Below are 237,907 nucleotides of genomic sequence, written 5' to 3'. Positions count from 1 at the left end.
GCGGGGACGCGGTAATATGAATGTCGGTCTCCTGTGAACGAGGTTCCTACCATAGACGTGACTGTCCGGGCCGTACACTGTGTACGTTTTTGCGTCAGTTCCCTCCTTCACAGTTCCAAGTTTCCATTCCTTCCATATAGATCCTGGAAGTACAGTAATGGTTGCGACTGCCTATCAAATGTCCTTTTCGCGAATTGTCGGCGCGTTTCGCGTTTCCTGTTCACTTCTGGTTCGCGCCTCGTAGTATAAGTTTGCTGTATACTGGGAATTAACGTACGAGTTGTCCTCCCAAACACTACTGGAGTTTGACTAACGCCTGTAGCCTGTCGAGGTGTTTTTCTTTGTTCCAAAATGGCCTCATATGGATCGTTGCCCTCGGTTTTCAGTAACAGCGTTCTCATAACCTTAACTGCCGAGTCTGCTTTCCCATTGGTTTGCTGATGCATTAGGGACGACAATGAATTAGTTATTTAACAAAACATTTGGATCCACAGCTCGAGAAAGGAGGACTTCTATCTGACACGATCATTTTTTTAATTCCGTATCGTTCAGCATGCTTCTTCACAAACGATATTACGCGCTCTTTGTTTTAGTAAGCAAATCAGACTCGATAAAACTCGATAAAGTGAGAATAGTAATGTACATATACATATGAATAAATTAGTCTCTCCCGTGAACCTGACACAAATCAAGTCCGATCTAATCTCAGGGTGTGTCTCCTTCACTATGCTGGGTGAGAGGTCCGGCGAGTTGCGCGGTGTCATCTCCTGACAAAGAGGTATGGCGCATATTGGCCTGTTTCGACCTAACGGTGACCGTTTTCAAAATAGAAAAAATAATGTTAAAAACTGAGTTTTTGAATACAAACCTTAAATCTGTAACATATAGATATTCTTATTTGCGAAAAATGTGTTTGTTCATTACAATGGATAGTTCATTAAATGACCGTAAAGTTGCATCATCGGGCTGTTTACCACTTTGTAGAGGGGTTTTCCCGCATTCATATCATTTTTTGACATAGAGCGCATCAGAAGACCAACTTTAACAATGTCTAATTTTATTCTATGTACCAAAAGACAACTAAAATCCTAATCTTAAAAAGTGGTCGTCCGATGCGCTGGTGTCGAAAAATTGAAACAAGAGGCCCATGGGGCCTGTATCGCTCACCTGGTTGGATTTGACCAAATGTCAAAATAATGTTCATGTTCAATTCCTTTTGTTTGTCAACCTCCAACAATGCTATATATGGTTATAGTGTGGGGATCCCAACTGCTTTAAAGAAATAATGAAGTCCAGACTCTCTAAGTTTACAACATGCATTAATAACTTTATGACTAGTAGCGATTTAAAGGAATTATCTCTATTTCCCCTATTGGGCCCCGCCCTTTGGCCCCTTGGGGATCAGAGTCATCATTAATGCAAAATCTGTTTCCCTTTCCCGAAGGATGTTTCTGACCAAATTGGGTTCAATTCCATTCTTAACTTTATGACTAGTAGCGATTTATAGGCATTACCTCTATTTCCACTATTGGGCCCCGCCCCTTTGGCCCCGTGGGGGTCAGAGTCACCACTTGTGCAAAATCTGTTCCCCTTCCCCCAAGGATGTTTCGACTAAATTGGGTTTAAATCCATTCATAACTTTATGACTAGAAGCGATTTAAAGGAATCACATCTATTTCCTCTATTGGGCCCCACGCCTTTGGCCCCTTGGGGATCAGAGTCACCATTTATGCAAAATCTGTTCCCCTTCCCCCAAGGATGTTCTGACCAAATTGGGATCAAATCCATTCATAACTTTATGACTAGTAGCGATTTAAAGGCATTACCTCTATTTCCCCTATTGCGCCCCGCCCCAACGGCCCCTAGGGGGTCAGAGTCACCACTTGTGCAAATTCTGTTCCCCTTCCCCCAAGGATGTTTCCGACTAAATTTGGTTTAAATCCATTCATAACTTTATGACAAGTAGCAGTTTAAAGGCATTACCTCTATTTCCCCTATTGTGCCCAGCCCCTTTGGCCCCTTGGGGTCAGAGTCACCACTTATGCAAAATCTGTTCCCCTTCCCCCAAGGATCTTTCTGACCAAATTGGGATGAAATCCATTCGAACTTCATGGCTAGTAGCAATTTAAAGGCATTACCTCTATTCCCCCTATTGGGTCCCGTCACTTTGGCCCCTTGGGGGTCAGAGTCACCATTTATGCAAAATCTGTTCCCCTTCCACCAAGGATGTTTCTGACCAAATTGGGATCAAATCCATTCAAAACTTTATGACAAGTAGCGATTTAAATGCATTTCATCTATTTCCCCTATTGGGCCCCGCCCCATTTGGCCCCTTGGTGGTCAGAGTCACCACTTGTGCAGTATCTGTTCCCCTTCCCCCAAGGATGTTTCCGACTAAATTTGGTTTAAATCCATTCATAACTTTATGACAAGTAGCGATTTAAATGCATTTCATCTATTTCCCCTATTGGGCCCCGCCCCATTTGGCCCCTTCGGGGTCAGAGTCACCACTTGTGCAAATCTGTTCCCCTTACCCCAAGGATGTTCCTGACCAAATTGGGTTCAAATCCATTCATAACTTTATGACTAGTAGCGATTTAAAGTAATTGCCTCAATTTCCCCTATTGGGCCCTGTCCCTTAGGCCCCTTGGTGGTCAGAGTCACCATTTATGCAAAATCTGATCCCTTTCTGCCAAGGATGTTTCTGACCAAATTTGGTCAAAATCCAATAAAAGCTTTTTGACTAGTAGCGATTTGAAGCAAATAATGACGGACGACGGACGACTGACGGACGACGGACGGACGACGGACGCCGCACCATGACATAAGCTCACCGGACCTTCGGTCCAGGTGAGCTAAAAACCTAGTTGATAAAAACATTTAATTTAGCATTAACTAGACTGACTATAACTGACAACATAAACTTCACATTCTCATAAGTCCGCATAGCTCATATAGTAGAACCGCCGCCTAGCGACCCAAAAGCTTTGACTTCGAATCGCCAAGATGTACAGTATCTTTTTCATATTTTGTTATGTTTCTTAATACCATTTCATTTTTTCTAGATCGTATTTGAAAGATATTTGCAACATCAAATGCATATTTAATATAAAATATTTAGTATAAAGAAAAAAATGTTGAGATAGAAAATTTTCACTTGGATAAAAAAAAGTAAAATCATAACCGATTTACCCCGTATCATTCAAAGTAAAATGTAAATGAACTGCAGCATCGACAACAGGCATACATGGATGGATAGTGTAAAAATATTTAACATGTCAATTTTACTTGATATCATATATATATGGTATTTATTGACTACATACGATGTAATTCGTTCACAACGCACAGCGCGCCAGTGGACCATGACGATATATTCTGGTACTGTGGGAATCACTCGGGTCACGTGATAATTTACCTGTATTTCTATCCCAGACTGTCACTGCGCGTGGCCTAGGTCAGGATAAGCGAAAAACGACCATACCTCTTTCACAAGTATCTACGAGTTGCTTAATGTCGGCTGACATTCCCGACCAGAATACCGTTACCCGTGATCTCCTGGGCATACTATGATATCAAAGATGTGCGCAGTGTAGACACGATTTTATATCCAATCGGAGATAAATAACAATAGCTCTCATAATGATTCCGTCAAGGACTGACAAACTTTCGCCAAAATGATTCCGTCAAGGACTGACAAACTTTCGCCAAAATGATTCCGTCAAGGACTGACAAACTTTCGCGCAAATCAAAACATGGAGCCACACCAGGGGTAAATCACGCCGGATGGTAAATCAACCTTCAATGATGATAGTTACCATAAGTTTGTACGTCTGAGTCGTTTACTGTTGCCTCTCTAACCTCAGAAATCCTAGCATCTGAAATGTCACATTGAAAGTTAGAATTCGGACCCGTTCATCGCGATTCTACTCAAAGTCTCTGCGATCAAAACATTCACAACTTTCACAAACTCAAATTCCAAATGGTATCTATGGAATGTCATCATAATAAAATCGTGATTGGCCTTGACCTTGGCATCATCGACCTTAACACCATCCTTCGAATACAATTTCATCGCGGCCAGTTTCCTGCTTATCTTCATTCAATATGATGAGCCTTTCATCAGAGTGTTCCATGACTTTCAAGTATTATCGACAACACTGAAAACACCATCAAAATTACTTAGGGCCTTCATCCCTGGAAAATCTCACTGGACACTTTAAGACCAAATGTTGTTATCATGGTAGTTAGCTGGAAGGTTCGTCCAAGCACACATGTCAGTAAGCTTCCTTTATGTCAAGCTTACTGAACACCTTCGCATCCTTGAGCCTTGGCAAGATGTCATCGGGCACTGATAGTCGGTAATGCTGTGTTTAGAGGCTGAGGGTCATTACAGAGTCTGAACTTTCCATTATTGTGCACAACAGCCATATGACTGACCAACTGTGTTGGCTCCATAACAGAAACAAGCACACCATTTTTTCTATGCGAACAAGCTGTTCCTCCTCATTGGACTGAATTGCCAATGATATCTTCCTACAGGGTAATGGATGGTATGCTGCCATCAGTGCATGGAGTTGCCTCCCACTAGATCGCCAAGCTTGTGTGAGGGTATCGCGACTTGCGAGATGAACCGATCATCATTTATGGTCACAAATCCCAGGTCCTGTATTGTATGAAGACCGAATAGGTTAGCGTGTCATTTGGATCACCAACGAATGTAACAATTGATCCTTCTTTTTACGAGGGTTTGTAACTTTGAGTGTACATTCCCCAAGATGTTTCAAATGAGTCTTGTTCCATATTTCCATGTACATCGAACTTTAGACGGACACAACAAACACGATTTTATCTCTCAGAATCCTTTCTCTTTCTTGGAAGCTACATGGCGCTACCTTGGCTTTCAAACTACTAACAAAACTCTCGAATGGTTTCCGATAGGGCATGTTCCAAAATCTATTAGTCTCTAATACCTCATCGTCACTTGGGTTTACAATAAGGTTCTAAAGCCTCAAGTACTTTCTTGAGGTTATTGTTGTCTGTGTCTATCGACCATTCAAATTAATCAAAAATTTCCAGAACACGTGACCCGGCGCATTTTAAGATTATTACGACGTTCTGTACAGAATTTTGCCTCTCTCATGCGCCAGACGCCACAGAGTAAACCTGTACTGTGAGGGTGGATCGTCCAACTCTGACGTAACATGGGTTAGTGTAATGATCGGAAGTGTAACAATGTTTATGCAGCACTCATGGATAAATTTAACAGATTAGATGCATGGTTGTCCGTTTAGTCACCCCTCTGGCTAAATACTACAGCCGTCTTTACAGCTCCCAACATGTAGATTTGTTCATTTGTCGGGTCGGTGCAGGAACACGTGTTAGGCAGAAGTCAGGCAGACATAGTTTTATTATCAAAAGTGCATCATGGGACAGGTTGCTCAAAATCGGTACACACAAATTTCCAATCTGCTATGATACGGAACGCATTTATATCATATCATCAAAATCTGGGAATTATAGACAGCGGTATACAGCTAACTTTCACCCCGCGAATATGTTCCGGAAACGAAAATACCAAATATTAAAGTGCTATACAGTAGTTTATCAAGCTGACGATACATACAACACTAACGTGTTAGGTTTCTTTTATCTAAATTTAATTAGTTTCATACAGTAGCAGCATCTAATTACAACTCTCGCTGTGGAGGTTTGTAGCGAGGACGATTCGTCTACGAGTAAGACAGGTACGTTATATAGACACAGTGATTATATTTGTCAATATCTCTAAAACAAATCAATCTAAGATCAACAATTTGTATTATCGTTCTCTTCACCATGACATTTACCACCAAGCCAGATTTCAACAACTGGGCTCTGAGATTCTAAGCAATCGTGTTAACAAGTTAGCACTTCCGGTGAACGAAATATCAAACCTATAAGTCTCCGAGAGACCTTCAGCTAGAGACCTAAATGAGACTGACATTTACCGTAGAATTATATCAAACATTTTATGTTTCAGTAAGAATTTTTAGTGGAAGGGTATCATTTTCTTTCAAAGAAAATTTGTAAAATAATCAATATTTAATACCGTTTTAAAGAGAAATGTGACAAGACAGCCGTCGTCGGAAAAGTCATGAAATATATAGCGTCTGTGATCAGAACATAATCCAGTGTGTCTTTAAAGCTATCATACCAATGTAGAGTGCTGCCTCGTCGGCTAGGTGTAAAACGTGATTAAACAATAACATGTTTTTGTTTTTGTTTTTTGTTGTTGTTGTTGTTGTTGTTGTTTTCTACGAATGTAACGTCACTGACATTACCTTGGAGAACCATACTGATGGAAAACACATTTCAAAATAAAAAACTGTGTACCTTTATCTGTGTACTGGTGGTACCTACATCACGTGATCCTGGTGTACCTGTATTTGTGTACTGGTGGTACCTACATCACCACATCCTGGTGTACCTGTATTTGTGTACTGGTGGTACCTACATCACGTGATCCTGGTGTACCTGTATTTGTGTACTGGTGGTACCTACATCACGTGATCCTGGTGTACCTGTATTTGTGTACTGGTGGTACCTACATCACCACATCCTGGTGTACCTGTATTTGTGTACTGGTGGTACCTACATCACGTGATCCTGGTGTACCTGTATTTGTGTACTGGTGGTACCTACATCACCCGATCCTGGTGTACCTGTATTTGTGTACTGGTGGTACCTACATCACCACATCCTGGTGTACCTGTATTTGTGTACTGGTGGTACCTACATCACGTGATCCTGGTGTACCTGTATTTGTGTACTGGTGGTACCTACATCACCCGATCCTGGTGTAGCTGTATTTGTGTACTGGTGGTACCTACATCACCCGATCCTGGTGTACCTGTTTTTGTGTACTGGTGGTACCTACATCACGTGATCCTGGTGTAGCTGTATAAAACAGTTTAACTAAGTAACTCTAACGATTTAAGCTCTAAATCTCTGATTGCCCGAGGGGGTTGATCGTAAGAAAGAATTTGATTACAATCGAACATTTTTAAGCTTGCGCGAAAGAGGAGAGATATCTAATTGACTAGAAATTGATTACAGCGTTCCCAAACCTGGATGAAATCTGCTAGAAAGGCTGAACCAATTGATCGGTTATTACTGCTGATAAGTGTAATCACGTGACTGTCGTTTTGTAGAGTTTCCTCTCTCAAGGTTACTCCGTGTACGATTGATTACTAGGCCGTGGAATCTGTCCCGAGTTGTGGAATAATGTTGATACACTAAATAACATTTATTTTTCGGCATAGCCGTATAATATTCTTTTGGCCCCGGATATGACGCGACAGGTGGCGTTAGTGGTCAAGATGAAGTATGTGATTGGTCAATGTAGTGGCAAATGCAAAATGCAGATATGCAGTTAAAAACGAAAGAAAGTTAAGAATGCAAGCTGAATAAGTGGATGTATCTTTTCAAATGACACATTATAAAATTATATTCCTGATTCAAAATCAGACTTATTATTACCAAAATGATTCAAACTGATCTAATTTTGTAATCCGTGCTGAAACGCATTAGTTCGTTGATTGATTTACCAGCAGTTTTACATTACAACCACCAGCATTAAAACTATGCCGTTTATCTTTTTTAAAGATATTTCTTGTTTTGAATTAAACAAGGAATTTCAAATCCATTTACTGGGTTAGATATTCTTATATCAGTCAGGCCATAAAACTCTATAATATCCAAAGCGAGGCCTCGTCAGCTCGTCACGTACATTTTTAACATTCCTTCCAATTTTAATATTAGAATGTGGTCTAGGCAAAAGGCTACAACTGAACATGAGCTTGAATGGTCAGCTCAAACCCCGACCTCTCGGCAGGACAACATGAGGAGCAAAGATCCATCTTCCGCAGAGAGAACAGACGTTCGAGCCAGAGTCTTCGGATAGGACGCTTACCAAAAGGACGGTCGACCCATGTTAGCACTGTATGGACCAGTGCAGCTCTCGCCACCACTGCCCCCAATCAAAATCTGCCAAGTCAGCCCCGTGACAGATACCATCCCTGAGCTGCTGGGTACAAACCTGGATATGGGAGTGACTACAGCCCCGTGACAGATACCATCCCTGAGTTACTGTGTACAAACCTGGATATGGGAGAGACTACAGCCCCGTGACAGATACCATCCCTGAGTTACTGGGTACAAACCTGGATATGGGAGAGACTACAGCCCCGTGACAGATACCATCCCTGAGTTACTGGGTACAAACCTGGATATGGGAGAGACTACAGCCCCGTGACAGATACCATCCCTGAGTTACTGGGTACAAACCTGGATGTGGGAGAGACTACAGCCCCGTGACAGATACCATCCCTGAGTTACTGGGTACAAACCTGGATATGGGAGAGACTACAGCCCCGTGACAGATACCATCCCTGAGCTGCTGGGTACAAACCTGGATATGGGAGTGACTACAGCCCCGTGACAGATACCATCCCTGAGTTACTGGGTACAAACCTGGATATGGGAGAGACTACAGCCCCGTGACAGATACCATCCCTGAGTTACTGGGTACAAACCTGGATATGGGAGTGACTACAGCCCCGTGACAGATACCATCCCTGAGTTACTGGGTACAAACCTGGATATGGGAGAGACTACAGCCCCGTGACAGATACCATCCCTGAGCTTACTGGGTACAAACCTGGATATGGGAATGACTACAGCCCCGTGACAGATACCATCCCTGAGCTTACTGGGTACAAACCTGGATATGGGAGCGACTACAATCCCGTGACAGATACCATCCCTGAGTTACTGGGTACAAACCTGGATATGGGAGATGACTACAGCCCCGTGACAGATACCATCCCTGTGTTACTGTGTACAAACCTGGATATGGGAGAGACTACAGCCCCGTGACAGATACCATCCCTGAGTTACTGTGTACAAACCTGGATATGGGAGCGACTACAGCCCCGTGACAGATACCATCCCTGAGTTACTGTGTACAAACCTGGATATGGGAGAGACTACAGCCCCGTGACAGATACCATCCCTGAGTTACTGGGTACAAACCTGGATATGGGAGAGACTACAGCCCCGTGACAGATACCATCCCTGAGTTACTGGGTACAAACCTGGATAGGGGAGAGACTACAGCCCCGTGACAGATACCATCCCTGAGTTACTGGGTACAAACCTGGATATGGGAGAGACTACAGCCCCGTGACAGATACCATCCCTGAGCTGCTGGGTACAAACCTGGATATGGGAGTGACTACAGCCCCGTGACAGATACCATCCCTGAGTTACTGGGTACAAACCTGGATATGGGAGAGACTACAGCCCCGTGACAGATACCATCCCTGAGTTACTTGGTACAAACCTGGATATGGGAGAGACTACAGCCCCGTGACAGATACCATCCCTGAGTTACTGTGTACAAACCTGGATATGGGAGAGACCACAGCCCCGTGACAGATACCATCCCTGAGTTACTGGGTACAAACCTGGATATGGGAGTGACTACAGCCCCGTGACAGATACCATCCCTGAGTTACTGGGTACAAACCTGGATATGGGAGAGACTACAGCCCCGTGACAGATACCATCCCTGAGCTGCTGGGTACAAACCTGGATATGGGAATGACTACAGCCCCGTGACAGATACCATCCCTGAGTTACTGTGTACAAACCTGGATATGGGAGAGACTACAGCCCCGTGACAGATACCATCCCTGAGTTACTGGGTACAAACCTGGATATGGGAGCGACTACAGCCCCGTGACAGATACCATCCCTGAGTTACTGTGTACAAACCTGGATATGGGAGCGACTACAGCCCCGTGACAGATACCATCCTGAGTTACTGGGTACAAACCTGGATATGGGAGCGACTACAGCCCCGTGACAGATACCATCCCTGAGTTACTGGGTACAAACCTGGATATGGGAGCGACCACAGCCCCGTGACATATACCATCCCTGAGTTACTGTGTACAAACCTGGATATGGGAGCGACTACAGTCCCGTGACAGATACCATCCCTGAGTTACTGGGTACAAACCTGGATATGAGAGAGACTACAGCCCCGTGACAGATACCATCCCTGAGTTACTAGGTACAAACCTGGATATGGGAGAGACTACAGCCCCGTGACAGATACCATCCCTGAGTTACTGGTACAAACCTGGATATGGGAGAGACTACAGCCCAATGACAGATACCATCCCTGAGCTGCTGGGTACAAACCTGGATATGGGAGTGACTACAGCCCCGTGACAGATACCATCCCTGAGTTACTGGGTACAAACCTGGATATGGGAGAGACTACAGCCCCGTGACAGATACCATCCCTGAGTTACTTGGTACAAACCTGGATATGGGAGAGACTACAGCCCCGTGACAGATACCATCCCTGAGTTACTGTGTACAAACCTGGATATGGGAGAGACCACAGCCCCGTGACAGATACCATCCCTGAGTTACTGGGTACAAACCTGGATATGGGAGTGACTACAGCCCCGTGACAGATACCATCCCTGAGTTACTGGGTACAAACCTGGATATGGGAGAGACTACAGCCCCGTGACAGATACCATCCCTGAGTACTGCTGGTACAAACCTGGATATGGGAATGACTACAGCCCCGTGACAGATACCATCCCTGAGTTACTGTGTACAAACCTGGATATGGGAGAGACTACAGCCCCGTGACAGATACCATCCCTGAGTTACTGTGTACAAACCTGGATATGGGAGCGACTACAGCCCCGTGACAGATACCATCCCTGAGTTACTGGGTACAAACCTGGATATGGGAGCGACTACAGCCCCGTGACAGATACCATCCCTGAGTTACTGGGTACAAACCTGGATATGGGAGCGACTACAGCCCCGTGACAGATACCATCCCTGAGTTACTGTGTACAAACCTGGATATGGGAGCGACTACAGCCCCGTGACAGATACCATCCCTGAGTTACTGGGTACAAACCTGGATATGAGAGAGACTACAGCCCCGTGACAGATACCATCCCTGAGTTACTGGGTACAAACCTGGATATGGGAGAGACTACAGCCCAATGACAGATACCATCCCTGAGTTACTGGTACAAACCTGGATATGGGAGAGACTACAGCCCCGTGACAGATACCATCCCTGAGCTGCTGGGTACAAACCTGGATATGGGAGAGACTACAGCCCCGTGACAGATACCATCCCTGAGTTACTGTGTACAAACCTGGATATGGGAGAGACTACAGCCCCGTGACAGATACCATCCCTGAGTTACTGGGTACAAACCTGGATATGGGAGTGACTACAGCCCCGTGACAGATACCATCCCTGAGTTACTGGGTACAAACCTGGATATGGGAGAGACTACAGCCCCGTGACAGATACCATCCCTGAGCTGCTGGGTACAAACCTGGATATGGGAATGACTACAGCCCCGTGACAGATACCATCCCTGTGTTACTGTGTACAAACCTGGATATGGGAGAGACTACAGCCCCGTGACAGATACCATCCCTGAGTTACTGTGTACAAACCTGGATATGGGAGAGACTACAGTCCCGTGACAGATACCATCCCTGAGTTACTGGGTACAAACCTGGATATGGGAGTGACTACAGCCCCGTGACAGATACCATCCCTGAGTGACTGGGTACAAACCTGGATATGGGAGAGACTACAGCCCCGTGACAGATACCATCCCTGAGCTGCTGGGTACAAACCTGGATATGGGAATGACTACAGCCCCGTGACAGATACCATCCCTGAGCTGCTGGGTACAAACCTGGATATGGGAGCGACTACAATCCCGTGACAGATACCATCCCTGAGTTACTGGGTACAAACCTGGATATGGGAATGACTACAGCCCCGTGACAGATACCATCCCTGTGTTACTGTGTACAAACCTGGATATGGGAGAGACTACAGCCCCGTGACAGATACCATCCCTGAGTTACTGAGTACAAACCTGGATATGGGAGCGACTACAGCCCCGTGACAGATACCATCCCTGAGTTACTGTGTACAAACCTGGATATGGGAGAGACTACAGCCCCGTGACAGATACCATCCCTGAGTTACTGGGTACAAACCTGGATATGGGAGAGACTACAGCCCCGTGACAGATACCATCCCTGAGTTACTGGGTACAAACCTGGATATGGGAGAGACTACAGCCCCGTGACAGATACCATCCCTGAGTTACTGGGTACAAACCTGGATATGGGAGAGACTACAGCCCCGTGACAGATACCATCCCTGAGCTTACTGGGTACAAACCTGGATATGGGAGTGACTACAGCCCCGTGACAGATACCATCCCTGAGTTACTGGGTACAAACCTGGATATGGGAGAGACTACAGCCCCGTGACAGATACCATCCCTGAGTTACTTGGTACAAACCTGGATATGGGAGAGACTACAGCCCCGTGACAGATACCATCCCTGAGTTACTGTGTACAAACCTGGATATGGGAGAGACTACAGCCCCGTGACAGATACCATCCCTGAGTTACTGGGTACAAACCTGGATATGGGAGTGACTACAGCCCCGTGACAGATACCATCCCTGAGTTACTGGGTACAAACCTGGATATGGGAGAGACTACAGCCCCGTGACAGATACCATCCCTGAGCTGCTGGGTACAAACCTGGATATGGGAGAGACTACAGCCCCGTGACAGATACCATCCCTGAGTTACTGTGTACAAACCTGGATATGGGAGAGACTACAGCCCCGTGACAGATACCATCCCTGAGTTACTGGGTACAAACCTGGATATGGGAGCGACTACAGCCCCGTGACAGATACCATCCCTGAGTTACTGTGTACAAACCTGGATATGGGAGCGACTACAGCCCCGTGACAGATACCATCCCTGAGTTACTGGGTACAAACCTGGATATGGGAGCGACTACAGCCCCGTGACAGATACCATCCCTGAGTTACTGGGTACAAACCTGGATATGGGAGCGACCACAGCCCCGTGACATATACCATCCCTGAGTTACTGTGTACAAACCTGGATATGGGAGCGACTACAGTCCCGTGACAGATACCATCCCTGAGTTACTATGTACAAACCTAGATATGAGAGAGACTACAGCCCCGTGACAGATACCATCCCTGAGTTACTGGGTACAAACCTGGATATGGGAGAGACTACAGCCCAGTGACAGATACCATCCCTGAGTTACTGGGTACAAACCTGGATATGGGAGAGACTACAGCCCCGTGACAGATACCATCCCTGAGCTGCTGGGTACAAACCTGGATATGGGAGTGACTACAGCCCCGTGACAGATACCATCCCTGAGTTACTGGGTACAAACCTGGATATGGGAGAGACTACAGCCCCGTGACAGATACCATCCCTGAGTTACTTGGTACAAACCTGGATATGGGAGAGACTACAGCCCCGTGACAGATACCATCCCTGAGTTACTGTGTACAAACCTGGATATGGGAGAGACCTACAGCCCCGTGACAGATACCATCCCTGAGTTACTGGGTACAAACCTGGATATGGGAGTGACTACAGCCCCGTGACAGATACCATCCCTGAGTTACTGGGTACAAACCTGGATATGGGAGAGACTACAGCCCCGTGACAGATACCATCCCTGAGTTACTGGGTACAAACCTGGATATGGGAATGACTACAGCCCCGTGACAGATACCATCCCTGAGTTACTGTGTACAAACCTGGATATGGGAGAGACTACAGCCCCGTGACAGATACCATCCCTGAGTTACTGTGTACAAACCTGGATATGGGAGCGACTACAGCCCCGTGACAGATACCATCCCTGAGTTACTGGGTACAAACCTGGATATGGGAGCGACTACAGCCCCGTGACAGATACCATCCCTGAGTTACTGGGTACAAACCTGGATATGGGAGCGACTACAGCCCCGTGACAGATACCATCCCTGAGTTACTGTGTACAAACCTGGATATGGGAGCGACTACAGTCCCGTGACAGATACCATCCCTGAGTTACTGGGTACAAACCTGGATATGAGAGAGACTACAGCCCCGTGACAGATACCATCCCTGAGTTACTGGGTACAAACCTGGATATGGGAGAGACTACAGCCCAATGACAGATACCATCCCTGAGTTACTGTGTACAAACCTGGATATGGGAGAGACTACAGCCCCGTGACAGATACCATCCCTGAGTTACTGGGTACAAACCTGGATATGGGAGCGACCACAGCCCCGTGACATATACCATCCCTGAGTTACTGTGTACAAACCTGGATATGGGAGCGACTACAGTCCCGTGACAGATACCATCCCTGAGTTACTGGGTACAAACCTGGATATGAGAGAGACTACAGCCCCGTGACAGATACCATCCCTGAGTTACTGGGTACAAACCTGGATATGGGAGAGACTACAGCCCCATGACAGATACCATCCCTGAGTTACTGGTACAAACCTGGATATGGGAGAGACTACAGCCCCGTGACAGATACCATCCCTGAGCTTACTGGGTACAAACCTGGATATGGGAGAGACTACAGCCCCGTGACAGATACCATCCCTGAGTTACTGTGTACAAACCTGGATATGGGAGCGACTACAGCCCCGTGACAGATACCATCCCTGAGTTACTGGGTACAAACCTGGATATGGGAGAGACTACAGCCCCGTGACAGATACCATCCCTGAGTTACTGTGTACAAACCTGGATATGGGAGAGACTACAGCCCCGTGACAGATACCATCCCTGAGTTACTGGGTACAAACCTGGATATGGGAGAGACTACAGCCCCGTGACAGATACCATCCCTGAGTTACTGGGTACAAACCTGGATATGGGAGAGACTACAGCCCCGTGACAGATACCATCCCTGAGTTACTGGGTACAAACCTGGATATGGGAGAGACTACAGCCCCGTGACAGATACCATCCCTGAGTTACTGGGTACAAACCTGGATATGGGAGAGATTACAGCCCCGTGACAGATACCATCCCTGAGTTACTGGGTACAAACCTGGATATGGGAGAGACTACAGCCCCGTGACAGATACCATCCCTGAGTTACTGGGTACAAACCTGGATATGGGAATGACTACAGCCCCGTGACAGATACCATCCCTGAGTTACTGGGTACAAACCTGGATATGGGAGCGACCACAGCCCCGTGACATATACCATCCCTGAGTTACTGTGTACAAACCTGGATATGGGAGCGACTACAGTCCCGTGACAGATACCATCCCTGAGTTTATGGGTACAAACCTGGATATGAGAGAGACTACAGCCCCGTGACAGATACCATCCCTGAGTTACTGGGTACAAACCTGGATATGGGAGAGACTACAGCCCAATGACAGATACCATCCCTGAGTTACTGGTACAAACCTGGATATGGGAGAGACTACAGCCCCTTGACAGATACCATCCCTGAGCTGCTGGGTACAAACCTGGATATGGGAGAGACTACAGCCCCGTGACAGATACCATCCCTGAGTTACTGTGTACAAACCTGGATATGGGAGCGACTACAGCCCCGTGACAGATACCATCCCTGAGTTACTGGGTACAAACCTGGATATGGGAGAGACTACAGCCCCGTGACAGATACCATCCCTGAGTTACTGTGTACAAACCTGGATATGGGAGAGACTACAGCCCCGTGACAGATACCATCCCTGAGTTACTGGGTACAAACCTGGATATGGGAGAGACTACAGCCCCGTGACAGATACCATCCCTGAGTTACTGGGTACAAACCTGGATATGGGAGAGACTACAGCCCCGTGACAGATACCATCCCTGAGTTACTGGGTACAAACCTGGATATGGGAGAGACTACAGCCCCGTGACAGATACCATCCCTGAGTTACTGGGTACAAACCTGGATATGGGAGAGACTACAGCCCCGTGACAGATACCATCCCTGAGTTACTGGGTACAAACCTGGATATGGGAGAGACTACAGCCCCGTGACAGATACCATCCCTGAGTTACTGGGTACAAACCTGGATATGGGAGAGACTACAGCCCCGTGACAGATACCATCCCTGAGTTACTGGGTACAAACCTGGATATGGGAGAGACTACAGCCCCGTGACAGATACCATCCCTGAGTTACTTGGTACAAACCTGGATATGGGAGAGACTACAGCCCCGTGACAGATACCATCCCTGAGTTACTGGGTACAAACCTGGATATGGGAATGACTACAGCCCCGTGACAGATACCATCCCTGAGTTACTGTGTACAAACCTGGATATGGGAGAGACTACAGCCCCGTGACAGATACCATCCCTGAGTTACTGGGTACAAACCTGGATATGGGAGTGACTACAGCCCCGTGACAGATACCATCCCTGAGCTGCTGGGTACAAACCTGGATATGGGAGAGACTACAGCCCCGTGACAGATACCATCCCTGAGCTGCTGGGTACAAACCTGGATATGAGAGAGACTACAGCCCCGTGACAGATACCATCCCTGAGTTACTGTGTACAAACCTGGATATGGGAGCGACTACAGCCACGTGACTGATACCATCCCTGAGTTACTGTGTACAAACCTGGATATGGGAGTGACTACAGCCCCGTGACAGATACCATCCATGAGTTACTGGGTACAAACCTGGATATGGGAGAGACTACAGCCCCGTGACAGATACCATCCCTGAGTTACTGTGTACAAACCTGGATATGGGAGAGACTACAGTCCCGTGACAGATACCATCCCTGAGTTACTGGGTACAAACCTGGATATGGGAGAGACTACAGTCCCGTGACAGATACCATCCCTGAGTTACTGTGTACAAACCTGGATATGGGAGAGACTACAGCCCCATGACAGATACCATCCCTGAGTTACTGGGTACAAACTTGGATATGGGAGAGACTACAGCCCCGTGACAGATACCATCCCTGAGTTACTGGGTACAAACCTGGATATGGGAGAGACTACAGCCCCGTGACAGATACCATCCCTGAGTTACTTGGTACAAACCTGGATATGGGAGAGACTACAGCCCCGTGACAGATACCATCCCTGAGTTACTGTGTACAAACCTGGATATGGGAATGACTACAGCCCCGTGACAGATACCATCCCTGAGTTACTGTGTACAAACCTGGATATGGGAGAGACTACAGCCCCGTGACAGATACCATCCCTGAGTTACTGGGTACAAACCTGGATATGGGAGTGACTACAGCCCCGTGACAGATACCATCCCTGAGCTGCTGGGTACAAACCTGGATATGGGAATGACTACAGCCCCGTGACAGATACCATCCCTGAGCTGCTGTGTACAAACCTGGATATGGGAGTGACTACAGCCCCGTGACAGATACCATCCCTGAGTTACTGGGTACAAACCTGGATATGGGAGAGACTACAGCCCCGTGACAGATACCATCCCTGAGTTACTGTGTACAAACCTGGATATGGGAGTGACTACAGCCCCGTGACAGATACCATCCCTGAGTTACTGGGTACAAACCTGGATATGGGAGAGACTACAGCCCCGTGACAGATACCATCCCTGAGTTACTGTGTACAAACCTGGATATGGGAGAGACTACAGTCCCCGTGACAGATACCATCCCTGAGTTACTGGGTACAAACCTGGATATGGGAGAGACTACAGCCCCGTGACAGATACCATCCCTGAGTTACTGGGTACAAACCTGGATATGGGAGAGACTACAGCCCCGTGACAGATACCATCCCTGAGTTACTGTGTACAAACCTGGATATGGGAGTGACTACAGTCCCGTGACAGATACCATCCCTGAGTTACTGGGTACAAACCTGGATATGGGAGAGACTACAGCCCCGTGACAGATACCATCCCTGAGTTACTGTGTACAAACCTGGATATGGGAGAGACTACAGTCCCGTGACAGATACCATCCCTGAGTTACTGGGTACAAACCTGGATATGGGAGAGACTACAGCCCCGTGACAGATACCATCCCTGAGTTACTGTGTACAAACCTGGATATGGGAGAGACTACAGCCCCGTGACAGATACCATCCCTGAGTTACTGGGTACAAACCTGGATATGGGAGAGACTACAGCCCCGTGACAGATACCATCCCTGAGTTACTTGGTACAAACCTGGATATGGGAGAGACTACAGTCCCGTGACAGATACCATCCCTGAGTTACTGGGTACAAACCTGGATATGGGAGTGACTACAGCCCCGTGACAGATACCATCCCTGAGCTGCTGGGTACAAACCTGGATATGGGAATGACTACAGCCCCGTGACAGATACCATCCCTGAGTTACTGGGTACAAACCTGGATATGGGAGAGACTACAGTCCCGTGACAGATACCATCCCTGAGCTGCTGGGTACAAACCTGGATATGGGAATGACTACAGCCCCGTGACAGATACCATCCCTGAGTTACTGGGTACAAACCTGGATATGGGAGAGACTACAGCCCCGTGACAGATACCATCCCTGAGTTACTGGGTACAAACCTGGATATGGGAGTGACTACAGCCCCGTGACAGATACCATCCCTGAGTTACTGGGTACAAACCTGGATATGAGAGAGACTACAGCCCCGTGACAGATACCATCCCTGAGTTACTGGGTACAAACCTGGATATGGGAGAGACTACAGCCCCGTGACAGATACCATCCCTGAGTTACTGGGTACAAACCTGGATATGGGAGCGACTACAGCCCCGTGACAGATACCATCCCTGAGTTACTGTGTACAAACCTGGATATGGGAGCGACTACAGCCCCGTGACAGATACCATCCCTGAGTTACTGGGTACAAACCTGGATATGGGAGTGACTACAGCCCCGTGACAGATACCATCCCTGAGCTGCTGGGTACAAACCTGGATATGAGAGAGACTACAGCCCCGTGACAGATACCATCCCTGAGTTACTGGGTACAAACCTGGATATGGGAGAGACTACAGCCCCGTGACAGATACCATCCCTGAGTTACTGGGTACAAACCTGGATATGGGAGCGACTACAGCCCCGTGACAGATACCATCCCTGAGTTACTGTGTACAAACCTGGATATGGGAGCGACTACAACCCCGTGACAGATACCATCCCTGAGTTACTGGGTACAAACCTGGATATGGGAGAGACTACAGCCCCGTGACAGATACCATCCCTGAGCTGCTGTGTACAAACCCGCACCTGTTGTCTCGGAGAACATGCAGCATAAACGACACTCCCGAATGAACCACCTGTAGTCTCCTCCTATGTGGGGTGAGAAACATCACACCAGAACCACTCTCGAACTTTGTCAAGGAACCAATCATGACAGTACGGGCCACATCCGCATACTAAATACCGCACGACTCACTCTGGTGGACGACTGACCAACTATGAAGAACCGTCCGTCAGTACAACCCCGATCACCTTAATGAAAAGGCCACCACGCCAAAAGATCAACCAAGTCATCCCGAACGCCGCTGTTTCTGTCCCTCAATCCTGTCATATCCAGCACCTCCAACGATAAGAAGGGAATCGCCTCCAACGAGCCAGATAAACGCAAAGACATCAGGGAGCTGACCGACCATTGAGACCATTCCGCTCGCCTCCGCAATCCCTGACATAACAAAACGTATTATAGTGAACAACGTCATCACACAGATGACCCCCAATCAAATAGGGTACTGAGAGCGGCATACGAGTCCTAACCACACACATCGACACACCGAAGGACCTACCTCGGCACGGACCAAGGAGACGTTGATCCTCCTAGGTGAATCAGACTGGACGCTTTTAACACATCATGGAACCCAGATGGAAACCTAACCATACACCCTGAACTGTTCATAAACCCCTCATCGGTTAGTATAATGTACGTACCTTCCCCAGTAAACGATATCAAGTTCACACCAACCCCAGCACCAGCGTCTCGAGAGGGCAGCAATGGTTTGTACAACGATAAATGGTTGGGCGCAACAAGGTCCCCAAAGCCTCCGCATGGTTGATCCAACGATCCACCCTCCTTAGAACCCCCAGTAAGCCCATGCCGAGGCTGGATACCATCCTCTTCAAATCCACCAAAATTCCATTATTGCTGAATGCCAATTAAAACTTGACGGAATCATCACACCATACAAATGAAAGCCACGAAAACGACAATAAATTAAAATACAATGAAAATAATATACTGCCTTCAAAATATCACATCTACTCTTCAGCGGGGTAATATAAAAGTGCATACAGCAGAGTTCAGTTCCAACCCACTGTGGACCCTGAACAAACTGATTATTACAGACCTGTACGAGATAGTAAACATTGATTCCGGTAAAGGTGTACCTATATAAACAGATGAATCTTAAGATCCCAATTCTCAGAAATGTGGATGTGCTTTGGTTATTCCAGCCGTGGACATTAAGAAAAAAATTCGGCTTAGAAACAATATCTTTATGAATACGGCCGAACTCACAGCAATATCACAATGTTTGGCTAACACAGCGGCAGATAACTCTGTCATCCTTGTTGACTCACAGAGCGCGCTCACACTATATACAATTATATACGAAATTTTTAAAACATCTATGTTGGGAAATACCGAGACCCTCAGGGCCTGGCCTAGATACCGAGACATATGTCCTAACTCGCGTAAGTTTCTTTCTCTTTGATTTCAAAAAAATGAATAAACTTCTCCGTGAGGATTCGATCCCGCCTCATTTAGTGCACAGAAAGCTCTCCACATTCAGGACAGTTACACTTTTGTGGAACATCACTACGAATTTCTGAGTGATATTATGAACAACAACAAGAGATCCCAGAGGGATTTTGGCGCCCACCATTGAATGATCTTGATAGGTTCCATGTCAGATTGATCTTTTCTCTACTTTTCCCTTCCTCTAAGTCTTACTAATCTGTGTAAATTCAGAAACAGCCCTCTAGTACTTTTCAAACAAGGGGAACCTATATATAAAACTTAAGATTTAGAGATAATGGCTGTCTGTCGGCCATGTTGTTCTCGGATTGGTCCCAAAATGCAACACCAGGGACCAAGGGGAACCTATATATGAAATTTGAGAAAGATCCCTTCAGTACCTTCTGTAAAATAGCGATAACACACTTCAATTGTCAAAATACTAGATGGCTGCCTGTCGGCCATGTTGTTTTCTGACTGGTCTCAAAATCCAATATGCATAACTAGGCACAGAGGGCAACCTACAAATGAAATTTCAGAAAGATCCTTTCAGCAATTTCTGATAAATAGCGATAACAAACTTCAATTGTCAAAATCCAAGATGGCTGCCTGTCGGCCATGTTGTTTTCCTATTGGTCCCAAGATGCAATATGCAGAACTACAGACCAAGGGGAACTTACAAAAAAAAGTTGAGAAAGATCCCTTCAGTACTTTTTGAAAAATAGCGATAACAAACTTCAATTGTCAAAATCCAAGATGGCTGCCTGTCGGCCATGTTGTTTTCCGATTGGTCTCAAAATGCAATATGCATAACTAGACACCCAGGGGAACCTACATATGAAATTGGAGAAAGATCCCTTTAGCACTTTCTGAAAAATAGCGATAACAAACTTCAATTGTCAAAATCCAAGATGGCTGCCTGTCGGCCATGCTGTTTTCCGATAGGTGCATAACTGGGCACCGAGGGGAACCTACATATGAAATTTCAGAAAGATCCCTTCAGTACTTTCTGAGAAATAGCGATAACAAACTTCAATTGTCCAGTGTAAAATGGGAAAACTGTACTTTAAGGAATAAATTGACCAAAGTATCAAAACAATTCTCTCACTACAGTCGACATTTTATCACGTGCTCACGTTTTTTAAGTATACGTTCATTGGTCATATTTGATATATTGTCTATTTTGAATGGATTTTAGTTTAATTTCGGATAATTAAGTGGAGCCATTTGTTATGTCCAAAATGTAACAGAATATCTATCATCACTGTAGTATATCATTAGTTTGTGTGATCTAAATAATGGCGACAGGAAGTGACGTAATATCGGATATATAGATATTATATCAAGGTTAAATTAGGCAAAGTGTTACTAGTACATTCCATCAGCATCCATACCAATGTACAGAAACTAATCGGATGTGTTAGGTCTGTTTCATCACCGACATAACTAGGTCTAGATCCATGGTTTCTTTAAGGTCGACAGTACAGCCATCTTCAACATTTTCTCGATTTTTATACATGTACAATGTATCTGAATTTTTACGCTACTCAAACAATACACTATAATATAAGAAACGCTTTTAGACTCACTTGAGCAGATTTGCTGTTGAATGTGAATCAGTTTTACAACACGAACTAAATATGGTTTTACTAAAAAGTCTATACCTCCCAAAGGGCTGAGGCCAATAAAGGAAGTCATCTTGTTGTTTATGTTGAGTGTTTTTCAGCTGACTTTACTTTAAATCTTCCTTGGAACCAAAGTTTAATGTAACAGAACGCATGATTAATTACATTTAAATCACGGCCTCTGCCAGGGATCGAACCCGGGACCACTGGCTTACTAGTCTTGCACTCAACCGATCGAGCTAAATAGAAGATCTCTCTAGCCGAGCGGTATATTGCGGCTAGTATTTACCAGGGTTACATATATCTATACTCCCCCTCCAGGAAAGAACTCGTACCTCGAGTTTCCAGGGTTACATTAATGTTAATTAAAGCAAAGTATTGAAAGCAACACACAGTACTTACTCAGAGAGGCAGATCCTAAGATAGGAAAAGTACTTGTAATATACAGTAGTTATGAGAGTACTTTGCTATAATTACTGAAATAATCCAGGTGTGTGATGCAGGTCCCCATGGGTCTCTTCCTCTTTATGGTCTTATTCAGTTGCAGTATGTAAGATGTCAATTAAAAAACAGAAGCAAAATATTGATTTGATCATTTATTGAAAAAAATACAATCTAAGTACTATGTACATGGAACTATTGAATTGTTTACAATGGATACACATGTTTTATATATCTTACTTTGATACAGAAATAAAACCATCACTAACCTTCAGTTGGTGTCATGACCATGCTATTATGACAGTCAAACATGTACATTCCTGTTTAACTTAAATGGTTATAATACGAGGTGGAGTTGTCTGGACAAGATCTTTGTCATCAAAGAGCTTCTGATCAAAGGACATGCTCTTAAAATAAAACTACTTAAAACAACCTAAACATGGTTGAGAAGATTCCCGAGTACTGTGTAGTTAACAAGCTTAAGCTTGAGAGAGGAATTGTCTGCACAAGACGAGAGACATTCAAACAGTGATTAAAAAAATCATTCCTCCCTCCCTCAAACTTTATTGTAGGAGTATAAAAAATGATTTCTCCTTCCTCAAACTTTATTGTAGGAGTATAAAAAATGATTTCTCCTTCCTCAAACTTTATTGTAGGGGTATAAAAATTGATTTCTTCCTCCTCAAACTTTATTGTAGGGGGTATAAAAATTGATTTCTCATTCCTCAAACTTTATTGCAGTGAGTATAAAAATGTATTTTCCTTTCCTCCAACTTCATTGTTGGGGGTAAAGAGATGCACTTTGTTTCATTGTTTGGCCTTTAGAACTGATCCTCAACTTTGCTGATTGAGCACTGTTAGAAAACACCTTCAACATGAAAAAAAATGTTGACGAAAGAACATGACACTGCACAACAGCTTAAGCTACCAGGCCAGGTGAGCTAATGACTCTTACACCAGGTGAGCTAATGACTCATTAAAACAGGTGAGTAAATGACTCACCACACCATCACAGTCACTTGTCTGATAATTCCATAGTTTTAAACATTGAAGTAGACACAACAGGGTCACATAGCATAGTCTTTTGTCCACTGTCGAGCGTTGGAATCGTATTGTTGACGATTTGTTACGTAGAGCTGAGCAAGGTCTGGCATCAGTGGATGGTTAGGGTTTGGATCTGACAGAAGTGAACTCACAGACAGCAACACTACAAACAGATCAGTGTATTAGATAGAGATGTTGTCACACCAAAGGTATATTATCAGAAAGTACAAAAAACCACGAGCGACCACCCTCATGGATATTATGTAATAACGGCAACATTTTCATTAAAATCATCATTTTAATGATTCTTCACATCATACTATATGGTATTTATAAATATATTTCACCCCTGAGACAAAGGTCATAATCATTAACATGAAAGCACACCAGGCTTAGATTGCCTATACCATAACTTTTAACATGATTTTACTAATTACTAATCAGGTTAACCTTTGACCCTCACTAATGGCTGGTACGATTGACAGGAATTGATTATCTACATGTAACAGAGCGCAGGAATTATATAAATTTAAATCACTGCCTCCGCTAGGGATCGAACCCGGGACCTCTGGCTTTCTAGTCTTACGCTCAACCGATTGAGCTAAAGAGAAGATCTCTCTAGCCGAGCGGTATATTGCGACTAGTATTTACCAGGGTTACATACATAATATGGCATCATTGTTCTAAACCTCAGACCTGTCTCACATGTCAATATACTCTCATCCTCAACCTCCTCACCAGTTATAGTCATACTCTCAACCCCCTAACCAGTTATAGTTTTACTCTCAACCCCCGAACCAGTTATAGTTATACTCTCCACCCCCTTACCAGATATATTTATACTCTCAACCCCCTCCCAAGTTATAGTTATACTCTCAACCCCCTAACCAGTTATAGTTATACTCTCAACCCCCTTACCAGTTATAGTTATACTCTCAACCACCTTTCCAGTTATAGTTATACTCTCAACCCCCTCACCAGTTATAGTTTACTCTCAACCCCCTCACCAGTTATAGTTATACTCTCAACCCCTCCCAGTTATAGTATACTCTCAACCCCCTCCCAGTATAGTATACTCTCACCCCTTACGTTATATATACTCAACCTCTTACCAGTTTATTATACTCTCAACACCCCTTACCAGTTATAGTTTCTCAACCCTCCACAGTTAGTTAACTCCCCTCACCAGTTATAGTTATACTCTCAACCCTCTTACCAGTTATAGTTATACTCTCGACCCCCTTACCAGTTATAGTTATACTCTCAACCCCCTTACCAGTTATAGTTATACTCTCAACCCCCTTACCAGTTATATTTATACTCTCAACCCCCTTACCTGTTATAGTTATACTCTCAACCCCCTCACCAGTTATAGTTATACTCTCAACCCCCTTACCAGTTATATTTATACTCTCAACCCCCTTACCTGTTATAGTTATACTCTCAACCCCCTAACCAGTTATATTTATACTCTCAACCCTCTCACCAGTTATAGTTATACTCTCAACCCCCTTACCTGTTATAGCTATACTTTCAACCCCCTAACCAGTTATAGTTACACTCTCAACCTCCTCACCAGTTATAGTTATACTCTCAACCCCCTCACCAGTTACAGTTATACTCTCAACCCTCTCACCAGTTATAGTTATACTCTCAACCCCCTAACCAGTTATAGTTACACTCTCAACCCCCTTACCAGTTATAGTTATACTCTCAACCCCCTCACCAGTTATAGTTACACCCTCAACCCCCTCACCAGTTATAGTTATACTCTCAACCCCCTAACCAGTTATAGTTATACTCTCAACCTCCTCACCAGTTATAGTAATACTCTCAACCCTTCCACCAGTTATAGTTATACTCTCAACCCTTCCACCAGTTATAGTTACACCCTCAACCCCCTCACCAGTTATAGTTATACTCTCAACTCCCTCACCAGTTATAGTTATACTCTCAACCCTTCCACCAGTTATAGTTATACTCTCAACCCCCTTACCAGTTATAGTTATACTCTCAACCCCCTTACCTGTTATAGTTATACTCTCAACCCCCTCACCTGTTATAGTTATACTCTCAACCCCCTCACCAGTTAGTTACACCCTCAACCCCCTCACCAGTTATAGTTACACCCTCAACCCCCTCACCAGTTATAGTTATACTCTCAACCCTTCCACCAGTTATAGTTATACTCTCAACCCCCTAACCAGTTATAGTTATACTCTCAACACCCTCACCAGTTATAGTTACACTCTCAACCTCCTCACCAGTTATAGTTATACTCTCAACCCCCTAACCAGTTATAGTTATACTCTCAACCCCTCACCAGTTATAGTTACACTCTCAACCCCCTCACCAGTTATAGTTATACTCTCAACTCCCTCACCAGTTATAGTTATACTCTCAACCCTTCCACCAGTTATAGTTATACTCTCAACCCCCTCACCAGTTATAGTTACTCTCAACCTCCTCACCAGTTATAGTTATACTCTCAACTCCCTCACCAGTTATAGTTATACTCTCAACCCTTCCACCAGTTATAGTTATACTCTCAACCCCCTCACCAGTTATAGTTACTCTCAACCTCCTCACCAGTTATAGTTATACTCTCAACTCCCTCACCAGTTATAGTTATACTCTCAACCCTTCAACCAGTTATAGTTATACTCTCAACCCCCTTACCAGTTATAGTTATACTCTCAACTCCCTCACCAGTTATAGTTATACTCTCAACTCCCTCACCAGTTATAGTTATACTCTCAACCCTTCCACCAGTTATAGTTACTCCAACCCTACAGTATAGTATATCTCAACTCCCTCACCAGTTATAGTTATACTCAACCCTTCCACCAGTTATAGTTATACTCTCAACCCTTCCACCAGTTATACTTATACTCTCAACCCCCTCACCAGTTATAGTTATACTCTCAACCCCCTCACCAGTTATAGTTATACTCTCAACCTCCCTCACCAGTTATAGTTATACTCTCAACCCCCTCACCAGTTATAGTTATACTCTCAACCCCCTCACCAGTTATAGTTATACTCTCAACCCCCTTACCTGTTATAGTTATACTCTCAACCCCCTCACCAGTATAATACCTCAACTCCCTACCAGTACACCTCTCAACCCTCCAGTTATAGTTATACTCTCAACCCCTCACCAGTTATAGTTATACTCTCAACCCTCACCAGTTATAGTTATACTCTCAACCCCCTCACCAGTTATAGTTATACTCTCAACCCCTCACCAGTTATAGTTACACTCTCAACCTCCCTCACCAGTTATAGTTATACTCTCAACCCCCTAACCAGTTATAGTTATACTCTCAACCCCTCACCAGTTATAGTTACACTCTCAACCCCCTCACCAGTTATAGTTATACTCTCAACTCCCTCACCAGTTATAGTTATACTCTCAACCCTTCCACCAGTTATAGTTATACTCTCAACCCCCTCACCAGTTATAGTTACTCTCAACCTCCTCACCAGTTATAGTTATACTCTCAACTCCCTCACCAGTTATAGTTATACTCTCAACCCTTCCACCAGTTATAGTTATACTCTCAACCCCCTCACCAGTTATAGTTACTCTCAACCTCCTCACCAGTTATAGTTATACTCTCAACTCCCTCACCAGTTATAGTTATACTCTCAACCCTTCAACCAGTTATAGTTATACTCTCAACCCCCTTACCAGTTATAGTTATACTCTCAACTCCCTCACCAGTTATAGTTATACTCTCAACTCCCTCACCAGTTATAGTTATACTCTCAACCCTTCCACCAGTTATAGTTATACTCTCAACCCCCTTACCAGTTATAGTTATACTCTCAACCTCCTCCAGTTATAGTTAATCTAACCTCACAGTGTATATATATCTCACCCACCTTGATAGGAACTTCAACTACAAGTTATACTTTACTCTAACCCTCACAGTAAGTATACTCTAACCCTCACCGTTATAGTATATTCACCTCCTTTACCAGTATAGTAATTCAACCTTCCCAGTTATAGTTACTCTACTTACAGTATTACCTACCCTCTGTTATAGTAACTTACCCTACCAGTTTATGTTATACCTAACCCTTACCAGTTAAGTTATACTTCAACCCTCACCAGTTATGTATATCTCAACTTTACAGAGTTATATTACCTTGGTACTAACCCCACAGTTAGTTATATCTGACCCTTACTTTCTTGTATCTCAACCTACAGTTATAGTTTATTCCCTCACCAGTTTGTATACTTCAACCCTACCAGTTAAGTATACTCACCCTGTACCTGTATAAGATACCTAACCCTACAGTTATAAGTATCTATACTCTCAACCCCCTAACCAGTTATAGTTATACTCTCAACCCCCTCACCAGTTATAGTTATACTCTCAACCCCCTCACCAGTTATAGTTATACTCTCAACTCCCTCACCAGTTATAGCTATACTCTCAACCCCCTCACCAGTTATAGTTATACTCTCAACCCTTTCACCAGTTATAGTTACACCCTCAACCCCCTCACCAGTTATAGTTATACTCTCAACCCTTCCACCAGTTATAGTTATACTCTCAACCCTTCCACCAGTTATAGTTATACTCTCAACCCCCTAACCAGTTATAGTTATACTCTCAACCCCCTAACCAGTTATAGTTATACTCTCAACCCCATCACCAGTTATAGTTATACTCTCAACCCTTCCACCAGTTATAGTTATACTCTCAACCCCCTAACCAGTTATAGTTATACTCTCAACCCCGTAACCAGTTATAGTTATACTCTCAACCCCCTCACCAGTTATAGTTATACTCTCAACCCTTCCACCAGTTATAGTTATACTCTCAACCTTTCCACCAGTTATAGTTATACTCTCAACCCCCTCACCAGTTATAGTTATACTCTCAACCCTTCCACCAGTTATAGTTATACTCTCAACCCCCTAACCAGTTATAGTTATACTCTCAACCCCGTAACCAGTTATAGTTATACTCTCAACCCCCTCACCAGTTATAGTTATACTCTCAACCCTTCCACCAGTTATAGTTATTCTCTCAACCCTTCCACCAGTTATAGTTATAGTCTCAAGTTATATATATATATATATATATATTAATCATGCACTCTGATGTAATCTGGCCGCCATATTTCATATTATAATCCAAGACAACACATGATCAAAGTTTCCCTCTTCCTTAGGGTGATGTCCAGAGTTTAGCCAATCCTCTTTTCAGCTTATATTCCCAGTACAAACAGTGTAATGATGTCCACTATTGATGGCTGTGATGACAGAGTTACCTACCCTTGACTGTTGTGATGACAGAATTACCTTCCTTTGACTGCTGTGATGACAGAGTTACCTACCCTTTGTAGCTGTGATGACAGAGTTACCTACCCTTTGTAGCTGTGATGACAGTTACCTACCCTTGGTAGCTGTGATGACAGAGTTACCTACCCTTGGTAGCTGTGATGACAGGGTTACCTTCCCTTGACTGCTGTGATGACAAAGTTACCTACCCTTGGTAGCTGTGATGACAGAGTTACCTACCCTTTGCTGCCGTGATGACAGATGACCACTTATCCTGAAGAATGTCCACACATATGTTACCGTTCAGACTGATATTGATGTGGTAAATCTTTGTCTTGAATTGAATCTGTCAACAAACATTTACACTGTATCTATGTCAACAAACATTTACACTGTATCTCTGACAACAAACATTTACACTGTATCTCTAACAACAAACATTTACACTGTATCTGTCAACAAACATTTCCACTGTATCTGTCAACAAACATTTACACTGTATCTATGTCAACAAACATTTACACTGTATCTGTCAACAAACATTTACACTGTATCTGTCAACAAACATTTACACTGTATCTGTCAACAAACATTTACACTGTATCTCTGACAACAAACAGTTACACTGTATCTATGTCAACAAACATTTACACTGTATTTACCATTGTATGGCACTGCCACTATATAACCCTACCAATTCAGTTGCGAGTTCACCAGCCTATGAACTGCCAACAGGAAGTGATCTCTGCTACTCGTAAGCGCGGGAAATTTGAATTTGAAAATTTCAAAACAAAAATCGCATGACAAATAAAAAATCCCAGATGGTAAATATTAGAATTGAACGGCTTTCAGTTGGCATTCATAGTCGATATGAATGCCAACTGAAAGCCGTTCAATGCTTAAATATCTCTGTGAACAAACATTTACACTGTATCTATGTCAACAAACATTTACACTGTTTCTCTGACAACAAACATTTACACTGTATCTATGTCAACAAACATTTACACTGTTTCTCTGACAACAAACATTTACACTGTATCTCTGACAACAAACATTTACACTGTATCTCTGACAACAAACATTTACACTGTATCTCTGACAACAAACATTTACACTGTATCTATGTCAACAAACATTTACACTGTTTCTCTGACAACAAACATTTACACTGTATCTCTGACAACAAACATTTACACTGTATCTCTGACAACAAACATTTACACTGTATCTCTGTCAACAAACATTTACACTGTATCTATGTCAACAAACAGTTACACTATATCTATGTCAACAAACATTTACACTGTATCTATGTCAACAAACATTTACACTGTATCTATGTCAACAAACATTTACACTATATCTCTGTCAACAAACATTTACACTGTATCTCTGACAACAAACATTTACACTGTATCTCTGACAACAAACATTTACACTGTATCTATGTCAACAAACATTTACACTGTATCTATGTCAACAAACATTTACACTGTATCTATGTCAACAAACATTTACACTGTATCTATGTCAACAAACATTTACACTATATCTCTGTCAACAAACATTTACACTGTATCTCTGACAACAAACATTTACACTGTATCTCTGACAACAAACATTTACACTGTATCTCTGTCAACAAACATTTACACTGTATCTATGTCAACAAACATTTACACTGTATCTATGTCAACAAACATTTACACTGTATCTCTGACAACAAACATTTACACTGTATCTATGTCAACAAACATTTACACTGTATCTATGTCAACAAACATTTACACTGTATCTATGTCAACAAACATTTACACTGTATCAATTTCAACAAACATTTACACTGTATCTCTGACAACAAACATTTACACTGTATCTCTGACAACAAACATTTACACTGTATCTATGTCAACAAACATTTACACTGTATCTATGTCAACAAACATTTACACTGTATCTATGTCAACAAACATTTACACTGTATCAATTTCAACAAACATTTACACTGTATCTCTGACAACAAACATTTACACTGTATCTATGTCAACAAACATTTACACTGTATCTACGTCAACAAACATTTACACTGTATCAATTTCAACAAACATTTACACTGTATCTCTGACAACAAACATTTACACTGTATCTATGTCAACAAACATTTACACTGTATCTATGTCAACAAACATTTACACTGTTTCTCTGTCAACAAACATTTACACTGTTTCTCTGTTAACATACATTGACCTTTAAGACAATTTCAAACCTTTTGTCTGACATGTGTATATCACATAAACACCACAACTCACCTTTAGTGGCTTGAATGGGTAGTCAACTGGAAATTTAATGTCCAGTTTAAATTTACCCCCCGCATACACAGTATCTGCCTAAAGAGGAAAACAAAGAGAAGATATTAGAAAATGTCCCTCCCCTGACTCTGTCCCTTTGTAAAACTAGAACTGTTGCCAGGATGGCTGACTAATACCCCCGCAATCTGCACGACTCAATGGTGAATTAGAACTGTTAATTAGAGGCTAACTAAGATAACCCAGTAATATAGTGACCAGTTGCCATAGCAACAATAATTTGGAAAAAAAGGAAGTGGCATGCACATCTACCCATGGTCCTCTATATTTGAGTGAAGTTGCATTGAAATCGGCCCTTTGGTTTAGAAGGAGTTGTCCGGACAAACTTAAAGTTATGGTTCTTATCGAAAAACCTGTTTATAGTGACCAGTTGCCATAGCAACCATAATTTTGAGAAAAAGAAAGAAGCATGCACATCTACACATGTTCCTCTATATTTATGTGAAGTTTTAATGAAATCGGCCCTTTGGTTTAGGAGGAGTTGTCTGGACAAACTTAAAGTTATGGTTCTTATTGGAAAACCTGTTAATTTTGACCAGGTGCCATAGCAACAATAATTTTGAGAAAAAGAAAGAAGCATAAACATCTGCACATGGTCCTCTATATTTGTGTGAAGTTTCATTGAAATCGGCCCTTCGGTTTAGGAGAAGTTGTCCGGACAAACTTAAAGTTATGGTTCTTATCGGAAAACCTGTTTATAGTGACCAGTTGCCAAAGCAACCATAATTTTGAGAAAAGTGGCATGCACATCTACACATGATCATTAATATTTGTGTAAAGTTTCATTGGAATCGGCCCATTGGTTTAGGAGGAGTTGTCCGGACAAAATGTGTCTACAGACGGATGGACGGATGGACGGACGGACAGACAACCTGATTCCAGTATACCCCCCTAACTTCGTTGCGGGGGTATAATCATGTCCAGTCATATCCATCTCCAAGTTAATTCCACCCCTGAACCCATCCCTTTGTAAAATCGAAGTGATTTAGAAGTTGCAATTTTTGAAAATCTCTAACAATGTTCATGTTGTTGTTCATGTCATATGCGAGTCACGTGACCTTACTAAAGTGTGATTGACTTGAAAGGGCCATCGTAATACAGAGGGTGATATGTGTACTTTTATTTTCAAGATTTATTGAGCACATACAACACTGTAAACAGGGAAATAAAGACAAGGAAAAACTAGTGCTGTATTTAAGGTGTTTACATAATGGAGGGCAACATTAACAGTGGTACACGAGGGGAAATATTTCTGAAAAACTGTATTAACTATCAAGACTGAACACTACCATCCATGTTAGTATGAAACAAGTTCATACAGTGAAGTTATATCTGTTAGATCTGAAGACACATCAATAATTGAAGACACATCTATCATTATCATCTAAGACACATCAATCATTATCATCTAAGACACATCAATCATTATCAACAAGGACACATCAATCATTATCATCTAAGACACATCAATCATTATCATCTAAGACATCAATCATTATCATCTAAGACACATCTATCATTATCAACTAAGACACATCAATCATTATCACCCAAGACACATCAATCATTATCATCTAAGACACATCAGTCATTATCATCTAAGACACATCAATCATTATCACCCAAGACACATCAATCATTATCATCTAAGACATCAATCATTATCATCTAAGACACATCAATTATTATCAACTAAGACACATCTATCATTATCATCTAAGACATCAACCATTATCATCTAAGACATATCAGTCATTATCATCTAAGACACATCAATCATTATCATCTAAGACATCAATCATTATCATCTAAGACACATCAATCATTATCAACTAAGACACATCTATCATTATCATCTAAGACGCATCAATCATTATCATCTAAGACATCAATCATTATCATCTAAGACACACCAATCATTATCATCTAAGACAAATCAATCATTATCATCTAAGACACATCAATCATTATCATCTAAGACACATCTATCATTATCAACTAAGACACATCAATCATTATCACCCAAGACACATCAATCATTATCATCTAAGACACATTAGTCATTATCAACTAAGACACATCAATCATTATCATCTAAGACATCAATCATTATCATCTAAGACATCAATCATTATCAACTAAGACACATCAATCATTATCATCTAAGACATCAATCATTATCATCTAAGACATATCAATCATTATCATCTAAGACACACCAATCATTATCATCTAAGACACATCAATCATTATCATCTAAGACACATCAATCATTATCATCTAAGACACATCTATCATTATCAACTAAGACACATCAATCATTATCACCCAAGACACATCAATCATTATCATCTAAGACACATTAGTCATTATCAACTAAGACACATCAATCATTATCATCTAAGACATCAATCATTATCATCTAAGACATCAATCATTATCAACTAAGACACATCAATCATTATCATCTAAGACACATCAATCATTATCATCTAAGACACATCAATCATTATCAACAAGGACACATCAATCATTATCATCTAAGACACATCAATCATTATCATCTAAGACATCAATCATTATCATCTAAGACACATCTATCATTATCAACTAAGACACATCAATCATTATCACCCAAGACACATCAATCATTATCATCTAAGACACATCAGTCATTATCATCTAAGACACATCAATCATTATCACCCAAGACATCAATCATTATCATCTAAGACACATCAATTATTATCAACTAAGACACATCTATCATTATCATCTAAGACATCAACCATTATCATCTAAGACATATCAGTCATTATCATCTAAGACACATCAATCATTATCATCTAAGACATCAATCATTATCATCTAAGACACATCAATCATTATCATCTAAGACATCAATCATTATCATCTAAGACACACCAATCATTATCATCTAAGACACATCAATCATTATCATCTAAGACACATTAATCATTATCATCTAAGACACATCTATCATTATCAACTAAGACACATCAATCATTATCACCCAAGACACATCAATCATTATCATCTAAGACACATTAGTCATTATCAACTAAGACACATCTATCATTATCATCTAAGACATCAACCATTATCATCTAAGACATATCAGTCATTATCATCTAAGACACATCAATCATTATCATCTAAGACACATCAATCATTATCATCTAAGACATCAATCATTATCATCTAAGACACATCAATCATTATCAACTAAGACACATCTATCATTATCATCTAAGACGCATCAATCATTATCATCTAAGACATCAATCATTATCATCTAAGACACACCAATCATTATCATCTAAGACAAATCAATCATTATCATCTAAGACACATCAATCATTATCATCTAAGACACATCTATCATTATCAACTAAGACACATCAATCATTATCACCCAAGACACATCAATCATTATCATCTAAGACACATTAGTCATTATCAACTAAGACACATCAATCATTATCATCTAAGACATCAATCATTATCATCTAAGACATCAATCATTATCAACTAAGACACATCAATCATTATCATCTAAGACATCAATCATTATCATCTAAGACATATCAATCATTATCATCTAAGACACACCAATCATTATCATCTAAGACACATCAATCATTATCATCTAAGACACATCAATCATTATCATCTAAGACACATCTATCATTATCAACTAAGACACATCAATCATTATCACCCAAGATACATCAATCATTATCATCTAAGACACATCAGTCATTATCATCTAAGACACATCAATCATTATCACCCAAGACACATCAATCATTATCATCTAAGACATCAATCATTATCATCTAAGACACATCAATTATTATCAACTAAGACACATCTATCATTATCATCTAAGACATCAACCATTATCATCTAAGACATATCAGTCATTATCATCTAAGACACATCAATCATTATCATCTAAGACATCAATCATTATCATCTAAGACACATCAATCATTATCATCTAAGACATCAATCATTATCATCTAAGACACACCAATCATTATCATCTAAGACACATCAATCATTATCATCTAAGACACATCAATCATTATCATCTAAGACACATCTATCATTATCAACTAAGACACATCAATCATTATCACCCAAGACACATCAATCATTATCATCTAAGACACATTAGTCATTATCAACTAAGACACATCAATCATTATCATCTAAGACATCAATCATTATCATCTAAGACATCAATCATTATCAACTAAGACACATCAATCATTATCATCTAAGACATCAATCATTATCATCTAAGACATATCAATCATTATCATCTAAGACACATCAATAATTATCATCTAAGACATCAATCATTATCATCTAAGACACATCAATCATTATCATCTAAGACACATCAATAATTATCATCTAAGACATCAATCATTATCAACAAGGACACATCAATCATTATCAACTAAGACACATCAGTCATTATCATCTAAGACAGCAATCATTATCATCTAAGACACATCAATCATTATCATCTAAGACACATCAATAATTATCAACTAAGACAACAATCATTATCAACTAAGACACATCAATCATTATCAACAAGGACACATCAATCATTATCAACAAGGACACATCAATCATTATCATCTAAGACACATCAATAATTATCATCTAAGACAGCAATCATTATCATCTAAGACACATCAATAATTGTCAACTAAGACACATCAAGCATTATCATCGAAGACAAATAAATAATTGTCAACTAAGACACATCAATAATCGAAGACACATCAATCTTTATCATCTAAGTACCAAAACGTGGAAAATGATTAAAAAAAACACCAAGAACGTTTTGATTGTGTAAATTATTTCTGAACTGTATACTTACTGGGCCCAAGATAGTAGCCTCCCAGTGGTAAACTGAAAATACAAAACAAAGTACACAGTTAAATAGAAGGTAGCATACATGTACGGATGTTAGTATAGAACAGACCGGGGGGTTAACAGGGGGGTGTTAGTATAGAACAGACCAGGGGGTTAACAGGGGGGGTGTTAGTACAGAACAGACCAGGGGGTTAACAGGGGGGTGTTAGTATAGAACAGACCAAGGGGTTAACAGGGGGGTGTTAGTATAGAACAGACCGGGGATGGGGGGGGGGGGGGGGGGGGGTGTTAGTATAGAACAGACCAGGGGGTTAACAGGGGGGTGTTAGTATAGAACAGACCGGGGGTGGGGGGGTGTTAGTATAGAACAGACCAGGGGGTTAACAGGGGGGTGTTAGTATAGAACATATCAGGGGGTTAACAGGGGGGTGTTAGTATAGAACAGACCGGGGGGTGGGGGGGGTGTTAGTATAGAACAGACCAGGGGGTTAACAGGGGGGTGTTAGTATAGAACATATCAGGGGGTTAACAGGGGGGTGTTAGTATAGAACAGACCAAGGGGTTAACAGGGGGGTGTTAGTATAGAACAGACCGGGGGTGGGGGGGTGTTAGTATAGAACAGACCAGGGGGTTAACAGGGGGGTGTTAGTATAGAACATATCAGGGGGTTAACAGGGGGGTGTTAGTATAGAACATATCAGGGGGTTAACAGGGGGGTGTTAGTACAGAACAGACCAGGGGGTTAACAGGGGGTGTTAGTATAGAACATATCAGGGGGTTAACAGGGGGGTGTTAGTATAGAACAGACCAGGGGGTTAACAGGGGGGTGTTAGTATAGAACAGACCAAGGGGTTAACAGGGGGGTGTTAGTATAGAACATATCAGGGGGTTAACAGGGGGGTGTTAGTATAGAACAGACCAGGGGGTTAACAGGGGGGTGTTAGTATAGAACAGACCAGGGGGTTAACAGGGGGGTGTTAGTGTAGAACAGACCGGGGGTGGGGGGGTGTTAGTATAGAACAGACCGGGGATGGGGGGGTGTTAGTATAGAACATATCAGGGGGTTAACAGGGGGGTGTTAGTATAGAACAGACCAAGGGGTTAACAGGGGGGTGTTAGTATAGAACAGACCAAGGGGTTAACAGGGGGGTGTTAGTATAGAACAGACCAGGGGGTTAACAGGGGGGTGTTAGTATAGAACAGACCAAGGGGTTAACAGGTGGGTGTTAGTATAGAACATACCAAGGGGGTTAACAGGGGGGTGTTAGTATAGAACAGACCAGGGGGTTAACAGGGGGGTGTTAGTATAGAACATACCAAGGGGTTAACAGGGGGGGTGTTAGTATAGAACAGACCAGGGGGTTAACAGGGGGGTGTTAGTATAGAACAGACCGGGGGGTTAACAGGGGGGTGTTAGTATAGAACAGACCGGGGATGGGGGGGGGGGGGGGGGGGGGGGGGGGGGTGTTAGTATAGAACATATCAGGGGGTTAACAGGGGGGTGTTAGTATAGAACATACCAGGGGGTTAACAGGGGGTGTTTAGTATAGAACATATCAGGGGGTTAACAGGGGGGGTGTTAGTATAGAACAGACCAAGGGGTTAACAGGGGGGTGTTAGTATAGAACAGACCGGGGGTGGGGGGGGGGGGGGGGGGGTGTTAGTATAGAACAGACCAGGGGGTTAACAGGGGGGTGTTAGTATAGAACAGACCGGGGGTGGGGGGGGTGTTAGTATAGAACAGACCAGGGGGTTAACAGGGGGGTGTTAGTATAGAACATATCAGGGGGTTAACAGGGGGGTGTTAGTATAGAACATATCAGGGGGTTAACAGGGGGGGTGTTAGTACAGAACAGACCAGGGGGTTAACAGGGGGTGTTAGTATAGAACATATCAGGGGGTTAACAGGGGGGTGTTAGTATAGAACAGACCAGGGGGTTAACAGGGGGGTGTTAGTATAGAACAGACCAAGGGGTTAACAGGGGGGTGTTAGTATAGAACATATCAGGGGGTTAACAGGGGGGTGTTAGTATAGAACAGACCAGGGGGTTAACAGGGGGGTGTTAGTATAGAACAGACCAGGGGGTTAACAGGGGGGTGTTAGTGTAGAACAGACCGGGGGTGGGGGGGTGTTAGTATAGAACAGACCGGGGATGGGGGGGTGTTAGTATAGAACATATCAGGGGGTTAACAGGGGGGGTGTTAGTATAGAACAGACCAAGGGGTTAACAGGGGGGGTGTTAGTATAGAACAGACCAAGGGGTTAACAGGGGGGTGTTAGTATAGAACAGACCAGGGGGTTAACAGGGGGTGTTAGTATAGAACATATCAGGGGGTTAACAGGGGGGTGTTAGTATAGAACAGACCAGGGGGTTAACAGGGGGTGTTAGTATGGAACATATCAGGGGGTTAACAGGTGGGTGTTAGTATAGAACAGACCAGGGGGTTAACAGGGGGGTGTTAGTATAGAACAGACCAGGGGGTTAACAGGGGGTGTTAGTATAGAACAGACCAAGGGGTTAACAGGAGGGTGTTAGTATAGAACAGACCAAGGGGTTAACAGGGGGTGTTAGTATAGAACAGACCAGGGGGTTAACAGGGGGGTGTTAGTATAGAACAGACCAGGGGGTTAACAGGTGGGTGTTAGTATAGAACATACCAAGGGGTTAACAGGGGGGTGTTAGTATAGAACAAACCAGGGGGTTAACAGGGGGGTGTTAGTATAGAACAGACCAGGGGGTTAACAGGGGGGTGTTAGTATAGAACAGACCGGGGGGTTAACAGGGGGGTGTTAGTATAGAACAGACCGGGGATGGGGGGGGTGTTAGTATAGAACATATCAGGGGGTTAACAGGGGGGGTGTTAGTATAGAACATACCGGGGGGTTAACAGGGGGGTGTTAGTATAGAACAGACCGGGGATGGGGGGGGTGTTAGTATAGAACATATCAGGGGGTTAACAGGGGGGTGTTAGTATAGAACAAACCAGGGGGTTAACAGGGGGGTGTTAGTATAGAACAGACCAGGGGGTTAACAGGGGGGTGTTAGTATAGAACAGACCGGGGGGTTAACAGGGGGGTGTTAGTATAGAACAGACCGGGGATGGGGGGGGGGGGTGTTAGTATAGAACATATCAGGGGGTTAACAGGGGGGGTGTTAGTATAGAACATACCAGGGGGTTAACAGGGGGGTGTTAGTATAGAACATACCAAGGGGTTAACAGGGGGGTGTTAGTATAGAACAGACCGGGGATGGGGGGGTGTTAGTATAGAACATATCAGGGGGTTAACAGGGGGGGGTGTTAGTATAGAACATACCAGGGGGTTAACAGGGGGGTGTTAGTATAGAACAGACCGGGGGGTTAACAGGGGGGTGTTAGTATAGAACATATCAGGGGGTTAACAGGGGGGTGTTAGTATAGAACATATCAGGGGGTTAACAGGGGGGTGTTAGTATAGAACAGACCAGGGGGTTAACAGGGGGGTGTTAGTATAGAACATACCAAGGGGTTAACAGGGGGGTGTTAGTATAGAACATATCAGGGGGTTAACAGGGGGGTGTTAGTATAGAACAGACCAGGGGGTTAACAGGGGGGTGTTAGTATAGAACAGACCAGGGGGTTAACAGGGGGGGTGTTAGTACAGAACAGACCAGGGGGTTAACAGGGGGGTGTTAGTATAGAACATACCAGGGCAGGCGAGCTAAAACGATCGTGTATATAATGTTGTGTTTCCAATGTAACACAATTCAATGTAAATGAACTCCTCTATAAAGCCCACCTGCCAATTTAAGGTCACCTTTCTCTGCTACCTTGAGTGGCCCCAATAGACAGGCTGGAATGTATACAGGATCACATTCTTATTTTCAAATTCATATCTCGCTTGAATAAAAATACTTTAATTTCAAAGTTGTCTGATCATGAGAACGTTTACAGAATTTTATTCACAAAATATTTAATCTATTTCCATACTTACGGTCGTCGTCAACAGGTTCAGCTGTGATGCCTTCAGGAGGGTCAGTCTGCATGGACTTGAGTTCCTATTAAACATCAAGTAAACCACAATGACAACCTAACATGTGTACTGTGAATGTTATTATATACATCAATAAACCACAATGACAACCTACCATGTGTACTGTGTTATTATATACATCAAGTAAACCACAATGACAACCTAACATGTGTACTGTGAGTGTTATTATATACATCAAAGTCTGTTAATGTAAGAATTGAGAAACCAGCCTGGCCGTACATTGACTAGAAACCTCTCACTCCCTACACGTATGTGTGTAGTATGTACAATAATGTATTGTTTGTTTGTTTTTGTTTAACGTCCTATTAACAGCCAAGGTCATTTAAGGACGTGCCAGGTTTTGGAGGTGGAGGAAAGCCGGAGTACCTGGAGAAAAACCACAGGCCTATGGTCAGTACCAGGCAACTGACCCAAGTAGGTTTCGAATTCACAACCCAGAGGTGGAGTGCTAGCGATAAAGCGTCGGGACACCTTAACCACTCGGCCACAGCGATTACATACTTTTATACAAGAATGCTGTTTTAATTAATTACCTAATTGGTCCTTACACGTGTGAATGTCAACTTCCTGTTTATATTTACAGTTGAGTGTAGACTAAAGGTTTGGTTTGGTTTGTTTAGCGTCCTATTAACAGCCAGGGTCATTTAAGGACGTGCCAGGTTTTGGAGGTGGAGGAAAGCCGGAGTACCCGGAGAAAAACCACCGGCCTACGGTCAGTACCTGGCAACTGCCCCACGTAGGTTTTGAACTCGCAACCCAGTGGTGGAGGGCTAGTGATAAAGAGTTGGTACACCTTAACCACTCGGCCACCGCGGCCCCTTTGTAGACTAAAGGTTACACCTAAGTGCACTCCGAGACACCATGCCTATAGGTAATTTATACTGATATAGCTCAGCTTAACTTCCTGTTTATATTTAGGTAATTTATACTGATATAGCTCAGCTTAAATTCCTGTTTATATTTAGGTAATTTATACCGATATAGTTCAGTACAACTTCCTGTTTATATTTAGGTAATTTATACCGATATAGTTCAGAAAAACATCCTGTTTATATTTAGGTAATTTATACCGATATAGTTCAGTACAACTTCCTGTTTATATTTAGGTAATTTATACCGATATAGTTCAGAACTAGAGCTGTCACCGAGGGGGGTGACAAGTATACCCCTCGCTTTTCCATGATTGGTTTGGATACTTTGTGAAGCTGCCTATTTATGGTACTATAACCAAATCAAACATGTTCTATGTTTAGGTAAGAACTAAGTGAATGCATAGCCGAACAAAATTTGCTCGTTTTTAAAGAAAAAGGGGCATAACTCTATTAGAACAGGTAATTCGGCAAAATCTTTGTATAGAGCTAAGCCTCATAGGGTCCTCTAACTACATAACAAAAGTAAAATCCATTGAAAACAAAGCAAATGCATAGCCGGACAAGCTAGTAACCATTTTTTACATAAAGGGGCATAACTCTGTAAAAAGGTTTTTTTCGGAAGAATCCGTTACTGGAGACACAACTTCATGCCTTCCTTCAACTCTGTATAAAGTTTCGAGAAAATCCATCAAAAATTAAGTGAATGCATAGCCGGACAAAATTATGACACATTTTGTACAAAAAAGGGACATAACTCTGTTAAAAAGGGCTAAAGTGGCATAATTTGTTTAAAAGGACTACTTGGGGAAAATCACAACACCATATGGTCTTTTAACTATACACCAATTTTGTGAAAACTGAGGAAATGCATAACTGGACAAAATTATAACCATTATTCAAATAAAGGGGCATAACTATGTAAAAAGCATTTTTTCGGAAAAAGCATTTACTGGAGGCACAAGTGCATGCAGTCCTTCAACTGTGTAAAAAGTTTCAAGAAAATCCATTGAAAACAAAGCAAATGCATAGCCGGACAAGCTAGTAACCATTTTTTACATAAAGGGGCATAACTCTGTAAAAAGGATTTTTTCGGAAGAAGCCGTTACTGGAGACACAACTTCATGCCGTCCTTCAACTCTGTATAAAGTTTCAAGAAAATACATCAAAAACTAAGTGAATGCATAGCCGGACAAAATTATGATACATTTTGTATGAAAAAGGGGCATAACTCTGTTAAAAAGGGCTAAATCGCAAAATCACTGCAGGGGACACAAGTGCATATGGTCTTCTAACTACAAATGTATATACCAAATTTGAGTGAAATCCATAAAGAAATGAGCGAATGCATAGCCGGACAAATTTTGTGACAGACAGACGGACGGACGGACGGACGGACGGACAAGGTGATTCCAGTATACCCCCCCCCCCCCTAACTTCATTGCGGGGGGGGGGGGGGGGGGGGGGGGGGGGGGGGTTATAAAAACATCCTGTTTATATTTAGGTAATTTATACCGATATAGTTCAGAAAAACATCCTGTTTATATTTAGGTAATTTATACTGATATAGTTCAGAACAACTTCCTGTTTATGTTTAGGTAATTTATACTGATATAGTTTTCCTGTTTATATTTAGGTAATTCTCTCTGATGGAATTAATCATCAACCTCAGCCTCCTAGGTAGCAGTGTACAGTAAAAATGCCCAATTTTGAAAAATATGACACATGTCTTAGATATGTAAACATTGCCAGTTAACCCTACATATAAACTCTAATAAAGTATATATATTTGTAATCTGTACAACATTTGCAATTTTAATACAGCTCTGAAGGATAAGTTAACTGATATTTTCTGTGATTTTTAGAGCTGTGAATACCATGGTAACAGCTTAAAAAATGCTCAAAAATTGCAAAATATTATGATATTTGACCCAAAATACCACAATTCTATACACAATTTTTTTTCTGAAACCTATTTAAAATTAAATATCTCTATCCCAAAGACAGAATTAATCTTGTTTTGACATATGTTGTAAATTAAGTTTTTCCGCTATCTCACCTTTACTGTGGGCATCCATTTTTCGCTGTAGGCAAAACTAAATTTCCTGTGTAAACACACTTGCGGAAAATCCGGAAATTTAAAATCCGGAACCAATTTATTAATTTTTGTTTTAACAAATGTGAAGCCTGTATGTACTTCTTCATACTGAATATACCAATTATAGTGTACATTTATTTTTTCATTTTTTATGCATATCATAATACACGAGTTATTTGCTTAACAAAAAAATTGCCCATGGCCAGGCTGTCCTACTGTAGTGTGCTACCTTATACATCACCTTATTTAATTCTAATTCCACTAAAACCCCCATGAATGTCTAGAATATGTTCTGACGAACAAAATGACATATCGGATTACTGTGTATCTTGAATAGTCACCGAGTATTGCTAATGTTCCTGAGAGGTGTATTTTGACAACTTTTTCTCCCAATTCAGTAATAAGGGGAGGTAATTTTGGAAATGAAAACTCCCATAATTCTGTATATCTCTTGAATAAAGTTGTGTTTTAAGTTGAATATGGTACTTTGAGTCTCTGTGCATGTAATCAAGCAAAAAATACTATACAAATATCAAATTTAGCCTTGTTGTATGACGTCATAGCTACTATGACGTCATCAGTAACTATGACATCATCAGATGGTATCTATGACGTCATAAATACTCAATGGTGTCATAATAAATAACCAAAATCATATCCAAACCTCAGCTTAGCAACACATGCACTATTCTAACTGATAAATAATGACATGACATCCAAGATTTCAAAATGTCATGCCTATGACATCACAGTCATCTGTTTCCACCCCGGTTATTCAGATATGTACCAATGATCATATGAAACTGTCCGCTGATCTCATTTTATGCGGAAAATGCTATTTTTTTCTGCTTTACCTAAGTAAATGACAATAATTGACAATATTGTATCAACCGTACACGCAAGCCATTGAAATTACATGCTTATCATTGTATAAATAACCTGAAAATAATGGTTTCACCAAAAATTTCAAAAAATAACACTTACTGTAATAGGTTCCATGGATACGGGGTAATAAATCAGGTAAAACAAACCAGAATTTAGTCTATATGGACTGTGAGATACCCAATAAGTTATTTTGGGTTTGTTATAAAACATAAAATAATTTTTCAATCAACACTGATTCATTAACATTATGCTTAATCAACCCAACCTAAAATGTGCAGATAAGCGAGTTACCTCCCTTGATTCAACTCACATGACAAGCTAGATGTTTAACAAGTTTTAAATTGTTTTTGTGTATTTTTGAGCAAGAATGAATGAAAATGAAGCTTGATCAAGCATGATTAAGCACATTTTCAAGAAAATGACATTTTCCCACCCTTATAAGGTAGCAGTGTACAGTGAAAATGCCCAATTTTGACAAATATTGTAATGAAAATAGATAACACATACCGATCAGGCATCGTTGTGTATTGTTTACATGTGTTCATCCGGGTCCTGAACTATTCTCGTGCATTCTCCCGCACGCTTGATTATGTAATCCTACCCTTGCATGTAAAACACTTGAATGACTCAGATGGTCTATATCGGAGGGTATAAAAGCCGGCTCTGACAGAACACAAACACTCTGATTTCGGCATCCAAACTGTACAGACAGAAGCGGAGAGACCCTAAGAAAGGTAGCTAGTTATGGAAAGATAGATGTGACCACGGTCTTCTCCTTGATCCATCAACTAATCGTTTTAACACAGAGTGTTTGGCAGAGGCTGATAGGTTAGCGACTACAGAGTAGTTGGCGACTACAAGCAGGTAGTCGACGGTCAAGTCAGCGACTACAAGGTAGTCGGCGGGCATGTCAGCGACAATACTATAAGTAGTGTTGGTGGTCAGCAGCAAACACCAGGGGTTAGGTGGCCGATGATAATAAATAGGAACAATCAGAGCGTCATATCATGTTCGATTAAACACATTGCTAGTCACCGACTCCCCGTATAGTCAGCGGTCACACACAGACCGGCGACAAGTACATGTAACTAGCCGTTGTGAGTGGTACGAGCCGAGTCATAGTCGGGTACTAGTTTTAGATGTAAGCAAACAGTGTTAATATAGTATTAAGATTAGGTGTCAGCGGTCAGACAGACCACTGTATACACTTGTGTATATAACTTATATTTTATGTGTTGTATGATCTCGTTAAATGTTAAAAGCTACCAAATAGTAGTAGTATTTGTATATATTTGCATCTGTAGACTAGTCACTAACCAGGATCTATTAAAGGTAGTGACGAACCCATTTGTAAACGTCACAAATTTTGGTGGCAGCGGTGGGATCCTGGTTATTTGACAACTTGTTTGTGACATTTTAGTAGTCTACAGTTTATAAACTGTTGTTGATGTAATAATAATAATAAAAAAAAAAATTGTTTGTTACTTATATTCTCTCTGTGATTTAATATGGCAGAAGGCTATACCAGTGACCAGTCTGACAGGGAATCAGATAATGGTCTTGACTTTAACAACACAAGTCATATTCATTTTGATTTCTCAACCCCTATCACACAACCCAATATACCGATGCGGAAGCACGCAGTTGTCGACTCTGGGTTTGGAACCAAAGAAAAAGATACTCGTCTAAAACCGGAGAGGTTCTCTCCAGACTATAGTCTTGGATTAAGGGACGAAAGTATACAAAAGTTTGAACAAGAGATTAAAGAGCTCGGAGAACAAATGAAACAGATGCAGGCTAGCAGTCACAATCTATTGTCTCGCACTAAACCAATGACATCTGTACCATGTCCGCAGGGTGTGGATAATGATCACAGACTAGATGGTCACAAATATGACAATGTAACCACCAGAAAAAAAAGAATGAGTAGAGTTGCCAGCAGGAGGGATGCTGAAGAAACAGATGATGAAGTCAGGGACATGTCGACAAAATATAAAAGTAAAATGGTTACCGTGAAAGCGGCAACATATGACGGCACATCTCCATGGGTTGACTTCAAATCACATTTTGATGCTTGTTCTCGAATAAACCGATGGACTGATAATGAGAAAGGTCTCCACTTAGCAGTAGCATTGCGGGGCCAAGCTCAAGGGATACTGGGTGACCTTGACATTCCTAAGCAGCAGGATTATGAGTCGCTAGTCAAAGCCTTGGAGGAGAGGTTTGCTCCCCCAAACCAGACTGAGCTTTATAGGGTTCAGTTAATGGAGAGGCGTCAAAAAGCATCGGAAAGTTTACCAGAACTGGGACAAGCGATTAGACGGCTTGTGAACTTGGCATATCGCACAGTGCCAAATGATGTTAGGGAGACATTGGCTATGCAACAGTTCATTGAAGCACTTGCAGACTCCGAGATGCGCATAAGAATCAAACAGTCGAGGCCTAAGAATTTGACTGAGGCCATACAACTATCGGTTGAATTAGAGGCATACAACCGCTGTGAGAAGAAATCAAAGGAAGGCCAATCATATCTTAGAAATACTAATACTGAAACATCTGAGGGGTCAGAGATGTTAAAACTGCTCCAGGACATGCAGAAAAAGCTAGAGTCTCTAGAAAAGGACGTTGGAAAGATGAAGTCTAGAAGTAGGTCTAATGTGGTCAGGAACAAGAACTGCTTTAACTGTGGTGAGGAGGGACATTTTCGTAGAAATTGTCCCAAGCCTGACAAAAAGAATGACCCTAATAAAAGTCAGAAACAACCAGGGGCCCAGCAGGTGAACACCCATCGTCGACAGAGACAAAAGAAACCAAGAGCTGGCATTGGGTTGTCTACAGCCGTGCAGGAAGCAGGCATGTATATAACTGCCGAAGTTCATGGAACTAAAGTAAACCTATTGGTTGACACAGGGGCAACAGTCACCATCATATCAGAGCGAGTGTTTGATAAAATTACAGAATCGGCTAAACCTCGCCTGAGTAGAGTTCACCAAGATGTTTTAACAGCTAGTGGTGAGAAACTTGAGGTCAAGGGCAAAGGGAGTTTTGTCATCCGGCTTAATAAGACAAAAGACATTTATGTGGAAGCAATTATTGCTAAGATTAATACCGATGGTATTCTGGGTCTAGACATAATGCAGGAGAGAAATGGGTCTCTTGATTTCAAGAAAGGTGTTCTCACACTTGATGATGTAACGGTACCGACATTCTACGAGGGTGCTATGGGTTGCTACCGACTTTCACTTACAGAGAAGGTAACCATTCCTGCCAACAGTGAGGTCGTGGTCCAAGGGAAGGTATGTTTACCAGAGGGTGAAACAGTCAGCAAACTACTTCTAGTTGAGAAACCAGCGACTTTTCTTAAGACAGAGAGAGCATTAGTCGCTAGGGCACTTGTGCAGTATGATACTACGGTGCCTGTAAGATTAATGAATCTGGGCAACGAGAGTCAACAATTTTACCCAGGGACAACGATTGCTCAGGTCAGCACTATTGATGGTGTAATGGGAACCGTCGACGAACCGGCACCTAACAAAGTAGCAGGACTTAGGGCAGATATCCAAACATTGTTGAATGACTCCAAAAATAATCTTACAACAGATCAATACAACGCTGGGTATGAATTGCTGCTAAAACATCAGAACCTGTTTGCCGTTACCGACGACGATCTGGGTAGAACAGACTTGATTCAACATAAGATCAACACTGGGGGTGCCAAACCCATAAAACAGCCAGTAAGAAGAGTGCCAGGCAATCTTGGTCCCGAGATTGATAGACAAGTAAAGGATATGCTTGACAGAGGGATCATACAGAAATCCTCCAGTCCATGGAGTTCTGGGATCGTCCTCGTGAAAAAGAAGGACGGGAGCTTACGATTTTGCGTGGATTATCGACAGCTGAATGCTGTTAGCATTCCGGATGCGTATCCACTTCCACGTATTGACGAGGCTCTTGATCAAATGTCAGGTTGCTCGTGGTTCTCAACACTCGACCTAAACTCCGGTTATTGGCAGGTTGATTTGGCTCCTGAAGATCGCCAGAAGACTGCATTCGCGACAAGAACAGGTCTTTATGAGTTCACGGTCATGCCTTTTGGTCTAGCGTCAGCTCCTGCGACATTCGAGAGACTGATGGAAACGGTACTAGCAGGTTTACAGTGGCAGACCTGTTTAATTTACCTAGACGATATAATCGTGACCGGGAAGACATTTGAAGACATGATTGAGAATCTGCAACAAGTTTTCAAACGCTTACAAGAAGCTGGATTAAAGCTAAAGGCGAGAAAATGTTGTCTGTTTGCCAAAGAAGTCATTTACCTTGGCCACAAGATCTCGGAGGAAGGTATCTCCACCGACCCAGATAAGGTGAAGAAAGTTGCGGAGTGGCCAGTCCCAGTCAACATCAAACAACTGCGGTCATTCCTGGGGTTCTGTAGTTATTACAGAAAGTTTGTCAGGAACTTTTCTGTGATTGCGAAATGCCTACACAAGCTGACAGAAAAGGGACGGAAATTTGATTGGACACCTCAGTGTCAGGAAGCGTATGAGATTCTGAAAAGAGAATTGACAAGTGCAAAAACTCTGGCCCACCCTGATTTTAGTAAAGAGTTCATACTCGACACCGATGCGAGTCATGAAGCTATTGGGGCTGCACTATCACAGGAAATTGATGGCATAGAGAGACCCATAGCATTTGCAGGACGAACATTGACCAAGGCAGAGAGGAAGTATTGCGTAACGCGTAAAGAATTACTGGCTGTCGTCAATTTCACAAAATACTTCCGGCATTATCTGTATGGCAGAAAGTTTACTGTCAGAACAGACCACAGTTCGCTCAGATGGTTGCTGAATTTCAAAGACCCAGAGGGCCAGATGGCAAGATGGCTTCAGGTGTTAAGCTCATATGACATGCACATCATTCATCGACCAGGGAAGCAACATCAGAATGCCGATGGACTGAGCAGGATCCCTTGTCGTCAATGCAACTTTGACCCAGACTGGGAACTGAAGGCAGACAATCGAGCAACTGAATCTACAGCTCAGATAGTGAGGAGCATAGACCCTTGTAAATCTGATGAAAAAGAAAAACGTGAGAAAACCCTGAGCGAAAAACAAGAGGAAGATGATGACTTAGGTCTGGTTATTGACTGGGTCAAGAAAGGGGAAAGACCTGGGTATAAGTCCATAGGTGGCAGAAACAAAACAGTGAAATCCCTATGGTCACAGTTTGAAATACTGTCCATTCAAGATGATCTATTGGTGAGAAAAACACAAAAAGGAGTAGTTCATATCATAGTTCCTAGAAACGAACGTCGCACAATCCTTGGTCATGCCCATGATAACAAGACAGCTGCTCATCTGGGAACAAGAAAGACTCTTGCCAAGATCCGCCAACAGTATTACTGGCCTGGGATACAAGATGATATCAAACGATATGTCACTGGTTGCACGATGTGTGCTAAGAGCAAGAACATGACAAAAACCAAGAGAGCACCTATGCAGATAACTGAATCGGGATACCCAATGGAGCGCATAGCTATGGACATTCTGTGCGAATTGCCGGAGACCGATGATGGCAACAGGCACATCTTGGTTATCTCCGACTACTACACAAAGTGGACAGAAAGTTTTCCAATGCAAAACATGAACGCAGAGACCGTAGCACGCATACTGGTAGAAGAAGTCGTCTGTCGATTCGGAGTCCCCAGTATTATCCATTCAGATCAGGGCTCTCAGTTTGAGAGTGCATTGTTTCGGGAAATGTGTCGTATACTGCAAATTCAAAAGACCCGTACCACTCCCTACCACCCGCAGTCAGATGGTATGGTTGAGCGGTTCAATAAGACACTGGTTACCATGTTGAGGGCATTTGTGAATGAGCGACACACTGACTGGGACAGACACTTGCCATATGTCATGATGGCATATCGGTCAACCGAACATGAGACCACTTCCAATTCCCCAAACTTCATGATGCTTGGAAGAGAAACTTCTACTCCACTAGATCTACAATACTCAATGCCACGAAATCTGAAAGCATTACCACAGAATACATGGGCGTGGGAGCTACAGGAAAAGATGGAAGACGCACATCAGATAGTCAGAGAAAGTGTAAAGGGACGAATGCTTAGACAGAAGAAGCTTCATGATCAGAAACTCTCCTGGCAACCATTCAAAGCTGGTGATGATGTATTCGTTTTCTTTCCCAACGTCAAGACAGGACAAAGTTCAAAGCTAGCCTGTCGCTGGAAGGGTCCATTCCGAGTGATATCAAAGCTCACTGACGTCACATATCGCGTACGCTGTGGGCGAAAAGGGAAGCTACAAGTAATTCATGTAGACCGCATGAAGCCAAAAAAAGTTCAGATGCTCAGGAATGAGAATGCAGAGGATTTTGCAAAAGTTAAAGAGCAACAGACTCAGGTTGACGAGAGTTGTTTCGAGAGCAAGCAAGTTGATGACAGTAGAAGTGATTGGTGTGAGGAGAGTGCTACTTTCAAAGAGAGTGAAAACGAGTCTGGGAGAGACCTTAAGAATATTAGTTCTAAGAATATAGAAACTAACCCAAAACAGGGTCGCAGACATAGGAAAGCACCTGCCAAACACTCTGACTATATTTTGTACTAGTCTATGTCTTGAGATGTTTTATCATAAAATACCTGTATCACATGAAGAAGATGCCCACAACATTTGGACGGACCTCACTTAAACGAAGTGTCCGTACACTAGTGTTTCAACACTGCTGGATTAATAAAGAAAGTTTATTTGTTTTGTAAATAATTGTTTTCCCTTTGGTTCTTTGATTTCGTTCTAACATAATTAAGAAGCATGGAAGCTTCAACCTCGAAGGCGTGGGTAGTGTAATGAAAATAGATAACACATACCGATCAGGCATCGTTGTGTATTGTTTACATGTGTTCATCCGGGTCCTGAACTATTCTCGTGCATTCTCCCGCACGCTTGATTATGTAATCCTACCCTTGCATGTAAAACACTTGAATGACTCAGATGGTCTATATCGGAGGGTATAAAAGCCGGCTCTGACAGAACACAAACTCTCTGATTTCGGCATCCAAACTGTACAGACAGAAGCGGAGAGACCCTAAGAAAGGTAGCTAGTTATGGAAAGATAGATGTGACCACGGTCTTCTCCTTGATCCATCAACTAATCGTTTTAACACAGAGTGTTTGGCAGAGGCTGATAGGTTAGCGACTACAATTTAGTTGGCGACTACAAGCAGGTAGTCGACGGTCAAGTCAGCAACTACAAGGTAGTCGGCGGGCATGTCAGCGACCATACTATAAGTAGTGTTGGTGGTCAGCAGCAAACACCAGGGGTTAGGTGGCCGATGATAATAAATAGGAACAGTCAGAGCGTCATATCATGTTCGATTAAACACATTGCTAGTCACCGACTCCCCGTATAGTCAGCGGTCACACACAGACCGGCGACAAGTACATGTAACTAGCCGTTGTGAGTGGTACGAGCCGAGTCATAGTCGGGTACTAGTTTTAGATGTAAGCAAACAGTGTTAATATAGTATTAAGATTAGGTGTCAGCGGTCAGACAGACCACTGTATACACTTGTGTATATAACTTATATTTTATGTGTTGTATGATCTCGTTAAATGTTAAAAGCTACCAAATAGTAGTAGTATTTGTATATATTTGCATCTGTAGACTAGTCACTAACCAGGATCTATTAAAGGTAGTGACGAACCCATTTGTAAACGTCACAATATGACACATGTCTTAGATATGAAAACATTGCCAGTTAACCCTACATATAAATTCTAATAAAGTATACATATTTGTAATCTGGACAACATTTGCAATTTTAATACAGCTCTGAAGGATAAGTTAACTGATATTTTCTGTGATTTTTAGAGCTGTGAATACCATGGTAACAGCTTAAAAAATGCTCAAAAATTGCAAAATAATGATATTTGACCCAAAATAACACAATTCTCTACACAATTTTTTTTCTGAAATCTATTTAAAATTAAATATCTCTATCCCAAAGACAGAATTAATCTTGTTTTGACATATGTTGTAAATTAAGTTTTTCCGCTATCTCACCTTTACTGTGGGCATCCATTTTTTGCTGTAGGCAAAACTAAATTTCCTGTGTAAACACACTTGCGGAAAATTCGGAAATTTAAAATCCGGAACCAATTTATTAATTTTTGTTTTAACAAATGTGAAGCCTGTATGTACCTCTTCGTACTGAATATACCAATTATAGTGTACATTTATTTTTTCATTTTTTATGGATATCATAATACAGGAGTTATTTGCTTAACAAAAAAATTGCCCATGGCCAGGCTGTCCTACTGTAGTGTGCTACCCTAGCTAGTCCCTTGTTCTGCCGATAAAACTCTTGGTAATTACGTATACGTAAGATTCCAGTAAGTACAACGCTATAGGCCAAATCCAATATTAAAACAAGCCCATACAAACAATATTAGTTACATTGTAGTGTACATGTTCTTCAGGATATTACAAGGTACAAACTAGCCGAGCATTCTACGATGTTGAACCTTAGTCAGGTATCGTAATTACTAGACTGATTCTGTCAATTATGGCTTCATAATACACATGGACATGCCTACTTCTTCTTCGTAATTTTCAGGATTTACCTGAAATTTTCCCTATCGCATGGACCCCGCCCCTCTGGCCCAAGGGAGCCACACTATCTGTTTATTCAATATTGGATCTTCTATTCCAATAATATATGTTCCAGATCAAATTTCATCAAAATCCATTCAGTCGTTCAGGACTAGTAGTGATTTGCCTTTTTGGTACACCCCAAGAGGAGCCCTACTTTTCCTATATACAACAACGGATCTCTTTTGCCCAATAATGCTCCTGTGCAAATTTCATCAAATGTTAACTGACAACGGACAACAGACAACGGACAAAAGACAACAGACAACGGACAACAGACAACAAACAACAGACGCTGTACCATGATATAACCTCACTGGCCGTTTACGACATGTTAGCATAAAAGCGTAATTGCCTCCCATGCATCCTCACTTCATGTCAAACACTAACTAACTTGTCAATTCGTGGATACATCCTCACTTCATGTCAAACACTAACTAACTTGTCAATTCGTGGATACATCCTCACTTCATGTCAAACACTAACTAACTTGTCTATTCGTGGATACATCCTCACTTCATGTCAAACACTAACTAACTTGTCTATTCGTGGATACATCCTCACTTCATGTCAAACACTAACTAACTTGTCTATTCGTGGATACATTTGACTTTCACTTGGAATAGAATTGGAGATCTTTTAGCAGACATGGACACTGTATGCTTCATTTCAGAGTTACTATGTTTCTGATGAGGGAGATGGGGGGAGGGGCCACGGTAGCCAAGTGGTTAAGGTGTCCCGACACTTTATCACTAGCCCCCCACCTCTGGTTCTGAGGTCAAATCCTATGTGGGGCAGTTGCCTGTGGTCTTTTTTCAGGTACTCCGGCTTTCCTCCACCTCGAAAACCTGGCACGTCCTTACATGACCCTGACTGTTAATAGGACGTTACATAAAATAAACCAAACCAAATCTTTAGAAGTAGAATTAAGGCACCTGATGCAGAACTACAGTAGACTGGGAATACTTAAATTCTTGTGTGTTAAGGTTACTGGAACATTCACCCAAAGACCGAGTGTACATGATGACATTAATGTGATCAATGGAGCCCATGTTACTCTGACTATAGACACAGGTAAGGCTGCAGGGATTTGATACTTTACACTGGTACAAATCTTTATTAAATGTTTTGAAAACAAAATGTTTTTTTTTTCTATTTATAATTACAGAGCAACCTGATTTCTAGGTTCACAAGTAATATAATATAATGGGTATAACTATAATATATCCCAGACACACATCTATGATACAATAATACAATGTGAATCCTAAAACAGATATATAGGAGGGTGGAAAATTAAAGGATGGTCACCTGACGACCAGATATCAGATAAGGTCACCTAATGACCTGCTATCAGATAAGGTCAACTAACGACCAGATATCAGATAAGGTCACCTAATGACCAGATATCAGATAAGGTCACCTAATGACCTGATATCAGATAAGGTCACATAATAACCTGATATAATATAAGGTCACCTAATGACCAGATATCAGATAAGGTCACCTAATGACCAGATATCAGATAAGGTCACATAATTACCAGATATCAGATAAGGTCACCTAACGACCAGATATCAGATAAGGTCACCTAATGACCAGATATCAGATAAGGTCACCTAATGACCAGATATCAGATAAGGTCACCTAATGACCAGATATCAGATAAGGTTACCTAATGACCAGATATCAGATAAGGTTACCTAATTACCAGATATCAGATAAGGTCACCTAATGACCAGATATCAGATGAGGTCACCTAATTACCAGATATCAGATAAGGTCACCTAATGACCAGATATCAGATAAGGTCACCTAATGACCAGATATCAGATAAGGTCACCTAATGACCAGATATCAGATAAGGTTACCTAATTACCTGATATCGGATAAGGTCACCTAATGACCAGATATCGGATAAGGTCACCTAATGACCAGATATCAGATAAGGTTACCTAATTACCTGATATCAGATGAGGTCACCTAATGACCAGATATCAGATAAAGTCACCTAATGACCAGATATCAGATAAGGTCGCATAATGACCAAATATCAGATAAGGTCACATAATTACCAGATATCAGATAAGGTCACCTAATGACCAGATATCGGATAAGGTCACCTAATGACCAGATATCAGATAAGGTTACCTAATTACCTGATATCAGATGAGGTCACCTAATGACCAGATATCAGATAAAGTCACCTAATGACCAGATATCAGATAAGGTCGCATAATGACCAAATATCAGATAAGGTCACATAATTACCAGATATCAGATAAGGTCACCTAACGACCAGATATCAGATAAGGTCACCTAATGACCAGATATCAGATAAGGTCACCTAATGACCAGATATCGTATAAGGTTACCTAATTACCAGATATCAGATAAGGTCACCTAATGACCAGATATCAGATAAGGTCACCTAATGACCAGATATCAGATAAGGTCACCTAATGACCAGATATCAGATAAGGTTACCTAATGACCAGATATCAGATAAGGTTACCTAATTACCAGATATCAGATAAGGTCACCTAATGACCAGATATCAGATGAGGTCACCTAATTACCAGATATCAGATAAGGTCACCTAATGACCAGATATCAGATAAGGTCACCTAATGACCAGATATCAGATAAGGTCACCTAATGACCAGATATCAGATAAGGTTACCTAATTACCTGATATCGGATAAGGTCACCTAATGACCAGATATCGGATAAGGTCACCTAATGACCAGATATCAGATAAGGTTACCTAATTACCTGATATCAGATGAGGTCACCTAATGACCAGATATCAGATAAAGTCACCTAATGACCAGATATCAGATAAGGTCGCATAATGACCAAATATCAGATAAGGTCACCTAATGACCATATATCAGATAAGGTCATCTAGTGACCTGATATCAGATAAGGTCACCTAATGACCAGATATCAGATAATAAATATAATAAGTACAATAATGTTTTACAGTGTATACGGCTGTATAATAATAATATAGAGTGTCACCTGTATACTATAGAGTGTCACCTGTATATAATAGAATGTCAGTGTGTACAGCTGTACAGTTTTTTATGGGTAAGTGTAGATGTATACATATTGCAATTTACCCGATCAGGGATATACAACCTTTTTAAGTCTTCTTTCTGCCATTCTGACTCCAAACGTACGTGTAACTTCTTGTGGTTATTAATAATACTTACGAAAAGCCATGTTCGTATGGCAGTTTCGGTTTCCTGTTGACATTGTAATGTTGGACTCGAAATGATTTCCGACAGTCAGATTTGGAAAATAATTAGATTGCATTAAACTACATATACAAAGTATCGAGTATGATTGGTGTTTTGGGGATCTACATTTGTTCAAGCTAGTAATGTTTACATGTATCAGATGTTTCACGTTTTAACAATGAATTTTTAATTCATACACAAAAATATATCGACTAGTCGTGCCTGTGGTTCTACGGGAAATCCCACGCGCTATTTATAGCCTCATTTCTAACTGCTGGTTAACCATATTTCGTCCGCTTCCGACTTTCACCCGCTAGACATTTACATTGATTTTCAATTCATGAGATTTTGATATATTTTGTAGCGAGGACAATATATCCAATACTACTACATACTACCGAATTACTACTCCCATACTACCCAATATTATTTGAAATGTGAGAAGGGAGGTAACTCTAGCCGGTATATAATTCAAGGTTTCCTACACGTTTTCTGTCAGAGTTATTCCCCTTTTCACAGGTAGTCAAGCCAAGTATATCACTATTTTAAAGCTATCGGGTCAGGGTTACCGCTATGGATTGAAAGCTGTCCGGCTTTGTTTTCAGTCTATTGTCTGTGTGGCATTATTTACTCTCACGTTCCAATTTATCGACAACAACTGATTTTTGTCACGAGATAACAACTGACTTTTTGTCACGAGACAACAACTGACTTTTTGTCATGAGAAGTTGTGGTCAGCTTAAATTATTATTAGTTATATACTTTAGCAGCTTTTGTATAGAAGAAATGTCCTTAATAAAAATGTTTAAAATGTCCAGGTCCAATATTGAACCCTGTGAGGCGCCTGTGTTATTTCCTATTTTTACGCATTGCCTTCTATTTGAGATGTAGCTTTGATCAGTTTGACAGCACCTTCTATTTGACAGGTAGCTTTGATAAGTTTGACGGCACCTTCTATTTGAGAGGTAGCTTTGATCAGTTTGACAGCACCATCTCCAACTCAATATGCCCTCAATTTATCCAATAACAGTTTTGGCGCGACACAGCCGAATGACCTTGTCAGGTCCATTATAGGTATTTGTTGTTGTCCAGAGCCGTTCTCAAAAATCACCTTGGACATGGAATTTACTAATTAAAAGATTATAAAAGTGATTGGGCTAATTAATATACCTTTGGTCATATGTAGGAAGTTTGAGGATAAGTTGTCTAAACATATGTTTAATTTACTAATGAATTTTTCATCTCTGAACAAAGTTCAGGGTTTCTGGGGAGTTTTGCTAGTGATATATAGCTGATGTGATCTTGGGTGAAAACACGATGACCATAGTTTGTAATCAATGATGAACCCCTCCACATGTTTTGATACGAAAACATTAAAAACAGATATTTCAATAAAAAAAATATTTGAATTAGATTATAATCAGAAACTATAGGATTCAAAGAGCTTGTCTAACATATCTTTTTGTGAAACAGTTACAATGATATGTTGTTATATCTATGTTATAATATTTGTTCATGTAATGAAAATAGTATTGTATTGATAATTTTCATGATGGAAACGGCTATTTATATTCATGTAAAACCATACAAACTGTCTAATTTGAGCTTTTTCACGTTTTTTGTTTGTTTGTTTGTTTGTTTTTTTGTTTTTTTTTTACAAAAAAAATTAAGCTTGGCACGACAAAGATAAACACAAATGCAATTATATTATTGTAACTATTTCACACAAAAAAAACACACATTTTAAATAAGCTCTCTGAATTCAAGTTTTACATTACAAACAAAAAATGCGTGTACGTTTACCATACATACAGTAGGTAATTATATGCGTGTAGACTTATTCCAGGTGTATCTCGACTCAGACGACCCGGTTACCTGTGCACAAACCTTCGTCGGCAAGTCAAATTTTCTCTTTTTTTTTTTGCCAATTACTGATCAACACCAGTCATTTATTTATATCAACTAGTTGTAGAAATATAATGATTATATACTCTTCTAGGATTCCGTTATTATATTTGACGATATTGAATATTTATGTTGACTAAACCATTGCTCTATTGTTTGAAACGTACATTACCGACATGGTTCATTTATTTGATAAGAGATCGTACTGATCTGGGGCCGCGGTGGTTAAGATGTCCCGATTTGGTTCGAGCGTTGACAACATTAAGTGTATTAACTTTATTCGTATTATTTTGCTTGGCTACTATGAGAAATGGAAAAATGTTAATAGTTATATAGTAAACTTCACTCTAAGTGTAGCACGATTTTGTATTTTTAAAAGACGAAATCTCGTTATGTGTAAAGAAGGCAATGAAGATATCAAATTTTTCAAGTTCACTTTCAAGCGTTTCGTCAAGTATATTTTAACCTATTTCATTAATGAACATCAAAGGGCAATATTTATAAAGTATTTTACGTCTGACAATGATATAATCATATTAAGTGTCTGATATACAAATTATGTTTTGATATGTCTACATAAGAAATGTGAGTGTGATATTATGTCAATGTAAGAATGTAAGAGAGTGTATAAAATGAAAATATCAATACGTTTTATGCATTGTGAGGAACCACGGGGGACCCAACCCCCCGGGCCCTATTGACGGGGAAAATAAAATGATTTTTATATGGGGGAAAAAAAAGGTGTCCCGATACTTTTCACTAGCCCTCCATCTCTGGGTCGCGAGTTCGACACCCACATGGGGCAGTTGCAAGGTACTGACCGTAGGTCGGTGGGTTTTCTCCGGGTACTCCGGCTTTCCTCCACCTCGAAAACCTGGCACGTCCTTAAATGACTGTCTGTTAATAGGACGTTAAATAAAATAACCCAAACCAACGTATTGAACGTATTTCCCCAACACAACGCACGGACACATGTTAGTTTAGCGGTGCCTACCTCCACCTCCACCTCCACCTCGACGGACACAGGTTAGTTTAGCGGTGTATACCTCCACCTCGACGGACACAGGTTAGTTTAGCGGTGTATACCTCCACCTCGACGAACACAGGTTAGTTTAGCGGTGTATACCTCCACCTCGACGGACACAGGTTAGTTTAGCGATGCCTACCTCCACCTCGACGAACACAGGTTAGTTTAGCGGTGTATACCTCCACCTCGACGAACACAGGTTAGTTTAGCGATGCCTACCTCCACCTTGACGGACACAGGTTAGTTTAGCGGTGTATACCTCCACCTCCACCTCGACGGACACAGGTTAGTTTAGCGGTGCCTACCTCCACCTCGACGAACACAGGTTAGTTTAGCGGTGTATACCTCCACCTCGACGAACACAGGTTAGTTTAGCGGTGTCTACCTCCACCTCCACCTCGACGGACACAGGTTAGTTTAGCGGTGCCTACCTCCACCTTGACGGACACAGGTTAGTTTAGCGGTGTATACCTCCACCTCGACGGACACAGGTTAGTTTAGCGGTGTATACCTCCACCTCGACGGACACAGGTTAGTTTAGCGGTGCCTTCCTCCACCTCTGTCGACATCCATTTCTTCATGCCGTGGTCGTTGTGTGTATTATGTTAACAAAGAACCAAGCTTTAGTAACACAATAGGTTTTTGTTTGACGCCCAAAACTGGGCATTATCAATACATTTCAGCATCAGTCCATGTTGTCGACCGTCGACCATTGTTCCCAGAGTTGACATCCACGTGTAAGTGACGGAAGTAAAATGTCCTCGTGACACTAAGAGTTTGGGACATCGTTATGTATACTATCATCGAATCGAATGATTTCTTTAACCTTTTGTCCATTGGAGTAAAAACAAAGTACAATGTCTTTGTACTGAATTTGGCTTGTCCATGATAGAAATGCGTTTTAGATTCAGTTTGCTGTCGTTTCATTTCGCCATTTCGATGAGTATATAATATGCTATATATACGATATCTAGTTAGCCCCACAGGTGTGTAGCTATATACACACTATATACGATATCTAGTTAGCCCCACAGGTGAGTAGCAACAAACAGCATCGGTATCAACAAGAAATCGTCTATAGGTATGTCGCCTACACGTAAACCATTCATAGCAAGGTCAAGTTATATTGCAAGGTCGTTTATCAGATTTATAACACTCGGCCTTGACTGACGCCTTGTATGACGTCATAGGGATCTGATAGGCGACCTCTGAAAAGGACTTGCGAGGTTACCAAAGTCGATCAGACGTACCGATGTTCACACAGTTGAGATAATTATAAGTTGTCTGGCTTGTAGAGATGTAGTTCTTTCCATTTTCATACCATACACCGAATCATACTTTTTTTTTCTTTTTGACTTCCGGTTGGTTAAAATTATGTACAGGCATTTCATTAATCCAGAGATCTATATACTAACCCTGATTTATCGTATGTCACCTGGTAGTTTCAGGTGAGCACATAAACAGTTCCATGTATATTTGGAAAAAACGGGGGTCTCATCCCACAGGGGCTTGGCACGATTTTCCAAATGATAGTCTATATATATATATGTATATAGTATCGCCCCTGTGTCTCATCCTTGATACGTATAGTCTCTGAGACACAATTTAAAAAGATGTCTTCCTCCATTGGGAGGGGTGACCAAACTTCCTAGTCTAGTTGTCTACAGTGTACACGAGTTCTACAGGGGTTTCAGCTCGTTCCTGTAGGGACACATTTCTAACACGGTTATTGATCAATTAGTAAATATGAATGTTAATGAAAAGGTTTTGTAAAACAACAACACCATGTTTGACTTACAGAGTCAACATGAATCTTCTAAGATTAAAAGTCACCATAATTTGGCGTTGAAGCTTCAATCAACCCATCCTTTTTCTGTTCATCATCGGGGGATATAAATCGGGGCGCGCAGGATTGAATCACGTTCTATATTTAGATGTTTAATACATATTTTAATAATGAATTTTAGCTTGAATAAGTTTCATATCTATAAATAAAACTAGAGAAACTTTAAGGATGGACAGACTAAATCTTTCACTCAGCTGGCCATGGTGTAACTCAGTTGGTTGAACTGTAGATTCCTATCACCCCGTAGACCCGGCTTCGATTCTTATCGAGGCGCTCGGCAGGAATATGTTCTATTCCGAAGACCGGGTAGAATTGTTCTGTAGACATACTTTATAACGAGACACAGCACGGCACGCCCACGATAAGAAAATCAATGTATTATGACGTCATAGGATGATCTGTGAATGACGTCACAATAGAAATGGCATTGTGACGTCACAGTTCTGATGAGTCCGTAACAACAGTACAGTGACACGACTGTATTGTTGTCCACGATGGTTACTCACAGATTTTGACAAGTTGGCATGAACGAGCGCCACGATGCACTGTACAACCGAGCGCGTGGTGTTCTCAACCAGAACATCAAACGACTCTGGTTTAAAGTTAATCCTTATTTGGAGAAGAAGGACACGCTCGACGCACACCCAGAGTCGCCTACACGCTTTATCCAGCCTCTGCAGTCGACCATTCTGAGCGAAAGTTTACTTGACCACAAAACAAGGGAACACCGAGAACTTGAAATAGGTAAGTAGTTATATTAATAATGTACCGACCGATGTGATACCTAGTAATACTGTACCGACCACTATGTACCGACCACTATGATACTAGTTATACTGTACCGACCACTATGTTCCGACCACTATGATACTAGTTATACTGTACCGACCACTATGATACTAGTTATACTGTACCGACCACTACAATACTAGTTATACTGTACCGACCACTATGATACTAGTTATACTGTACCGACCACTATGATACTAGTTATACTGTACCGACCACTATAATACTAGTTATACTGCACCGACCACTATGTACCGACCACTATGATACTAGTTATACTGTACCGACCACTATAATACTAGTTATACTGTACCGACCACTATGTACCGACCACTATGATACTAGTTATACTGTACCGACCACTATGTACCGACCACTATGATACTAGTTATACTGTACCGACCACTATGATACTAGTTATACTGTACCGACCACTACAATACTAGTTATACTGTACCGACCGATATGATACTAGTTATACTGTACCGACCACTATGATACTAGTTATACTGTACCGACCACTATGTACCGACCACTATGATACTAGTTATACTGTACCGACCACTATAATACTTGTTATGCTGTACCGACCACTATGATACTAGTTATACTGTACCGACCACTATGATACTAGTTATACTGTACCGACCACTATAATACTAGTAATACTGTACCGACAACTATGATACTAGTTATACTGTACCGACCACTAAGATACTAGTAATACTGTACCGACCACTATAATACTAGTAATACTGTACCGACCACTTTGATACTAGTTATACTGTACCGACCACTATAATACTAGTTATACTGTACCGACCACTATGATACTAGTTATACTTTACCGACCACTATGATACTAGTTATACTGTACCGACCACTATGATACTAGTAATACTGTACCGACCACTATGATACAGTGTACTAGTTATACTGTACCGACCACTATGATACTAGTAATACTGTACCGACCACTATAATACTACTTATACTGTACCGACCACTATGTACCGACAACTATGTACCGACCACTATGATACTATAGTGAACTCACGTGTTGTCAAGCACAATATATGGTCACTGAATATAAATATATACTCACCAAGTGGTCTAAGTAGACTGGTGAGCAGATATGGTTCACAATAATATCTTAGTAAAGACGAGCACGTCTGGTTCGGGTGGCTGGTATAAAAAAAAACTCAGCGCCTTCCTGTCAGAACCACGGAGACACCCGGAGTTGCCCGAATGACTACGGAATCCCGACAAGGAAGACAACTCTGGCGGACTAGTCCCAGTTTCACTACACTCCTCCCCGTTTTCATGCTCCTCCATACCGACAGCAAAACACACACCTTCGCAGAAAAGTTCCTTGCTCCAAGGAAAGTCCCGGAAAATGTGGCCACATATATTTTGATAAATTATGAACAGTTCATAACATAAAAACAATAACAAGTGAAACTTTCAGCTCGCAAGGACTAGCGTCATGAAAGTTCACGGTCCCTATAACTTGTACAGCTCTCGGGCATTGGCGGTCGCACACTCCAGGATTTCGGGTGTCCGAGCGTCCAGATGTGCTGCTACTACAGCCGATGTCTCCCCAATGTACGCTGGTGTACTAACCCGTGCCTTCCCAGGGGGAAAGTAGGGAGAATCGGTCTCTAGCAGCAACCTGTTCCACGGGATGGCCTTGAGTCCTTCCAGCTGCGGGTTTTCGAAAACGCGGACAGCGGCAGTTACACCGAAATACGTGTTCGGAAACTTCCGCAGCCACCCCCTGACAATATCGCTCTTTCCCATGAAACAGTGAACATGAATCCTCTGCTCACTGGAGCATACATCCTCCACCATACCCAGAGCGGATCTGTACACTTCCGTGCCATGGCTATCTCCCTTGACTCCTCTTAAGTGTAGCACTAGGGGTTGATCAGGCCGAGCCATCCCCAGGAGTTTAGCGAAGACCTCCTCCTGACGCGACCATCTCGAGATGGGTATGGTCCGGTCTAGGCCACACTCTCCTAGAGCCACTACCTTGGGATGATCCAGCAGACGTTGGAGACAAATGTTCCGCTCAACGGTGAGTGTCTCATAGTGTTTGGGATGGACACCCACTGCTACCCTCCATGGTCCATGCAACTCAAAGTCCACAGGGGGGTATGTGTTGGGTTCGCTGAACACAACAATGCCTCCGACAACATTCACTGGAATGCTTGGGGTCTCCGCCACGGCATCCGAATAGCTATAAGCCAGCAAATCCTCGACGGTATGTCCACTGCTCTTTCCCCAGATCTGGCGTCTGGTCCTGTCACGGTGGAAATGACTGTCGATGACGTCAGGGCTGCTGGGCACGCTAAGGGTAGGCAACGCCGTCTCCTTGTCATCGGAATTGACTTCATCCACCACGTAGAACTCTTCCAAACCTGGAGGTAAATCTGCTTCGGCCGACGACTCTGGAGATGCCGGCTGCAGTGCTGTTGCGGCTGCTTCCTCGAATGGTGGTTCCACTGTAAGTCGGACAACTCTAAAGTTGTAAAACTCTGTTCGTTGCGCCGGCGTACAGACGTCCAACATAGCGATCAGACATCTCCAGAACAGTAACACAGCAAGAGAGTTCACAGGATGTAGAGAGAACTCTGTAGGCTCTTGGACTCCCAACAAACTACAAGCTTGCCGGAAGACCTCGAGGTGACAAGGGTCCAGGACGCTCCCTTTCGGAATCATCCTCGACTCATTGACTTGGTCCACAGCTGCATGGAGAGTGGTTTTCCTGCCATATGCTAGGCGAACCAATGATTTCAAAGCCTCTATCTGGTTGGGGACGTTAGAACTGACATCGGAAAACACCATCGGTAAGTGCTTGGTTACGGCATGGCGTTTCGCTCGCCTGTCCTTAGACGTACATCCAGACAGAGGGCAGTAGAGTGGTGCGGTCTTGGGCTGTTGGGCTGGGGGCTGATGTCTGGCGACCTTGCACAGTGGCGAATCCGTTGACCCGGTGACAGAGTCCTTTTTCCCGACATTCTTTTGACGTTCCTCTGAGGGGGTCCAGAAACACCCACACCACTTCCATGGTGCGGATCACTTCCATGGTGCGGACGACAAAGCTGGGCTCCCGTCCTAGGTATCACTGGTGCAGGCATCAGGCACAAAGTCCCAGAATGAGGTGGAGGACCTGACGATGAAACTTCAAAATCCACCACTTCACCCCTCGACATCGGCACTGATGGCAATGACGACACAGGTTCTGACAAGTCCATGCTCTCCTGATTAGATGGTGTAGGGGCATCAGACGTGAGGTCCAACTTGTCCGAATCCATGTCCGCACCCGCCTCATCCAGCTTACCTGATTTGGCGTCTCCCCGGAAGACAGACAGAGACGAGTCTGTCTGCAGGCGTACGTCCTTGCACATCTCGGGCGCTGGTGCTGGAGCTGTGGCCACAGGTTTCCTCTTGGGTCGAGACAGCTTGCTCCCGTCCAGAGATGGCAAGTTTCCGTCGATCCATTCATCCCAGAGATCACACCGACAGTTGGTTCTGGTCTCCCTAATCCACCACCTGTTCGACCTACGGGCGGCCAGCTTGTACTGCAGAAGGACTGCTTCCTGAAGCTCTGGGACGGCTAAAGACACTATGGACATGTAAAATGCCATAGGCTCCAGCAACGTCCCTTCATGGCTCACTCTCCGGACACACTGAGTGACATATTCCTCAGGTCGTCGGAGAGCTGCTAGGGTTGCTTTGCTGGATCCTCCCTGCTTCTGTTGGGCCTTCCATTGTCGCTTAGGTGTCCTAGGGCTGTCAGACATGCTTCTGTAAAAAGATAAGATCTAGTTACACCCTGGTAGACATTCTGGACAGAGATACACATCAATTAGCTCGGCGTGCTCCTTGGTTACATTTACGCAAGAACCATGATACCATTCCCTACATTCCTCACATTGTATCATCAGTCCCCCGTTATCAGGGCCACGACATAGACAGAACGCACTGTCCTCAGCTGTTGCTACAGCCGGTTGACCCTGTTTACTCTTAGCGCGGAGTTCGCGTTGTCTGAGTAACCAGGCGGGTAAATCTCTGTCTCGACAAGGCTTGAGACGCTCATGGTTTATCGTCACAAGTTTCTTTCGGAGCATGATTTCGTACACATACACCGTGAGTTTACGGACTACCAGGGCTGGTCCTTTCCAGGTTGGGGAGAGTTTGCTACACTTACCCTTGACTGTGGCTGTATCTAGCACGTACACAGCATCACCCACGGAATATGAACTTGTGAATGTTTTAAGGTCATAGTCCCGCTTGTTGATAGCCTGACTGGTAACCAACTTACTACGAGCGGTTTCGTGAGCGGACTGTATTTCCGTAACCAGATGGGATACATATTCCTCATAATTCTCATGATCCTCGGGATGAGGGCCTGGAAACATGAGGTCGACTGGTGTATTTACCTCTCTCCCCAGCATTAACAGGTTTGGTGTGAACCCAGTGCTACGGTTGACGGCAGATCTTATAGCCCCGGCGAGTTGTGGCAAGAACTCGTCCCATTGACCAGTAGACCGACTCGTGAAACATCGCACTGCGTCCATGACCGTTCGGTTAAACCTTTCCACTTGTCCGTTGGAAGAGGGTCTAAAAGGTGTTGTCCGAGCTTTGTGTATATGGAGCCTATCACAGAGCTGTTTGAATAGGTGACTTTCAAAATTGGTCCCTCGATCCGTGAATATTTGGAAAGGAAAGCCAAATCTTGAGAAAAAGTGATTAACTGCTGCCTTAGCCGTTTCCTCTGCGGTCTGGTTAGGCAGTGGTATACACTCTACCCATTTTGTGAATTGGTCCACTATCATCAAGATGTATGTATTGCTGTTTCTTGAAATAGGAAACGGACCCATAAAGTCCAAGTGAACCCTCTCCATAGGGGCACTAGCATGATAAGATGTAAGCTTACCTCTAGCTTTCCTATTTGGTTTTTTTGTTCCTGTTACAAGTTGAGCATGTAGCAACGTAGTTTTTGATGTCCCTCAACATGTTGAACCCAATAAAACTTGTCCTTACAACGTCCAATAGTTCTCTCCTGTCCTTGATGTCCAGTGGAAAGTAAGTCATGGGATAGGACCAGTATGTCCTTTCTCAAGTTCTTGGGCACCACTAACAGTTTTTTGCCCAGACAGTTGTTGTCCCGCTTCCACAACACACCTTCTTTATCCAAGGAGAATAACTCTTTGTTTAGCCATTAGTGTTTTGATTCCTTGCTGCTCAACATAAGGATATTCTCAGCAGGAGCTTCTCGTGACTCAAGCCAAGGAAATACAAGGCTTAAATTCGGATCTTCCCGTTGAGCTTTCCTAACTTCCTGCCATGAGTAGCCTTTAACCCAGTCTGGCTTGTCCCCATCCCTGACGACGGCTCTGACTGTTGGTGTTAGATGAGCTAGAGATACAGCTTCGTCTACTGAGTTGATAAAACTGCTCCATTCCTCGTGTCGTTTAGCACAGTAAGTGCACCCATCACACGGAAAATCTTCCAGCAACACACTGTGTCGGAACTCCTGGCAATCAGCTTCCTCCTGCAGCCGTGACAAAGCGTCAGCATTCACATGTTTACTCCCAGGACGATGATGAATCTCCATCCAATACTGGCTTAACTCCTCCAGCCAACGAGCGAGTTGACCGTTAGGGTTTTTGAAATTCATCAACCATTGGAGACTGCTGTGATCAGTTCTCACTTCGAAATGACGTCCCAGCAGGTAATGACGAAAATGCCTTGTGAATCTCACAACTGCAAGAAGTTCTTTCCTCGTCGTACAGTATTTACGTTGTTCTGGCGTCAATGCAAAGCTACAGTAGGAGATACATCTCTCCTCTCCATTCTGTACCTGTAATAACTCTGCGCCAATAGTGTAATCTGACGCGTCCGTGTCCAGAATAAACTTGTCTTCCGTTGTAGGGATTGTCAACACAGGAGCACTACACAAAGCTTTCTTGAGTTCCTCAAAGGCATCCTGTTGCTCCGCTTCCCAATGGAACTTGTTTTTCCCTGTCAGTGCGTACAACGGTACAGAAAATTCAGCAAAGTTCTTTATGAAACTCCTGTGATAGTTAGCAAACCCACAGAATCGTTCCACATCTTTGGTACACTTAGGGGTTGGCCACGTCCTCATAGTCTCAACTGACCCTTCACTCACTTTCATTCCTTCGCGTCCGACTACTCTGCCAAGGTACTCAACTTCTGTTTTGAAGAGATCACATTTCTTCGCTTTTAATTTGATCCCGTACTGACGGAACCTTTCGAACACTTGGGCTAAGTTGTCCATATGCTCCTCAAATTCCTACCAAGTACTAGGACATCATCCAGAAAAGCGAGTACAATGTTCCAGTGTAGACCTCTCAGTACCAGGTTCATCACTCTGCAGAACGTGCTTGGGGCGTTGGTTAGACCAAAGGGCATTCTCTTGAACTGGTAAAGACCATACTTAGTAGTAAAGGCCGTTTTACACTTGTCCTCGTCCTTGACCTTAATCTACCAATAGCCCCAGGTGGCGTCCAGCTTTGAGAACCACATGTTGCCGGATAATGTATCTATGCACTCCTCCACTAAGGGTAAAGGAAACACATCCTTCTTTGTGACCTTATTGAGGGCGCGATAATCTATACACCATCTCACGCTTCCATCACGTTTTCGTACCAGCACTGGAGACGATGCCCATTCCGACATGGACGGTTCGATCACATCAGCCTTAAGCATTTTCTCCAAGTGTTTCTCCTCCTCCCCCACAAAACAACTAGGGGTCCTTCGGAATCTCTGCTTAATAGGGCTCGCATCACCTGTGTCGATGGCATGCTCTATTGCTCTGAAATTACCTATGTCAAACTCATGTGACGAAAACACATCGGCATAACTTATCAACAACTGTTTTAAGCTAGCACGTTGGTACTCGTCACGTCCCAAGCATGACCGCTGGTAAAGATCCTGTAGGTGTTCTGGGATCTCCGAGTTGTCATTCATTGAGGTTTGTAGGGTACGAAAGGTGGCTTCTGGTTTATTTCCGTCCTCGGGGAGTATCTCATCTACTTCATACGCCGTACCAACTCGTTGATTCTTAAAAAGTGTAACTTTTCTGTCAGACAAGTTGATAAAAGACATTGTTGGAACCTGCTTACCCTCGATACAAACACGACATGCAAACATGGTTCTAACCTCCGGCTGTACAAGGTATGGCTTGTCCTCAAGGGGGTTGGTCTGGGACACACTGTAACTGGAGTACTGATCTCGCAGGTACAGAAACCCGTCGGGCAGTTCTGATCCTAACAGTGGAGACAGCATGCACAGAGGCCTCAGTCTTTGGCTCAAAGGGTACCACTTTATCCTGAATATGAAAGGAGTTCTCCTTCATATTCACTGTAGCCTTATGTTTAGTCATGAAGTCTAGTCCAATCAGCATATCATCCTCAATAGGTGCGACATACAGATTTTCCTTAAACTCCAAGCTATCAATTACTACACTTGTTGTATCAAGTAAATACCCTATCATCTTCATTTCTCTACCAGCACCGCGCAAGGTAAACTCCGCTTTTATCCCGGGTTTTGTTTCTAACGCCCGACACACCCTATCAGAGATCAAAGTAACCTCTGACGCGGTATCAATAATCGCGTTGATCTGCTTACCTTGGACTGATACTGGTATTTCAATCATCGATGACGACTTCAGCTGTCGGATGACTAAGGGACGCTCCGTTTCTTGTAGGCCATCTTTACCTCGGATCAGACATTGGCCTTCTAGCCTGATCCCTGCCCGTTTAAATCTTCTGAGAAAGACACTTGCTTCGCTGGCTTATTAGCGTCTTTTTTCTTTGGACAGTCCCTGACCATATGTCCAAACCCGTCACAATAGAAACACCGTCCATTGTTGGGTGACGGTGACCTTGACCTTTGACCTGACTGGCTGGCTGATCTGGGTTCTGATTTTATGGATTCCAGATTGCGCAGCAATGCTTTGAGGTCCGCCTGCATGCGCTCCATTCTCTCGTCGAGGCTATCAATCCGGGTGCCTACTGAGGGATTTGTAGATTTGCTTGTTTGTCTAGCCCGACGACCTTGGAATGCACATTTAGCTGGTTCCTCTTCATCGCTGTCACTTGTTCCTGCGTCCTGAGACAGCAAAACTTCGCGTATGTCGCGCTTCGCGGAATTCTTGTCATGTATGGTCTGGTGATTAAACTGATAACTTTTTATCTTGTCTAGCACCAGCTCCACTGATTCCAAATTCAAGTTCGCGACATACTCGCCTGCTTCTTTGTCCACACACCCGTGACAAATTATCTTGACTGCTTGCTTCTGCATGTAGTCTTCAGGCAAGTTAGGGTACGCATGTAAAGCTAACTGCAGTACCCTGTCAGCCCAATCCTCAATAGTTTCCACAGCCTTTTGGTGAGACGTGGCCAACTTGTCCTGGGCGGTATCCGGTAACAACATGCCACCGAACCTCTTCTCCAGTCTCTGAAAAAAAGGTCGTTGAATCCAATGCCAACATTCCTCTGCACAGTCGTCGCATAAAAATCACTGGCTTTCCCTTCGAGAGTCCAACATAAACAGTCTTTCATCTCGTTGAGAGTCCAGTTTTTCACTTCAGCGTACCTCAGGAACTTGTGCTTAAAACCCATCCAGTTCTCCTTACCGTCAAATTTTAAGCCTTTTGGCAAGATATCATTAGTCCGGCGATCGTTTCCGCCACGTCCGGCTGGTACCCTCTGCCGTTGACCTTGAGGCTGACCTTGAAGCTGACCTTGGGGTCGACCTTGACGTTGACCCTGATAACCTTGGAGCTGACCCTGGGGTTGACCTTGGTTATCCTGAAGCTGACCTTGAGGTTGTCCTTGATAACCTTGGGGCTGACCTTGGGGTTGACCTTGGTAATCTTGTAGCCTACCTTGAGGGTGACCTAGATAAGCGTTGGGTTGACCTTGGGGTTGACCTGGATAAGCTTGGGGTTGACCTTGATAAACTTGGGGTTGACCTTGAAAATCTTGAAACTGCCCCTGTGGTCCCCGGGGTGTCATTGATGGATAACCAGGTGGTGGTGGCACTTGGTACCCACCATATTGATTATATCCATACTGTCCATACATGTTTTCCATAGGGATACATGGGTGGATATCCAGGCACGTAACCGTAACCTGGAGGCGGTGGTGGCATATACTGATGGGGTACCTGACCTGACATTGGTGCCTGGCCAGGCATTCCACCATACACGCCATTATTCATATAAGGAGCTGGGGGATATGCGCCAGTTGGGACTTGGCTATATGGGTACGTTTGAACCTGTGGTACATAACCCTGTACAGCACCTTGGTATGCTGTCCCTGATGTGGGTATGGGAGTGGTGTCACCAGTGTTGGGTCCAGTAGAAAACATGGTATTACCCATTAATGTTGGTGTGACAGGGGGCCTCCCTAATGGAGGAGGGGTTACCCTGTTGTTCCCACCAGCCATAGGCAGTCCAGCAGCCTTAAATGGGCTAAACTGACCCTGAGAACTGGCTCTAGGACTTTTGGGTCTAGTACCTAGGGACATACCTGTAGTAGTAGGCTCCTGGGTTACAGGTGTTTCCATAATATGATTTTTAGCATCAATCAGTTCAACAACATTTGCATACATTGTGCTAATGCCAGAATCTGATTGCTGCATTACAGGCTTAGTATCTGTCTCTGGTTGAAATTTGTGCTTTTCATCCCCTTCTCCCATAAAGTAATCTGGGTTGGGCTCAAAGTCCAAAAAGTCCATTAACTCCTGGGCTTTAACATTTTTGATATCACCCAGGTGCTCCTTAGTGATATTACCCACTACATTTCTAGCATCTATAATCTTTTTTGCCACTTTCTCTCCCACCCCAGAGAGAGTTCGAAGCTCCTTCTCCGTGGCAAAGTTAATTTTAACTAGCCCTCTAGGTTCTTTACCTTCCCCTACTCCTGCCATATTTATAAAATGATTGAATACGTGTTATTCTTAAGTAAACGTAACCTAGGAACACACGTTAGTTCAAACACACACAAAATTTAATACAGGATACACAGTTATTTTAAATTGCAATATAAAAACATATAAACATATCTCAAGAAAAGTTATGAACTAGAACGCAATAAATATTCGACAAAATATTGACTGCCAAGTATTGACAACCGCAAGAATGTCGAAAAAATTTACCGGAAGTTGAACAAGGTTATTCTCGAGACATTAAAAAACGCATGCAAACAACAATTATCTGCACGCAAAATACAAGAAATATGTCACTAAATGTAATGACTGGAGTTTTGACAATATATCACTGTTTGCCGACGACGCCAAATATAGTGAACTCACGTGTTGTCAAGCACAATATATGGTCACTGAATATAAATATAAGCTCACCAAGTGGTCTAAGTAGACTGGTGAGCAGATATGGTTCACAATAATATCTTAGTAAAGACGAGCACGTCTGGTTCGGGTGGCTGGTATCACAAAACTCAGCGCCTTCCTGTCAGAACCACGGAGACACCCGGAGTTGCCCGAATGACTACGGAATCCCGACAAGGAAGACAACTCTGGCGGACTAGTCCCAGTTTCACTACAATACTTTGTTTGTTTTTGTTTAACGTCCTACTAACAGCCAGGGTCATTTAAGGACGTGCCAGGTTTGGAGGTGGAGGAAAGCCGGAGTACCCGGAGAAAAACCACCGACCTACGGTCAGTACCTGGCAACTGCCCCACGTAGGTTTCACTATGATACTAGTTATACTGTACCGACCACTATGATACTAGTAATACTGTACCGACCACTATGTACCGACCACTATGATACTAGTTAGACTGTACCGACCACTATGTACCGACCACTATGATACTAGTTATACTGTACCGACCACTATAATACTAGTTAGACTGTACCGACCACTATGTACCGACCACTATGATACTAGTTATACTGTACCGACCACTATGTACCGACCACTACAATACTAGTAATACTGTACCGACCACTAGGATACTAGTTATACTGTACCGACCACTAGGATACTAGTTATACTGTACCGACCACTATGATACTAGTTATACTGTACCGACCACTATAATACTAGTTATACTATACCGACCACTATGATACTAGTAATACTGTACCGACCACTATGATACTAGTTATACTGTACCGACCACTATAATACTAGTTATACTGTACCGACCACTATGATACTAGTAATACTGTACCGACCACTATGATACTAGTTATACTGTACCGACCACTATGATACTAGTTATACTGTACCGACCACTATGATACAAGTTATACTGTACCGACCACTATAATACTAGTTATACTGTACCGACCACTATGATACTAGTAATACTGTACCGACCACTATAATACTAGTTATACTGTACCGACCACTATGATACTAGTTATACTGTACCGACCACTATGATACTAGTTATACTGTACCGACCACTATAATACTAGTTATACTGTACCGACCACTATAATACTAGTAATACTGTACCGACCACTATGATACTAGTAATACTGTACCGACCACTATGATACTAGTTATACTGTACCGACCACTATAATACTAGTAATACTGTACCGACCACTATAATACTAGTTATACTGTACCGACCACTATAATACCTAGTAATACTGTACCGACCACTATGATACTAGTAATACTGTACCGACCACTATGATACTAGTTATACTGTACGGACCACTATAATACTAGTTACACTGTACCGACCACTATGATACTAGTTATACTGTACCGACCACTATAATACTAGTAATACTGTACCGACCACTATAATACCTAGTAATACTGTACCGACCATTATAATACTAGTTATACTGTACCGACCACTATGATACTAATAATACTGTACCGACCACTATGATACTAGTTATACTGTACCGACCACTATGATACTAGTAATACTGTACCGACCACTATAATACTAGTTATACTGTACCGACCACTATAATACTAGTTATACTGTACCGACCACTATAATACTAGTAATACTGTACCGACCACTATGATACTAGTTATACTGTACCGACCACTATGATACTAGTAATACTGTACCGACCACTATGATACTAGTTATACTGTACCGACCACTATAATACTAGTTATACTGTACCGACCACTATGATACTAGATATACTGTACCGACCACTATGATACTAGTAATACTGTACCGACCACTATAATACTAGTTATACTGTACCGACCACTATGATACTAGTTATACTGTACCGACCCCTATAATACCTAGTCATACTGTACCGACCACTATAATACTAGTAATACTGTACCGACCACTATAATACTAGTTATACTGTACCGACCCCTATAATACTAGTAATACTGTACCGACCACTATGATACTAGTTATACTGTACCGACCACTATGATACTAGTTATACTGTACCGACCACTATAATACTAGTTATACTGTACCGACAACTATAATACTAGTAATACTGTACCGACCACTATAATACTAGTAATACTGTACCGACCACTATGATACTAGTTATACTGTACCGACCACTATGATACAAGTTATACTGTACCGACCACTATAATACTAGTAATACTGTACCGACCACTATGATACTAGTTATACTGTACCGACCACTATAATACTAGTTATACTGTATCGACCACTATAATACCTAGTAATACTGTACCGACCACTACAATACTAGTAATACTGTACCGACCACTATGATACTAGTTATACTGTACCGACCACTATAATACTAGTAATACTGTACCGACCATTATAATACTAGTTATACTGTACGGACCACTATAATACTAGTTACACTGTACCGACCACTATGATACTAGTTATACTGTACCGACCACTATAATACTAGTAATACTGTACCGACCACTATAATACCTAGTAATACTGTACCGACCATTATAATACTAGTTATACTGTACCGACCACTATGATACTAATAATACTGTACCGACCACTATGATACTAGTTATACTGTACCGACCACTATGATACTAGTAATACTGTACCGACCACTATAATACTAGTTATACTGTACCGACCACTATAATACTAGTTATACTGTACCGACCACTATAATACTAGTAATACTGTACCGACCACTATGATACTAGTTATACTGTACCGACCACTATGATACTAGTAATACTGTACCGACCACTATGATACTAGTTATACTGTACCGACCACTATAATACTAGTTATACTGTACCGACCACTATGATACTAGTAATACTGTACCGACCACTATAATACTAGTTATACTGTACCGACCACTATGATACTAGTTATACTGTACCGACCCCTATAATACCTAGTAATACTGTACCGACCACTATAATACTAGTAATACTGTACCGACCACTATAATACTAGTTATACTGTACCGACCCCTATAATACTAGTAATACTGTACCGACCACTATGATACTAGTTATACTGTACCGACCACTATGATACTAGTTATACTGTACCGACCACTATAATACTAGTTATACTGTACCGACAACTATAATACTAGTAATACTGTACCGACCACTATAATACTAGTAATACTGTACCGACCACTATGATACTAGTTATACTGTACCGACCACTATGATACTAGTTATACTGTACCGACCACTATAATACTAGTAATACTGTACCGACCACTATGATACTAGTTATACTGTACCGACCACTATAATACTAGTTATACTGTATCGACCACTATAATACCTAGTAATACTGTACCGACCACTACAATACTAGTAATACTGTACCGACCACTATGATACTAGTTATACTGTACCGACCACTATAATACTAGTAATACTGTACCGACCATTATAATACTAGTTATACTGTACCGACCACTATAATACCTAGTAATACTGTACCGACCATTATAATACTAGTTATACTGTACCGACCACTATGATACTAGTAATACTGTACCGACCACTATAATACTAGTTATACTGTACCGACCACTATGATACTAGTAATACTGTACCGACCACTATGATACTAGTTATACTGTACCGACCACTATAATACCTAGTAATACTGTACCGACCACTATAATACTAGTAATACTGTACCGACCACTATGATACTAGTAATACTGTACCGACCACTATAATACTAGTTATACTGTACCGACCACTATAATACTAGTAATACTGTACCGACCACTATGATACTAGTTATACTGTACCGACCACTATAATACTAGTTATACTGTACCGACCACTATGATACTAGTAATACTGTACCGACCACTATAATACTAGTAATACTGTACCGACCACTATGATACTAGTTATACTGTACCGACCACTATAATACTAGTTATACTGTACCGACCACTATAATACTAGTTATACTGTACCGACCACTATAATACTAGTTATACTGTACCGACCACTATAATACCTAGTAATACTGTACCGACCACTATAATACTAGTACATTTGTAATACTGTACCGACCACTATAATACTAGTTATACTGTACCGACCACTATGATACTAGTTATACTGTACCGACCACTATGATACTAGTTATACTGTACCGACCACTATGATACTAGTTATACTGTACCGACCACTATAATACCTAGTAATACTGTACCGACCACTATGATACTAGTTATACTGTACCGACCACTATGATACTAGTTATACTGTACCGACCACTATGATACTAGTTATACTGTACCGACCACTATAATACCTAGTAATACTGTACCGACCACTATGATACTAGTTATACTGTACCGACCACTATGATACTAGTTATACTGTACCGACCACTATGATACTAGTTATACTGTACCGACCACTATGATACTAGTTATACTGTACCGACCACTATGATACTAGTTATACTGTACCGACCACTATGATACTAGTTATACTGTACCGACCACTATAATACTAGTAATACTGTACCGACCACTATGATACTAGTTATACTGTACCGACCACTATAATACTAGTAATACTGTACCGACCACTATGATACTAGTAATACTGTACCGACCACTATGATACTAGTAATACTGTACCGACCACTATAATACTAGTAATACTGTACCGACCACTATGATACTAGTGATACGGTACCGACCACTATAATACTAGTTATACTGTACCGACCACTATAATACTAGTTATACTGTACCGACCACTATGATACTAGTTATACTGTACCGACCACTATAATACTAGTTATACTGTACCGACCACTATGATACTAGTTATACTGTACCGACCACTATGATACTAGTTATACTGTACCGACCACTATGATACTAGTTATACTGTACCGACCACTATGATACTAGTTATACTGTACCGACCACTATGATACTAGTTATACTGTACCGACCACTATGATACTAGTTATACTGTACCGACCACTATAATACTAGTAATACTGTACCGACCACTATGATACTAGTGATACGGTACCGACCACTATAATACTAGTTATACTGTACCGACCACTATAATACTAGTTATACTGTACCGACCACTATGATACTAGTTATACTGTACCGGACACTATGATACTAGTAATACTGTACCGACCACTATGATACTAGTTATACTGTACCGGACACTATGATACTAGTTATACTGTACCGACCACTATGATACTAGTTATACTGTACCGACCACTATGATACTAGTTATACTGTACCGACCACTATGATACTAGTTATACTGTACCGACCACTATGATACTAGTAATACTGTACCGACCACTATGATACTAGTTATACTGTACCGACCACTATGATACTAGTAATACTGTACCGATCACTATAATACTAGTTATACTGTACCGACCACTATGATACTAGTTATACTGTACCGACCACTATGATACTAGTTATACTGTACCGACCACTATGATACTAGTTATACTGTACCGACCACTAACATACTCATACTTCTGTACCGGACACTACAATTCTCGTATTTCTGTACCGGACACTACAATTCTCGTATTTCTGTACCAGACACTAACATACTCGTATTTCTGTACCGGACACTACAATTCTCGTATTTCTGTACCGGACACTAACATTCTCGTATTTCTGTACCGGACACTAACATTCTCGTATTTCTGTACCAGACACTACAATTCTCGTATTTCTGTACCGGACACTACAATTCTCGTATTTCTGTAGCGGACACTACAATTCTCGTATTTCTGTACCGGACACTACAATTCTCGTATTTCTGTACCAGACACTACAATTCTCGTATTTCTGTACCAGACACTACAATTCTCGTATTTCTGTACCAGACACTAACATACTCGTATTTCTGTACCGGACACTACAATTCTCGTATTTCTGTATCGGACACTTACATACCTCTATATCTGTACCGACCACTATGCTACGTGTTACCGGACACTATATATAAGATACTCCAAGAACGAGAAATATAGAGTACAAACCTCCCCAGACTGGAGTCAGTCAAACCAGAATGCTGATATGGTATTTGTTCTGGTTGTTTGAGTTTTGAGACACCAAATTAATATGTCCTGACTTAAACACCAATTACATTACGTATACGTTATATAACATAGTAACACAATTGACGAAGGAAGACAACATTTTGACTCGTTCCCTGACCGGGCCTCGAACTCACAATCTACGGCACCCAATCGCCTAGCCAGAAATACCCGCAGCTTATATATTGCTGCGCCACATCGGCGCTCTTATTATTGATATATTAGATATACATATATATACATTATATAACATAGTAACACAACTGACGAAGGTAGACAACTTATATATATACATTATAAAAAAATGTATATACTTTATTTATATGTGAAGCCCCTGTCACACTTGACCGGATTGGTGTACCGGACATCAACGGATAGAATTTTTTGTTATCCGGTGGTATACGGTGGCAAAGTTGTCAGTCCGGTAGAAAAATCCAAACTGACGACGTACTTGCACCGAATATGGAACGGATAAAACGTACCAATAACGAACATACGGCTACCGTACTACCAACCGGGTGTCTTCGAATGAGTAACGAACAACAAATGAACATGAACCGGTGAATCAGGACGTGTACAGGATGCATTCCGGACAAACCGAACACCTAACGGACATTAACGCGCGCGTGCAGAAAAAAAACAAGATATAGCAGTTCTACCATGAGTTGGTCATATAGACCGAACTGCCTTCGTCCCTCCGGGCTCAGCCATGACATCGACCAATAACGTCTTCGCTGTTGCCTGCGGTGCCTTCTCCTGTGGGAAAGGTACTGGTGAAGGTCCATCTGAACATTGTTCATATGCATTTCTGCCTGCAGCAAGGCGGCCCTAAACTGCACAGAAACTTTAGTCTGACATTCCATGCTGACAACTGTCTGTGAATCTAATTTGGAATCTTCCAAGAACCTTTTTATATGCCTGCGATAATTAATCAGTTTCTGTCGGTAGTCAGTTCCTCCCCCTGTAGGTATCCTGTAGGTATTCTGCATTCATCCGTTCTGTGCGTGTTATCCTTTTTCAGTCCGTTTGTCTATTCGTCGTGTCCGGTGTTAATCCTGCAAGCATCCTGTGTTTGTCCGTTATGTGTTCGTTATGTGTCCGCTGAAGGTCCGGTTTATGCGTGGCGTATGCGTTCAAGTTTCATCAACGGACAGGGTAACGCATGCCCCCCGTACACCTACCGCATATAAACGAACAATGACAGGATATATACAGGACAAAACGGACATGCACAGGACAGCCAACGAATATATATATCCGTTACTGTCCGTTTCAAGTTTTGTGCATGCACAAAACTTTCCAACGGATACCACCGGACGTACCGTACATCACCCGACATGAAACGAATGAACCGAACATAAAACGGACATAAAACGGATATTGACGAACATCACCGGATATCCAAAAATGGTATCCGTTTCACGTCCGGTGGCCCAATCCGGTAAAGTGTGACAGGGGCTTTATATAAATACAGTACATTATAAATACAATTTATATATATTATACATTATATGATTTCACAGGTGGATTCTGGGAGTTCCTCTACTCAGACCAATGGAGTGGTCACTGCTCGGTACGTGTGATGGAGGGTCAGTTACTAGAGACAATGATGGCGGTCCTACACGCGCTGGAAAGGGACGGGGAAGTGATCCACAAGAAAACGCATGCGTACGCGCGAAATGAGCGCGAGAGGCGGGGTTGTTACAGACTTGCCAATCAAGAGGTACTACGTTGATTAGATCTCTCCGTGGCAGATTGTCAAATGTGAAAAACAATGTTTACATTTATATAGAAGCATTGCCTCCAAGGGGACACGTGGTACACGCTCCCAGCTTCATCAACACCCGCTTCTGATTTCTATATTTACAGAGGGAAAACATCACTGAATTTAAGGGGAAATCCTAGCTAAGGAACTTTTTGACATTCTGTAGAGCTTTCTTTTGGGGGGAAAACAAGCCAAGGAATGGCTATAAGTTAAGGAATATCGGTGAAACTAAGGATTTACATAATGCATGATTTACATAATACATGATTTAAAGATATTGAACGATATAAATGCACAGTAGATCCAACCTATGTAAATATTTTAACTATTCCGCGGCTGTCTGCCTCTTTACACATGCGTATATGTTTTAGGGGTGTGACACAGTGCAGGAGACACTTCTGTTGGAGTTTACGTATTATGGCCGCCGGAAGCAGAGATCACCACAAAGCACGGCTGATTCAAGCAGTGGCTACCCTGGTAGCGGGGGTGGTACCACCACATTGGGATCTGCGTCCCCTTCCTGTCCCTCGAGCAACGAAACATCTACAGCTGTCCCAAACATCCACAGCTCACCAAAACCGCCAAGTAAGCGAGCTTATGATGTCTGTAAATCGAGATTATAATATTTGTGATATGTGTCGCCATAGTAATCTAGTCATGGCTACCGTATGTGTATCAAATTTACCGATAAATAATTTACAAATAACTAAGATATGTGTGTGTAGTTTGGTTATATAGGGAGGTGGACACGGTTGTTTACACCTCGCGCTGACTACCTTTGTTTATATACAAATGCTTTCCTTTGTAGACATCACTAAACCCACACGTCGAAGACGGCAAAGTGCCCCAAATATTCGAAGAACGGTGCCGAAGAATACACAACGCCGCCTGTCCCGAATTCCAGATACCGCGGAAGAAGGCAAAAATTTAACCAATGAATCTGAACGTCAAGATCGGAATTTTCTTTTAGAGCTTCCTGATTTCCAATCTAACATCAGTAGTGAGAGTAGCGATTTCCGAACGACAAACGCAATTGTTCGGAATCTCTCCAGACTCCCCTGCTCGGAAAAGATACCATATACGGGAAACGGCACTATGGAGGAATTTGGTCTTCAAAATGAAAACCTACTAACAGAGGACGGGGTGGAATTATGGGAGGAAATGATGTACTTAAGTGATGTTAAATCGAAAAGTGCGATGGAAACATCATCAATGAAACTCAGACGATACATGAATGAAAAATACCAAGCGATAAAGGAAAAGGAGGATTTGTACGCAGAGTGGGAAAAGCAACGAATTTCAGCTTTCAAACCTGTGTCGAAATATGCTGAAATGGACGCCGAAGAAAGCAGTAGTTCTTCTGGAGTACAATATCGATTTCTCGACACCGTTCCGGATTTCGAGGATTTTCTCCTGATATTAGAAGAGGATTCAAAGTTTGATCCTAGATTTAAAAGAGCAAAACAAATCAGTAGGAAAATCGCCAAGAGGTACAACATCGCGAAGGAAAACATTTCTGGTATAGCTGGTGCCGAGAATGAAAAGAAAACGCAAAATACGTCCTCAAGATTACCGCCGATCTCAGAGAAAGGCAACCAAACGAAGAAAAGCTTTCGTTCGAGTGATAACAAATCTCGGATGTCGTCCAAGACTCCGACAGGTTCCCGTAGAATCTCCGCGTTTGGCAGAGGCAGTGTAACGAGTATGTATGTAAACGAGAAAGTGGACAACGAGAAAACAGCCCACGAAGTTGGAGTTGTCACAGCTTCAAAGTCCTGTGAGAAACATGTACTTGAGCATGGTGGGCGGCGCAGTTCTCATAGAGGATCCATGTGTAAAGGATTGACTCTAAAGGACAATAAGAAAAAGAAAAAAACACAAGAGGAAGTCCCCTCGATATACCTGACATCTCCTGCCGGCGCAAACTATCTGTTGTACCAACCTGTGTCAACAAAGGTGGAGTCAAAGAGGCGAGGGACGCTACACACAGCTAATACGTCTGGTCCAATTGCAGAAGTGGAATTCGAACAAGAACCATCAGAGAAAGCAGTTGGTAGAATTGATCAGAGTGAGAAAGGAGTCTCAAAAGATAACGTGTATTCAAGTGACGACGAGCAGGATGATACGACAGATATCCAAAAACTGTTTGATACCAGAAAGCTCAACAAGCAATACAGCTTCGAGCGTTTGCGCGGGAAGAACTTCCACAAGAAGAAGCCGGCGTTTTTTGGTGTCCTTAAGAAATACTATAAAATGCAGAAAGTCGCCGATGCGTTTACTAGCCACAAATCTAAACGTAAATCGGTGTTTCAACGTCTGCTTGATAAAGACAGGCAGCGTCATGAATCAGATACGGATGTGGTAGGGAAACTGAAGACCTACAACTTCCTGTACCACAGACAGAGGACAAAGACTGAGGTCGATAAGTGCGATTTCAGCAGTCTCTCTATGGATATCTTCCGAGATAATCTCATCCGGGCACTCGATGACTTCGTCGTTAGGAAAGAACGGGTCGTGTCAAATATTGGCGCGAAAAGTACAACACACATAACCTTCACTAAACAATCTATTTTTAATCACAGAGAATGAAGATCGTGAGTTGTGACGTCACAAACATCATACGATACAACCTGGTAACAATTTGTGGTTTGATGTTAATAAGACGATTTCTAACCTTTCACTGTCTTTGTTCAAATGTTTTCAATATAATGTTCGTCTTTTTACTGTGTTTAGCCCTTCTTTCCTGTATCCCCACTTCAACTGTTAACAAGAGGCCCATGGGCCTTAACGGTCACCTGATTTTTGAAATATTTCAGTAAATTTGAATGAAAGAATGAATTTCAAAACAAATAAAACAAATGATAAGTCAAAAATGTGATTTCCCTATAACTATAGTAAAGTTTATCCCCTCCCATGGGGCAAACGCGAGACCCCAGGGCTAGGAAATTCACAATTATGGTAAAGCACCTTAAGACCCTTCGATCTGTGAAGAGTATTTTATTCTACCTTATTTGGGTTGTAAGAAGAAGATTTTTGAAATTTCAGTTAATTTGACCCTTTTTGGCCCCGCCCATCAGCCCCTGGGGATCAGTCAGGGCCAACATGTACATCAAACTGTCATCCCAAGCTGATAACGTTAACGAAGTTAGAATGAATTCCAATAAAAATCCAACAAATAATAGTCAAAAATGTGATTTCCCTATATAAACTATAGTAAAGTTTACCCCCTCCCCAGGGGCAAACGTGAGACCCCAGGGTCATGAAATTCAAAATTTTGGTAAAGCACCTTAAGACCTTTCCATCTATGAAAAGTATTTGATTCTACCATATCTGAGAGTAGAGAAGAGGATTTTTGAAATTTTAGTCAATTTGACCCTTTTTGGCCCCGCCCCTCAGGCCCCTGGGGGGTGGGGACCATATAATTCACAATTTTGGTTCACCCTCAGCCATGGAAGCTTCCTCTAAAATTTCATTGAATTTAGTTCAACAGTTTTTAAGAAGAAGTTAAAAAATGTTGTTTTCGAATGCAATATACACAACTAGGTACCAAGAGAAGTTTACATTTGAGATATGAGAAAAATCATTTAAGGAAATAGCAATAATAAACTTAAATCGTCAAAATCCCAAGATGACCGGCCATGTTGTTTTCCGATTGGGCCCAAAATGCAATATGCACCACCAGGGACCATTGGGAAACTGAAATACACAAATGTATGTAATTTGAGAAAGATTCCTTTAGTACTTTCTGAGAAATAGTGATAAGAATTATTTACAGATGGACGACAGATGACGGACCGAGGGATGACGGACCACAGAAAAATACAATTAATACTATTTTGTGAAGACTTCTCTTTACTTTTCCAAAGGTTCAGTTACTTGCCCAGATGTCGTACTTCCTACTTGTGTCAGTCTGCCCAGATGTCGTACTTCCTACTTGTGTCAGTCTGCCCAGATGTCGTACTTCCTACTTGTGTCAGTCTGCCCAGATGTCGTACTTCCTACTTGTGTCAGTCTGCCCAGATGTCGTACTTCCTACTTGTGTTACCTGGCCTTTAAACACATAAATAGGGTTAAAATTAAAAAAAAAAAAACAAGTGAAATGTTTGACGAGTTTATTTGTCAATGATAACATGTCCCATAGTTATACACCCTATAGCTACATGTAGTTGAGGTTTGATACCTGCTTCAGCTGTATAAATACCGACATCCTCTCTGTAAACCACTAACATGGTATATACACAGGTCCTTACCTAACAATAACGGTAAGTCACATTGTAAATATTTCTACAACGCCCACACCTCTCACATCAGTAAAGGCTGGAATACTGCCACATCTCTCACATCAGTAAAGGCTGTGAAATACTGTCACACCTCTCACATCAGTAAAGGCTGTGAAATACTGTCACACATCTCACATCAGTAAAGGCTGTGAAATACTGTCACACCTCTCACATCAGTAAAGACTGTGAAATACTGTCACACCTCTCACATCAGTAAAGGCTGTGAAATACTGCCACACCTCTCACATCAGTAAAGGCTGAAATACTGTCACACCAGCTCTCACATCAGTAAATACTGTGAAATACTGTCACACCTCTCACATCAGTAAAGACTGTAAAATACTGTCACATCTCTCACATCAGTAAAGACTGTGAAATACTGTCACACATCTCACATCAGTAAAGACTGTAAAATACTGTCACATCTCTCACATCAGTAAGACTGTGAAATACTGTCACACATCTCACATCAGTAAAGACTGTGAAATACTGTCACACATCTCACATCAGTAAAGACTGTGAAATACTGTCACACCTCTCACATCAGTAAAGACTGTAAAATACTGTCACATCTCTCACATCAGTAAAGGCTGTGAAACACTGCCACATATCTCACATCAGTAAAGGCTGTGAAATACTGTCACACCTCTCACATCAGTAAAGGCTGTGAAATACTGTCACACCTCTCACATCAGTAAAGGCTGTGAAATACTGCCACACCTCTCACATCAGTAAAGGCTGTGAAATACTGCCACATATCTCACATCAGTAAAGGCTGTGAAATACTGCCACACCTCTCACATCAGTAAAGACTGAAATACTGTCACATCTCTCACATCAGTAAAGGCTGTGAAATACTGTCACACCTCTCACATCAGTAAAGACTGTGAAATACTGTCACACCTCTCACATCAGTAAAGGCTGTGAAATACTGCCACATCTCTCACATCAGTAAAGACTGTGAAATACTGATAAACAGACATCTGTACAAGATCAACACGGACTTCTGTAATAATCAATAGTCAATGTTGAAATAAACAGTGAAAAGGAGAAAACACCTCCCTCCCCCAGAGGAGATATTCAAGGAGACACGCTGAAAATGATTCCCCGGTTAATATCTGGTCAGTTGTTTTAGTCATTACACTTTAAATGTGAGCATAAACCGAAGGAACTATGAACTTCACAAAAACAAAGAAAAGATGCAAAATGAAATAAAATACAGTTTGTGACCGATACTCGGACAAATATTGTCGTTTAATGTGGACCCAGCCTTCTATACAAAGTCCTTCGACAGGTTGGATTGCTCCCTTGTTACACATACCGGGGGCAATACTTTGGTCATTTCATTTTTGAAATTTCAAATATTACTCATTAACGTATAACAACTGTTGATACTGGCATCCCAATATACAACATTAACATACATTTACTGTGGATACTGGCATCCCAATATACAACATTAACATACATTTACTGTGGATACTGGCATCCCAATATACAACATTAACATACATTTACTGTGGATACTGGCATCCCAATATACAACATTAACATACTGTGGATACTGGCATCCCAATATACAACATTAACATACATTTACTGTGGATACTGGCATCCCAATATACAACATTAACATACTGTGGATACTGGCATCCCAATATACAACATTAACATACATTTACTGTGGATACTGGCATCCCAATATACAACATTGACATACATTTACCAAGCACTATTGTAAAAATACTTGTCACACAACAAAAACTACTGATGGAAATGAACGTGACAGTGCAAGTTTAAGTCACAAAACACAAGATTGATATATAAATGGTTCAAAACTGCCCATATTTACAAATCTCTGTACATAGCAGATACCATCGACAGAAGGTTTTGTTATCATGATCAGAACCATCCGATAAAAGGATTCCATGGACACTTTCTCTTCAAGCTCATTTTCTAGAAAAAAATCTTGAAATATTTACAGATTTAAAAAAAATCAAAAAAATCCAAGGATTTTTTTTAACATCTTCTGTTATTTCAAACAAAATTGGAAAGTGATTATCTTGACTCCGACTGAAGGTGTCTTGGTCTGTAAGATCAATACTTACCCACACATGATACCCCTAACAGGGACATATCATTGTTATGGTTTATTGTTGTGAATTTGACCAAAATATTTAGCAATGGGAGGTTTGTCCAACCGAAGTGATTTCATCAGAGTAGCACCCTAAAAAGACCCAATCCATAGAATTTATTTCTGAAATCATCCCATAGACTAGTACCGGTTATGTTTTATTTGAATAGTCTTGATCAATGTTTGTCTTTTTATCTGTAAATTTTGTTGGTATTTCATACATTTCCAGGTGGCTAGCGAATTCATATCAAATTTGCTCAAACAAATGAAAATGTTCCTTTCTACAGTATGATTAAACAACAAGTAAAGTGTCCTCGAATGGCCCACACTAAAGGTATCGCCTGTGACCCTGAAACCCAAACTTGTCAGAGATATAATGGTACTTAATCTTTGTCTGAAGTTTGATCAAAAGTCTTCCAGGAATGAAGTCACTAAAGCATGGACAAATTTGGGCATTACGTATACGTACAGACTACATACATACAAGAGGATGGAGGGGAATCCTACAGTCCCCACACAGTTTCACCAAAAGGGGACTAATAACAAAAACATACTTCACTAACTACTGTGAGATACAACTACACAGGCTGAAAAGTCTTCCACATTGCTTTGGGGAATAATATCGTGCAATATACATTTTATGATTTATACCTGAAAAAAAAAATTAAAAAAAAACAAAACAGAAAGAGTTTTCTGCCACAAACAATGTAAAGTTAAAATGCCCAAGATATTTCAGTGGTCACATCGACTAAATCTAGGTTATTACATTTTACAAGTTTAAAATATGGCTGATCAACTGAACCAGACAAATACACCATTAAAAAGTAAGTAGTATAAAATATAAAATGGCAGGAAATTAATCCGACAGTTTTATCATTTTTGAAGTAATTTTGCATTCCTGGATGATTTCTGGTTGAAAACCAGTGTTACACAAGTTACTTCCCCTTACCGATCTCCTTGATATGCAGCACGTGCACGTACCTGGTAATAATTTGTACAGAAAATTGTTCAGAATATTCAATGAAAAAGCAAATCATTTTCTATAATTTCAACATTCTGTTTATAACCTGTTTATCTCAAACAGACGTTTTCAATCATAAAAACATGTGTCGTATCATGAAATTACAAATAAATACTTCACGGAAGGAGAAATTGCTGTTTGTTTATTTGTGATGAAATTTTTCAGTCCCATCCTGAACTCATCGGGTATTATCATAGATATGCAACAGTAGCTTCCCCAAGGAGTTCAGAATGATTCGGTCCTACCCGAGAACCCCTAAAGATACTGAAACACAACACCTAATTAAGTTGATTAGAAACTTTGAGTACATGGTACATTGTAACAGTATGCAACAGAAGTAAAGTAGAAAACACATCTCAAGTGTGTATTTGATTTACACCTTTCGGATGCTTTTCCTCGATCAGAAGTTTCTTCAGAGAAGTGATATCTGGGTACTAAAGATTGTGCTTTCTCACATACTTCAGTGGGGATCCTGTACCTGCCAGGGAAAGATAACTCTATCACACAGGGAAGACAGCCGACACATGTCATGACGTCGTGTCAACGGCTAGGTATAGATATCTCTATCACACATGTCATGACGTCGTGTCAACGGCTAGTTATATCTTTCACACAGGGGAAGACAGCCGACACATGCCATGACATCACTGTCAATGTGACGCCAATATTTTGTTACCCTGATGTCAAACAATTGTTGTGAAAGAGAATGCCTCACCCTGTAGAAAAATTCACATTAATGCTTGCTCTTACTGTTTTTATGGAAGTGTAATGTTTGCTCTTACTGTTTTATGGAAGTGTAATGCTTGCTCTTACTGTTTTATGGAAGTGTAATGTTTGCTCTTACTGTTTTTATGGAAGTGTAATGTTTGCTCTTACTGTTTTTATGGAAGTGTAATGTTTGCTCTTACTGTTTTATGGAAGTGTAATGCTTGCTCTTACTGTTTTTATGGAAGTGTAATGTTTGCTCTTACTGTTTTATGGAAGTGTAATGCTTGCTCTTACTGTTTTTATGGAAGTGTAATGTTTGCTCTTACTGTTTTTATGGAAGTGTAATGTTTGCTCTTACTGTTTTTATGGAAGTGTAATGTTTGCTCTTACTGTTTTTATGGAAGTGTAATGTTTGCTCTTACTGTTTTATGGAAGTGTAATGTTTGCTCTTACTGTTTTATGGAAGTGTAATGCTTGCTCTTACTGTTTTTATGGAAGTGTAATGTTTGCTCTTACTGTTTTATGGAAGTGTAATGTTTGCTCTTACTGTTTTTATGGAAGTGTAATGTTTGCTCTTACTGTTTTTATGGAAGTGTAATGTTTGCTCTTACTGTTTTATGGAAGTGTAATGCTTGCTCTTACTGTTTTTATGGAAGTGTAATGTTTGCTCTTACTGTTTTTATGGAAGTGTAATGTTTGCTCTTACTGTTTTTATGGAAGTGTAATGCTTGCTCTTACTGTTTTTAAGGAAGTGTAATGTTTGCTCTTACTGTTTTTATGAAAGTATGTGAGAAAAATAATCAAACATGGGTCTGTTTAGTGGACTGGGATATCTCAACCCTCAAGTAAAAGTTTAACCGGCCAGTATTTGGCAAGCCTCGTGTTGACCACCAAAACACATACACATGGGTTGAGATATCCCTGTCCACATAGACCCATGTAAGATTCTAGTTTGCGTAATCCTGAGTTAGTCCGATATTCTCTCCATTTTGGTCTTTCATGGTGATGATTTTCATTTTGTGGTTTCACACACTAGATAGAGGTAGAATGTGGTATGTAAAGTGCAGTCTGACAAAGGAAGGAAACAAGACATTAAATGACATCAGTCTTCCCCTCAGAATGGGCTGTCTAGTTTGATAATGTATAATTGGGGTAATAGGTAGGGGCATCAGAATCCACAAAATGCCAGTAAAACTTGGCTACATCTAAATTCAGGATTTCACTGTTACAGCTCTGTGGCTGATTAAAATGGGGAAACTGGAAGTGTTTAAATAGGGAAACTTTGGTAGTGTTTAAATGGTAGTGTTAAATGGTTGTGTTTAAATGGTGGTGTTTAAATGGTTGTGTTTAAATGGTGGTGTTTAAATGGGGAAACTGGTGGTGTTTAAATGGTTGTGTTTAAATGGTAGTGTTTAAATGGTTGTGTTTAAATGGCAGTGTTTAAATGGGGAAACTGGTGGTTTTTAAATGGGAAACAGTGGTAGTGTTAAAATGCTAATTGGGAAGATTTTGCTTGTTCCATATTTTGGAAAACAGCCTGTTATAAAACTGCTAAAAGTTTAACTGGATTTGGAAAGTGAGCTTTTGATATCTAAATGATGTTTATCATTCTCTCTACATCTCACAAGGGTGATAGATTGTGGTTGTCGCCAATGTCGCAGACACTCATATTTTCAAAGTCTGAATAAAAATTTGGTGGTCCTGCAAGCTTCGCAACATCAATCGTTACAACTTGTTTGCGTATATTAAAACAGTTCACTTGCTCAAATTTACATTTTAGTGTAACAGTAATCGGTAGTGACCTGATGTAGGTACACCACACAAACTGATGGCTGTCCATGTAAACGTCTGACCATCACTGAGAGTCCCACTTCTCGTGTGAAACCCCTTCCTCCAGGTGGGTGATAACAACATGGACAGCGTGATACTTCTCCTTCTTGGGTGGAATTAAAATCTTCTTGAATGACACATGGTCGCCTTCCTTCGGTACATACTCGCCGTCAATACTGAAACAGCAGTACAATCTTAAAATCTCGGTTTTTAACATTCAGGAACATATTGATTATTGAATTATAATTTTAAAAATATTTTCATGTACATATTTTTTCTCAGGTATTTGGTATTGAGAAACAAACTGATATCAAATGCGGCAAAATGGCTGTTTGGGAAGATATATAGTGGCATCTAGGCTGACAAAACAGGTATCTCGGGAGACAATAGAAATTTTGGCAGACTTTGGTTGAAACAGATATCTGCAGAGACAAACTGATTTTTGCTTGGACAAACATATGTTTGCAGAAAAATTGGCAGAACTATATCTTAATAGGCAAAACGGTATCTGGGCAAAAAAAAACTAGAACTGTTGTCCAGAGGGCCAACTCATACCCCCCGCTCCTGCAACCCCCATCGTTACTATGTGTTCATTTATACAATAAACAAGATATACAGTTAAATCTCACTTAGTCGTATTCAGTTTTCTTGGTTACCCTAATTCTTTTTTTATCTATATTATGAATAAATTGTTGTACATGACATTATGAAATGATTTCACATGAGAAAATCTTTTAAATTGATCAATTTATAACAAAGAAAAAATTAAAAAGGTTATGAGAAAGGTAAAGTGTGAATGGGATTTATTCAAAAAATTATGACGTGATATAGATTACGCACACCTACAATGTACATGTATAACGATTATTGTCATGAAACAAGAGATCCCAGAGGGATCTTGGCGCCCACCATTGAATGTTCTTCATAGGTTCCACGTCAGATTGATCTTTTCTCTACTTTTCTCTTCTTCTAAGTCTTACTAATCTGCGTAAATTCAGAAACAGCCTCTAGTACTTTTCAAACAAGGGAAACCTATATATAAAATTTAAGATTAAAGGGACATCACGGTAAAAACGTTGTAATTTTCAATGAATGTACGTGTTTTGTTCCTTTCCAGTTATGCTTCTCTGTGCTGTCCCAATGTTCACAGTCGATCCTCATGTCCAGCTTGACCACTTGATTTAGTTGGGAATCCCCCTCTAAATTTAGCGCGGAAATTATTTTCAAATCATCACGTAACTGTTTTGAAATTGAGGCAACACAAACACACGATAGTTTACAAGGCGAATTGGATTATTTGGACAACGATATTATACAGTGGTTTAAATGTTAAATAACACGTTCTGTATATATTCCGGCACATATATGTATGTGTAAATAAGTGTAAACACCGTACATATAGTATAGTGACAGTAGCGATGTACTGGTACAGACTGTATAAATATTACTGAGTTTGTGTAAATATTACCGAGATTGTCATGACCTACTATCCAGCAATCAAGCAGAATACGAGCAGCGTCCGTATTACTGCTGTTTTCATGTTTGAACTGTATTGTACTGCTTCCCCAGTTTAATTCTAGGATTGTGTTTGACCCATTTTTCCAATTATTCTCTTCATTTCGGAAGCTGTTATCGTTTTCAACTGCAGTCGATTCACATTGGAAGCCATTTTTGTTTTCAGGTGTTTTAGTGTGTTATGCGCATGCGTGTTATCGTATATGTCTCAAAATTTGCATATTCAGACTATTGATCAACAAATTGTGATAACCTTTTTAAAATTAATAATTGATGTTTTTTATATACATATATCATCAAATTCGAATGGTTATTGTTCATAAGGATATTTTTTTTAAATATATACCCAATAATATGAAAAAATACAAAATAAAAATTGGTTTACCGTGATGTCCCTTTAAGGCACCAAGGGAAACCTATATATGGAATTTGAGAAAAATTCCTTCAGTACTTTCTGAGAAATAGCGATAACAAATTTGAATTGTCGAAATCCAAGATGGCTGCCCGTTGGCCATGTTGTTTTCTGATTGGTCTCAAAATGCAATATGAATCAATATACACCGCGGGGAACTTACATATGAAATTTCAGTAAGATCCCTTCATTAGTTTCTTGGAAATAGCGATAACAAACTTCAATTGTCGAAATCCAAGATGGCTGCCTGTCGGACATGTTGTTTTCCGATTAGTCTCAAAATGCAATATGCATAACTAAGCATCAAGGGGAACCTACATAAGAAATTTGAGAAAGATCCCTGCAGTACTTTCTCAGGAATAGCGATAACAAACTTCAATTGTCAAAATCCAAGATGGCTGCCTGTCGGCCATGTTGTTTTCTGATTGGTCTCAAAATGCAATATGCATAACTAGGCACCAGGGGGAACCTACATATGAAATTTAAGGAATATCCCTTCATTAGTTTCTAATTAGAAATAGCGATAACAAATTTCAATTGTCGAAATCCAAGATGGCTGCCTGTCAGCCATGTTGTTTTCCGATCAGTCTCAAAATGCAATATGCATAACTAAGCACCGAGGGGAACCTACATATGAAATTTGGGAAAGATCCCTTGAGTACTTTCTCAGAAAGAGCGATAACAAATTTCAATTGTCGAAATCCAAGATGGCTGCCTGTCGGCCATGTTGTTTTCCGATTAGTCTCAAAATGCAATATGCATAACTAAGCATCAAGGGGAACCTACATATGAAATTTGAGAAAGATCCCTTCAGTACTTTCTGAGGAATAGCGATAAAAAAATGTAATTGTCAAAATCCAAGATGGCTGCCTGTCGGCCATGTTGTTTTCCGATTAGTCTCAAAATGCAATATGCATAACTAAGCATCAAGGGGAACCTACATATGAAATTTGAGAAAGATCCCTTCAATACTTTCTGAGGAATAGCGATAACAAACTTAAATTGTCGAAATCCAAAATGGCTGCCTGTTGGCCATGTTGTTTTCCGATTGGTCTCAAAATGCAATATGCATAACTAGGCACCAAGAGGAACCTACATATGAAATTTCAGAAAGATCCCTTCAGTACTTTCTGAGAAATAGCGATAACAAACTTCAATTGTCAAAATCCAAGATGGCTGCCCGTTGGCCATGTTGTTTTCCGATTGGTCTCAAAATGCAATATGCATAAAATGACACCACGGGGAACCTACATATGAAATTTCAGTAAGATCCCTTCATTAGTTTCTTAGAAATAGCGATAACAAACTTCAATTGTCAAAATCCAAGAAGGCTGCCTGTCGGCCATGTTGTTTTCCGATTGGTCTCAAAATGCGATATGCATAACTAGGCACCAAGAGGAACCTACATATGAAATTTGAGAAAGATCCCTTGAGTACTTTCTCAGAAATAGCGATAACAAACTTCAATTGTCAAAATCCAAGATGGCTGCCCGTTGGCCATGTTGTTTTCTGATTGGTCTCAAAATGCAATATGAATCAATATACACCCGCGGGGAACCTACATATGAAATTTCAGTAAGATCCCTTCAGTTAGTTTCTTGGAAATAGCGATAAACAAATTCAATTGTCGAAATCCAAGATGGCTGCTGTCGGACATGTTGTTTTCCGATTAGTCTCAAAATGCAATATGCATAACTAAGCATCAAGGGAACCTACATAGGAAATTTGAGAAAGATCCCTTGCAGTACTTTCTCAGGTAATAGCGATAACAAACTTCAATTGTCAAAATCCAAAGATGGCTGCCTGTCGGCCATGTTGTTTTCCTGATTTGGTCTCAAATGCATATGCATAACTAGGCACCAGGGGAACCTACAATATGAAATTTAAGAATGATCCCTTCAGTACTTTCTGAGAAATAGCGATAACAAACTTCAATTGTCAAAATCCAAGATGGCTGCCCGTTGGCCATGTTGTTTTCCGATTGGTCTCAAAATGCAATATGCATAAAATGACACCACGGGGAACCTACATATGAAATTTCAGTAAGATCCCTTCATTAGTTTCTTAGAAATAGCGATAACAAACTTCAATTGTCAAAATCCAAGAAGGCTGCCTGTCGGCCATGTTGTTTTCCGATTGGTCTCAAAATGCGATATGCATAACTAGGCACCAAGAGGAACCTACATATGAAATTTGGGAAAGATCCCTTCAGTGCTTTCTGAGAATTAGCGATAACAAACTTCAATTGTCACAAGAGATCCCAGAGGGATCTTGGCGCCCACCATTGAATGATCTTCATAGGTTCCATGTCAGATTGATCTTTTCTCTACTTTTCCCTTCCTCTAAGTCTTACTAATCTGTGCAAATTCAGAAACAGCCCTCTATAGCTAGTACTTTTCAAACAAGGGGAACCTATATATAAAATTTATATAATTAAGATTTAGCGATAATGGCTGTCTGTCGACCATGTGGTTTTTGGATTGGTCCCAATATGCATAACTAGGCACTAAAGGGAACCTACATATGAAATTTTAGAAAGATCCCTTCAGTACTTTCTGAGAAATAGCGATAACAAACTTCAATGGTCAAAATCCAAGATGGCTGCCTGTCGGCCATGTTGTTTTCCAATTGGTCTCAAAATGCATTATGCATAACTAGGCACCAAGAGGAACCTACATATGAAATTTGAGAAAGATCCCTTGAGTACTTTCTCAGAAATAGCGATAACAAACTTCAATTGTCAAAATCCAAGATGGCTGCCCGTTGGCCATGTTGTTTTCTGATTGGTCTCAAAATGCAATATGAATCAATATACACCGCGGGGAACTTACATATGAAATTTCAGTAAGATCCCTTCATTAGTTTCTTGGAAATAGCGATAACAAACTTCAATTGTCGAAATCCAAGATGGCTGCCTGTCGGACATGTTGTTTTCCGATTAGTCTCAAAATGCAATATGCATAACTAAGCATCAAGGGGAACCTACATAAGAAATTTGAGAAAGATCCCTGCAGTACTTTCTCAGGAATAGCGATAACAAACTTCAATTGTCAAAATCCAAGATGGCTGCCTGTCGGCCATGTTGTTTTCTGATTGGTCTCAAAATGCAATATGCATAACTAGGCACCAGGGGGAACCTACATATGAAATTTAAGGAATATCCCTTCATTAGTTTCTAATTAGAAATAGCGATAACAAATTTCAATTGTCGAAATCCAAGATGGCTGCCTGTCAGCCATGTTGTTTTCCGATCAGTCTCAAAATGCAATATGCATAACTAAGCACCGAGGGGAACCTACATATGAAATTTGGGAAAGATCCCTTGAGTACTTTCTCAGAAAGAGCGATAACAAATTTCAATTGTCGAAATCCAAGATGGCTGCCTGTCGGCCATGTTGTTTTCCGATTAGTCTCAAAATGCAATATGCATAACTAAGCATCAAGGGGAACCTACATATGAAATTTGAGAAAGATCCCTTCAGTACTTTCTGAGGAATAGCGATAAAAAAATGTAATTGTCAAAATCCAAGATGGCTGCCTGTCGGCCATGTTGTTTTCCGATTAGTCTCAAAATGCAATATGCATAACTAAGCATCAAGGGGAACCTACATATGAAATTTGAGAAAGATCCCTTCAATACTTTCTGAGGAATAGCGATAACAAACTTAAATTGTCGAAATCCAAAATGGCTGCCTGTTGGCCATGTTGTTTTCCGATTGGTCTCAAAATGCAATATGCATAACTAGGCACCAAGAGGAACCTACATATGAAATTTCAGAAAGATCCCTTCAGTACTTTCTGAGAAATAGCGATAACAAACTTCAATTGTCAAAATCCAAGATGGCTGCCCGTTGGCCATGTTGTTTTCCGATTGGTCTCAAAATGCAATATGCATAAAATGACACCACGGGGAACCTACATATGAAATTTCAGTAAGATCCCTTCATTAGTTTCTTAGAAATAGCGATAACAAACTTCAATTGTCAAAATCCAAGAAGGCTGCCTGTCGGCCATGTTGTTTTCCGATTGGTCTCAAAATGCGATATGCATAACTAGGCACCAAGAGGAACCTACATATGAAATTTGGGAAAGATCCCTTCAGTGCTTTCTGAGAATTAGCGATAACAAACTTCAATTGTCACAAGAGATCCCAGAGGGATCTTGGCGCCCACCATTGAATGATCTTCATAGGTTCCATGTCAGATTGATCTTTTCTCTACTTTTCCCTTCCTCTAAGTCTTACTAATCTGTGCAAATTCAGAAACAGCCCTCTATAGCTAGTACTTTTCAAACAAGGGGAACCTATATATAAAATTTATATAATTAAGATTTAGCGATAATGGCTGTCTGTCGACCATGTGGTTTTTGGATTAGTCCCAATATGCATAACTAGGCACTAAAGGGAACCTACATATGAAATTTTAGAAAGATCCCTTCAGTACTTTCTGAGAAATAGCGATAACAAACTTCAATGGTCAAAATCCAAGATGGCTGCCTGTCGGCCATGTTGTTTTCCAATTGGTCTCAAAATGCATTATGCATAACTAGGCACCAAGAGGAACCTACATATGAAATTTGAGAAAGATCTCTTTTGTACTTTCTCAGAAATAGCGATAACAAACTTCAATTGTCAAAATACAAAATGGCTGCCTGTCGGCCATGTTGTTTTCCGTTCGGTCCCAAAATGCGATATGCATAACTAGGCACCAAGGGGAACCTACATATGAAATTTGAGAAAGATCCCTTCAGTACTTTCTCAGAAATAGTGATAACAAGAATTGTTTACGGACGGAGGGACGGACGACGGACCACAGACGCAGGGCGATTTGAATAGCCCACCATCTGATGATGGTGGGCTAAAAATTGAGGCGACACAGTAACACTTAAGCAGACAAAGTTATACTTATGAAGACGATGTCGAAAATAATATTAGGAAGACACTTACTCTGAAATATGAACAAACAGTGGTTCCTGGTTTGGATGGACGTCATCTTCCTGGAGTTCCTGGATAAAACCGTGACCCTTCTGTCGACAGAATGCCTTCACGATACCGCTGTAAACCTCACTTTTTTTCGCACTATCTGATCTGTACAAAAAAGTTCATGTCAGAATGTTCTCTTACAACATGTTCACTGAAAGTGCACCCACAATTAAAACTATCAGTAATTTAAATACATAACGTTGTAACAGCCGTGACTCACGAGCGTGTGTTATTGATACGAGCACGTATTATTGGCAAATAATACACGGTTTTCAACCAATCAAAACTGGCGTTGCATAGCAAACATGGTAGAATATATAATAACAAACTTCAAAATCCAAGATGGCCACCTCTTGGCCATATGCATGCTATTTTTCGATCGGACCCAAAATACAATATGCACAACTAGGGACCGAGGGAAACTGCCATATGAAATTTGAGGAAGATCCCTTCAATTCTTTCTGAGAAATAGTGATAACAAGAATGGTTTACAGAGGGAGGGAGGGAAGGAGGCACGACAGATCACAGACGTGTTAATCAGGATGTGATTTATCAATAATTCTCTAATCAATATATTCCTATTTTATATATTTGAGACTTTATACTCACTGCTGTGTTTACAAAAGGGGCGGGACTAGGGTGACTCTATAATACTCACTGTGAGAGAGTTCTGGTTCGCCGGGTTGGGATTGGACTGGGAACCAGAAATCGATTCCTTGGAGATCCTGCTAGGATTGCGTTATTAACGGCTTGACTTTGTGGTATGTCCATACTTCTACTCTACAAAGGAGAGAATTTACCTCGTTATATGATCTCACAAATTTTAAGAACCAAAAACAGAGTTAAACTAATTAACTGAATTAGGATAACAAGACTATTTGGCAAAAATGCATGCATAATATATTCATCATAATATGCAAGCTTGCTCCATGAGATACAGGTCTAGGATAAAATATTGATGTTAAAGGGAAAATTTGTATCGCACCTAGAGGTATGGTATGTCAAATCAAGCAATGGTTGAGTTATGGAAGAAATGTTTATATTGTAGGCTGACCGAGAATTCCAATCAAAATAGTAAAGGCACACATAGGTATGAATTGTCATGTCTCGTGGTTCGCTACATGAGATAATCATTTCTAACACAGATATAATAGCATAAAATCATTTCATAAAACTACCAACAAATAATTCCTTCATGGAAGTAGTGGCCCTTCATGTGTTGTTTGGTATATTTGTAAAGAAATTATTTTGTATGCTGATCATGAAATTTATGTATCGATATAACGAAACATCTGGCTATATCACGACATTGATCAGTATATTGACCCACCCCTTTTTCATGGTAACTGTCACTCAACCTGCATTACTCTACATATACTGAAGGGTGTTCATGTTATATCGCTTTTAAAGCTGTTTTTTTTTTTTTTGTCAAAAGACCTCAAAATAACATAATCTTTAACTTGTTGAAGGCGATTATTAATATGTAGAATCGTAGTACCTTTGGTTAATGGGTCATGTTAAAAATATGATGTCCCCCTTTTTTTTACAAATGTTAAAGACCTTCATATGTTTCAAACTTATACTTGAGAAGCCAATTAGTCGGCAGAACGATTTACCAAAAACACCCACTAACACCCAAAAACTACCCAAAAACATCTCACAACATCAACACTTTACATGAAAACATCATTAGAAATTGATATGTATATGTTAACATATCAAATACAGTTATTGACACCTTCTTTTGTTGACTTATCGGCGAGTAGGGTTTTGACGGCGAGGGAGATAACTCTTACAAACAGTCATACAATAAAACCGGCAGGCCATTTTTCCAAATACGGATTTTTGATGATTATCTAGCGTAGTTTGTCGATTCACGTGTTCATTTATCTACCAGACATGTTTTTTTTTTTTTTTTCATTTACCTGGTCAATTAACGATTGAATTATTTACTATTGCTTTAATTTGATGTGTTTTCTCATGCATATGCTGTTCGTTATAGCATACAGTATATACATGTACGTTGATTGTGCAGACATACTGAGACATAACAAAACAATAAATGAAGATTGATATTGTGACGTGTCTATAGTATGCTATTACACTCCGACTTTGTTGGCATCATATACATATCTTGCTAACTTGCAAATTTCGCTAATATTATTGACACACAGTAATTGGATAAGTTTATATATACATCGACGGTTTGCGCCTGTAAAATAATTTTTACAGTACTAGTGTTGTTTTTGTATTAAATCATGAAAACTTTTGCATACTAGAATAAAATAGATATTGTAATTTGCAGCTAGTTTCTAATTAATATTCTGGTATGATTCTGTTTACACGTGACAAGACACCGTGGCAGACGCGGACTCATCAGCGACACGTGCCCGTCTCTCGCCCGGTAATATGGCCCGGTTTTGTGTTAATAGTTATTCTCTTACTCCCTTTTCTGGGGATTTGAAAGTATTACTTGCCTAGAGACAATTCATTTCATGTTTATAAAAAAAAAAACATACTAATACATGAAAAGGTATCTCAAATGATATGGACGTTTCTCATTAGTAAATATAATTTTTATTTTGGCACAAATTAACTACAAATGATAAATTATCAAGTAAATTATATGACATTATATATGCAATGCATGAAATGGATGTATTTCATTTAAAATGGTTATGTTTGGTATTAAAAAAAATACAAGTTAAGATCGACAAAAACTGAAATACATGTATATTGTTAAACAAAAGCTAAATGATCAGGCTATTCAAAAGTGGTTTGTGGATATCGAGAAGAGAAATAGAGGGCAAAATTATCTATTATTCAAATGTATCTTTGGTTTTGATAACTACTTGACTACACATTTATTATTTATAACATATATTATTGATCATATAAGATATCTGATATGTTTAAAAGATATCATTTCTTTATAATTTAATTATACTAAATCATTGATATGATAGAGAACAGTCTGGCTTATGATATTTGAAAATAAAATTTAATTTTATGTTTAAATTGTATGTATGTGTCCGGAAAGTTGGTCGCGTAGCGACTGTTCGACACGCCTGATTTGTCGGTCGTGTGCTGTTAATTAGGCTATTGTGTATATAACGGAGAAGTGAGGAGTAATTAAATTGCCATCCACTGGCCAGGTGTTAATTGGTCCCTCTTTTGAAGCAACATACAAACCTGGAAAGTCCAGTACAAATATATATTAATGGTGACTGTTTATTCAATGCCGTGTCAACTATCTTGGTAGGAGTCTTTATCTGTAGAACAGGACCTGTTTAGAACTAATCACTAGGAAAGATTTGATCCTAAAACATCAAAGGAAGGAAAATTTTGCGTTAATCTCCCCTGAATACGATCATGCGTGTTTACAATGTGCTGGCCATGGTGATGATTTTTCTTCGATATGGACGATGATGGCTTTAGCCAATGTTATTGATTCTCCGATCACGTCTGTTTACCCGTGTGTTAATGGAGTAAAGGACTTTTATTTCACACAATTCAACACAACTCTTTACCCAAACAACATTGAATCCAAAAAAGAAGCACTGAAAGTGTTGTGGACAAGCGTCTTCCCTCCCAGGCCTGGTCGGGAATGGTTTCCAAACCACTTCGTCCCCCTGCTACCTCCGGAACAAATTCACACACCACCAAATCTGACATAAACTCCTATATATGTACCGCATTCACCACCAATACAACCAAAAGAAAGAGAACCACCAGTGCCCAGACAAAATTACATAGAGACAACATCTACACAACAACAAAGAACAAAACCAACAGATTTCCAGCATAAACGGAAAATGCAACTCCCTGACAAAACAAAAACATCTCCCAAATGTTCTCTGGCACTGGAAACAAACATCAACAGAGATCCATTCCAAAGCCCCAACAGATTTCAAATTTTTGAAAGTGAAAGTGACGAAGAGCTGATTTCCCCTGTTTCTAGTCCATCTCCGCCAAAAAGTCAACCCAAACCGAAAAGACGAAAGACTGTTAGAGTTTCAACTGAAGAGCCTATTTCCCCACCTCAAACTCCAGAGCCGACATCTCCCTTTAGACCAAACAGTAATACAACTTCACCTGCTACTCAACATACCCAACCAATACCATCTCCCGAAGCTGAGTCCGAGTGTCTCTCAAACTGTTTACCAAATCCAGGACATTTCATGCACAATAACGAAGTTTTAGACAATCTCTTGAAAAACCCTAAACCACTGAATTCAATTCCAGTTGGTACCAGAAACAATGTTTTCTTTGTAGTTGACAATTCTCGAAACACTAACAAGTCCAAATCAGACTTTCCTGATGATCGTGGTGTATGGTGTGCGTCCTCGGGAACAACAGCAAATCAATTATACGCTATTTCAGACAACAAACAATTAACAACAGTTTTTGAAAAAGATGGGCAGTAAATATATTTGATCTTAATTAAGTTTTTAACCTAGTTTTATGACTTTTATGTATGTTGAAACGGTTATATAATGAGATTTTATATTGTCAATTTAAGAGTTATTTCACAATAATCAATGTACTGTTTTAAATCAAACATTAAATTAGTTATGTAGATTATCGGTCTCAGTTTCCGCGTGTCGGAGCCATACTATATGGTGATCTAGACCGATATCTACTTACTAATATTATGTGCATTTCTTTATCAATTTTTATCGAAGTTGTTCACTATCAATGAAGTTTTTTAATACGTAAATATATTTGATCTAATTTTATTTTTAACCTAGTTTTACGACTTTTATATATGTTGAAACGGTTATATAATGAGATTTTATATTGTCAATTCATGATTTATTTTTATCAATTTCCTCTTTTAATTACACTAGTTAGTTACAATATGTATGTATATTACTGGTTCAAGTTCAGTTTCCTTATTAGGGATTTCCATTTCGGATGGAAATCCATATTGTTATTGTTATGTTTTTTCTTATTATTATTATTATTATTATTATTCTTAACACTTTTTTTGTGAACAAAATCTCTCAAAAACGAGTGCAGATAGAACGTTCATATCTTAGCACATGATAGACAATATCAAGCTGTCGATTTTGGTGCAATTTTATGTTCATGCGTTCAACGGTCAAGGTCACAGATCTATAAATAGAACATTTTTGGACGTTTTTTGAACGATCATAACTTCGTAACGGATCGTTCCATTTCGTTCCCGTTCAGTGTGTTATGTAGATCAGGGACAGAGCTAACTTTTCTCCATGCCATCTTATCAGAGAATATGTCAAGGTCATGACCTCGCCAAGGGGTAAAGAAAATATCGAAAAAAAAATTCTCAATCTGAAAACTGTTTTCATCCCAAACGAAAGAGTATGATGAACTGAGACGAAATATGAACTTTTTTTGATCGTCGGATGAAAAATGACTGAGATATGGCACTTTGAAAATTTCGAAGTTTTTTCCGCCAAAATTCAAAAATTGGCAAAAAATGACTAAAAAATTTTCAGCTCCTTCATTTATACACATACAGATTTGATATTTGGCACAACAATAGCATGTAAGAGTAGCTACAAAAAATACTATTTTTCATTGACCTTGACCTTCATTCAAGGTCAAATTATCAAAAAAACTAAAATTAAAAAAAAATCTTTTGAGTCAGACTCTTTTCCTGTTCGTTTTATTCCCTGAACAATCAGTGCATCTTGTAGATCATGGTCGGCACAAAGTTTTTTCTTATACATGTTATCAAAAAATATCTCAAGGTCAAGGTCTAAGCATGAGGTCAAATCAAGGTCAAAAATTTAAAATTCAAAATTAATGATTTTTTTATATGAATCGGAAAGCGCATGATTAATCATGACAAACGGTGCACGTTTTATGGTCGTACGATAAAAAATGACGTAGAAATGGCACTTTGAAAAATGTTGGTTTTCCCGCCAAAATTCAAATTTGTCCTAAAAATGCACTAAATTTCGTTTTACTCCTATATCGTTACACATAAAGATTTGATTTTTGGTACAGTGATAGCTTGGACGAAGGGCTACAAACTTAATTGCTTTTCATTGACCTTGACCTTCGTTCAAGGTCACAAAGGTCAAATGACCAAAAATCGAAAATGTCACATTCTTTTAAAAACTGTATTTTGATCATCTATAGAAGAAAATGCTCTTCTGAAGATGTATGCAACATTTAAAGGTCAAATTATCAAAAATGAAAAAAAAAAAAACAAAAAAAAAAGAACAAAAAAACACAAAATATCCGAAGATAACAGTATGGTATACACGATACACGGTAAGGTATGCACGATACACCGTACAGGATTCACGGTATTTTTACTGGGTACACGACATACGATACATGGTGTAGGATACACAATATATGGTACAGTACACACGAAACACGGTACGACATACACGATACTTGGTACGAGGTACACAGTACGATATACACAATACAAAGTACGGTATACACAATACACGGTACGAGATACACGGTACTTGGTAGGAGATACATAGTACGGTGTACATGATACACAGTACGGTTTACACAATACACGGTACGAGATACACAATTCACAGTACTGTAAACACGATACAAGTTACGAAATACACAATTCACAGTACAGTAAACACGATACAAGGTACGAGATACACAATTCACAGTACAGTAACCACGATACAAGGTACGAGATACAGGTACAGTTTACACAATACAAGTTACGAGATACACGATTCACGGAGGTCAAGTGATACAAAATCGAAAAATTCAAATTCTTTTAAAACGGTTTATTTTCATCGTATGTGAAAGAAAACGTTATTTTAAAGATTGATTAAAGAAGGGAAGCGAAGAGAAAACGAAGAGAAATCGTAGGTAAAACGTACAAAAGCGTTCGTCAGAACGAGAACATGTCTGCGATCATTTTCTTGTTGGAAATCAAAATATTTTCATCGTATGTGAAAGAAAACGTTATTTTAAAGATGTTTGCAACGTTAGAAGGTCAACTGATCGGTTAAAGAAGGGAAGCGAAGAGAAAACGAATAGAAAACGAAGAGAAATCGTAGGTAAAACGTACAAAGGCGTTCGTCAGAACGAGAACATATCAGCGATCATTTGTTGGACGGTTAAGACAATAAATGTTATAGGATACATGATACAGTACGGGATACACGATACATGGAACGGGATTCACAGTACAGTAAACACGATACAAGGTACGGGATACACGGTTCACAGTACAGTAAACACGATACAAGGTACGGGATACACGGTTCACAGTACAGTAAACACTATATTTGTGCCAATTCATTAACAATTCACTTATGTCATAATTGTTGTGGCATATTATGTACTGAATAAAGATGATATCAACTGGATACGTATAGTTCTTCCTTATTTCCACGTGGTCGGTTTTATTGTATGACTGTCTGTAAGAGTGATCTCCCTCGCCGTCAAAACCCTACTCGCCGATAAGTCAACAAAAGAAGGCCTAGGTATCAATAGCTGTATTTGATATGTTAATATATACATATCAATTTCTAACGGTGTTTTCATGTAATGTGTTGATGCTGTGAGATGTTTTTGGGTGTTTTGGGGTAAATTGTTCGACCCCAATTAGTGACCTACTGTATATTTCATGGCCGCTGTAGTACGTACGAGGGGAAATGCAACATGGACACTAAGAAAAAGTGCAGTATACAGGAGAAGGGACGGGGTGCATTTCTAAATTTGAATTTGAAGGGGGAGCGTTTTGAGTTTACTCTTCCATTCTGTCTAGATTCTGTCTAGAAGTATCCGCTATATCCAGGATCGACAGAAATCCTACTGCAGCACTCTTGAGTCTACATAATACGAGGTGTTCTGATGTAAATATCGCCTTTAAAGCTCTTTTTCGCAAAGACCTCAAAATAACCTAACCTTTAACTTCTCGAAGGCGATTATTATAGGTCCTGATGTAGAAAGTACCTTATCTGGGAACACCCTCTTCTGGAAAGAAATAACTATATAGGTATTACACTACACAAATAGGTGTCTGATTGATTTGACAATATCATACTTAGTCGCACCATTACAGATTGGTTTCACATTCAATACTACCAGTCTTACCCAATACGGTAATCAACTTGAATAAGCAGCAGATTTGGGCTTCTAAAGTGATGTAAACAGGTAAACACGATAACAGGAAAATCAAATATGGCGGCCTCAAAAAACCAAAGGCAATTTCTCGGGTAGAGAAATGGAAAGCATAGGTCGGCGCTACTGAACAAGTATAAATGAATAAAAAATGTATTTATACCTAATTAAACCGTTGTCATAATATATAATTCTAAATCGGCAAAGTGAAAAATAGATTTAGAGAGTATATTGTCTGTCAATCTGGGTTAGTTATACGTTTTAGGGCAAGTGTAAAATCCGGATGATACTGAACTAATGCCTTGTTGATCCGAATCATGTAGGTACTGGGGAATATATAATAGATAACAGCACTTCAGAGGAAATTAAATATGTACAATGTATAGTGCGTACACGGTATTTTATTGAATTGTAAATGGAGTATGAAGATAACTACCTAGCAATTTGCGTATTTTTTATTTTTTATTTTACATATATCAGGTCATAGTCCGCGACATGATTGTACTGGCCCAGACCACTCCAAGTTCCTGTATATCGCCGCACCAAATTGATGCCAGCTTTCAAGATGTCTGCGGCCATAACGCAGCAATGTTTACAGATGTTCGACGATGATTTGGTCGACGGTACATATATTTATATCTATTTTGAATCGTTGTGATCGACTACAATCAAAAGGCCAAAGGCCCTGAGAAACGTCAGGGTCTGAGGTCATAAAATAAGAAATCTAAAATTGGATTTTATAGTCAGACAGCTAACGGGGGTTTCGGGTTTTTGAGTAACATATGACATCAGTAAATAACCACAACACTAATATGAAACAGGCAATGCCTGAAAAGAGCGAAGCTATCTAGTATGTCAATGTACAACATAAAAATATAGTGATAAACGTTTCGCCGTTTGATAACGAGAAAGTAATAATAATAAGACTTTTCTGAAGATGTTATTTTCAAAAAAGACAATGCAGCTTTTGAAATGCTTGAATTAGTTCGATTTCCTGGGTTGTATATATATGTTATTGTAGTATGTATGGTCATTATCAACATGAAAAGGATTTTTGAATTTGCAGGAATGTTTGAATTGATTATCTCCATTCGGTCTCACTAGTTACCGACAAGAGCCGACAAGAAACTAGATTTACCGACAAGAGCCGACAAGAAACTAGATTTACCGACAAGAGCCGACAAGAAGTTAGAATTACCGACAAGAAGCCGACAAGAAAGAAAATGAGAGATAAAATAGTTTTTATTTATTAAAACAATCTATGATTTGTTGATTTTTTTTATTTAGGAATATTTTGTGGTCTGATATAGATGGTTGTAACAGGTAATATTGAGCCGACAAGAAAAATAGATCTACCGACAAGAGGCTTGAATCACCGACAAGAAAGAAAATAAAAGATAAAACACATTTTATTTATCAAAACTATGTTTGATTTGTTCATTTATTAGTTATTTATTATCTATTTGGATTGTTTTGTTGTCTAATGTAATGTTGGCGACAGTTAATATTGAGCCGACAAGAAAAATAGATCTGCCGTCCACGGGTAACTTGTATACACAAATTTCTGCCAAGAGTAATAATGACCAGCGAAATCTTACACAATGACAACATACACTTAACTGGCTGGCTTCCTATGCAGTGAAAACACATAATACCAGCACCCGAACTGAATATCTTTGAAGAACCGCGACAAAATATTAGACATGACAAAATGTTTATATACATGTTTTTCGTCCGTATGTACAAGAAAGTTTAATACATGGTGCATTATACGGCCATGGGGACTTCGAGTTAAGTCCACCAGTAAGCAGCCTCCAATGTTCTAAATCACACTGCAAAGATTCCTAAGTCAACGGATGGTAGTCTCACAATCCCACAAACTCAATCTTTGGCACGTAAACCTGGGCAAAGAAAACGCACAATAAATGCAAAAACTCTATCGCGTAAAAAAATAAAACTTCAGTGAGTCTGGTGGGACCGTCAGTGGTGGAATATTTAACTGTTGAGACCAAAAACATTCACCAACAGAATATGTTTAACTTCGAATGCAAAACAAATACATGAAAACAAAAACAAAAAACAACTAAGAAATAAAGAATAATATATACATGTGTACATACTTTGTCTCTTATCGTCATCTTGTCGGTAATTCCAGCCTCTTGTCGGTAGATCTATTTTTCTTGTTGGCTCAATATTACCTGTTGCCAACATTGCATTAGACCACAAAACAATCCAAAATAAAAATATAAACAAATCAAACATTGTGATAATAAATAAATTAAAAAGCAACTATTTTGTATTTCATTTTCTTTCCTATCGGCTTCTTGTCGGTAATTCCAGCCTCTTGTCGGTAAATCAGTTTTTCTTTTCGGCTCAATTACCTGTCGCCAACATTAGATTACATTAGACCACAAAACAATCCAAATAGATAATAAATAACTAATAAATAACCAAATCAAACATAGTATTGGTAAATAAAATGCGTTTTATATCTTTTATTATCTTTCTTGTCGGTAATTCCATCCTCTTGTCGGTAGATCTATTTTTCTTGTCGGCTCAATTTCCCCTGTCACCACCATTGTATCAGACACCACAAAACAATCAAAAATAGAAAAGAAAGAGAAAAAAAAAAAGAAAAGAAAAGAAAAAAAAGCATATCAAACATTGTATTAATAAATAAATTAAAAAAGCAACTATTTTGTATTTCATTTTCTATCTTATCGGCTTCTTGTCGTTAATTCAAGCCTCTTGTCGGTAGATCTATTCTTCTTGTCGGCTCAATATTACCTGTCACAACCATTATTTCAGACCACAAAATATTCCTAAATAAAAAAATCAACAAATCTTACATTGTATTAATAAATAAAAACTATTTTATCTCTCATTTCCTTTCTTGTCGGCTTCTTGTCGGTAATTCTAACTTCTTGTCGGCTCTTGTCGGTAAATCTAGTTTCTTGTCGGCTCTTGTCGGCTCTTGTCGGTAACTAGTGAGACCCTCTCCATTAATGCTTTTGCATATTTGTGCTGACTTTCAAAACCAACATTTGAGTTTTTTTGTATTTTCTGTTTTGGGTTGAGCATTTGGAATTGTTGTCTCCCTTGGTTTTGCATAGTATGTGTGACCATTACCAACAGAGTTTGAATGATTTATTGCATATAATAGGTTTATATATACTTAAAATGAAAGTTTTCTAACAGCAGTTCCATTGTAGGTATATGGCCACTTGTAGTCGAAGGATCAAAACATGACGTATTGAATACATAACGATTATTTCCATTGATTCCTTTCAACCATACTTTTATTTGAATGCCCAAATAAATTGCTGCTGCTTTCACTTCACAAAGTGTAGCCCAACCATTATTGAATAGCATATGCGTCCTGTATGTGGAATTTGAAATTGATGTGTTGTGAACCAATTTTAATTCATCTTCCTAGAAAATCCAATTTTTATACATTTCTGTACAGATGTGCTTTCTCTGTCTTTAGCTTTGAGAAAAATCACCATGTAATGATAAACTTAAACAGACGTTTTTGATTACTTTTTATATCATTGACAAATACAACCTAATAAACTAAAATATGTCTAAAGTATGTATAACTACTATCATCAAATATACGTATAATTATGAGAAATATATTTCGCTTAGGAATTGATGAAAAATGTCTTACAAATATAATCAAAACCTAGCAATTTTAGTTTGTATCAAATGTAAATAAAATACATATATAGATGTAATGACAAAATATATCTTATATACATGTAATTTAGAAAAATATATCTAAGTACTTTAGTACCGGGTATGTTTTTTTTATTTTTTATTTAGTTCCTTTGCTTTAATAAAATATAGTAACATATGAGTAAATAGAAAAAATTTCAATAAGATTCTGAACATTAAATTTACATTGAATATTGTATTGGCATGGGGCTGGAACGACTAAGTATACTGGGCCGGACTGGGTAGGGGCCGGAACGACTACGGACGGAACGACGATGGCCGTAACAACTCGGGGGCCGGAACGACCTGTATTCTGTCAATACATCTAATATATCAGTCACGGATCATTATCGTTAGATTCTTTTCAAATAAACAAATAATAATCTAATTTAATAAAATCCTCATGAAAAATGGCAATGTAGTTTTTGCAACTTGCCTTCAATTCCTGTTAACATTTCTTGCGTATTCTAGCGACATACAAATGAATATGAAACTACAAACGGTCATTGGTTTAGTTATATTAGACAACCGCCATTTTGGCCGATAAGTGATGATCACGTGATTAGTCATGTGGCAGCTGAAGTTGTTAAGCTGCAAAAGCTATTTATAGAATTGTAAACATTTGACTATGTAAACACGGTTGGTATTGGGCTTATATGAAATGTTCCTGCATATGAATCAGGATGAACATATGAATCTAAGACATGTGGATAGTTTCTCTGTGGACATATGTAAATTTCCATGATGATCAAATTGAATTATTTTACTTCCGTTTACAAGGCAGGACTGAGGCAGTACTACGTAATCCTACGCCAACAAAATCGCATATAATGATGAGGAAAATGTTTATATTTATACTCTAAAATAGTATAGAACACCAAACATTCATATTTCATTTCAAATAATTGCAGTAAACATGGGAACCATCAGTTAAATCGTGTCAATAATTGCTGTGTTAAAATAGGAACTATATTATGCTGCGGATATATATATCATTTGAATTACAAAAAAGAGAAGTTGTTAGCCGGAAACAAAAGTATGACTAACAAAATTTACCGTCACGACTATAACGGCAGGTGCCAAAGGCAACCTGACGTTAAAAAGCTTAAGTATATAATAAATATACAGTTTATTTCAACATTAAAGTAAATTTCTAGTCACTAGCAGTGCCTGCTTAGAGCCTCTATCAACTAATCATGGGTCTTAGTTCAGTTTTTGTTAAAATGGGTCTTAGTTCAGGTTTTGTTAAAATGGGTCTTAGTTCAGTTATTGTTTTAAGGACTCGCACAACTAAATCATCCAATCAGCTGGTGTTTCACCTGAACCAAGTCCCTGAGGAAAATGTGTTTCTTAGGTTTGTAGCTGTTTTCCTGAGTAAATAACATATGAAATGGGTACTTTCTATATACAAAAATAAAGAGTAGGGTCTTGAGGTTTGGAAAATGAAAAATATATACTTCTACCGAAAATAGAATGACTAGATCTATTACATTTTTAAAAAATCTTGGTTTTTCTATCAATTTTCAGGTATTTATTATGTTATTATTTAAAAGTTGATAAAACTGCATTGAATTCGTTTATAAGTTTTATTGTGAAAAAATAATGTTTAAAACTGATAGGTTAACAAGCTTAATGGGCTTCAACACAAGTGAGGTCATTGTTACTCTTGGCACAGTCAAGGTCATATGTGCCAGCACATCAAGGGAGACAATCTGCTATTACAGGAGAACTGCTGAATGCAGGGTGCTGTGACTTGAGAATTTTGTCTGCAGAATCATAGATTAATTTTAATGAGTTTACAGTTAAAGAAAAAACAAAGATTTGCTCTTAAAATGGGTCTTAGTTCAGTTATTGTTAAAACGGGTCTTAGTCCAGTTGTTGTTTAAATGGGTCTTTGTTCAGTTGTCCATCATAAGGAGCCTTTGTTCAGTTCTTAGTTAACTTGTTTTAATTTTTTTTTACTTTATAGATGACCTAATCAGCACCTCCAGATCCAGAGGAAAAAGTAAGGGTTTGGGGACCAGTAAAAAAGGTGTACAGAAGAGGCGGAAACTCTTAAAAAAACAGCAGAAAAGACGTCAGGAAGAAAATCTTGTCATGAAAAATAGAACATTTGTAAAATCAGTAATAGGTTTGTACCATTGTTTGATATTTTTTTTATCAGAATGGTTTATCATAATATTCAATTGATTTTCATACAAAAATCTATGTTGCTTTAGCGTAAGGCAGACATATATCCTTCCACTATGCCGTACTCTTGTTACAAGTGTATGTATCTGATACCCTCCACCATACCGTACTCTTGTTACAAGTGTATGTATCTGTTACCTTCCACCATATACCGTATTCTTGTTACAAGTGTATGTATCTGTTACCTTCCACCATATACCGTATTCTTGTTACAAGTGTATGTATCTGTTACCTTCCACCATACCGTACCCTTGTTACAAGTGTATGTGTCTGTTACCCTCCACCATACCGTACCCTTGTTACAAGTGTATGTGTCTGTTACCCTCCACCATACCATACTCTTGTTACAAGTGTATGTATCTGATACCCTCCACCATACCGTACTCTTGTTACAAGTGTATGTATCTGTTACCTTCCACCATACCGTACTCTTGTTACAAGTGTATGTATCTGTTACCCTCCACCATACCATACTCTTGTTACAAGTGTATGTATCTGTTACCCTCCACCATACCGTACTCTTGTTACAAGTGTATGTATCTGTTACCTTCCACCATACCGTACTCTTGTTACAAGTGTATGTATCTCTTACCTTCCACCATACCGTACTCTTGTTACAAGTGTATGTATCTCTTACCTTCCACCATACCGTACTCTTGTTACAAGTGTATGTATCTGTTACCCTCCACCATACCGTACTCTTGTTACAAGTGTATGTATCTGTTACCTTCCACCATACCGTACCCTTGTTACAAGTGTATGTATCTCTTACCTTCCACCATACCGTACTCTTGTTACAAGTGTATGTATCTGTTACCTTCCACCATACCGTACTCTTGTTACAAGTGTATGTATCTGTTACCCTCCACCATACCGTACCCTTGTTACAAGTGTATGCATCTGATACCCTCCACCATACCGTACCCTTGTTACAAGTGTATGTATCTGTTACCCTCCACCATACCGTACCCTTGTTACAAGTGTATGTATCTGATACCCTCCACCATACCGTACTCTTGTTACAAGTGTATGCATCTGATACCCTCCACCATACCGTACCCTTGTTACAAGTGTATGTGTCTGTTACCTGACACCATACCGTACCCTTGTTACAAGTGTATGTATCTGTTACCTTCCACCATACCGTACCCTTGTTACAAGTGTACGTATCTGTTACCTACCACCATACCATACTCTTGTTACAAGTGTATGTATCTGATACCCTCCACCATACCGTACCCTTGTTACAAGTGTATGTATCTGTTACCCTCCACCATACCGTACCCTTGTTACAAGTGTATGTATCTGTTACCTTCCACCATACCGTACCCTTGTTACAAGTGTATGTATCTGTTACCTTCCACCATACCGTACCCTTGTTACAAGTGTATGTATCTGTTACCTTCTGCCATTGCAGCCATCCTGATCCTTAAACTCTGTTTCTGAAGGAATGGAATATCATTAACATTTCAGTACTGACTCATGACGAAATGATATTATTTGGAAATTACTTCCATACAACAAAATGTGCCAATATGTCAATCATTTTCTTTGTTTATTATCTAGAGGAATATAAACAACAACAAGCGGAGGACTGGACAGATGACAGTGTAAACAGGATACAGGAAATGTCTAAAGTGTGTAAAACATCGCCCAAGGTCACACAGGCGGTATGTATTCTCCAAACTATATTCTGTCATTTTTGTGTTGTGTATCTATTAAATGAGGATTTCCATAAAAACATGGTCACTAACGTCATATCGAATCAACTTTTTACCAAGTCGAATACACCAGAGGTCTTCCTACCAAGTCTAGTAAACCAGAGGTCTTCTTCCTACCAAGTCTAGTAAACCACAGGTCTTCTTCCTACAAAGTCTAGTAAACCACAGGTCTTCTTCCTACCAAGTCTAGTAAACCAGAGGTCTTCTTCCTACCAAGTCTAGTAAACCACAGGTCTTCTTCCTACCAAGTCTAGTAAACCACAGGTCTTCTTCCTACCAAGTCTAGTAAACCAGAGGTCTTCTTTCTACCAAGTCTAGTAAACCAGAGGTCTTAATCCTACCATGTCTAGTAAACCAGAGGTTTTCTTTCTACCAAGTCTAGTAAACCAGAGGTCTTAATCCTACCAAGTCTAGTAAACCACAGGTCTTCCTACCAAGTCTAGTAAACCAGAGGTCTTCTTCCTACCATTTCTAGTAAACCAGAGGTTTTCTTTCTACCAAGTCTAGTAAACCAGAGGTCTTAATCCTACCATGTCTAGTAAACCACAGGTCTTCTTCCTACCAAGTCTAGTAAACCACAGGTCTTCTTACCAAGTCTAGTAAACCAGAAGTCTTCTTCCTACCAAGTCTAGTAAACCAGAGGACTTCTTCCTACCAAGTCTAGTAAATCAGAGGACTTCTTCCTACCAAGTCTAGTAAACCACAGGTCTTCTTCCTACCAAGTCTAGTAAACCACAGGTCTTTCTACCAAGTCTAGTAAACCAGAAGTCTTCTTCCTACCAAGTCTAGTAAACCAGAGGACTTCTTTCTACCAAGTCTAGTAAACCAGAGGTCTTCTTCCTACCAAGTCTAGTAAACCAGAGGTCTTCCTACCAAGTCTAGTAAACCAGAGGTCTTCCTACCAAGTCTAGTAAACCAGAGGTCTTCCTACCAAGTCTAGTAAACCAGAGGTCTTCCTACCAAGTCTAGTAAACCAGAGGTCTTCTTCCTACCAAGTCTAGTAAACCAGAGGTCTTCATTCTACCAAGTCTAGTAAACCAGAGGTCTTCCTACCAAGTCTAGTAAACCAGAGGTATTCTTCCTACCAAGTCTAGTAAACCAGAGGTCTTCTTCCTACCAAGTCTAGTAAACCAGAGGTCTTCTTCCTACCAAGTCTATTAAACCAGAAGTCTTCTTCCTACCAAGTCTAGTAAACCAGAGGTCTTCCTACCAAGTCTAGTAAACCAGAGGTCTTCTTCCTACCAAGTCTAGTAAACCAGAGGTCTTCCTACCAAGTCTAGTAAACCAGAGGTCTTCCTACCAAGTCTAGTAAACCAGGGGACTTCCTACCAAGTCTAGTAAACCAGAAGTCTTCTTCCTACCAAGTCTAGTAAACCACAGGTCTTCTTCCTACCAAGTCTAGTAAACCACAGGTCTTCCTACCAAGTCTAGTAAACAAGAGGTCTTAATCCTACCATGTCTAGTAAACCAGAGGTCTTCATTCTACCAAGTCTAGTAAACCAGAGGTCTTCCTACCAAGCCTAGTAAACCAGAGTTCTTCCTACCAAGTCTAGTAAACCAGAGGTCTTCCTACCAAGTCTAGTAAACCAGAGGTCTTCTTCCTACCAAGTCTAGTAAACCAGAGGTCTTCATTCTACCAAGTCTAGTAAACCAGAGGTCTTCCTACCAAGTCTAGTAAACCAGAGGTATTCTTCCTACCAAGTCTAGTAAACCAGAGGTCTTCTTCCTACCAAGTCTAGTAAACCAGAGGTCTTCTTCCTACCAAGTCTATTAAACCAGAAGTCTTCTTCCTACCAAGTCTAGTAAACCAGAGGTCTTCCTACCAAGTCTAGTAAACCAGAGGTCTTCTTCCTACCAAGTCTAGTAAAACAGAGGTCTTCCTACCAAGTCTAGTAAACCAGAAGTCTTCTTCCTACCAAGTCTAGTAAACCAGAGGTCTTCTTCCTACCAAGTCTAGTAAACCAGAGGTCTTCTTCCTACCAAGTCTAGTAAACCAGAGGACTTCTTCCTACCAAGTCTATTAAACCAGAGGTCTTCTTCCTACCAAGTCTAGTAAACCAGAGGTCTTCTTCCTACCAAGTCTAGTAAACCAGAGGTCTTCCTACCAAGTCTAGTAAACCAGAGGTCTTCTTTCTACCAAGTCTAGTAAACCAGAGGTCTTCTTTCTACCAAGTCTAGTAAACCACAGGTCTTTCTACCAAGTCTAGTTAACAAGAGGTCTTCTTCCTACCAAGTCTAGTAAACCAGAGGTCTTCTTCCTACCAAGTCTAGTAAACCACAGGTCTTCTTCCTACCAAGTCTAGTAAACCACAGGTCTTCTTCCTACCAAGTCTAGTAAACCACAGGTCTTCTTACCAAGTCTAGTAAACCAGAGGTCTTCTTCATACCAAGTCTAGTAAACCAGAGGTCTTCCTACCAAGTCTAGTAAACCAGAGGTCTTCTTCCTACCAAGTCTAGTAAACAAGAGGTCTTCTTCCTACCAAGTCTAGTAAACCACAGGTCTTCCTACCAAGTCTAGTAAACCAGACGTCTTCCTACCAAGTCTAGTAAACAAGAGGTCTTCTTCCTACCAAGTCTAGTTAACAAGAGGTCTTCTTCCTACCAAGTCTAGTAAACCAGAGGTCTTCTTCATACCAAGTCTAGTAAACCAGAGGTCTTCTCTTCCTACCAAGTCTAGAAACCAGAGGTCTTCCTACCAAGTCTAGTAAACCAGAGGTCCTCTTCCTACCAAGTCTAGTAAACCAGAGGTCTTCTTCCTACCAAGTCTAGTAAACCAGAGGTCTTCCTACCAAGTCTAGTAAACCAGAGTTCTTCCTACCAAGTCTAGTAAACCAGAGGTCTTCCTACCAAGTCTAGTAAACCAGAGGTCTTCTTCCTATCAAGTCTAGTAAACCACAGGTCTTCTCTTCCTACCAACTCTAGTAAACCAGAGGTCTTCTTCCTACCAAGTCTAGTAAACCAGAGGTCTTCTTCCTACCAAGTCTAGTAAACCAGAGGTCTTCCTACCAAGTCTAGTAAACCACAGGTCTTCCTACCAAGTCTAGTAAACCAGAGGTCTTCCTACCAAGTCTAGTAAACCAGAGGTCTTCTTCCTACCAAGTCTAGTAAACCACAGGTCTTCCTACCAAGTCTAGTAAACCAGAGGTCTTCCTACCAAGTCTAGTAAACCAGAGGTCTTCCTATCAAGTCTAGTAAACCAGAGGTCTTCTCTTCCTACCAACTCTAGTAAACCAGAGGTCTTCTTCCTACCAAGTCTAGTAAACCAGAGGTCTTCTTCCTACCAAGTCTAGTAAACCAGAGGTCTTCTTCATACCAAGTCTAGTAAACCAGAGGTCTTCTCTTCCTACCAAGTCTAGAAACCAGAGGTCTTCCTACCAAGTCTAGTAAACCAGAGGTCCTCTTCCTACCAAGTCTAGTAAACCAGAGGTCTTCTTCCTACCAAGTCTAGTAAACCAGAGGTCTTCCTACCAAGTCTAGTAAACCAGAGGTCTTCCTACCAAGTCTAGTAAACCAGAGGTCTTCTTTCTACCAAGTCTAGTAAACCAGAGGACTTCTTCCTACCAAGTCTAGTAAACCAGAGGTCTTCCTACCAAGTCTAGTAAACCAGAGGTCTTCTTTCTACCAAGTCTAGGAAACCAGAGGTCTTCTTCCTATCAAGTCTAGTAAACCACAGGTCTTCTCTTCCTACCAACTCTAGTAAACCAGAGGTCTTCTTCCTACCAAGTCTAGTAAACCAGAGGTCTTCTTCCTATCAAGTCTAGTAAACCAGAGGTCTTCCTACCAAGTCTAGTAAACCAGAGGTCTTCTTCCTACCAAGTCTAGTAAACCAGAGGTCTTCTTCCTACCAAGTCTAGTAAACCAGAGGTCTTCTTCCTACCAAGTTTAGTAAACCAGAGGTCTTCTTCCTACCAAGCCTAGTAAACCAGAGTTCTTTCTACCAAGTCTAGTAAACCAGAGGTCTTCTTCCTACCAAGTCTAGTAAACCAGAGGTCTTCCTACCAAGTCTAGTAAACCAGAGGTCTTCTTCCTACCAAGTCTAGTAAACCAGAGGTCTTCCTACCAAGTCTAGTAAACCAGAGGTCTTCTTCCTACCAAGTCTAGTAAACCACAGGTCTTCTTCATACCAAGTCTAGTAAACCAGGGGACTTCCTACCAAGTCTAGTAAACCAGAGGTCTTCTTCCTACCAAGTCTAGTAAACCAGAGGTCTTCCTACCAAGTCTAGTAAACCAGAGGTCTTCCTATCAAGTCTAGTAAACCAGAGGTCTTCTCTTCCTACCAACTCTAGTAAACCAGAGGTCTTCTTCCTACCAAGTCTAGTAAACCAGAGGTCTTCTTCCTACCAAGTCTAGTAAACCAGAGGACTTCTTACCAAGTCTAGTAAACCAGAGGTCTTCTTCCTACCAAGTCTAGTAAACCAGAGGACTTCCTACCAAGTCTAGTAAACCAGAGGACTTCTTACCAAGTCTAGTAAACCAGAGGTCTTCTTCCTACCAAGTCTAGTAAACCAGAGGACTTCTTACCAAGTCTAGTAAACCAGAGGTCTTCTTCCTACCAAGTCTAGTAAACCACAGGTCTTCATCCTACCAAGTCTAGTAAACCAGAGGTCTTCTCTTCCTACCAAGTCTAGTAAACCAGAGGTCTTCTTCCTACCAAGTCTAGTAAACCAGAGGTCTTCCTACCAAGTCTAGTAAACCAGAGGTCTTAATCCTACCAAGTCTAGAAACCAGAGGTCTTCCTACCAAGTCTAGTAAACCAGAGGTCCTCTTCCTACCAAGTCTAGTAAACCAGAGGTCTTCTTCCTACCAAGTCTAGTAAACCAGAGGTCTTCTTCCTACCAAGTCTAGTAAACCACAGGTCTTCTTCCTACCAAGTCTAGTAAACCAGAGGTCTTCCTACCAAGTCTAGTAAACCAGAGGACTTCTTTCTACCAAGTCTAGTAAACCAGAGGTCTTCTTCCTACCAAGTCTAGTAAACCAGAGGTCTTCCTACCAAGTCTAGTAAACCAGAGGTCTTCTTCCTACCAAGTCTAGTAAACCAGAGGTCTTCTTCCTACCAAGTCTATTAAACCAGAGGTCTTCTTCCTACCAAGTCTAGTAAACCAAAGGTCTTAATCCTACCAAGTCTAGTAAACCAGAAGTCTTCCTACCAAGCCTAGTAAACCAGAGTTCTTCCTACCAAGTCTAGTAAACCAGAGGTCTTCCTACCAAGTCTAGTAAACCAGAGGTCCTCTTCCTACCAAGTCTAGTAAACCAGAGGTCTTCCTACCAAGTCTAGTAAACCAGAGGTCCTCTTCCTACCAAGTCTAGTAAACCAGAGGTCTTCTTCCTACCAAGTCTAGTAAACCAGGGGACTTCCTACCAAGTCTAGTAAACCAGAGGTCTTCCTACCAAGTCTAGTAAACCAGAGGTCCTCTTCCTACCAAGTCTAGTAAACCACAGGTCTTCTTCCTACCAAGTCTAGTAAACCAAAGATCTCTTAGCTAAGATAATATTCCTGGGTAGAGTGCCGGGAAGTGCAAAATCTATTACAAAATTTTGAATCACTGGTAGATGCACTCTATATTCCTTTTGCAATAAATAAACAGTCTTTTCTTTTTGGACTCACAAACAATAGTATTAATGCAACAGTTGATAATATAGTAATTCTTATCATCAAACAACACATTTATAGAACGAGGTGTCTTAATAAATCCTTAAATGTCAACGCATTGGCAAACAACATAAAAGATTACTACAATACGCAGAAGTTCATATCAAACGGTCAGAATGATATTTTCAAAGCAAAATTCACGAATACTTGGTGTAAATGGAAAAACCTTATTTGTCTTGATATTTAATGGCCAAAACTTATTCCTGACAGTTTACAAACACTGTTATATTCTTTTTGTAACTAAAGCTATGCCATTATGAATATTACCCCCCACATCTCAACCCTAAAGGAAACTCTTTTGGTTTCTATCTCTCTGCGGAAATGAATGGTTTACTCCATGTGCATGTGTTCAGGTTGACCGCAACTGCTCTCATTGTTTCTATCACTATTTTTTTTCTTTCTTTCCTCCTCCTCCCCTTCTTCCCTTCTCTTAGATATGTTATGTTTCAGTGTGAGAGTGGATATACTAGTATGTGTGCATGGGTGTATGGGTGTAAATGAAACGGTGGATGGGTATGGGTGTTGATACGGTGGGTAAGTTTTGGAATGTTGTGTGTGGGGATGTGTGTGTGTATGTGGGAATATATATTGCGTGCTCTATGAGTGAATGAGAGTGAGATTGTAAAGGTATGAACATTGATGTGGTGCTATCGCTGTGTGTTAGGTGTATGTGATTATACACCATGATTTCATAATAAAAAATGAATTATAAAAAAAAAAAAAACATTCCTGGGTAGGTCTTGTAGATGATGGTCATTGTCAGAATAGTATACGCCGGGTATAAATATTCTTTGTAGTGGTCCCAGTGTAACACACAATACTGTTTAATTCTAAGTTAAAGTCTAAAACATAATGACTGGCAATACAGCTCACAGTATAAAGGTGAGAGGTCACACTTTATATATATTAAAAAGGTAGATGTTTTTTTTCGATCAGGCAAGTTTAACATGTTTTAACCATTTTTTTTTTTCCATTCATTATTTAAAAACATTGAGGCACTGTTACCTTTACCTTGAGCAATGTACTTTTGGACTGTGTACATGTAATAATCTTTTATTAAATTCACCAATGCCATAACATTTAATGATTAGAAAGTCTGAATTCATCACACCTTCATGTCCCCCTCTCTTCCCCCCCCCCCCCCCCCCCCCCCCCTTTTTCTCTCTTCCTTTCTCTGTTTACAGTAGCTCTTTTTATATGTGTTTTGTTTTTGTTCAGCTGTTCTTTGTGTTTTGTCCGATTCTACATGTCTTCATGTTGTATGCGAGTGTGAATGTAAGGTGGATTGAATTGGATCTAACATAATTATATTTTGATCAGTTAAACTGTTCAAATGAGAAAATGAAGAAAATTGTGAGTGAGTGATTATATAATTGTACTTGTGAAATGTAACCTGTTTGTTGTTAATCTTGCAAAATGTTTAAAAAATAAAAGAAATAAAAAGAAAATGTTAAAAAAATACAGCTCACAGTAGATATTTAATACCAACTCATGTCTGTACTTACCAGCTCACAGTAGATATTTAATACCAACTCATACCTGTATTTACCAGCTCACAGTAGATATTTAATACCAACTCATGTCTGTATTTACCAGCTCACAGTAGATATTTAATACCAACTCATACCTGTATTTACCAGCTCACAGTAGATATTTAATACCAACTCATGTCTGTATTTACCAGCTCACAGTAGATATTTAATACCAACTCATTCCTGTATTTACAGATTGTGGAACAGAGCCGCGGACGATTGGCCAGGAACAACCCGCTACCAGAGGCAGAACAGGAACCCGGAACAGTGTTCACTGATAGAGACTTTGACAAATTCGAAAAAGAATATGATTTTTTCTCTTGAAATTAAATGTTTTATCATTTCATCTGTGTTGTGATATTCTTTTGGTAAATGAAGTCCTTTTTTTAACAAGAGGCCCATGGGCCTTAACGGTCACCTGAGTTTTGAAATATTTCTGTCAATTTGACTGTTTTTGACCTCCCCTATCAGCCCAAGGGGGTCAGTCGTGCCAACATTTGCATGCCATCCAACTGCCTTCCAAACCTGCTAATTCTAATTATCCCCCGCGAAACGCGTTTGCGGGGGATATTAAATTGGGCTCCGTCCGGCCGGCCGTGTGTCCGTCCGAGATTATTTTCCGGGCTATAACTCCATAACCCTTCAACGCAGCACCTTGAAACTTTCTGTATATATCAGACTAGTGCCCTAGTTGTGCCTTTTGCTATTGCGGACCTTCCATTTTCGGTATTTTTTCTGTCACCATGGAAACTTAATCAAAAATACCAAATTACTGTTTCCTTTTGTTTCCGGGCTATAACTCCATAACCGTTCAACGCAGAGCCTTGAAACTTTCTGTATATGTCAGACTAGTGTCCTAGTTGTGCCTTTTGCTATTGGGGACCTTCCATTTTTTTTCTGTCACCATGGAAACTTAATTAAAAATACCAAATTACTGTTTCCTTTTGTTTCTGGGCTATTACTCCAAAAAAAGGGACCTTATAATTCACAAGTTCGGTTAACTTTTGGCAATTGAAGGTTTCTGGAAAATTTCACTGAAATTAGTTCAGGGGTTTCTGAGAAGTTGAAAATGTTAATTGTTTACGGCCACACAATGGATGGCAAACAACGACGGACAAAAGGTGGTTGGAATAGGTCACTTAAGACTTTGTCTCATGTGACCTAAACATGTTATCAGGAATCAATTACGATACGATGAATGCTAACCTTAAGATTTGGCGATCTTAACCTACCTGTCCAGTCTGTATCACCTGTCCTGTCTGTATCAACTGTATCACCTGTATCACCTGTCCTGTGTGTATCACCTGTCCTGCCTGTATCACCTGTCCTGTCTGTATCACCTGTCCTGTCTGTATCACCTGTCCTGTCTGTATCACCTGTCCTGTCTGTATCACCTGTCCAGTCTGTATCACCTGTCCAGTCTGTATCACCTGTCCAGTCTGTATCACCTGTCCTGTCTGTATCACCTGTCCTGTGTGTATCACCTGTCCTGTCTGTATCAACTGTATCACATGTCCTGTCTGTATCACCTGTCCTGTCTGTATCACCTGTCCTGTCTGTATCACCTGTCCTGTCTGTATCACCTGTCCAGTCTGTATCACCTGTCCTGTCTGTATCACCTGTCCTGTCTGTACCACCTGTCCTGTCTGTATCACCTGTATCACCTGTCCTGTCTGTATCACCTGTACCACCTGTCCTGTCTGTATCACCTGTCCTGTCTGTATCACCTGTATCACCTGTCCTGTCTGTATCACCTGTCCTGTCTGTATCACCTGTCCTGTCTGTATCACCTGTCCTGTCTGTATCACCTGTCCTGTCTGTATCACCTGTATCACCTGTCCTGTCTGTATCAACTGTATCACATGTCCTGTCTGTATCACCTGTCCTGTCTGTATCACCTGTCCTGTCTGTATCACCTGTCCTGTCTGTATCACCTGCCCCGTCTGTATCACCTGTATCACCTGTCCTGTCTGTATCACCTGTCATGTCTGTATCACCTGTCCTGTCTGTATCACCTGTCATGTCTGTATCACCTGTCCTGTCTGTATCACCTGTCCTGTCTGTATCACCTGTCATGTCTGTATCACCTGTCCTGTCTGTATCACCTGTCCTGTCTGTATCACCTGTCATGTCTGTATCACCTGTCCTGTCTGTATCACCTGTCCTGTCTGTATCACCTGTCATGTCTGTATCACCTGTCATGTCTGTATCACCTGTCCTGTCTGTATCACCTGTCCTGTCTGTATCACCTGTCATGTCTGTATCACCTGTCCTGTCTGTATCACCTGTCCTGTCTGTATCACCTGTCATGTCTGTATCACCTGTCCTGTGTGTATCACCTGTCATGTCTGTATCACCTGTCCTGTGTGTATCACCTGTCATGTCTGTATCACCTGTCCTGTCTGTATCACCTGTCCTGTCTGTATCACCTGTCCTGTCTGTATCACCTGTCCTGTCTGTACCACCTGTCCTGTCTGTATCACCTGCCCCGTCTATCCTGATATTTTTAATGTAGATTTACATGCATATAGTATTTGTAGAATTTTTAACCAAAGTTTACTGAGGTTTCAAGTCCAAAGTCTATATTTATGTAGAATTTTTAACCAAAGTTTGCTGAGGTTTCAAGTCCAAATTCTATATATTTGTAGAATTTGTAACCAAAGTTTGCTGAGGTTTCAAGTCCAAAGTCTATATTTTTGTAGAATTTGTAACCAAATTTTGCTGAGGTTTCAAGTCCAAAGTCTATATTTTTGTAGAATTTTTAACTAAAGCTTGCTGAGGTTTTTAAGTCCAAAGTCTATATATTTGTGTAGAATTTTTAACTAAAGCTTGCTCAGGTTTTTAAGTCCAAAGTCTATATTTTGGTAGAATTTGTATTCAAAGGTTGCTGAGGTTTCAAACCATTGATTTAGAACCAAGACTAATTCACACATGTTTTTTTTTCCAACAACATTCTAATTTTGCCTTGATAAGATTTTATTTATTTTTCTTCTGTAGCACTTTTGATCAAACATGTTTCATACATTAAATATAGTCTGTCCATTAGTAACCATGACCTTGGGTATCATTGGTAACCTTGACCTTCGATATCCTTGGTAACCATGACCTTTGGTATCATCAGTAACCTTGACCTCTAGTGTCAAGGTTGCACATTAAATACAGTTTATTTGAATATCAGGATGATCTCCGTCTGTAACCTTGACCTCTAGGATCCTTTAGTAACCTTGACCTTTGGTAGAACTCCCTGGTAATTCGTCCTCATGCATTCCTGAACTCTGAAAAGATCAAACACAAAATCGGAATGTATATGGATATTTCTCGTTGATTTTATGCTGTGTATGTTGTGAAAATTTCCGAGTTAATAATCAATCAAGTCATATAGTTACCTTTTGTACATATTGTGGGTTCACCTCTATTTCTCTGTCCATTTCCTTCAATTTTTCATCCAATTGCATACATTTCTGCATCTGAGGATAAAATAATTAAGATTAAATGCCTTGATGGCCTTTGACAAATAAGAAACCATTCTTTTTGTTGATAACAAACACAGGCACCTGTTACACGTGTGTTTGTGACATTACTGTTACACGTGTGTTTGTGAAATCACTGGTACACGTGTTTGTGACATCACTGGTACACATGTTTGTGACATCACTGGTATATGTGTGTTTGTGATATCACTGGTATACGAGTGTTTGTGACATCACTTGTATATGTGTGTTTGTGACATCACTGTTACACGTGTGTTTGTGACACCACTGGTATACGAGTGTTCATGACATCACTGGTACACGTGTTTGTGACATCACTGTTACACGTGTGTTTGTGACATCACTGGTACACGTGTTTGTGACATCACTGTTACACGTGTTTGTGACATCACTGGTATATGTGTGTTTGTGACATCACTGTATACGAGTGTTTGTGACATCACTGTATACGAGTGTTTGTGACATCACTTGTATACGTGTGTTTGTGACATCACTGTTACACGTGTGTTTGTGACATCACTGGTATACATGTGTTTGTGACATCACTGGTATACGAGTGTTTGTGACATCACTGGTATACGAGTGTTTGTGACATCACTGGTATACGAGTGTTCATGACATCACTGGTATACGAGTGTTTGTGACATCACTGGTATACGTGTGTTCGTGTCATTACCGGTATACGAGTGTTCATGACATCACTGGTATACGAGTGTTTGTGACATCACTGGTATACGAGTGTTTGTGACATCACTGGTATACGAGTGTTCGTGACATCACTGGTATACGTGTGTTCGTGTCATTACCGGTATACGAGTGTTCATGACATCACTGGTATACGAGTGTTCATGACATCACTGGTATACGAGTGTTTGTGACATCACTGGTATACGAGTGTTCGTGACATCACTGGTATACGAGTGTTCGTGACATCACTGGTATACGAGTGTTCGCGTCATTACCGGTATACCTACCTCTTTATCTATCTGAGCTAACACAGCAGCACTCTTGTACTGTTCAGGGTTGTCATGAAAGCGTACCATGCCATCTTTTTGATTAATAGTAGCGTAGATTTCACCATCTTCAATCTGAATTCAAAAACGTGTATCAATTAGTGGTACTATTATCAGTAAGATTTTTTTTTTAGATCCTTTTGAATATAAGTGCTTTAATTTGTTCCTTTTTCGAGGATATTTTTTTCAAAGTTGTTGAAAAATTCTTTATAATGACATAGTTTTATAATTCATGCCATATTTAACATTTTTTAACCAACACTGCCTGGTCAACAATTCTTACCCAATCAGCAGGCAATGTTACATAGTAGCCTCACTTTGGATATATCACATTACTCACTCAAGTATAGACTTTGGACAGAGATATTATTTTCCTGATCAAACTGGACACAAAACTGTCAAGTAAAGTCAAAGTAAGGAGGGAGATCTGGAGACAAAATGTATTAATGTGTAAAATTTGGACCAAATCCTTTCATTCCTACAGAAGAAGGATTTTAAAGAATTTGCTGTATTTACCTTATTGTATTTTTGTGTAGTCAATCTATATCATAATGTATAAAAGTCTCTTACACAAAACATAAATTAATATTTTCCAGGTAGACGTTATAAGTAATTGACAGTACCTCGTTATAGACACCAAAAAAAGACAGTTTAATCCTTAAATATCTCTCACCACATATGTGTAGGAAGAATCACCACACATTATATATACAGACACATCACTCACCATGTGTAGGAAGAATCACCACACATTATATATACAGACACATCACTCACCATGTGTAGGAAGAATCACCACACATTATACAGACACATCACTCACCATGTGTAGGACGTATTTCTCAGCCTCCTTGGGTCCAGATAGTTGGACTCTGTTTGCCATGTCAGTTAGTGATAATGTTAGAAATGTCTGAAAATAAAGGTAAATCGTCATTTTTTGAATTGATGAAAAATTAAGAAATGCTGAAACAGTAACATGATGCATATTTATTCATTTTTGGAATCACACTGTAAGTGTTGGTGGTTCCTGTCACACCCCAGAATCACACTGTAAGTGTTGGTGGTTCCTGTCACACCCCAGAATCACACTATAAGTGTTGGTGGTTCCTGTCACACCCCAGAATCACACTGTAAGTGTTGGTGGTTCCAACACACCCCAGAATCACACTGTAAGTGTTGGTGGTTCCTGTCACACCCCAGAATCACACTGTAAGTGTTGGTGGTTCCTGTCACACCCCAGAATCACACTGTAAGTGTTGGTGGTTCCTGTCGCACCCCAGAATCACACTGTAAGTGTTGGTGGTTCCTGTCACACCCCAGAATCACACTGTAAGTGTTGGTGGTTCCTGTCACACCCCAGAATCACACTTTAAGTGTTGGTGGTTCCTGTCACACCCCAGAATCACACTAAGTGTTGGTGGTTCCAACACACCCCAGAATCACACTGTAAGTGTTGGTGGTTCCTGTCACACCCCAGAATCACACTGTAAGTGTTGGTGGTTCCAACACACCCCAGAATCACACTGTAAGTGTTGGTGGTTCCTGTCACACCCCAGAATCACACTGTAAGTGTTGGTGGTTCCTGTCACACCCCAGAATCACACTGTAAGTGTTGGTGGTTCCTGTCACACCCCAGAATCACACTGTAAGTGTTGGTGGTTCCTGTCACACCCCAGAATCACACTATAAGTGTTGGTGGTTCCTGTCACACCCCAGAATCACACTGTAAGTGTTGGTGGTTCCAACACACCCCAGAATCACACTGTAAGTGTTGGTGGTTCCTGTCACACCCCAGAATCACACTGTAAGTGTTGGTGGTTCCTGTCACACCCCAGAATCACACTGTAAGTGTTGGTGGTTCCAACACACCCCAGAATCACACTGTAAGTGTTGGTGGTTCCTGTCACACCCCAGAATCACACTGTAAGTGTTGGTGGTTCCTGTCACACCCCAGAATCACACTGTGAGTGTTGGTGGTTCCTGTCACACCCCAGAATCACACTGTAAGTGTTGGTGGTTCCTGTCACACCCCATAATCACACTGTAAGTGTTGGTGGTTCCTGTCACACCCCAGAATCACACTGTAAGTGTTGGTGGTTCCTGTCACACCCCAGAATCACACTGTAAGTGTTGGTGGTTCCTGACACACCCCAGAATCACACTGTAAGTGCACGTGTTGGTGGTTCCTGTCACACCCCAGAATCACACTGTAAGTGTTGGTGGTTCCTGTCACACAGGTGTTCATAAGAGATGGTATACACAATGTTATCACAAAGGGATGAACTCACAAGGTTGGTCATCAACAATACTCATCAACAATGGTCATCAGGGGTCATAAAAAAAATTCGGCAAAAATGGTCATCAACAATGGTCATCAACAATGGTCAACAACAATGGCCATCAACAATGGTCATCAGGGGTCATCAACAATGGTCATCAAAACGGTCATCAACAATGGTCATCAACAATGGTCAGCAAAGGTCATCAGCAATGGTCATCAACAATGGTCATCATCATGGCTCACTAAGTTTTGTATGTAATAACTAACAAGTTTATTATATTACAGATACATGTAGTTACTAAGTAGAGTTACTCACTTTTGTAAGTCGTTGGATATTTTTCTTAAACATTGACGTGATACACTGCTTTACTAGGCCCATGTTGTTGTCCTATATTTAACAAAAGAAAACGGCAAATAAGATTGAGTGTTTATAACAAGAGGTCCAGAGGGCCTGTATCGCTCACCTGGTATTTATACAAATTCATAATATATGACAGATGTATCAATTAACTTCATCATTTATCAAAACCATATTTATTTCAGAATTACTGATGACGATCATATAAACCTACCCTTATAAACCCTTGTACATGTCTGGTGACGTTGTATACATGATGTATATACCTACCCTTATAAACACTTGTACATGTCTGGTGACGTGTATACCTACCCTTATAAACACTTGTACATGTCTGGTGACGTTGTATATACCTACCCTTATAAACACTTGTACATGTCTGGTGACGTGTATACCTACCCTTATAAACACTTGTACATGTCTGGTGACGTTGTATATACCTACCCTTATAAACACTTGTACATGTCTGGTGACGTTGTGTGTACCTACCCTTATAAACACTTGTACATGTCTGGTGACGTGTGTACCTACCCTTATAAACACTTGTACATGTCTGGTGACGTTGTGTGTACCTACCCTTATAAACACTTGTACATGTCTGATGACGTTGTATATACCTACCCTTATAAACACTTGTACATGTCTGGTGACGTGTGTACCTACCCTTATAAACACTTGTACATGTCTGGTGACGTTGTATATACCTACCCTTATAAACACTTGTACATGTCTGGTGACGTTGTGTGTACCTACCCTTATAAACACTTGTACATGTCTGGTGACGTGTGTACCTACCCTTATAAACACTTGTACATGTCTGGTGACGTGTGTACCTACCCTTATAAACACCTGTACATGTCTGGTGACGTGTGTACCTACCCTTATAAACACTTGTACATGTCTGGTGACGTATATACCTACCCTTATAAACACTTGTACATGTCTGGTGACGTGTGTACCTACCCTTATAAACACTTGTACATGTCTGGTGACGTTGTATATACCTACCCTTATAAACATTTGTACATGTCTGGTGACGTGTGTACCTACCCTTATAAACACTTGTACATGTCTGGTGACGTTGTATATACCTACCCTTATAAATACTTGTACATGTCTGGTGACGTTGTATATACCTAACCTTATAAACACCTGTACATGTCTGGTGACGTGTATACCTACCCTTATAAACACTTGTACATGTCTGGTGACGTGTGTACCTACCCTTATAAACACTTGTACATGTCTGGTGACGTTGTATATACCTACCCTTATAAACACTTGTACATGTCTGGTGACGTTGTGTGTACCTACCCTTATAAACACTTGTACATGTCTGGTGACGTTGTATATACCTACCCTTATAAATACTTGTATATGCCTGGTGACGTTGTGTGTACCTACCCTTATAAACACTTGTACATGTCTGGTGACGTTGTATATACCTACCCTTATAAATACTTGTACATGTCTGGTGACGTTGTGTGTACCTACCCTTATAAACACTTGTACATGTCTGGTGACGTGTGTACCTACCCTTATAAATACTTGTACATGTCTGGTGACGTTGTATATACCTACCCTTATAAACACTTGTACATGTCTGGTGACGTTGTGTGTACCTACCCTTATAAACACTTGTACATGTCTGGTGACGTTGTGTGTACCTACCCTTATAAATACTTGTACATGTCTGGTGACGTTGTATATACCTACCCTTATAAACACTTGTACATGTCTGGTGACGTTGTGTGTACCTACCCTTATAAATACTTGTATATGTCTGGTGACGTTGTATATACCTACCCTTATAAATACTTGTACATGTCTGGTGACGTGTGTACCTACCCTTATAAATACTTGTACATGTCTGGTGACGTTGTATATACCTACCCTTATAAATACTTGTACATGTCTGGTGACGTTGTGTGTACCTACCCTTATAAACACTTGTACATGTCTGGTGACGTGTATACCTACCCTTATAAACATTTGTACATGTCTGGTGACGTGTGTACCTACCCTTATAAACACTTGTACATGTCTGGTGACGTTGTATATACCTACCCTTATAAACACTTGTACATGCCTGGTGACGTTGTGTGTACCTACCCTTATAAACACTTGTACATGTCTGGTGACGTTGTATATACCTACCCTTATAAACACTTGTACATGTCTGGTGACGTTGTATATACCTACCCTTATAAACACTTGTACATGTCTGGTGACGTGTGTACCTACCCTTATAAACACTTGTACATGTCTGGTGACGTTGTATATACCTACCCTTATAAACACCTGTACATGTCTGGTGACGTGTATACCTACCCTTATAAACACTTGTACATGTCTGGTGACGTGTATACCTACCCTTATAAACACTTGTACATGTCTGGTGACGTGTATACCTACCCTTATAAACACTTGTACATGTCTGGTGACGTTGTATATACCTACCCTTATAAACACTTGTACATGTCTGGTGACGTGTATACCTACCCTTATAAACACTTGTACATGTCTGGTGACGTGTATACCTACCCTTATAAACACTTGTACATGTCTGGTGACGTTGTGTGTACCTACCCTTATAAACACCTCTACATGCTTGGTGACAGTGGTGTGGAGGTCTGCTGGGTTGTTCGTGGCATAAATAGCCGCCAGATCATGGTAAGACTGGCACAATGGCTGTTGAAAATAAGTAAGAGGTCAATTTAGTTTAGACTCAATTACAAACGAACAACAGTGTTAAGAAAAACAAGTCAAATGTCACCTTAGTTCAGGCTCTGATAAAAACATGACTTGGGATGACATAAAACATCTGACTAAGGACATAAAACATCTGACTTAGGACATAAAAAATCTGACTTAGGACATAAAACATCTGACTAAGGACATAAAACATCTGACTAAGGACATAAAACATCTGACTTAGGACATAAAACATCTGACTAAGGACATAAAACATCTGACTTAGGACATAAAACATCTGACTTAGGACATAAAACATCTGACTAAGGACATAAAACATCTGACTAGGGACATAAAACATCTGACTAAGGACATAAAACATCTGACTTAGGACATAAAACATCTGAATTAGGACATAAAACATCTGACTTAGGACATAAAACATCTGACTTAGGACATAAAACATCTGACCAGGGACATAAAACATCTGACTTAGGACATAAAACATCTGACTAAGGACATAAAACATCTGACTTAGGACATAAAACATCTGACTTAGGACATAAAACATCTGACTTAGGACATAAAACATCTGACTAAGGACATAAAACATCTGACTAAGGACATAAAACATCTGACTTAGAACATAAAACATCTGACTAGGGACATAAAACATCTGACTAAGGACATAAAACATCTGACTAAGGACATAAAACATCAGACTAAGGACATAAAACATCTGACTAAGGACATAAAACATCTGACTAAGGACATAAAACATCAGACTAAGGACATAAAACATCTGACTAAGGACATAAAACATCTGACTTAGGACATAAAACATCTGACTTAGGACATAAAACATCTGACTTAGGACATAAAACATCTGACTAAGGACATAAAACATCTGACTTAGGACATAAAACATCTGACTTAGGACATAAAACATCTGACTTAGGACATAAAACATCTGACTAAGGGCATAAAACATCTGACTAAGGACATAAAACATCTGACTTAGGACAAAACATCTGACTTAGGATATAAAACATCTGACTTAGGACATAAAACATCTGACATAGGAGATCTGAGTGCAGATAATACACATGTCACAATAAAAATAAAAAATAAATCCTACTCACTTTTATATATCTTGCAACAACTGGTGATGTGTATTTGGGAACATTGGGTACCTGTAAATAAATATAATTATCTGTTGACATTTGGTATTCACAAAATATTGACTTTACGCCTTATCAGTCCTGAGAGCGATCAGCACATCTAGAGACAAAGAAGACAAATAAATCTCCATCATTTTGAAGATCCAGAGATAAATTGTAACAAGGGTCCAAATCTCTCACCTGTTATCCAATTATCCTTTGAATACATTAACATAATCAACATAATTAACAACTGATATGAAATATCAGGGCCCTGTGGTTATTTGAAAATGTGTATTTTAAATATCTTGTCGAATTTAACTCTTTCAACCTGAAATTATGGTCAAGGTCTTTCATTTGAACAAACTTCCTCCACTTCCAGACCCAATATCAAGTCCCTGGGCCTGTTGGTTATTGAGAAGTAGTTTAAAGATTTAAACTATTTGACCCCTGTGACCTTGAATGTAAGTCAAGGTCATTCATTTGAAGAAACTTAGTAGCCTTTCATCCTAGCACGACAAACACCCAATATCAACTCTCTAGGCCTCTTGGTTATTGAGAAGTCATTTAAAGATTTTAGCCTATTTGACCCCTGTGACCTTGAATGTAGGTCAAGGTCATTTATTTAAACAGATTTGGCAGCTCTGTACCCCAGCATGCTGAACCCTACTCCTATAAGATAAGAGGCTGCTGGTCGGCTCTTTTTCTATCGGGTATGATTTTGCCGACTGCGACCTCTTATTTCCGAAGCACTAATTCTTTGTTGCAGCTTGCGCCTGAAATCCAGGCGCAATGAAATATGCAATATATGTCCCATATGTATGTCACAGACACAAATATATAGTATAATTCGGTATAGAACACACAAAAAATACATGTCTAGCCGGTTTTAAAGGTTGATACAAAATATTTCAAACGGAACGAAATGATACGGATTTTGTTGTATTCCGCTTGTAGGACATAGTTTGTAATCCATTTTTGTATTAACCGGCAAATCACATGGTATTTCTACTCTCACTACCAGAAGTATTGTCTGCTTGAGCTCTGCATCGCTTCGGAAGAAGAAAACTTCATAATTTGTGTGTTTGCTAAGAAATTTTCTTATTTAATCATGAGATTATGGTTATGGAAAGGAATATATATTGGACCCTGTTGATCATTTAAATGTAAGTTGACACGCTATATTTTTTTTAAAATACGGACTTTGAAAATTTCATCATCAGCATCAGAAAAAATCAGCTATGGGCAGTAAGAGGTTATACGGCCCTTTGGGCAGGTGAGCTAAAAACAAATTTCAACTAGGGTATCAAATCAAAGGTGGTCAACTGACAGTCACTTTTTTCTTTTCATCAGAGTAGAATTGAAAACACACAGCTAGAGACCAAGGAAAATCTACATAAGTATGTAATTTGAGAAAGATCCCTACAGTACATTTATAGAGCAACACAGTCACAATCTGACCTGGCCATATGTTAGTCAGGGTTATTGTCTATGTTAACATGCACAACTAAGGACCAATGCAAGGGTAACCTACAGAAAAATCTAGACATTCAAAGAAATACAGACAACAAACTACAACTGTTGAAATTCAAAATAGCCAGCCATCAACCATTTTGTTTTTGAGCAGACTCGACAGTGGACATTAGTGATTTGTAGTACAGGTACAGGTTAGTCAGATTTGTAGAGTGATGAGTCACAGGTAAGTCAGATTTGTAATGTAATGAGTCACAGGTAAGTCAGATTTGTAGAGTGACGAGTCACAGGTAAGTCAGATTTGTAGAGTGATGAGTCACAGGTAAGTCAGATTTGTAGAGTGATGAGTCACAGGTAAGTCAGATTTGTAATGTAATGAGTCACAGGTAAGTCAGATTTGTAGAGTGATGAGTCACAGGTAAGTCTGATTTGTAGATGTAATGAGTCACAGGTAAGTCAGATTTGTAATGTAATGAGTCACAGGTAAGTCAGATTTGTAATGTAATGAGTCACAGGTAAGTCAGATTTGTAATGTAATGAGTCACAGGTAAGTCAGATTTGTAATGTAATGAGTCACAGGTAAGTCAGATATGTAGAGTGATGAGTCACAGGTAAGTCAGATTTAATTTGTAGAGAGATGAGTCACAGGTAAGTCAGATTTGTAGAGTGATGAGTCACAGGTAAGTCAGATTTGTAATGTAATGAGTCACAGGTAAGTCAGATTTGTAGAGTGATGAGTCACAGGTAAGTCAGATTTGTAGAGTGATGAGTCACAGGTAAGTCAGATTTGTAATGTAATGAGTCACAGGTAAGTCAGATTTGTAATGTAATGAGTCACAGGTAAGTCAGGTTGGTAGAGTGATGAGTCACAGGTAAGTCAGATATGTAGAGTGATGAGTCACAGGTAAGTCAGATTTGTAGAGTAATGAGTCACAGGTAAGTCAGATTTGTAGAGTGATGAGTCACAGGTAAGTCAGATTCATAGGTACATGTAAGTCCTCGCCAATGTTACTTACTTTTCCGTGTAAGATAAGTGCGGTGAGGATGTACTTTTTATAGGCCTCCAACATGATGTGACTAACAGCCATACTAGGAGTGGTGACGACCTACAGAGAAAAAACAAGATCAGATAAAACTCATACATACTATATACTTACTATCTCGTACATATAAAGAGCTTGGCCGCTACTTACGATCTCGTACATATAAAGAGCTTGGACGTTAATTACAATCTTGTACATATAAAGAGCTCGGTCATAGTTTTTGAGGGTATATACTTACAATCTCGTACATATAAAGAGCTCGGTCGTAGTTTTTGAGGGTATACACTTACAATCTCGTACATATAAAGAGCTCGGTCGTAGTTTTTGAGGGTATACACTTACAATCTTGTACATATAAAGAGCTCGGTCGTAGTTTTTGAGGGTGTAGTTTTGAGGTATATACTTACAATCTCGTACATATAAAGAGCTCGGTCGTAGTTTTGAGGGCGGTGTAGATCATCCCTCCGTAGTAATAGTAAAGCAAGAAATCCTTGGCATCATAATGTCCTCCCTGTCATGAAAGAATTTCAAGCAATTAACACTGACAGCACAAAGGTAGATAGAACACAGCAGAGATTTGTGTTGTTGAGAATAGTATCAGGAGATCTGGGTTGTGTTAAAAGAAATTTATTAAACATTGCAGAATTTTCATCTCCTAATTCCTGTTTTATGTAGAAATGGTCTATATGACACATACATCTATACTGATGTCTGTATATAAATAGAAATGTTCTATATGACACACACATCTTTACTGATGTCTGTATATAGATAGAAATGGTCTATATGACACATACAATTGTACATCTATACTGATGTCTGTATATAGATAGAAATGGTCTATATGACACATACATCTTTACTGATGTCTGTATATATATAGAAATGGTCTATATGACACATACATCTTTACTGATGTCTGTATATAGATAGTAATGGTCTATATGACACATACCTCTTTACTGATGTCTGTATATAGATAGAAATGGTCTATATGACACATACATCTTTACTGATGTCTGTATATATATAGAAATGGTCTATATGACACATACATCTTTACTGATGTCTGTATATAGATAGTAATGGTCTATATGACACATACCTCTTTACTGATGTCTGTAATGTCGACATCAAGGAACTGCAGAGCTGGCTTCATGTTCTTAGAAAGCAGACATAACTACAACATGACATCAGATATAACTACAACATGACGTCAGATATAACTACATGACTTCAGACATAACTACAGCATGTCAGACATAACTACAACATGACGTCAGACATAACTACAAGAGGCCCAGAGGGCCTGTATCGCTCACCTGGTTTCATGAGATATGAAACAAGAATGATGCTTAACTATATTTGTCACTGGTATTGCTATGTCAATATATATCATAAGCATTTTATATGGGTACATGTACATGTACATTGGTTTTATTTTAATACTAAAAATGCCAAAAGGTGCATTAATCCATGAAATGAAATTGACTTTTGGCGCGACCCCATAGGGATGCTACCACACAAATGTGAGTGATATCCATTGCTTAGTTTCAGAGAAGATCTTGTTTAGACCAATTGGCCCCTTTTGACCCTGCCCTCTGCCCCCTGGGGGTCAGCTCCTTCCTTTATACAATTTTGAATCCCTACCCCAATAGGATGCTAATAGTCAAATATGAGCTGTTTCAGAGAAGTTGTTCATATCAATTTAGCCAAATTGACCCCTTTTGGCCCAGCCCCTCAGTCTCCAGGGGGTCGGCCCCATCATTTGTACAATTTTGAATCCTTAACCCAAGGGAATGCTACCAGTCACATATTAAAGATATCCATTGCTTAGTTTCAGAGAAAAAGTTGTTTATATCAATTCTGCCAAAATAACCCCTTTTGGCCCCGCCTCTTAGGTCCCCTGGGGTCAGCCCTGTCATTTGTACAAATTTGAATCCCCACCCCATAGTGTTGCTACCAGGCAAATATGAGCAATATCCTTTGCTCGGTTTCAGAGAAGAAGTTGTTTATATCAATATAGCCCAATTGACCACATTTGGCCCCACCCTTCAGGCCCCTGGGGGTCAGCCCCATCATTTGTACCATTTTGAATCCCCACCCCAAAGTAATGCTACCAGGCAAATATGAGCGATATCCATTGCTCGTTTTCAGAGAAGAAGTCGGTATTATCAATATAGCTATATTGACCCATTTTGGCCCCGCCCCTCAGGCCCCTAGGGGGTCAGCCCTGTCATTTGTACAATTTTGAATCCCTACCCTAGGAGGTTGCTACCAGGCAAATATGAGTGATATCCATTGCTTAGTTTCAGAGAAGAAGTTGTTTATATCAATTTAGCTGAATTGACCCCTTTTGGTCCCGCCCCTCAGCCCCCAGGGAGGTAGACCCCACCATTTGTACAATTTTGAATCCCTACCCCAAAGGGATTCTCACAGTCAAAATTGAGCAATATATATTGCTTAGTTTCAGAGGAGACGTTGTTCATATCAATTTAGCCAAATTGACCCCTCTTGGCCCCACCCCTCAGGCCCCCCGGGGGTCAGCCACACCATTTGTACAATTTTGAATCCCCTACCCATAGTGTTGCTACCAGGCAAATATGAGCAATATCCTTTGCTCGGTTTCAGAGAAGAAGTTGTTTATATCAATATAGCCCAATTGACCACATTTGGCCCCGCCCTTCAGGCCCCTGGGGGTCAGCCCCATCATTTGTACAATTTTAAATCCCCACCCCAAAGTAATGCTACCAGGCAAATATGAGCGATATCCATTGCTCGTTTTCAGAGAAGAAGTCGGTATTATCAATATAGCTATATTGACCCATTTTGGCCCCGCCCCTCAGGCCCCTAGGGGGTCAGTTCCATCATTTGTACAATTTTGAATCCCCACCCCAAAGTGATGCTACCAGGCAAATATGAGTGATATCCATTGCTCGGTTCCAGAGAAGAAGTCGTTAATATCAATATAGCTATATTGACCCATTTTTGCCCCGCCCCTCAGGCCCCTAGGGGGTCAGTCCCATCATTTGTACAATTTTGAATCCCCACCCCAAAGTGATGCTACCAGGCAAATATGAGTGATATCCTTTGCTCGGTTTCAGAGAAGAAGTTGTTTATATCAATATAGCCAAATTGACCCCTTTTGGTCCCGCCCCTCAGGCCCCTGGGGGGTCAGCCCCATCATTTGTACAATTTTGAATCCCCACCCCATAGTGATGCTTCCAGACAAATAGGAGCATTATCCTTTCCTCGATTTTAGAGAAGAAGTTGTTTATATCAATATAGCCAAATTGACCCCTCTTGGCCCCACCCCTCAGGCCCCCCGGGGGTCAGCCACACCATTTGTACAATTTTGAATCCCCACCCCATAGTGTTGCTACCAGGCAAATATGAGCAATATCCTTTGCTCGGTTTCAGAGAAGAAGTTGTTTATATCAATATAGCCCAATTGACCACATTTGGCCCCGCCCTTCAGGCCCCTGGGGGTCAGCCCCATCATTTGTACAATTTTAAATCCCCACCCCAAAGTAATGCTACCAGGCAAATATGAGCGATATCCATTGCTCGCTTTCAGAGAAGAAGTCGGTATTATCAATATAGCTATATTGACCCATTTTGGCCCCGCCCCTCAGGCCCCTAGGGGGTCAGTTCCATCATTTGTACAATTTTGAATCCCCACCCCAAAGTGATGCTACCAGGCAAATATGAGTGATATCCTTTGCTCGGTTTCAGAGAAGAAGTTGTTTATATCAATATAGCCAAATTGACCCCTTTTGGCCCCGCCCCTCCGGCCCCTGAGGGGTCAGCCCCATCATTTGTACAATTTTGAGTCCCCTACCCATAGGGATGCTTCTGACCAAATTTGGTCAAATTCTGATCAGTGGTTATGAAGAAGAAGTCAATTGTTGACGGACGGACGACGGACGACGGACGGACAACAGACGACGGACGCCACGGTATGGCATAAGCTCACCTTGGTCCTTCGGACCAGGTGAGCTAATAATATGATGTCAGACATAACTACAACATGACGTCAGACATAACTACAACATGACGTCAGACATAATTAAAATATGACGTCAGACATAACTACAACATGACGTCAGACATAACTACAACATGACGTCAGACATAACTACAACATGATGTCAGACATAACTACAACATGACGACAGATATAACTACAGCATGATGTCAGACATAGCTACATGACGTCAGACATAACTACAACATGACGTCAGACAACTACATGACATCAGACATAATTAAAATATGACGTCATACATAACTACAACATGATGTCAGACATAACTACATGACGTCAGACATAACTCTACAACATGACGTCAGACAACTACAACATGATGTCAGACATAACTACAACGTGACGTCAGACATAACTACAACAGGACATCAGACATAACTACAACATGTCAGACATAACTACAACGTGACTTCAGACATAACTACAACATGACGTCAGACATAACTACAACATGTCAGATATAACTACAACATGACGTCAGACATAACTACAACATGACATCAGACATAACTACAACATGAAGTCAGACATAATCACAACATGACGTCAGACATAACAACATGACGTCAGACATAACAACAACATGACGGCAGATAAACTACAACATGTCAGACATAACTACAACATGACATCAGATATAACTACAACATGACGTCAGACATAACTACAACATGACGTCAGACAACTATAACATGACGTCAGACATAATTAAAACATGACGTCAGACATAATTAAAACATGACGTCAGATATAACTACAACATGACGACAACATGACGTCAGACATAACTACAACATGACGTCAGACATAACTACAACATGACGTCAGACATAACTACAACATGACGTCAGACATAACTACAACATGACGTCAGACATAACTACAACATGACATCAGGCATAATTACATGATGTCAGACATAATTACATGATGTCAGACATAATTACATGACGTCAGACATAACTACAACATGACGTCAGTATAACTACAACATGACGTCAGACATAACTACATGATATCAGACATTACTACATGACGTCAGACATAACTACATGACGTCAGACATAACTTCAACATGACGTCAGACAACTACAACATGACGTCAGACATAACTACAAAATGACGTCAGTATAACTACAACATGACGTCAGACATAACTACAACATGACGTCAGACATAATTACATGATGTCGACATAATTACATGACGTCAGACATAACTACAACATGACGTCAGACATAACTACAACATGATGTCAGACATAACTACAACATGACATCAGACATAACTACAACATGACGTCAGACATAACTACAACATGACGTCAGACATAACTACAACATGATGTCAGACATAACTCCAACATGACGTCAGACATAACTACAACATGACGTCAGTATATCTACATGACGTCAGTATAACTACAACATGATGTCAGACATAATTACATGATGTCAGACATAATAACATGACGTCAGACATAACTACAACATGATGTCAGTATAACTACAACATGACGTCAGACATAACTACATGAAGTCAGACATAACTACAACATGACGTCAGACAACTACAACATGACGTCAGACATAACTACAACATGACGTCAGTATAACTACAACATGATGTCAGACATAACTACAACATGTGGTCAGATATAACTACAAAATGATGTCAGACATAACTATAACATGACGTCAGTTATAACTACAACACGACGTCCAGCTGGATGATGCCCTACCTGACACAAGTCGGCGTGTATGGAGGTCAGCTGAGACTCTGACAACTGGATCTTACTGATGGACTTGGTGAGGATACCGATTCCTCTCAATGGTTGTTTTTGTTCCACTAAATTTACAGTCAGCTTGTGACAAAGATCCGAGTCTGAAATATAGTAATGATAATAGATATCTGTGGATCCTCAAAAACCCTTCAGAAATGAAGCCATTAGAACTGTGAATTTTGCCTCAACCCCAACAACTCTGAAAGTAAACTATATATAGATATCACTCCATTAATCCAGAGGAAGCAGTATAAAGTTGGCTGTATCAGTTAATTATATATGTAAGTTGATTATTATACAAAAGGCCAATGGGCCTTAATGGTCACCTGAGATTTGAAATATTTTGGCAGATTTGATTCTCGTGATCATGACCTTGACTTTGAGGTCAATGTCTTTCACCCCAGTTTGCTACAGGCCAAATATCAGGTTTCTAAGTGTACATGTTGGTTCTCGAGAAGAAGACGTTTAGAAGATTTTAGCATATTTTACCCTGTGACCTTGAAAAAGGGCAAGGTAATTCATCTGATATGTAGTTCTTTAACTCAGCATGCTAAATGCCCAATATCAGGTCTCTGTTAGCATATTAACTTCTGTGACCTTGAACGAAGGTAAAGATGATCCATTTAAACAAACATAGTAGCCCTTCATCCCAGCATACTACAAACCCAATGTCAGGTCTCTGGGCATCTTGTTTATAAAGAAGAAGTTGTTTAAAGATTTTAGCATATTTGACTCCTATGACCTTGCATGAAGATCAAGGTCATCCATTTGAGAAACTTGGTATTACTTCATCCCAGCAAGCTACAGACCCAATATCAGGTCCCTTGGCCTGCTGGTTACTGAGAAGAATAAATTGTAAATTATTTATGATGCAAGACACCGAACAAAAGGCGATCACAATAGGCCAACTGACACTTGTTATGTAAGTATGTTTTTTACTTTGGACCCCAAACTTTCCTAGAAAAAATCCCTGATGATCCTATACATGTTATGATCGATGAGGCTAGTGTGGCATTTTTACCAGGCAATAATAACCAGAATTAAGACAATCTTGACATTTTCATCACGGAAAAATAATCACAAGATTTCATTAATATGACTCTACCTTGTGGTTAACATTCTCACTTTTGATTGGTTCAGATATGACTATAAAGTTATTGTAACTAGTTCACATCATAATGTTATAAAACTGATTCACATCATATTAGGTTAAATACTCACAGCTGTCGGTAGCATAGCGCACATGCTCTCCATTACAGCTGTTGATGAATTCCTGAGTTTGTACAAATAATGTCTCAAAATCAGGAATGTTTGGCATGTTGTACTTTACACATCTGGAAAAATGAGATTTACAATATTAACCCATTCAGCAATAAACCTATTAACCCATTAACCTATATATACCTAACCCATTAACCTATGAACCCATTAACCTATTAACCTATGAACCCATTAACATATTAACCTATGAACCTATTACCCATTAACCCATTAACCTATTACCATATTACCCTTAACTCATCAAATCATTAAGGCTTCATTTGTTTAATACTACCATTACTGTACTATTTATAGATCAGTAAAACTACTGGATTACACAAGTGAGATAACATTTCACACAAATTAGGTTCTTAAAACACAGGATTAATGAAAACCATATCAAAACTCAAACAGGCACAAACTCATACAAACATACAGGATTAATATACAACAGGCACAAACTCATACAAACATACAGCATTAATATACAACAGGTACAAACTCATACAAACATACAGGATTAATATACAACATGTACAAACTCATACAAACATACAGGATTAATATACAACAGGCACAAACTCATACAAACATACAGGATTAATATACAACAGGCACAAACTCATACAAACATACAGGATTAATATACAACAGGTACAAACTCATACAAACATACAGGATTAATATACAACAGGTACAAACTCATACAAACATACAGGATTAATATATAACAGGTATAAACTCATACAAATATACAGGATTAATATACAACATGTACAAACTCATACAAACATACAGGATTAATATACAACATGTACAAACTCATACAAACATACAGGATTAATACAACAGGCACAAACTCATACAAACATACAGGATTAATATACAACAGGCACAAACTCATACAAACATACAGGATTAATATACAACATGTACAAACTCATACAAACATACAGGATTAATATACAACATGTACAAACTCATACAAACATACAGGATTAATATACAACAGGTACAAACTCATACAAACATACAGGATTAATACAACAGGTACAAACTCATACAAACATACAGGATTAATATACAACATGTACAAACTCATACAAACATACAGGATTAATACAACAGGCACAAACTCATACAAACATACAGGATTAATATACAACAGGCACAAACTCATACAAACATACAGGATTAATATACAACAGGCACAAACTCATACAAACATACAGGATTAATATACAACAGGTACAAACATACAGGATTAATATACAACATGTACAAACTCATACAAATATACAGGATTAATATACAACAGGCACAAACTCATACAAACATACAGGATCAATATACAACAGGCACAAACTCATACAAACATACAGGATCAATATACAACAGGCACAAACTCATACAAACATACAGGATTAATATACAACAGGCACAAACTCATACAAACATACAGGATTAATATACAACAGGTACAAACATACAGGATTAATATACAACAGGCACAAACTCATACAAACATACAGGATTAATATACAACAGGTACAAACTCATACAAATATACAGGATTAATATACAACATGTACAAACTCATACAAACATACAGGATTAATATACAACAGGTACAAACTCATACAAACATACAGGATTAATATACAACAGGTATAAACTCATACAAACATACAGGATTCCCAGAATTCCAAGGGAGTGCTGTTGAATGTCCAGAGTAGCTAACACATTGTCCAGGTGACTGGCATTCTTGGCTAGTGTGTCTGCACTTTTACCGATAAACTCACATAACTGGGCAAAGTTCCCTAGAAAGAGAGAAAACGTTAAGTATGAACTTTAATGCTTTATTAGATTAAATATATATATACTGGCCCTAGCTAGATGATGACAGACAGTTTGATATGCCTGCCCTGATCAGGTGATCTGATATAGTCACAGTACATTGAGGGAGAGGTGACCTGATGTAGTCACAGAACATAGAGGGGAGAGGTGACCTAATGTAGTCACAGAACATAGAGGGGAGAGGTGACCTGGTGTAGTCACAGTACATAGAGGGGAGAGGTGACCTGATGTAGTCACAGTACATAGAGGGGAGAGGTGACCTGATGTAGTCACAGTACATAGAGGGGAGAGGTGACCTGATGTAGTCACAGTACATAGAGGGGAGAGGTGACCTGATGTAGTCACAGTACATTGAGGGAAAGGTGACCTAATGTAGTCGCAGTACATAGAGGGGAGAGGTGACCTGAGGTAGTCACAGTACGTATATACATAACTTTGAAGCTATAGCTACCACCACCATATAGCTAATCACGTGACCCAAATCTCGTCGCAAAGGACTTTTGCCCGATCTGTTTACACTTTACATTGAAATCTTGTGAGATCTTGTGTCCTGGCGATGGCGACCATTTTCAAAATATGGACGGATAAAGTTAGTGAACGATGATCAGTGAGTAAAATATGTACATGTATAAGCTAATCAAATATTATCTTACCTTTTAATCAATGTATACATGTCATGTGTCAGGTTGAAGGGAATAAGGGGGAATATTGTTCAAACACCGACCTGAGAGTGGGTCTGAAAAATTGCTCGTTTTTTGTATGGGTCGAGTTCTGATGTCGTTAACATCAGAACCCTTCGGATTAACGTTATACTTGCTATTTGCACACACACAAAATTATATGTGCTGAGCAAATTATAGTGTGACAGGACAGCTCGTCGTAACGATTATAAGATGCTGAGAGCCAAAAGCTAACACAAAATAGAATTTCCATGCCATAATGTGATCATTCCTATCTGATAAGTAAACAGAAAGTGAGGTAACTGGATTCTGTACGCTCACGATCGGTTCGACGATACTGTTGAAAGCCATGACAAGAAAGTTTAGAAATCAACCAAGACGATAGTTCGCATAATGGAACAAATTCCAAGAATAATTATAACAATGCAATTTCCAAACTATAACGCATCGAGTCATAATCAACATATATTCACCCTGTGATGATAAATTCTGGACTGTATTCACGTAATTTTCCAGAGCACCCGCCATTGCTGTTGATGATATCGCCTATGTAGTTAAAAATAGAACCTGGCTATAGATTAAATATTTATGAATCAAACAAGTCTTCTAACTAGATAACAAGATTACTTATAATATATAATAATCAAGTAAACATGTTATAAATTTATACAGATCAATCTTTATGTTGTGATTTTTAATACCTTAAGCGACTTCCAATCGAAAGCGGAAGTACATTAGACAAGAAGTCGTTGGTATGTAAACACGTTCACAAGAATTATACTGTAGTTCCTCATGTAAGATTTATTTATTTATAACATTTTGAAGGCCCGATACTGTCCATTAGCCGCCCTATTCTGCCCGTACATGTACATATATTTTTGTCCTGTGTGATCCAGTACATCCAGACATCAGACTAGTGGTTATCGGGACTAATAATCGGTGTATATTGCTAGAAAAATATTACCCATTCCTAATTTGACTTTTCAGATACTGGCGCCTGTAAGGCTGTATGTTTGAGTGATTGTTTGTAGACTAACTTTTACACCTGATCAACTAAGACTAGTGCACAAGAGCCAAATAGCTGATCATCATGTGGCACGAAATCCCCAACCCATACTGTAGAGTTAGTGTCCATGATTACGTATATCTATGTACAGAGCCTGAACTGAGACCGTAATTTGTTATGCATATTTTTAAGGCCCATAGTTCTAAGAATACATTAAAAAAAAAAACACCCTCAGTTATTTATTATATGTTGCATGTATACGTTACAAAAAGTGAAAATAAAAACTGACTGTGTTATGGTATGTTTCTTCCTGCATTTTTTACCAGATTTCTTTGAAACATAGTCCGGAACAGCCATCAGGAACGCTTGCTGTTTGTTGTGACTGACACTAGCGCCACCTGGCGGGGATTTCCCCCGGTTCAGTTATTTTTAGATCTGTTGAGAGTCCGCACCGACATACACATTGTAAACATGTATACGTGTACCTGGGGTGTATGTTTTCGTGTTGCACGAGGGGGTGGGGCTTAACTTGGGTATATAAGCTAGGTTCGCGGGTTTCTAAGTGAGTTCCGCAGGAGTTTGGCCAGGTAACTCGGACTCGCAGACCCACCTGTTTAACATGGCGCAACGTACGTCCGGTAAGTTAGTTTAAATTCTTTATTTCGGCTGGGTCGTCCAAATTCTAATTAGGCGTAGGGTATCAGCGGCATCTGTTGACTCCCTGTAAAAGTTTATACGGGAACTGACGGAGAATCAGCAGATACCGGCAGTAACTTATGTATTCTAAGTTCCGTCGTTTATAGCTTTTGTCCATGCGTTAGTCTGTTGTCTATTGATTGTCTAGCCATGCCCGCCGTCATCTAAGTCATTGTGTTGAGTTATAGTCACTTGTCATGGGCTTATGTATGTTGTAATGTACTCATGTGTGGAGTCAGTGTGCAAGTCGAGTGCCTTTGTTGTCTGTTTGTACATGCCGGTTGTCTAAATGAATAAATATATATGAACTGTTACTATGTCTTGTGTTATACCTATTGAGCACGGAACCCAGCAGGTTTACCTGGGAAAAATATACATTCAGCGTGTATAGCCACTGTACGAAACTTTTACACATACTAGACTTCATAATTACGTAATAAGTAGTTCTTTTTCACTAAAATGCTGATTCAACTATTTTTGCCAAAGTTATTGCCCTTTTTAGCCCACCATCATCAGATGGTGGGCTATTCAAATCGCCCTGCGTCCGTGGTCCGTCGTCCGTCCGTCCCTCCGTCCGTAAACAATTCTTGTTATCGCTATTTCTCAGAAAGTACTGAATGGATCTTTCTGAAATTTCAGATGTAGGTTCCCCTTGGTGCCTAGTTATGCATATTGCATTTTGAGACCAATCGGAAAACAACATGGCCGACAGGCAGCTATCTTGGATTTTGACAATTGAAGTTTGTTATCGCTATTTCTGAGAAAGTGCTGAAGGGATCTTTCTCAAATTTCAGATGAAGGTTCACCTTGGTGCCTAGTTATGCATATTGCGTTTTGAGACCAATCCGAAAACAACATGGCCGACAGGCAGCCATCTTGGATTTTGACAATTGAAGATTGTTATCGCTATTTCTGAGAAAGTACTGAAGGGATCTTTCTCAAATTTCACATGTAGGTTCCCCTTGGTGCCTAGTTATGCATATTGCGATTTGAGACCAATCGGAAAACAACATGGCCGACAGGCAGCCATCTTGGATTTTGACAATTGAAGTTTGTTATCACTATTTCTGAGAAAGTACTGAATGGATCTTTCTGAAATTGCAGATGTAGGTTTTCCTTGGTGCCTAGTTATGCATATTGCGTTTTGAGACCAATCCGAAAACAACATGGCCGACAGGCAGCCATCTTGGATTTTGACAATTGAAGTTTGTTATCGCTATTTCTGAGAATGTACTGAAGGGATCTTTCTGAAATTTCATATGTAGGTTTCCCTTGGTGCCTAGTTATGCATATTGCGTTTTGAGACCAATCTGAAAACAACATGGCCGACAGGCAGCCATCTTGGATTTTGACAATTGAAGTTTGTTATCGCTATTTCTGAGAAAGTATTTAAGGGATCTTTCTCAAATTTCATATGTAAGTTTCCCTTGGTGCCTAGTTATGCATATTGCATTTTGAGACCAATCTGAAAATAACATGGCTGACAGGCAGCCATCTTGATTTTTGACAATTGAAGTTTGTTATCGCTATTTCTGAGAAAGTACTGAAGGGATCTTTCTCAAATTTCGTATGGAGGTTCCCCTTGGTGCCTCGTTATGCTTATTGCATTTTGAGATCAATTGGAAAACAATATGGCCGACAGACCGCCATCTTGGATTTTGACAATTGAAGTTTGTTATCTCTATTTCTCAAAGTACTGAATGGATCTTTCTCAAATTTCATAAGTAGGTTCCCCTTGGTCCCTTGTATTGCATTTTTGGACCAGTCTGTCCTGAAAACAACCTGGCAAACAAACAGCCATTATCGTTAAATCTCAAATTTCTTATATAGCTAGGATTCCCTTGTTTGAAAAGTACTGGAGGGATGTCTCAATTTGCACAGATTAGTAAAATGAAGGGAAAAGTAGAGAAAAGATCAATCTGACATGGAACCTATGAAGATCATTCAATGGTGGGCGCCAAGATCCCTCTGGGATCTCTTGTTTATTTCAGTATTCGATTTCTACATTTTCAACCAATCTTTTTAAAGCTTGGATGGCTTTATAGTTGGGATATGCTGCTGTGTTTCACTGAATGGTTATTGATTATTTTTGGAAGTTATTGCTCTTACATTTTTATCTTCATTAATTTTGACCAATTCTTTTAAACTTTGTAGTCTTTGCTATAACATAAAATTGTACTTTAGCTCAGTGGCATTTTGATTAAACAATTAATCTTGCATTTAAATGTTTTGGTTGTGACGAAATACCAAGTGACATTGAAAATTGTAAATAAAAAATACTTTATATGATCGTTATAAACATGTTTTCTAATAATTTATTTCGATAGACAAACTTATCATTGTATGACAGAATCAACTTGGTCCATTTTAGTGTACTGCATGTCCAAAAGACTTGATTAACATACACTTCACACCTCGGTGTACATCAGATTATAGTGTTGTCCAAAAGACCTGTACACTTCACAGCTCAGTGTACATAAGATCATAGTGTCGTCCAAAAGACCTGTACACTTCACAGCTCAGTGTACATAAGATTATAGTGTTGTCCAAAAGACCTGTACACTTCACAGCTCAGTGTACATAAGATTATAGTGTTGTCCAAAAGACCTGTACACTTCACACCTCAGTGTACATAAGATTATAGTGTTGTCCAAAAGACCTGTACACTTCACAGCTCAGTGTACATAAGATTATAGTGTTGTCCAAAAGACCTGTACACTTCACACCTCAGTGTACATAAGAATATAGTGTTGTCCTAAAGACCTGTACACTTCACACCTCTGTGTACATAAGAATATAATGTTGTCCAAAAGACCTGTACACTTCACACCTCGGTGTACATAAGATTATAGTGTTGTCCAAAAGACCTGTACACTTCACACCTCAGTGTACATAAGAATATATTGTTGTCCTAAAGACAGATCTATAGACTTTACACCCCGATGGTCGGATATCCACGGTTGACTACACTACGATATACCTATCCTGTTACTGGCTCGCTGTAGGCTGCACTGGTTATATGTCTGATAAAGGTGACAAATCGAATTCACCGAAGCCACCAAAGTCTATTCTCACTCATTTAGTTTTATTTCTTACAGCAATTTCTCAGGGATGGCTGGGAGACGGGCTATTTCCAAATTAATGGAGAGGAGACTACGGGTACTTGTAGACATGGACCAAACAATTGCAGACTTCGAGGGATATTTTCTCACAATGTATAGGAAGAAATTCCCAGAAGAACCGTATATAAACATGGAGGATCGACGTACATTTTACTTGGGGGATCAGTACGAAAAACTCCAGGATGGACTTAAGGTATTGATAACATTTGGAAGCGTTAAATTGGTTCATTTTACGAAAAGTGAAAGCTAAAATTGGCCACAAAGCTGTGACTTGCCTGAACAGGACTTATCTGCTATACATGATGTTTTCTTAGCAAAATTCTTGGGATTTCTTTTGCCCATTTGGCTATCTTTTGTTTAGTAACTAACCCTTTATATCGGAGCGGTTCTTGTTTACAGGTGTGTGGTGTGTACACATGCTTTGTCATATAAGATGCAAAAAATTTACACAGACTATTGATGAACGACCAGATCATTATAGATTTCCCTTTTATAATTAAGTAGCATCTTTATGTACGTGTTTCAGTGAAATCCAATCATTGTATATGAAATAATAAAAAAAAATAACTGTATGAAAAATTCTTTTGCTGTGATGTCTCTTTAATTTGGTTAATTAACATCCTTCTATAACCTTGCTGTCGGAACTGGCCTATAGTAGCTATTAAATTTTGAGCCATTCACCATCATCACATGGTAGACTATTCAAATCGCCCTCGTCCGTTTTCATGGTCCGTCGTCCATCTGTCTGTTAACAATCCTTGTTATCCGATATTTCTCAGCCTTTAGGTATATAGAACAGTCTATTAAACCTTTCCTTATTTTATCCTATATAAAAAGTAGACAATAGAAATGCTATTTGAACCACAACCTCCAAAAATGTTGTTAACCAGGTTAATAGTCAAAAGTGCTATTTACCAGGAATGAGCTATTTACCTGCATTAAGCTGTGGGAAATAGTTAATGTCAAGGGGGACAATAAAAGTGCTATTTCCAGAAATACCCATACAATAACTATTTTATTATACCCACATTTAAATTAGTCCGAATCTCTAACCAGTGTTCATATATCCTTGAGTTTTCCCAGGGCCTAATTTGTTTTTACCGAAAATAGTCTTTAATTATGTTAACAGCTGTTTTTAAGGTCCCTCTTATTGCATTTTGGAACCAATCGGAAAACAACATGGCGACATGCAGCCATCTTGGATTTTGACAATTGAAGTTTGTTATCGCTATTATTCAGAAAATATTGAAGGGATCTTTCTGAAATTTCATATGTAGGTCCCCCTTGGTCCCTAGTTATGCATATTTCATTTTGGAACCAATCGGAAAACAACATGGCCGACGTGCAGCCATCTTGGATTTTGACAATTGAAGTTTGTTATCGCTATTATTCAGAAAATATTGAAGGGATCTTTCTGAAATTTCATATGTAGGTCCCCCTTGGTCCCTATAGCTAGTTATGCATATTTCATTTTGGGACCAGTCGGAAAACAACATGGCGGACAGGCAGCCATCTTGGATTTTGACAATTGAAGTTTGTTATCGCTATTTCTCAGAAAGTGCTGAAGGGATCTTTCTGAAATTTCATATATAGGTTCCCTTTGGTCCTTAGTTATGCATATTGCATTTTGGGACCAGTTCGAAAACAACATGGCCGACAGGTAGCCATCTTGGATTTTGACCATTGAAGTTTGTTATCGCTATATTTTTACAGAAGGTGCTGAAGGGATCTTCTCATATTTCATATGTAGGTTACCCTTGGTCCCTCGTATTGCATTTTGTAACCAATCGGAAAACAACATGGCCGACAGACAGCCATTATTGCTAAATCTCAAATTTCATTTAGGTTCCCCTTGTTTAAAAGTACTGGATGGATGCTTCTCAATTTACACAGATTAGTAAGAGGAAGGGAAAATAGAGAGAAGATCAATCTGACATAGAACCTATAGAGATTATTCAATGGTGGGCGCCAAGATCCCTCTGGGATCTCTTGTTGTAAATTTATATACTGTTGAAAAGGAGATAACTGTCAGATGCTGACGTTACCTTACAGAGGACAACTGTTTAACTACAAGAAATATAGTTCGCATAACAACCAAGTGGAAACAACTTCCTGTATTTCGTAATTCCCTTCAGTGTTTTGGCTAACACCAATGTTTTTTACAACTCTGTAGTTTTTTCATGTAGTTTTTTCGCAAGATTTTATGAGATTTGGTCTGATTTAGCAATCACATTATCTGTCTATTTACGTGATAACTCAGTCAAAATGGTGCCTATTGGACACAGGCTTCATACAAAGCTCTGGCTAGTGTGCTGTTTGTCGCTAGAGTTTCTGTCAAAAATGAATTAAACTAAAGGAACATTGCTTACAAATTCAAGTTTAAATCTGTTTGTTGACCCACTGAAATTAGTCTTTGTTTATTTAGGATGAAACTGTTTACAATTATAGTGATTCAGAGCCTGGCCTGACCACAAAATCACAAATCAAACGTGTTTTCAATCCATGTATCAATACGTGATAGCATGATGGAATCCGATCGTTTATGTTATAAAGCTAACAAAACTGGTACATCTGTTGGTCGTGGTGGTCATTTATGATGTTCACACTGATCCCTGACAGAGACAATATACAGAATCGCGATATTTTGTGATAAGATTTACTGTAGTGGCTGCTCACACTTGGAAAATGAAAATCCAAAATGATTATTGAACCAGCTTGTTTTAGTTATATAATCTTCAGCAATTCAAACTTTGAAATGTTTGTATGTGATATGCACAATTAAAGTTGTATATGTGAAACCTTTGTATTACACAAACAATACAAAAAAAATGTAGATTAACAAAATGTATACCAATTGCTTTTTCATTCTATAATAATATATGCAACTTTTTGTTACAAGTGTTTTTTGTTTTCATGTAATATGATTAATAGATCAAATAGATATCCAATCCATATAATATATTCAATACAATTATTCCTCATAATTTTCAAAATTGATTTATTTAATTTGGGTAAAAATGTCGATATTCATGTCACGAACATATTTCCCTTATTTTAGGCACAAATCCCTTAAAAGAATTAAATCCATCTGCCTTATTGGTCTCCAAAAAGTGTGGCATGTATGAAAAAGTTGGAACTTTTTTGTCAATAATTTTATTGGTTATGATATGAATATATGTATAACCTTTCGGGTCTTTGTCCTTTAAATCTATTGAAACTACAAGGAACAATCTGGGGGATATCGAATATGAAAGGCCGTTTCAGGATAAAATACCAAAAATGCTTAAGTACTATTTCTTATCACAGATCACATATAATAGGTTTTTTTTACTATTATATGTTATTGCTACTTAAGCATTTTTCCCGACTTAAAACTTAAGATAACAGTACCTAGTAATACCACAGTATTTAAGTTAAAATATGAATAATCAAAATTAAAAAATGTAAAATGTTTCAGAAAAAAGTGCAATCCATATATGAAGCTGAGGGTTTCTTCCGTGACCTTCCACCTCTTCCAGGCGCTTGTGAAGCCATAAAGAAGATGAACTCCATGGAGGGGTGAGTACCAGTGGACAGTAGACTATAGGTTATAGACATGGAGGGGTGAGTACCAGTGGACAGTAGACTATAGGTTATAGACATGGAGGGGTGAGTACCAGTGGACAGTAGACTATAGGTTATAGACATGGAGGGGTGAGTACCAGTGGACAGTAGACTATAGGTTATAGACATGGAGGGGTGAGTACCAGTGGACAGTAGACTATAGGTTATAGACATGGAGGGGTGAGTACCAGTGGACAGTAGACTATAGGTTATAGACATGGAGGGGTGAGTACCAGTGGACAGTAGACCAGGTTATAGACATGGAGGGGTGAGTACCAGTGGACAGTAGACTATAGGTTGTAGACATGGAGGGGTGAGTACCAGTGGACAGTAGACCTAGGTTATAGACATGGAGGGGTGAGTACCAGTGGACAGTAGACCAGGTTATAGACATGGAGGGGTGAGTACCAGTGGACAGTAGACTATAGGTTATAGACATGGAGGGGTGAGTACCAGTGGACAGTAGACTATAGGTTATAGACATGGAGGGGTGAGTACCAGTGGACAGTAGACTAGGTTATAGACATGGAGGGGTGAGTACCAGTGGACAGTAGACCAGGTTATAGACATGGAGGGGTGAGTACCAGTGGACAGTAGACTATAGGTTATAGACATGGAGGGGTGAGTACCAGTGGACAGTAGACCAGGTTATAGACATGGAGGGGTGAGTACCAGTGGACAGTAGACTAGGTTATAGACATGGAGGGGTGAGTACCAGTGGACAGTAGACCAGGTTATAGACATGGAGGGGTGAGTACCAGTGGACAGTAGACCAGGTTATAGACATGGAGGGGTGAGTACCAGTGGACAGTAGACTATAGGTTATAGACATGGAGGGGTGAGTACCAGTGGACAGTAGACTATAGGTTATAGACATGGAGGGGTGAGTACCAGTGGACAGTAGACTAGGTTATAGACATGGAGGGGTGAGTACCAGTGGACAGTAGACCTAGGTTATAGACATGGAGGGGTGAGTACCAGTGGACAGTAGACTATAGGTTATAGACATGGAGGGGTGAGTACCAGTGGACAGTAGACTATAGGTTATAGACATGGAGGGGTGAGTACCAGTGGACAGTAGACCAGGTTATAGACATGGAGGGGTGAGTACCAGTGGACAGTAGACTATAGGTTATAGACATGGAGGGGTGAGTACCAGTGGACAGTAGACTATAGGTTATAGACATGGAGGGGTGAGTACCAGTGGACAGTAGACTATAGGTTATAGACATGGAGGGGTGAGTACCAGTGGACAGTAGACTATAGGTTATAGACATGGAGGGGTGAGTACCAGTGGACAGTAGACTAGGTTATAGACATGGAGGGGTGAGTACCAGTGGACAGTAGACTATAGGTTATAGACATGGAGGGGTGAGTACCAGTGGACAGTAGACTATAGGTTATAGACATGGAGGGGTGAGTACCAGTGGACAGTAGACTATAGGTTATAGACATGGAGGGGTGAGTACCAGTGGACAGTAGACTATAGGTTATAGACATGGAGGGGTGAGTACCAGTGGACAGTAGACCAGGTTATAGACATGGAGGGGTGAGTACCAGTGGACAGTAGACCAGGTTATAGACATGGAGGGGTGAGTACCAGTGGACAGTAGACTATAGGTTATAGACATGGAGGGGTGAGTACCAGTGGACAGTAGACCAGGTTATAGACATGGAGGGGTGAGTACCAGTGGACAGTAGACTATAGGTTATAGACATGGAGGGGTGAGTACCAGTGGACAGTAGACTAGGTTATAGACATGGAGGGGTGAGTACCAGTGGACAGTAGACTATAGGTTATAGACATGGAGGGGTGAGTACCAGTGGACAGTAGACTAGGTTATAGACATGGAGGGGTGAGTACCAGTGGACAGTAGACTATAGGTTATAGACATGGAGGGGTGAGTACCAGTGGACAGTAGACTATAGGTTATAGACATGGAGGGGTGAGTACCAGTGGACAGTAGACTATAGGTTATAGACATGGAGGGGTGAGTACCAGTGGACAGTAGACTATAGGTTATAGACATGGAGGGGTGAGTACCAGTGGACAGTAGACTATAGGTTATAGACATGGAGGGGTGAGTACCAGTGGACAGTAGACCAGGTTATAGACATGGAGGGGTGAGTACCAGTGGACAGTAGACTATAGGTTATAGACATGGAGGGGTGAGTACCAGTGGACAGTAGACTATAGGTTATAGACATGGAGGGGTGAGTACCAGTGGACAGTAGACTATAGGTTATAGACATGGAGGGGTGAGTACCAGTGGACAGTAGACTATAGGTTATAGACATGGAGGGGTGAGTACCAGTGGACAGTAGACTATAGGTTATAGACATGGAGGGGTGAGTACCAGTGGACAGTAGAACTAGTTATAGACATGGAGGGGTGAGTACCAGTGGACAGTAGACATAGGTTATAGACGTGGAGGGGTGAGTACCAGTGGACAGTAGACTCAGGTTATAGACATGGAGGGGTGAGTACCAGTGACAGTAGACTATAGGTTATAGACATGGAGGGGTGAGTACCAGTGGACAGTAGACCAGGTTATAGACATGGAGGGGTGAGTACCAGTGGACAGTAGACTATAGGTTATAGACATGGAGGGGTGAGTACCAGTGGACAGTAGACTATAGGTTATAGACATGGAGGGGTGAGTACCAGTGGACAGTAGACTATAGGTTATAGACATGGAGGGGTGAGTACCAGTGGACAGTAGACTATAGGTTATAGACATGGAGGGGTGAGTACCAGTGGACAGTAGACTATAGGTTATAGACATGGAGGGGTGAGTACCAGTGGACAGTAGACCAGGTTATAGACATGGAGGGGTGAGTACCAGTGGACAGTAGGCTATAGGTTATAGACATGGAGGGGTGAGTACCAGTGGACAGTAGACTATAGGTTATAGACATGGAGGGGTGAGTACCAGTGGACAGTAGACTATAGGTTATAGACATGGAGGGGTGAGTACCAGTGGACAGTAGACCAGGTTATAGACATGGAGGGGTGAGTACCAGTGGACAGTAGACTATAGGTTATAGACATGGAGGGGTGAGTACCAGTGGACAGTAGACTATAGGTTATAGACATGGAGGGGTGAGTACCAGTGGACAGTAGACTATAGGTTATAGACATGGAGGGGTGAGTACCAGTGGACAGTAGACCAGGTTATAGACATGGAGGGGTGAGTACCAGTGGACAGTAGACTATAGGTTATAGACATGGAGGGGTGAGTACCAGTGGACAGTAGACTATAGGTTATAGACATGGAGGGGTGAGTACCAGTGGACAGTAGACTATAGGTTATAGACATGGAGGGGTGAGTACCAGTGGACAGTAGACTATAGGTTATAGACATGGAGGGGTGAGTACCAGTGGACAGTAGAACTAGGTTATAGACATGGAGGGGTGAGTACCAGTGGACAGTAGACCAGGTTATAGACATGGAGGGGTGAGTACCAGTGGACAGTAGACTATAGGTTATAGACATGGAGGGGTGAGTACCAGTGGACAGTAGACTATAGGTTATAGACATGGAGGGGTGAGTACCAGTGGACAGTAGACCAGGTTATAGACATGGAGGGGTGAGTACCAGTGGACAGTAGACTATAGGTTATAGACATGGAGGGGTGAGTACCAGTGGACAGTAGACCAGGTTATAGACATGGAGGGGTGAGTACCAGTGGACAGTAGATATCAGGTTATAGACATGGAGGGGTGAGTACCAGTGGACAGTAGACTATAGGTTATAGACATGGAGGGGTGAGTACCAGTGGACAGTAGACTATAGGTTATAGACATGGAGGGGTGAGTACCAGTGGACAGTAGACCTAGGTTATAGACATGGAGGGGTGAGTACCAGTGGACAGTAGACTAGGTTATAGACATGGAGGGGTGAGTACCAGTGGACAGTAGACTATAGGTTATAGACATGGAGGGGTGAGTACCAGTGGACAGTAGACTATAGGTTATAGACATGGAGGGGGGGAGTACCAGTGGACAGTAGACTATAGGTTATAGACATGGAGGGGTGAGTACCAGTGGACAGTAGACTATAGGTTATAGACATGGAGGGGTGAGTACCAGTGGACAGTAGACCTAGGTTATAGACATGGAGGGGTGAGTACCAGTGGACAGTAGACTATAGGTTATAGACATGGAGGGGTGAGTACCAGTGGACAGTAGACTATAGGTTATAGACATGGAGGGGTGAGTACCAGTAGACAGTAGACTATAGGTTATAGACATGGAGGGGTGAGTACCAGTGGACAGTAGACCAGGTTATAGACATGGAGGGGTGAGTACCAGTGGACAGTAGACCAGGTTATAGACATGGAGGGGTGAGTACCAGTGGACAGTAGACTATAGGTTATAGACATGGAGGGGGGAGTACCAGTGGACAGTAGACCAGGTTATAGACATGGAGGGGTGAGTACCAGTGGACAGTAGACTATAGGTTATAGACATGGAGGGGTGAGTACCAGTGGACAGTAGACCAGGTTATAGACATGGAGGGGTGAGTACCAGTGGACAGTAGACTATAGGTTATAGACATGGAGGGGTGAGTACCAGTGGACAGTAGACCAGGTTATAGACATGGAGGGGTGAGTACCAGTGGACAGTAGGCTATAGGTTATAGACATGGAGGGGTGAGTACCAGTGGACAGTAGACTATAGGTTATAGACATGGAGGGGTGAGTACCAGTGGACAGTAGACCAGGTTATAGACATGGAGGGGTGAGTACCAGTGGACAGTAGACCAGGTTATAGACATGGAGGGGTGAGTACCAGTGGACAGTAGACTATAGGTTATAGACATGGAGGGGTGAGTACCAGTGGACAGTAGACTATAGGTTATAGACATGGAGGGGTGAGTACCAGTGGACAGTAGACCAGGTTATAGACATGGAGGGGTGAGTACCAGTGGACAGTAGGACTATAGGTTATAGACATGGAGGGGTGAGTACCAGTGGACAGTAGACTATAGGTTATAGACATGGAGGGGTGAGTACCAGTGGACAGTAGACTATAGGTTATAGACATGGAGGGGTGAGTACCAGTGGACAGTAGACTATAGGTTATAGACATGGAGGGGTGAGTACCAGTAGACAGTAGACCAGGTTATAGACATGGAGGGGTGAGTACCAGTGGAAAGTAGACCAGGTTATAGACATGGAGGGGTGAGTACCAGTGGACAGTAGACTATAGGTTATAGACATGGAGGGGTGAGTACCAGTGGACAGTAGACTATAGGTTATAGACATGGAGGGGTGAGTACCAGTGGACAGTAGACTATAGGTTATAGACATGGAGGGGTGAGTACCAGTGGACAGTAGACTATAGGTTATAGACATGGAGGGGTGAGTACCAGTAGACAGTAGACCAGGTTATAGACATGGAGGGGTGAGTACCAGTGGACAGTAGACTATAGGTTATAGACATGGAGGGGTGAGTACCAGTGGACAGTAGACTATAGGTTATAGACATGGAGGGGTGAGTACCAGTGGACAGTAGACCAGGTTATAGACATGGAGGGGTGAGTACCAGTGGACAGTAGACTATAGGTTATAGACATGGAGGGGTGAGTACCAGTGGACAGTAGAACAGGTTATAGACATGGAGGGGTGAGTACCAGTGGACAGTAGACCAGGTTATAGACATGGAGGGGTGAGTACCAGTGGACAGTAGACCAGGTTATAGACATGGAGGGGTGAGTACCAGTGGACAGTAGACTATAGGTTATAGACATGGAGGGGTGAGTACCAGTGGACAGTAGACCAGGTTATAGACATGGAGGGGTGAGTACCAGTGGACAGTAGACTATAGGTTATAGACATGGAGGGGTGAGTACCAATGGACAGTAGACTATAGGTTATAGACATGGAGGGGTGAGTACCAGTGGACAGTAGACCAGGTTATAGACATGGAGGGGTGAGACCAAGATTATTAGCTTTGTTGTAAGTCTTTATATACTGAAGTAAGTTAAAGTGTCCAGTAAAATAAGGTTTCCGTAAATTGTTTATGTCCATTAAAGCCACATACTCATGAACAACCTAAAATTCTAGTTGCACACATGTATTAATGACAATCCAAGATGCTCATTCACGCTCTCCCAACATTAAAATGACCAATGGCCTGGACGCTTGACCAGGGGAGTCCTGGAGACATCAGTGTATAAAAATAACTCGCCTGATATATATTTATAGCGAGATTTGTCACGGAGCCCAGAACGAGGCTATAACAATGTGCACTGCACATAAACTACACACATGGCTGTTGTTTACATATCGAGCATATGTGAACTTAGCCTAATAATGCTTTCATTTAAACATATTAACAGAATATTCGCGTAATACCCAGGTAACTGAACAAAATAAAAAACCGTTTACATTTAAATACTTAATTTCAAAATGTAGCAAGATACATACAACAAAACATCGATAAAATCTGAGATCGGTGAAGTTGACAATGTTCAAAAGCTAACCAGCAATCAAATAGACGTCTGGAGAAATCGGAATTTGAGTCTATTCCTTTTCTCTCTCGTTAAGTTCCAATGAATCATTTCCTTTCCTAAGGAAATACTCGGGTTTTGCCGATTCCACACACATTTGTCTTTTTTTGGTAGAATCTGTCTGCGTTTTCGCAGTTCCACGCTTGCGGCGTTCCGCCATTTTGTATGAACTGTAAAACCCGCCATTGCATTGTGGGACTAATTTTCAGAGAAACTTGGTCCGGCAGCCACAGTTATGATTTCAAGATTTCAAGTTCTAAAACTGTAAAAAGCTCAAAATGTAAACATTGATGTATGTTTCTTCGTGAATACATGTATGTGGCTTTAAACTAAGGTTAACATTGATTGTTTATGTCTGAATAACTGAGGAAAGTTAGAGACGGAATCTGAATCTTTGTTTTTGTTTTGTAGGGTGGATGTATTCCTCTGTACCAGTCCCTTATTTAAGTACCAGTACTCAGCCAAGGAAAAGGTAATCCCTCATACAAATATCAAACTGATTACCCAGCCAAGGAAAAGGTAATCTCGCGTACAAATATCAAACTGATTACCCAGCCAAGGAAAAGGAAATCTCGCGTACAAATATCAAACTGATTACCCAGCCATGGAAAAGGTAATCCCTCATACAAATATCAAACTAATTACCCAGCCAAGGAAAAGGTAATCTCTTATACAAATATCAAACTGATTACCCAGCCAAGGAAAAGGTAATCTCTCATACAAATATCAAACTGATTACCCAGCCAAGGCAAAGGTAATCTCTCGTACAAATATCAAACTGATTACCCAGCCAAGGAAAAGGTAATCTCTCGTACAAATATCAAACTGATTACCCAGCCAAGGCAAAGGTAATCTCTCGTACAAATATCAAACTGATTACCCAGCCAAGGAAAAGGTAATCTCTCGTACAAATATCAAACTGATTACCCAGCCAAGGAAAAGGTAATCCCTCATACAAATATCAAACTGATTACCCAGCCAAGGAAAAGGTAATCTCTCGTACAAATATCAAACTGATTACCCAGCCAAGGCAAAGGTAATCTCTCGTACAAATATCAAACTGATTACCCAGCCAAGGAAAAGGTAATCTCTCGTACAAATATCAAACTGATTACCCAGCCAAGGCAAAGGTAATCTCTCGTACAAATATCAAACTGATTACCCAGCCAAGGAAAAGGTAATCTCTCGTACAAATATCAAACTGATTACCCAGCCAAGGAAAAGGTAATCCCTCATACAAATATCAAACTGATTAACCAGCCAAGGAAAAGGTAATCCCTCATACAAATATCAAACTGATTACCCAGCCAAGGAAAAGGTAATCTCTCGTACAAATATTAAACTGATTACCCAGCCAAGGAAAAGGTAATCCCTCATACAAATATCAAACTGATTACCCAGCCAAGGAAAAGGTAATCTCTCGTACAAATATCAAACTGATTACCCAGCCAAGGCAAAGTTATCTTTCATACAATCGATACAGATTTACAGGGAGTCCTCCTGGGTTTTAAGAGAAGGGAATTACAGAAAATCAGAAAGGAGATGCCAGCATGATGTTGTTCTTTCACCACCATTTTTTCTTACAGTATGAATGGGTGGAGAACCATCTAGGAAAAGACTTTATAGACAAAGTCATCCTAACTCGGGACAAGACCATGATCAACGGACACCTGCTGATTGACGACCGACCCGACATCAAAGGTTTGATATCCATTGTGTTATATGCATTGTCTTGTCAGGATAATGGTATCTTCCTACCATTTCTCTTTCTAACCCATTGTCAGGATAATGGTATCTTCCTACCATTTCTCTTTCTAACCCATTGTCAGGATAATGGTATCTCCCTACCATTTCTCTTTCTAACCCACTGTCAGGATAATGGTATCTTCCTACCATTTCTCTTTCTAACCCCACTGTCAGGATAATGGTATCTCCCTACCATTTCTCATTCTAACCCCACTGTCAGGATAATGGTATCTCCCTACCATTTCTCTTTCTAACCCCACTGTCAGGATAATGGTATCTCCCTACCATTTCTCTTTCTAACCCCACTGTTAGGATAATGGTATCTTCCTATCATTTCTTTTTCCTCATCCAATGTCTGAATAATGGAACATGTGTTTCCCACAAATTTTCTCTTCTTAACCTAACACCACTGTCAAAATAATGGTATCTCCTACAGATTTATCTACCCTAGCCCCCTGTAAGAATGATAGCACCACCCCAATATTTCTCTTCGAAACCTATCTGATGATAATATTTGATATTTCAGGGGCCTGTGCTGAGCCAGTTTGGGAACACATTTTGATGACTGCCTGTCACAACAAACACATGAAGCACGCAAAACAAGAAAGATTAGACAACTGGACAGACAACTCCTGGCAGGCACTTATCGAAGACCGCTTGAAAAGACTCTGATGATAAAATTCATAGTTTTGTATTTAAAATGTGACTTCAAAACAAATTAGTTCTTATTATTCTTATATAGACCTCATTTCTACACTGAAGATACATTGTATACATTTAACTATACATGCTACTCTTCTAGGGTTGAGATAATTCAGACAAACTACTGCATGTTTTAGTGTTGAGATAATTCAGACAAGCTAGTGTTCTAGTGTTGAGATAATTCAGACAAGCTAGGGTTCAAGGGTTGAGATAATTCAGACAAGCTAGTGTTCTAGTGTTGAGATAATTCAGACAAGCTAATGTTCTAGGGTTGAGATAATTCAGACAAGCTAGTGTTCTAGTGTTGAGATAATTCAGACAAGCTAGGGTTCTAGGGTTGAGATAATTCAGACAAGCCACTGTTCTAGGGTTGAGATAATTCAGACAAGCCACTGTTCTAGGGTTGAGATAATTCAGACAAGTTTCTTTTCTAGTGTTGAGATAATTCAGACAAGCTAGTGTTTTAGTGTTGAGATAATTCAGACAAGCTAGTGTTCTAGTATTGAGATAATTCAGACAAGCTAATGTTTTAGTGTTGAAATAATTCAGACAAGCTAGTGTTTTAGTGTTGAGACATAATTCAGAAAAGCTACTGTTTTAGTGTTGAAATAATTCAGACAAGCTAATGTTCTAGTGTTGAGTTAATTCAGACAAGCCAATGTTCTAGTGTTGAAATAATTCAGACAAGCCACTGTTCTAGGGTTGAGACAATTCAGACAAGCTTTAGCCTGACTGTGTTTGATGTAGCTGGTGGCCTTTAGCCTGACTGTGTTTGATGTAGCTGGTGGCCTTTAGCCTGAGTGTGTTTGATCTAGCTGTTGGCCTTTAGCCTGACTGTGTTTGATGTAGCTGGTGGCCTTTAGCCTGACTGTGTTTGATGTAGCTGTTGGCCTTTAGCCTGACTGTGTTTGATGTAGCTGGTGGCCTTTAGCCTGACTGTGTTTGATGTAGCTGGTGGCCTTTAGCCTGACTGCGTGTGAGGTAGCTGGTGGCCTTTAGCCTGACTGCGTGTGAGGTAGCTGGTGGCCTTTAGCCTGACTGCGTGTGAGGTAGCTGGTGGCCGTTAGCCTGACTGCGTTTGATGTAGCTGGTGGCCTTTTGCCTGACTGTGTTTGATGTAGCTGGTGGCCATTAGCCTGACTGTGTTTGATCTAGCTAGTGGCCTTTAGCCTGACTGCATTTGATGTAGCTGGAGGCCTTTAGCCTGACTGCATTTGATGTAGCTGGTGGCCTTTAGCCTGACTGCATTTGATCTAGCTGGTGGCCTTTAGCCTGACTGTGTTTGATCTAGCTGGTGGCCTTTAGCCTGACTGCATTTGATGTAGCTGGTGGCCTTTAGCCTGACTGCATTTGATCTAGCTGGTGGCCTTTAGCCTGACTGTGTTTGATCTAGCTGGTGGCCTTTAGCCTGACTGTGTTTGATGTAGCTTGTGGCCTTTAGCCTGACTGTGTTTGATCTAGCTGGTGGCCTTTAGCCTGAATGCATTTGATGTAGCTGGTGGCTTTTAGCCTGACTGTGTTTGATGTAGCTTGTGGCCTTTAGCCTGACTGTGTTTGATGTAGCTGGTGGCCTTTAGCCTGACTGCATTTGATCTAGCTGGTGGCCTTTAGCCTGACTGTTTGATGTAGCTGGTGGCCTTTAGCATGACTGCGTTTGATGTAGCTGGTGGCCTTTAGCCTGACTGCATTTGATGTAGCTGGTGGCCTTTTGCCTGAATGTGTTTGATGTAGCTGGTGGCCTTTAGCCTGACTGTGTTTGATCTAGCTGGTGGCCTTTAACCTGACTGCGTTTGATCTAGCTGGTGGCCTTTAGCCTGACTGTGTTTGATCTAGCTGGTGGCCTTTAGCCTGACTGCGTTTGATCTAGCTGGTGGCCTTTAGCCTGACTGTGTTTGATGTAGCTGGTGGCCTTTAGCCTGACTGTGTTTGATGTAGCTGGTGGCCTTTAGCCTGACTGCGTTTGATGTAGCTGGTGGCCTTTAGCCTGACTGTGTTTGATCTAGCTGGTGGCCTTTAGCCTGACTGTGTTTGATCTAGCTGGTAGCCTTTAGCCTGACTGTGTTTGATGTAGCTGGTGGCCTTTAGCATGACTGCGTTTGATGTAGCTGGTGGCCTTTAGCATGACTGCGTTTGATGTAGCTGGTGGCCTTTAGCCTGACTGCGTTTGATGTAGCTGGTGGCCTTTAGCCTGACTGTGTTTGATGTAGCTTGTGGCCTTTAGCCTGACTGTGTTTGATCTAGCTGGTGGCTTTTAGCCTGACTGTGTTTGATCTAGCTTGTGGCCTTTAGCCTGATTTGCGTTTGAGGTAGCTGGTGGCCTTTAGCCTGACTGCGTTTGATCTAGCTTGTGGCCTTTAGCCTGACTGTGTTTGATCTAGCTGGTGGCCTTTAACCTGACTGTGTTTGATCTAGCTGGTGGCCTTTAACCTGACTGTGTTTGATCTAGCTTGTGGCCTTTAGCCTGATTTGCGTTTGAGGTAGCTGGTGGCCTTTAGCCTGACTGCGTTTGATTTTGCTCGTGGCCTTCAACCTAGTGTCCTGTTAAACCACAATTACCGATGGTTCAATGTGATGGGGTAAACTTAATTATATTTTGTTCAATTTAAACATGATGTGAATTATTAAATTATCATTAAAAGATCCATATATTGTGGAAACAAACATTATCCCGCACTTCATGGAATAGACTTACATTTTTAGCGTGCCTGATCCGAAGGACTGGTGAACTTACGCTGTGGTACAGCATCTGCTGTCTGTTATCCTGTGTTTGTCATCCATTAACTTTACACTACTTATCATGAACCACTAAACAGATTTCAACCATATTTGGTGTGGAGTATCCTCGGGTGAACTAATTCTGTATAAATGATGGGCTTGGCGCCAAGAGGCCTTTTAAGATTGGGATCCAATAGGGGAAATATAGCAAATTCTTTAAAATCCTTCATCTCATGAAGGAATGAAAGGATTTGGTCAATATATGGTTTGACACATCCTTGGGTGAAGAGGAACAAATTTTGTATAAACTTTTGGATCTGGCCGTCATGGTGTCCAAGGGGTGGGTGCAAAATATGGGGAATTGATGAGGAAAATCTTTTTCCTAGTCCTGAGCACCTGAATGAATTTTGATATTTGGTTAAGGAACATTATTGGGCAAAAAAGATGTGGCTCCCCTGGGGCGTGAGGGGCAGGCCCAATAGGAGAAATAGAGGAAAAACCTCAAAATACTTTTTCTTTTTTATTTGCTCACCTGGCTCAAAGGGCCAGTGAGCTTATGTCATGGCATGTCATTTGTCAACATTTGTTTCAAATGGCTAATAGTCAAAAAATCCTCAATCGATTTGAACCAAATTTGGTCAGAAATATCCTTGAGGGAAGGAGAACAGCTTTTGCATAAATGGTGACTCTGACCCCCACTCCCCACCCCCTGGAGCAAGAAAGGTGGGGCTCAATTGGGGAAATTGAGGTAATTCCTTTAAAACCCTACTAGTCCTGAATGATTAAATGGATTTTGTTGAAATATAGTCTAAAGCATTATTGGGCAACAGAGAACAAGTTTTGTGTAAATGGGGGCTATATGTCTCTTGGGGCTGGAGTGAAGGGTCCTAATAGGGGAAATGTTGCAAAAAAAAAACTTCTGAATTCGTTCTTCTTGAAGAATGACTGGATTCATCAAGAGAGGTAGAAAAATGTAAATATTTTTGTTATGATACCTGAAATATCCTGGTGAGTGATGCAGGCTCTCTGGGCCTCTTGTTTAAGAATGAGAAGATTTGGTCCACATTTGATTTGTGCAATTGTTGGGAGATGCAGCTCAAAAAGTTTAACAAATAATATATTAACTTAAATGAGAGTATTTTCCCATGATTATTGAAATATCCTGGTAAATGATGCACAGGCCTTCTAGGCCTCTTGTTTTAATGCTCAGTGATATTTTCATTCATGTTTTTAAAACCAAAATCTGTAAAGATTTAAGAACTCATGTGACTGTTAAGGCCTATATGGGCCTCTTGTTCTCAGGGAACTTAATTTGTAATGCCATTTTGTATTCACCAAGCTTTGTAAAAAGATGATAATAACATCAATGTGAGGTATGTATGTTCAAAAGATATATTGATAAGTTCACTATGTGAGCCTTTAGAACATGATCCTAGCCCCTAACTCCCTGGTCAGTGAGAACATGACCCTAGCCCCTAACTCCCTGGTCAGTGAGAACATGACCCTAGCCCCTACCTCTATGGTCAGTGAGAACATGACCCTAGCCCCTACCTCTATGGTCAGTGAGAACATGACCTTAGCCCCTAACTCCCTGGTCAGTGAGAACATCACCCTAGCCCCTAACTCCCTGGTCAGTGAGAACATCACCCTAGCCCCTAACTCCCTGGTCAGTGAGAACATCACCCTAGCCCCTACCTCTATGGTCAGTGAGAACATCACCCTAGCCCCTAACTCCCTGGTCAGTGAGAACATGACCCTAGCCCCTAACTCCCTGGTCAGTGAGAACATCACCCTAGCCCCTAACTCCCTGGTCAGTGAGAACATGAGCCTAGCCCCTAACTCCCTGGTCAGTGAGAACATGACCCTAGCCCCTAACTCTCTGGTCAGTGAGAACATAACCTTATATAGCCCCTAACTCCCTGGTCAGTGAGAACATGACCCTGGCCCCTAACTCTCTGGTCAGTGAGAACATAACCCTAGCCCCTAACTCCCTGGTCAGTGAGAACATCACCCTAGCCCCTAACTCCCTGGTCAGTGAGAACATCACCCTAGCCCCTAACTCCCTGGTCAGTGAGAACATCACCCTAGCCCCTAACTCCCTGGTCAGTGAGAACATCACCCTGGCCCCTAACTCCCTGGTCAGTGAGAACATCAACCTAGCCCCTAACTCCCTGGTCAGTGAGAACATCACCCTAGCCCCTAACTCCCTGGTCAGTGAGAACATCACCCTGGCCCCTACCTCTATGGTCAGTGAGAACATGACCTTAGCCCCTAGCTCCCTCTGGTCAGTGAGAACTTGACCCTAGCCCCTAACTCCCTGGTCAGTGAGAACATCACACTGGCCCCTAACTCCATGGTCAGTGAGAACATGAGCCTAGCCCCTAACTCCCTGGTCAGTGAGAACATCACACTGGCCCCTAACTCCCTGGTCAGTGAGAACATGACCTTAACCCCTAACTCCCTGGTCAGTGAGAACATCACCCTAGCCCCTAACTCCCTTGTCAGTGAGAACATCACCCTAGCCCCTTACTCCCTGGTCAGTGAGAACATGACCTTAACCCCTAACTCCCTGGCCAGTGAGAACACCCTAGCCCCTAACTCCATGGTCAGTGAGAACATGACCCTAGCCCCTAACTCCCTGGTCAGTGAGAACATCACCCTGGCCCCTACCTCTATGGTCAGTGAGAACATGACCTTAGCCCCTAGCTCCCTCTGGTCAGTGAGAACTTGACCCTAGCCCCTAACTCCCTGGTCAGTGAGAACATCACCCTGGCCCCTACCTCTATGGTCAGTGAGAACATGACCTTAGCCCCTAGCTCCCTCTGGTCAGTGAGAACATCACCCTAGCCCCTAACTCCCTGGTCAGTGAGAACATGACCTTAACCCCTAACTCCCTGGTCAGTGAGAACAGAACATCACCCTAGCCCCTAACTCCCTGGTCAGTGAGAACATCACACTGGCCCCTAGCTCCCTGGTCAGTGAGAACATCACCCTAGCCCCTAACTCCCTGGTCAGTGAGAACATCACCCTAGCCCCTAACTCCCTGGTCAGTGAGAACATGACCCTAGCCCTTAACTCCCTGGTCAGTGAGAACATCACCCTAGCCCCTAACTCCCTTGTCAGTGAGAACATCACCCTAGCCCTTAACTCCCTGGTCAGTGAGAACATGACCCTAGCCCCTAATTCCCTGGTCAGTGAGAACATGACCCTAGCCCCTTACTCCCTGGTCAGTGAGAACATCACCCTAGCCCCTAACTCCCTTGTCAGTGAGAACATCACCCTAGCCCCTAACTCCCTGGTCAGTGAGAACATCACCCTAGCCCCTTACTCCCTGGTCAGTGAGAACATCACCCTAGCCCCTAACTCCCTGGTCAGTGAGAACATCACCCTAGCCCCTAACTCCCTGGTCAGTGAGAACATCACCCTAGCCCCTTACTCCCTGGTCAGTGAGAACATGACCCTAGCCCCTTACTCCCTGGTCAGTGAGAACATCACCCTAGCCCTTAACTCCCTGGTCAGTGAGAACATCACCCTAGCCCCTAACTCCCTGGTCAGTGAGAACATCACCCTAGCCCCTTACTCCCTGGTCAGTGAGAACATCACCCTAGCCCCTTACTCCCTGGTCAGTGAGAACATCACCCTAGCCCCTAACTCCCTGGTCAGTGAGAACATCACCCTAGCCCCTTACTCCCTGGTCAGTGAGAACATCACCCTAGCCCCTAACTCCCTGGTCAGTGAGAACATGACCCTATATAGCCCCTAACTTCCTGGCCAGTGAGAACTTGACCCTAGCCCCTAACTCCCTGGTCAGTGAGAACATCAACCTAGCCCCTAACTCCCTGGTCAGTGAGAACATCACCCTAGCCCCTAACTCCCTGGTCAGTGAGAACATCACCCTAGCCCCTAACTCCCTGGTCACTTTCCTCACCAGTGTAGATAATTGCCTCTTAGTTTTATTAAGTTTCTGTGAGAAGTATTTTGCATTCACTGACCCCTTATGTTAACTACCTCCACATCCTCAACCACCCACAAAGTGATTGTAGATTCTGACCCTGACCATGAACTGACAATCGGTACCAAGTCTTGATTGTAGATTCTAACCATTACCAACCACTGACAATCAGTACCAAGTCTTGATTGTAGATTCTGACCCTTACCAACCACTGACAATCAGTACCAAGTCTTGATTGTAGATTCTAACCATTACCAACCACTGACAATCGGTACCAAGTCTTGATTGTAGATTCTAACCATTACCAACCACTGACAATCAGTACCAAGTCTTGATTGTAGATTCTGACCCTGACGAACCATTGACAATCGGTACCAAGTCTTGATTTTACATTCTGACCCTGACCAACCACTGACAATCAGTACCAAGTCTTGATTGTAGATTCTGACCCTGACCAACCACTGACAATCGATACCAAGTCTTGATTGTAGATTCTGACCCTGACCAACCACTGACAATCAGTACCAAGTCTTGTTGACATTTAATAAACGGTTCTGAGAAGTGGAAAATTGTTAAAAGGGATTGCAAGAATGTTATAAAATATTCAGATCTCCATCCAGTCATACTGTTTAAAAGGAAATTAAAACATACATATCTAATCTGCAATATGATTTGTTTAAAAATTCATTATTATGTGTTGATAATTTTTTGTTTTAATTGTTTGTCAGACCGAGTGAGGTGCTTTGTTGTGAATGGTAAAACACCATTGGAGCACGTATAATTCCTTTAGATACTAATTTATACACATTCCATCATGTCTGTATGTTTCCAGGGTAAAAGTTGTGTTAAGTCGCGGTATTATTGATCCAGTTTATGACAGTGTCTGCTACATTATTGTATTTGTTCACTGTTGCCTGCTGTTGTATAAATGTATGAAAAGAAATTCAGCTTCAGCAGCAATCTGTTTTAGTTAAAATTTTGAAATAAAATGTTACAAGTGTACTGTGTATGTCTGATCCTTCTGTGGGCAGTTAATCTTCTCCAGATTCTCTGAAGTCAAATGATGTTTATATTTATATATAAAGTGTTGATCACATACAGACGGTAGATAAAAAGCTCACATAGGACGAGGTTTCCAGCTGTATTTTTAGCTCACCTGGTCCGAAGGACCAAGGTGAGCTTATGCCATACCGTAGCGTCCGTCGTCCGTCCGTTCGTCAACAATTGACTTCTTCTTCATAAAAAAATGATCAGAATTTGACCAAAGTTGGTCAGAAGCATTCCTATGGGGTGGGCACTCAAAATTGTACAAATGGTGGGGCTGACCCCCCAGGGGTCTGAGGGGCAGGGCCAAAAGGGGTCAATTTGGCTCTATTAATAGTAACGACTTCTCTGAAACCTAGCAATGGATATCACTCATATTTGCCTGGTAGCATCACTATGGGGTGAGGATTCAAAATTGTACAAATGAAGGGGCTGACCCCCCAGGGGCCTGAGGGGCGGGGCCAAATTTGGTCAATTGGGCTATATTGATATAAACGACTTCTTCTCTGAAACCGAGCAGTGGATATTGCTCATATTTGCCTGGTAGCATAACTATTTGGTGGGGATTCAAAATTGTACAAATGATGGGGCTGACCCCCTGGGGGCCTGAGGGGCAGGGCCAAGAGGGGTCAATTTGGCTATATTGATATTAACGACTTCTTCTCTGAAACCGAGCAATGGATATTGCTCATATTTGCCTGGAAGCATCACTATGGGATGGGGATTCAAAATTGTACTAATGGTGAGGCTGACCCCACGGGGGCCTGAGGGCGGGGCAAGAGGGGTCAATTTGGCTAAATTGATATGAACAACTTCTCCTCTGAAACCAAGCAATAGATATTGCTCATATTTGACTGTGAGCATCCCTTTGGGGTCGGGATTCAAAATTGTACAAATAGTGGGGCCGACCTCCCTTGGGCCTGAGAGGCGGGGACAAAAGGGGTCAATTTGGCTAAATTGATATGAACAACTTTTTCTCTGAAAGTAAGCAAGGGATATCTCTAATATTTGACTGGTAGCATTCCCTTTGGTTAAGGATTCAAAATTGAACAAATGACGGGGCCAACCCCCTGGGGGCTGAGGGGCGGGGCCAAAAGGAACAATTTGGTTAAATTGATATGAACAACTTCTTCTCTGAAACAGCTCATATTTGACTGGTAGCATCCTTTTGGGTAAGGATTCAAAATTTTATAAAGGAAGGAACTGACCCCCCGGGGTGCAGAGGGCAGGGTCAAAAGGGGTAAATTGGTTTAAACAACTTCTTTTCTGAAACTAAGCAATGGATATCACTCAAATTTGTGTGGTAGCATCCCTATGGGGTTGCGCCAAAAGTCAATTTCATTTCATGGATTAATGTATTTTTTGGCATAAAAACCTCACGTACCCATATAAAATGCCTATGATATATTGACATAGCAATACTAGTGACAAATATACTTAATCATCATTCTTGTTTCATATCTCATGAAATCCAGGTGAGCGATACAGCCCCTCTGGGCCTCTTGTTGATTTACAGCAGAAAACAGGCTGTTTCTCTTACAAAAAAGTGTTAATATTCTCAGAATATAGGAAATATCTTAGGAATATCTACCTTATTAGCTCACCTCGTTCAAAGGACAAAGGTGAGCTTATGCCATACTGTGTTGTCTGGCGTCCATCCACCAACAACTAGCTGATGAACACGATAACTTGAGTAAATATTAACCAAAATAGAAATCTTCTACGTCAGCATCACTGCCAAGATCTAGGTAAAACTAAACACTAACTTATCTGGACCAGAGAAATCTTCCACGTCAGCATCACTATCAAGATCTAGGGAGAACACTTACTTATCTGGACCAGAGAAATCTTCCACGTCAGCATCACTATCAAGATCTAGGGAGAACTAAACACTAACTTACCTGGACCAGAGAAATCTTCCACGTCAGCATCACCATCAAGATCTAGGGAGAACACTTACTTATCAGGACCAGAGAAATCTTCCACGTCAGCATCACTATCAAGATCTAGGGAGAACACTTACTTATCTGGACCAGAGAAATCTTCCACGTCAGCATCACTATCAAGATCTAGGGAGAACTAAACACTTACTTATCTGGACCAGAGAAATCTTCCACGTCAGCATCACCATCAAGATCTAGGGAGAACACTTACTTATCAGGACCAGAGAAATCTTCCACGTCAGCATCACTATCAAGATCTAGGGAGAACACTTACTTATCTGGACCAGAGAAATCTTCCACGTCAGCATCACTATCAAGATCTAGGGAGAACTAAACACTTACTTATCTGGACCAGAGAAATCTTCCACGTCAGCATCACCATCAAGATCTAGGGAGAACTAAACACTAACTTATCTGGACCAGAGAAATCTTCCACGTCAGCATCACTTCCATGAAGAATCTGGGTCAGCTTAGCTACTTTGCATGGAGTGCTTAGAAAATTAAAACTACCACATTTAACTAACATTGACACAGGGGTGAAATATGTAAAAACAATAACCCTAACCTCTTGTCATTTTGTTCAATCATTGTAAAGGAAATAAGACATTTTCTTCTTTCACCTATAACATCTCGATAATAAGATATTTTCCCCTGTCACATATAACATCTCGATAATAAGATATTTTCCCCTGTCACATATAACATCTCCATAATAAGATATTTTTCCCTGTCACCTATAACATCTCCGCAATAAGATATTTTCCCTATCACCTATAATATCTCCATAATAAGATATTTTCCCCTGTCACATATAACATCTCGATAATAAGATATTTTCCCCTGTCACATATAACATCTCCATAATAAGATATTTTCCCTGTCACCTATAACATCTCCATAATAAGATATTTTCCCTGTCACCTATAACATCTCCACAATAAGATATTTTCCCTGTCACCTATAACATCTCTATAATACGATATTTTCCCCTGTCACCTATAACATCTCCGCAATAAGATATTTTCCCCGTCCCCTATAACATCTCCATAATAAGATATTTTCCCTGTCATCTATAACATCTCCATAATAAGATATTTTCCCTGTCACCTATAATATCTCGATAATAAGATATTTTCCCTGTCATCTATAACATCTCCATAATAAGATATTTTCCCCGTCCCCTATAACATCTCTATAATAAGATATTTTCCCTTCCACCTATAATATCTCTATAATAAGATATTTTCCCCGGTCACCTATAACATCTCCACAATAAGATATTTTCCCCGTCCCCTATAACATCTCCAAAATAAGATATTTTCCCTGCCACCTTATTATATCTCTATAATAAGATATTTTCCCTGTCATCTATAACATCTCTATAACAAGATATTTTCCCTGTCACCTATAATATCTCTATAATAAGATATTTTCCCTGTAATCTATAACATCTCCATAATAAGATATTTTCCCTGTCACCTATAACATCTCCACAATAAGATATTTTCCCTGTCACCTATAACATATTATATTAGAATGTTATCTATTACACTACACCAGTACTGGTGTAAGGACACTATTTGTTTTCAGTTGTGTGATGATAGTTTTGTTTTATGATTGCAGTCTGCTGCAGGTCTCTGGTTGGGGCTTCGCCGCCTCGTATTGATTTCCTCACTCGATGCAGCTCTTCATTACAGCTTCAATGTAACCCTTCGGATACTGTTCCTTTAATGTTCATTTAATTACAGATACGTCGTAAACAATCCATTTTGTCTTTGATATTTAATGACAAATGGGGAAACAAGTCAGAACCTGACACGGAAAAACGCATCAAATAGCATCATTACGGAGCTCGAATTGTCTCCGATTGTAACTAGGTGACAACAGTTGATAGGATTAGTGACCAGTACATGTAAACACTATCAGTTTGGTCAATATCTGTCTTAAAATACTACATCTGTAGAACAAAGATCCCAGACTAATATTGGCACTCAACATTGTTATCTTTCCACATGCTCTCTCCTCTTAATAATTACTATTATCAAATAGAGTAAAGTATGTAATTATTGGGGGTGGTAACAGTGTAAAGTATGTAACTATTGGAGGGTGGTACAGTGTATAACTATTGGAGGGTGGTAATAGTGTAAAGTATGTAACTATTGGGGGGTGGTAATAGTGTAAAGTATGTAACTATTGGAGGGTGGTAATAGTGTAAAGTATGTAACTATTGGAGGGTGGTAATAGTGTAAAGTATGTAACTATTGGAGGGTGGTAATAGTGTAAAGTATGTAACTATTGGAGGGTGGTAATAGTGTAAAGTATGTAATTATTGGGGGTGGTAATAGTGTAAAGTATGTAACTATTGGAGGGTGGTAATAGTGTAAAGTATGTAACTATTGGAGGGTGGTAATAGTGTAAAGTATGTAATTATTGGGGGTGGTAATAGTGTAAAGTATGTAACTATTAGAGGGTGGTAATAGTGTAAAGTATGTAACTATTGGAGGGTGGTAATAGTGTAAAGTATGTAACTATTGGAGGGTGGTAATAGTGTAAAGTATGTAACTATTGGAGGGTGGTAATAGTGTAAAGTATGTAACTATTGGAGGGTGGTAATAGTGTAAAGTAGGTTAGTATTGGAGGGTGTCCTAGTGTATATGTAAAGCTGGTTAATAGTGTATCTTGGGGGTGGTCATAGTGTACAGTTATGTAATATTTGGGGTGGTAATAGTGTAAAGTATGTAACTATTGGGGTGGTAATATGAGTTGTATATTGGGGTGTAGTGTAAGTATGTACTATTAGAGGTGGTATACTGTCCAGTTGTCTTCATGGAGGGTTGGTCCTGTGAAACCATGTTATCTTCGGTGGGTGTCCTTGTCCCGTATGTACCTCATTGGGGGTGGTCTCGTGTCAAGTATGTGTCTATTGGAGGGTGTATAGTGTAAGTATGTCATAATTGGAGGGGTGGTTAATGTGTAAAGTATGTAACTATTGAGGGTGGTAATAGTGTAAGTATGTCATTACGGGGGGTTCTATATGTAAAGTATGTAACTATTAGAGGGTGGTAATATGTAAGTAGTTAATATGGAGGTGGTAATAGTGTAAAGTATGTAACTATTGGAGGGTGGTAATAGTGTAAAGTATGTAACTATTGGGGGTGATAATAGTGTAAAGTATGTAACTATTGGAGGGTGGTAATAGTGTAAAGTATGTAACTATTGGAGGGTGGTAATAGTGTAAAGTATGTCATAATTGGGGGGTGGTAATAGTGTAAAGTATGTAACTATTGGAGGGTGGTAATAGTGTAAAGTATGTAACTATTGGAGGGTGGCAATAGTGTAAAGTATGTAACTATTGGGGGGTGGTAATAGTGTAAAGTATGTAATTATTGGGGGTGGTAATAGTGTAAAGTATGTAACTATTGGAGGGTGGCAATAGTGTAAAGTATGTAACTATTGGGGGGTGGTAATAGTGTAAAGTATGTAATTATTGGGGGTGGTAATAGTGTAAAGTATGTAACTATTGGAGGGTGGTAATAGTGTAAAGTATGTAACTATTGGAGGGTGGTAATAGTGTAAAGTATGTAACTATTGGAGGGTGGTAATAGTGTAAAGTATGTAACTGTGTGAGGTTGGTAATAGTGTAAAGTATGTAACTATTGGAGGGTGGTAAAAGTGTAAAGTATGTAACTATTGGGGGGTGGTAATAGTGTAAAGTATGTAACTATTGGAGGGTGGTAATAGTGTAAAGTATGTAACTATTGGAGGGTGGTAATAGTGTAAAGTATATAACTATTGGAGGGTGGTAATAGTGTAAAGTATGTAACTATTGGAGGGTGGTAATAGTGTAAAGTATGTAACTATTGGAGGGTGGTAATAGTGTAAAGTATGTAACTATTGGAGGGTGGTAATAGTGTAAAGTATGTAACTATTGGAGGGTGGTAATAGTGTAAAGTATGTAACTATTGGGGGGTGGTAATAGTGTAAAGTATGTAACTATTGGAGGGTGGTAATAGTGTAAAGTATGTAACTATTGGGGGGTGGTAATAGTATAAAGTATGTAACTATTGGAGGGTGGTAATAGTGTAAAGTATGTAACTATTGGAGGGTGGCAATAGTGTAAAGTATGTTACTATTGGGGGGTGGTAATAGTGTAAAGTATGTACCTATTGGGGGTGGTAATAGTGTAAAGTATGTAACTATTGGAGGGTGGTAATAGTGTAAAGTAGGTTAGTATTGGAGGGTGGTAATAGTGTAAAGTATGTAACTATTGGAGGGTGGTAATAGTGTAAAGTATGTAACTATTGGAGGGTGGTAATAGTGTAAAGTATGTAACTATTGGAGGGTGGCAATAGTGTAAAGTATGTAACTATTGGGGGGTGGTAATAGTGTAAAGTATGTAACTATTGGAGGGTGGTAATAGTGTAAAGTATGTAACTATTGGAGGGTGGTAATAGTGTAAAGTATGTAACTATTGGAGGGTGGTAATAGTGTAAAGTATGTAACTATTGGGGGGTGGTAATAGTGTAAAGTATGTAACTATTGGAGGGTGGTAATAGTGTAAAGTATGTAACTATTGGAGGGTGGCAATAGTGTAAAGTATGTAACTATTGGGGGGTGGGAATAGTGTTAAGTATGTAACTATTGGGGGGTGGTAATAGTGTAAAGTATGTAACTATTGGGGGTGGTAATAGTGTAAAGTATGTAACTATTGGAGGGTGGTAATAGTGTAAAGTAGGTTAGTATTGGAGGGTGGTAATAGTGTAAAGTATGTAACTATTGGAGGGTGGTAATAGTGTAAAGTATGTAACTATTGGAGGGTGGCAATAGTGTAAAGTATGTAACTATTGGGGGGTGGTAATAGTGTAAAGTATGTAATTATTGGGGGGTGGTAATAGTGTAAAGTATGTGTACTATTGGAGGGTGGTAATAGTGTAAAGTATGTAACTATTGGAGGGTGGCAATAGTGTAAAGTATGTAACTATTGGGGGGTGGTAATAGTGTAAAGTATGTAATTATTGGGGGGTGGTAATAGTGTAAAGTATGTGTACTATTGGAGGGTGGTAATAGTGTAAAGTATGTAACTATTGGAGGGTGGTAATAGTGTAAAGTATGTGTACTATTGGAGGGTGGTAATAGTGTAAAGTATGTAACTATTGGAGGGTGGTAATAGTGTAGTGTATGTAACTATTGGAGGGTGGTAATAGTGTAAAGTATGTAACTATTGGAGGGTGTATAGTGTAGTATGTAACTCTTGGCGGGTGGTACTCTTGTCAAGTATGTAACGGGTGACGGGTGATAATACGGTGTCAAATGTACCTCTTGGAGGGTGGTCTAGTGTAAACGTATGTAACTATTGGCGGGTGGTAATAGTGTAACGTTGTCCCTCTTTGGGGGGTGGTCCTCGTGTCCCGTCTGTCCCTCTTGGGGGTGGTCATCGTGTCCCGTCCTGTCCTTATTGGAGGGTGCTACTGTTGTAAACGTCTGTATATTGGAGGGTGGTACTAGTTTACAGTCTGTACTATTGGGGTGGTAATGTGTCAAGTATGTAACTGTGTGAGGTGTATAGTGTACAGTATGTAACTATTGGAGGGTGGCACTAGTGTCAAGTATGTAACATTGGGGGTGGTAAATAGTGTAAAGTATGTAACTATTGGAGGGTGGTAATAGTGTAAAGTATGTAACTATTGGAGGGTGGTAATAGTGTAAAGTATGTAACTATTGGAGGGTGGTAATAGTGTAAAGTATGTAACTATTGGAGGGTGGTAATAGTGTAAAGTATGTAACTATTGGGGGGTGGTAATAGTGTAAAGTATATAACTATTGGAGGGTGGTAATAGTGTAAAGTATGTAACTATTGGAGGGTGGTAATAGTGTAAAGTATGTAACTATTGGAGGGTGGTAATAGTGTAAAGTATGTAACTGTGTGAGGGTGATAATAGTGTAAAGTATGTAACTATTGGAGGGTGGCAATAGTGTAAAGTATGTAACTATTGGGGGGGTGGTAATAGTGTAAAGTATGTAACTATTGGAGGGTGGTAATAGTGTAAAGTATGTAACTATTGGAGGGTGGTAATAGTGTAAAGTATGTAACTATTGGAGGGTGGTAATAGTGTAAAGTATGTAACTATTGGAGGGTGGTAATAGTGTAAAGTATGTAACTATTGGGGGGTGGTAATAGTGTAAGTATATAACTATTGGAGGGTGGTAATAGTGTAAAGTATGTAACTATTGGAGGGTGGTAATAGTGTAAAGTATGTAACTATTGGAGGGTGGTAATAGTGTAAAGTATGTAACTATTGGAGGGTGGTAATAGTGTAAAGTATGATGTAACTATTGGAGGGTGGTAATAGTGTAAAGTATGTAACTATTGGGAGGGTGGTAATAGTGTAAAGTATGTAACTATTGGAGGGTGGTAATAGTGTAAAGTATGTAACTATTGGAGGGTGGTAATAGTGTAAAGTATGTAACTATTGGAGGGTGGTAATAGTGTAAAGTATATAACTATTGGAGGGGTGGTAATAGTGTAAAGTATGTAACTGTTGTAGGGTGGTAATAGTGTAAAGTATGTAACTATTGGAGGATGGTAATAGTGTAAAGTATGTAACTGTTGGAGGGTGGTAATAGTGTAAAGTATGTAACTATTGGAGGGTGGTAATAGTGTAAAGTATGTAACTATTGGAGGGTGGTAATAGTGTAAAGTATGTAACTATTGGAGGGTGGTAATAGTGTAAAGTATGATGTAACTATTGGAGGGTGGTAATAGTGTAAAGTATGTAACTATTGGAGGGTGGTAATAGTGTAAAGTATGTAACTATTGGAGGGTGGTAATAGTGTAAAGTATGTAACTATTGGAGGGTGGTAATAGTGTAAAGTATGTAACTATTGGAGGGTGGTAATAGTGTAAAGTATGTAACTATTGGAGGGTGGTAATAGTGTAAAGTATGTAACTATTGGAGGGTGGTAATAGTGTAAAGTATGTAATTATTGGGGGGTGGTAATAGTGTAAAGTATGTGTACTATTGGAGGGTGGTAATAGTGTAAAGTATGTAACTATTGGGGGATGGTAATAGTGTAAAGTATGTAACTATTGGAGGGTGGTAATAGTGTAAAGTATGTAACTATTGGAGGGTGATAATAGTGTAAAGTATGTAACTATTGGAGGGTGGTAATAGTGTAAAGTATGTAACTATTGGAGGGTGGTAATAGTGTAAAGAATGTCACTATTGGAGGGTGGTAATAGTGTTAAGTATGTAACTATTGGAGGGTGGTAATAGTGTAAAGTATGTAACATTTGGAGGGTGGTAATAGTGTAAAGTATGTAACTATTGGGGGTAGGTAATAGTGTAAAGTATGTAACTGTGTGTAACTGATGTTAATGGTCAGAGATGATGACTTGATCAGCCATTTAGGAGGGGTAGTGATAAACTGATGTTAATGGTGAGATGATGACTTGTAATTTAACAACATACAAGAGGCCCAATGGGCTGCTTCTAGACCAACATTGAAGATATCGGTCATTCACATATTAACTAATGCTGATTACCACATTATTAAATCATTATTGAAGCTAGCTAGATTTATTCAAGTATTTTTTGTAAGCCTTCATTCCGCCATATTATTGGCCAAATGTCAGGTCTGGGGAGTCTCTTTTAAAGATTTGAGCCTATTTGACCCCAGTGACCTTGAATGAAGGTCAAGGTCATTCATTTTAACTAACTTTGAAGCCCTTTACCGAAGCATGCTATTGCCCCAATATCAACATGCTGGGTCTTATTGGGGATTATTGAGTTGTTAAAAGATTTTAGCCTTTTTGACCCCATGACCTTGAATGTGGGTCAATGTCATTCATGTGAACAAATTTGGTAGCCCTTTACCCAAGCTTACTACAGGCCTAATATTAAGTTCTTGGTCCTATTATGAAGAAATGTAAAAGAAAAATGTTGACACTGGACGGCTGGACAGAGGATGTTGCACCAGGGCATAAACTCACCTGCCCTTGGCCCTTCGGACAGGTGAACTAAAATTTGATGAATAGATTAATAGCAACCCTAAATTGCATTTTTAAAAACATGTTTTATTCAATACTGTACTTTGACTGGGGTCTTCCCCAACATAATCTCTCAGAGACACAAAATATCTCATTTGGCCAATTTATTTCTGATAATGAATCATGTTACAAGCCGGACAATCAATACAGTCCAGGCATGTTAAAAGACTTACAAGAATAATGAAGCAGATGAAAGCTAGGATACAATTCTTAAAATACAGTGCATAATAACCCGTTCTTTATATTCTTACCTCTCCCAACAAAGCATTATCGTTTACCCATCTGTGTGAGAGTATTCTCAATTCCTTAAATATTTTCATCATGACATTTCAAAAAAGTGTAGTAAAAACATCAAATCTATTCAACTGTGTGGAAATCTTTGTGCTTTCAAACTTTGAAATATTTAATGTACAGACGTTTTGTTTCAGTATTTTAAAAATACAGTATTCCACCATGAAAGCTTACATCTCTTCATGGTACATATTTAGATGATTTTTTCTACATTTTGATATTTTTAAATGTTCGTACCTGGAAATGTTCTGTTTTCTTGGTTATTGTTAATTTGTAAAACAGAATAACAGAAAAAAGATTTATGAGACAAGTATTGATGGATTTAAGAAATGAATAACAAATTTAAAACATTATAAAACAATGACAACTGTTTTGACATCAAGTGTAAAGTGATATACTATAAATAGAATCTCTCTATTGTAGAATTTCCCACCATTAGACTTAACCTTGAACAGAGTTATTCATTCTAAATAATCATCAAAATATTCATACCTAACAAAAAAGAGATGAATTCCATTCTATAAATCTTGATAGCACATTTACAATCTATGTATCATAATCATTTGGCTAAGTTTATTCATGTCAGTAATTTTTTAGTCTTTCATTCCAGCATGCTATTGGCCTAATATCAGGGCTCTTGGCTATCATTGTTTAAAGATTTAAGCCTATTTGACCCCTGTGACCTTGAATGAAGGTCAAGGTCTTTCATTTGAACAGACTTGGTAGCACTTCACCCCAGCATGCTACAAGCCCAATATCAAGTCCATGGGCCTCCAGGTTATTGAGAAATCATTTGAAAATATTAGCCTATTTGACCCCTGTGACCTTGGATGTCAGTCAAGGTCTTTCATTTGAACAAACTTGGTAGCCCTTCACCCAAGCATGCTGCAGACCCAATACCAGATCTCTGGGCCTCTTGGTTATCAAGAAGAAATTATTAAAAGATTCTAGCTTATTTGACCCCTGTGATCTTGAATGAAGGTTAATGTCATCCATTTGAACAAACTTGCTGGCCCTTCATTCAAGCATGCTACAGACCCAATATCAGGTCCCTGAACCTCTTGGTTATTAAGAAGTAGTTGAAAATGTAAATGTAAAAACCCCGGACAAAAGGCAATCGCAATAGGTCAACTGAGACTTAGGTGACCTAAAAATAAACTATGAAAATATATATGGTATAATTTCTCAAACTTCTCCATCAGAACATTACATGTTGACATACAAACCCAACAGCTGTAACTCCCATATATCAAATTCCCTTGTAAAATTTACTTACCTTGGGTAACATTATGTTTCATATAATTAATCCAACATAGTTATAATCCCTCCTGCCAGAATTCTATGCAGACAGTAAATTCTCTATTCTAACAATCATTTCAACAAAACAATTAATATCACAGATACAATGCAATAGGGAGTGTAAGGTTTTTGGAACTCCAATACTGTACTGGATAGCATGGCTTACACCTCTAATATCTGGCTGGTTACGATGATATCTGTAACAATGTGATGTTTTAAAATCAACTACTTAATTGACAAAATGTTGACGAAAACACTGTCAGTTAAAGTTTAATAGACCACAATTTGTTAGGTATGTTATAGTACTCACAGGTCAACTAAATGTGGGACTTAAATATGCATGATGTCATCAATACCATAAATCTGTCCACAAAACCATAAACCTGTCCACAAAACCATAAACCTGTCCACAAAAACCATAAACCTGTCCACAAAAACCATAAACCTGTCCACAAAAACCATAAATCTGTCCACAAAAACCATAAACCTGTCCACAAAAACCATAAACCTGTCCACAAAACCATAAACCTGTCCACAAAAACCATAAACCTGTCCACAAAAACCATTTGAGATCATAGGAACACAGGACTGTCTTGGTAGGATTTTTATAGATCTAGTTTGAGGAAGACAAAACGGGAAGATCTAGATACATGAGACCAAGAAAGACCTAGATTTACAAAATCAAGAGTGTGAGAGATCGAGATTCATAGTAACAAGACTCGGCAATACCTAGCTCTGTGGTTATTTGACTCGGAGACATTGTAGATTTGTGGTTACGAGATTGGGAGAGACCTAGACGACGGGGAGAGACCTAGACGACGGGGAGAGACCTAGATTTTCTATAACAAGACGATGGGGAGAGACCTAGATGACGGGGAGAGACCAAGATTTTCTGTAACAAGACGACGGGGAGAGACGTAGATTTTCTGTAACAAGACGACGGGGAGAGACCTAGATTTTCTATAACAAGACGACGGGGAGAGACCTAGATGACGGGGAGAGACCTAGATTTTCTGTAACAAGACAACGGGGAGAGACCTAGATTTTCTATAACAAGATGACGGGGAGAGACGTAGATTTTCTGTAACAAGACGACGGGGAGAGACCTAGATTTTCTATAACAAGACGGCGGGGAGAGACCTAGATGACGGGGAGAGACCTAGATTTTCTGTAACAAGACGACGGGGAGAGACCTAGATTTTCTATAACAAGACGACGGGGAGAGACCTAGATGACGGGGAGAGACCTAGATTTTCTGTAACAGGACGACGGGGAGAGACGTAGATTTTCTGTTACAGGACGAGGAGAGCTGTAGATTTTCTGTAACAAGACGACAGGGAGAGACGTAGATTTTCTGTAACAAGACGACGGGGAGAGACGTAGATTTTCTGTAACAAGACGACGGGGAGAGATGTAGATTTTCTGTAACAAGACGACGGGGAGAGATGTAGATTTTCTGTAACAGGACGACGGGAAGAGACCTACATGACGGGAGAGATCTAGATTTTCTGTAACAGGACGACGGGGAGAGACCTAGATGACGGGAGAGATCTAGATTTTCTGTAACAAGACGACGGGGAGAGACCTAGATTTTCTATAACAAGACGACGGGGAGAGACCTAGATGACGGGGAGAGACCTAGATTTTCTGTAACAAGACAACGGGGAGAGACCTAGATTTTCTATAACAAGATGACGGGGAGAGACGTAGATTTTCTGTAACAAGACGACGGGGAGAGACCTAGATTTTCTATAACAAGACGGCGGGGAGAGACCTAGATGACGGGGAGAGACCTAGATTTTCTGTAACAAGACGACGGGGAGAGACCTAGATTTTCTATAACAAGACGACGGGGAGAGACCTAGATGACGGGGAGAGACCTAGATTTTCTGTAACAGGACGACGGGGAGAGACGTAGATTTTCTGTTACAGGACGAGGAGAGCTGTAGATTTTCTGTAACAAGACGACAGGGAGAGACGTAGATTTTCTGTAACAAGACGACGGGGAGAGACGTAGATTTTCTGTAACAAGACGACGGGAGAGATGTAGATTTTCTGTAACAAGACGACGGGGAGAGATGTAGATTTTCTGTAACAGGACGACGGGAAGAGACCTACATGACGGGAGAGATCTAGATTTTCTGTAACAGGACGACGGGGAGAGACCTAGATGACGGGAGAGATCTAGATTTTATGTAACAGGACGACGGGGAGAAACCTAGATGACGGGGAGAGACCTAGACGACGGGGAGAGACGTAGATTTGTTAGATACTGACATATCTAAGGTTTGTTTCAATATTGTAATGTCACTAGAAAATAAATAGACAACATTGTAAATGGAATTCTGTCCCCATCGCGTACATTTACATATTGTATTTTTAAAAAAAGTATTGGAAATAACACATATTTGGTTGAAACACCATTTAATGGCAAGATATCAGAATTGTAAAACAGTTACTATGGCACAGTTGGAACACTTACACACACACATGTATACCGGTAAACATCCTCACACTGTCACACAGAAGCTTTGATTATCAACATAAAATACAAGAGTTTACAATGAGTACATAATATCAATAACGAAACATAATTATGTCAGCTACATATCTTTTATGGTACCATAGCGATGTCAATGTCTGACAATAGCGATGTGTGATGTCTGACAATAGTGATGTCAATGTCTGACAATAGTGATGTCAATGTCTGACAATAGTGATGTCAATGTCTGACAATAGTGATGTCAATGTCTGACAATAGTGATGTCAATGTCTGACAATAGTGATGTGTGATGTCTGACAATAGTGATGTCAATGTCTGACAATAGTGATGTCAATGTCTGACAATAGTGATGTCAATGTCTGACAGTAGTGATGTCAATGTCTGACAGAAGTGATGTCAATGTCTGACAATATTGATGTCAATGTCTGACAATAGTGATGTGTGGTGTCTTAAAGTAGTGATGTCAATGTCTGACAATAGTGATGTCAATGTCTGACAATAGTGATGTCAATGTCTGACAATATTGATGTCAATGTCTGACAATAGTGATGTGTGGTGTCTTAAAGTAGTGATGTCAATGTCTGACAATAGTGATGTCAATGTCTGACAATAGGGATGTCAATGTCTGACAGTAGTGATGTCAATGTCTGACAATAGTGATGTGTGGTGTCTTAAAGTAGCAATGTCAATGTCTGACAATAGTGATGTCAATGTCTGACAATAGTGATGTCAATGTCTGACAATAGTGATGTCAATGTTTGACAATAGTGATGTCAATGTCTGACAATAGTGATGTCAATGTCTGACAATAGTGATGTCAATGTCTGACAAGTGATGTTAATGTTGGACAATAGTGATGTCAATGTCTGACAATAGTGATGTCAATGTCTGACAATAGTGATGTGTGGTGTCTTAAAGTAGTGATGTCAATGTCTGACAATAGTGATGTCAATGTCTGACAATAGTGATGTCAATGTCTGACAATAGTGATGTCAATGTCTGACAATAGTGATGTCAATGTCTGACAATAGTGATGTGTGGTGTCTTAAAGTAGTGATGTCAATGTCTGACAATAGCGATGTCAATGTCTGACAATAGCGATGTGTGATGTCTTAAAGTAGTGATGTCAATGTCTGACAATAGTGATGTCAATGTCTGACAATAGTGATGTCAATGTCTGACAATAGTGATGTCAATGTCTGACAATAGTGATGTGTGGTGTCTTAAAGTAGTGATGTCAATGTCTGACAATAGTGATGTCAATGTCTGACAATAGTGATGTCAATGTCTGACAATAGCGATGTGTGATGTCTTAAAGTAGCAATGTCAATGTCGGACAGTAGCGATGTCAATGTCTGACAATAGCGCTGTTAATGTCTGACAAGTGATGTGTGGTGTCTTAAAGTAGTGATGTCAATGTCTGACAGTAGTGATGTCAATGTCTTACAATAGTGATGTCAATGTCTGACAGTAGTGATGTCAATGTCTGACAGTAGTGATGTCAATGTCTGACAGTAGTGATGTCAATGTTTGACAATAGTGATGTCAATGTCTGACAATATTGATGTCAATGTCTGACAATAGTGATGTCAATGTCTGACAATAGTGATGTGTGGTGTCTTAAAGTAGTGAGGTCAATGTCTGACAATAGTGATGTCAATGTCTGACAATAGTGATGTGTGGTGTCTTAAAGTAGTGATGTCAATGTCTGACAATAGTGATGTCAATGTCTGACAATATTGATGTCAATGTCTGACAATAGTGATGTGTGGTGTCTTAAAGTAGTGATGTCAATGTCTGACAATAGGGATGTCAATGTCTGACAATAGGGATGTCAATGTCTGACAGTAGTGATGTCAATGTCTGACAATAGTGATGTCAATGTCTGACAATAGTGCTGTCAATGTCGGACAATAGTGATGTCAATGTCTGACAATAGCGATGTCAATGTCTGACAATAGCGATGTCAATGTCTGACAGTAGTGATGTCAATGTCTGACAATAGTGATGTCAATGTCTGACAATAGTGATGTCAATGTCGGACAATAGTGATGTCAATGTCGGACAATAGTGATGTCAATGTCTGACAATAGTGATGTCAATGTCTGACAATAGTGATGTCAATGTCTGACAATAGTGATGTCAATGTCTGACAATAGTGATGTCAATGTCTGACAATAGTGATGTGTGATGTCTTACAATAGTGATGTCAATGTTTGACAATAGTGATGTCAATGTCTGACAATAGTGATGTCAATGTCTGACAATAGTGATGTGTGATGTCTTACAATAGTGATGTCAATGTTTGACAATAGCGATGTCAATGTCTGACAATAGTGATGTCAATGTCTGACAATAGTGATGTCAATGTCTGACAATAGTGATGTCAATGTCTGACAATAGCGATGTGTGGTGTCTTAAAGTAGTGATGTCAATGTCTGACAATAGTGATGTCAATGTCTTACAATAGTGATGTCAATGTTTGACAATAGTGATGTCAATGTCTGACAATAGTGATGTCACATCACATCGACAATGAGATTGTCGTTTTAGGTATTTTTTGTTGCATCATTTTTAAAATGTCCAGCCGATGGGCCCTGTTCAGCCGATAATTTACCACACAGCCTCGATGGGCCCTGTTCAGCCGATAATTTACCACACAGCCTCAATGGGCCCTGTTCAGCCGATAATTTACCACACAGCCTCGATGGGCCCTGTTCAGCCGATAATTTACCACACAGCCTCGATGGGCCCTGTTCAGCCTTAGATTCAATGGACTCAGTCTCACTTGCCTATATTTTATGACTCAACCGAATCTGCTCAAATCTTTGATTGACAGTAAATCATAAAATGTTTTTCGACAATAGTTAAGTAATATCTCCCAAGGTAAAACACAGATTATGCAAAATTCATAACATTATGAAAGGTAAAGATCACAAATATGATGATATTATCTAACTTGTCAACTCTACTGGATTTTCACTCGAAGAAAAATGTTTATTTAACAGTGAAAACAAAAATAACAAAAAAGCAATTTTTCAAACCTTAATCTGATAATACTAGTTTGAGAAAAAGTGAGCCATGCTCATAACATGTTAGACTATAGACACCACCCTCCCCCTGTAGGACTATAGACACCACCCTCCCCCTGTTAGACTATAGACACCACCCTCCCCCCTGTTAGACTATAGACACCACCCTCCCCCTGTAGGACTATAGACACCACCCTCCCCCTGTAGGACTATAGACACCACCCTCCCCCTGTTAGACTATAGACACCACTCCCCCTGTTAGACTATAGACACCACCCTCCCCCTGTTGGACTATAGACACCACCCTCCCCCTGTTAGACTATAGACACCACTCCCCCTGTTGGACTATAGACACCACTCCCCCTGTAGGACTATAGACACCAACCTCCCCCTGTTAGACTATAGACACCACTCCCCCTGTTGGACTATAGACACCACCCTCCCCCTGTTGGACTATAGACACCACCCTCCCCCTGTTGGACTATAGACACCACCCTCCCCCTGTAGGACTATAGACACCACCCTCCCCCTGTTAGACTATAGACACCACCCTCCTCCTGTAGGACTATAGACACCACCCTCCCCCTGTTGGACTATAGACACCACCCTCCCCCTGTTAGGACTATAGACACCACCCTCCCCCTGTAGGACTATAGACACCACCCTCCCCCTGTTAGACTATAGACACCACCCTCCCCCTGTTGGACTATAGACACCACCCCCCCCCCTGTTAGGACTATAGACACCACTCCCCCTGTAGGACTATAGACACCAACCTCCCCCTGTTAGACTATAGACACCAACCTCCCCCTGTTGGACTATAGACACCACCCTCCCCCTGGTTGGCTATAGACACCACCTCCCCCTGTTAGACTATAGACACCACCTCCCCCTGTTGGACTATAGACACCACCCTCCCCCTGTTAGACTATAGACACCACCCTCCCCCTGTTAGACTATAGACACCACCCTCCCCCTGTTAGACTATAGACACCACCCTCCCCCTGTTAGACTATAGACACCACACTCCCTCTGTTAGACTATAGACACCACTCCCCCTGTTGGACTATAGACACCACCCTCCCCCTGTTAGACTATAGACACCACCCTCCCCCTGTTAGACTATAGACACCACCCTCCCCCTGTTAGACTATAGACACCACCCTCCCCCTGTTAGACTATAGACACCACCCTCCCCCTGTTAGACTATAGACACCACCCTCCCCCTGTTAGACTATAGACACCACCCTCCCCCTGTAGACTATAGACACCACCCTCCCCCTGTTAGACTATAGACACCACCCTCCCCCTGTTGGACTATAGACACCACCCTCCTCCTGTAGGACTATAGACACCACCCTCCCCCTGTTAGACTATAGACACCACCCTCCCCCTGTTAGACTATAGACACCACCCTCCCCCTGTTAGACTATAGACACCACCCTCCCCCTGTTAGACTATAGACACCACCCTCCCCCTGTTAGACTATAGACACCACCCTCCCCCTGTTAGGACTATAGACACCACCCTCACCCTGTTGGACTATAGACACCACCCTCCCCCTGTTGGACTATAGACACCACCCTCCTCCTGTTAGACTATAGACACCACCCTCCCCCTGTTGGACTATAGACACCACCCTCCCCCTGTTAGACTATAGACACCACCCTCCCCCTGTTGGACTATAGACACCACCCTCCCCCCTGTTAGACTATAGACACCACTCCCCCTGTTAGACTATAGACACCACTCCCCCTGTAGGACTATAGACACCACTCCCCCTGTAGGACTATAGACACCACTCCCCCTGTATGACTATAGACACCACCCTCCCCCTGTTAGACTATAGACACCACCCTCCCCCTGTTAGACTATAGACACCACCCTCCCCCTGTTAGACTATAGACACCACCCTCCCCCTGTTGGACTATAGACACCACCCTCCCCCTGTTAGACTATAGACACCACCCTCCCCCTGTTAGACTATAGACACCACCCTCCCCCTGTTGGACTATAGACACATAGACACCACCCTCCCCCTGTTAGACTATAGACACCACCCTCCCCCTGTTAGACTATAGACACCACCCTCCCCCCTGTTGGACTATAGACACCACCCTCCCCCTGTTAGACTATAGACACCACCCTCCCCCTGTTAGACTATAGACACCACACTCCCTCTGTTAGACTATAGACACCACCCTCCCCCTGTTAGACTATAGACACCACACTCCCCCTGTTAGACTATAGACACCACCCTCCCCCTGTTAGACTATAGACACCACCCTCCCTCTGTTAGACTATAGACACCACCCTCCCCCTGTTAGACTATAGACACCACCCTCCCCCTGTTAGACTATAGAGACCACCCTCTCCCCTGTTGGACTATAGACACCACCCCTCCCCCTGTTGGACTATAGACACCACCCTCCCCCTGTTAGACTATAGACACCACCCTCCCCCTGTTAGACTGTAGACACCACCCTCCCCCTGTTAGACTGTAGACACCACCCTCCCCCTGTTAGACTATAGACACCACCCTCCCCCCTGTTGGACTATAGACACCACCCTCCCCCTGTTGGACTATAGACACCACCCTCCCCCTGTTAGACTATAGACACCACCCTCCCCCTGTTAGACTATAGACACCCCCCCCCCTGTTAGACTATAGACACCACCCTCCCCCTGTTGGACTATAGACACCACCCTCCCCCTGTTAGACTATAGACACACCCCTCCCCCTGTTAGACTATAGACACCACCCTCCCCCTGTTGGACTATAGACACCACCCTCCCCCTGTTAGACTATAGACACCACCCTCCCCCTGTTAGACTGTAGACACCACCCTCCCCCTGTTAGACTTTAGACACCACCCTCCCCCTGTAGGACTATAGACACCACCCTCCCCCTGTAGGACTATAGACACCACCCTCCCCCTGTTGGACTATAGACACCACCCCCCCCCCTGTTGGACTATAGACACCACCCTCCCCCTGTTAGACTATAGACACCACCCTCCCCCTGTTAGACTATAGACACCACCTTCCCCCTGTAGGACTATAGACACCACCCTCCCCCTGTAGGACTATAGACACAACCTACCCTCTCCCCTGTTAGACTTTAGACACCACCTCCCCCTGTAGGACTATAGACACCACCCTCCCCCTGTAGGACTATAGACACACCACCCTCCCCCCCTGTTAGACTTAAGACACCACCCTCCCCCTGTAGGACTATAGACACCACCCTCCCCCTGTAGGACTATAGACACCACCCTCCCCCTGTAGGACTATAGACACCACCCTCCCCCTGTAGGACTATAGACACCACCCTCCCCCTGTTAGACTATAGACACCACCTTCCCCCTGTAGGACTATAGACACCACCCTCCCCCTGTAGGACTATAGACACCACCCTCCCCCTGTTAGACTATAGACACCACCCTCCCCCTGTAGGACTATAGACACCACCCTCCCCCTGTAGGACTATAGACACCACCCCTCCCCCTGTAGGACTATAGACACCACCCTCCCCCTGTTGGACTATAGACACCAACATCCCCCTGTTAGACTATAGACACCACCCTCCCCCTGTTGGACTATAGACACATAGACACCACCCTCCCCCTGTTAGACTATAGACACCACCCTCCCCCTGTTGGACTATAGACACATAGACACCACCCTCCCCCTGTTGGACTATAGACACCACCCTCCCCCCTGTTGGACTATAGACACCACCCTCCCCCTGTTAGACTATAGACACCACCCTCCCCCTGTTAGACTATAGACACCACCCTCCCCCTGTTAGACTATAGACACCACCCTCCCCCTGTTAGACTATAGACACCACCCTCCCCCTGTTAGACTATAGACACCACCCTCCCCCTGTTAGACTATAGACACCACCCTCCCCCTGTTGGACTATAGACACCACCCTCCCCCTGTAGGACTATAGACACCACTCCCCCTGTTGGACTATAGACACCACCCTCCCCCTGTTAGACTATAGACACCACCCTCCCCCTGTTAGACTATAGACACCACCCTCCCCCTGTTAGACTATAGACACCACCCTCCCCCTGTTAGACTATAGACACCACCCTCCCCCTGTTAGACTGTAGACACCACCCTCCCCCTGTTAGACTATAGACAACCACCCTCCCCCTGTTAGACTATAGACACCACCCTCCCCCTGTTAGACTATAGACACCACCCTCCCCCTGTTAGACTGTAGACACCACCCTCCCCCTGTTAGACTATAGACACCACCCTCCCCCTGTTGGACTATAGACACCACCCTCCTCCTGTAGGACTATAGACACCACCCTCCCCCTGTTAGACTATAGACACCACCCTCCTCCTGTTAGACTATAGACACCACCCTCCCCCTGTTGGACTATAGACAACCACCCTCCCCCTGTTAGACTATAGACACCACCCTCCCCCTGTTAGACTATAGACACCACCCTCCCCCTGTTAGACTTAAGACACCACCCTCCCCCTGTAGGACTATAGACACCACCCTCCCCCTGTTAGACTTAAGACACCACCCTCCCCCTGTTAGACTATAGACACCACCCTCCCCCTGTTAGACTATAGACACCACCCTCCCCCTGTAGGACTATAGACACCACCCTCCCCCTGTAGGACTATAGACACCACCCTCCCCCTGTAGGACTATAGACACCACCCTCCCCCTGTAGGACTATAGACACCACCCTCCCCTGTTAGACTATAGACACCACCCTCCCCCTGTTAGACTATAGACACCACCCTCCCCCTGTAGGACTATAGACACCAACATCCCCCTGTTAGACTATAGACACCACTCCCCCTGTTAGACTATAGACACCCACCCTCCCCCTGTTAGACTATAGACACCACCCTCCCCCTGTTAGACTATAGACACCACCCTCCCCCTGTTAGACTATAGACACCACCCTCCCCCTGTTAGACTATAGACACCACCCTCCCCCTGTTAGACTATAGACACCACCCTCCCCCTGTTAGACTATAGACACCACCCTCCCCCTGTTAGACTATAGACACCACCCTCCCCCTGTTAGACTATAGACACCACCCTCCCCCTGTTAGACTATAGACACCACCCTCCCCCTGTTAGACTTTAGACACCACCCTCCCCCTGTTGGACTAATTTCTATTGATTGCAAGTATCTGACATCTGGGTCTCAAAATTAACTGGAGCCTCTGTACTTTATACAAAAACAGTACAGGTTAATTAAAGCTTTACATGATAGATGATAAACAAGTCTAGCTAATGTAAGGTGGGGAGTACACAAAATACATTGTTGTGTGGATATTCTCAGTAAAAGGTGCAGTTCACTAAATGTAAAACAACAGGCCCATGGGCCTTTACGGTCATCTGACTTTAAAAACTCAAGTTATATTATAGTATAAAAAAACTTATTGGCAAGCATACTGGTAGTGTTGGCCACGGTGGGCATCTTGGATTTCTGACTGATCCAGAAAATAATACCATTTGGTCATAACAATCTCAGGATCATTACAGGCAAAGCTGAATCCCACTGATGGAAAATTTCCAAATGCGTTTTTTTTTTTTTTAGGTGGCGACCATGACAGCCATCTTGGAAATTCAGGCCAACCTAAAAAATCAAAAAAACTTGGCCAGGACCATCTCAGGATCATTTCAGATAAATTAGTGCTGAATCCTACCAACGGAAGTTGAGAAGTTTAAAATAGGTGTTGTTCAGGAAAACCATGATTATGCAATTATGTTAAAAAAATGGCTGCCTTGGGTACCATGTCAAAGTTTTTACAAGGCCAACAAGAGATCCCAGAGGGATCTTGGCGCCCACCATTGAATGATCTTCATAGGTTCCATGTCAGATTGATCTTTTCTCTACTTTTCCCTTCATTTTACTAATCTGTGCAAATTGAGACATCCCTCCAGTACTTTTCAAATAAGGGAATCCTAGCTATATAAGAAATTTGAGATTTAACGATAATGGCTGTTTGTTTGCCAGGTTGTTTTCAGGACAGACTGGTCCAAAAATGCAATACAAGGGACCAAGGGGAACCTACTTATGAAATTTGAGAAAGATCCATTCAGTACTTTGAGAAATAGAGATAACAAACTTCAATTGTCAAAATCCAAGATGGCTGCCTGTCAGCCATGTTGTTTTCGGATTGGTCTCAAAAAGCAATATGCATAACTAGGCACCAAGGGAAACCTACATATGAAATTTGAGAAAGATCCATTCAGTACTTTCTCAGAAATAGTGATAACAAACTTCCATTGTCAAAATCCAAGATGGCTGCCTGTCGGCCATGTTGTTATCCGATTTGTCTCAAAACGCAATATGCATAACTAGGCACCAAGGGGAACCTTCATATGAAATTTGAGAAAGATCCCTTCAGTACTTTCTCAGAAATAGCGATAACAAACTTCAATTGTCAAAATCCAAGATGGCTGCCTGTCGGCCATGTTGTTATCCGATTGGTCTCAAAATGCAATATGCATAACTAGGCACCAAGGGGAACCTTCATATGAAATTTGAGAAAAATCCCTTCAGTACTTTCTCAGAAATAGCGATAACAAACTTCAATTGTCAAAATCCAAGATGGCTGCCTGTCGGTCATTTTGTTTTTTGATTGGTCTCAAAATGCAATATGCATAACTAGGCACCAAGGGGAACCTACATATGAAATTTGAGAAAGATTCCTTCAGTACTTTCTCAGAAATAGCGATAACAAACTTCAATTATCAAAATCCAAGATGGCTGCCTGTCGGCCATGTTGTTTTCTGATTGGTCTCAAAACGCAATATGCATAACTAGGCACCAAGGGGAACCTACATATGAAATTTGAGAAAGATCCCTTCAGTACTTTCTCAGAAATAGCGATAACAAACTTCAATTGTCAAAATCCAAGATGGCTGCCTGTCGGCCATGTTGTTTTCCGATTGGTCTCAAATCGCAATATGCATAACTAGGCACCAAGGGGAACCTACATATGAAATTTGAGAAAGATCCATTCAGTACTTTCTCAGAAATAGCGATAACAAACTTCAATTGTCAAAATCCAAGATGGCTGCCTGTCGGCCATTTTGTTATCCGATTTGTCTCAAAACGCAATATGCATAACTAGGCACCAAGGGGAACCTTCATATGAAATTTGAGAAAGATCCCTTCAGTACTTTCTCAGAAATAGCGATAACAAACTTCAATTGTCAAAATCCAAGATGGCTGCCTGTCGGCCATGTTGTTATCCGATTGGTCTCAAAATGCAATATGCATAACTAGGCACCAAGGGGAACCTTCATATGAAATTTGAGAAAGATCCCTTCAGTACTTTCTCAGAAATAGCGATAACAAACTTCAATCGTCAAAATCCAAGATGGCTGCCTGTCGGCCATTTTGTTTTCTGATTGGTCTCAAATGGCAACATGCATAACTAGGCACCAAGGGGAACCTACATATGAAATTTGAGAAAGATTCCTTCAGTACTTTCTCAGAAATAGCGATAACAAACTTCAATTGTCAAAATCCAAGATGGCTGCCTGTCGGCCATGTTGTTTTCGGATTGGTCTCAAAATGCAATATGCATAACTAGGCACCAAGGGGAACCTTCATATGAAATTTGAGAAAGATCCCTTCAGTACTTTCTCAGAAATAGCGATAACAAGAATTGTTTACGGACGGAGGGACGGAGGGACGGACGGACGGACGGACCACGGACCACGGACGCAGGGCGATTTGAACAGCCCACCATCTGATGATGGTGGGCTAAAAATATATCAACACTTTCTCGGCTTCCTTTCCTGAACATCTTCACCAATTTTCTGCTAAATGGCACCAGTGTAACTTGAGAAGTTTGAAATGTGTTTTTCCACATGGTAGCCATCTAAGCCATCTTGAAATTTGGGGCCACCCCAACAACTAAATGTTTTGACCAACACTTTCTTAGAATCATTACAGCCAAATATGAGTTGTATTCCACTAGCGAAACTTTAAAAAGAATTAAAATGTAAAAAGTTTCTACACAAAGAGCGGCAAAGCATGGTGTCAATGGTTTATCCTGATGATAAATCCTGGTCATATACATGTTTGTTGACACATACAGGGGCATACAACTGTACAAAGATCCTGGTCATATACATGTTTGTTGTCACATACAAAGGAGTACAACTGTACAAAGATCCTGGTCATATACATGTTTGTTGTCACATACAGAGATATACAATTGTACACAGATCCTGGTCATATACATGTTTGTTGACACATACAGAGGCATACAACTGTACAAAGATCCTGGTCATATACATGTTTGTTGACACATACAGAGATATACAATTGTACACAGATCCTGGTCATATACATGTTTGTTGTCACATACAGAGGAGTACAACTGTACAAAGCACACTGGTTGACACTGTTTAACGGGTGCAGACTTGTACCTCCAAACATCATATCTAAATCAATCGGTCTTCTTAAATTCTTTATAAATGTGAAATTTTGTTTTGGGGGTATTCTATCTAAGGATAAAGGAAAACTTCATCTTTGTACTATATACAGAAGTATAAATTCTAGGAATATTTTACGACTGATTACATATATCTAGGTCCTGTGACGGCCCTTTATTAATACATGTACCATATTTTATGGCTGATTACATATATCTAGGTCCTGTGACGGCCCTTTATTAATACATGTACCATATTTTATGGCTGATTACATATATCTCAGTCGTGTGATGGCCCTTTATCAATACCAATGTTGGATAGGAACTAAAAACATATTTTATATTTCACCAGGACGTTTTTTCTTAAAAACTATGTTTTATATATATATATCTTGAAGCAAAATAAAATATTGTTACAGAAATCACAAATGAGACAATTCCCAAAACACATCCTACTGGCTTGTTTATCACTTTGTAAGACATTGAAGGTCTGGCTACAGTATGGATCTGTTCTGGGAACTGTGCATTATAATGTTTACTTTGTAATGAATATTAAGAAATGAGGATGAGTTTGTGAGGTAATCATGATGATGATAAGGAGGAGGATTAATGATGTTAATCGTCCGGATAGAGACCACATCGTCGCCGGAATTCTTGGCCTCGTTCATGAATCCATTTGTTGGAGACCCATTTGGTGCCGACCAGTACAGGACAGGCAGCATGTCGCGTGTTATAAATGCCTTCTCCATTCTTATATAAGTTGTACCAGAACGCTGCTCCCCCCTACAAATATATAATAGTATTTGTTAAATAGTACCCCCTACAAATATATAATAGTATTTGTTAAATAGTACCCCCCTACAAATATATAATAGTATTTGTTAAATAGTACCCCCTACAAATATATAATGTATTTGTTAAATAGTAACCCCCCCCCCCCCCCCCCCCCCCCTTCAATATATAATAGTATTTGTTAAATAGTAACCCCCCCCCCTTTACAAATATATAATAGTATTTATTAAATAGTACCCCCTACAAATATATAATAGTATTTATTGAATAGTACCCCCTACAAATATATAATAGTATTTGTTAAATAGTACCCCCTTCAAATATATAATGTATTTGTTAAATAGTACACCCCCCCCCCCCCCCCCCCCCCCCCCCCCCTACAAATATATAATAGTATTTGTGAAATAGTACCCCCTACATCAGCATGTTCAGAAAGAAAAAAAACACTTGTCATATGATTTCAAGGTCCTTGTCAATGGATTTAAGAGTTACCTTTTGAGTGGATTAAATAGTAACTATTTCAGTGGATTAAATAGCTACATGTACCTTTTCAGTGGATAAAAGTGAATTTTTCAGTGGTTAAAGAGTTACCTTTTCAGGAAATATTTTTACTCCAATGTAAGGAAATACTGTTGCTCCTCCAGCTTCAACATCACTCATCTGTAAAAATACACAAGAATTATCACCTATTAAACATTCTGTCTACAGTATGTCAATTACTGAGTTATCTCCCCTTAACATCCTGTTCCAGTCCATTACTGAGTTACCTCCCCTTGACATGCTGTTTATGTCCATTGCAGACTTATCTCCCCTTGACATCCTGTTTCAGTCCATTACTGAGTTACCCGGATCAAAAATGATGTTATTGGATAGGCTTAATAGCATATAAGAGCACACCTGTACTTGGAGGACAGTAACCCTGATATTTAAAGTGTACAGGGGAACCCCCACCTGGGGAATTCCCACCTTTTTACACCTGGATTCCTACATCTTTCTATTTATACCAGGAGTGTGTATTTTTGATTTTTAAAATCTTAAGACCCTACTCTTCATCATCGTATATAGAAAGTACTATTTACTCAGGAAATAGCAACAAACAAAAGAAACACATTTTCTTCAGGGACTTGGTTCAGGTGAAACACCAGCTGATTGGCTGAATTAGTTCTGTAAGACCTTCAGTCCATTACGGAGTTACCTCCCCTTAACATCCTGCTTCAGTCCATTACAGATCTAGAGTTACTGTTAAGTTACCTTAGTTCTGTAAGACTTTCAGTCCATTACCGAGTTACCTCCCCTTAACATCCTGTTTCAGTCCACTACCGAGTTACCTCCCCTTAACATCCTGTTTCAGTCCATTACGGAGTTACCTCCCCTTAACATCCTGCTTCAGTCCATTACAGAGTTACTGTTAAGTTACCTTAACATCCTGTTTCAGTCCATTACCGTGTTACCTCCCCTGAACATCCTGTTTCAGTCCATTACCGTGTTACCTCCCCTTAACATCCTGTTTCAGTCCACTACCGAGTTACCTCCCCTTAACATCCTGTTTCAGTCCATTACCGAGTTACCTCCCCTTAACATCCTGTTTCAGTCCATTACCGAGTTACCTCCCCTTAACATCCTGTTTCAGTCCATTACCGAGTTACCTCCCCTTAACATCCTGTTTCAGTCCATTACCGAGTTACCTCCCCTTAACATCCTGTTTCAGTCCATTACCGAGTTACCTCCCCTTAACATCCTGTTTCAGTCCATTACCGAGTTACCTCCCCTTAACATCCTGTTTCAGTCCATTACCGTGTTACCTCCCCTTAACATCCTGTTTCAGTCCATTACCGAGTTACCTCCCCTTAACATCCTGTTTCAGTCCATTACCGAGTTACCTCCCCTTAACATCCTGTTTCAGTCCATTACCGAGTTACCTCCCCTTAACATCCTGTTTCAGTCCATTACCGAGTTACCTCCCCTTAACATCCTGTTTCAGTCCATTACCGAGTTACCTCCCCTTAACATCCTGTTTCAGTCCATTACCGAGTTACCTCCCCTTAACATCCTGTTTCAGTCCATTACCGAGTTACCTCCCCTTAACATCCTGTTTCAGTCCATTACCGAGTTACCTCCCCTTAACATCCTGTTTCAGTCCATTACCGAGTTACCTCCCCTTAACATCCTGTTTCAGTCCATTACCGAGTTACCTCCCCTTAACATCCTGTTTCAGTCCACTACCAAGTTACCTCCCCTTAACATCCTGTTTCAGTCCATTACCAAGTTACCTCCCCTTAACATCCTGTTTCAGTCCATTACCGAGTTACCTCCCCTTAACATCCTGTTTCAGTCCATTACCGAGTTACCTCCCCTTAACATCCTGTTTCAGTCCATTACCGAGTTACCTCCCCTTAACATCCTGTTTCAGTCCACTACCAAGTTACCTCCCCTTAACATCCTGTTTCAGTCCACTACCAAGTTACCTCCCCTTAACATCCTGTTTCAGTCCATTACCGAGTTACCTCCCCTTAACATCGTGTTTCAGTCCATTACCGAGTTACCTCCCCTTAACATCCTGTTTCAGTCCATTACCGAGTTACCTCCCCTTAACATCCTGTTTCAGTCCATTACCGAGTTACCTCCCCTTAACATCCATTGATAAATTAGAGATTGTTTCATACACAATTAAAACTTACATAAGTCAGCCATGTTGCTATCCTGTTTCCTGTCCCTAAACTTTTGAAGGCATGTTTTTCTTCTTTCTGTTCAAATCAACCAATAAAAAGAAATACAGTAACACTATTTGACTTGAAACAAAATACATAAGACATATGACATATAGCCCCTAGATCAGCCATTTTACAAACACTATTTCCAATGATGTAAAAATATAATAGAACATACACGTTTACAAACGTCTAGACATCCAATGCTGAGAACTATATATAACACCCACCCTGACATAAATATTACACACCCACCCTGACATAAATATTACACAAACACCCTGACATAAATATTACACAAACACCCTGACATAAATATTACACAAACACCCACCCTGACATAAATATTACACAAACACCCTGACATAAATATTACACAAACACCCTGACATAAATATTACACAAACACCCTGACATAAATATTACACAAACACCCACCCTGACATAAATATTACACAAACACCCACCCTGACATAAATATTACACAAACACCCACCCTGACATAAATATTACACACCCACCCTGACATAAATATTACACACCCACCCTGACATAAATATTACACAAACACCCACCCTGACAGAAATATTACACAAACACCCTGACAGAAATATTACACAAACACCCACCCTGACATAAATATTACACACCCACCCTGACATAAATATTACACAAACACCCACCCTGACATAAATATTACACAAACACCCTGACATAAATATTACACACCCACCCTGACATAAATTTTTTTTTTTTGTATTTGTTTTATTTTTTCAGAGATTTTCATACAGTGTAAAGTACATAGTATACAATTGTATTCAGAATAATCATTATTACAGCACCATAGAATTGTAGATGATTCAACACAAATACACACATCTTAATCCAGAATCATAAAATCATTTACTTTTGATGAATTTTCTTAATGTTACTTTCCCATTGTATTTAAAGAAAGGAAGAAAGCAGAAGAGAAGTTGTAGAGCAAACAGAAAAATCATAACAATAACGCAATAGGAACGAAACAAGAAACATGGACAAAGACATATATATAGTAACAAAGACAGACATAGAGACAGAGAGAGAGAGGGAGAGAGAGACAGAGAGAGGTATCAGAAAATCTAATATTTACAGTATGGACTGTAGTCTAACCCAGATGAACCTAGGATAAACAGAATTGCTGGTAAGACAATTTAGGTCTGACTTATAATTAGACCAGCCTTACTGTATATGAATGAAGACAAGGGACTGACATAAATATTACACAAACACCCTGACATAAATATTACACAAACACCCTGACATAAATATTACACAAACACCCACCCTGACATAAATATTACACAAACACCCTGACATAAATATTACACAAACACCCTGACATAAATATTACACAAACACCCTGACATAAATATTACACAAACACCCTGACATAAATATTACACAACACCCACCCTGACATAAATATTACACAAACACCCTGACATAAATATTACACAAACACCCTGACATAAATATTACACAAACACCCTGACATAAATATTACACAAACACCCTGACATAAATATTACACAAACACCCTGACATAAATATTACACATCCACCCTGACATAAATATTACACAAACACCCACCCTGACATAAATATTACACACCCACCCTGACATAAATATTACACACCCACCCTGACATAAATATTACACACCCACCCTGACATAAATATTACACAAACACCCTGACATAAATATTACACAAACACCCTGACATAAATATTACACACCCACCCTGACATAAATATTACACAAACACCCTGACATAAATATTACACACCCACCCTGACATAAATATTACACATCCACCCTGACATAAATATTACACACCCACCCTGACATAAATATTACACAAACACCCTGACATAAATATTACACAAACACCCTGACATAAATATTACACATCCACCCTGACATAAATATTACACACCCACCCTGACATAAATATTACACAAACACCCTGACATAAATATTACACATCCACCCTGACATAAATATTACACACCCACCCTGACATAAATATTACACACCCACCCTGACATAAATATTACACAAACACACACCCTGACATAAATATTACACACCCACCCTGACATAAATATTACACAAACACCCTGACATAAATATTACACAAACACCCACCCTGACATAAATATTACACAAACACCCTGACATAAATATTACACAAACACCCTGACATAAATATTACACAAACACCCTGACATAAATATTACACAAACACCCTGACATAAATATTACACACCCACCCTGACATAAATATTACACAAACACCCTGACATAAATATTACACAAACACCCTGACATAAATATTACACAAACACCCTGACATAAATATTACACAAACACCCTGACATAAATATTACACAAACACCCACCCTGACATAAATATTACACAAACACCCTGACATAAATATTACACACCCACCCTGACATAAATATTACACACCCATCCTGACATAAATATTACACAAACACTCACCCTGACATAAATATTACACACCCACCCTGACATAAATATTACACACCCACCCTGACATAAATATTACACAAACACCCTGACATAAATATTACACAAACACCCACCCTGACATAAATATTACACAAACACCCTGACATAAATATTACACAAACACCCTGACATAAATATTACTGACTGAACACTTACCCTGGCAAAATCAAAATGAGGTTCATAATGTCCACCAAGTCCATAATTAGCAATCTGGAAATTAACATAAAAACTCAAGTTAAGATACTGAAAGAATGTACAAGGATAGTAAATGGAATGAAAGGTTGTCTAAATGGGTTTTATTGCTTGACTCAAATTCACTTCATTCACTCAGATAAACATTATCATAAACCTCACTATAACCTTACTATAACCTAACTATAATCATACTATAACCTTACTATAACCTAACTATAATCATACTATAACTACACTATAACCCATCTTCGCTAGCCAAGGCTTCTGATTACGTTACACTACACGAACCCTTGGCGGATATAGGCGTCAGTTCTGGCCCTCTAGCGGAGATTCAAAATTACCACTCTTTACGCATGAAATTTTCGACCAATCAAAACGAGCGTTACCGATTTACTTCATCTGAGATGTTTACAAACACACATGGAGGCTTGTGTCATTTTGATGAGATATGTGATCACTGACTTAAATAGATTGATCAAACACTGCGAATGTTTCCCTATAGATAGTTCGTCTCTGTATATAGGTAAAATGCCATGACATAGTCGACATTGTAGCTCTGTACTGGGTGCCGCAATTTTGTTTACTGCGAAACCAAGCCTGAACGTAAAACGCGATTTGATTGGGTGCCCTGGGATTCCAGGGCGCGACGGTTTGAACACGACTATATCCGCCAAGGGTTCGTGTAGTGTAACGTAATCAGAAGCCTTGGCTAGCGAAGATGCACTATAACCATACTATAACCACACTATAACCATACTATAACTGCACTATAACCATACTATAACCATACTATAACTCAAAACAACTAAACCAACTATAAACCAACTATAACCAATACATACTAAACCATACTATAACCACACTAAACACCATAACACACTAAACACACTAACAAACTACCTAACATAAACCACTACTAACACACATGATAACCATACTATACAACATAACACCTATAACCATACCATAACAAACACTGATAACCAACTATAACCAACTATAAGACCATACTATAACACTATAACCATACCATAACTACACTATAACCATACTATAACCACACTATAACCATACTATAACCACACTATAACCATACCATAACTACACTATAACCATACTATAACCATACTATAACCATACTATAACTACACTATAACCATACCATAACTACACTATAACCATACTATAACCATAACTATAACCATACTATAACCATACTATAACTACACTGTAACTACACTATAACCTCACTATAACTACACTATAACTACATTTTAACCTCACTATAACCTCACTATAACCACACTATAACCACACTATAACCTAACTATAATCATACTATAACTACACTATAACCACACTATAACCATACTATAACTACACTGTAACTACACTATAACTACACTATAACTACATTTTAACCTCACTATAACCTCACTATAACCACACTATAACCTAACTATAATCATACTATAACTACACTATAACTGCATTGTAACTACATTGTAACCATACTATAACTACATTATAACATCACTATAACCATACTATAACATCACTATAACCATACTATAACCTCACTAAAACTACACTATAACTACATTTTAACCTCACTATAACCTCACTATAACCACATTATAACCACACAATAATATCACTATAACTAGACTATAACCACACTATAACCTCATTATAACCTTATTATAACCTCATTATAACCTCACTATAACCATACTATAACTACAATATAACATCACTATAACCACACTATAACCACACTATAACCTCACTATAACCCTTCTTTAACCACCATCAGAATTATATATATTTACTTTATATGATTACCCACCTGTAAATCTTCTGCTGTTGCCATATTTAAACCTGTGGCTGCCTCTATTCTTCTGTTCACTCGGCTTATCACAAGGTCATCATCATCCTTTAACCAGGCACTGTAAAGGGATACAAACTGCCATCTACATCTGGTCAAAGAGCACTTTTCTTGATGGAATAACACACAGTACTAGTGTAGCACAAGCCATAATTCTGTATGTACTACTCACCGTAATCCTGTATGTACCACTCACCATAATCCTGTATGTATCACTCACCATAATCCTGTATGTATCATTCACCATAATCCTGTATGTATCACTTACCATAATCCTGTATGTACCTCTCACCGTAATCCTGTATCACTCACCGCAATCCTGTATGTACCACTCACCATAATCCTGTATGTATCACTCACCATAATCCTGTATGTACCACTCACCGTAATCCTGTATGTACCACTCACCGTAATCCTGTATGTATCACTCACCATAATCCTGTATGTACCACTCACAGTAATCCTGTATCACTCACCGTAATCCTGTATGTATCACTCACCATAATCCTGTATGTACCACTCACAGTAATCCTGTACCACTCACCGTAATCCTGTATGTATCACTCACCATAATCCTGTATGTACCACTCACAGTAATCCTGTATCACTCACCGTAATCCTGTATGTATCACTCTCCATGATCCTGTATGTACCACTCACCGTAATCCTGTATGTACCACTCACCGTAATCCTGTATGTATCACTCACCATAATCATGTATGTACCACTCACAGTAATCCTGTATCACTCACCGTAATCCTGTATGTACCTCTCACCATAATCCTGTATCACTCACCGTAATCCTGTATCACTCACCGCAATCCTGTATGTACCACTCACCATAATCCTGTATCACTCACCGTAGTCCTGTATGTACTACTCACCATAATCCTGTATCACTCACCGTAATCCTGTATGTACCACTCACCGTAATCCTGTATCACTCACCATAATCCTGTATGTACCACTCACCATAATCCTGTATGTATCACTCACCATAATCCTGTATCACTCACCGTAATCCTATATGTACCACTCACCATAATCCTGTACCACTCACCGTAATCCTGTATGTACCACTCACCATAATCCTGTATGTATCACTCACCGTAATCCTGTATGTACCTCTCACCATATTCCTGTATCACTCACCGTAATCCTGTATCACTCACCGTAATCCTGTATGTATCACTCACCATAATCCTGTATCACTCACCGTAATCCTGTATCACTCACCGTAATCCTGTATCACTTACCTGGTAATATATGAAGTACTGACCTTTTGCTGATTCTGTACGTAGCTGTTTCTAATTGGCCGGTCTTTGCGTTGTGAACTGTGGCCCGGCCGAGCTAACACCAGAAAAACAAAGAAGAACATTGATAAAAGGTCTCAGTACCTTTTGCTGATTCTATAATTGGCAGTTTCTATCACTCCAGTCTGAGGGTTTCGAACTGTCGCGGTATTCAGCTGGTAAAAAAATATACATAACTCTCATTACAAGTAGGAATTCATAGAAAATCAGCATCAAAGCGAAGTATCACCCTCCGGGCTATTTTAGAAACCATCGTTAAACTTTTTGATCTTCAGTGATTATTATATAGCATTTTTACCTAATTCTCCATTAGGTCATTCAGGACTAGTAGTGATTTAAAAGATATACATATACTTATTTATATAACATTTGCCTCATCGATTTCACATAAATATGCTCTTGACGGACCAAAAACCATTCAGTTGTTGACAACTAGTAGCGATAAAAGGATTGACCCCTACTGGGCACACCCCTTCGGCCCTAGGGAAGCCACATCCTCCATTCAAACAATATTATCGTCTTCACATAAAAACTTTACAATATGATTCAGACCACTATAAAATTTATAATATCCTCCTTTGGGATCCACTGTTTATACAAAATCGGTTCCCCTTCACCAAAGAATTCTTCAGACAGAATACAAAGAATGAAATCAGCTCAACCTTTCATAGGATTAAAGTCGACAGATGACAAAAGACAGACAGATGATGGACAGATGACGGACAGATGATGGACATATGATGGACAGATGACAGACAGATGACGGACAGATGACAGACAGATGATGGACATATGACAGACATATTACGGACAGATGACGGACAGATGATGTACAGATGACGGATAGATGATGGACAGATGACAGACAGATGACAATCAGATGATGGACATATGACAGACATATTACGGACACATGACGGACAGATGATGTACAGATGACGCACAGATGACAGACAGATGACAGACAGATGACAGACAGATGACGGACAGATTGCAAACAGATGACGGACAGACGATGGACATATGACGGATAGTTGACAGACAGACAGACAACAGTCACTGCAGTATGCCGAAACCTCCCTGGGCCATGTGAGCTTAAACCAGCAGAAGAAACAAATGTTTCTTGGTTTTGGGTCAGGCTTTTGTTAATGACATCAAATTTGACATTTTTGTGCTAGTCAGGGTGATGGACATCACTGACAATCACCATAAGGCATAATACACAAACGAGAAATGTATTACTTTAGCAGTGGTCTGACTAATCAAATGTTGTGTTACAAATGATACTCACTCTAGGGGTGGCAAGCTCCTTAATGACTGATATCTCGTAGTCGGAGACGGCTTGATGGAAAAATATGAGATAAGGATCTAGGTAAATTTCCTCTAACCTCATGGGGCACAGGATTAACAGAGGGTGCATGTTGTTTGTGAAGTAACGACAAACCAACCTGTGTCTGTGTTTATACATCTGTAAATAAAACAAAATTGAAATGTTGAACTCAATATTTCATTTATTACATTTTACCAGCGAGATATCAAAAATTCATCAATTTGATAAAAAGATATATAATCACTAGTGACAATATGATTTTTGCTTTTGACCAATCAAACGATGCTTTCTATTTACCACACTGAAATCGACTGATTTTTCTATTCAGATGAAATTGAAGTGAAGGAAGAAAAAGTGGCTATTTTGTTCGACTTCTGCAACATACATCACAGTTTATAACAAGGATGGATAGTATTGCAACAGCAATACAAATTCCCCTGCCTGAGCTAGAAGTGCACCTACCGGGTATTCTTTTCCCATTTTTTTTATGAAAGTCCCCCCCCCCCCCCCCCCCCCCCCCCCGTTTTTCAAACGGCAGGGGACTAATAACACACTTATTTGACATCAGTCAATATAACGATGTTCTGATATAACATGAGTACAGATCTCCCTTATTATGAAGGAATAAACCTCCTTGTTTGGTTTGTCTGGATGGAAACAAGCTTAATGTAACCAGTAACCTGTTGGTCATACAGGGTTGGGTTGGTCATACAGGGTTGGGTTGGTCATACAGGGTTGGACTGGTCATACAGGGTTGGTCGAACAGGGTTGGGCTGGTCATACAGGGTTGGTCATACAGGGTTTGCTTGGTCATACAGGGTTGGCTTGGTCATACAGGGTTGATCATAGGGTTGGCTTGGTCATACAGGGTTGGGCTGGTCTTACAGGGTTGGGTTGGTCATACAGGGTTGGGTAGGTCGTACAGGGTTGGACTGGTCATACAGGGTTGGGTTGGTCATACAGGGTTGGGTTGGTCATACATGGTTGGTCATAGGGTTGGCTTGGTCATACAGGGTTGGGTAGGTCGTACAGGGTTGGTCATACAGGGTTGGGTTGGTCATACATGGTTGGTCATACAGGGTTGGGTTGGTCATACAGGGTTGGGTTGGTCATACATGGTTGGTCATACAGGGTTGGGTTGGTCATACAGGGTTGGTCATACATGTCTAATACTTATTTACACAAGTTCTGTTATAAATGGCTTTAAACATAACATGCTGTGGTGGTGAGCAATGTTTTAACTTCTTGTAACTCACATGTGTGTCCTCTCCTCTGCACAGTTTTTCATACGTGGCGAACTCCTCTGAGTTGCGGTATTCGTCCAGCTTACGTTCATGTTTGATCTCTATCTCCTCCTCCTCAGCAGTTTCCTCCCCTGTCTCTCCATGCTGGCTCGCAAGTTTCCGTGCCTCAATGGCACGGTCATTTAACATTTTCTTGTAGTAACGTTTGTTGTTCTGGGCCCTCGTGTTATCAGGGGCTGTAACAGAGACAACTGAGTCTGACCTCACTCTCCTAAGCATGTATTACCTTCAGAGTTTGTCCAAATCACAATTTTTGTTATAAATGTTGATACTAACAGAGCAACATACACAGATTTTCCTTGGTGATGTGTGTCTGATAGGGTACCTTGGTGATGTATGTCTGATGGTTACCTTGGTGATGTGTGTCTGGTGGTTACCTTGGTGATGTGTGTCTGGTGGGTACCTTGGTGATGTGTGTCTGGTGGGTACCTTGGTGATGTGTGTCTGATGGTTACCTTGGTGATGTGTCTGGTGGTTACCTTGGTGATGTGTCTGATGGTTACCTTGGTGATGTGTCTGGTGGTTACCTTGGTGATGTGTCTGATGGTTACCTTGGTGATGTGTGTCTGGTGGGTACCTTGGTGATGTGTGTCTGATGGTTACCTTGGTGATGTGTGTCTGGTGGTTACCTTGGTGATGTGTGTCTGGTGGGTACCTTGGTGATGTGTGTGTGTCTGGTGGTTACCTTGGTGATGTGTCTGATGGTTACCTTGGTGATGTGTGTCTGGTGGTTACCTTGGTGATGTGTGTGTGTCTGATGGTTACCTTGGTGATGTGTCTGATGGTTACCTTGGTGATGTATGTCTGGTGGGTACCTTGGTGATGTGTGTCTGGTGGGTACCTTGGTGATGTGTGTCTGATGGTTACCTTGGTGATGTGTGTCTGGTGGTCACCTTGGTGATGTATGTCTGATGGTTACCTTGGTGATGTGTGTCTGGTGGTTACCTTGGTGATGTGTGTCTGATGGTTACCTTGGTGATGTATGTATGATGGTTACCTTGGTGATATGTGTCTGGTGGGTACCTTGGTGATGTGTGTCTGGTGGGTACCTTGGTGATGTGTGTCTGATGGTTACCTTGGTGATGTGTGTCTGGTGGTCACCTTGGTGATGTGTGTCTGATGGTTACCTTGGTGATGTGTGTCTGGTGGGTACCTTGGTGATGTGTGTCTGGTGGTTACCTTGGTGATATGTGTCTGGTGGGTACCTTGGTGATGTATGTCTGATGGTTACCTTGGTGATATGTGTCTGGTGGGTACCTTGGTGATGTGTGTCTGGTGGGTACCTTGGTGATGTGTGTCTGGTGGGTACCTTGGTGATATGTGTCTGGTGGGTACCTTGGTGATGTGTGTCTGGTGGGTACCTTGGTGATATGTGTCTGGTGGGTACCTTGGTGATGTATGTCTGATGGTTACCTTGGTGATGTGTGTCTGATGGTTATCTTGGTGATGTGTGTCTGGTGGTTACCTTGCTGATGTGTGTCTGATAGTTACCTTGGTGATGTGTGTCTGATGGTTACCTTGGTGATGTGTGTGTGTCTGATGGTTACCTTGGTGATGTGTGTCTGGTGGTTACAACCAGTCTACAAACATGTCAACAAACGTGTCTACAAATTCTCTACAAACCTGTCTACAAACTCTCTACAAACATGTCTACAAACTTGTCTACAAACTTGTCTACAAACCTGTCTACAAACCTGTCTACAAACATGTCTACAAACTCTCTACAAAACTGTCTGCAAACATGTCTTCAAACCTGGCTACAAATCTGTCTACAAACATGTCTACAAACCTGTCTACAAACTCTCTACAAACCTGTCTAAAAACCTGTCTACAAACATGTCTACAAACCTGTCTACACCATGTCTACACCTTGTCTACACCATGTCTACACCATGTCTACACCATGTCTACACCATGTCTACACCATGTCTACACCATGTACACCTTGTCTACACCATGTCTACACCATGTCTACACCTTGTCTACACTTTGTCTACACCATGTCTACACCATGTCTACACCATGTCTACACCATGTCTACACATGTCTACACCATGTCTACACCTTGTCTACACCTTGTCTACACCATGTCTACACCATGTCTACACCATGTCTACACCATGTCTACACCATGTCTACACCTTGTCTACACCATGTCTACACCATGTCTACACCTTGTCTACACCTTGTCTACACCATGTCTACACCATGTCTACACCATGTCTACACCTTGTCTACACCATGTCTACACCTTGTCTACACCATGTCTACACCATGTCTACACCTTGTCTACACCTTGTCTACACCATGTCTACACCTTGTCTACACCATGTCTACACCATGTCTACACCTTGTCTACACCTTGTCTACAAACATGTCTACAAACTCTCTACAAACTCTCTACAAACCTGTCTACAAACCTGTCTACAAACATGTCTACAAACCTGTCTACAAACTCTCTACAAACTCTCTACAAACCTGTCTACAAACCTGTCTACAAACATGTCTACAAACCTGTCTACAAACATGTCTACAAACCTGTCTACAAACTCTCTACAAACATGTCTACAAACCTGTCTACAAACCTGTCTACAAACTCTCTACAAACATGTCTACAAACCCTGTCTAAAATGTACCCTACAGATACAGGATTATTGAACCTCTTACCTAGGGTGAGGAGCTCCTCTGTCAATGTCAGGGCGTAATTCAGGTTCCCTTCCTGTCAAATACATGTAATGAAGCTCTATGTGTTGTGACATCAGTTATATCATTTCTATATATTTCAGAGATTTATGATTATATCAACTTACATATTATATAATTATATCAACTTACACATTATATAATTATATCAACTTACACATTATATAATTATATCAACGTACACATTATATAATTATATCAACGTACACATTATATAATTATATCAACGTACACATTATATAATTATATCAACGTACACATTATATAATTATATCAATGTACACATTATATAATTATATCATTTTACACATTATATAACTATATCAACGTACACATTATATAATTATATCAACTTACACATCATATAATTATATCAACTTACACATTATATAATTATATCAACTTAAACATCATATAATTATATCAACGTACACATTATATAATTATATCAACGTACATATTATATAATTATATCAACGTACACATTATATAATTATATCAACGTACACATTATATAATTATATCAACGTACACATTATATAATTATATCAACGTACACATTATATAATTACATCAACTTACACATTATATAATTATATCAACGTACACATTATATAATTATATCAACGTACACATTATATAATTATATCAATGTACACATTATATCATTATATCAACATACACATTATATAATTATATCAACGTACACATTATATAATTATATCAACTTACACATTATATAATTTTATTAATGCACACATTTATATACAAGAGGCCCAGAGGGCCTGCATCACTCACCTGGATATTTCAGTAATTATGGCAAAATACTCTAATTTAAGTTACATATTTTGCAATATTTCCCATATTGAGCCCCTTTTCTCCTACCCTATGTGTTCCACTTCTTTCATTTATACAACATTAAATCTGATTTGGCCAATAATGCTCCTAACCAAATTTCATTTAAATGAATAAAATGAATAAAATGAATGTTGTTCAGGACAAGTAGGGACTTTACCTCTATTTTCCCTATTTGGCCCCACCCCTCCAGCCCAAGGGAAGCCATACCCTCTGTTTATAGAATATCTCTTCTCCTCCAGACCAAATTTCATGAAATTCCATTCAGATGTTCAAGACAGTAGTGATTTAAAGGATTAACATTAATTTCCCGTATTGGGCCCCACTCCACTGGCCCCAGGGAAGCCACTACCTACATTTATACAATATTAGCTCTCCTTAGCTCAATAATTGTTGATGGACGCAGTGCCATGGCATAAGCTCACCTGATCCAAATGACCGGTGAGCTTATGCCATGGCACTGCGTCCATCAACATTTCTTTAAATCACTACTAATCCTGAATGCCTGAATGGATTTTGATGAAATTTGGTCCAGACGCTCACCGGTCATTTGGACCAGGTGAGCTAATCATTTAATCAACATACACAATATGTTATTATATTAATGTACACGTTATATAATTATATCATTCGTTACAACTTTAACTGAAATTTGAGTAAAGCCTGTTACTAGATTAATATCTTAATTCAAGTTTATTCCAGGAAAGGATTCAAAGGCATCTCAATATCTGAGGCTGGTAATCCTCTTTATTGTGGTATACATGTCGTCAAGATGTTTCGACCGCTAGGTGGCCATCATCAAAATGATACATAAGTATGATTTAACAGGTGTAAACAAATACAGACATTTACTTGTTGTGCTCGGTATATAAACAAAGGGACACAACTCAATATTATTGCTGTAAGGAGTCTATATGTAATATCAATGCTAAGAATGCTTTTGCATCAAGTATTCTGATAGGTCAATTATATATATCCAGCATTATGATAGGTCTATTTTATATATCCAGTATTATAATAGGTCTATTTTATATATCCAGCATTCTGATAGGTCAATTTTATATATCCAGTATTCTGATAGGTCTATTTTATATATCCAGTATTATAATAGGTCTATTTTATATATCCAGTATTCTGATAGGTCAATTATATATATCCAGTATTCTGATAGGTCTATTTTTTCTACTGGGTAATGTCTTGTGCTATGTGCATTCATTGGGATAGGCAGACAAAAGTGTTTATTGAAATATCAGGTGATTTACGAAAAGTAATAAATGGTTGTGCTGATTATATCCGTACCATCATGTTGGAGTAGGATAGATAGTCGAGGATGTCCACACGTTCTGCGGTTTTGTTTATCTCCCTTGTCTCCTGATTCAGTGATGTTTGCATCCATAATGAGGTATGGTAGTAGTCCTTGATGGTGTAGGCCAGTCGGCCAATCGTGAAGCACTCCTCAGCTGTAACAGTACCACCAGTTACTACTGACATGACGTCATGCTGTACCACCAGTTACTACCGGCATGACATCATGTTGTAAGGGGGTCACACCCCATGTTGGGGTGTCAATAAGAGCACAATGCCATGCTGTTAGGGGGTCGCGCCTGGTGGTGAGGTGTCGATAAGGACAAGTCATGCTGTTACGGGGTCGAACCCAGTGTTTGGGTGTCGATAAGGGCACGACGACATGCTGTTAGGGGGTCACGCCTGGTGGTGAGGTGGCGATCATGTACCACCAGTTACTAATGGCGTGACTTCATGCTGATATAGGGTCGCACTCGTTAATGTGGTGTGGACAAGCACGCATCACTGACCAATTACTGATGCATCATGGGTAAACTGGCAAACTCAAGCCAATACATATGGATTTAAAGCAAATATCCCTAATGTATTGACAAACTTCTCTGTCAATCAGTGATCAAAGCTCATGTCGACATGTAACCATGCAGTATCCAAACAAGTCTGGTCCTGAAACACTGTCCTGGAGATATCTCACCCTGTAATCTATTTTCGTTGCGTTTGGACATCGTTACGTTTGGAAGTCGTTACGTTTGGACGCCGTAATGTTTGGATGCCGTAACGTTTGGACGGCGTTACGTTTGGATGACATTACGTTTGGACATCGTTACGTTTGGACGTCGTTATGTTTGGACGTCGTTACGTTTGGATGACGTTATGTTTGGACGTCGTTACGTTTGGATGACATTACGTTTGGACGGCGTTACGTTTGGATGACATTATGTTTGGACGTCGTTACGTTTGGACGTTGTTACGTTTGGACGTCGTTACGTTTGGATGACGTTATGTTTGGATGACGTTACGTTTGGACGGCATTACGTTTGGACGTCGTTACGTTTGGACGTCGTTACGTTTGGATGACGTTACGTTTGGACATCGTTACGTTTGGATGACGTTACGTTTGGATTTCATTAAGTTTGGACATGATTACATTTGGACATCGTTAAGTTTGGACATCGTTACATTAGGACGTTGTTACGATTGGACGCCGTTACGTTTGGAAGTCGTTACGTTTGGACGCCTAATGTTTGGACGCCGTAACGTTTGGACGGCATTACGTTCGGATGACGTTACGTTTGGATGACATTACGTTTGGATTTCATTAAGTTTGGACATCATTACATTTGGACATCATTACATTTGGACATGGTTAAGTTTGGACGTCGTCACGTTTGAATGTTGTTACATAATACTTACTTTGTACACGGAGAAGGATAGGTAATCTAGGATGTCCTTACGATGGACCGTCTTGTTGACTTCCTTGTCGAGTTTATTGAGGGCCACTTCCATCCACAATGACGTGTGATAATAGTCAAGGTCATGATATGCCACACGCCCTAACTCAAAGCAGTCGTCAGCTACAACCGACACACCAGTACCATGCTAAAGCCTCTCAAAGTTTTCATATAATTTATGACAAAATCACAAAAACATGTTAAATGATAGAGCATATACCCTAATGATGACGTGAGAATGAGTACCGCGATAAAAACCTATAAAATACCAATTCTACGGGAATCTCTAATGCAGTGCCCCACACTCTATATGTAAATGAACAACAGGAAATATGTAATACACGTATGTACAGACTGTCAGGACATATGTCATACACGTATGTACAGACTGTCAGGAAATATGTAATACACGTATGTACAGACTGTCAGGAAATATGTCACACACGTATGTACAGACTGTCAGGAAATATGTCACACACGTATGTACAGACTGTCAGGAAATATGTCACACACGTATGTACAGACTGTCAGGAAACATGTCATACACGTATGTACAGACTGTCAGGAAATATGTCATACACGTATGTACAGACTGTCAGGAAATATGTCATACACGTATGTACAGACTGTCAGGAAATATGTCACACACGTATGTACAGACTGTCAGGAAATATGTCACACACGTATGTACAGACTGTCAGGAAATATGTCACACACGTATGTACAGACTGTCAGGAAATATGTCACACACGTATGTACAGACTGTCAGGAAATATGTCACACACGTATGTACAGACTGTCAGGAAATATGTCACACACGTATGTACAGACTGTCAGGAAATATGTCACACACGTATGTACAGACTGTCAGGAAATATGTCACACACGTATGTACAGACTGTCAGGAAATATGTCATACACGTATGTACAGACTGTCAGGAAATATGTCATACACGTATGTACAGACTGTCAGGAAATATGTCACACACGTATGTACAGACTGTCAGGAAATATGTCACACACGTATGTACAGACTGTCAGGAAATATGTCACACACGTATGTACAGACTGTCAGGAAATATGTCACACACGTATGTACAGACTGTCAGGAAATATGTCACACACGTATGTACAGACTGTCAGGAAATATGTCACACACGTATGTACAGACTGTCAGGAAATATGTCACACACGTATGTACAGACTGTCAGGAAATATGTCATACACGTATGTACAGACTGTTTTGTTTTGAAGAATGGCAGAGTGGCAATCAAAGCAACGCACCAGAAGCCTTAAGTCGATCAGACGTACTGGTTGCCGCCACAAAGTCAAAAGGAGTGGGATAAATCACATGATATACAACTACACAGTCAACACGAGTCAGTAGACAATAGAGAGGTTTAACAGGAAAAGTCACCTATGGAAGTTTTATATTTATAAACGAAAACATTGGAGGCTTTAAATATGAATTAGTACTCTACATCAACTAAAATTCAACATCAAGTCGCAGTAAACTACAGAGGTTTGACAGTACCAGTAGAATGTAAATTAAGTTACATCACAAGGATATGTTAATAAACACAGTATTAAGGTGGAGTTCCTAAAACATGTGATATTTCACACAATACAATAGGGAGGATAGACACATAAATGTTATATCTAGTTTGCTGAACGTATCATACCCAGGCGAGAACAAAGCCTACACATACATTTCTATTCCGTGCATTCCTAAACTGTCCATTAAACAGGAATGGACAGGCATGCAGACAGGCAGACAGGCAGGAAGGCAAATCATTATATAGTTAATGTCTCATCTCATTAAAATGTATCTAATCACGTTACCATAATCCACCTCATTATCAATTCTCAACTTTTTAGCTTATTACCATATCTCACCTCATTACCATATCTCACTTCATTACCATATCTCACCTCATTACTATATCTCACCTCATTACCATATCTCACCTCATTACCATATCTCACCTCATTACCATATCTCACTTCATAACCATATCTCACTTCATTACCATATCTCACCTCATTACCATATCTCACCTCATCATCATATCTCACCTCATTACCATATCTGACTTCATCACCATATCTCACCTTGTTACCATATCTAACCTTGTTACCATATCTCACTTCATTACCATATCTAACCTCGTTACCATATCTCACCTTGTTACTATATCTAACCTCATCACCATATCTCACCTCATTACCATATCTAACCTCGTTACCATATCTCACCTTGTTACCATATCTGACTTCATCACCATATCTCACCTTGTTACCATATCTAACCTTGTTACCATATCTCACTTCATTACCATATCTAACCTCGTTACCATATCTCACCTTGTTACCATATATAACTCGTTACCATATCTCATTTCATTACCATATCTAACCTCGTTACCATATCTCATTTCATAACCATATCTAACCTCGTTACCATATCTCATTTCATTACCATATCTCATTTCATTACCATATCTCACCTCATTACCAATCTCACCTCATTACCATATCTCATCTCATCACCATATCTCACTTCATTACCTTATCTCACCTTGTCACCATATCTCATCTCATCACCATATCTCACCTCATTATCATATCTCATCTCATCACCATATCTCACTTCATTACCTTATCTCACCTTGTCACCATATCTCATTTCATTACCATATCTCATTTCATTACCATATCTCATTTCATTACCATATCTAACCTCGTTACCATATCTCATCTCATCACCATATCTCATCTCATCATCATATCTCACCTTATTACCATATCTCACCTCGTTACCATATCTCACTTCATTACCATATCTCACCTCATAACCATATCTCACCTAATTACCATATCTCACATCATTACCATATTTCAACACATTAAATGTTGATGTACAATGCAATTCAATATTTAAGGCTCAAAAGCATTTACTGATCTTTGAGAAATATGTAGATAGAGACTGATGAGGTGTGTAAGGTTTACCCAGTTACCTGTCAAGGAGACAGAGGGTGTACCCTGGAGGTCACCCCCAGCGATACGGTCTGTGTCGAGTTTGTAGGTATCCTGTAATCTCAGTAAGGCCACCACAGCACCGTTTAAATCCTCGTAGGATGGTAGACTTTCTTTGAGGTGTTGAATCCTCTCTTCTAAATCTGTAATGACAAATGGCAACATTGTACCCAGATAGTTATGTAGTACACACTTAAGCGAGAGACCAAGGGGCCTATTTCAGTTAATTCGACCCTTTTGGACTCTGCCGATCATTCAAGGGGGCAGTCAGGGCCAACATGGGGGGCAGTCAGGGCCAACATGGGGGCAGTCAGGGCCAACATGGGGGGCAGTCAGGGCCAACATGTAGTTACCTCCCTTGTCTCAGTTTGTAGTAACCCCTGTAGTTACCTCCCTTGTCTGTCTGTAGTAACCCTGACCTGGTTTGGTGTAGTTACCTCCCTTGTCAGTCTGTAGTAACCCCTGTAGTTACCTCCCTTGTCAGTCTGTAGTAAACCCTGTAGTTACCTCCCTTGTCAGTCTGTAGTAGCCCCTGACTGGTTTGGTGTAGTTACCTCCCTTGTCAGTCTGTAGTAACCCCTGTAGTTACCTCCCTTGTCAGTCTGTAGTAACCCCTGTAGTTACCTCCCTTGTCAGTCTGTAGTAACCCTGACCTGGTTTGGTGTAGTTACCTCCCTTGTCAGTCTGTAGTAGCCCCTGTAGTTACCTCCCTTGTCAGTCTGTAGTAAACCCTGTAGTTACCTCCCTTGTCAGTCTGTAGTAGCCCCTGTAGTTACCTCCCTTGTCAGTCTGTAGTAACCCTGACCTGGTTTGGTGTAGTTACCTCCCTTGTCAGTCTGTAGTAACCCCTGTAGTTACCTCCCTTGTCAGTCTGTAGTAGCCCCTGACCTGGTTTGGTGTAGTTACCTCCCTTGTCAGTCTGTAGTAACCCCTGTAGTTACCTCCCTTGTCAGTCTATAGTAACCCCTGTAGTTACCTCCCTTGTCAGTCTGTAGTAACCCCTGTAGTTACCTCCCTTGTCAGTCTATAGTAACCCCTGTAGTTACCTCCCTTGTATGTCTGTAGTAACCCCTGTAGTTACCTCCCTTGTCTGTCTGTAGTAACCCTGACCTAGTTTGGTGTAGTTACCTCCCTTGTCAGTCTGTAGTAACCCCTGTAGTTACCTCCCTTGTCAGTCTAGTAACCCTGACCTGGTTTGGTGTAGTTACCTCCCTTGTCTGTCTGTAGTAACCCCTGTAGTTACCTCCCTTGTCAGTCTGTAGTAACCCTGTAGTTACCTCCCTTGTCAGTCTGTAGTAGCCCCTGACTGGTTTGGTGTAGTTACCTCCCTTGTCAGTTTATAGTAACCCCTGTAGTTACCTCACTTGTCAGTCTGTAGTAACCCCTGACCTGGTTTGGTTTAGTTACCTCCCTTGTCTCAGTCTGTAGTAACCCCTGACCTTGTTAGGCGTAGTTACCTCCCTTGTCTGTCTGTAGTAACCCCTGTAGTTACCTCCCTTGTCAGTCTGTAGTAACCCCTGACCTGGTTTGGTGTAGTTACCTCCCTTGTCAGTCTGTAGTAACCCCTGTAGTTACCTCCCTTGTCTCAGTCTGTAGTAACCCCTGACCTGGTTTGGTGTAGTTACCTCCCTTGTCAGTCTGTAGTAACCCCTGTAGTTACCTCCCTTGTCTGTCTGTAGTAACCCCTGTAGTTACCTCCCTTGTCAGTCTGTAGTAACCCCTGTAGTTACCTCCCTTGTCAGTCTGTAGTAACCCCTGACCTGGTTTGATGTAGTTACCTCCCTTGTCAGTCTTTAGTAACCCCTGTAGTTACCTCCCTTGTCAGTCTGTAGTAACCCCTGTAGTTACCTCCCTTGTCAGTCTGTAGTAACCCCTGTAGTTACCTCCCTAGTCAGTCTGTAGTAGCCCCTGACCTGGTTTGGTGTAGTTACCTCCCTTGTCAGTCTGTAGTAACCACTGTAGTTACCTCCCTTGTATGTCTGTAGTAACCCCTGACCTGGTTTGGTGTAGTTACCTCCCTTGTCATTCTGTAGTAACCTCTGTAGTTACCTCCCTTGTCAGTCTGTAGTAACCCTGACCTGGTTTGGTGTAGTTACCTCCCTTGTCAGTCTGTAGTAGCCCCTGACCTGGTTTGGTGTAGTTACCTCCCTTGTCAGTCTGTAGTAACCACTGTAGTTACCTCCCTTGTCAGTCTGTAGTAGCCCCTGTAGTTACCTCCCTTGTCAGTCTGTAGTAGCCCCTGACCTGGTTTGGTGTAGTTACCTCCCTTGTCAGTCTGTAGTAACCCCTGTAGTTACCTCCCTTGTCAGTCTGTAGTAGCCCCTGACCTGGTTTGGTGTAGTTACCTGCCTTGTCTGTCTGTAGTAACCCCTGTAGTTACCTCCCTTGTCAGTCTGTAGTAACCCCTGACCTGGTTTGGTGTAGTTACCTCCCTTGTCAGTCTGTAGTAACCCCTGTATTTACCTCCCTTGTCTCTGTCTGTAGTAACCCCTGTAGTTACCTCCCTTGTCAGTCTGTAGTAACCCTGACCTGGTTTGGTGTAGTTATCTCCCTTCTCTCAGTCTGTAGTAACCCCTGTAGTTACCTCCCTTGTCAGTCTGTAGTAACCCCTGTAGTTACCTCCCTTGTCAGTCTGTAGTAACCCCCTGTAGTTACCTCCCCTTGTCAGTCTGTAGTAACCCCTGTAGTTACCCTCCCTAGTCAGTCTGTAGTAGCCCCTGACCTGGTTTGGTGTAGTTACCTCCCTGTCAGTCTGTAGTAACCACTGTACGTTACCTCCCTTGTATGTCTGTAGTAACCCCTGACCTGGTTGGTGTAGTTACCCTCCCTTGTCATTCTGTAGTAACCTCTGTAGTTACCTCCCTTGTCAGTCTGTAGTAACCCTGACCTGGTTTGGTGTAGTTACCTCCCTTGTCAGTCTGTAGTAGCCCCTGACCTGGTTTGGTGTAGTTACCTCCCTTGTCAGTCTGTAGTAACCACTGTAGTTACCTCCCTTGTATGTCTGTAGTAGCCCCTGTAGTTACCTCCCTTGTCAGTCTGTAGTAACCCCTGACCTGGTATGGTGTAGTTACCTCCCTTGTCAGTCTGTAGTAACCCCTGACTGGTTTGGTGCAGTTACCTCCCTTGTCAGTCTGAAGTAACCCCTGACCTGGTTTGGTGTATTTACCTCCCTTCTCTCAGTCTGTAGTAACCCCTGTAGTTACCTCCCTTGTCAGTCTGTAGTAACCCTGACCTAGTTTGGTGTAGTTACCTCCCTTGTCAGTCTGTAGTAACCCCTGTAGTTACCTCCCTTGTCAGTCTGTAGTAAACCCTGTAGTTACCTCCCTTGTCAGTCTGTAGTAACCCCTGACCTGGTTTGGTGTAGTTACCTCCCTTGTCAGTCTGTAGTAACCCCTGTAGTTACCTCCCTTGTCAGTCTGTAGTAGCCCCTGACCTGGTTTGGTGTAGTTACCTCCCTTGTCAGTCTGTAGTAACCCCTGTAGTTATCTCCCTTGTCAGTCTGTAGTAGCCCCTGACCTGGTTTGGTGTAGTTACCTCCCTTGTCAGTCTGTAGTAGCCCCTGACCTGGTTTGGTGTAGTTACCTGCCTTGTCTGTCTGTAGTAACCCCTGTAGTTACCTCCCTTGTCAGTCTGTAGTAGCCCCTGTAGTTACCTCCCTTGTCAGTCTGTAGTAGCCCCTGACCTGGTTTGGTGTAGTTACCTCCCTTGTCAGTCTGTAGTAACCCCTGTAGTTACCTCCCTTGTCAGTCTGTAGTAGCCCCTGACCTGGTTTGGTGTAGTTACCTGCCTTGTCTGTCTGTAGTAACCCCTGTAGTTACCTCCCTTGTCAGTCTGTAGTAACCCCTGACCTGGTTTGGTGTAGTTACCTCCCTTGTCAGTCTGTAGTAACCCCTGTATTTACCTCCCTTGTCTCTGTCTGTAGTAACCCCTGTAGTTACCTCCCTTGTCAGTCTGTAGTAACCCTGACCTGGTTTGGTGTAGTTATCTCCCTTCTCTCAGTCTGTAGTAACCCCTGTAGTTACCTCCCTTGTCAGTCTGTAGTAACCCCTGTAGTTACCTCCCTTGTCAGTCTGTAGTAACCCCTGTAGTTACCTCCCTTGTCAGTCTGTAGTAACCCCTGTAGTTACCTCCCTTGTCAGTCTGTAGTAACCCCTGTAGTTACCTCCCTTGTATGTCTGTAGTAACCCCTGTAGTTACCTCCCTTGTCAGTCTGTAGTAACCCCTGTAGTTACCTCCCTTGTCTGTCTGTAGTAAACCCTTACCTGGTTTGGTGTAGTTACCTCCCTTGTCTGTCTGTAGTAACCCCTGACCTGGTTTGGTGTAGTTACCTCCCTTGTCAGTCTGTAGTAACCCCTGTAGTTACCTCCCTTGTCTGTCTGTAGTAAACCCTTACCTGGTTTGAGTGAACTTATTTCTCCAGTAACATCTCTGTCCCAGTCTATCGTAAACCCTTTGATCAGTAAGTAGGCATTGACTGGATTTCCAAGATATTTCTCAGGATTCTTCAATACTTGATTACTGTGTGAATGCATGTCTGCAGCCAGTCTATAAAATAAAACAAGAGACTCACTGGCACCTGAACTCTGATGTATACTTGTATAACAGTGAATTAGACCCATTTTAGACCCGCCCACTAGCTCCTGGGGTTTCAGTAAGTGCCAATATGTGCATCATATCAAACTGCCTCTGAAAACTGATAATTCTTATTCACTTCCAATGGCACTTCAACAAATAAAGCTCAAAAACGTGATTTTCCTAAATATATGTGATTGAGGAAATTCAACATTCAATGTAAAGTGAGGAAATTCAATGTTAAGTGAGCAAATTCAATGTTAAGTGAAGCGTTACGCATCAGCGCACTCGACAAATAGTAGAATTTACCTGTACCACTGGAACGTCTAACACGGCGCATGGCCTCGTATCGTTTATGTATTGCGGCTCAAGAATCATAGAAAGATGTTACATATTACAATCTGGGCATGAGAATCTAAACAAAAAGATGGGCTATCTATGACAATGATCGGTGCAATCCCATGTCTGTGTCTCGTGTAATAACCAATAATAAAGGTCATCTACAGACCTTCCCATCTTGGATGAGTATTTGATTGATACCTTCTATCATATCTCAGTCCTGAGAAAAGGGGTTTGAAATTTGAGTCATTTTGACACGTTTTACCCTAGTCTGGGGGTGGAGACCATTCACCTAAAGATGGTGTTATGGACAAGAGTGTGATCCCTACAATGGTGTTATGGACAAGAGTGTGACCTTGACAATGGTGTTATGGACAAGAGTGTGACCCCTACAATGGTGTTATGGACAAGAGTGTGATCCCTACAATGGTGTTATGGACAAGAGTGTGACCTTGACAATGGTGTTATGGACAAGAGTGTGATCCCTACAATGGTGTTATGGACAAGAGTGTGATCCCTACAATGGTGTTATGGACAAGAGTGTGACCTTGACAATGGTGTTATGGACAAGAGTGTGACCTTGACAATGGTGTTATGGACAAGAGTGTGACCCTGACATTGACCTAACGATGGTGTTAAGGACAAAAACTTGACCTTGATAACATTTTAATAATGTTGTTACATACAAAACAGTGACCCTCAAAGATCGAATTTTGCAAATTCTGAATCTTTAAAGTCGTAAGATCTTAAATATTCAGGTGAGAAAATGATGTCCAGTTTTTAGGGTTAAGACTCAAAGCAACACGGTGTAGTTGATTTTGAGACATATACTCTATAAAGGTTTTTTTTCTTTCTGTATTGATGGTATCAGATGGACAAATTGGATAGGCATATGACAGAGAGAGCATGGAACTTTGTCAGCTTGACCCTTGGTCACTTGTCACAACCGCCGTCCATACATGGCCTCATGGTTGTTGTTGATGTTATAGGTAACTTTTATCGCTATTTGGCCAGTTTGAGGTCCTATGTTTCATTTGACTTTTAAGGTATCAATATCAAATACCTACTGGGTTTTACAGAAAAAATATAATTTACTTTTTAGGTGCAAAATTCTAGGTATATGTGCAAAATTCTAGGTAAAATTAAAATTTCATTTGTTTTTTCATTACAAATTAGTAATGTGATGTTTTGGTAAGGAAATGTAGCAGACCCCAAAATATTCATTTTAACAACAATTATAACAATTACTAGAACTGTATAAGCTGATGGCTGAAAAATACCCCCTTTTTGAAAACTTTTGAAAATAAAGACCCCTGATTATGAAGGCAATTTTTGATAAAAAAATCCTGTATATTATCAACCGGTTACCAAGGCAACCATACATTTTTCGTATGGTTGTCCTAGCATCATAACCAGTAATGTTCATCCTCCCTTCATACTCATGTACCGTATACAGTCACATCTGTTTTAATATCCTAGTTTACTGTCGTATGATCGCCACATTAGCTCCTTCCAGTACCGTCCTCAGACAAACATGGATCACATGACTCCATCTATTACTGTGATATTGATTTCCACGACAACTGTACACAATTAATTCTGGATTACCTTTTAAAGGTTTCGCTTGCAATAAAGCCGATATTCTATTTCCTTAACATTGATTTAATTACGTGTGTGCGACATCTTCCTCCAAGTTCCATGACAAAAAGTGTAGATTTATGGTCAGTGTAAGGTCCTTTTACACTGACAACTCGTAAAATGTGACCATCAGATGGCAGGCAAATGGACCCAATTTTGCAGCAATTTCAATTCCCTGTTCATGATCAGAAACTTCAGCTTTGTTACAAATTTTACAACAAGAGGCCCCTGAGGCCTGTATCGCTCAACTGGTTGGAATAGACCACATGTCAAAATAATGTTCATGTTCAATTCGTTTTATTTGTCAACCTCAAACAATGCTATACAGTGCAACTTCCGAAAACCGAACCTTCTAAAAACCGAACACTTCTGAATACCGAACGAATTGTTATTGTACGGAATCGGTCCTTCTTTATTATGGTATTTAAAAACTTCCAAATACCGATCCCTCTGAATTCCGAACACCGGACCGATTTTGTCTCCGGTTCCTGATAAAGTATACCAAAAATTACTTCTGAAAACCGGCCTTACCTGAGCGATTATGACACGAGGTCAGGCTAGTCAACCGTGAAACAACAACTGTGACGGGTATTGTGTGAAGCCAAATTGTGTCTCGATCGGGACTTACGTTTACATGTAGGTGATTTGTACAGGTAATCCAATAAATACCCTGAGGGGCGTTATGATTGTAGTGTATAATCAACACGGTAATTAATACTAATTATGAAACAATGCCACACGTCATCGAAGCGCAGCAGATTCCATGTTAATCTTCGCAATACAAGTAGAGCTAGGAGACTGAGTTTCGCATTCTAATCTAAATGAGGCCCAATAAGGGGTGTTCTTGCAGGGTCATAACTATACACACTGAAATGATGCCAGTGTCCGATGTTTATTTTTTAAGACAATACCGATATCGGGAATATAATACCACCGGTATCAAGTGATCAATTGTAATTCATATTGAAGCAAGACATCTTCACACACTTTCATATCATTCGATTTCCGTTTTTTGTAAAATCATTAAATATCCCGTATTAGGCCCCACCACATGGCGAAGCAACAGAATGCAGGTCGATCGTGAAGTGCAGTAAATGTATAAAACTATATAAAACAACAGTTAGTCATTTTAATTTCTTATATAATCTGTAATATATGCATTGATTTACTTTCATGATATTCATATTCTTCAGACAAACCAAATTATCTATGTGCGTATAGTAGGCCTAGTGTCGGTTTGTAATCGGGTACAATCTAACATCGTCCGACCAATTATATTCGGAACTCGACCGGTTATTTTGACCAACTTCTCCAAACCGAACCCTCTGTAAACCGAACAAATATCAATGTCCCATGCATGTTCGGTTTATAGAGGTTCCACTGTATATGGTTATAGTGCTTTAAAGAAATAATGAAGTCTGGATCCAGACTCTCTTTTGTATAAGGGTCTGAAAGACCTCAAGAACTGTTTTTTGAACATGCATTCATCACTTTATGACTAGTAGCGATTTAAATGAATTACGTTTATTTCCCCTATGGGCCCTGCCCATTTGGCCCCTTTGGAGGTCAAAGTCATCATTAATGCAAAATCTGTTTTGCTTCCCCCAAGATGTTTCTGACCAAATTGGGTTAAAATCCATTCATAACTTAATGACTAAAAGCGATTTAAAAGGAATTACCTCTATTTCCCATATTGGGCCCCGCCCCTATGGCCCCTCCAGGGTCAGAGTCAAAATGTATGCAAAATTTGTTCCCTTTTCCCCTAGGATGTTTCTGACCAAATTGGGTTCAAAACCATTCATAACTTAATGACTAGTAGCGATTTAAAAGGAATTACCTCTATTCCCCTATTGGGCCCCGCCCCTTTGGCCCCTCAGGGGTCAGAGTCACCATGTATGCAGAATCTGTTCCCCTTCCCCCAAGAATGTTTCTGACCATATTGGGTTCAAATCCATTTATAACTTGATGACTAGTAGGGATTTAAAGGAATTACCTCTATTTCCCCTATTGGGCCCCCGCCCTTTGGCCCCTCAGGGGTCAGAGTCACCATTTATGCAAAATCTTATCCCCTTCCGCCAAGAATGTTTCTGACCAAATTTGGGCAAAATCCAATGAGAACTTTATGACTAGTAGCGATTTGAAGCAAATGTTGACGGACGACGGACGCTGCGCCATGACATAAGCTCACCGGACCTTCTGTCCAGGTGAGCTAATCAAAGAACAGTACTTTAACGAACATTGCTGTTTAATGCAAAATCAGTAATCTTCTAAATTTAAAGTTGATCAATTGACTGATATTGGTTTAGGAATTAATTGCAAATAATTTGAAATGTTTGGAGCTGTTCTGATATGATTGTACACATGTTTCTGTAAGGTCCTAATTGAAATTGGAAGTATGTTGATCTATCGTGGATCGATGGATACAAATAAAATATGTATGTCTTCTTTTTTTCGGGAAGGTATCATCAGTTATAATACAGTCGGGACTCTGTGACTTTATTGATGCCAACTTCTAATATGCACTAAATTTAGGCTAGTTCCATCGTAAGTTCGGCATATTTCAACTTAATATGATGAAACACGCATAAAGAATTACTGAAAACTAAAACTAGAGCTGCTAATCAAGGTCTGAATTAGGAATGTATCGTATTGAAACTGTACCCTAGCTTGTATGGTACTTCAAGATAAAAACTTGAGTCCTTTTGTTCAGGAACCATTTGATGTTTAATTAATAAATCTTTATATGAGAAGATATGCTCCTGGTATAATTATTGTAAATAATGTGATGGGTAACAACCAGATAGAGACTGTATCTTCATCGAATAATTCAGCTAACAGGAAAAGAAAACTTCAAGCTTCGTTTTCAACTTCAAACCTGATCACAAAGATTACAGAAGTCAATCCGAAGGGACGACACATTCCCTATTTATTGTCCCTTTCCAATGTTGATCATCTAAACAAACTGAACCACACAGTTCAGCAATGTAATCGCACTAATCACACGTTTATGCGGAGAAAACATCTTTGGGGGTTTTATAAGATTCCAAATATATAACTGTACGCAAATTTGTGAAGCATTCCATATCTATATATACCGTACGTGTATTTATTTACACATATCAAAATTGGAATGATTCAAAGGAGATTTGCAAGTTTTAAGTTCACCTTCTGTTATGGGAGGTTTATGTAAAATGTCATATATACCGGGGTAATAAGTAATTTTGAGAATATATTTATGAAGATACATTCTGCATTTTAAAAATGGGTTGGGGGAACAGACTTATATTGAATTACCAAAATGGAGTAAAATAGTGCTTGGAGAATGGACACAATTATATGTTCTCCAATGTCCAAATGTATCATATGTAAAATATTAGGGGTTTATTTGACCGAGAAGTATTTTAATTTTTTTTTAACCATTCGCAATTCGCGGCCTGATTGCCATGATAGTTGAATTACCACAATGGACCCGAAATCAATATTTTAAAAAGAGAATGATCTATGACTTGAATATTTCATAAAAATAATTTAATACGTCGTTTATTCGCTTCATTCAGATCTTCAAACACCGCATAATGTGTGAAGACAAATAGAAATATATGAACCATTTTGTTATTGATTTATTGTTCACACAAGTAAGCACTAGATGTGGCCAACAAGTATATACATATACCGCTATCTACTGGCATGACTTTGAGTACAGCTTTGTGGATATTGACAGGCTAGCATATATTTACATACGAATTCAATTTTAGAATTGTGACAGCATGGCACAAATAGTCATCTGAACATTTGTTGTATATTGAAAAATTATTTAAGGAAAATATTAACTCATTGCCTTGACTTCAATTTTCAATTTATCAATTCATTGATTACTCCGTGTTTGAAGTATGGAGAAGTGATATTTTCAAGTCTTGATTATGACTTGATGAAAATTCAAAATTTACAAATTATCAAAATGAATTTGTTTGAGAAATAACACATTTAGATCCACAGCAATATCATTATTATATCGATAATCAATCACAATATTTCAGAAGTTATAAAACTAAAAATAACATTAAAACTGAATATAAAATTACGTTAATAATAAGTGAATATCATATTTATAAGTATTTTTGCATTCGGTTTTAGATAATCCGGATTTCCGTTTTCCGGCTCTTTTTTTACTCACGCCTTAACAGATCAGATTGTTGACAATATGAATGCAAAATAGCGAGGATTTAAATTTAAACACTTCAAGGTCATTTAAAACCCTCATCTTTTAGAAATTTCTAAGTTGTATATATCAAAGAATAATATCTAGGGTCCATTCTTTTCAAAAACGGACAACATAAGGTGAACTTATAATTAACACCGCTTCAGTGGTTTAAGTAGTGAATTTAGGAAAAGTTGACGGAGGGACAACAGACACCATGCCATGACATGTAGCTCCCGTCCCTTCAGGCCAGGTCTGCGAAAACTAGTGAAGGGAAATTGCTTTACTTTCACAATCGATAAACAGGAATTCAAAATTAATGAATTATCTATTATAACTGATTTTCAAAATTAAGCACAGAGCTATCCTTAAAAATTTGTACAAAGTTTATGTACAAGTATACATTTATAACAAGTCTTAGCCTTTGCTATCAATATTTTCAATACTGAACACAAACAAATTCAGGGAATCCAGTTGACTCTTGACTTTTAGTAATATCACAAGTCAAATCACTATTTCTCAGTTTTAACATGTTGCTTCAAATCCTAGAGTCAAATCTGATGTTGGGGAGTGTCCAAAACATACTAGGGTAAACTGGATAGTGCCATAAAAGCATTTAACAGTTGTTAATATGTTAAAATCTCCTTAATTGCTTGTAAACGACCAATGAATATATCGGTAAAATATAAACTACTTCTTGGTACGGTAACATTACAAAAATTTAGAAGCCACAGATTTATGAACACTTCCAGAAATTACCAATTAATTGCCTTTTCAAAATCATCATTGATGATTTTTTTTTAATTTTTTTTTTTTACTTATTTTCGATTATCAGCCCGCCAATACTAACATCAATTATTCTCTATCTAGTATCTTAGTTTTCCAATTATGTGTAATTGCCCAACTTTTCAGATTGTCCGAACAGCAGTTAAGTAAGATTTGTTCAGCAAACACCACTAAAATCTTGTAATGGTCCTGCGGTGGCCGAGTGGTTAAGGTGTCCCGACACTTTAACACTAGCTAGCCCTCCACCACTGGGTTGCGAGTTCGAAATTTTACCTACGTGGGGCAGTTGCCAGGTACTGACCGTAGGCTGATGGTTTTTCTCCCTGTACTCCACCTTTCCTCCACCTCCAAAACCTGGCACGTCCTTAAATGACCCTGGCTGTTAATAGGACGTTAAACAAAATAAACCAAATAAACCACCTTGTAATGGTCCGAGTGTCCATCTACAGTTACCATTAGGCCTTGGACTGTTCATAGTCTCCCTTATATCAACTACAAAAAATGTACCTGTAAAAACCCTCAAATTATCTCGGGAGAATAAACTGGACATAAAGATGTCCTTGAAAGTGTAGCGGAACTGAACCAGGTAGCTCAATTGGTAGAGCATCCGGTTAGTGTTCGGAGGACACGGGTTCGAACCCCGGTCTGGCCGTGCATTTTTCTGCTCCTACTACAGATTTGGTGCTGTTGACCAGTCTAAGTGTATAAGCTATAGGAGATTGAAAGGCTTTCTTGGAGCTTAAGAATCTGGGTTGTAGTTGTCTTCAGAAGCGAAGACTTTCTGAAGGAGGGAGTAGTGTAAACGTAGAGAGTATAAGGTCTCCTTACTAGCTCAATTTGGTGGGAATTTCCCTTTAGCCTAGTGGTAGGATGTTTGCCTTGAGAGCGCAAGGTCCCTAGTTCGAGCCCCAGTGGTCGAAGGCAGGGTATTTTCATTACTTTCTTCCCATATAGAGATATATATGGTGAGAGGAAAATATCAGATAATACAATGAAGTTGTATCTTATTTGTGACAGTGTTTGTTTAGTCTTTGAACCGATTAAATAAGCAGGTGGTTGTGTGTGTGGGGGGGGGGGGGGGGGGGGGGGGTAGGTAAACCTTGGTGTCTCAGAGGTCGACTTACGGCGCGGGCCGAGGGCGGGATACATCAGGTGGACTTGAGCATGACCATTTGATATTTTTCGGACTGTAGTTTATCACTGGGGGGTGACAGACTGTAGTTTATCACTGAGGGGTGACACACACAGTTACTGTCTGTAGAGGACGAGTACTTACTGTTTTAACTTGGTCAGTCGAGCCTCTTCTTCCTGAATATAATCATTTATAGTAGCGGCGATTTCCCTCTCGGCCCAGAGTGTAGACTGCATGGCCGCTAAAGAGGTGAACATTTCTCCTTGGACCATTGTAATCAGTGCCACGCAAGCACACCAAAACGTAAATGTCGTCATCTTACTTCACAGACTCAGAATCCACACACACATACACAGTGACAGGAGTAAACAATAACAACACACGTGTAACGCACCACTGCCCCAGTGACAGTCAAGTTCACCTGGACACAGCTGATTGACACTTGTCTTCCTTCCGATTCTGTCCACGTTGTATAGGGAAATGCCCACGTACAAGTAGCGTACGTGCAGAGTAACTCGATCCCTTAACGGAAGTGGGGCATTCTGGAAACCTCCGCTGTACATATAGCCTTGGGTATCGAGTTACTGTAATTTGGACGAGTCCATTTTGATTTTAACGCTGGGGTAGAAATAGGACTAGTTTCGGTTCGGACAACTAGCGAAATGTTTGTCCACAGATATCGCGTAGCTTACATAACGTGAGATAATCCGAGGATTAACGACGTGATTGTATTGTAAACTTTACAGTAGAAGGGACTTATCCTCGTATATCTCCATAATCTGACATCCACCCCGCCCATCTTCTTATATATGTTTTTATATTGCCGCTATATCACAGCAAAGTCAATAGTTCATTTTACATTTATTATATCATAGCTACTAGTCAATGTCTTACTCAATTTCCTGGGGAGCCAGCAGTCGGAGCTGCCATTTTGGCACTAACAGCTTATTTTACTCGCGACATTTCTTACACTGCCCTGTCACATTCTGCAATAGATGACATCGAGTTAAGTCCCCTGTTTATTGTGTAAACAGATGGTGGTGTTTGTTGTAGGAGTATTGAAATGTCCTAACGTAATGTAAACCATTTTCTCCAAGAATACTACCCGAGTTTTAATTGATGAATCAGTCAAAAGCTGAATAAATTATTTGGATTTTTGTTTGTTTGTTCAAATTTTGCAAGAGTTTTCATGAATTTTATAATGGCAGCATATTAAAAGCGAATAACAAAATTTATCGAAATATGCTACCTGATCATGATTGTGAACTTCTTTTTTCCAAAAATACTCGTCCAAATCTTTTTTAATTGTTCGAAAGATGAATTAATTCCACGGGCACTGATTAAGTTTTTGAAGCATCTTGTTCCTTAAACATTTATCAAAATATAACAACTTTTTAACAACTTTTCTCCAAAAGTACAACAAATTTAAGCGCCCGCACCGCGACTCAAACTAGCTAGCATTGAGTCGCCCTGTCGCTAGTCAGTGCTTGTTATCAGTGAAGATGTTTGTTATCTGAGAAATCTACAAAGTATAACAAATCAAAACAATTTAAAAAATAAAACAACAGTGCTGTGTGAAAGGGTAACTAGATACATTGTATGACAATTAAGCATTAATTTGTAGGTAATTGCTTTATGACATTTAAGAATACGAAAAAAAAATGTATGTATATGATTATTTTATCTACAATTTATGAGGTATTTGGGGGGGGGGGGGGGGGGGGGGAGAATTTGACTGATCATCGGTATAAGATTTGAAATTTTGAAATGGGTGGGCATGAGAGATGCTGCTGTATAGATACAGAGCTGAAAAGGTAGATAGAGTTTGGAATCAATCGAAGTCTATATGACCTCCCCAGGAAGAGCTGTACAGCTTCGGCAACTTTTCCTCATACTTGTTTGTTTGTTTGTTTTTGTTTAACGTCCTATTAACAGCCAGGGCCAATTAAGGACGTGCCAGGTAATGGAGGTGGAGGAAAGCCGGAATACCCGGAGAAAAACCACCGGCCTACGGTCAGTACCTGGCAACTGCCCCACGTAGGTTTCGAACTCGCAACCCAGAGGTGGAGAGCTAGTGATAAAGTGTCTGGACACCTTAACCACTCGGCCACCGCGGCCCCCTTCATAGCTTAGATAGCTTGCTCGATCCATAATTCAATAAAGTACTGAAAGTACTGTAGCGCTAAAACTCTTGTGCAATTTTATTAGTTTACAATGTTTTACAATTTCTTTCTGTTGGAATTGTATCATAAACAGGATTTCCCTTATTTTGAGCAAGTAAATATCCAGTTTTTTCAATTGGTTAATTAACGTACTTTGACAGATAAAATTATTGGACTTGACCAACCTTACATGTCCAGTGCATTCAGTTAAGTTTGTCATAAACCGTCTGAATGTGTTAACACAGTTGTGACATTGGATATGGTTGATGATAACTTGTTCCAGCAAACTCTGTTGACTTACATTTCATGAACGCACCTGTCAAATGTAACTAATCAAGAATCTTTTGATTTTGTGGAGTATTTCCTAGGTAGGAAATGAAGGTCAGACGGACACTGCGTTTTACCCTGGTCATTGTATTGAAACAGTTTAGTGATAAGACTCTACCGACTCTCAACTCTATAAGATTAATTGAATTTGAAAGAATGAGAAATTTGAAAGATGGACGAATCCAAGCCAATACAATCCCTGGACTTTGCTTAAAGCAATGGATATAGGAAACGTTAATACCTTCCAAGAATAATCTGTGTATTCGGGTTTAAAAACTGATACATTGAGAAGTATGTTTTGTGATATTTATAACCATGATTACAATTTCCCATAATTACTTGAATAACAATATTTCAGACTTCGTGATATGTCTGAAATTCTACTTTATGAATACATCAGTTTAATGAATATTTTTTTGTATGTAATGACAGTTTGTAAGAAACATGGATTTAGTCCAAAATTGTATGAATAGGAATACGAAAAAAAGTAATGAGAACGGATAAGTTAAAGCTGTAACTGGCATAGTTACGGTGGCTGATTTGTGACATTTTGAAAATAATGAACCCGAAAAGACAATAATTAAAGTCGCTAACTTGCATGCATTTATTTCGTCTTTTCGAGTATGATGTTTCGTCTTTTCGGGCGAAAAGACGAAATTTAACTTTTGTTAATCTTCGTCTTTTCGGATCAAAAAAGACGAAAGGGTGAGAAATAAGATATTTGATTTTCGTCTTTTCGCCATAAAAGACGAAAATCAAATATCTTATCTCAACAGCTGATGTAACCGACGAAATACATGTTACTTTGTTTTTGTCTCATCACCAGAAAGGCCCGTAAAGGTTTTCGGATTGTATATGTAAACAAAGTACGTGCGTACAGGCTTGCAAGGTTTAATAATTTAACAGGTCATCCAGTAGGATTATAATCTCAAGAGTCAGTGGCTCTCATGATCAGCTGTGAAATCCTGAGAGTCGAATAAAAAAACTGAGAGTCAAAATATAAAATGCACTTGACGATCTACGATTACTCGTTTTAAAAACGTATCTTGATATCAAATATAAGATAAGCATTTTTCAAAAATATTAGTTCAATTGAATTTACCTTCCAATGTTTCGATGTATTTATTTGATAACAATTAGAAAATTCAGTTGTTATTCTATTCATCCTTTCTATTCTGAAACAGTTTGGTTTGGTTTATTTTGTTTAACGTCCTATTAACAGCTAAGGTCATTTAAGGACGGCCTCAAACAGTATGATAATTATAATAAATTAAAACTATAGTATTTTTTTATCTAACTTAAAAAGATAAAATGAAAAAAAAATCCATATTTGGAACAAACACAATTTGCATCTTTCTAAAATTCTGTCTTTATGTGTTAAATTAATTAAGCATGATTTTAAAAACCATCTGGTTTTTTTCAGCCCATCCTTAAAATCTACTGGTCTTGCAATATTTACTTATCTTTTTTGATAATCTAAATATAATAATTGCATCTTCAATAAAGACTTATCTTTTTTGATAATCTAAATATAATAATTGCATCTTCAATAAAGAACCTTGTCAGAGACGTATATATACGTTTCTATTTTTATATAAAATCCATGTTTATAAGTTTCTTTTGAAAAAAAAAGAAATATCTTGCTTTTTTATTATATCATTTCCCAGCAAACAAATGTTTAAAATCAGGAGAGAGAGAGAGAGAGAGAGAGAGAGAGAGAGAGAGAGAGAGAGAGAGAGAGAGAGAGAGAGAGATTTTTAGAATACTCATCATAACAAACATGGCCGCTGCCAATAAGCATTGTGCCGATTTTTGTGAGAGACTGGCTGCAGTTCTAACCCAATATTTTTTTAAATAAATTGAAATGTACTGTTAGTTTGTTATGGGGTCTTCCCCGAACACCAGTTAGGTTAGGTTAGGGTGGAGTGTTTACATAGGGGTTAAGGTGTGTTGATAGGGAGTTATAGTCTGTTACAGAAATATCCTCAGTGTAAGAACACAGGTAAATCAACTCACCTGTTTGGTGATCAGAAAATCATTAGCTGTTAATGATTGCAAAACTGTTTCAGAAATAGTGTATAAAACTGAAGCACACTTTGGGAAAATCATCATATTTTGCTTTTATATTTGAATTATCAAAAACAATTGTATCGTTGGATACTTGATCAAACTTTAACATTTTGCTTTCAGATTTAGTGTAAATTGGCATTATTACGAAATCTTACATTCATACTTTTTCACTGTAAAGCAATATTAGTTAGACTTTGTATGCTTTTCCTATTGATTAACTTTATGTTTTTCAGATTTGTATGAATAGTTAAGTTATTGAAGAATTATTGCAATATTCTTTTAAAAGTTATATCTGTTTCATGTTTATATTTAGTTAGCAGTAACATTTTTGTTTATATTACTTAGAATAGCTAGCTATACATGTACATTTGTACTTGTATTGTTTTGTTTTTTTTATATTTGTTATTATATAACACAATATAGATCAGTAACTGCAGAACTATTGTAATATTCTTGTGATATCTGTTTCATGTTTAATTAGTACAGATTTTCTTCAAATACCTAAACATATATTGCTTTTTTCCAGATTTGTTTAGATTATCATATAATCACTTTATAGATCAGTTCTTGCAGAACAATATTCTTGTGTGTATCTGTTTCAGGTTTAGAAAATAGAAGTATTTTTTGTTTATCATACGCGGAATGGCGAATGCATAGGTCAACGTTATAACTTCATCGTCAACAGATATTGTCATTATTAATAGTTAACATCTAAAATTAGTGCTTTGAATTTAGAAAACAATTTCTATTTTTTTTCTTTATTTATATATTTAATCGATATTGTCATTATCAATAGCAAAATATATAATTAGGCATAGTGCTTTAAAATTTGATTATTAATATATTTTATATAGAGTCTATATTTATTGATTTAATATTGTCATTTCAATATTAATAGTAAAATATTCCATATGATAGTGCTTTGAATTTAGACAACTATATCTGATTCATATACCTGAGCTGACCCTATTTTTTTTTTACCTGAGTTGGTATTTCATATTGAAACAGACTATAACTAAACTTCAAAGAACTTCCTACATAAACACCTTTCTTTGTCCTTACCAGAGTTGGTGTTCAGGGAATGAGCCTTTGGGATTTGTATAACTTCTTTTAAAATTCCTACGTTGTAAATTTCACTTCAGGTAAAGTTGGTAATTGGAGACTTCACCTGTGACCCAATTTGGCGACAGTCGGACTTTGTCACGGTTGAGTGACTTTTGGAATTAACCCCTAGGGGTAAATTAGTGTCACCGACCATAGCTAACATACACTTTGATGAGTCCTATACCAGAAGCGGATTCTAAGGACGCAACGGACCCACTCAGTTATCGCGGGATTTCGCTATTATCGGTTCCGTGCAAGATTTATACGGATGTCTTAGGTCAACGTCTATCTTCTGGCAGATGAACAGAATGGATTCCGAAAGAAAAGAAGCTGCTTAGACCATATATATTCTTTACATTCTGTCATCAATAATAGGAAAATATCGAAATTATCAACTTTCGTGTGTTTCGTCGACGCTAAAAAGGCTTTTGATACAGTCAACAGGGAATGTTTGTGGTTCAAGCTCAAATCCATAGGAATTCATGGACCATTTCTGGACGCAGTTAAGTCCCTTTATACGGACGTCCGTTGTGCTGTGCGGTTAAATACTTACGTTTCTGATTGGTTCTCTGTCGACCAGGGCGTAAAACAGGGATGTAATATTTCCCCGACATTATTTTCGATCTATGTGAACGATCTCGTTGACGAAATTACTCGTTTAGATAGCGGTATAACATGTGGAGATCTCAGAATGTCTATATTATTATATGCGGACGACATAGCATTACTCGCTCCAGACGAACCATCTCTACAACGGATGCTAGATTGCCTTCATCGTTGGAGTAGCAGGTGGCGGCTGTGTGTTAATCAGGACAAAACAGAAGTGATACACTTTCGTCATAAATCTATTCCAAGATCGGAACTTACTTTCAAATGTGGTGACCTGGAAATAGACATAACTAATCGATATAAGTATCTCGGTTTTTGGTTTACGGAATTCTTGGAGACGGAATTCGCAGCGCGGGAACTTTCAAAATCGGCTAGTCGTGCCCTCGGCGCATTATATGCCAAATTCAGATTCGCTGGAGGGATGTCTTTTAGTGTTTATAAGAATCTGTATGAATCTCTAGTCGAACCAGTTCTATTCTACGGCGCGGGATTGTGGGGAGTAAATACTTATAGCTTTGTACAAACTGTCCAAAACAAAGCTTGTCGATACTTTCTAGGCACCGGAAACAACGCATCCAATGTCGCGACCAGAGGTGATCTTGGATGGAACTCTACTGCTGTCAAGCAAAAACTCGAAGTATGTAGACTCTGGTTAAGGCTCACGGGTACAACAGAGGACCGTATGGTTAAACGGCTCCACGAGTAGTCTAAAACCAGGACAGGAAGCTGGGATAAACGTGTTGAAAAACTTTTTAATGAACACAATCTTAATGAATTCTTAGCGCCTAGCCCTATTCCGAGTTACTGTATGAATTTAGCTAAATGTGTATTCAAAACAAAGGACGAAAACAAGTGGTATCAAGAACTATGGAATGATATAGGGAAAACTAACGGAAATAAGTTGCGTACTTACCGTACGTTTAAATCTGTTTTTACCCCAGAATCATATATATATACTGTTGTAAATCTTAAGCATAGGCAAACGTTAGCCAAGTTCCGTTGTGGTAATTTGAAATTGAAAATAGAGACAGGCCGGTATTCTCGTCCTCCCTTAGCATTACATGAGAGGAAATGTATTTTATGTCAGTCAGGATTAGTAGAAGACGAGCGCCATTTTTTAATTGACTGTGAGTTTTATTCAGATATTAGGCGAATTTTATTTAGTGAAGCAAGCAATTATTGTCCAAACTTTTTAGAGTTAAACCCATATGAACAATTTCATTATCTTATGACAAGTGATGATCTTCAGCCTATTTTAGCTTCTTCACTCTATCTGATGTATCGCAGAAGATCCTGTTTTACCTATATTTAACAGAACTTTTTACATGTATATTGTGTCTCATAAGTCAAATTGGCTGGATGTCAATATAATTTTAATGCAACTTGTAAAGTTTTTATGACTTCTACTGTATTTTATATATCTGTAATATTGACATGTGACACGTTAATAAAATATTTTGTATTGTATTGTATTGTATCTGTATATTGGACAACACACAAGACTTACATGCAGCACTAGTGTTAGTCAAAATTTGAAGCGTTAAATCAGAGACATATACATCTATATATGTCTCTGGTTAAATTGACGAGCGGCATGCACAAATCATGAGTCAAATTGGTTTTTTTTTCTGTGTCAATGCACTGATTAAAGATACTGAAATAATTATAAAATCATAAGATACTACCTAATATATCGTTAGACCTACAGCCAGTAGAGCTTAGCCTTACTAGTCCATTGTTTGTGTTAAAAGACCATTTACATTCCGAGCCAATTATAATAACTATAAGCACATATGTAAATATATATATTATAAACCTCTTCCAAAAAAAAAGAAGATCAGCCGGCGGAAGTTGAGCCCCGGCCGAGTAGGACATTAATCAATTCTAGGACCACTTTTATTCTTGATATTCATAAATGATATTGTTCACGACACTAATTGCACCATTAAGCTATTTGCCGACGATACATCTCTGTATGTCGAAGTGGATTCACCGGGCTTGACCGCAAACATGTTAAATAATAATCTTTCGAAAATTCACGAGTGGTCTAATAAATGGCTTGTTAATTTTAATCCAAACAAAACTGTAACACTGATCGTTAGCAAAAAACTCCATAAACCATTCCATCCTCCCCTACTTATGAATAACACATCCATAACAGAAGTCACGTGCTACAAACACCTCGGTGTGTCTTTTTCATCTAACGGAAGTTGGACTGACCATATACAATACATTATTGGTAAATCCTCTAAAAAAAACTTACTTTAATTAGGAATCTTAAATTCATCATTGATAGGAAGTCTCTCCAAACTATTTATTATACTTTTATAAGACCATTACCTGAATAACTTTAGGCCAAAGTCAGATGTTAGAAAATATACAGCTTGAAGCAGCCAGAATCGTCACTGGGGCAACCAAGCTCACAAGTCGCAATAAATTATATATAGAAACCGGTTGGGACCTCCTTGTCGTCCGAAGAAGAAAACACAAAATCATTCAATTTCATACATGCACACAACACAAGAAGAGCTAATGATTTCTGTCAAGTTAAGTGCCGAACTAATCTTTCCTACCCTCCTCTGTCGACTTATGGAATTCACTCCCCGACGACATAAAATATAGTCCCTCAATTACCCACCTTAAAGCATTCTTAAATACCGACACTTACTCTGTCCCTAAACACTATTACTACTGCAATAGCAGACACGGTCAAATTCATCATGCAAGGCTTCGAATGAACTGCAGCTCTGTAAACGATCACCTGTTTAGACGAAATTTAGTTGATAGTCCTCTTTGCTCATGTAAATTGTCTTCTGAAACTACTGAACATTTTCTCCTCCATTGTCCCAACTATCAACAGCTTAGAATCCAATGCTTTAGTCATCTACCCCCAACTATATGCTAACATCTTACTGTATGGCAGCTAAGAAATACCAGATCACATGAACGAAATTATTTTTGATTGTGTACAAAGTTTCATCAGTCAGTCTAGACGCTTCTAAAAATTCAAAATTACATCATTTTTTTTATTTTTATTTTTTTATGTACTTATAATTAGTTAATGTACTAATAATTAGTTACTTCATACAATATGCACAGACCCAATGCCCCCTCTTCGGTGTCTTCCCACTCAGCCAACATATCCTATTTGGTTCATTCCCACTCAGCCAACATGTTGTTTTTGCTATATAAACATTACCTGAGTTTACCTGTGGAAAATGTAGGTATAGTCTGTTTCAGTATACGTATACATTGTACATGGGACTCAAAGGTGACTAACTATAAAAGTGGAGAAAATGTTAAAGAACACCTTTAAAAATATACATTCATATGTACGTATTAATAACAGAATAATATACTGATAATCTATTACTTATATTAATAATGATAGTACACAACACTTTAAAAATGAAATAATGGAAAAATCTTTCAAAATTAAAAATGCACCATATACAGGTAACAATGATATACAGTGTACTTTCAATCATTTTTTTCTTGTTTTTTCCCCTTTCAATTAGATATGATTACTATGTTATAATAAGCAACTAATTCTTACTAATTGAATTATTGTTTCAACAAAAATAGGTGCATTTTGTTAAAATCACATAAAGAGTTAACAGCATAACCTTCAATGATATGTAGTCAAAACTGTTTATAAGAGTATGTGTATGTAACCAATAAAAAACAACCAATTGTTATTCCCTCAAAATTACAATAAACAGTATACACCTTGGTCCAATCATTTTACCAATTCCATTAGTTATTTTTCTCTGAACACTTACTGTACTTGACGTTACTGAAAATAGATTATAGATTGCAATGGCAAATGCCCAGATTAGGGTTGATTTC

The 237,907-nt window shown here is 40.3% G+C and overlaps 9 protein-coding genes and 1 long non-coding RNA gene across 11 annotated transcripts; 5 read left to right on the top strand and 5 right to left on the bottom strand.

The window, feature by feature from the left end:
• Positions 1–22,878: 22,878 nt before the first annotated feature.
• Positions 22,879–56,213, bottom strand: LOC117339585 (ubiquitin-conjugating enzyme E2 4-like). Its single transcript, XM_033901272.1, has 6 exons — positions 56,139–56,213; positions 40,342–40,405; positions 36,373–36,404; positions 31,392–31,469; positions 29,320–29,425; positions 22,879–23,943 (listed from the first exon to the last, which is right to left on the bottom strand). Exons 2-6 carry the CDS (start codon positions 40,391–40,393, stop codon positions 23,804–23,806), a joined length of 408 nt encoding a protein of 135 aa, XP_033757163.1. The 5' UTR covers positions 40,394–40,405; positions 56,139–56,213; the 3' UTR covers positions 22,879–23,803.
• Positions 56,214–61,410: 5,197 nt separating this feature from the next.
• On the top strand, positions 61,411–82,924 carry LOC117339576. Its single transcript, XM_033901263.1, has 4 exons — positions 61,411–61,687; positions 79,828–80,027; positions 80,441–80,654; positions 80,878–82,924. The coding sequence occupies exons 1-4, from the start codon at positions 61,468–61,470 to the stop codon at positions 82,656–82,658; spliced, it is 2,415 nt and encodes an 804-aa protein (XP_033757154.1). The 5' UTR covers positions 61,411–61,467; the 3' UTR covers positions 82,659–82,924.
• Positions 82,925–84,166: 1,242 nt separating this feature from the next.
• On the bottom strand, positions 84,167–85,926 carry LOC117339570. The gene is made up of 2 exons (XR_004535266.1): positions 84,441–85,926; positions 84,167–84,368 (listed from the first exon to the last, which is right to left on the bottom strand). It is a non-coding gene; the product is annotated as an uncharacterized LOC117339570 (long non-coding RNA).
• A 2,592-nt stretch (positions 85,927–88,518) lies between these two features.
• LOC117339562 (calcium-regulated heat-stable protein 1-like) lies at positions 88,519–105,126 on the bottom strand. Its single transcript, XM_033901246.1, has 4 exons — positions 105,027–105,126; positions 97,609–97,730; positions 96,915–97,055; positions 88,519–90,218 (listed from the first exon to the last, which is right to left on the bottom strand). The coding sequence occupies exons 2-4, from the start codon at positions 97,719–97,721 to the stop codon at positions 90,068–90,070; spliced, it is 405 nt and encodes a 134-aa protein (XP_033757137.1). The 5' UTR covers positions 97,722–97,730; positions 105,027–105,126; the 3' UTR covers positions 88,519–90,067.
• A 409-nt stretch (positions 105,127–105,535) lies between these two features.
• On the top strand, positions 105,536–120,207 carry LOC117339551 (active regulator of SIRT1-like). Its single transcript, XM_033901234.1, has 4 exons — positions 105,536–105,676; positions 110,740–110,901; positions 112,527–112,630; positions 120,059–120,207. The coding sequence occupies exons 1-4, from the start codon at positions 105,604–105,606 to the stop codon at positions 120,185–120,187; spliced, it is 468 nt and encodes a 155-aa protein (XP_033757125.1). The 5' UTR covers positions 105,536–105,603; the 3' UTR covers positions 120,188–120,207.
• Positions 120,208–122,821: 2,614 nt separating this feature from the next.
• LOC117339545 (COP9 signalosome complex subunit 3-like) lies at positions 122,822–143,560 on the bottom strand. The gene is given in 15 exon segments (XM_033901221.1): positions 122,822–123,138; positions 123,250–123,330; positions 124,329–124,442; positions 125,191–125,277; positions 126,965–127,036; positions 129,596–129,697; positions 130,843–130,893; positions 133,350–133,439; positions 133,784–133,815; positions 133,818–133,887; positions 134,482–134,556; positions 139,166–139,308; positions 140,429–140,541; positions 142,158–142,287; positions 143,478–143,560. Coding segments are annotated over 15 exon segments (1,275 nt in total). The 5' UTR covers positions 143,533–143,560; the 3' UTR covers positions 122,822–123,078.
• A 153-nt stretch (positions 143,561–143,713) lies between these two features.
• Positions 143,714–161,114, top strand: LOC117339544 (5'(3')-deoxyribonucleotidase, mitochondrial-like). Its single transcript, XM_033901220.1, has 6 exons — positions 143,714–143,756; positions 147,805–148,021; positions 151,286–151,386; positions 158,361–158,421; positions 159,536–159,650; positions 160,222–161,114. The coding sequence occupies exons 2-6, from the start codon at positions 147,818–147,820 to the stop codon at positions 160,365–160,367; spliced, it is 627 nt and encodes a 208-aa protein (XP_033757111.1). The 5' UTR covers positions 143,714–143,756; positions 147,805–147,817; the 3' UTR covers positions 160,368–161,114.
• Positions 161,115–164,538: 3,424 nt separating this feature from the next.
• On the top strand, positions 164,539–165,027 carry LOC117321630 (cell wall protein TIR4-like). Its single transcript, XM_033876127.1, has one exon. It carries the CDS (start codon positions 164,539–164,541, stop codon positions 165,025–165,027), a length of 489 nt encoding a protein of 162 aa, XP_033732018.1.
• A 438-nt stretch (positions 165,028–165,465) lies between these two features.
• On the top strand, positions 165,466–166,875 carry LOC117321622 (cell wall protein TIR4-like). Its single transcript, XM_033876116.1, has 2 exons — positions 165,466–165,827; positions 166,056–166,875. Exons 1-2 carry the CDS (start codon positions 165,466–165,468, stop codon positions 166,873–166,875), a joined length of 1,182 nt encoding a protein of 393 aa, XP_033732007.1.
• A 26,121-nt stretch (positions 166,876–192,996) lies between these two features.
• Positions 192,997–228,413, bottom strand: LOC117339535 (prolyl 4-hydroxylase subunit alpha-1-like). Of its 2 annotated transcripts, none has more exons than XM_033901199.1 (13): positions 227,931–228,413; positions 219,515–219,666; positions 215,103–215,264; positions 212,048–212,208; positions 208,442–208,493; positions 205,727–205,950; positions 204,432–204,608; positions 203,107–203,177; positions 201,789–201,888; positions 199,901–199,954; positions 197,139–197,204; positions 195,052–195,120; positions 192,997–194,451 (listed from the first exon to the last, which is right to left on the bottom strand). In XM_033901199.1, the coding sequence occupies exons 1-13, from the start codon at positions 228,101–228,103 to the stop codon at positions 194,284–194,286; spliced, it is 1,629 nt and encodes a 542-aa protein (XP_033757090.1). In that variant the 5' UTR covers positions 228,104–228,413; the 3' UTR covers positions 192,997–194,283. The 2 variants fall into 2 exon arrangements, with proteins under 2 accessions (XP_033757090.1, XP_033757100.1); XM_033901209.1 differs by lacking the exon at positions 212,048–212,208 and adding an exon at positions 210,632–210,792.
• Positions 228,414–237,907: the final 9,494 nt, after the last annotated feature.

Source organism: Pecten maximus, chromosome 1 (genome assembly GCF_902652985.1).
Source record: "Pecten maximus chromosome 1, xPecMax1.1, whole genome shotgun sequence".
Classification (NCBI taxonomy): Eukaryota; Metazoa; Mollusca; class Bivalvia; order Pectinida; family Pectinidae; genus Pecten; species Pecten maximus.
This window is presented reverse-complemented; position numbering and strand designations above follow the sequence as displayed.

Bases quoted from the DNA above. Each gene is read 5' to 3' on its own strand.
- LOC117321622 (XM_033876116.1), top strand. From the start codon at position 165,466: ATGGTCAGTGAGAACATGAGCCTAGCCCCTAACTCCCTGGTCAGTGAG. The intron at 165,828-166,055 runs GTCAGTGAGAAC...CTCCCTGGTCAG, and splicing joins TTAGCCCCTAGCTCCCTCTG to TGAGAACATCACACTGGCCC.
- LOC117339544 (XM_033901220.1), top strand. From the start codon at position 147,818: ATGGCTGGGAGACGGGCTATTTCCAAATTAATGGAGAGGAGACTACGG. The intron at 148,022-151,285 runs GTATTGATAACA...AAAATGTTTCAG, and splicing joins AACTCCAGGATGGACTTAAG to AAAAAAGTGCAATCCATATA. The intron at 159,651-160,221 runs GTTTGATATCCA...TTGATATTTCAG, and splicing joins CGACCGACCCGACATCAAAG to GGGCCTGTGCTGAGCCAGTT.
- LOC117339576 (XM_033901263.1), top strand. From the start codon at position 61,468: ATGAACGAGCGCCACGATGCACTGTACAACCGAGCGCGTGGTGTTCTC. The intron at 61,688-79,827 runs GTAAGTAGTTAT...ATGATTTCACAG, and splicing joins ACACCGAGAACTTGAAATAG to GTGGATTCTGGGAGTTCCTC. The intron at 80,028-80,440 runs GTACTACGTTGA...TATATGTTTTAG, and splicing joins ACAGACTTGCCAATCAAGAG to GGGTGTGACACAGTGCAGGA.
- LOC117339551 (XM_033901234.1), top strand. From the start codon at position 105,604: ATGCCAGCTTTCAAGATGTCTGCGGCCATAACGCAGCAATGTTTACAG. The intron at 110,902-112,526 runs GTTTGTACCATT...TTTATTATCTAG, and splicing joins ATTTGTAAAATCAGTAATAG to AGGAATATAAACAACAACAA. The intron at 112,631-120,058 runs GTATGTATTCTC...CTGTATTTACAG, and splicing joins CGCCCAAGGTCACACAGGCG to ATTGTGGAACAGAGCCGCGG.
- LOC117339585 (XM_033901272.1), bottom strand. From the start codon at position 40,393: ATGCAGACTGACCCTCCTGAAGGCATCACAGCTGAACCTGTTGACGAC. The intron at 29,426-31,391 runs GTGAGTTGTGGT...GTTTGTTGACAG, and splicing joins ACCCATTCAAGCCACTAAAG to ATTCAATTCAAGACAAAGAT. The intron at 23,944-29,319 runs GTAGGTAACTCT...ATCTGTTTGTAG, and splicing joins TGTCATCACGGCAGCAAAGG to TGTTGCTGTCTGTGAGTTCA.
- LOC117339562 (XM_033901246.1), bottom strand. From the start codon at position 97,721: ATGGACATACCACAAAGTCAAGCCGTTAATAACGCAATCCTAGCAGGA. The intron at 97,056-97,608 runs GTGAGTATTATA...TTTTTTGTACAG, and splicing joins CGAACCAGAACTCTCTCACA to ATCAGATAGTGCGAAAAAAA. The intron at 90,219-96,914 runs GTAAGTGTCTTC...CTGCTGTTTCAG, and splicing joins CTGTTTGTTCATATTTCAGA to TATTGACGGCGAGTATGTAC.
- LOC117339535 (XM_033901199.1), bottom strand. From the start codon at position 228,103: ATGACGACATTTACGTTTTGGTGTGCTTGCGTGGCACTGATTACAATG. The intron at 215,265-219,514 runs GTAAGGGTTTAC...TTGTCATTACAG, and splicing joins AATAAGTTCACTCAAACCAG to ATTTAGAAGAGAGGATTCAA. The intron at 195,121-197,138 runs GTAAGTTTTAAT...GTATTTTTACAG, and splicing joins TAGCAACATGGCTGACTTAT to ATGAGTGATGTTGAAGCTGG.
- LOC117321630 (XM_033876127.1), top strand. From the start codon at position 164,539: ATGATCCTAGCCCCTAACTCCCTGGTCAGTGAGAACATGACCCTAGCC.